Below are 215576 nucleotides of genomic sequence, written 5' to 3' on the forward strand. Positions count from 1 at the left end.
CAAAGTTTGTTTCTACGTGTCTGGCTGAGCGTCGACTGACGCCGTTATTAAGCAATGATCGCAGTGGTACCTATAAAAAGGGGGGGGGGAGTTCATTTATGAAAAATTGAAATCCTCTTCAGACATGTTAAGACAGAACGACGCGACTTCTGGGTGCAAGCGGTGGCCTGAAGTCGAGGCTGAGGCTGGGTTCAAATGGACTTGTAAATCGTCAGCTATTTACTTTTTTTTACATCTAATGTAATATTTTTTATGCATGCATCTGTGTACGATTGCTTATATTAAGTTGTTCAAACAAAAAGCAAAACGAAGATAAATAAAACGATCAAATCAACCCCTAGCAATGCACATTGCATTATTGCTTCACCGGCCACGACCGGAATGAAAACCATTAAGAAAGAAGTTTAAATGGAGCAGTCGACGGATTTGGAAATATACGAAGTTTACAGTATATATTATAATCTAGTGCAAGTGTGCAAAATATTGTTAATATAAGGTAAGTAGATTTACAGTCACTTACCTCACCTACCAGGTAATAGCATATAATATAGTATATAGTAATTTGATAATTCATTCTTTAAACGGCTTAGTACTGTTAGATATAACCATTTCCATGCTAAGGATATATCCCTCTGGATGTCAAAAAAAATTTATCAGAAAAGGAAAAATGAGAAAAGATAAACTTCAAGAAATCACAAGCAGATTTGTTTTCTTGGATACGAAGTCATTCTGGCAAAAAGAATTGCTTCGACTTCAGAAGTTACAATTCAAACATCAACTGGGGAAGAAAGTGCCGCGCAAAGTACACAGTCTTGCAATGAAAATGTTGAAACGGCGAAATTTTTTTCATCCGTGTGTTTACACAAATATGACCGAATCAGAAAATAATGACGAAAATGACAATAACAAATATGATCAAGAGAGTATAAATGATCCTGGTTTACCGTCGAGTATTATAACTGATAAGTTTAGAATGTTTTATGTTAAAATCGGACCTGTACAACACAAAGGAGTTTTAGCTAAAGATGCTTAGGTAGAACATTTTCCACTGCATATTACTTTTAAAAAATACCAAATGGTGAAACTCAACTTCGCAGCTGGTTAATTTATTCAAAAACGCAAGACTCCGTATTTTGGTTTTGCTGTATACTGTTTCCCAAAAGAGAGGAAATAACCAAACTATACGATTTGTGGGTGGCTATAATAACTGGAGAAAGCTTTCAATTGTCATCCAAGATCATGAGCGTTCTAGTTGCCATTTTAATCCGTTTATTGCTTGGAAAGAATTACTAAAAGGATTAAATTTATGTTCGATTATTGATAAAATAAATCAAGTTAATATAAGTAAGGAAACGGCACGACTCAAATCACTATTTCAAAGAATTGTAGATATGATTCTATTTTTAACGTCTAATAATCTTCCACTTCGAGGAACCCACGAAATAATAGGTATGCCTAATGATTGAAATTTTTTAAGTTTAATCGAAATTAAGTAAATACGACCCTGTGCTAAGGGACCATATAAACAAAATAATATATTCTAAAAATAAAATTGTGCATCATTTAGCAAATAGGTCACAAGAACAAATTATTCCTGCGTTAGAACGTGAAGTTCTTAATATGATTAAAAACTACATAAAAACGGCCACGTATTACAGTATCCAAAAAGATTCTACTCCTGATTTTTCCCATAAAAACACATTTCAGTCTTTATTAGTTACTAGCCGCCTTTGGCGACCAGCCGGTTCGCCAATCTTAATGTTCGTTAACATTTTAATAATTAAATATTTTATGCAATTCCTACTTTAATAGCTTCTTCATCAAAATATTTTAAACTTCACATTTTGATAGTCATATAATTCACTCATAATATTATAAACGCCTTCAGTCGTAACGTAATATGCATCTCTCTAATTTTCTGTTAGCTCCCGTAGAATTTATGCTTTAAATTAAAGTGGAAATGATTAATCTGCAATTAATATAATAATATTTTTTACTGAAACAAAGCATTTTTTTAATAATATGATTAATGAAAACAGAGTCACTGAGCATTTAAACCTTATGGGCACTAAAGAATATATTTCTTAATTTATATAATATCTCAAGAATTCGTCAACAAAATTTTCTCAGATTCATCATGAGCAGATCGATTAATTAACAATGTTTAATTTTAAATGCATCAAACACTAAGAAAACTTAAAACACTAAAACTGCTTAAAAAACGATGTACTTAAACCTGTAAGCATATACAAAAAATATATAACTAATATAAATACAATTTAATTACAAAAGCATAAAACTAAAATAAAAATAATTTAAATCAAGTCCGCACCCGTTGTCATTCAATAGTTGTCAACAATCAGAACACAATGCGCATGCGTGAATTTTCTACGCCAGTTGGGGTAACGCTACGGAGATTAGAAATTTTTAATTTCCTTTATTATGTTTTATTTTAATTCAATTTGAAAGATCGATTAATTAACAGTGTTTAGTTTTCAGTGCATCAAACACTAAGAAAATAAACAAAATCGTTTGAAATAATCGGGCGGAAATATGTTAAGCCTATCCTTGTTAGCCTGGGAAAAAAACTGAAGCCTTACTCATTTGGAGGCGGCGAAATGAAAAGATTTTTTTTTTGACGGGAAAGTTAGTTTTTAATTTATAATTAAAATTCTAATTAAAAATTCAAAAAAGGGACCCCAGGTGCACATTCCCGACCACCAAGGTATGCATTCGCCAAATTTGGTAGCTGTAGGTCGAGCAATCAGGCCTGTAGAGCGCCAACACACACATACGCACACACACACACATTGAGCTTTATATAAGTATAGATAGATGTAAATTTTGAAGAGAAAAGATTAAGTATAAATGTGTCATTTATAGAGTTTATTGAAGTAACTGATGGGACTGGAGAATAACTAGCAAAAGGTCTATTGGAAATATTAAGTGAGCTTGATTTAAATATTATGGAATGTAGTGGACAGGAATACGACAAAAGTAGCAACATGAAAGGGAAATATAAAGGTGTACACTCTAGAATAATTGCTCTAAACCCTCATGCAATTTATGTGCTTTGCTTATGACACTCTTTTAATTAATTAATTTGTGATGCCGCTTCCAGAAGTATATATTGTAGATTTTTTTTTGAATATTGCAACATTTATATTGCTTATTTTTTGTATACCAAAATATGGGAAATTCTACAAAAGCATTTAAACATTACTCTTAAACCATTATGCGGCACTCTTTGGGTAGCCAATATAGATACGGTTAAATCAGTGTATGCATAGTTTGAACAAACTTGTAGAGCCCTAAAAGAATTTATTGATGCAAATAACAATAATACAGCGGTATCCGAAGCTAAAAGTCTTTTGGATTCAATACAAGAAATGAGATTATTTTATGTTTAATAATATGGTTTATAATATTGTCCAAAATTAGTACTCTCAATAAACTATTTTAAGTAAAAACAATTTTTCTCGATTAGCTTTTAGTTTAGTCAATAATATTATTATTGAAATTCAAAATTTAAGAACAATATTTAACTCATTTTCGGACGAAGCAAAAGCAATTGCATGTAATTTGAATCTTTCAAACATTTTCCTGAAAAACGAATTTAAAAAAAGAAAAATACAATTCGAAACAGCAGGGGATGAAATTATAAAAATCACGATTGAGGAATTTAGATATTTTTTAACCCTGTAATTGATATTGTTATTGCACAGATAAAGATAGATTTGAAAGTATTTCATATTAATCACTGATATAAAAAAAAATGTTCCAAAAACTTTGTAACGTTTTATAATAACGATGTAAATGATCATCATCTAAATCATTGTTTTGCTACGGGATTTGATTTTGAATGAAAGGGATGTAAATAACGCTCAACACATATTGCCATATATACTAACTAATGATTATAATGATTTATTTCGAAATGTATTAACTGTGTTCAAATTTTTCTTTACATTGCCAGTTAATATAATAAATGCGCAGCGCTCTTTCAGCAAATTAAACTTAATAAAGAATTGTCTTTGGTCAAGCATGTTTGCATAATGCTTACATGCACTTCCTATACTAAGCGTCGAAAAAAATTGCAAAAAAGTTGTAATTTTCCTGAAGTAATTAATAGCAAAAACAGAATCACGCATTAAATAAACATGCAATAGTAATATATGTACATATTTGTATTTTTTTTTTTTTTTTTTTTTTTTTTACTTTGCAAAAAATTTAGGACTCCGAATAATTTTTTTTTTGTATCCGGGCCCCTTTATAGAGAAGGCTGGCTCTACAGGCCTAGATCATTTTCTAGAGCTGGGATCATATGCTGGCAAATGAAGTAACTCGGTACGAATCTGGGGTAATTTTTCGAAGAATTTAATTGATGTTCTTTTGATAAATTCCAAAACAGGTTCAATTTGGAAGTCATCATGAAGTAATTTCCTTCTGACGTACCAGGACGCATTAACAATCTTCATTAGATGTTTGTTTTGAAAAACTTGCAACTTCTTAATGTTTCCCGCAGAAGTTTCTCTCTCCCCCCTCCCCCAATTTGGGAGCAGTGCATTAGAGTTGGTATTAAAATAGCTTTGAGGAGCAGAGGCTTGAACCTAATCGAGAGCTTGCTTCGTGGAGAAATTAAGTTGTTGAGTTTAATATTCATACCTGTAGCTTTGGCGATGACTCCTTTAGTATGACTATTAAAGCTTAGTTTAGCGTCTAAAATTAACCCTAAGTATTTGTATTTTTTTACAAAGGGGACGGACCGATCGAAAATTTGTATAGGGGCTAGATCGAACATTACCAATTTTTTAGTAAATAGGAAGCACGCGCATTTATTGGGGTTGATTTTTATTTTCCAGCCGATGAGCCAGCACTGTAAAAAGGTCACTGTAAAGGGTTTCTCGAATTCTTGGAGGTCTAAAACGTGAGAGGTTCGTCAAAATCTCGAATTCGAATTTTTTTACGAATACTATGCTTTCTCTGTACTACATATACGAGAAGGTAATAAAAAAGTGGTTACCATATCCCGAAATTTAGAAGATACACATACAGTGTCTCACAAAAGTGATGCGACACTTGTGCTTTACAAAAGGAAACTGTAATAAAATAAATTAAAAAAACATGTACAAATATTTTGTGGGTGTGTTTCATACTTAAATTTAGTAACAATTTTTACATAACATACATTTTGTCAAAATGTTAATTTAATAAAAATACAATTGTTTAGAACGGAGCAAAAAATAGGTCACATAAGTGATGGGACACCATTAGATATGCAACAAAAATCGTCTAAAATAAGCAATAAAAATATTTTTGGTGGTTTTATTTTTACTCAAGAGCAATTGGCAATAATTTATAAAATCGTCTGCAGTATTTCTCTCCAGTTTGTTTTGGAATTTTTGTGTTTTTTAGCTCTGTGCAGCCATGAATGCTAAACGAAAAGAAACCGTCTGAAATTCGAAAATTAGTTATTGATTTGCATACTGAACGTGGAAAATCTATTAGAAAAATTGCTGAAACAGTTAACTTGAGTCATTCAACAGCTTTCAATATCATTAAACGATATAAAAAGAACCATATTATTCAGGATAAAAGAAGACCTGGCCGACCATCAAAGCTATCCAATGGAATAAAGCGAATTATCGTTCGAAATATTAAAAAAAAAATCAAAGAAAGAGTGCTCCTAAAGTTGCTGCTGATTTACAAGCATTATATGGAATAATTGTTAATCCTGAGACTATTAGAAGGGTAATTCGATCTGCTGGATATCACGGTAGAGTAGCCAGGAAAAAATTCTTCGTAAGTGAAAGAATAGAAAACTCAGAGTAGCTTTCGCAAAATCCAACATAAATAAGAATTCTGATTACTGGAATAAAGTTATATTTGCTGATGAGAATAAATTTAATATATTTGGTTCTGACGGTAGAATCTTGGTGTGGAGAAAACCCAGGGAAGAATTTCGCAAACTGAACTTGGTGCCAACAGTAAAACATGGTGGAGGTGGAGTTATGGTATGGGGGTGTATGTCGTCCGCTGGAGTTGGCAATCTTGTTTTTATTGACAGTATAATGGATCAGTACAAGTATATTGACATTTTAAAGCAAAATTTGAAATCTTCAGCACGAAAATTGAACCTTCATAACGATTTTAAATTCTACCAGGACAATGACCCCAAGCACACTGCTTTGATCGTTAGACTCTGGTTACTGTATAACTGTCATGAAATAATAAAAACACCACTACAATGTCCAGACTTAAATCCCATAGAGAATATTTGGCAAGTATTGGAATCAAGAATTCGCAAACACACCATTTCTTCAAAACAACAATTAAAATCGGTGCTTCAAGAAGAATGGGGTAAAACCACTCCAGAAATCACAAAAAAATGAGTCGAATCCATCCCAAGAAGATTAAATCATGTTTTAAAAGTAAAAGAAAATCCAACAAAATATTAAAACCTTTTAAAAAGTAAAATTTTTGGATAAATATTTGATGGAAAAGTAAGTGCCCCATCACTTATGTGAACCATTTTTTGCTCCGTTCTAAACAATTGTATTTTTATTGAATTAATATTTTAATATTTTGACAAAATGTATGTTATGTAATAATTGTTACTAACTTTAAATATGAAACACACCCAAAAAATTTTTGTACATGTTTTTTTATTTATTTTATTACAGTTTCCTTTTATAAAGCACAAGTGTCCCATCACTTTTGTGAGACACTGTATTTATGTTTTTAAAAGCCTTATGATGTCAAGGGATTGATCTTCATTAGAAAAGTTCATACACACAATAAACAAAATGTATGTAAGAGACAAAATAATTGCTTTAATGTTAGATAATTTCTCAGAAGCATCAGTATAAAGATATATCCATACAATTTAAATAAAATTAAATACAACCACTATTCTCTGCGAACTAGCTGAGCGTCAAGGGCGACTCATTATATAATAAAATTAACTTCGGAGATGCAGATGCGCAGTCATAAACTAATTCACCGACACCTACTGCGATTTCTTGAAAATTTGATTTAGGAAAACAACACGAATTACTTTTAATATGTTGCTCTGCCTCATTTACAGAATGCACCACTAAACGAACAGCTAGGTTTGTAGGAATGTGCTATTGGGTAATAACAACTTCCTTCGTTCCATACGCATCCTCATTAAGTGAAAGGGGAATTTTCGAACTTTTCCTGCCGATTTTTTTTCTCCAGACCATGATTGCCAGGGAGGTCTGCTAATGATCTCAAACTGCGCGGTGTCGCACCGGCATCATTATTAAACAGCGGGAATGCGAGGGAATCACAGATCAAAATTGCGTTTTTCAATGTTGAAACGTACTTGAGAAATCTACAAAAATGCGTGAATCTAAATTTCGGAATTCCTTATTGAGTTTCCAAGGCTGAGATGAATGTACTTCTACAAATTGCCATTTTTTTCGCTTCTTTTTACTTTCTTGTATAAGTAATATACGTCAAAAAATTTGAACTCGATTTTCTGACAAATCTTTAAGTTTCAGATCTACTTGAATCCGAAAAACACGTTTTTTGGTCTGAGAACACTATAGCTCGAAACCACTTTGAGTTAGAAAGATAAAATTTAGTATATGGTACTTTTATATCAATTTTTGAGTGAAATTCGTTTAGAGGAAGTCTGTCTCCCCGCCTGTCTGAAAAGTCGTGAACGCAATAACTACAAAGAATAATAAAAAAAAAAACTAGATAGATAAAATATAATACACAAGTATACTATGTATAATGCCGAATATAACAAATTTGGAACCAAATCCTGGAAGAGGTTGACCGTCTGTGGGTTAATACATTTGCAAGCATCGGAAATGTGATAATTCAAAAAGTATTACGTTAGGTAAATGAAATTTGGTGCACAGTTTTAACATCGAAACTGTATTTTATCAAATTTTAAACCATATTTTTCAAAGGGTAGCCGTCTATTGATATCTACCTTTTTTCATGCTTGTAAACGCAATAATTCAAAAATGTAATGACTTAAATATATCAAATTTGGTATGGGATTCTGTGATTATAAATGTAGTTCTATGTCAAATTTTGATTCTCAGTCGGTCGATAAAAAGGGCATCCAAAATATATGTTCGATTTTCTGATAATTTATTTACAAAAGGCGTGGACAAGCCACGTCCGCTCACAGCCACATATTAGTCAAGAAGTGGCGTAAAAAAAAAGGGTGAAACAAATTATCTCTGTTTTATATACTGTGATGTTTTAATAGGGATTTCCATGGCATCAAAAAGCAAGGGAAACATAAGGATCTCTTGGAAGAATTTGTAAAGTAGGCGGTATTTTGTCCCTTCACGCAGAGCGTGTGAAAGTTCGGCATTTAGCCGATTCAGCAATATTATAAAGCTTCTCTTGAATTAATTAAGTAAAGAAAGTGGAATTGGATCAGGAAATAAGAGAATGAAATTACAAAGGGCTAAATTAAGTTAAAGCTTAGGAAATTAATTTGGATTAAATTAAGTATTTAAAATATCATTTTATTTATATATATATATATATGTACACACACACACACACACACACACACACACACACACACACACACACACACACACACACACACACACACACACACACACACACACACACACACTTTACGGCCAAAGCCCGAAGTTCGGCCAATTCGCGATGTGGCTGGAAATCCTTGCCCAAAGCCCGAAGTGCTTATATATATTTATAAATAAAGCTCAATGTGTGTGTTGGCTCTCTGCAGTCCAAACTGTTTACATACAATTATCAAATTTAGCATATCTACCTTGCAAATATAGCAAATTTACCTTGGAGGTCGGAAATGTGCACCTTGGAGGGATTTTTTAAAATTGTTATATATAATTTTAATTAATTAAAAATTAAGCGTAATTTCGATTTTTTGCCGCAATAACTTCAGAAAATATTACAGCACAAAATCGATTTTTGCATCAAGTTAAAGCTCAAAAAATTATCTTTTTAATGATACCATTTAATTTATAAATTATGCTTAGAAATTTTAATTTATAAGTTATGCTTTTTAAAGAAATATTTTAAACATATTTTTCAATAATATATTTCGTTCAAAATAAAAATAAAATTTAATCTGCACGAGCACGTCAAATTAAAAAAAAATTAGCCATCACATTTATAGAAGTTTAAATTAAAAAATAAATCAACTATTATTGCAAATTTAATAAATAAAATTGTAATTTTCGGCTGGTGTCTGTATAAAATAAAAAAAAAATTAAATTAGATATTTCCTGAAAAGTAAAAGAAGAAAAAGTTTTCTATGAGCTTCAACAATACCTATATTATCAATTCAATAAAACAATTTAATTTAAGGCAAACATGGTTTAATACTTAGGATTGTCATTCTAATCAGCAACCATCAGCTAATTTGGGGCATACATTTGCTAACAAAATGGTCTTAAGGAACTGAATAATTATATTTAATGTAACTTTAGTCAATAAATGCTCCGATGAATTAGGAATTTTAAATTTTTACATAGGTCCTCTGCTCTTTGAATCATATTTAACAAAATATTCTTGAGACACCAATATTTTAAATAAAAATTATGAACTCTAATCAACTAAATCAATCACTAAAACTGACTGATTTATGAAATTTCAATATCACTCTTCTATAAAAACTGGAAATTTTAGACTGCTTCACCGACTTTCCCAATGAAGATACGCTAATCCTCTGCAGGGTTTCTCGACAGTGATTGGCCTGTGATTATAAAAATGTTGATTGTTCTAAAACTGATGCATAAAAACTTCATAAATCGGCCAGATTCATCGCAAAAGATAAGGACGTTTATTTATTTATTTAAAAGTTGGTATCAAGAGTATTTCGCAGAATATGATTGATTCCTTGGGATCAAAGGATTGTGTAAAATTTAAAATTCGTAATTTATTGACTGAAATAAAATAAAATATTTTTATTTGCATCGTCCTTTTGAAAGTAAAAAATTAATTTTACGATGAACCAGAGAAATTTTCGTTGAATAATTCTTTAAGATATTATATAAATTATTCTGCAGTGCACATATAATTTCACTGCCGAACGACTCTGATTTCAATTTTCATATTTAAAAAAAGACATGGTTAGCTCAAATATAAAAAGCTTTTATATTGATTGCAGTTTAACATTCCTACTTTAATTTAAAGTAGAAATTTTATGGATACTGACAGAACATTAGGTAAAGTAGTACAATGAAACAGAATTGTTTAAGGCCTACATAAAAGTACGACTGAATCATATAACTACCAAAATATGAAGCTCAAAAATATTTTGCTGAAAAAGCTACTAAGAGAACAAGTTACATTAATTGAAAATTTTAGCGATCATTAATACTGCGAATCGGCGGCGACTAGTGGTAAATAAATACAATGACATTTATGTATAAAATATAAATAAGGACATGTTATAATTGAAATTCGACAGATGGCGCCAACAAAGAAATTTCTTTAAATGATATTAACAACAAAACTATTTTTCCTTCATATTTGTTTTAATTAGCCCTTATATTTGCTATTTGCCTTTACAAAAAATTTCATATTTTTTGAAGCGATATTTCGGGAGACAATGGGATCTGGGACCCTTAACATTAGGTCCATGGAGCAGAAAAAGAGTAAGGATCACCCTTTAAGGTAGTTGAAAATTGAGTACTCAATTTGCCTTTGTATTCATACACGATACGCAACGTCTTTGTTGAAGTTATAATTCGTTCATTTTGAAGGGCGCAAATCTAATCTTCACGCTATCACGTTGTTACAGCATATACGTTCACTGAATAATTTCTATTATTGCTTTAATATGAGAACAGAATAACACGAGATCATATTTTTATATATTGCAAGCTTATTTTTAACTCAGAGGTGTCACTTATATTTGAACTCGTTTCTGAAACAATTGTACTTAAAAAAAAACAGTACACAGAAGTACTTATTTTTAAATTCTTTAGTTGATAGTGTGTAAAACAATGGGCTCTTGAATCCTTTCTTCCTACTTTGGCCGATCGTCCCAAGCCACTTCGCGAATTGGCCGGCCAAAAGCCCGAAATCAAGAAAAGATCGGACATTGGCCGGTAAGTTTACAGCAACGTTGGCCAATTCGCGAACTGACCGATTTCGGGCTTTGGCCGTAACTTATATATATATATATATATATATATATATATATATATATATATATATATATATATATATATATATATATATATATATATATATATATATATATATATATATATGGCCTTCGCAGCCTCAACAGTTTTATGCTAAGGTAGGGGGATATCGAAATTTTTATTAGGGAATAAGCGAGAAAGTTTCCAGGAAATTACTCCCACTAATATTTATTGTGCACAGAATTTAGTAGCTATGTTTAGTTCTAAATAATAATTCTCTTAAATGGTGTTCATTTTTATGTATAAGGGGTATTATTTGTATATAAAGATAACAAACACTTCAAATAAACCGGAACAATCCGGGATATCCATTTACTGTTCCGGCTTTTCAATGCAATATTTCAACTTAAAAGGAAATATTCAAAGGAATCGCAGCTCCACTTTGTCAATAAATTCTTCAAGGATTGTCGAAGTGGAATGAACCTCATACGAAGGCCGCCAGCGTTGCCAATTAGTTTCCCCACCAGCGCCAATTAGCGCCAAATGACGACAGCACATCACAATATTTCCTCTTTGGAGAAATCTCAAGTTCGCACATAGTTTGAAGCTGAAATGTTACGCGACTTTGATTTCATCACTCAAATTCTTCATGATCCTTTGCACTCAAATTAACCCTCTGAATGCAGAAGATTCATTAATTCCTTAGATTACGCATACATGTGTCATAAATTGTGTGCGACGTGGCAAATAAATTAAATAACTGAAAATCCTAATTAAAATAAAGGAGAAACTGGCAAATGAATTCTGAATTATCGTGCACCGACGAGATTTTTTATGTATACTTCTCTCTTTGCATTTCGGTGTCTTCCCTCAGGCACCATTCGAGATGACGCATCATTTTGAAGTTTTATTTATTTTTACTTTCTCGTTTACAAGATATAGAGAAAGTAGAATAATCGATGAAAACTGCGAACTCGAGATTTTGACGAATCTCCACATTTTAGACCTTTCTGAGTTCGAAAAACAGATTTTTGGAAAATGTCTGTCTATCTGTCTGTCCCAAAGGTGACTCAAAAATGCTTTGAGAAAGATGGTTGAAATTTGGTATGCAGTTTTTATCTATTTAATTTCTATTAAATGTGTGCAAAATCTGGCAGGAGGAAGTCTGTCTGTCCGGCTGTTTGAATATAAGTTAACATGATAACTATAAAGCGATGAGAACTAGATAGATAAGATTCGGTACAGATAATTAACATTTATAATCTAGACAACTAACAAATTTAGAGCCAAATCCAACGAAGGATTGATTATCTATTGGTCATTACTTTTATAAAAGTGTAAAAACGCAAAATCGCAATGACTTAAATATATCAAATTTAGTTCGGGAATTTATGACTACAAGTGCATGCAGTTCAGTTCTAAATTTTTACTTCAGTCAACTGGTAGAAACGCGTCTCAAACACAAATTCGATTCTCATTGGCTTTTAACTGCTTGTCAGGAATGAATCATGAAGAAAATGGCTGAGGACGGCACAATATATTCAGCAAAAATGCCTACATTCACGTCAAATGTTAATATTTCGTAATTTTTGTACACCAATACTATGCAGGGCGTTCTCTGGCATAACACCTTTATTAGAGTGTCGGCGAGAAAGTTTTAAGGAGACCACTCCCACTGATTTAAAATTTCTAATCTTAAAATTCCTACAGTGAGTGCTCTGAATTTGATGTGGCAGCCCGAAAATTTTGGATGGATGAATGATCGGGATTTTATAAACATTTATTTATTTTACATTACACACATTTATAATACTTTTAACAGATACTTATATATATACATTAGGCCTAGTTAAGAACTGTTACATCGCTATTGATCGTTTGATAAAAATTTTGAAATAATAAGGCTAATGTTGCCAATTCTGAACTGTTAAATAAAACAAAGATTGTAGATAGTCCAGATGTTCAATGCATTCTTTTAACCCTTTAAAGGGCCATTTTTTTCTAGTCATATTATGTTCAAATATTTTTAGGCTTGAAATTAGAATAAGAAAAGGAATTCATTTAGCTTATTAGATAAATTTAATTTGATTAATTAATTAATTTGGTTAATTAATAATTAAGTATCAAATCAAGACACATCATTTTGTGTAAAATAAAGAACTAAAGCATCTAAATTTCTGTCTTTCTAAAAAAATGTGTTAGAACTTATGCCAACCTACATAAATTCATACAAAGATTGATAAATTTGGTGGGATGGCCCTAGAAAGGGTTAAAAGAATACAATAGAGAGGTAAGAAGATGTAGATTAATTTTTCGGAGAAATTCAACTTAAACAATGATGTATTTTTATTTTCTGATTTTAATAAGTCTTTGTATTAGGTAAGTAATTATGCATTGGATACTTTTCGGAGTTCAAAGGGTTCATTTAAATTTTGTTCAGAAGTTGTGTACTTCATCTGATGATTTAAAAAAACTACCATAAAGTGAAATTCATGATAGAACGATTATCGTTTTCTCCCCAACTTGCGTTTTTACTTTCTCGAATATAATATACGAAGAAAAAGTATTAGTGTCTGTCAAAACATACTACGTCCGGATTTTGACGAATCAGACTCCCTGAGACCGAAAAGTACTTCTTCCTTTCTAATATACGAAATACAGAGAAGGTATTGTAATTGTCAAAAAATTAAAACTTGAGATTTTGACAATCTCCATATTTTAGAACTCCGCGAATAAGAAAAATACATTTTTAGCATTATGTCCATCCTTCCGTTTAGTAGCTGTAGGTCAAACGGGCTGGCATATAGAATGCTAACGTACACGTACACGTACACGTACACGCACACGCACTAACATACATTCATATGCACACAAATACATTTAACATTTCGCACTGAAGGAGTATCAACGCGCTAGTAAATAAATGCAAGAAACTAAAAAATGCTAAATTTATGTTACTTTTAGAAAATGATTGTAAAACGCCAAAAAAATTTGAAAAATCCTTGAAGAGTCACATTACAAGTGAATAATTTCTGAGCAGAAAAATACTAAATACTTAATTGCAGAATTTAAAATAAGATCAATGTAGATAATAGCCATTGTTGCTACACATCCCAGTATCCTACGTCTTTCAACTTCAAGACCAATGTAAAACCTTTAATAAAAATGTAATGTTGCTTTATCGCTTTATATAGAAAGAGTAAATTAGTTTTTTTTAAAAACTGTGTGTGAAATCTTGTCATCACTCAGATAATTGCTGATATGTTTGTTATCGCACGAGAAAAATTTATCCAGAAATGAAGATTTTTTTAAATGAAAGAAAATTGTAAGAGAAACCTGTTATTTCATACAAAATGTTAATAATTTTATTTAAAGACATTAAACATAGTGTTTTTTTGTTTGTTCCATATTTTTATCTGATGCGAGTTAATCATGCCATTGAAAAAGATGATTTGTTTATGTCACAACAGTTAATTACTTGAATGTAAAATTACAAATTTTTTTTATTTTTGTTTTGAGTTAATTATGTTATCGAAAACGATTAATTTATTTATTCTCTGTAATGTATCCTGTCACTGCAGACAATTTGTATACCCGAGGAAAAAAAAAAAAAAAGAGCGAATCAGTTTTATTCTGCCGTCGGTTATCGTATATGAAAACTAAAAATACTATTTTAAAGGTAGCAATGTTTATTAAAAGATTCTGTGCCTAAAAAATTTGTGGGGATTGTTTAAGTATTTAAAATTGTATGAGCTTTAAAATTTCCTATGATAACATTCTTGTTTTGATGTCATTATACTTATTCCCCCTGGAAAAATTACCCAGAATTCTTATTTTGTTTAATATTCCATTTTTATATCGTGATATGTTTGGCTATAGGTTAATAATATTGGTTTATTAATTCATATTAAATTGCTAAATATATATTCATGTCAATGATTTCTCCAAATTATCAGGCATTAAAGCCGTGTTAATTTTTTAAAATTTGCCTTACATATGTTCTGTTTAATGTGTACATGAACTTTTATCATGGAGAATCAGACCCGTGAGATCTCAATATAAATGTAAATATTAGGTTCATCTATGTTCTAAATTTCGGGTGCTGTAACTTCTGCCTTTTATTAGGTTTGTAAATCTAATAAATCCAGAATCCTTCTTCTTCGCTCCTAGGTGCACGTTCCCACCCACCCACCCACTAAGGTATATATTTACCAGGATTTGTAACCGATCAAAAAGTCTGATAAGTAGAACCCAACACATATTCACACACGCACACACACACACACACACACACACACACACACACACACACACACACACACACACACACACACACACACACACACACACAGAGAGAGAGAGAGAGAGAGAGAGAGAGAGAGAGAAATAAATTCCTCTTTATTATTTGTAGAGATTAAGTCAAGATCTCGGCGTCACTGAGATATTTAATTGTATCGCTATCTCTGCTAATAATAAAGATAAATGTACATTTGTTGACCTTTTGATTTGCAGCACCAAATAGTACACATATATGTAGAAGCGGTTGTGGCAGTGTGGTGAAAGCTTATAAGCCAGTTAATAACTATGCTACTCAAATGCGTATCGTTCGTCTCACCTCCGACTCACTGGAGGGAGAGTCTGTAGTGAACAGCTTATAAGCCAGTTAACAGCTACGTTGCACGAGCAATTGCTTTTGTATCATGGTCATGTTACCACAAGGTACCAGGTTCTATCCTCACTCATACCAATCCGCCACATTGGTGACCCGGACGTGATCTGAACACTCAATCCTCACTCATACCAATCCGCCACAGCAGTCTCCACGAGATGGCGTAGGCAACCCCAGGGAGAACGCTAACTCTATTGAATAGTGAATGAGACTAGAGAGCGGGAGACTAGAGACTGTTCGGGTTGAATGGCTGTGAACCATGGTAACACGATGAGATGCTGACATTGTAATATGTACCAAAACTGTAAATATGTGCAATAGAACCTATATTTAATTCTATACACCTTTGTAGTGAGTTCTTTCAGAGGCTGAATACATTTGCTCCCATATATATATATCTCGGAGCGATTTTTTTGTGAAAATTTTATCAGAATCTTAATTAATAAAAAAATTAGTTGAGTTTTTCGTGTTGTTTCTCTATAATTTACAAAAACACTATTGCTGAAAAAAAATTTTGCACGTTTTCAAAATTTTTTAAAATTGTTTTATTGTAATTAATACCTATTTAATAATGCTACAAATTTTTCCTAGATTCTTGAAAATTTTAAAAAAGTAATTTTTTGTTTAATTTTCAATAATAAATTACATTGCCGCTCTAAAATTCAAACAGTGTACATCGTTTCATCATATATTTGATCGCGTGGTTTTCATTTCATTGTTGAGAACTAACTAAGGAAGATTTTGTTTAATATCTGTGCATTTACAAGATAAATACAGAAAAGTGAAGTTGCAGTATCGTGAAATTTAGGAGACTGATGAATCGGATATTTACATTTTTAATAGCGCCATGGTATCATGGGATTAATCTTCACTAGAAAGATTCATGTATTCTACGAACAAAATTTAAGTCAATAAAATAGCCCGGCATGATATCATGCTGTTTGGTAGAATCATGGATATGAATGGAATGGTTTATTTGAAATCATATATAGCCAATATTCACGGTCAGCTGATTCCATAATCGTGAGATTTTTATTCTAAAGAAACACACTGTATTTTTTACATCGTATAAACGATAAAGATACAAAATTCAATGTTCACTTTTTAGTAACTATCATCTTTATTACATACATAACTTAACAGTCTGAGAATTTTTCTAATTAACAGAGTCTTTATCGTGGTAAAATATAATTCTCCTGGTGTTTTCCGACCGGAACGAACTTCGAAATTGCAAAATCAATTTTACATGATTGTTTGCACATTAGACGAATATATCGAAATTCGATTCTTCCTGCTGGAACTTCATAATACCAGGACTTCCGCGCTGGCTTTTAAATTTCGATTTAGAGGGAAAACAGTCGGACGAGATATAAGTGACTTGTGATTTACTATCTCGGAAATTTTTATCAGAAATATCGATGTTTCTAATATCATTTTACATTTTCTTTTCCTTTAAACGTGTGTTCCTCATATTTCTTGAACATCATATACAAAATTCATAAAGGAATATGATATTTTAAATAATAAGTTTCAAAATTATTGTTTTCTTAAAATTTGACTATTAAATATTAGTATTAATTTTATTTCATGCTTTCTTATAATAAGAATTATCAAGTCTTAAAAATATGTCCCATTATAAGAAAACAAATAACACTCATTCAAAATGGTTATTTTTTTTTAATTTGAAATTCCTCTTTTTTTGGCGTAATTTATGATTTTATAATTAATTGAATTTTAAAATGCCGTAAAAATTATTTTCAAATGATAATTTTAAATTAACACGGATAAAAAAATCTTTCAAAGTTTGTTTAAATAAAATTAAAAAATAATTAGAAATTCGAAGGAATCTCCATACTATGTATTTTATTACTATCAAAGTTTATCTGACCAGATTTGTCAGCTAGAAAAAGCACCAAAGCCGTGTCATCCGCAAATAAATGTACTTTTCCATTCATTGCATGCAAGTATATGCACAATTTTGTTCATTATGTAGAAATATTCTTTAAGGGGAAAAACAAACAAACAAACAGGGAATTTTAAATGTTAAATATCTACACAAAGTATTTTTATACTTTAAATAAAAGTTAAGGTAAACGACTTCAATTTTTATTATATTATTTTATACAATAAAGCAATAGACTATGTTTGGAACTAACGTTACAAAAAGTAAATTTTTTTTTTTGCACTCTTTTTAAATAGAAACATATTAAATTTTCAAACATATCCAAAAACTCTGTCCTAACATCTAAAAAAATTGAAAAAGGTGAAAAAACAAACAAAAAAAAACGCGAATTTCCTTCAAGGAAAAAAAAAATCACGAAATAATTGCTACAACAATTTTAATAAACAAGTAAGAAATGAATTTTAAAAAAAATCAGACACAGAAAATTATAAATCAAATGAAATATAAAAGAATTCTAAATTTTATTTAAACTGCCAGATGCCAAAAATAAACTTAACTGATAATTCCAAAAAATTTAAAAATTTTATTTAAAACAGAAATTGAAAACCAAATTATCGTTTGTCCTTTACCATCAGTTTAAAACTATTCCCAGAAAATTGATTCTATTTTCGATTTTAAAATATGTTTTCTTCGATGATAGAATTTTACATAAAATTTGATAATTGGCGACTAAAAAACTGTTATAAATATGGTAAGAAAAAAATTATCTGAATTCGAATGTATTGATAATATGTGGCCTTTTGCACTTGTACTTTTAAAGAGGCCTTGAACTTTGCAAGATCAATCAATAAAGCAATAGACTATGTTTGGAACTAATGTAAGGACTCTTAAGTAAGGCTTATGATTTCCATGTCTTGACATATCAATTGCTCAGTCTTAACAGTTTTGAGGGCTGTTAGGCATTTGTTTCATCAGCATTTATCTGTTATAAGAGGATGCGATATAAATATTTAACGTCTAGATTTTTCTTTCAGTCGAGCTACGTGATGAAGTTATCAGTGGATACTGAAAACGGACCACGATATGTGTTTCAAAGATCATAGATTATGTACGGAACGATTCATCGAAGATTTTCGAATTTTCTGTGGGAAAGTCATAAATAATTCATTTAAAAGAAGTTCAACGAGATGCAGTTATGTAACTGGGACCAAATATCGTTTGATGATTTTAAATCTTACTGTTGGAAACTTATTTAATGTATCTCAACTCCAATGGATTTCATAATTGAGTATTTATAATGAAATATTCAGGTTATCCAATGAGATTTCCTTTGTAATGTTTTGAGAAAAAAAAGCTAGAACTCAAAATTTGTATTTTAGAGATTATCTCCAATTGTATACATGGGGAGGAAATTAAAGAAATAAGTTAGTAACACTTAAGAAGTAAATAATCAATATAAAAATAGCACGAACGAATTAAAATATTTTGCCTTTACATCTATAATTTTTATTTTCTCTTATGCATAGTACAGAGAAAGTATAGTAATCGTCAAAAAATTCGAAAAATTCGTTTTAGACTTTCCCAAGTTCGAAAAATACATTTTTGAAAAAATGTCTATCTGTGACAAAGATAACTCAAAATCACTCTGAGCTAGACGCTTAAAATTTGGTATATGGTCTTTAAACCAAATTTGAATATTTCTATCAAATAGTGAGCAAACTCTATTCAAAGAGAGTCTGTCTGTCCGACTGTTGGAATATAATTTATGATAGTTATAAAACGAAGAGAGTTTAATGAATAAAATTCGGTGCACAGATGTAACATCTATAATGTAGATATTTATAAAATTTTGAGCCATAAGCAATGAGTTGACAGTCTGTCGGTCCGTGCTTTTAGAAATACGTAAACACGAAAATTCAAAAACGCAGTGATTTAAATATATCAAATTAGGTATGAAATTTTGTGGCAATAAGCGCAATTTTGTATTAAATCTTTGCTTCAATCGATTAAGAGAAACGTGTCTAAAGTACAAATTCGACTTTCGTATACTTTTATCAACATGTTAGGGATTAATCGTCAAAACAAAAAACTCGCCAAGGATGACACAACAGATTCTGCAAAAATTTTAAATTCACGCCAAAAGTAAATATTTCGCAACTGTTCTGCGCCAGTGCCTTTCCAATTTGTTATAAAGTATGCGAGAAAGTTTATGGGAGACCACTTCCGTCGGTTTCTTCAGGATGATTCTTCTGTATTATGTTATTAAAGAGACTTTTAATTTCTTTCTCGTATGCGAAGTATTGAGGAGGTATTATAATCAGATTTTCATGAGTTCGAAAAATTCATTTTTGCAATTATATCTGTCTGTGAACAAGCTAATTAAAAAAAAAAACACCTCGAGTTAGACAAATGAAATTTGATGTATGGACTATTGAAACAAAATTTAAATTTCTGTTCAATTTGGAACGAAATCCACCCACAGGAAGTCTGCTGCTTGGCTCTTCGATTATAAAAGAACTCGATAATTTGAAAATCCAACGAACTACATGGATGAAATTTAGTAGGCAGGTTCAGTGTCTAAAATATGGATTCTTATCAAATTTTGAATCAAATCCGTCAGGGGTTTGACCGTCTGTCAGTCTGTGCTTTCGCATGCATGTAAAAGCAAAGATTCATGAACTCATCCACTTAAATCAATGAAATTTGGTGTATTATCTTGTAAGTACAACTGTAACTCCGAATTAAATTTTGTTTCATTCGGCCAACAGAAAAACTTTCAAAATACATATTCACATGATAGATTCAGTAAAAATGCTAAATTCATGAGAAAGATAATATTTCGCAATTTTTGCTCGCTAGTATGCAAGACACCAGAAGTAATATACAAGATATCCATAATTTTATGCGGGAGATAAGACTTAATTGGAGGTATGGGGGAAAGTTTTGAGGCGACCACTGTAACTTTTTTTTTGTATTATAAGCATACTAAAGAGAATTTTTTAGAATCTGCCATTTTTAAAAATTGATTTTAGGCTTTTTTTATTTTTATTTTTTAGTGTATGAAATATGCACAGTATTATAATCGTCAAAGAATTTGAACTCGTCATTTTGACGAAAATGACTAAGGGCTGAATAAAATTTTAAAAAATCTGGATTATTTTTGAATTTTACAATTAATAAAAGAATATAAGTAATAACGCATAATTTTCAAATATTTGAACTCAAAATAGATGACTTTTTAACGTGAGATTGAATATTAAATTTAACACATAAAAATATAACGTGGTAAAATCGAAAAATTATTGATAGATTCTTCAAAATGTTCCAATGTATTCTTTGAAGTAAGATTAATATGATATCGAAATTTCTCTGCCAAAAGAATTCTTTTGAAATATTGGATATGCATTTTTTTTGAAAATTCGCTTGACCATTCTGTTCGTTTAAAAAAAAAACATTTGAAAGAAACTGGATGCAGATTTTTTAAAGAGAAATGAAAGGGACTGTGGAAATTTATCTTTTTAAAGTGAAAATACAGAATACGATATTTTGAGGAATGCGAAGTATTTTTGGAAAACTTTCACAATGCAGTTTGAAGAAGTTTATGATAGAAATGTTGCCAAGAATGGGAAAGAAATGCTTTGCGTATAGGTGCTTTATATCAGTTAATAATGTTTTGGCATCAACGAATTGTCATAAAAAAAGGCCAACAAGCATGCGAAACACAAAAGGATATCAGCCAAATGAAACGAAATATGAAACCTTTTCTAACTCCTAGCGTTTTTGCTATGCTAAGCCCTATTTACAACCTTATATATGAAATATACACTGAGGAAGTCTTTTATCCAAAAAAATTCAAAATTTTATCCAATATTTTGATTTAACATCACACTCTGAGTTAGGAAAAATATTTTCTGGTCTATTTAACTGTATAAATGTTGTCTGTCTGCCTGTAAACATGATATTTGAAAAATGTAACGAAATATTGAAAAAGAATGAAATGTGGTATATGATCTTTATACTAAATTATCGTTTCTATCAAATTTGGGACAAAAACTGTGACGAGAATCCCTGTCTGTCTCTTCTTGCACATGAGACAGAACTGAAAAAACACAACGAGCAAAATAGCTGAAATTTGGAGCATGGTTTTATCACTATAAATATAAATTTGTATTAAATTTTAGACAAAATTGTCAAAAGGTTGATTCCCCGTTGATATATTCCGCAGGATAAGAATTTAATAAGTCTGAAACCTATCAAGCTATATAAACAAGATATCTCAAATTTGGTTTGTTGTCTTGCCGCCAGAACTCTACATCAAAATTTTGACACATTTCCATCAACGCGAAGAAGTGTAAAACTTATACTCGATTCCTTTCATAAACGTTGAAATAAAAACCAAAACTTGCCGTATTGTATAGATATGCGAGGAAGTCAAGGGAAGAAATGTCCCGCAATCTTCTTTTAGATGGAAATTTTGTTTTCAGTTATTATTTCGAGCTGATAATTTAATTTAAAAAGTATGTGATACATTTTGATACAAAATTTCATCATATAATGAAGATCACTCTAAATATTTAATTTTAGTAATAAATCAATCAAAGGACGTTTGTCAAAAATAAACAATCGTTCTTGGGTTTAAATTAGGCATGCTGTTCGTTTCAGTATTCAAAGACGACCACTTTTCGACGATTCTATCTCAGTAAGTAGTGACGCACGGAAGGATGTGCGCCATTTCCAGAATTTACTTTATTGTTAAATGTAAACATCTCTTTTCCTCTTTCCTCTCACCCCTATTTTGCCGAATTGAATCCATCCTACCGCATGCGCAAAAGCGCGAAGGGGTTTAGAATCCGTTGACAAACAATACTTTCGTTTGTTGTGACATGACACAGCTGGTTTGGCAGAACTAAATTAATGTTGTTAATATAGTAAATGAATAGCTGATCTCTGAAGATAGTTGTACAAATAAAAAAGTAATAATAATAATAAAAAAAACGCATTTCGATTGTTTTTATCCCTATTCATCATTTTGGGACATTGATTGAAAGGAAATAGTTTAAATTAATTCTTTGACAATACTCCTCTCCTTTCTGATAGGTTACAGTTTTCAGCAGGGTAAAACGTCCTGAGAATTTATTTTTGTGTCGAAGGTTAATCTCATTTCAAAAATTATATTAAGGTATCCGACTACGTTGAAAATATCGATTTACGATTCCTTTGGTGAAAAAATATTTTTGAAACTTTTTAGTAGATCACACTTTTCTCTTTTCAAAATCGTTTACGATCCCCTCCCCTAAGTGTAATAAAAAAAAGTTATTGCGACTGTCATATATTTTGTCCGAAGCAAAAACAAACCGGAAATAGCATTTCGAAACAGAAATTTTCCTTAAAATTGTGACATTTTGCAATTTTTCTGCTTTTTTTTTAAATTCATAGCAACAAAGGCAGCTTACAAAACATGCAAAGTGCAAATATTGCAGTGTTCCTTTACAATTACATTGCGAATGTCTGAAAGGTATGATCATTGCAAGTATTAACAAGTAAAGGCTTTAAAGGCTAAGGTAGTCGGACACTCCAAAATATATAACAGACATAATAAGGGTTGTTTTTAAGAATTTCTCTGATCGACATTTACTTTGCAAGTGTAAAGTACAATGATATGTTATAGAATTCCGAAACAGTACTTTATAGATTTAAAATCCATGGAGCTAGGACCATTTAAACCTGTGCCTTAGTTTAATTAAGGTTATAGAGTTATTATACAGGGTGTTTATAAAGTCCCGGACCCATTTTGATGGTCAATAACTCATAAAATAATGAAAATATAAACAAACGTATGGCATTTATTGATGGAATAACTCATATATTTTCCTTTTCAGGTTTGAATATTTTTACTTTTGTAAGTATCGTCTGCGCGTGTGGTTAATTTCAGATAATTTCATTTTCCAGTCTAAATATCTGTACTTTTCTAAATATCGTCTGCTTATTAATTGCATTTTTCTCTCTTTTGTTTTTGGCAACTATTGCAATGTTATGTTTACTTTTGATGTGTTTGTTCTATGTAGTACTTTTGTATGTGATGTTTTATTCGAGCGGATATTAAGGAGAATGCATACACCACAAGAGAAAGCACAAATTTTATGGTGGTTCATAGAAACGAAATCGATAGTGCAAGCACAGAGAAATTTCAGAATTTACCAAAAAGATCCTCCAACGTTTTCAGGAAGAGAGTGTCGAACATTGATGACCTAAAAGCCAGAATTACAACCGCAATAGGCTCTGTGGATGCCGACATGCTTGCCGCTACCTGGCGTGAAATTGACAATCGACTTGATATTCTCCGTGCGACGAAGGGGGCACATGTGGAAGTTCATTGACAAGGGTCATGAAACTTTTTGAGTCTATTTAACCATTTATGTTATTAATTTTAATCTATCTTTATTATTTTATGAGTTATTAAACATCAAAATGGGTCCGGGACTAAATAAACACCCTGTGTATTAACGGTTTTAAACAGTCTAAAATTGAAAATTAGAAGTTACATTTTAAGAAAACTGGTACTAATTGAAAGTGGTCCAAAGATTCCAAAAAACATTCTCTATTAAGATCAAAAATTGAACGAAAAAAAAATGCCCTACAAAATAAGAAACATTTTCAAAATAAGGAATAAAAAAAAAAAAAAAAAAAAAAAAAAAGGTCAAATTTATTGCCGTGAAAACTTTTGAACTCCTGTGTCCATAGGAACCATGTTTTTCAATTAAAGGAAATCTTTAACAGTAATTTTCTGAAAACTTTTTTTTCATAAAAATCCATCACTGTTAACGCGATAGCTCAAAACTTAACGCAGATAATTGCCTGAAAGTTACAATATAGATTTTGAATAAGATGGGCAATGAAATGATGCAAAATTATTGCACTACTTGTCGTTTATAGGCGTTTATATGAAAATTCAGTTGTAAATTAATAGAAAGAATGCATATTTACATATATTTTCTCGATCAATTTAGTTGCGTTCGAAACTTTTCTTAAATTTTGGGTCATTATGTAGATCATTAGCCTATAACTTGCGCACACAGAAAGTTACGATTGCGACATTACAATTTGGCCTAGAATGTTAATAATTTTGGTTCAAATTTCATTAAAATTTATTACAAATTCCTATATTTCTCCAAAAAAATAACATTAATAAAAAACATTTTCAATACTTTGATGTTTATGACTGACTGATAATGCATCTAAAAATAATTTTAAAAAAAATCATTAAAAAACATTCAGTTTTTCAAAAATTTTGCGCCGAACCTAGTAGGATTACCTTAATTATTTACAGCTTTTGAAATTTTATTCTAAATAATGTTAGATATTCAGTTTACGCAATTTCATAATACATTGTAATTGGTTATTTTTATTACATTTTTTTAAAAATATTTTCTTTATTATAATGAGACGTAAAATCTATGAATTGGGATTTGCATGATGATAAAATAATTCAAAACATTCTAGAAAACAGATTGTTGAATCTAAAACTACCAAATTTGGCATGCAATACGTTTTGAGTATCAAATGCTTATTGGAAGGAAGTTTCGGAATTTGGTCTAGATTTTTAATTAAAAATCAATTAAAACTTCAAAATTTCATCCTTGATAAAATCGGTGCATTTCATTGCACTAACATAGTTTTTTCATCACTGTGGAATTTAAAATTGTAGCTATAAAGTGATACGAATTTTATTTATTTGCAATTCTTTTTCTAATTTTTAATAAAATTTTCAAAATATTTCTAAGTAAATTTTACAGCACAAAAGAATATTGTCAATTTCACAAAATTCTTTATTGTCTTGTTTACTGGGTTTGTTGTGACTTATGGCACTTCACATGCCAGCTGACAATTATCTTTTTCGTCAGCGATTTAAGCCGAGTGAGCGTCTCTTGTTTGCAGTAGCGTCAACTAGGGCCAAGAGTACGACTTAGCTACTCACGCGTCACAACCCTTTTCACAGAGAGGATTTCATTCAATCATCCATAGATCGTAATTTAGACCTGAATCAGGGAATGATCACCTCTGAACTAATACCCCCTGTGACATTACTTTCGAAATGGAGGACTTTCTGACCACGACAGATTTATACGTGCGCCAGCCACCATTCACACGGAGAGTCTTCGAACTCACAACCTAAGGGATGCGAATCCAACGCCCTACCTACCAACCAGGCCTACTGGGTTTGTACACGAACACATTAAAATATTACATATATTTTTTTATGTGTATGTTACTGATATTATATAATGAAGAATAAATTTGAAATTACGCATAAATAAAAAAAAGTACAAAGGAGGCAATAGTCAGCATAAGGGATTCATATATTTTATACTAGAAATATAAAATGCATTTTGTATTAACGCCACAAAATAGAGAATTTCAGCAGCAAATATCGTAAACAGATTAACGAAATTTTTAAACTCAAATAAATAGTATTTTTGCAGGTTCAGTCACTGCGCGTTCGATTCAGAAACTTGTTTTGTTTTAGTTGTGACAGTTTTCATCGACGGGTACGTTTTCTTCCCTGTTTCTTTTGAAAACAATGCTGTTTGCGTTTCCGTGGGTGAATTCTGAGGCGAAGCAATTATCTTTGTTGTTACATCTTATTCTTATCAATGGAAATGTGATATTGAATCCAGCCACATGAGCTATGAAATAGAGAAAAAAAAAATTTTTTTTTCAATATTATTTGATATTTACAGACCACAAGAATGAAATATTTTTCCAGAAACACATATAGTTAATACCTTATTTTAGAGTAAACATAATTTTTTATTTTTATTTTCTAAGGTTTTTGCACATTTTTTTTATATAAAAGATATATACAAAGTGTATTCTCTCCAAAATTCGAAATTATCTGTATGATAAATTTTCACATCTTAGATCCTGAATACTAAATAAGCTTTTTTGGTGTTTTATCTCTCTTTGAAGACGATGACAGAAAGACAGAACCTCCTAAATTAATGAAATTCATCAGCAATATTCATATTAAAACTATAATCTTGGATAAATGTATCAAAAAAACGTCCGTCTATCTGTCCTTCTGCATGCAAATAATTTAATTAAAAAAATGAAATGAACAGGAATGAATATGGCGATTGAAGATAAAGTTTTGTCTCTAAAATTTTAGATCTCTCTTAAAGTTTAGACAAAATCCGTCAATGAATTAATTGTTTATCGTTCTATCTATTCGGTTGGACCGCGGTTGCCTGGTGGTAAGATCTCGGCTCGTGAGCCGTAGGGTTTCAGGTTCGATACCCGATTCCACAGTAGAACCGTCGTGTAAGGAGGTCCGTTGTACGTTAAATCCGTCAGGCCCAAATGCCCTCCCGCTGGTTTGGTGTGGAGAGGTGGGTGCCAGCTCAGGTGTTGTCCTCGTCATCTGACCGTGGTTCAAAATGACGAGGTCCGTCCCCAAATAGCCCAAGTATTACTTTACAATGGAACGTTAATATAACTAAACTAAACTATCTGTTCGGATGCATGCAAGAACTTAAAATGGGACTAATTTGGATTTTTGTTTTTTACACAAAAATTGTAGATCTCTGTCTTATTTTTTACCAACTCTACCTTCAAGACGACTCTTTTTTATATATTTTTGTAAGTATAATAATTAAGAGTTAAGTAGATGAAATTAGATATATATTTTTGAATTTTGTATAAACTTTTTATTTTTTAAGGAAAAATATTTATCTAAAAAATATTGAAATACAAAGATATCTTCTGTTTTTTGTATTGAGTTTACACAAGAAAATGTTGTTCTCACCTAAGAGCAAGAATGTTTGTCAGTTATTTGAACGGCTATCTATAAATGTTCTATGAATGTTGACATTTTCAGAACAAATAAATACCTTTGACAATTAAGAAACATGAAATTTTTGGTTTGGCATATTTATCGATTCTAGAATATATCTATTTGTTCCAAGATTTTGCGAAATAAACATGCATGCTGTAATCTCTTGATAAGATTTGAATTCTCTGAAAGTACCTGGAATAATAATTTTCTATGGACAAACTGAATACATTGTGCAAAAGAAAGGCATCTCCGTCAATATTTTATATACAGTTTTTTTATGCAAGACATGCAACATTTTTTACTTTTCTGAATTATAATTATTTTGTATAAGGCATTGTAAAAAAATAATAATAAGATGTGGATTCTATCAAAATTTCTTATTACATTATAAGCACTTTTCTCGCTGCAGATTGGATATTTGTGCTCGAATTTGACAATAAATCTTATGAAAGAGAGTCTTAAATTTTTTTTTTATTCAAGTCTTAATTGCATCAAATCACACTCAAGTAATTTTCGCAAAATTCTCTATGAAATTTTGGAATGTATGCGTATTTTACAACAGAAAATAATGTATAACCTCTCAGCACAGCATAAGACTGCGTGCAGTTAGATTTTAGATGATTTGTACAGTTATGTCACGTGACTGTGACATCAGGTTAAACAATTTCACTCTTATATAAGTTGTGATGTAAATGATGAGTCTAGCAACATTTACACAAAGATTTTATTTTATTATAATGGTATTGAACCAAACGATATCTATATAAACATATTATTTTTCAGAAAAAAATTATATTTTTAGAAAGATAATTCTAATTTGGCTGAATATGGTGGCTCAAAGAAATAATTTTTAGAAACTTATTTCTTGAATAAATTTCTAAAATGAAATTTCTAGAGCGATGTAAATATTATGAAGTAAATATATAATCTTATTCTAATGATACGAGATAAAATATCTTTTTTTACCTTCCAAACAATATTTTTAATATGACAAATTCAGTTATTCAGTTTACAATATTACTGGGCAAGCAGAATTAGAAAAAAATAAAACAGAAATAAAATCCCTTTTAGTATTTTAATATTTAGAATGCCTTTGTTTTTATTTAAAAATAAAACGACTGAAGATATTGCAAATTCCTCTTCAGATTAAACGCAAATCAGCTTGTTCATCATAAATATTCGAAATTTTTCCTTTCTTTGCATCCAGAAAGCTATATCTTCCAATAAATGTTGTTTGTCCGATCGTTTCTTTTATAGTTTTCCATTTCTTGTATGGTACAGAGCCGAAGAACATTTCGCTTTCTATTTTATTAATGTAATAAAGTGAAGTGTTTTCACTTTTTACTTCAATTTTCGTCATGTTTATTTTTATATTTCACATTACGCAAGAAATGGATTTTTTTTTGTCTAGTTTATATTTTCTGTTAGTTATTTATAATCAAATAAAGTTTCACCAAAATAATAAAAATTTCATTAGGTTGCAGGCAGTTAAATAAGTTTATTTCACTAGCATATGCTCTGAGAAGTCAATTTCTTATTATATATTTGACTAATATTCATAAAAGTAAGCATAAAAATGAAAAAAGAGAAATTTATTCGTATAAAAGAATAAGCGAAGTATTTAGTGATGAAACCGCTTCATATTAATTGGATTTCATATATTCAGAAATACAGAAAAAAAAATCGTTTTTGAATTTCTATTAATAAATAAAAACCAATTCGTGTCTGAGTGTGTGTTGATGTTTTAGTACACAGACCGCTACACCCAGTGTTATGAAATTTGACATAATCATTTTTTAAATGGTGGTTATGTGTAATTAGGAACTATTATTGAAATTTAAATGATCGAAAATTAAACGAAATCTTCGCATTCTTCCTTGATAATTTCCGAAAATATTTCAGCACAAAAATGATTTTTTTCCACCATTTTTGAGTTAAAAGATTATTTTTTCGATACTTATTTAACTAAATTTAAAATCTTTTCTCTTATTTTAATAATTTTTTAAAAATACTTAAAATACTTTTCATCATAAAAATGTTTTTGCTATACTGAAATTTAAAGGATTTTCATTGTTAAACAAATATTTTATCCTGGGTTTCTCTTTCATTTTTGATTTCATAAAGTATGAAGATTTAGCTAATTTTTATACAGAGTCTTAAAGAAAAGAGAAAGTATTGCAACCGTCAAAAAAAAGGTAGTATACGAGGTTTTCAACGGATTTCCACATTTCAGACCTCACCACCCAAGCAAGAAAAATTTATTGGAATTATGTCTGTCTGTAAACATGATAACTCAAAAATGCTTTGAGCTAGTCGATTGAAATTTGGTATGGAGCGTTAGCTAAGTTCTAGATTTTTATCAAATATTGATCTGTCTCTCTGACTATTTTGACTATATAAGTGAATATGATAATTACAAAAAAAAAAAAAAAAAAAAAAAAAAAAAAGGTTAGATGGTAAAAATTTAGTTCACAGATTTTAATGTTTAAATTCATATAAAATTTTAAAATAAATTTGTTATAAGTCTGTGTGTTAATCTGTTATTTTACATATATGTAAATGAACATCAGACTTCAGTCCAGGACCAACGGCTATGTTAAACAAAATTTAGTACACAATTAAAGTACTTAAAGTGTATATTTGTATCAAATTTTAAATCAGATTTAATGGGTGACATTTATTGGTCGAATGCATCTAAATGCGATAGTTCAAAAAAGCAATGACGTAAAAAATGAAATGTGGTATGTGATCGTGCGACTAAAATTTTAATTCTGCGTCGGATTTTGATTTTGATCGGCTTATAAAAACACCTCCAAAATATATATTTAGTTTTCTTTATTGTATTCTGAAGCATAACAGTATCACTTGCGGGATTTTGAAAATAAAAATCTGAGTACTTGTGATGTTCATGGTCTTGCCCATGGTCTTTAGTTTATTCGAAAGGAGAGGTGATAACAAATATCCATTTATAATTGTGCCATCTTTACTAATGACTTTGCGAGATAGTTTCGGAGAGACTATTCTCATTATATCCATATTGAGTATGTCTCTCTGTAGAACATGTTTTAATAAATTTTTTTATTTATATTTTCAGTTTTGTGGTAATTACAAATAAAATAGAGCTTCAATAGAAAGCAATAGTTAAAAATGGTTTGCTTGAAGGAACAATTAAGACCCAGATGTATAAAATATTTCATACTTTATACCAAAAATATAAAATATGTATTTTATGTCAAAATATATAAAATATGTACTTTATATTTGAACTATTTTATTTATTTTATGAAAGATACATAAAATATTCAAAATTTATACTATTATTGAAATATCGGAGACAAGATTATATTGCCGTAATCTTTCACCTTCCATATTCCGAAACATCTTAATTTTTTTTGGTTTGAGACTCTTTTTCAAATGAAACCAGAGGGATTGGTCTCCCCCAAAGTTTCTCGCACGCACCCTAATGAAGATAACGCTTTGCATGGTAATGGCGTAGAATGATTAATAACTTTCAGATTTTGTAAAAATGACAATTTAGCATTTTTACAGAGTCTGGTGGGATCCTTGGTTAGTCTTTTAGGCGATTACTCCCTGGCATAAGGTCAATAGTGTACAAAAATCAAATTTGTGTTTCAGAGAAATTTTTTCTGAACGAATGAAACAAAAATTTTACACAGATTACAGTACACTACTAGTACTACTACTACTACTAGCACTAGTACTACTACACATAGTAGCTACAAAATTACATATCAAATTTCATATATTTAAGTCAATGAGATTTTGAGGTATCGCGTTTACCTGCTTCTGAAAGTATACACCGACCGACGTTCAACCTATTGTTGATTTTGCTCAAAATTTGACAGGTGTCTACGCTATAGATGTTAAGTCTATGTACTGAATCTTATCTATCTAGCTCTCTTTGTTTTGTAGTTTTCGTGTTAATTCATACTCGAACAGCTGGTATTTTATTCACAATTTGATAGAAATATGCAAATTTAATATAGGGATCATACTAAATTTCGTTCGTCTCGCTCAAATCGCTTTTGAGTTATCTTCGTCACAGACATACAGACGGACACTTTCCAAAAATGTGTTTTTCGAACTCAAGGAGGTCTAAAACGTGGAGATTCATTAAAATCTCGAGTTTAATTTTTTTTTACAATTACTGTACTTCCTTTATACTTCGTATAGGAGAAAGTAAAAATATTTTTTTTTTTTTACATCTACGGATGAAAAAGTTATTTCCGTTAAAAAAAGGATTTATTGATACGTAATGAAAATTAAAAAAGAAATTCTAGTTAGTATACTGATTTTGAAAATTTTATTCAAAGTAAAATTAAAAATTTTCTTTTTTTAAAAAAAAATTAAAATTTTTAAAGATTTTTTTAAAAAAAAATTTACATTTGAAATTTTCTTTTCTTTTTTGAAACGGCACTTGTTTCCAAGATTTTCTGCTGCATTTAAAGTGTTATAGCCGTTTCTCTCTATGATGATTTAATGCAAACCTTGTCTATCAGAGCGATCAAACCACGTTCTCACGAGGTCAATTGAATTAATTTTGTTTTAATGTCAAATTCTAAACCAGTATTCGAGGAATCTCTAGTTTAATGATACAACATGAGTGCTGACGAATCTTGCGATCCGAAGAATACACAATCTTTAACAGAGGATCACATCCAAGAAATTTTTTTTCTCTTCTTTGGCTGGCGGAAACAAGTTTGTCAATGTCCGCACGAACCCATCCAAGGTCGGAATTAATAGTTTCTATTTAATTAACCAGTATTTTAATTTAATGACCCTTTCATTCTTTCAAAAGTGCCCCGTGTCACGAAATTTGTATATTGAAAAATGACTTTATGCATTGATTTAAACCAGATGGCAACATCTGTAGAAAAGCGGTCACTGACATCTTTTAATATTTTATATTTTTTTCAACTTAATTTATATTGTACAAAGAATTAGCAAAATGGAATAACAACTAATTAAATAATTAACAAATAAATATCAAGTAATTTTAATAGATAAAATGATGATAATTATTAATAAATTCCTTAAATACTTTTTAAAATTTTAGTGCCGGCGTCCTGGCAGAGGGGTAGCGCTTCTTCGCCGTGGTCTGGACGTCCTGGGTTCGAGTTCCGGTTCGGGCATGGTTGTTCTTCATCTGCTCTATCTGTGAGATGTGTGAATATGCCCCCCCCCCTGTAAAAAGGAGCTGTGCAAGCGAATGTGATGCAAGAGTAGCAAAATCGTATTCTTGGCCCTAGTTGGCGCGACTATAAAAAAAGAGACGCACCCTTTCGGCTTAAAATCGCTGACTTCATTCAGCGGGCTTGTCCGTGGCAAGTGCCATTAGAAGCAACAATAATTCTTTTTTCGAACTTCACGTAAACGTGTGCGAAATTTTTGCGTATTCCTCACCCATTGATTTAGGATTAATTCAATGGAATTAAATACTCAGAAAAATGTGAGCACAAAATGGAAAATACCGTTTATTTGCTGCGAACTTTATTTGTAATTTACATCGATTGGCACATAATGTTGGATTAAGCATTCAGTTTCGTTTGTCATTTTTAGTAGTTGATAATCCCATGTATTTTAGATCTAATGATTTTCGAATAGGCTGTATAAATTACGTGATTTACATAAAGTTGCTTCTGTAAAATAGACCAAGAAAGGGTAAAAAGTATGACTTGAATTGGTAAATGATTTTATCTGTAGATGCCATATTGAATATTTGAAACAAAAGGATTAGATGGTAATAAATAGGATAGGTCATTTAATATATCTTACAGTGATATATATGAGAGAACTTTACATTTAAACGAATGCAGTTCGCAATTTGATGTTGTTTTAAAAATTTTCTTTGCTTTCAACGTCCCTAAAAATGTTGTTGTTGCGACTGATGGTACTTTACAAGCCCACTGGCAGCTATCTATCAGCGATTTAAGCCGAGTGACCGTCTCTTGTTTTTTCAGTAGCGCCAACTAAGGCCAAGAGTAAGACTTAGCTACTTCGTGCGTTACATTTGCTTGCACAACCCCTTTTCATACGGAGGCACACTCACACACCTCACAGATAGAACACAGAAGAACAACCATGCCCGAACCGGAATGCCCAGATCACGGGGAAGATGCGCTACCCCTAAGCCAGGGTGCCGGCCACTTAAAATGTATATACTATTAGTGACTGGAGATATTTAGCGGGAACTTGAGTACCTTTTTTATACTAAAATCGTTCATCTCTTTTTCGTTATAACAGTAAAAAAGTAAAATAAAAGTAACACAATTTCTTTTTTCAGAAAGTTTGTACAAAATGTAAAAAGAAAACTATGTTGACAAAGCATTTTAGAATATCATTAATAAAAATCCCAGTCACATATTCACTACTTTATGCAGCACTTATTCACATGTGTGGATGATATGTGCGGGTTGATATTTTTGTTATACGGCTGTGCCTTGCAGTTATAGAACTGTGCAATTGTATTAGAAAATCATCGGGAGTAGTTTTCCCAAAACTTTCTTGAACATTCTCTAGTAAAAGTGTTATCCCAGATATCATCGTGCATAACATTGGCGTCCAATAATTACGAAATATTAACTTTTGGAGTGAAGTTAGCATTTCTATTAAATCTATCGTCTCACTTTTGGCGATTAATCCCTGACGAGCTGTTGGTAGTATCCAAAAATAGAATATTACGCATGCCTTTTACATGCGTTTTTCTCCATCGATCGAAACCAAAATTTGACACAAAATGACACTTGTAATCACAAAATTCCTTACCAAATTTGACGTATGTAAGTTATTACGTTTTTGAGTCACCGTTTTTACATGTTTCTAAAAATTCAAACCGACAGATGGCGAATATCTAGTAAGATTTGGTTTAAAATTTGAAAGATATAAAGAACAAAATTCGGTATACAGATTTAGCATCCATAATACTATGGATGTTAAATCTGTATCTAAAAATGTTTATCTGGCTTTCTTTGTTTTGTCGTTATCGTGTTAACTTATATTCGAACAGCCGGACAGACGGACTTTCTCCGATCAGATTTTGCTCAACATTTGATATAACTCTGCAAATTTGTTGTTAGGACCGTTTACTAAATTTTATAAGCCTAGTTCAAAGCGTTTTTGAGTTATCTTTGTCACAGACAGACGAACATTTTTCAAAAATGCGTTTTTCGAACTGAGGCAGATCTAAAACTTGGAGATCTGTCAAAATCTTCAATTCTAATTTTTTGAAGATTATTATACTTTCTCTATATTGTAAATTCGAGAAAGTAAAAAAAACAAAACATACACCTTATTTTATATGCTAAAAATGATCTTAAATCCCTTTTTTATAATTAATAAAAGTCATCTTCGACAGACAATGGAACAATTAAAATTGTTTCATTGTCAATGTAAATCTTTTAAAAAAAAATCACGGAAAAAGAAACTATTCATGTTTAAAACCATTGCTTAAGATTATGAAACATGTTTCGATGCATCTTAAAAGCATCTTATCTAAATACATTGTTAAAAGAAAATAAATTTTTCCCGCTGCTATTAGGAACAAAAAAATTTCAGATTAAAAAAAATCGTTTGCTCTAATGAATCTCCGCCTTTAGATTAAATTAAGCATGTTTATTAACTTATTCAGCTTACCAATTAATCTCATAATTCTGTTGTTACCAAGTTATTTCGAATAGTGCCCCTTTTTTTGAGCGGAAATCTTTTTTCCCTTGATTTATTTGAATGACCCCATTTAGTTTTTTTTCGTTAGTCTTTTGTAACACTTCAATTATTCGAATATGCAGTTTAGATTTTCTATCTGTGGAATTTCAGCTTCAGAGACACAAATATTCTTGCGTGATTTCCTTGGAAAGGGATTTTTCTTTTTTAAATTTGACAAGAAAAGAAAAGTCAACCTTTTTCCTAACGGCTATCTCATAATTTAGTTACTTGACGTCATGTAGAGATTGGAAAATATTTTATAGTTTTGCTTTGGTTATAGACAGCTTTTGAATACAAAACATGGTATTTCATTTTATAAATGGCTTTTCCTTTTCAAACGATGGAAATACGGAAATCGCTTTGTGTAGAAATGACCTATTTCACGAAAATAGCTTTGATTGTCCAATAACATTCCAGCTATCAGTATTCTTTTTTTTATTGATTAAAGAAGGTGTGATCTGTTATATTTTTAACAGTTTTATCCTTCAATTTCTTATAAATGGCATACATCAAGATAAACAAGTATAGGATTCATAAAATTCTCAATAATCGCAAAAGTTGCAAGAAGAAAGAACTAGCCAATACAGTAATTCAAATATATGCTATATTGACATTTAAAATTAAGTTACAAATACACTACCCGACTTTTTAAATAACTACGATGACTGTTACCTTTCACCTACAAAGAAAATGTACACATAATATTTACAAGTCATTGTAAATATTTTAACGCGAATTCCTCTATGTTTCTTAACATTTCTCCCTATTTTCCACAGCATTTCTCCCTTTTTTCCTAAAATGTCCTCTATTTACGCTCAAAAAATTATTACAGACTTTATTTGAAGGTTTTGCATCGGTATAAGATTGTGGAATATTTGTTTGAAAAGTTCGAAGTATTATTGCGTGACATACAATTGTAAAAGTTTTTCTACTGTATTTGACATTTAGTCAACGGAAATAAACGCAAAAGAAAGTCCATTTTTCTTCTAACTCTTATCCTAAAATCTTGTTACTAGATTTCATTTGAAGATTGAAAAATATCTGGTAGTTCTTTTTTGGCTACGAAAGGTATCGTTCAAAAGAACACAATTTCATTTTATTAATGGCGTCACCGAAAAAGACGGCGGTTCTTCTTCTATTCAAATAACCGCCTTTAGAAAACTTCATCATTGTTCAAAGATAACCTGAACATATTATGTTTTTTAATTTATTGTGTTAATTTTTCAGCTAGTTTCTATTAATACATTATATTTTCAAATTCCACGTGCTTTTTTTTTTTTTTTTTTTTTTTTTTTTAAAGAATGTTATATATATAAAGATTTATTTTTCAAGGATTTGCAAAGCAGAAAACCATTGCAATTTTCGCTTGTTCTTGAGAGCTGTCTCACACACACAAAAAATATTAATTAACAGCAATTTAAAGCTTTTTATACCTTAAAAAAAAACTCATGAATTTATATGATGCTAATAAAAACATAAATCTTTTGCAATAAACTTAAATTATATCCAAAATTAAAAAGAGTTTCTTTTGAAAAGTTTAAATTTGATTTTATATATCTTAATAAAAATAAAAATTGTGGCTATGTATATGTATTTCACATCTCCTACTAAACAAATGGGATGAATTAAACCAAATTCTGCGCACTCAATATTTAAAACAGGAGTAAAGAATTCTGTGAGTTTTCCAAAATGCAAAGAATAACTGTTCAAGTAATGAGAACAAAATTTCACACTTTTTTCTGCTGTAACTTTGAACCACATAAACACATTTAAACCACCTTTAAACTCAAACTTTTATTTTTTTTAATAGTGCCAATTCCATGCAATTTTTCCTTCAAATTTTATTAACTTATAAGATTTAATATATAATTGAATAGGCACAGAAGGTTTTGAAATAAAAATATTTATAGGCCCTCTATTGCAAAGCAAGAATCAAACTGAATTTCTTTGTTTTTATTTCTTAATATTACTATTTTATGCTTGAAATCATTTTTGGCAACGTTTTTATATTGCTTTAAAAGAGCTGCAAATTGATTAAATTAAAACATAATCTTTGCTAACGAAGTAGTTTAAATATAAATTTAAAAAATATTTCTTATACAAATTTACAATTTTTAGTCCAGTTTCGAAAAAAAATTGCGCATATGGCTATGTAGCAAGAAAAAAATGTAAGTAAATTTTTCGAAGTCATAAAATTAATTAAACTTTCAGTTAATTAAAAATTAAGCAAGATTTTGGCATTTGACCTTGATAAATTTAGAAAATATTTTTTCACATAAACTTGTCTTGCTCTATATTATAGCTCAAAACATTAGATTTTCAATGACACCCATTTCGTTTACTTTTCTCTCATTCTAATGAATCATTCAACATTCATTTTGTACGCAATTTGTAATAATACTTTTTATTGTTGAGAAACGAAAATACATGCGATGAAATTTTGCTTGAATGCAGTTGCAGAATTCTGTAAGAACGCTTAAGGAAAAGTTAAAAAGCAGACGATTTACATTTTATATCAAAAACAAATGTTGATTTCGTTCATTTTTTTATTGATGAAAAATAAATTGCTAAATTAGGTGTATCAAAACTTTCATTGAAAAATTTATTATGCTTTATTGTTTATGAAGGACTTTTGAAGTACTTACATAACAAATATTAATAACTTAAGGAGAAAGTTCGCAGCTGTTTTTAAAAACGTCGGTCTCAGTTTATATTTTCCTTTTTATTAAAAGCTTTTCAGACGATAAAAAGATTTTGTACATTATAATATTTTACAGATATATTTATGTTACACTGAAAATATTATGGAAGAATTTTTATCACGAAAAATGTCACAAATCAGCTGTTGACAATGACAAATTAAGAAAATATTATCTTACAGAAACGATTAGCATCATATTAAAATTTAAAAAAGATCTTTTATGTGATTCTAATTAAATAATTGTTATGAAGTATTTTTCAAAGCCCAGCAATTTAAAAAAATATTTTAAATATTATTATTAGAAATAATATTCATTTTTGTAATGAAACAATTTTCGATGTCACAAATACCTTAATCGTTTTTATGTCTTCTAGTGTTAAAATGATACTTATTTTTTCACAGTGGACAAGCATCGCAAAAAATATAATTTTATTGAAAGTTTCTAAATATTTTATGATATTTTAAGTGTAATAATTTAAAATGTCACACACACTTTATTCCGTCAAATATACTAAAGTTTAACTTCAATAGTTGGCAATAATTAGTTTTTTTTGTGTATATAGTTTAGTATTATATATAGCGATAATGAATTACTTTTCTAACCATGTTTATTTTTAAGCATAATTGCTCGTATTCGTCATATTTTGTTTTATAAAAGTAGATTTTCATAGTATTTTATTGAATTTCTTTTTTTTTTAAATGAAGTGTATGTAGTTTCTTTTTACTGAACTTGTAAAGAACTCACAACAAAAACAAAATAATAATAAACTGCAAATCATAATAGGTATTTTACACCAATTTCCAGTATTAATCAATTCTGCACATTTATTTTATAATTTAAGAGCTTGTTTGAATCAAGTTAGCACCTAATTGGACTATTAATTTCTCACTATTTCCGTTTAAGCATTGCCCAAATTTTATTTTGCAAAAAGAGATAGACTGTCATGCATTACATTATTATAGAAATGTAGTTAAAACGAAGAGAGTAGATATATTATTATAGCGAACAAGTGTAAGGCTTCCAAAATAATTTCAATAGTTACATATTATAATTTGAAACTAAATGAAATTTTGTAAGTCGCGCATTAGAGATTAACTTAAATTTAAACAAACAATTTGTACTGGAGAATTGGTGGAAATATAAGTAATTAAATCCTTCTCCAAAAATAACATTGTATAAAAATTCACAGTTACTTACAAGGACTTTATATGAAGTAAAAAAGTAAATTGCCATTTATTTATCCTATGTTGTTTTTTGTTAAAATAAGTTTTCCCGAAGAAGCTAGTTTTTCTCTATCAAGTTTAAAAAGAAAAATATAAATGAATGCACGGCATTAAAGAATCTTTCAAAATATTTAGGAAGAAATTACACTACTTTCTCGCATAAGCAAGACAAAAATAAAAATCTGAATAACGTATTGAAATAACTGAGGCACCAAAAAAAAAACATAGTTAGCCAAAAAACAAACAAACAAATGCTTAAATAATTCACAAAAGGGAAAAACAATTCACAGCAGTGGAATTGTTTCGAAATATCTTGGCGATAACCGAATTACCAGAATAATTGGGAAGTTAAACAAGCTAATAACCATGCTTAATTTGATTTGAAGAAAGAGTTTTCTTTGCTGCAAACGACTTTTTTTATTCCTTTAATCTTTTTCGTAATGAAAAGAGAAAAATATTCCTTCTTTTGGAAAAAATATTTCGATAATTACAATTCGTGTGCCATCTTCGATAATTACGATAGACCGTGCTTTACATAAACCAAGATTATTCATTTTAACTTCAGAAAATTTACTTTTACTTTGTTATGTTTTTTTTAAATATCAGCTATGAATAATTAGATAGTTTTACTCATAAAAAAATTGTATACTAATACTTTTTTTTGATATTTTTCCGAAGGTATATCTATATATTTAAAATAATAACGAGAACCAATGAACCAGTCGCCCAACTCCAACCACTGGTCCGATTTTACAAGTTTTTATTTCATATGCAAGCATATGAAATAAAGCCTCATTATTTCATATAAACCTCATTATTTCATATTATAACCTCATTATTTCATATAAACCCCATTATTTCATATTATAACCTCATTATTTCATATAAAAATCCAACCAAAACCACCGATAATTCGATTTCGTTAATTTTGGTTTCATATGAAAGGTCATGATTTTTAGATATATCATTGGAATCGTCTTCCTTCCTACATTTTCGAGAAAAATCAAAAACACAAAATTTTCTAAACGTTTTTTATGGCAAAATTTTGCGAGAAAATAAGTCAACCAAAATCATCGAACTGATTTTGACAATTTGGATTTCATATGAAAGGTCATTATCCACGGTCCATAAAAGGATCATGTACCATCAATGATCGCTGTAAATTTTTTTAAAACCAACAGTTACTTTAAATTTCAGTTAATTAAAAATTAAGCAATATTTTGGCTTCTTTCGATGATATCTTTCGAAAACATCATCTTATGCAAACTATTTTTAAATCATATTAAAACTAAAAACTCGTCTTTCTGCGATTTAATTTCCGTATGATTTGGTTTGATCATTTTAATAAATTTTTCCAAATTAATTTTATATAAAATTTGTCACAATACCTTAATTGTAACAGAACAGGAATACACATGAAAAATTGTTGTAAGTGCACATTGGGAGAATTCTGGAAACTAAAACAGATATTTAAAAAGCAGAGAGTTAACAATTTATATCAGAAATGATTTGAAAATTCTTTACATAATTCAAAGGAAAATCATTTTATTTATTTTCATGTCTTTTATTAATAAAGAAAATCACATGAACAAATTTGAAGTACATGACAAATATTTATAACTTATAAAGAAAATTACCTATCAGCTATGTACTAAAAACATTTCATTCAATTGACATTTGCATTAAAAAGATTTCAAACGATAAAGTGATTTCATCTATTATATGTATATAAAGTAGTTTTTATGAAAAATAAGAGACATGAAAATAATTTATTATAGAGAAAAGAGGGTATTTCAGCTAATTAAAAAAAAATTTGCAGACGATATTGTGTTGGAATTCCGCCGAGAGGTACAAATAAAAATTATATTTTTATTTTCTCACTTTACACCAACAACGCACACAATGCTTTATTCGATATGTTATTGCCTTAATCTTTGGAGCAAATATTTTTTGTGTACTACAAGTACAAACATTTCAAATTTTGTTCAAAAATTTGCTTTTATGCTGAAGTAAAAAAAAAAATGCTTTAATGAAAATTTGTGATAATACTATAAGTATTTAATTTTCTATAAGTAAAAGGCAAAAAAATAATATTATTCCAAACAACGCCGATCTTACTAGCTAGTATATAATAAGATTATGAAAATAAGCTATTAAGTGCTAGAAGTTTGGTTTTATTTTAGTAATTAAGGAATTTAGCTTTTTATTTGCTTAATTTCAGGAAATATCGATAAAATATTAAAATTATTCATTATAGAAAATATTTTATAGTTTACATTGCATCTTTTATAGCTAAAAATGAAAAAAGGGTATTAAATAAAGTTAGTACACTGTCCTTAAATAATAATGCAAAAAACTTTATAATTTTGACTAAAATTGAATTTGCATAAAATAATATTCATTCTTTAAAAATTAAAACTGGGATTTTTTTTTAGTTCAGAATTAAAAAAAAATGTTTTAATGTGATATGATCTCACTAATTAAAAATTTTTTTAATTAAATTTCTTATGTATCTCTACTACTAATAATGAAGAATTTGTGTGTTAGAATTTTGTAGGCTAGGCCATTTGCCTTGGAGCATACAAATTTGGCATATATATATATATAAATTATAAAATACAAATGTATACCTCGCAGCCATTTTTAAAAAAATTTAATTAGAATTCTAATTAATAAAAAAAATTAAATAATATTTTAATATTTTTCCATAATAATTTCCGAAACCATTCTTACACGAAAATATTTTTTATATCTTTTTGAAGTTCTAAAGATTATTTTTTCAAAGATACTAATTAAACTGATGTGAAATTTCTTAGTCTAGCTTTAATCAATTTTCCAATTTATTTTTAAGTGTATTTTGAAATAATATATTCATTATTAAAAATGTAATCTGAACCTTTTGCATTGCTACTTCTAATATTTCATTCTGAATTTTTTCGCAAATTGTGAAATTTGGGTTTTATATTCCAAATTTGTAAAAAAATTTTTAAAGCATATTTTTTATAATATTTTTGAATATTATGCGAATTATATTTAACATTTAAATTAAAACTGAAGCAATACTAAATTTTTTTAAAAACTCGTGCATTTTTAAACTCTTATGTTATTGTTCTTTTAAAGACTTTTTTTTTTGTGGTACACTGAGTTACTTTTATTGAATCGTAGAAATTTTATTGAATAATTAAATAAAATATATCTTGTATATATCTTGAAGTATATCTGTAATACATCCAAAACTTCAATGTAGTATTATTCTTTTTTCCCGCTCTTATATTCCTCACGGGCATCTTCCAATTCTACATAAATGTAACTGAATTAGTTAAAATTTAATCACTTTATTTTCAAAACTAAACTCCAAATTTTAAGTGAAATGAGAAAAGAAATAGAAAGATGGAGATCACAATGGGTATAACTGTTGCAGGATTTCCAAATAGTAAGAGTTAAATTTGTTAATTAAATTTTTAAAAAATGCTTTGTGGTCAATATTAAGTTACCTATAAAAGAATGAATTGGAAATTTAATTAATATTTGTTACAAATCAGTGGGTCGCAAAAGATGGCATTCATTAATAATCCAGTCTGTTGATTATTTCCCTATTTCGGAATCACGACAATAACCAAAAGATCCGTCAGTACATTTATTAAAAAATATTTCTAATAAAGTTTGTTTTTTAATTATTTTTGCAAAAGAATATTACCAATCAATATATTACCGATATTTTTGCCACTTCAAAATAAAAGCAGACGATTTCTTTTAGAGATAGAACTCACAATTTAAGAAGTTTTGAAATGGTTCAATCGAATAAAACCATTCTACTAAAGATGATTTTTAAATACTTTCGCATTCAAGAGAACTTTTTTTTTATGTGTCAGATACTGCTTTAAATTTTGTTAGATTCAAATTTTCATAAATATTCAAATTCACATTCATAATTTTCCGAATATATTATCTAAAAAAAAAAAAAAAAAAAAAAAAAAAAAAAAAAAAAAAACGTGCTTTCAGCTGCTAAAAAGAAGAAAGAAACCATTACGATTCCTTTCATTTTTACAGAAACCTTCATGTCATTCGAATTATTTTTTTTCCAGTTCATCCTTTGGCAATTTTGCTGGAAGAAATAGAATCTTTAAAAACGTTATTTGAGGAAATGGGATTTAACTTATTTCTGGGAATGAATATTTAAATTTACAATAAAACTATCTTTAAAAAATTGTTCTCATTCCTGAAAAAAAAAAAAAAAAAAAGGATTTTTTTTTTCTTTTTTAAGGAAATATTTCTTTTTTTTATGAAAAAAATGTGATTGTTTAATAATACTTAATTTTTTAAAAGTAATTAATTTTTCTCAATTTTGTTTCACGTTTGTAAAGAAGGAATTCCGAAATTGATTTTTCACTCTCTTCTTTATGTACTGCTCTAAAAATTTATATAATTATGTTTTTCTAATGATATTAGGCTATTTTAATATTTTCATAAATTAATTATCAATTTATCGTTTAATTTAGTTTAAGATTAATTGATTCGAGTGGCGCCACTTGGAAGTGAATCTATGAAAGATTTTTTTTTTCAGAATTCAGTTTATATGAGTAAAACTGAAACATTACCGAACTATTAAAACTGAAATAGAAACTTCGGAATACAATCGCCAAAGAGATAAGCTTTATTAGACGGGTTTTTCATTTTGCGTTTATTTTCTGACATTGATATTCAGTTTCTTTTGGAATAGAAATATTTTCGTTTCATTCAAAACTTGCTTAATGTTCTAATATATCACTCAATGAAAAACAAACACCTTCTCCTCCATCTTACTCACTCCCTTTTAAATGAAATCAAAATCGACTTGTGCAGGCGCAAAAATGCAGAGGATTTCAGCACAGTACACTCCCGAGTATCCGGTTAGCGACTATCCGGCTTCCGTACTTTCCTGCCTAATTTTCTTTTGTCGTAATTAAATGAGGAAGGCAATGCGTTGCAGAAGCAGTCATCTATTAAGAACTTTTTAAAAAACTAAAAATTGTAAGTTTTGACTTTTATCTTAAGATTATTTTTTCACATCTATGTAAACATTTATCAATGAAAAATAAAATTAGTTTTAGAATCAGGCCTATGATTTACTTTAACGTTTTGTTTATGTTTCCTGCATTTACGTTAGGCATTACAGAATTTGTGTTAAAATGTGAACAGTTTATATCCTTTAACGTATAAATTCTTGAAACATAACCGTACATAAACCTATGTAAACTATCAGTACAGATTTTCTATTTTAACTCGACACGTTACCGGCAACGGCTTCTATGATTCACCGGGGCACGACTGCGTTTACATTGAGATAAATGGAGGGCTGAGTACTCAATAAGAAGTGAGAAAATACTTCAATAACAGTGAGTTTTGGTATAAAAACTTTGTCTTCTGGCATTGGTGGGTAAAGAAAATGAGTTCATAGAACGGCTTATCCGCCTTTTTCATTATCCGACTTGTCCTTCTGCCACATTAGACCGGATATTTGATTGCGTACTGTATCTTATAACAGATAATATTTTCTTTTAATGTCAAAAAAGATTTAAATTTATTATTAAAAATCTCTGTCTATTAATTCACTGTTCGAAATCACTACTCCTTGTTAAGTTAGAAAAACGTTTAATTAAATTTTCTATAATTCTTTAAAACTTAAGAGTTTTTAATTAAATTTTGTATAATTCTTTAAAGATTATGGGGGAAATTGGCGTTCTATTTTTTTAAAATCGTATAGGATAATCTGTATTTTTTTGAGAAATTGGATAACCTTTCCCACTTTAATAAAAAAAAAATTAAAGTTATACACATTAAAAATTTTTTGTGTTGGAATTGTATCCTAAGCTCGATTGAGCTAATAAAATTTCACTCACTTTTATGTCTTAGATAAAAATTAAAAAAAAATGTAGCTTTCAATATCTGATTTGCTATGTGATAACTTTAATTATTACTTTAACGATTTTTTATTTAAATTTTTGTTTTGTTATAAATAAATTCAAGTTCTGCTGAAGTATAAGAAATGATTAAATGAAGATTCTATGCAAATTATCGAAGAGTTAATATTTCATTAATGAAAAGACATACCAATAATTACATATAGTGTAACTTTAGGTATATCAGCTTTACTTTTAATAATAAATTACAAATTACAGACTAAAAAGCTATAAATAATTGATATAAAATATTCAATTATTTATTGCTTTACGAATTACGAAAAAAAATGAGATTTTTAGTTGAGTAAAAAAAAATGTGATTGAAAACTGATTTTTTTATGATAAAATCTATTATAGCACTTACTAGTAAAATTTATTATTGATTTTATCAAAGTTAGTTGAACTTGAAAATTTCATTTTTTTTCGTTTATTTACTTTTTAAAACATTTTTATTAAAAAAGAAATCACATTAAGGTTTTATTTTCATATTTTTAGAAAGATGATTACACAACAACAACAAAAAAAAAAATCGTAGATAAATTTTTATTTAAAAGCGTTTTTTGTGTTTCTAACGACTTAGACTTCTAAACTTTTCTTGCATTTCAATTTTTTTGAGGCATTCTAAAACGCTTTTACAATTTTCACGATGAATTCTTAGGGAATATTTTATTTTTGTTGTTGTTGTTCGTCAGTTTAAAAACACATCAATCTGGATTATGCTCTTGTCCCTGCCTTTGAAGTCTCAATTTTATACTTCTTTGGCTTCTTTTAATAAATCGTCTGAAAATGTCGCCTGTATTAATAAGAATGAAAAATGTCACTATAAAATAAACCACTTTTTTTTTCTTGTAAAGGAAATTTTGGTCGAAAGAAAAATTATTCTTCATGAAAAAGAATACTTTTTAGGATTTTTTTTTCCTCTTATAAGAAATTTATTCTATAAAAACAAATAATTTTCTCGCCAATTTTTCTGATTAATCAAAATTAGAACAATTTGCAAATCGTATTGTAACTCTATTTCCACTCAGTTATTGCTTCGGAACATTTTTTTTAAAATCCAGTGACAATATTTCATTTTCAAATTGTTAAGATTTTATTTTTTCCCCCCGAAGAAATAATATTTTTGCTCTAAGGACATAAATGGAAATTGAAATTTTATTCCATTTGGTGTTTTTTCTAAAGAATTTAAAAGCGTGACATTTCTTTTTCGATAGCTTATCATTACTTTGGTTCTTTTGGATTTGAAAATCGTTAAAGAAATTGAAAAGAGAATCGATAACTGATTTACAAAAGAGAGAATATTTCTCCGCCATGCTGTTATATCTGAAAAATATGTCAGTTTGGATTATTTGTTTTCATTTAAGAAAAGCCTACATTTTACCAAATATTTTTAAAATATTATTTATTTATAAAAAGTGTCTGTTTTTTAGAATTAATTTTGTTTTGAAAATATTTTTTAAAAATCTCGAATACAAAGTTTATAATTTGGAATTTATTGTAATCATCTTCGATCTTGAGATTTTGATAAAGATTTCTATCTTATAGATCTCCTTGAATCCAAAATTGTTTTTTGAATATCTATGTATACGAGGACACATTAACTCAAAACTAAATGAGATGAATAAAAGCTTTTATTCTATGTTTACAGCGTACTTGCAGATCTATATTAAAATTTGAAGCAAATTCTAAAATGAAGAAACCATATTTCTGTCGGTCGATCTTGTGAAACGAAGCACTAAAAATAAAACGAGCTAGATGAGTGAAAGTTTGCATATGGTCCTTTAAGAGAGATCTTAAGTAAATTTTGGGCCAAGTCTATCAATAGGAGGAGGTTCTTTTTCAAGCTGAACTTTTGTTCTTTTTTAGAATGAAACTTATTTCAAAATGAGCTTATTTTTTAAAAAATTTATTCTTTGATCTGATATTAAAAATATACTTCAAATATAAACATTTTTTTGCTAACAATATGTACAATATATTTGTAAAAATATCTTATTTACCTGGAAATATATTTTCTACAAATATTATATGTAAATCTTTTTATAAAAATATTGTTAGTTTTTGTTTCTTGCACCATTCTTTAATCCCTTTGAGTGACTGTTGTTATCGTTATTGTACCCTTACCACCCCCATTAAATCAAAATGAAAGGTGTATTCAAAATTTCAGATCAAATCAGTATTTTTTTTTAAAGTTTATGGACTGAAATTTCGCTATCAAATCTTCGTTATTCATTTCGTTTCAAGTTCTTATTAAAATGTGATTAATATCGAATATAATCACTCTTGAAATGTGTGATGACATGTATTATAATCACTCTTGAAATGTGTGATGACATGTATTATAATCACTCTTGAAATGTGTATCGAGCTCTTGAAATGTGGGATGAATGCATCTAGGTAATATACCCGTCTAATATAAAAGAGAAAACGTCAACATATTTTTATTTATACCACTCAGTGATTCTTTTACGTGATCTAAGATTATTTTAGAATTATTATATTACTTAGATTCAAACCATTGTCGTAAAACGATAAAAATTGCGTTTGAAACATCCAGTGAAATTTTAAACCAAATAAAACATATATTGGAAGTGTTGTTTTCACGTAACAGAACAGTTTTATAAAACGCATTGCTAAGCGGATATCAAGCTAATGTCAGCACTGTTGACAATCGGACAGAATTAAGAATAATGTCATGTCGCCAAAGTTGAATTTTTGGGTGATTTATCGCCAAATAGGTTGATAATTTAATGTTGTGTTTTTATTGCAAATTTAAAAGCTTTCCTTGCAATTTCTTGTGGCTATTCAAGATGGCACGCATCTGGCTTGGATTTGGATGTTTGGCACGATTTTGATGTACTTGGTGGGGAACCAGTACTGATCTTAAGTTTTATCGATATTCAAGCGTTCGAAAATGAGTGAATATAGATTAAACAGTGTCATCGAGAAGAGTCAAGCGTTGAGAAATGTTTAAAAAAATGTGATATAAATAAATATAGATTCATTAATATAATAAGTTTTACGTACTAAAAGTCCTTAACATATTGCGTGCTGTCTATATCGTGGAAATTCAAATCGGGGATGGAGAAAGGTTGATGTTGTGCTACGTAAAACCAATAATAATTGGTGAATGGGTATTTATAGTTGATCAATTTCATACCAAATTTTTAAATCTTGGATCAAACAATACTTTTAAGCTGATTGGAGGTATGTTGGAGCAGTTTGTGTTGTCATTGACATGAGTGATGTTGGAAATATTTCCAGTTTATCCACAATTTGAGAAGTTAGACAGCATCAAGTTCTTAATTCTGGAAACTGAACCATCAATCAAACAATAATATAGCATTTGTGGGTGAGTAGCACCATTTTTATGGAGGTCCGAAAATTTGTGACTGTCAGGCATAAATCTGCAATAATTTTGAATCGATTCCTTCAAATACTTGTGAAAAGTTCTGTTTTGCTGAAATCTGAGTTTAGTACTTTAAAGGTGCAACATGTCGACGAAAATCGATGCCACTAAATTGAAATTTCCCAAAAGAAGATTTATCTATACCTGTAATCCAACAATTTTTTTTGGAGCGCAACCTAAAGTTCATCGGATAAAATCTGCCGCCAATTTTTACCCAGAAGAAAGTGAGAAAAGAAAATAAGCCTTAGATTTATTGATTTTAATGATGATGGATCTGATTGTATCAAATTCTGAATAGCTGAACTTACATAAAATAGTCAATAATCCTGAAGATAAAACAGAACAGCTGACCAAATGACAACTATTTTTGCACCAGTTAATTATGAGTAGATTGCAGACTCAGATATTGTTATAAGCCCGGAAACAAGAGATTACTTTGTGATCTGTTGGTTATACCTCTTTCCTATTATTTTGAAATCCGTTGTTATACAGCTTTTTTTATTTACGTCATCCTTAGATGAGAGTTAATAAAGGTAGGTTTAACAGAAAAGAACAATAGATTGCTTTCATAAAGCCGAACAATGCCGTTTAAATTTTAAATATTTGGAACATTTTTTTTTTGAGCCTTCGTATTTGTTAGGGAAAGTAGGACCATACAAAAGTAGGTTTTATATATTTAGGTAGTTTTTTTATATTATTCAAACATCGACTAAATAATATAAAAATTTGGACATAAGGAAAATATTATAAACTTACCGCCAACCAGGGATTATTGATTACTGAACTTTCAATTAAATATGTTGTGTAGTTTGCGCTTGATGGCTTCCTTAATAAAAAATTTTTAGACTTTAAATTTTTATTGACATGCAACACTTATATTTTAGAAGCTTTAAATATATCTATTCATTTTGCAATGCATATTCCTAATCTTCTGTCATCTCATCTAAAATTTGAATTTAATTTAAAAAAAAACAGAAAGATTAAATTTTAGATAATACAAAACTTTCTTGCGGAAAACAGAAAATAGAATCGTTCAGCACTGAAGTTTTATGTGCGTTGCAGAATATCCTTCATAATTTATGCAATAACTCAAAGAATTATCCAATAAAAATTCAGTGATTAATAAAAAAATAAACAAATAAAATCGGTGCACTACAACAGAAAAGAAATTTTCAAGAGATACGAACAATAATATATTTTTTTACATATCATTTTATTATATTAAAACACACAAGTGGTCAAAATGAACGAACATTGAAAAAAAAATCATCGTTGCTTTCTTATGAAGTTCAATTTTAATTTTTAAGTACAGAAAAGTTCAAAAATTATATTAAAAGTATATTTTAAATATTTAACATATTATTATGGAAAAATAAGCTATAATTTTATGCCTTTATCATAACAATTAAAAAAATCTTAAATGATTTATTAATACCAACAATGAAAACGATTCGAATTTATTTATAGCTGTGAAGTATATTATTGCTTGATAAATTTAAAATATTTTTAAAAACTAATTTAAAATAAATAAAATAATTGTTCATTATTTAAATTAATATCATTGATAAGACAAACGTTGAAGTTTAAGAATGTACAAAACTCATTTTTATATTGAATTATACATTTGGTACCGCTGAAAAATGCTAAAATGTCGTTTAATTTTTTTATTAATTAAAATTTACAAAAAAAAATCATTCAGAGATGAATTAGTTCCAAATTATATCTATGCCAAATTTGGTTGTTACAGTTTAAAGATCTGTCCTGTAGAGTGCAAACACAACAGACGCAAATTCGATTCTACTATTATTAAAGATATTTTAAATAATTGTGCAGGTTGCCATTCAGTAGAAACAAAATGTTAAATACGTTTATTTAGATGTACTTCCTGGGGTTCTACATTTATTACAAACTTTTGAGAAAAAGAACACTATTATCAAACCATTATCATTGAAAAGGCGTGGGTTTTGGTGTGGAGCAAAAATCGTTTGCTGCATATAATAGATTCCGAATTCGCAGTCAGAAAATTTAGAAATGCATGAACAAATAAAGAAGCAACAAATCATCCATGAAAAAGTTTATTTAAAATACTTTTCCAGCACTTTTATTGATGCCATTCGAAAATGTTTTGTTTCTGCAATCATAGATTTAATCATTTCGGAACATATATTACAGATAATCTTTTATGTGATGGAATACAAGAATTTGTGATTTATGTCGTAATGATGTCTGAGAAATATGTTAGTTTTGCAAACCCTATTGTAGCTTTATTTGTATTTCTTAAAATTTGAATTTTTGCGAATCAGAAGCTGCATGGAATATTTTCGTTTACAAATTGTTAAAAACATATCTTATCCATTACAGAACAGCGAACATAATATGAATTCTTGATCTGTTCGTTATCTTGGTCATGATCTTTGGCAAACATAATACAATTTTGAGAATGAGATGGTCTAGGAAAAATTTTCAACGTTTCCCTTAACATACAATGAAATTTTTTTCTTTTTGAGCGTCTGCTTTCAACAATCTTGCTACAAATTGATTTAGTTTCTATTTCGATTTATATTATATGTCAAAAGTGTAAAAATTATTACTTTATAATTTTTTTCAAAAGTAAGTTGTTGAAATGCTTGCTTTCACAAATCATATTTTCATAGATTTAATCTTATGCTTAAAATATAATAGAAGAAAATACCAATTACTATAAAGATGGGTTTACACTCGGCCGGTTATAAGAAGGCCAGTAGGCAGCGCATGCATAGAAAGACTGAAATATGCTGTTCGGTCCATGGCAAGTTGTCTAACATTTGGGACAACAACATTCTGCTGTATTGTATTTTTTTCCTTCTTGCGCATGCGTTGGTAGAATTTAGCGCCTCCCCCCCTTTTTTGGCGTGAAAAAATTGTTCATTTATCATAGATTAATTCCGACATATTTTGCTCTTTGTTCTTTCTGATGTGGGATTGTATCTGTTTTTTTTTTCCATTTTATTGCCATTTTTTTTTCTATAGTTTTCCAACTTTAGGTATGTTAAATTTTTTCTTTTTATTTTACCATTGCAGCGGCCAAACAGGCGATAAATGGCTGTTTGTTTCGCCAGTTGGCGATAAGCATCAATCATACCTACGGAGATGAACTTTGCTCTCCAACGGATACGAGTGACTCATTTCCTGCCTTCGCCAGCTGGCTTAGAACTTCTGCCTCGTGCTGGTCGATGGAATTACGGCCAATGTATCATGATCTATATTTGTTAATTTAATTTGTAATTAAAATTTATTTTTGTTATCTACATGGCTGGCAGTTTTCATTAAGTAAAAATGTTTTAATACATTAATTTAAAGTAAATTTGGCAATGCGTGTTGAACCACGCACCAAACCATGTTTCTTTGTGTAAATATCCATCATTTTAAGAAACTAATATAGATCATTTCTGTAAAAAGAAGATTTCAGGGACACCAAAACGGCAATTTGTAGCCAAGCACGGAATGCCTGAATCTATCTTATGAAATTGTGGCAACATAAATCAATCCCATTCTGCTCATGCGTTGTTTTACTGGCCGTCTTATAACTGGCCCAGTGTAAACTCGGCATAATAATAAATTTGGGAAAAACAATTTTTAAAAATATTATTTTAGTAGCATAATTAAAATATGATTTTATACATTTTTCCTGTCTTTTATTTTATGTTATAATATTCCTTATAAATATTATTTGCAATAATTTAAAAATTTAAATTATTTTAGTATTACGGAAAACTATTTTTCGCAAATTCACCGTAGATAGTGCTATTTGTAAGAAATCGAAATTATTTCAAATTGATTTATTAATTAGTAATGAAATTCTGAAAATTTTAAAATTGCTTTATCATCCAGAATACACAGGTGAGTAAAATTTCAAATCTAGTGTTGGTTTTTCTCCGCGTTGAGTTCCTGCTACTATCATTGTAGCTTGCTACCGCCTTGTATTTTACTTTTATATCAGAAAATAAAGTTCGATAATATTAATCTACAAAATATACGACAATCTTAAGATGAAGTAATGTCTGCCATTTTATTTAAAATACTAGAATTCGAAACTGAAACTAATGCACAATGTTGCCATTCAAGAAAACTAAATGTTATATACACAAATTAAAAATGTTATACTAAAGAAAGAAAATATATCCCACAGAGAGTCAATAATGTAAAGTAACTAGTTTGTAGTATATAATGTAGAATAAATGTTGATAAAGTCATATCACAAAGGGAGAATCATTCTTAAAATGTATATAAAAATGAAACTCACGAATAGTTTTTACACTGCAGAAATCCCAATTATTGAAAATATTTTCCACAAATTTTACATGCGTCAAGGCTCATAAAATGTCTTAAAGAAAACATCGAGACAGTTAACTAAACAATTATTTTAATAGTTTAAAAATATTCTCCCATAACTAGAAAAACTGGTTTATGTTTTATTTTACCATCCGCAATGAAGGAAAACATTTAGGCCGTTTTATTCATTGCCTCCACATTACCTATTACAATGTTTAATCAAGTTTTCAACCATTTTTAAAAGCGTACTTTGTGAAAATTAGCTTTAAGTATTTTTTAGAAATCGTTTGGTTCAAATGATTTTCTTATTTTAATTTAAAAAAGTATCAGAAGATAAAAAGATTTTGTAAATTATTTAAAAAAATTTATATATAATTATTTTTTAAAAAATGGAATAATTTATAAAAAATCAATTAATTAAAATCGATCGAATATATTTTCATTTTAATCGTAATGACACGGCAGAAGATTAGATGATTTTATGAATTATAATATTTTAAAGAAGAACATGCTACTATTACTGTTAGGATGCTACATTTGGTAAAAGTTTACATTTGAGGGCCCTTTAATTTTTTGGCGATTTTTTTGACACCAAGATCGGTGTCAATGGGTTTTTTGATCGGTAATCCAACAGCAACATCAATGAAAATAAAACATTATTTAAACCAGAAGTAGTGCTTCATCGCTGAAATTTGTCGCCAATCGAAGGGGCACCCAATTCTACACTAGAACCGCTACATTTTTTTCATATTGCTCTTCATTAAAACATTTTTTTTCTAGTCATGAAGAAAAATTAATCAACAACTGTTCGTACTCAGAAAGAATTGTACAATTTCATGAAAAAACACATCGTTCAGAAACTTTAGACATTAAATTAAGTTATAGTGCTTGCATCATGAAATCTGATGACAATTATTTTGAAAACTGTATGTAAATCTCCAGGGATTATTAAAAGTAAGTAATCAAGTTTTTAATCAATTTTAAACAACAGAAAATTTTTAAAAATTTTAAATTAAAAATACATTATTAACAAAGTAAAAACAAGTTAAAAAATATCTCTCTTTCTCATGTTTGACTATTTTAAAATAGATTTTCTAAACAAATTTTAATTGCGTCTTTGTTTTTACAGCTTAAAGCAAAATGATGAAATACTAATAATAGATATTTCTACCTATGTCTGCAGCAGAACAGTTTGTACTGCGCATGAATTATGAAACATGTTTTTAAATAAAAAAAACCAGAGGAAGTGATCTACCCATAACTTTTTCGCATACTTTCTAATAAAGATGTTAACCCAAAGGCTTAGATAGTTACGAAATATTGACTTTTGGCATGAATTTAGCATTTTTATTAAATCTATAGTGTGATCGCTTGGCGAGGTGTTTGGCGATTAATTCCTGGCATATGGTTGATATGATTACTTTCTCTTACTACGTATAAGAGAAAATAAAAATCGATAAAATTTTTTGAAGATAAAGTCTTATTGATTTTACTGCTGTTGTAATATAATTGAAAATAATAACAATTGTTATTTCGTATAAAATAATGCACTTTTTTCCCCCTATTATGTAACACCAGCATAAAATAAAATGAATAAAAGATAAAAATTTTAAAAGAGATACACATGAATCTCTGAAATTTCACAAAGTTTTATTTTCTCCTCCACGACATTTTGGGGTGTTTCAACATTTTAAATCTCCATGAGTCCATATAAATGATTTTTTGTTGTTAAATTTTTTAGTCTGTTTTTTGTATATGAATATGATGCACAAAAACGTAAGGAATTAAATGGATAAAATTTGACCTTACATTCGAATTATACATCTAAAATTTTGGGACAAGTACATTTATAGGAAGAAAGATCTTTCTTAAATGCGGCTGTTGATTCAAAATATTACAGACATTTTCAGTTATTGCGTTTATTTTGTTTCTTTTCACATTGAACGAAATATAATATGCATTTTACACACTAGAAGATTTTTTAAAAGAAATTTTAGCTTTAAAAATCCAATTTTTTCACAGTATATCATTAATATATGTTTCAACTCCTTTCAGTGAGAAAAAATCCATATTACACTAATTATTAATTAATTAAATAATATTTAATAAGCTAAATAGCATATTTTTTTGAAACATGATATCTTAAATTCTAATTTGTACAGACACACAATATTAGTTGGAAATGATACCTAATATGAGTCTTCATGTTGTCTGCCTCAATCAAGTTATAAAAATATATAGTTTTTTTAAAAAAATGTTTTCATCAACGATGAATTGAAAAAGCGAGATTTTTTTCTGTCATTTTAGCATTTAATTAGCTATTAAAACTTTATTTCTATAAATATAACTTTGATTGAGGTACAAAACCTCCGCTATTTCATACAGATTATTTTGATATATAAATAATTGTATTTGGTTCATTTCTTGTTGAGTTATGATTGTTTGAATGAAGCAACATAGTGGGAAAATATCATTCTTCATAAAATGAGTTTTAAAAACACCGTAACTAGAGTTTTTAATGAAAGCACCTCAAGAAAAATAATTATAACTCGAGAAATATTTGGAATGTTGGCAACATCTTGGTATCGTTTGAAAGCTAAAGGATCAGAGAACATTATTGAGCAATAAAAAAATATTCGATATTTTGAACGATTTTCGAAGTTTCAAGTGTGTACGTACGCCGTTTAAACATAATAATTTTTATAGTTTGTATACTATATGAAAATTGAGTCATCATTATATTTGATGTTAAAATTGTTCAAAACGCGAACTTGGATCTAGAGCCACTAAATTTGGTATGCAAATTACTTCTTATTTCATTGGTGCTCAAAAGTGAAGAAGTTTTCAGAATTTGTATTAAATTTTAATTAAAAATTAATCGTCATAAGACGCTCTTCCATAATTTCATATCATATTATTGCATAAAAACGTTTTTTTTGTACTTCACTTTAAAATAAAAAAAAATTGCTTGTCTGTGACAGCAATTTTATTTCCGTGCAATTTTTAATGCTATTTTAACAATATTTAAAAATATTTTTAAGAATATGTTTTTTTTAACAAACTTTTAATTGTTTTAGTTACTATGTTTATAACGATGATTTTTGTGTGTACTATATTAATGTTATAGTGAAAGTCAAATTTTTAAAATTTATACGGGAATTTAGAATTATTATTCTGCTCTATGCTTTGGACAAGAAGTTCGAATCTCTTTTTAATTTCGTTTAAAGCATTATTTTTATTTATTATTTTATTTATATTGCATTTTTTTTACATGCACATTGTCAGACTTACAGTAGAAAATCCTAAATACATTTGTTATTAAACCACTGATATTACAATTAAAAATTTCCATTAAAATTATTGCTAAAAATAGAGGGAAGTAAAATATCACAACAATGGAACTAGTATGATGGGAAGATAAGTTTTAAAAGATTAAGGTGGTACAAAAATCTTCATATATTAATTCTCACAGTTATTACAGAAAAGTATCAAGTTTATGAAACATATATAATGGTAAAACCACATTGTCATTAATTATTTAATATTGTTTCAATGCTGTAATACTGTTTCCTAAAGCAATAATATTATAGTTAAGCTGTAATATTATTTCGTATTAAAGAGTTTCGCATATATTTTAATGGATTCTATGTCGATAATCCCAAGCATCGGGGATTTCCACTGCAAAAATAAAGGTTCTCGAAAATACAAGAAATATGGTGATATCTCTACTATCAGACAAAATTTGCAGATACTTCTACACCATTCATGGAGACAATAAAAACAGTGAGAGCTAAAGCGAGTCTGTCGATTGAATTCTTCGCTGTTTGATATGTTGATCGCAGACCGAGCTGTCTAACCGCAATCTGAGCTCTATCCAGTTGTACTTCTATTTAATTAGCGATTTACTGTTAGAATGTGTGTGTGACTCTGTAAGTTCTCTCTTTGTGTGCGCTTTGACATATTTGGCAACCTACGTTTTTTTATTTCTTGTGAAATACAGCTTGTCCGTTAGAGCTTGTTGGATTTCTCATCCTGCATCCACTTGACTGATTTTCTGCAACAGTATAATTTTTTCAAATAAAGAAATTAGAATAAGGCAACAAATTATAGAAAATATAAAGACTTTTATTAAAAAAAAGATATATAATTTTGGTCTCAATAAAGTATTTTTGCTTATGACACAGACACGCACGCACTCATTTTTATTCTAAATAAAGATTTCCCTATCAAAATGCGAGTACTTCTATGTCTTAAAATATTACATAACCTTTTGTGTTTCTTATTCTTACATCGATTTTCAAATAAACAGCTATTTTTATTTGATTATTGGCTTTCCTCAATTTTTTAGAAGCTTTTGAAACATTTAAAGATGAAAGATTCTGAGACCTTGACGTCATTCATTTGCACGTCTCTAAAAAAGTATTCAACCAATGAAAGCACAATCCTCTGAAGACTCACTCGCACTTTAGTTAAACACCGATGCCGAAACTCTCTATATTCGCGCATAATCAGTGTAAGTATTGAGCAATCCACTTAATACCTGCCGACAATCCCTTCAGACTGATTGCATGATTACGAAGACGTGTATTGACTCGAGAACAGATTATGGGGGATGTACAGCGGCTTCCATAATTCCAGGTCGATGAGTGTTATGCTGTTCCCGAGCAGAAACGTGCTCGAGATTATGTTCCGAGAGGGGTAGAGATGTGCACGCCTTCGTCTTATGAAGATACCGAATGTAGGAATTTCATCATTAATATAGTGTTGACTCGGCGGAAATTGCTGTTTGCAAAGTTAACTTCCTATTGAACCAGGGGGGGGTCTCCTCAAAACTTTCTCGCGTACTGTCTAATTATAACGGCGTTAAACCAGAGGATGTCTTGCGTGGCATTGGGCAATGATAGTGACGAAATATTAACTTTTGGCGCGATTTTAGAATTTTTACTGAATTTATCTTGTGATCCATACGGAGTTTTCTTTTAATTCAATCCCTTGCATGCGGTTAATAGAATAGGAAAATAGAGTTTGCGTTTTAGACGCCTTTTTCCCAACCGACTATAACAAAAATCTGGCCCAAACCTACACTTGTAGTCACAAAATCACATATTAAATTATAGATATTCAAGTTACTGCGTTTTTGACTTATCGCGTTTACAGATTTCTGAAAATAGACAGACAGACAATCCAAGCCCCATCGGGTTTAATTCAAAATATGACAGATGTCTACATTATAGGTGTTAAATATATGCACCGAATTTTAAGTACAGTAGACTCCCGATTATCCGCGGGCGGGTTATCCGCGCCTGCTGCACTAAGTTTCTTTCTTTCTTTCTTTCTTTTTTTTTTTTTTTTTGCTTCCAAGCAAAGAGAAAATGCTTCCAAAGCAAGAAGCAAACACAAATGACTGATTTCTTCAAAAAGGTGTAGTTTTACAGTTATGCTTTTGTAATTACATAATACATTACAGTATTAAAGCAGTACATATGTATTCATTTTTCTGTGTATCCTTGACGCCTCTCGTAGGTACAAAGCACTTTTCTGTTTTCATTAACAAAATGCATTTCAGGTTAGTTTTGAGTGATATACTAAAATAGTAAGCGTTAGTTAAACATTTCCTGTTGTTTATTTTACGTTTCATTGTACATAAAATGATTTTTCAAAGTTGGAATGACTGTTTTCTCTTTTGCTATACCCGTTTTTAGTTTTTTTCGGATTATCCGCGATTTTTGTTATCCGCGGAGGCCGCGCCACCCAATTCCGCGGATAATCGGGAGTGTACTGTATATAATTTTCTTCGTTTTCGTGTTAACATATATTGGAACAGATGGACAAACAGACTTTCTCTGAACATATTTCGTTCAAAATTTTGTAGAAATCTTAATATTTAGTGTCAATACTATATACCAAATTACAAGCATCTAGCTCAAAGCATTTTTAAATTATTTCTGTCACAGACTAACAGACGGACATTATCCAAAAACGTATTTTCCGAACTGAGTTCTAAAGTGTAGAAATTCGTCAAAATCCCGAGTTCGAATTTTTTGACCATTATAATGCTTTCTCTATGTTTCGTATAGGAGAATGTAAAAGCAGTAATATTCATTTTAAGGTAGCTTGTATAATTGAAACAAATCTAATATGTTTTGATTAAAAGGGGAAAACGAAACAAAGTGATCATTGGTAGGAGTTTTGCGACTTCTTAATTAGTAAGTACAAGATACAATCTTTTTTTAAAGACATGTCAAGACATGCTCATTTCAAAAAGAATAGCATTCTTCAATGCTTTTCTCATAAAATATCTTCTGTGTTTCTTTCGACATTTGGGACTATTTAGTTTCCATGCTCAGATAGTTCCGATGCCGTTTTTTAAATTAATTTCATGGAAATAAAAGGAGCTTTATTTTCTTTTTCGCTTTTTTTTTTGTTTCATGGCAGGAATGGTGTTACAATTTCAGCCTATTCTGCATCTGCCATTTTCTGATTTCATATTATTCCATACCTGAAAAGCCTTGATTGAAAATTGTCTGGGGATTTTGTGAGATTTCATTAGCTTCATTTTCAATATGACAACGCGACCAAAGGTTTATAGCATATCCCGTGTGCGAAACTTCAACGTTGGAGAAATTTAATAGGGAACGCTGCAGATAATGAAGTATACAAAATTATATTCGGAATATCTTTTCTCAGATTTGTTATATCTGGTTTAAAGCAAAGATTATGGTACGATTATAACTTGTATTTCGAAAAATATTCAATTATTTGCTAAGTGAAGCCAATGAAAAAACAATGTCTTATAATCGTAGACAGTTACTCCGAACTGCAAGACCGGCGAATAATATTAACTAAATATTTCAGTTTGGCGTGGATCTAGCGTTTTTTAATGATTCTGGCGAGCGATTTTTGGCGATTAATAGTTCTCCAGAGGTTAATACTCAAACACCAGAAAATCGAATATGTGTTAGATGTTTTAGTTAAGACGTTTCATTGCCCGATCGATTGAAACTCGATTGACACAAAATATAGTTGTAATTTCAAATTTACTTTCTAAATTTCGTTCTAATTTAAGTCGCTGCGTTTTTGAGTTATCGCGCTTCAATGCGTGCAAAAATACAGACAGACAATCAACTCCTTTATGGATTTTGTTTCATTTTTAATACAAATCTATACTTTAGATGCTATATATATACTTTAAAGCCTATGTTTTAAATTCAATCAATCTAGTTCTTTTCGTTTTGTTGTTATCATGTTAATTTGTATTTGGACAGTTCGGACAGACTTCCGATGAATGAATTTCATTCAAAACTTTAAAGAAATCTATGCATTTAATATTAAGACCATTTACCAAATTTCATCCGTCAAGCTCAATGTATTTTTAAATTATCTTGCTTATAAATAGAGACAGGTATAATTCCAAAGATGTATTCGAATGTCTTTAGAGTTTCCAATTTTTAGACTATTAAAATTCTTTCTTTTTTTAAAAAAAAATAAAAAGGCCCCTATAAAATTATAACAACATGGTTTTTTTTTCCCAAAATAGGGTTGTTTCATGACCGAAATATATTTTTTGAAATGTAATTTATATAACGAGATATGAAATTTGTACAACAAATTTTTCTTTAACAATAGATAGAGCATTTAGTCTTGCGGTGTTTGTGAGTGATCAGATTATACTCTGAAAGACAAGCAGTGGTTGGAAGTCACGCTTATTGGCACTTCCTTACAAGTTCTTTTAAGTTTTTACATTTATTCTTATTTAATAAATGTATATATTTTCAATTTGTAATTTTTCAAAAATTTACTACCAATTGTTTTGGGAGACTCCTTAAATAAAACATGAATACAATCTTTGCAATTAGGAAGGGATGCTTAGAAACAGCTTAGATCTGTATGTAAAGGAACAAAATTTCCTTTTACTTGAAAGTATGAATGGTGACAATGAATCATGCGATTGGAGAAAGCTGATCATCGCAACTATCAGACGACTGCAAGAACGAATATTTTCTTTTCTTTCTTAGATACAATCTTTCATCCACAAAATAATATTGGACACTCATAAATGTTGAAATAAATGAACGTCATGGAAAGTCATGTTCCTTATCTTAATTTGGTGCAATATGATATCAATATACACCATTCCCTTACTAAATTACTTATGTCATCAAAATTCCAATCGTTTGCAAAGAATACTTCTAAAAAGTAGTGGATTCTACAAAGTCAAAACGTCTTACACTCCATTTCGGGTGTTAAATATTCAGCATTTTAATGGCATTAGTGTTAAATGACCAGAAATGAATGTTTGTGTATTGTTTATTAATGTCGCAGTTGGAGATCTAGTTTGATTATATATTTTGAAATATGCTTATTAGTAACTTTTATTTAACTTTTCTCGCTTCATATTTGTAAAGAAGTAATAAACTTTTATCGCTCATGCTCTACAATTTCGGTAAGTAATTGTAAAGCAAAAAGCATTACCCATGGAAAAGTTGTTACGACAATTTAAATTTCAAAATAGTATTTAGAAAATAACAATAGAAAATTATACCAAAAAAAAGAGCATTAAAACATTTTCGTTCCCTTTATACTTAAAAACATTTTTATAAAAATATATATCCAATATCATTACAATCGACTGAATCGATTTATCGAAATCAAGGTGCAAGTTTTCCAACGTTTGCTCGACACATATTTCCTGTTTAAATAAAAGGGCGTAAACATGGGAGAGCGATAACGCGGAGAGTTTAAACTCGAATCCGCGTCGACCAATATTTATCTTAGAGACCGTCATTTCGTCGGTTCGAGATAGATCAAGTAGGCAGTCGAAAAGATCGTGTAATCCAAAAATGAAGCACTTAGCGAAAGCGCGATAAACACAGATTTTCAATGACATCTCAGCCCTTACTTCAAATCAGAAGCGAAAACAGATATTATTTAATCTGCTTCTTTCGGTTATGATTTTATTTATATTTTATCATGGGTGACTCAGATTCCATTTCAAAATTATAGAAACTATTCTGGAATAAAAATCAGATATAAAATAATTCCGAATTTTTGTTTTCTCATATACACAGTATGGCAATCGTCAAAAAATTCGAACTGGAGATTTTTAACAAATGTCCACGCTTTAGATCACCCTGGGTTCGAAAAACACATTTTGAGCATTATGTCTGTCTGGCGGTTACAAAGATAACTAAAAATACTTGGAGCTAAACAGATGAGATTTGGTATACGGTCTTTACACCAATTTGGTAGATTTCTGTCATATTTTGAGCTATATTTTTTCCGCGGAAGTCTATCTTAACATAAGTTACCTAAGTGTAGACATCAATCAAAGTTTGAACCAAATCCAATAAGAGTTTTACCATCTGTCGGTTTGTACTTTCAGAAACATGTAAACGCGATAACGCATAAACACAGTGACTTAAATATATCAAATAAATTGTGACTACGACTGTAATTCTGTGTCAAATTTCCAGAGGTAAGAAGTGTCTGCAACAATTCGATTTTCGGATTCAGTTAGCCGCATGTCAGGGATTAATCGCCAAAATTACTCTACAAGGATCATATGATAACTTCATTAAAATACTAAATTCACACAAAAAGTTAACATTTTTCAACTATTGTATGCCAGTGATATGTAAGGCGTTCTCTGGAATAACTCTTTAATTAGAGAGAACGCGAGCAAATTTTGGGGAGACCACTGATATCACAGTCACATGTACATCTGGGCTGGAATAGCCTAGTTGGTAGGGCGTTGGATTCGCTTCCCTTGAATTGCGAGTTCGAAGCCGGCCCGTCGAAGAGTCTCCGTGTGTGTGGTGGCTGGCGCACGTTTAAATCTGTCGTGGTCACAAAGTCCTCCATGTCGACAGTTCCCGCCAATTGCTGTTGCGGCGGTCCGGTCATTCAGTTCTATGGTTTAAATCCGTGTGCCTTAGGGCGGGTCGGAGAGTTAGAAGGTTGATGTCGAGAGTAATACCACTGGGGGGGGGGTACTGGATCAAGGGTGATCTTTCTCTGATTGAGGTCTAAATTACGATCTGTGGATGAATGAATGAAATGCATGAATGAAGTCCGCCCTGTAAAAAGGGTTGTGACGTGTGTGTAGCTAAATTGTACTCTTGGCTCTAGATGGCGCTATTGAAAAAAAAAAAAAAGACGCTCACATGGCTTAAAAACACTGACTTCTAAAATCAGTGAGCTTGTCTATGGCAAGTGCCATTAGAACAGCATGTACATCTTCATATATTTTCGCTGATGAAGGAAAAAAAAAAAGAATAGGTTTTAAAAATATATTAAAAATAAAGTGATTGTTTCACTTTCTCGTACTGCATCATTCTGGTGTACGAATATCTATAGAAATCGTTTGGTAATCGTTCAAATATTCGATCTCGAGGCTCGTAGTTGGAATTATTGCGTTTATATGCATGCGAAAGTACAGAGTGACAGAGCAACATTTGGATAGATTTGGTTCAAAATTGAATGCAAAGCTACACTTCAGATGCTAAAACTATGTATGACACTTTGTCCTTCTAGTTTTTCAATTTTCGTAGTTACCATGTTCCCTGTAACCGAATAGGCCACAGACAGATTTCTAGAAAATAGATTTGTTGAAAATTTGTCAAAATTCAATAAATTTAGTACAAGGATTCTATACCAAATTTCCATCCCCCGTCCTACGGGACACCTCAGACATGGGAAAGTGTTCACGGAATAGTGGTTAATCCTCATTGTCCTTATGTGTATAGAAATGTTGTGATGTTGCTACTCCCTATCGATGACGTACCTCCTGCTGGAGGAGTTGTTCCGTGGCCGGTGATGGCTCTAAGGGCCCAATTTTAGTTCCCACCAATATAATTCCGGTTGTGAGGTCATTCAGATTCTTTCGTATGTCTTTAGACGGATCGGAGTAGTCAGCTGTGATGTCAAATTCCATATATCTAGCTCAAACAACTTTAAATTATCATGTTTACTGACAGACAGACATAATTGGAAAATTGTCTTTTATGGAGGTTCATCAAAATCACGAATTCGAATTTTTTGACTAGTAAAATATTTTTTCTTTGTATATTTCGTATATGAAAAAGTGAAAACAACCGTAATCTATCATTTGTCATTTATCTCATTTCGAAATTTTTCTTTCTCTTTTTTTTATCGATTGATGAAATAGAATCTTAGCATGAATTTCTTGAGAAAGTGAAGTAACGCATAGCATAGTTCGCTTTCTTCTTTTATTTTCTTCCACTAAAGAAAAGCGAAAAAATCCCAGACATGCGAAGAAATGCTCAGATATCAGAAAAAAGAGGCTCCCATAATAAAATTTGTGTGTGTGTTTAGGAGTTTAAAGCACTAGGTTTGGATTTTGGAATTCGAAACTTTCGCTAAGGCACAAATAATGATAATTTATTGCTGAAGATTTAAATGACGAAACCATTTTAGATGAAGTGGATTACATGAATGAAATTCGGTGTGAATTTTATTAAAAAGATGTATCATCTTTCATTAAAAAGACTGTCAGAGAAATTAAGCCTTGTCATTAAGAAAGTAATATTAAAGTGTTATTTTTAAGCCACAGTTCAAATAATTTAATATATTTTAAAGAAAACTCTGTGGTTAATTATACAGTGCTTAATTCTTTTGTCAGATCTCATGAATATTAATTATATTTACCACAAGTAACGAATGGAATTTTGAATTAGATTTGTGTCTTAAAAATATTAAAATTTAAATTCGAATAGTTTTCAGGATAGAGCAGACTAGATTTTCTATCTGGAGAATAATTCCTTACAATAATTTTTCTAGATAAGTCATATTACAGTAATATGTCTTTTAAGAAGTTGACAGAAAAATTTCCCCTTTATAAGCGCAGGATTTCGCAAATCAATCGGTAATATTAAGGAAATGCAAATTTGCAGCTCGATTTACATATTGTGATTTATATTATAAGTAGAAATCTTTATTACAGCATATTTAAACTTTTTTTGAAGAGATAAAAATTATAGATAGATGGAATTTTGCCACAAAATAAAGTACGAAATGTCAAGTTCATGAGGTAGATAGCTTTGAAGGATTTTCATATCAAAAGAATATTTTCAATAAATGTATAGTTTCACTGTCAAAAATCTCTTAGCAATACCATATCTCAGATCTAAATATTTGAGCTGACGGAACTGTAGAAATATTTGTCTGAATATCTGAATGGATTACATAACGTCTGTTCAATTTTTTCAAGAGGTAAAAAGTTTAAAAATGGATAAAAATGAATAATGATGCAGCATCAGAAATGTTATTTGTACAAAGCAGATAGCAAAGATTGTAGATCATGAAGCAGCTGGGTAAGGACAAGAGATGGCGACCAAAATAAGGATTGACCAATTTTAATCAGGGCCTTTGTCAACATTAAAACGTACCATTCTGACAAAAGTGACAATAGGATTTATGGTAATATAAACTGTACACGATCGTCTGACCTGCCTGCACTGGTTACTTTTTCTGGAGTCATCTAAAAACTGTGGTTACTTCATGTACTTGGGATTGCTGAAAATATTGTGGAATGCATAGATCTCCGTAGTTGCCACACATGTTGAAGATATGGTGGTATATATTCCAGAATGCTTATTATTCTATGCATTAATGATAGCAGAGTTGTCATTAAATAGGTCCTTGGAGCAGCTCTCACTACCTCGATTCTGATGGCTTCTTTAAAATTACAAGCATAATTTCTGAAAACGATACATCAAGTAAGAGTTTTAGTTCGTTTCTACCGATATTTCTTCTTTTAACTTGTCGTCAGTTAGTTTTAGGAACTATGAACAGCAGATGTCCATCTTTGGCAAATCAATTTCGTCAGCTCTAATAGGATGCTTGATAGGGAAGTAAAATATCAGATGATTTAATGCATCATGAGCTTGATAATATGTTTTCTGCCAATGGCATTGTACCCGAAAGTCTTACAAGGAAAAAAGAAGAAGAAGATGTTGAAGCCTAGACATTTCATGAAAGTTGGTCAACAGCATGGATAAAATTTTGCCATAAACCATCCAATGGCTATTCATCATGCTTTAGGGTACGAACCCATATTTCTCTCAAGAGTTATTGAATGTTCAACACGAAGTAAGACGAAGTCATTACCATTGTGTGGTAAGAATGCCTGTAGGCTAGTTTTTAAATAATCCTTAAATAGGCATTATTTATTGAAATTGGGTACAGTTCTGAAATGAATCATTAGTCAAGGAATATCAGCGTGTGTGAAAAGCAAAGTCCCTCTTTTCAGTTAAATCTCTTCCGATGCTTAATTCCATGAAAATTATCTTCTAGATGATAATAAGTTCTTGCTTTTGATGCCATGAGAGCAAAAAATAAAACTTTAAACAAACCTCAGCGATAATAAATTTCAGTACAGATAAATCCCGGGACAAAAAGCAATCCTTTTGAGAAAAAGGATATAAAGGAATTTTTCAAAACTTTTTCTTGCTTTCAGTATGCTAAAATCTGAAGAGAGCGATCAAGAAATCTTCTGTAGTTTTTTTTTGTTACAGATCTGAATTACTAAAACACTTTGCTAAATTGCTCCATATTGATTATTGATCATTGCATCTAAAAACAGGTCATTTTGTTTCAAAAGTATTTATATTTATTCGTGATACTATCTTCCTAATTGTGTACTGTCTCACACTTCTTCCCTCTTTGGTGTTTTTTTTTTTTAATTGATAGAAACAAAACTCCTTTGCTAGGTGTCGCGTAAGCGATTTAATTTAAACAACTCAACTTAATGACATCTGGAAAAAAAGCAAACGACAATTTAAGGAAATTCTTCCAGAACTTTTTTTTTTTTGTAAATATTAGTTTCATTAAAATTTTTACTTTTTAAATCTTAAAATTCTTACCTATTACCATGTGAGAACAGGATGTTGTTTTTTTAGAAGGTTTTGTAGCTCGAAATCGCGTAGACAATGAATAAAGCATGAATGGCAATTTTTATCATCATCTTTTAATCGCATATATTCTTTTACCTGCTTTTACCAGTATTGCATTATTATTATGTATGCTTCTTTGAAAGCACATGCGTTTTTAAAAGCTTGACGTAGAACTATGATATCATAGTTGTTATTTTCATGGAATACAATTTTTTTCGGAGGAAATTAAATAAATTAATTTTTATAATACGTTAAAAAACACTCGCGTTTAATAACAGTTTTAATAAAAGTATTTTCTCTTTCATCTAATGGGGAAGTATCATGTCATTCATTCTTAAGTGGGAAACATTGAAAGATTTGACTCCTATTCTAAGATTAATCCATTATGAAACTGTTTTATGATCTCAGAAATTAGAAAATAGCAATTTGTGTTTGCAAAAATATTGTTTTCATAAAAATTCTATATAAATTACTATGTTTAAAAATTTATTGGTATATATTTAATCATTTGGAAATCGCATTGCGACGAAAACGCTCGTTATTCAGCTTCGAAACGTGGCATTCCTTTTTGTGAGAAAATGGTGTTATTTTGGTTAGGGAGTTTTGAAGCTCGAAATCCCGTAGACAATAAATAAAGCATAAATGGCAATTTCCATTTTAAATTTTTTCTTGGTTGGCAAAAAAGTTTTGTAGTTCACTTTGGAACTCTCTTAAACCGGTTTAAACTAGTTAATTGCTTAAATTAGATAAGACAAATAATGACTCAAAAATAATAATATTCTCACATGATAACTTGAAATTTACGATCGTTAATTTCATTCATTAAAAGGATTCATTTTTTATTATTAATTCAAAATTTTCTTACAAATGTGTGCGTTATTTTGTCACACGAGCAAATTTGCTTGGTTTCATATCAGTTTTACGGATTAAAAGAATATGATGTTCCAACATTTTGGTAATCTGAGAAGTTTTATTTATAGTATTTTTGCCGATACTAAATACCGATGCAATAGCTAGTAAAGCTATGACATTCTACGGCATTTGAATCCTTTTTGAAATTAGAAATGTAATCGGCTTGCCTTCATAACCAGTTTTTTTTTCGAATTGAAGCAATTCAACTTGCAAATGTTTACATATATAATAAACATATAATCAATATATCTCACAATTTCGTGTAGAAAAAGTACAAATTCCTTCGATGTTGTTGGATTGAAAATAATTAGTTTATCGAAAAGCTTCCGATTCTAACCTAATTATTTAAGGTTATATTTCCGATTCTAACCTAATTATTTAAGGTTATATTTCCGATTTAATCACATTCAGTAATTTATAATATTGATTAAAGTATTCATTTTGGAATATTTCAATAATTTATTTTCTCACGTTTATTTTTTGATTTCAAAATTCATCTGATCACTCACGCTTTTAAAATCATGACACTTATGGTAATTAACAACTTTTTCCTCGTTTCACTGTGTTTTGCAATTATATATACAACATTTTCATATTAAATATTTAAGAAACCAAAATTTGTTAGAAGGCGTATAAAAAAAAGAAAAAAAAACTCATTTGATGGGTGGATTAAAAATTTATAGAAAAAAATATTTCCAAATATAATTACTCTTAATATTTCCTAACGTACTTTTTAAGTGAAATAAATGACAAGAATAAGAAATTTTAATTGATAATTTACACCTCAGTTTAAAAACTTTTTTTTTGCTTATATTCTGTGTGAATAATCACGAAATTGCTTTTACCTTATTGATCAAAAAAAGAAAGTTTAAGGAATGACACAACAACACATAATTAATTAAAATTTTTAATTCTAGAAGTTCTTTAAAATCTGTGCTAATTAACATCCTTTCAATAAGTAAACATTTTTGTTTCGGAATTTACGTGTGAAAAATGATTTCATCAAAATTCTTATACATTAAACCTGTTTTATCTCGTCATAAATATAAGCCTTTTAGTTAAAATTTCATGAAAAGAATGCTTCCAAATTCTACACTTAAACGTGCATATGCGTAAAAAATAAAAGTATCAACTGTGGGGGAATCTTTTATTTTATTATTATATTTATTTATATTCATTATATTCACGAAAAAATATAAAGTTTCGTTGCTTATTTATCTGTCTGGCATATTATTTTAACTCATTTCAGTTACCTAATGCATAAGTTCAAACGATTTCTGTTTAAGAAAAATAAGAGAAAACTGCAATCATTTCGAAGCGTCGGAAAAAAGAAAATATTGTTTGTTTAAAATATCTTTTTCAAAAAATGTTGTTTCGTTTAGAATAGCAAAATAATTTTACATTTCCTATTCAGATAAGTAAGCTCGTCATTTTTAAGTCGATATGAAAATACATTCTTCAATATTGCATAAGTGCGAAATAAGTTGATTAGTTTGAAGATTTGAAGTGGATCTTGTTCACCGCATTTTAAATTAAATTCTCGAAATACCAGAGGAATACTTGCAAAGAAAATATTTTCTTAGATTCTAATAGCATCGCCAAATAATAGCGGCTTCTTTATTATCGGTATTGATTTTTGGCAGCACAGAGTTTTATTTTCCGGAATAACAATGAAACTAATCGGAGAGTTTGTGTTCAATTACCAAGGAAAATAATTAATTACATTGTAAAAATGATAAAAAAGTAAACTGTTTTAAATTTAATATTTTTTTTTATAAATATTGAGTTATTGTTTTTAAAGCAAAATTAAAATATTCATATTTTTTATACATGCATTGCGTTTTATTTAAATGTCTTATTTTTAATTCCATTTTCAACATAATGATTTATGAAATTCTCAACATTCGAAAGCGTATAGAATAAAAATATTAATCAGGATTCGATTTTCATACAAAATGCTTTTATAATTTATTTTATGTTGACTAACTTTACTTTTTATTCACTAACTTTAACTTTTATTCTAACTTTATTCACTAAATTTTTTTATTTATTTAAAGATGATAAATAAAACATGATAAAATTCCGATGATATCTAATAATACATGATAAAATTCCAAAGAATTTCTTGGGAACTTTATCATATATTATTTAAGTAATTTTGTGTTAAAAAAATTCATATTTCTCTTTTATTAATAATACCAATTGAAAACTAAATAATTTAATCCATAATGTACGATGATTAATATTGTATGCTACTGCAGATACTTCTTTTATCGTCTGTCAAGGTTTTTATATACTAAAGAAATGCTTACACACTTGTTTCCATATGTCAGTATGACGTTTTATGAATAAGTAGTAGTAGTATCTTCAAAATTAGCAACTAGTAAAGAATTGTAACATTTTATTCAAAAGACACATTGGAGCGCAAGCCAAATGAACACTAACCGGAATTCGAGAATCCTTTGTAGTTTCTTATTAATCAAATTAGAAAATTTAATGCAAAATTTATCAAAAAAGCAGCATAACACTAAAGATAATAATAACAGTAGAGATAGACGAAAATAATGCATACACCATCGTGTACATCATGAATGTATAACTTTTATATTGCTTTAAATCAAATATATTCTGTTATATTCAGATACACTTCTAAAAAAATACAGAAATTGAAAAAAAAATATTCTTTTCAGTTGTTGATAGATTGTAATTTAAAGAAATTTAGTTTATTTCACTAAAAACTAATTTTTAGCTCATGGCTTTAAGCATTCTTATCAGAAAGTGGATGGGTTTAAACACAGATTTTTTTAGAGTTATTCATGCTAAGTTTCGAGCAGTAAAAACTCTTTTGTGAGAATGCATTTCATTTCAGAGGTTTTCTGCTTTTAACAGTCTGGGTTCAGAAACTATTACATTGGTATGCCAAGCTTAAGCAACAATGTAATCTTTAATTAGGCAGCTATTTAATTGTAAAAAAACATTGCGATTAGTTTAATGAATTCTTGGTTCAGAAGAAAGGAGATTCGTATGTAAATATCAAACCAAAGTATAGATTCTGTCCTGTAACAAAGCATACTGAACCAATACCAACGTAAGATCAAGCGGCAACCAGCTCTGATCTACGAAATACGCTGGCAAAGTGAAGTCACATCCGAATAACCCAAGCCTTACCTCTGTCTTTATTTCCCAATGCTATGTAGTTTATCAGAAATATCAGATCATAGATAATGTTTAGGTACTTAGTGCAAGACTATCATTAAAAGAAAGTCATAAATATGCATTAAAAATACCTGTTGCAAGTTCAATTAAGTTTGATTTCAGTATGAATAAAATAAATCATCTAGTTGATTTCAAAATGTGGGAGAATAACCGGCAAACCTGACGAGAAATCTATACTTATATAAAGCTCAATATGTGTGTGTGTGTGTTGGAACTCTACAGGCCAGGCCATTTAACCTACAGCTACCAAATTTGGTACATGCATAACTTAGAGGTCGGGAATGTGCACATGGGGTCCCTTTTGTGAATTTTTAATTAGAATTTTAATTATTAATTAAAAACTAACTTTCCCGCCAAAAAAATTCTTCCATTTTCCCCACCGCCAAATGAGTAAGGCTTCAGTTTTTTTTCTTTCCCAACAGTAATGAGGCTAGGGTTAACATTTTTCAGCCGATTATTTCAAACGATTCTGTTTATTTTCTTAATGTTTGATGCATTTAAAATTAAACATTGCTAATTAATCGATCTTTCAGATTCATTCTGAAGTACTTTTGAATTAAAATAACACAGAATAAAGCAAATTAAAAATGTCTAATCTGCATAGCGTTACCCCAACTGGCGTAGAAAAATTCACGCATTTGCGTTACCGTAACTGGCGTTGAAAATTCACGCATGCGCATTGTGTTCTGATTGTTGACAATATTATTCACGGATGATTCTTGATTTAAATTATTTTTAGGTAAGTTGCATGCTTTTGTAATTAAATTGTATTTATGTTAGTTACATACTTTTTGTATATGCTTATAGTTGTAAGTACATCGTTTTGTAAGTAGTTTTTTAAACCTGTTTTCGACCAATTATTTTAAACGATTCATTTTATTTTCTTAGTGTTTGATGCATTTAAAATGAAACATTGTTAATGAATCAATCTGTTCTTGATGAATCTGAAAAAATTTGGTTGACACATTCTTGAGATATTACATAAATTAAGAAAGATATTCTTTAGTGCCCACAAAGTTTAAACGCTCAGTGACTCTATTATCATTAATCATATTATTAAAAAAATGCTTTGTTTCAGTAAAAAATATTATTATATTAATTGCAGATTAATTCTTTCCACTTTAATTTAAAGCATAAATTCTACGGGAGCTAACAGACAATTAGAGAGATACATATTACGTTATGACTGAAGGCCTTATAATATTTTGAGTGAATTATATGACTATCAAAATTTGAAGTTTTAAAATATTTTGATGAAGAATCTATTAAAGTAGGAATTGCGTAAAATATTTAATTATTAAAATTTAAACGAACATTAAGATTGGCGAACCGGCTGGTCGCCAAAGGCGGCTAGTATAATATAAAGTGCTTTCCTACAATTAATGAATTTGAAACCGATGAAAGTGTTGTTTCACGAGCTTGACAGACTTCTCAGATCATCAGTACTGAGGTAAGTATGGTTGTTGGTGTTCGACCACGAAACACAACGGCATCGGATGACAGATAACCGATATATTATCCTACAAACGAAAAGAAATCCGTACCAGACAGCGGAAAACACTGCTAAACGGCAACGCCTGGTTGACCCTATTGTTGATGAGATGCTTCCATAAAGCTGGCCTATTTACCTGAAATCCTGAACTCTGTAACTTATTGACAGCTGTCCATCATTCAGGAAATACAAAAACTGGACATCGCATCAATGGAATCGCGTCCTCTTTATAAATCTTTTCAGTGTCACAAATAATTCTTGGTGACCACTGATATGACGAAAGGTGGATAAATAGTTTTAATTAATTATCACCAGGGAAAGAAATAGCTACGATGGTCCTGGTAGGATTGTCTGAGGTGAAATTATAATAAAAGGCGGAATGAAGTCTTCAATTTTAAAATAAGTATTGTTACATGATATCGCTAACATCAGTAAGTGGTCTATCTCTGCGCATGAGTCTGTTTCGAGGTACCACTGGTACAGGTTTTATTTTTATGTCCGATAAAGTTAGACCATATTGTGTTCGTGGCTTAGAGGAGCCTCCAAAAATGAAAATATTACTAAAATAGATTAGATATATTTCTCTCTTCATTTATATTCCATTGAATATGTTTGGGCTGCTTTGGGGACACGTCTTTCGGAATTATTAGATCCGCTGAAGAACACTTAGTTACTGAAACAGATATTTGTTGAGGATTGGGAATTTTGACAAATATTAAATAATCTAGAGCTGATTATGAAGAGATGTGCCAAGCAACCATTGCAATTAAGGGGGACCATGTCACTTACTGAGATATATATGTTAACTGTTCTCTATCATGTGCAAGCAATCATTTGCATCAATGTAACATTTTAGATGAGGACTTTTCTTTTTTATTTCGTACTATATGCAGTCTGTATATTTTTGTGTTTTCGTCATCCTTAAAATATAAAATAGTAATAAATATATCCTTAAAATATTTCAGCTTTTCTATATGATTACTTGCAAAGTTAAAGCAAAAAAGTAGCCAATTGTAAATCAGTCTTGAAATCACAAATTGTTTGATAAAATGGAAATAAAAATGTATCTTTCGATGTTATCTTAGTGAATCAAAATGTTTTTTTTTATATCTATTATAAAGTTCCTATCTATTATATTTTCCAAACTACAATGTGTAATGGACAAAAATGTGTTTTTTAAATTAAAAAGTGAAGCAAAAGTGGGATTTCTTATTCTTATTTAAATCATATGCAAGTCTGGATTTAAAAAGGATCTGATTTTTTATTTTATAGCTGCTACCATTTTTTTAAAGGATTTTTTTTTCTTGATTAAAAAAATGACTAACATTTGAAATCCTAAGACTGAAATTATTTGAAGTGAAAATTTTAATAGAAACATTTGTTAAATAAATTTTTTTTACTTATAAAAGTATTTATTGAGACAGAAATTTTTTATAAATCTTTTTTGAAAAAGATTTTTAAAAGATTAGAAGTCAGAAATTATAAAAAATGTGTAGTTATTTAAGAAACATTTTTTTAAAAAAACAAATACACTTAGCATGAAGATTAGAACTTAAAAAAACAACAGCATTTATTCATCATTCATAACTAACTAGAATTTAATCGTATACCGTCAATTAATATAGGAAGTCATTAGATATCTCCCCACTGCCCAATGAACCAAAAATAAAATCATACGGCATAACCAACATCAACATTCGATAAACTTTCCCCAAAGTTAATAGGTTGGAGAACGCGATGTAGCTAAAATTAGAAATTCTTATTACTCCTCTTTTAAGTTTCGTATTTACTATATTGCATTTCAAATGAGAAAAGAAATCTCCCTTTTCCGAAACACAAGCCCTAAGAAAATACCGAAGTACATTACATTAAGACGAGCACATTCGTGCATCGATACCAAGAGAGATAGCGAGGTGAGTGTGTCAAATGGGTAATTCGTGTGATGGAAGCCTCGCGCGTAAATAATTTCTTCTCCCTTCTCTTCAGCTGATGCATGCGGTTGGGCGAATGGAGTGCCGCGAGATTACGAAATCGGAAGAGAGAAAGCGAGAGAGAAAATGAGAGATGAAAATCATTCAGTGTGAGCCGCGACCATGCTGCGGACGGTACTGCTGAGCTTTCTCCTCCTCTTGCCCCTCGGCACTCTCGGTGAGTCCACGGATTTATCATCTTTCTCTCTTTCACATCTCTGGAACATTTTTCAAATGAAAACAGAAAGGCGGACGATTTAATATTTTATAACTGCAACCGTTCTTGAAAAGGATTCTTTTTCTTATATCCCTCCAAAAAATTAATGTTGGGAATTATTGAAACTGAAATTAGTTGAAAGTTGTAGCGCAGACGATTTTGTATTTCAAAACTGTAATCATGCTCTGAATTAATTCTAATTTATAATAAAAAGTATAAAGGTGGAAATTTGCAGCTTTATATGAATTATTGAAACTGAAATTAGTTGAAAGTTCTAGCGCAGACGATTTTGTATTTCATAACTGTAACCAATCTCTGAAATGATTCTAATTCTTAATAAAAAGTTTAAATGTGGAAATTTACAGCTTTAAATGAGAAGTTATTATCAGACGATTTTAATACTATTCTGCAAACGATCTTTAAAATAGTTCGTATTTAATTATAAGCGACTTAAAGATTGCAATATATTAAATTTGAATAATTTAAAAAATAAAGTGGAGACAACTTTCTTTTTCTTTTTGCGATTGCTATTAAAAATTATTTGTTTTTTAATAAAGAATTGACAGTAGTAAATTTGCTTTATTTAAAATGCAAGTTTGCATTTAAATAATTATCAAAGTAATTTTAAAGAAAAAAATAATGAAGAAATAACGCCTATCAGTAAATTATAAGACACGACATTTTTTTTAAAAACAAAATGCGGAAAATAATGAACATTCCTCTTCTCGAAAAATTTCAGCGATTTTGCCAGTTTTACCATTTTTGCACCTCTAAAGAAAAAGAATTCAGGAAGTTCAGCTCCAGTAATTCGTTACCTGAAAGGGATCATTAAAATTCTTCCAGTCTTTAAAAAAATTTTAAGGCCGAAAATTTTTAACATTAATCAATCTAAAAAAAATATTTCAAAGTTTGGAAGCAGACGATTAGATATTTTATAACGGCATATGTTTTTTTAAATGATTCGTTCTTTTTTTAAATTCTTTTTATGAATAAAAAATCTAAATACTGGAATTTTTTTATATTTAAGGTTTTTAAAGTATCGAAAAGTAACATTAGAAAAATACAGCACCTATAAGATAACTATTTGGCTTTATCTTTTTATAAAATACCAAAGAGTAATCAACACGTCTTCCCCACTTTGATGACTCTGTAGATTTATCATTTTAGAAAAATTAGAATTATTTAAGAATTCGAGAAGATGCGATTTTGTATTTCATAGCCGCAACTTAAAAAATAATCGGAAATGTGCATTATTTAATGGTTGGACTATTTAAAAATTGAATATCGCAGATGATATGGTTACTTATTAGCGTATTCATTTTTGGAAACGATTGTATTTAATTATAGAGATTTTAATTATCATATTTAAAGTAATTGATTTCTAAATCCTTTTTAAGAAATTGTAAAGATTATTATATTATCATTATTATAAAAGATTATTTTTTCGAGATAGCTTTTTAAAGTTAAAAAAAAAATTCTCTCTCAGTAAATGAAGATTTATCATTTTCCACCACATTTTATTAAACATAGCGAAAGAAGGATACTTTGAAAATCGAAGTGCAGACGATTTTATAGTTGTAACTGCAACCGTTATTTCATGAATATAAAATTAAATTGGAAATAATAATTTGTAATACATAAAATTTGAATTTATTACGAAAATAGCAATGGCTAATTTAATAAGATGGCATTAAGAAATAAAAATATATTTAAAAGTAAGTTATATAAAATGCGCTTTGTGAAGTTAAAAAAAAACCCATGAAAAGTACCTTAGTAACTTGAGCATTAACTTTAATGAAAAGTAAGAAATGCTTCAGATGATGATATCAAAAGGAATTCAGCTGATCGTGCCAGATAAAGTGATTACAAATTACAAACTATTTTTAAAGAATGTTCCGATAAGAATTTTGAGATTTAACTAATTAATTACTGTAAAGTATTAAAGTAGTATGTAAACATGAATTTACACTTTTATCAATCGTTTGGAATTACCCTCCCCCAAAAACAAAAGTGTATAATTTAATTCTTAGTATTCAGAAAGATTCGAAAAGAAATATATTAATGACGACTGTATGTTCGATACTTTAAAACGGATAAATGAAAATTATGAAAGCAAAAAATCATAAATACATTAATGTATTCGGAATGTCTTGATCACAAGAAAAATTATTTATGTTTTGTTAAAATTCGACTGTTAGTTTAGTTTTAGAAAGTACCAAAAAGGGAATCTGCTTTTTCAATATTTGAATAAATTGTAAATGATAAATTTAACCGTTATAGTATGCAATCAATTTTTCTAATATTCCAGAAAGAAAAAAATTTATTGAAATAAAATTAATTACAATAATTTAAATCTTTCTATGCTTTTAATATGTTTTAGATGCACTCACTATATTTACAATTTTATGCAGTAATTAGATATTAGCAATTTTATATTCTGATTATATTTATAAGCTAATCAGAAAATGGAAAAATTTCTAAATTTACAAGAATCAAGCAAAGAATTTATATTTCTTATCTTCCCATTTCATTTTTTTCGTCTCATTTTTCGAATTCGCGCGAAAATGGTTTATGTGAGAAGAAAAATAGGCAATTATTAAGCATTTCAAAAATGCGATTGCCTAATGAAAAAGTGAAATATCAATGACTTCATTTTGAAACATAAAACTAAAAAACGGTTTTTTAAAACATTAATGTAAATGAGTTAGAAAAGTCACATTTCTTTTCATTTATTAACAACCAGAACATTTCAATTTTTTACAAGCATCGAATTTACTCTCAAATAAATATTTATTTGAGATTAAGGAGAAAGTTATGAAATAAATCAATTTGTTAATTAAGTAGTTCCAAATTTTATTTAAAAAGTAATTAATACATTTAAATATAATTTAATTTTAACATCTGTTATTAATATTTTAATCCAAAGCACTATACATTTATTACTGAAATGATTAAATTTCATCAGGTTTATTCTGTCAATTTCAGATGGGCTAATTCATATATCAAGCTACCAACCAATGATGCGTTTGCTCTTAGTATACTTTATATTTGAGACTTTACTGACTATACTTTAAAAATAAGTACTTAATATTTTATTATTGTATTTCCTCCGTATTATCACCCTACATTCTGGGAAATAAAATGCCAAATTATCGTTATAAAAAACTTGCATCTTTTTCATTTTTAATTAGATAATATCAACTTTATCTATTGTTATTTTTTTAAGTGTGAGTGTTTGTACCAAAGCATTTATGACTCTTCTGTCATTAATTGTGAAATTTGATGTACAAATAATCTATAATATTCCTCACCAGAACTTTAAACGGAAAAAAATTATATTTAAGATTTCTTCAGTGTAAAAATAAAAAAGTGTTTTATAAAATTTAAAATTATTTCTGATACAGAAATTCGAAATTATTTTTTTGGATGAATTGTTATAAAAATTGTTGAAACTCTGAATTTTGTTGAAATTTCATAGATTTTATTTCTGATATTTAAATAATGGTGATGCATATATGCATTAAAAATTACTTTTAAATTCTAAAGCAAATTTTTAATGCCAGTTAAAAAATAAGCAATTTTGTCAAATATAACTGATTCTAGAAGTGTTTGCAAAAAATATAATTTCATTGGGCTGGAGAAGAGAAAACAAAATGTTATTCTAAAATTTGAAAAGAATAAAAATTATCTTATTAAAAGTTATAGAAAGAATCATCTGAAAATAGAGAAATACATATTTTTTTAACATGCAAAAAAAGCGACATAAGGATATGACTGTGAAAGCCTTTACTTTAACTTCTGCAGTTTAATTATAAAAGCCGTTAAAATATCTTTATTAGAAGAAGTTAGAGGAAATAAAATGGAATGTTAGAATTTCTTATTTGCGTAACAATCAGTTTAATCTGAGCTAGTAATGAATTTTAACACAACTTTAAAACTTTTTAACAAACTCATCATCTTAATCTGATCCAATTGTTAAGACGCCTTTTTTAATGACGAATTCGACTAAGTTTGGAAAACTAGGTTAACCCAAGAGTATAAGATAAAAATGTTTGTTCTAGATAAAATTCCCGTTATTTAAACAAACATATATTTGAAATGACTACGACGGTTTTTTTATCTGTCGATAGCTCTTAAAATGAAAGTGTTATTAGAACTAATAGGTAAAGTTTTTGTATTATTATATTTCTCTAAAAATTATAAAAAAATTCTCTAGATTTTTTTTTTTGTGAAACGATTATAGTCATCGTCTATTTATTTATTTAATTATTTTCTTTTCATGTCAGTTAAAAACATATTTATGTTATGTAAGTTATTGGAAATAAATTTTAGTACAGTATTTTGATTAGTTAGTTTATTCCAAGCGAATTGCAATGAATTATTTTTATTTAGGAGAAAAATAGAAGCATTTTTATGCAATAATAGATGGCAACGATTAAGTAAAAAATGCAAACGATTTTCTGAAAAAATTTCTGAACTTTATATAACTCTCGAACGTTAGTTGAAACTTTTGAAAGAGTTTTGATTTTGTTCTGAAAAGAAAAGAAAGGGATAAAAAAAAAAGCCGAAATATTGCGTTCATTTCAGAATTCCTCATTTTTCAATCTAAATACGATCTTTCCAGTTGGATATATTCGGTCGATCAAATTGACTGCGACTTCAGAAATTGAAATATTGCTTTTGGGAGAAAAGTGTCTCATATTTCTTGAAGTGTCTTCAATCATAAATTTCAGATTCTTCAAAATGAATGGATTTGATTGTCATTCAAAATTTCAGATTTAATATTCGCGCTCCATTCTCTTTTAAAATTGACGCATCAAAACTGCCAAAGGTGCTATAAAAATAGATACGAAATTATTATGTTCTATAGTTCGATTGTTTAAACCTTATCGATATAAAATTTAATAATAAATTTCATTTAACTGGCTGGCAAGTATATAAAATAGAACCTCATAAATAAAATATGGTTAGATATTTTTTCAGTTGGAAACATCGAGACAGGAAATATAAAATATATTTGTTTTTGTTCTTTGAAAAATTCGTTTTTCTTCATTTTCCATTATTTGTTTAACTCTTGTTTTTTTAGCTCTTTCGTTATCTAATTTAATTTTAACTATTTTACCACATCCTGTAGGTTTATGTTATTTCCTTTTAAGAATATTACAGTTGAACAGTTGTAAATACAGTGGAATCTCTCATACACTGACTTATGTATCGTGAATTCGTATAATGCGTTGAAAACATTGCAATTAGCATTCATCTGAAGAGGTAAACCGTCAAGTATTATGCATAAAATAAATTATGGCAGCTTCATTTCTTTTAATTTGGACAAGCATATGTGTCGTAAATTATTTAACATTTTACCTGCAGCTGATATGCAAGGTATTCACAAAAGTTTTGCCCAAATTACAAAAAAAAAAAAAAAAAAAAAAAAAAATCTAAAATAGTTTAGTTTATAATTGTTTCGATATATTATGAAGATGTTAATAAAATTTTTAATAAAGCCTCTTATTTCGATAAATTTCAATATTAGAACCTTCGGTAACTTCAGGAATCTCAATTCTCGCCGAGAATTGCCCAAGTTTTAGACTCTGACACTAGACATAGAATCTCTGATCCTGAATTTGAGTTTGTCAGTGTCTTTAACTGGCGTTGCTAATTTTTTTCTCTTCATACAACTCCAAAACTGACATTGAACTGGCTGATTTGAATTTATGGAACCAAGGAATACATTGAAGTTTTTCCTTCACTGATGCCATTTTGAAAACAATCGAATGTAAAGTCAATATTTCTGCATTGGTTTTGCTTCTATTGGAATAAAACAAATTTAAGAACACGACTATTCCACTGTAAAAATTTTACAGCAATGTATTTAATGATCTTTCACAATAAATTTAAAATCAGGGAAAGATTTTATGACCACCTTGTAGAACGAGCGAATTTTTATTGAAACAAACGAAGCAAGCACAAATTTTGAGCGAAAAAGATTTTTTTTTTATAAAAGGATCATTTTCTTAGAAATATTTGTTTTTACAAATTATAATCAAATTTCAGTTTACATAAATTCGTTCGATAATTCCTGCCCAATAAAATGCAACTTCCCTATTACTCAGAATATATCCCTCGCATTGTTCAAAAATTAATTAGGGATGTTTTCTCCAATATGAAGGAAACAATACAGCTATCCTTCATATGCGTTTGATTATTTAAACAATTGGCAAATATGAAATTATATTTTAGATATTTTTATTGCAATGGGGCTTCTACATACATCGAACATAACTTATTCAGTTCGATTAATGTCACTGTGGGAAAGTGGACGAGGGCTACTTTGATGACTGAATATTTATTACCGTAGTCCACGAGGATGGTATTTAAGCCCTCACTTGCCATTCCTAACTTCCACATCACACCAACATGTAACCGACAACAAATTTAATGCGCACCAAACAAAAATCAATAATGGCAACTACATTAAAAAAAGGACAAACAAAATACAAATATCTACAAAATTTGGAAAATTAATATTGGCAACTATATAATTACAGTCGACAAAGCTTTGAAACTAATTCGAAATATTTATTATATTTTGATATAGAACCACTGTTAAGTACATGTAGCAAATTCTTCGAAATAATTAGTTCTTCTTTTGAATAAAAAAATACATGAGTCGTTGGTGAATTGTTTAAGAGATTCTTGAAACGACATCCGAATCATTAACAGAGTTGATATTGTCTCAAATTTACTATGACCACATTGATGCGAGCAAGTTATACAGCATGTTGATGGTTACAGTGAAGGGCTACAAACGTTCTTAGCTAGTGCCTTTATTTTAACAAGTCTTTGGACGACATTATTAAATTTCCAACCCTTACATATGGAAGGTATTCGGTAAAATCGGATTTCGTATTGACGGCCTTCTAATCCTGTGGCTCAATCCACCTGTATATGACTGTAACTGTTATATTCGCTATTATAAACTGAATGCATCAAAATTAATTCTGATGGTATTTAACAGGTGTTCCAGAAAAAATTGGTAAATTTTAAAAAGCAAAAAAAAAAAAAAAAAAAAAAAAAGACAAAATGCGATAGAAATGTACAGTTTGCGGCCCTATACTTGGAAAAGCAGGAAATTTTATCCCACGAAAGTGCAAACTTAGTTATCATTGCTACCAACAGGTGGCGCTGCAGGCGATCTGCAACAGATATAATTAAAACGAAATGGTTGAAATTTGAAAATTTTTGCCTCAGACGGCGCCATGTTTTTGCTACAAATAGGATTTACATTGCAAACATCTTTGTTTAGTTTTTTGCTACAGTCTTTGCAGTATTTTCATACCGGTTTTTATTTTCTTATTTTGCTCTGCCATCTGTCGAGGCAATGTTAGCTGAATTTGCAATTTGGTGGGATAAGATTTTCTGATTTCTCAAGCATAAGGCCGCAAACGATGCGTTTCTTTGGCATTCCGTCTTTTTTTAAAAATTGATTTTAAAAATCCATCAATCATTTTTAGAACATCTTGTATATACGATAACAATAACAACAAAAAAATTTAAGAGATAATTTATAAAAATACAAAATTGTAAAAACAACAACAACAACATATTTCTTACAGCAATAGAAAAAGTTCGGTTAGTTTTAGAACCGTTTAATATATGTTCAATTTAAAAACTGAAAAACGCTATATAATAGAGGTTAAAATAATATAAAAACACCAATAATTCACAGAAAATATTTAAGTTTCTACAGAATAATGCGGATTTAAATTTGCAATATGTTTTTTCCCCGTTTGATTGACTTTTGAAATCAAGATAGAATTTTAAAAGGGAGCAATGGAACTTCGAAAAATAATATATGTAGTGAATATATGTAGAATACTAAATTTAAAATATACTTTGCCATTATAATGCGATTCCATTTAAAAGTTTGTGCCATATGGAAAAAAACTTGCATGAATAATGGGTGATAATTCTATTCGAAGTAGACTTCTTCCGAATTTTATATTTTCCTTTTTCGATTCCTTAGCATACAGGAGAATAGTGGATTATTATTTTTTCTCTGAAGCAAGCTTCAGCATTTCCTTTTTGTAACATTGTGAATTGAATTTGTGAAAAGCTAAAGATTTTTTTTTATATATATTTGTATTCCCTTCTCAACCTCTTGAAAATAAATTATACATTCAAAATAATAAGTGAAATATTTTATTTGTTATGTTTCACACTCTCATAGAGTCGAGTTTATTTCGTAGATTTTGGGTGAAAAGGTTTGAAAAGAGAGCATCATGGGATACCAGTTGAGTCTATTTTGATAAGTCAGAAGATGCCAACAGAGTTGTATTTATTAGAACCTTATTATTTCCCAGTTTGATACTTAACTCCATTAATAAATGAATTCGCCTGTCTTAAATCGAAAACCAGACGATTTCTCTTGAGAATTGGGAAATACATCTTACATTTAGCGACGTTAGATTTTTTTTTTCAATCATAAATACTCAACATTTAAGAATAGTTTAAAGAAGTCAAGTATTCAAAAGAATTTTGCTAATGGAATGAAATCAAGATTTAAAAATTTTTTGTCATTCTTTTTGATTCTCGAGTTTTAAATCATGGTAGTAAATGAAAAGGAAGATTTCAAATAAATCGCAACTTATTTAATCTTGAATTTTTTTTAAACCTATAAGTGGATGTAGGACTATTAAGTAGATCTAATTAAATTTATATTTAAAAAAATCATTTTCCGGTAACATTCTGTATCGTTATACATTTTGTGACATTTAGATTTATCTAACTGAAATGAAATTAATCTTGTACTGTAAAATGTTTATTCTTTGCATACTTTTTATAGGATGATTAAAAATTCAATATACAAATTGCCAGGGATGTAGAAAAGACAAAATTAAGTCAAAATTGCACTGAATAATAAGATTGGAAATGCCAACGGGATGAGCTAGTGGGCGTGTTCGTGAATTTCGTTGTAATGACTTGCGATGCTTACGTAATTTATCAATTTAAGAATACTGCGAATGCACAGAAGTAGAAATCTTCTATGTGGCTGAGATTGGATAAACACGCATAACATTCAAAAAACATTTTAACAAAATCAAAAATAATTTCAAAGGAACAAAAGTCAAACTCTATCCAATAATCAGCAAAACTACTAATTTACAAAACTATGCCACGGCTTCTAATCTCTAATGAATCTCTTATATGGGCGACAACAGCTAAAACTCACATCACTGCTCCACGAAATGTTACTATTCGGTGAATCAGAAACATGCCCTGGTTTGTTCGGAGCAGTGATATATGTCTTCCGACAATCAATGAATTCCATAAAAATCTACCAATAAGATTTTTCGGCATATTAGACAAAAGTGATAATATTGCAATCAAGATATTGAATACTACGATTCCAAGCTCTTGATGAACTGCAACAAACGCTTTCCTTTCCTCAATGAACGCACCTACAGCTTTAAAACGACTCTGGACCGTTTTTGCCAAAATCTTATTATGTAAACTTCCCTTTCCTCATTTTTTAAAAGCTCCTTAGTAAATACTATTCAGGCCAATAATTAATCCTATTAATTCTCCTACACAGCCACTTACCGCGTAATTTTATTGCTACGTTAATAGCATAATCACCTGTTATGCTTGGATATTGAAAGCTTCGAATTCATGCACTCCGTAACTCATTCCTCAAAATCGGCAAAAATCTGTGACTGAGATGGCGAGCATGCAGCTTGTGCATGTAATAGTTTGTAGCAATAGAAGGTTCTGGCCGTGACCTAAAAAGGTATGCACTATATTATCAAATGTCGCAAAATCCGCGCTAGTAATTGTGTAAATACGAGACATTTACTTATATAATTTCAGTTATATCGCAGTTCCTCGTCAAATAAAGAGATCTCCCTTGTAATTCTTTCATTATTTTTTGTCTCGTCAAGTCCATTTTTGCTCACATGGATGATAATTTTTGTTCGTCGTTTTCCTGCTAACTCACTTAATAAAAGTGGATATCAATAAGTAACCCATAATTTTTAATGCAATAACAAATGATCCTACGAATGATAACATGAAAGGAAAATAAAAGCATTAACAATTTATTATTTTTCGACATAACTGCCATTCATATTGGGACATTTATCCGAGCCCTGGATCAGTTTGAAAATTCAGATCTCATAGAACGGTTCGTATGAGATCACCGCAAAATTTTTGATCGCCGAGGACCCTCTTTGTGAGTCCAAATAGATGAAATTTTGAAGGTGCCAAATCCGGACTGGATGGTGAGTGCTTCAAAACTTTCCAGTTGAATTCTTGCAATTTCTCATCCTCTTTTCGTGCAAAACAGCTAGAATTCAGTTAGCAATCAATTTCCATTATGCAGTATCAGGTCATTTCCTACACCAACAGAGGTAATCAGAAACAATGTGAAAAGAAATAGATTAATTCACTGCAACACATCCGATAGAGTCCTCGGAAAAATAACCCAAGCGCGATGGATAAACAAAGAGTCAGTCGTATAAACATTTTATGAGTATTTCGTTCGGATTTCCTCGATTAATATTGGCGTTACTTCTTTTTCTTTCTTTCTGTAACCCTGAACAATTGTTGAGTTTTGCTTTTACTATTGATTCTGATATATTTACCTGATCGTAATAAATGTTTGTGTTGATCAGTGACCTTGGATTTTCTTTTGTGCAAAAGAAATGATATATCACACAGTTTGCTTTAAATTTTTTATCCATCAAACCGTGAAAGTTAATTTGTTACTACTGTAAATATGATTAACTTTACCCGGTTTTTGATGCAACACATTAAGTTTCTTCTGTGAAGTCATTTTTAGTGCAGTCTTGGAAATTATGACGCATTCATGATTTTAGCTCTAAATCATTTATAACGAAAATACTTTGATAGCCTTTTCTAAGTCATTATATGAAACTCCATAATGATTTTTTTTCATTGGTGGATATCTTTTATAATGATTGCAATTTATGAAAATAATTAGAGTTACACTAACATTGGAAGTCTTTTTAAAGAATAATGAAAGATTTTGCATTTATTTCTTAATAGAAGAATTAAGAATTCTTTCTGAAATCTTAAAATCAATTTCATGGATGATGGCTCTCATTTTTTCCCTTCATACTTTAGATAAGATCAGTGTGGTCACAGCAATTCTTAAAACCAGTAATCTAAATTATAAATTTTAAACCAAGAAATAGAACAATTAATTTTTGTGAATTTCTAATCATTTTATTTGTAAATTTGTTTTAATTAATGGATCGGCATTTACTTGTTTATTAAACGACGACAAATACATGTTTCGAATTTCATGTTTGAGAATTTTTGTGAAAAAATACTAAATTTGGAAAATTATTTTCGTGAGAACACTCACGACCGTACTATTTAATGATGAAAATGAAGGGCTAAATGTTGGGGGAAAATCTAACTTTATGCCTTTTTATATTATTAAGAATAGTTTATACCATTATCTTATAACTTAAAGCGAGCAATTCTTGCACATATATCTCTCAGAAACGGCTCCAATGATTGGATCAAATTTTATATTAAAATAAGGGTTTGCTTTTTCAGTTTATCTATGTAAGTGTATTTCCTGAAAAAAAGCGATTTTACACGCACACACAAAAATATTTTCTTTATAACTAACTAGTAGAATAGGTATATTCAACTTCTGCTTTGCAGTGGGGATAGTTCATTATAATAGTAGGAAAACATGAATGATGCGTGCGTTGCGGCTTCTCGATTCGAGTCGATTTTTTTTTGCCTTATTTTTTTTACTTATCTATTTATATTTAATGTTTTTGCTTTTTAAGTTTATCTGTATAAGAATCTTTCCTAAAAAAACACGATTTTACACACACATATACCTACACAAAGAAAAAAAAAACTAACTATTAGAGACTTTTTCTATCTGCTCTCATGCTGACAATCTCATCTAGTGCCATCTCGTACCCGATTTCACTATGGTAAAACTGAGTGTAAGTTCAAAAATACGTATAAGTGATAATAGCTTAGCCCTAAAAATGAATACTGTAATATAGCAGATTGCTTCAAATAACATGTTAAACTAAGTACATTCACGATTTTTTTTTATTTAAATGACCAGTTCATATGTAAGTAAGATTCAAAATATTCATATGTAATCAGTATGTTTTTTGTATCTAAATATTTTCTCAGAAAAAACACGTGTTTACAATAAAAAGAAAACAACTGCCGAGCGAACCTTGGTTTTTCCGAATATTAATTATTTAATCTGTTAATTTTTGGCGAATTTTTGAATATTTATTTTAGCTAGTTTGTCAAAATCTGTGAGATTTTAAAATTGTATCAACATGTTTCTTTTGAAAAAACGAATTTCAGTGGTGTATTATTTGAAAAACCTCCATATCTGTAATCATTAATTGTTACTGGAATTAAAATTGAAACGTTGTTATTCTTATCATAAAAACATCTTGTGCAACAAAAAATATCACGCTGGCTTATATTATTGTTTCCATTAGAATATTCTTCAATAGAGCAAATAAACAGAATAAATAATAATGCAGCGAAAAACATAAAAATTAATCTCGTTAAATTAAAAACAATTTTTGTTTATTGTATATTTTACAATTCATTCTTAAAATATTAAAAAAAGATTAGATGGCCATTTTTTAATAACCTCTCCTCTTTATTTTTGCAAAGAAAAAAGAACATTAAAAGGCATATTTTTGTTCGAAAGCCAGTTCAGCTGTCCCGTCCAATTAGAATACTCCATTACCAAATGACATGTACCATTGTTGAAGAACGACTCAAGTACGGTAAATACAATACGAACCGAAATCGAATGCTCGAAGAGACAATTTCTCTCTTAAACGCTCCGAAGAGCCCTTCAGGTCGAAATACTAAGTCGATAGCTTCGTCTTTCATGCAAGGCAAGTAAAAAGAAACCCAACTGTGTGATGTCGAATGTCTTCACGGCAAATAGCTCTTCAGTTTCAAAGATTACGCTCTGTTTGAAAGAGATTGGTAAAGCCTCTTTAAGACACTCCAGCAAACCAGTTACAAGTTTGCGATCAATCAGCCTTTTGTAAGGATACAATGTAGTTGCATAGGAGTGCCGGCTACCGTTTGCGATCATATTAATAAGAAAACAAAGTGGCTTCAATGAGCTCTTTGTTTCATTTTAGCAGTTGTGCTGGAGTTATTTTTCTATCATTTTGAAAGGTTATAAATATAATTCGAAAAACAAAAAATAATTGAAAATCTGAAGTACTCTGTATAATAATTCAAATACTTCTTAAAATATTATTATGAATTTATTAATTTTTTTTATAAACAAAATCGTTTTTTAAAAATGATTCTATTCTTATAAAAATTTAGCTGTGGGAAAAGAGCAATATTTAAATCAGCTGTTAAATGAATTTACTCTAAATAAAACGTAATGACACTGTATTTGAAAATAAATTTGCCGTAAAAGGTTTGAAATGACATTTTTAGAAAGTGTAGAAAAATTGCCAATTTGTTTTCCAAGTCTCCAATGTTACCAATTAGATTATTAAGCATTATTTGTTATTTATTTTAAATTTTAGCTTCTTAGGAAAGGAATACGAAGAATTATTAAAAAATTGAAGTGCAGACGATTAATAGTTCATAACTGTAACTTTCATTCAAATTATACCATTTCTAACTGAGATACTAGCAACGTGTAATTAATAATTAAAAAAAATAGAATGCAAATGATCTGATCAATTGCAATCGAACTTTAAAGTGATTTTATTTCTTATTGAAAATTAGTCTCTTCAAGAAACTCAAGTTTTGAATATCACCAAGTTTTTGTTTTGTAAGCGGCTAAAAGAGAATGCAAAAAATATTAAAAATAATATTTTTAGTAAATAATGAATGACCGTTTTTTCTTCTGTTTCAGAGGACAGGTACTAACAGTTTTCATTTCGAAAATTTACTCCATTTTTCACAAAAGTTTGAATATATATTGACAATTCGTATATTCTATCTATAAGCATTAATAAATTTCTTTTTTCAGTATAAATAGCTAATATATGGTTAAATGAGTTATTTCATAAATTTTATTCCAAATTAAAAATTAATATTTTTTTATTTAATTACTTTAGCTAATCAGCAATGAGATTTCATAGAGATACTTTTCAATTGATTTAAAGCTACTCAAAAACTCAGTTTTTATGTATGGTAGAAAATAATTAGTCTCAGTAATCTTAATATAAAGTAATTCAATATCTTCAATATCTCAATAAATATTATTTGAGTATTTATGGTTATCAGAACATTTTTTTGAAGCAATGAAACTGAAATACTATTATGTTCTGAAACTCCAATAAGGAAACAAACTAATTCCAAACTTTCATGACGTCACATCCTAATTTCACATCGCCCTCGAAGTCGTTTCAATTAGTTGTTTAATTCCGCTCACTATATTTCGAGTGGATGATTTACAAATCTGCAGGTGTAGTGATTCAAATTGTTAAAGTGCAGCCTTTCAACTAGGTTATTTCAAGTACACATTAAAAATTTCTGTGTCTTAACCTTGAAATGGTCATGTATTTTTAAAGTTTCAATTTTGCTTAAATATTCTGTCGTACTTTAAGAATTATAATTTAAAAAAAAATTCTGAGCAAGTAATTATAATGAAAATGAATTTCTTCAATATCATTTTATGGATAATATCGTTAAAATGGACGTGTTTTATGCTATTTTATCTAAATAAGATATTTTTAGAATAATTTTTCAGAGGATTAAATTACTTTAAAATTCTAAAAATAGACGAAATTCATTTGTTAATGACCTGTATCGAATATTTTCATAATGTTCTTATTCTAAAGAATAAATTCCTGAGATACGAAATAAATAAATTTTAATTTTCGGGCTTTACTTCTACATTAAATAAACTACTTTTATTTAACTAAAATAGGAATAAACTAATTTTTTTGGAAGCAATTCATTTTGCTTACTATTCTGTATTTAAAAACGATTACTTGAATTTTAAACTATAGGATTTAAACCAGTAAGAGTAGTTTCCTCAAAACGTTCTCGCATATACTCTAATATAAAGTTGTTATTTCAGAGAACGCATTGGCGTACAATACTTACGAAATATTAACTTTTGGCATGAATATAGCATTTTTACTGAATCTGTAGCATCATCCTTGGCGTTTTTGGCATATTTGGCGTATTTGGCGTTTAATCCTCGAAATACGATTAATAGTATTCAAAATCGAATTTGTTTTTAGACGCATTTTTCCCAACTTGACAAACAACTACACTTGTAGTCACAAAATCAAGTACCAAATTTGTTATATTTAAATCGTTGCGAATTTGAGTTATCGTTCTTATATGTTTTAAAAATAGACCAACAGACGGTCAAATTTTTGTTGAATTTGGAATCAAAATTTCATGGGTGTCTTGACTATAGATGTTAATTCTGTTAATTGAATTTTATCTATTTACATTTTTTTGTTTTGTAGCTATCATGTTAAATTACATCGAACAGCCGGACAGACAAAATTCCTTAGAACAGATTTTGCTCAAAATTCGACAGAAATCTGCAAATTCATGTGAAGACCGTATTCTAAATTTCATCCGTTTAGATCAAGGTTTTCTTAGTTATCTTTATCATAGACAGACATATAATTTCTAAAAATGTGTTTTTCAAACTTAGGGAGGTCTAAAACGTACAAATTCGTCAGAATCTCGTGTTCGATTTTTTTAACGATTACTACACCGTTCTATATTACTTATACGAGAAAGTAAAAAAGAATAACAGTATAATAAATTGTTTTTATGATATATAACTGAAATAAATTTTTTTTAAAAATTCTGCTTCTTTATGCATTTTATTTCCATGTAATTATCTTTTGTTGAAAAATAATGCGATATCATTCATTTTTTTTCTTTTTTACTTCAATTATACTCTTATTAAAAAAACATACGCTAGCAAAATTTCATGAAATCCTGATAATCTCTTCTCATCTATTTTTGCTGATACAAGCAAAAATGTATACAAAGACATTTTCATGAAGTAGTTCCCCATCTCATAATAATCCTTGATAAAAAGATGAGTTTCAAATTTGAATGCTAGTTTGAAGAGATTATTTCCCCAAATGTTGCGAGCTAATAAGGGGGTAGCTGGAACAAGGCAAATTAATGCAGATTTTCGCTTCCAAACTAGATATTTAAACCCGTTTATTATTGTTTGGCCGGGTGCCTTGTGTTCCCAAATTAGCATGTGTAAGAGTACTTTTCTGAGAGTTAAACTTAATGTCAGCCAAGAGGTCTAGAACTGACTTTAGTATTTAAAAGAGGGTTGCTTTGGGGCAACATTTACCAAAATAAATTTGTTCGTTGCAGTTGAAAACGGTTCCCTTTAAGAATTTGCCAAAATCAGCACAGAAACTTTAAAGAGAACGGATAAATCTTCTTCTTTTCTTTCTTCGTAATCTTTTTCTTAAGTAGTGAGTTTATTATATTTGGCTACTTTAATCAGCTTGTTTATTATATGGCTTCGAGAAAGCCACCAAGAAATAAATTTATTTATTATAGCATATGAAACTAAATGAAAGTAAAATACTGTTTGCAATTTATGACGTCTTAACACCACACCTCCATTGCTAGAGCTCATGTGGCCCTTTTCTGGTTTGGTATAGATGTCGGTTGACTTTATTAAAAAAGCAAGAAAAAGAATACACTAAAATAAGTTATAAAGATATATACAAGCAATAAAATTAATATTATATATAAGATTGTTAATAATGATAAAAATTAAAATGAATAATGACTCGAATACTAGATTACTTAATGAATGAACACAGCAATTCACAATATGAGTGAGAAAGTGAAGCAACTGTATAAAAATGAGATTCCAGAGGAGGATTCAGGATGTGTTAATATATTGCCAAGACCAGTGGGCGTGGTCTCCCCAAAACTTTCTCTCACGCTATCTAATACTGGTGTTATCCCAGAGTATGTCTTGCATAGCACTGTCGTACAATAATTACGAAATATTAACCTTTGGCGTGAATTTAGCATCTTTATTGAATCTATCGTATCATCCTTGGCGAGTTATTTAGCGATTCATCTCTGGCAAGCAGTTGATAGTAGACGAAAATCGAATTTGTGTTTTAAACGCATTTTCTCAACTTATTAAAACAAAAATTTGATACACGATGTTATGAAACCACGTACTAAATTTGATACATTTAAGTCATTGCCACTTTGAGTTATCGCTTTTGCATGTTTCTGAAACATACTTGTACAGATACTTGTACAGGTCGACCTAGTGTTAACCCCCAGTTGGTTTTGGATCCCAGTTTGATAAATGCCTAAACTATAGATGATAAATCTATGTGGCAAATTTTATCTGCCAAGCTTTCTTCATTTTGTAGTTATCGTATTAAGTTATATTCGAACAGCTGGACAGGCAGACATCTATGAGCAAAGTTTGCTCAAAATTTGATAGAAATCTACACATTTGATATAAAGAACATACACCAAATTTTATCCTTACTGGCTGAAAATGTTTTTTAGATATATTCGCCATAGACAGACAGAGAGATGGACATTTTCGAAAAATTTGTTTTTCGGACTCTAAAAAAAGGTCTAAAGGTACATCTAAAATGCGGGGATTGGTCAAAACCTCGCGTTCTAATTTCTTGACGATTACTATATTTTTTCTATACTACGTATACGAGAAAGTAAAAAATTGACGGTGAATTGCTAAGGATGCTTTTACACGCAAGACTTTCTTAAGAAGATGGAAGTATTCTGAGACGCCACTAGAGAGTTAAAAGATAGGATGTCGCAAAGTGAATGAGATTGCCGATTTCTCGATAATAGCAAAAATTATCATTTAATAAATGGAAATGGTAAAGAAAAAAAAATTGTACCACGTCCTGTAAGAAACAAGATGTCTTCATTAGCCCAGGAGAGTATTTGCGATATTACTGTTTGGATGATTTTATAAAAAGAATGGCCTGTGTTTCTACTGTCCAGAAAGTTTTGCCATTTCCTTAAAAAATATTTCCTATAGAGTTTGTTTTTTAATATGCCCCCGGAGTTTTAAAGTTCCAATTTATGCATCTTCGATGATGGGTTTTTTTCTCGAGATTGTCAGTTTTTTCGTTTCCCCGATAACCAACATGTGTTTGGCCCACCTTAAGGGGATGTTTGGGTTTGGGGGGGGGTTGGATTGGATTGGATGTAACAGACGCTTAGAAGTAGGAAGCAACACATGTGAATAATTCAACTTCCTTTTCTCATTATGACCATTCAAGTCAATTGGTTTGAATAGTACTTTAATTCCTTAAAATATTAATTTTACTAACCATCGCATTTGCTTCCATAAAATGAAAGCATACATGTCAATTTTTTGAAAATTCTATGTAACTTCGGCTTTTTAAAAATCCTAAACCAAAGGGTTGAACTGATTCTCATAGATGCTGAATGAGTAATTTTGTATAATGTTAATATCACCATTTTCTATTCTATTTTTACTTTTGCCATTATTGTAATGCCATATTTCCCAGCTTTAACAATGACCATCTTGGAATTTAAATTTCATCATTTCTGGATTTTAAATATATATTTTTATGCTAATAGCATAAAAAACACTCTTTCATGAGAAATTAAATTCAAGACTAAAGGATGCCAAACTCCTCTTTTCTAGAAAAGGTTAAGGCGGAACTTAAGATGTGTAATTTATGAAAATCGGATTTCTGGGACTCACCTTTATATTATATTTTCTAATGTGTGCACTCCCTCCGCATACTCTTTCATTACTAGAACAGAAAAAAACTAGATTTTAATGTGCTATATCAAAATGCTCTCGAAAACCAAGAATTTATCTTTGCCTTTATGAAAAGTCTTTTACAGCAAATGAGACAGTCCAGGATTCCATCATTATTAATCTTGACAAATTATGACTAACAGAAATATGTTGTGTCTTCTTGGCAGAATCTTCCGCATTTACTTCTTTCTCATCTCTTTGGGTATTTTTAGAGTCGAAGAGAAAAGTGATTTTCTCACTGCCATACTTGCATAAATAGTAATCGCTTGCATAATGCTATCTTCTATGTAATGTGAATTCATGCAAGATGTCCCGAAAGAGTGATATAAAAATATATTTCCTTAAGTATTGTTCCTAGACGTATACTTCCAGCTACAGAACTTCAATAAAAAGTTGGTTGTGTAGATGCAATACATGGGCCTCCATAATATAAAACTGTTAGTAAGTAAAATATTTCTTTGACATTCATTTACGCACATAGAACGTTTCACGCTTCTAACTACAAAATTCTCAAAAATATTAAAAAGCAAATTTTTTGACTAAGACCACTTTTTTGTAGCTCTGATTAGTATCACTTAGTTTAGTGTTGTTTGGTTTGTGCATATTAGTGACTTGTTTGAAGTAACTATTTCAGATGCTATTCGTAGAGCCAGTCAAATGACGACACCTGAGCTGGCACTCCCTACTAAATTTCCACACTACTCGAACGGGAGGGCGTTTGGTTCATGATGTCAAATTTAACGTGCATAGGGCCCACATATACGATGAATCTTTTGAGGAACCGGGTTTCGAACCTAATGCTTTCCTGCACCGAGGCCGAAACCGTGTACTAGGCCATCGCGGCTTCCTGGTTTTGCTTGGTATGCGCTTAGAGGAATGTAAGGGAATCATTTTACTAATTGGCACTTTTAACAATATGAGGAAGACATGAAAAATTCTTTTTTTACTTTTTATAATCATCCACCACATAAGCAAAGCATTTCCACACTATTGAATAAAATTTTGTAATTGGAAGTATACGTCTAAGTGCAATATTTAGGAAATAAATGCTTGTTTCGCATTTTTAGGTCATACTCTACATCACGATGGAAAAAACTACGACAAGTTATTGTATAGCACATTTATGTATAAAGTAAATCATCTTTGTATAATTTTTTTTATTTCATTAGACAAGTGAACGCATGCACTTAGCAGTTGTTTCAACATGGACAGTGAATTGAGTCTTTAAAAACGTAGTATCGCATAATAAATGTAAGACATGTTAGAATTTGATATCTTCGTACATCTGTTGTATCACTCGATTTCCTAATACTCAGTATCATTATATTGGGAAAGGCTTTCTATTGAAAAAAACTAGCACATCCTTTGAAAATTTTCATTTTTAACTGAAAAGCAATCTCTGGCTCTTGCAAGTATTTAAAAATAAAAATAAAAATTATGAAAAGTTCTGTCAATTATGAAGAGGAAAAACCTGCTTCTTTTGGTTAAATCTTTACAAATTTGTCTACTTACATATTTTTTTAAAAAATATAATACAAATTATTTTATGTTTATGAAGGATAACGCAAAAAGATTAAATTTATAGTTGAAGAAAATAATTAGATTCATTTTTCTGTTATTATTTTTTTGCAAATGAAAACTTTTAGTAACTTTGTTACTCAACTGTTGATATCGTTTGAAGATACTATGGTGTACAAACTCATCACGAATTTTAGATGTCATCTTAATTCATAAAAGGAAATGTGTGATTGTTTGTTTGCGCATGCGCGTGCGCATTTGTGTGTACCGTGCCCTATCAGACAGACCATTAGACCTTACTTGATCAAATTCAGCACATATATATTTTATAAGATAGGAATGTGTATTTCGGAGCGATTTTTCTAGATTTTTAATTAATTAAAAATTAAGCGAAATTTTGGCGTTTCTACGTTATAACTTCCGAAAACATTATTGCTCAAAAATAATTTTTATACGATCATAAATTTGAAAATATTATCTTTTTAATAATATCAATTAAATTATCGTGCATTTTTTTTAAAAAAAATAGTTTTTGCATATCTTTTATTGCAATAAAATTTAAACCGTTTTTATTGTTTCGTCAACTATTTAATCGAGTGCTTTTCTTATTGTTGAAAGCTAAAGGCGAAACATTTTGATAGTTATATGAATAGTTTATATGACAAATCAGAAAGTGAAACTATATGACCTATAAAGATAACATATTAAATTGATTATCCAGACACTTAATTTTAATGACATTATGTGATGGGACTTGATTCTATTACGGAGGTTCTTATCACAATAAGCAGAACTGGTGCAAAGCTATTGAAATAATCTTGTTTTAACGTCTTTCACAATTTGATGCTTAAAAATATCTTGTTAAGTGAATTATGAATATCATGTTGTATAAGGGATTTAATTGAAATTCAACGCAACCAATATTTCCGACGAACCGACTGGTCAGTGAAGGTTGCTAAACTACATACGTTACAAATAGTTTCTCAAACGTAAACAATAAAGCCTCACACGTGAGCCTCAATTTTTATAAAATATGCGTTTAAGTTAAATACACGCAATAATTGCCTTAATTAATCTAATCATATATGATCTTTGACCTTTGATGATGATTTAATGATTTTGGGAATTCGAACATTTTCCGAATCATACTTGTTTATTTTGAGTTATAATACTCATATAATATTTCTTATGACTTTTCTTTCATTTTTAATTTAAGGGCCGCGGTGGCCTGGTGGTAAGGTCTCGGCTTCGGAACCGGAGGGTTTCAGGTTCGTGACCCGATTCCACCGAAGGACCGTCGTGTAAGGGGGTTTGTTGCACGTTAAATCCGTCTTGACCAAATGTCCTCCAGCTAGTGTGGTGTGGTATGGAGAGGGGGGTGCCAGCTCAGGTGTCGCCTTCGTTATCTGACTGCGATTCAAAATTAAGAGGCCCGTCCCAAAATAGCCCTAGTGTTGCTTCAAACGGGACATTAATATAACCAAACCAACATTCATTGTTAATTTTAAGTTACAAACTTCCTCCGATGGATTTCGTCCCAATTTTCATAAAAATCTGGAAATTTGGTATAACGATCAGACACCAAACTTCATCCGTCAAGGCCAACCCTTTTTTAAGTTATTCTTTTCACAGATATACGATTGGAATGACGGGCAAACTGGCAGAAATTTGGGTAACAAAAGTTTCATTACGTTTTTAAAATAGATAGGTAAAAATGTCATTGTAAAGCAAGAATAAAATCTGTTACTCGAAAATGATTACGCCTGTAGTTTTTGCAAAAGCAGGCGATCTTAATCATAGTAGCATTTAGAGCTCTGTTCTGAAATGTGAAGAATACGACCTATTTGTTTACAAATTTATGACAATAACTGGAGGAAACTGATCATCTTATGGAAGCCTGTTAAAATTTCAGAAAGCACTTACAAAAAAAAATATTCTATATTCGATTATTCCATACGATTTTTTAGTTTGCAAATGCTTGCAAAACTCTGGTTTGATGCATACGTCATTGGATTTCCAGAATTGCTGCATGCAAAGAGATGTTAAAAATAGCACGCGATTTTATTCAAAAAAAAAAATCAGAGATCATATGTGATTGGATTAAAGTTTTATGAGTGATAGGAAATAAAATTGCATATTTTTGTGTGTGTTTGCACTAGAGTGATGCATACGATGAATGAATTTTATTATTTTGTCAAGAACTGTTGAAGGTTAGGTGAAATATCATACCACACCATTATATTCAATATTCAATTGCAAAAATAAAAAAAGAAAGTTTCAACTTCTACCCCTGAGTATGGTAGCATGCTAATTTTTTTAAATGATTCGTCTGGGTTCACATTACTTTTAGAAATTCATTTTTAATTATATTACAACGATAATGTGAATACAAAATATATTACAGCTACTGAAACAATGAAAAATATTGTTGAAAAATATATTTAAAATATATAGAAAAAGTTATTAAAATAAGAGAAAAAATAAGGAAATAAAATTGATATTACTTTATAAATAGTTTTCGAAATTTAAAATTGGAGTGAAAAAGAATTTTTGCGCAATACCATGCTTTGAAGTTACTAAGAAAGAACGCTAGAATCTTCATTAATTTTTTAATAAAAATCTAATTAAAATATGGAAAGCCTCTTTCTTATAGAGCAGTTAATTGCCAAGAAATGATGTCTGCAATTTTGGTAGCTCTAGTTACAATGATATTCCCAGGGGAACGTTTAGCAGAATTTTATCATCATGCATACCGCATGATACCATTTATAGACAGAATGCGCGGCTATAAATCTTATCATGTTAAAAAGTCTGAATAATAAGATTTTCTCTAAAGTGGAAGCTACGTGTGAAATATATTTTTTAATCGAAAAAGATGTAAACCAAAGTGTGAAAATGAAAAAAATGGCGCAAGTTATGAAACGAATTGGAAACAAAATTATTTCACAAACAAAGAAACAAAAACATTGCTCATTTGCACAAAAAATAAGCAAGTAATTTTTATCCAAACCAAAACTAAAAACCCTCTCAACACTAGCTTTTTTAACAATTAATTCTTTGTATTCCCCCTTCTCATAAAAAAAATACATCTACTTATTTTCCTGGTTCAAACTCCTTAATTCCATTTGTAAGCAGTCAGAAAAAGAAGATTGAATAAATAAAAGATTTTCATTTTCCCCTTCAATTCATTTCAAACCTCAAATGGCATACTTAGCAGACGATATTTTAAAACAGAAGAAAAGATCACAAAACTGGTTTCGACGACGGTGTTCCGGTCCGAACGGACTGCCCGGAAGTAGAAAAGGTCGAAAGAAATCACCTACATTTTGTATTGCGAGACAGTTAATTAAATGCACAAAAATAACAAATGATGAGGAAATAGTTCTAATTTTTTCTTAACTCATCCAGAAGTTGGTTATTTATAAAACTGCTTCAAGTCCAACATCTTCTTTTATCATATAAAACAGAACAGTGAACTGTTATCTATTTTTAATCATCAGTTTATCTTTTTTTTTCAATTAAAAGTATAGCGAACACTTCTAAAATACATTTTTTTTTTAAATTCAGAACAACTTTGAAATTTAGATATTTTTTTTTGTAGCATGAGATTTTGCTTGTTTTAATTAAATTTGCTTTTTTTGCTTTGATCAAATTTCTTTAAGCATGATTTTGATGAAATGGGAAATGAATTAATCTTGTGATTAGAAAGTTGAAACTATTCTAAATAAAAGAAAATAATAAGAGAATTCGTCAAGAATTAATTAACAAAAATATATTAAAACAGACATTTGTTCGAATTATTTGAGGCTATATTTAGAATTTAATGTAGAATTATACAGTTTAGATACAATACATCTCTGTCCCTGGAACTCAAAGGTATACATCTTGATAGTATTTCTTATACATTGGAAAATAATTTCATTTCTTGCTCTGTTTATTAATTTATTTCATTTGATATCAGCAATTTTTGCTGTGCCAGCATTTTAAAATCATTCTTTAGTACTGGTATTAGTACAATTAGTACTGGTATTTAGTACAATTGGTATTTAGTACTGGTTGATAAGCCTGGCTTTTCTTGGTTCTGAAAATATTTCATCGACTAATCTTAATTAAAAATTAACTATCTAATTAATTATCATGAAATCTATATTAAGACCTTGCTTATGACTCAATGTTAATGTATAAAATTTGAAATACTAATAATGAAAAGCCCCTTGAGGATTAATTTGTTAATTATTTTTCATTAATTAAAAATTATATTTTTATTTATGGACAAGATTTATTTTAATTTTTATTATTTCTCTTCGATAAAAATATTATAATTTTTAAATCATTTTTATTTGTTTCGCTTCGATTTTACATTTCCAATATTTAATTAAATTTTAGTAAATTAGATTAACCCTGTCTTATATCAATCAGATAAGACTATTATTGAAAGACATAATAGTTGTCGTAAATCAGAACATTTGTTTGATGGGCACGTATTGTAAATGTCATACGCGAATATATATTCATATATATATATATATATATATATATATATATATATATATATATATATATAATTCAAAAGAAAGAATCAAGTGAACCAAACGATTTTGATGAGACACCGATGACTAATTTTTTCTTTAATTATATTTTTTAAAGAATGGTACAAAAGTTAATTATAGATTGCGAGTGCCAAATCGAAGGCAAACAAATAAAAAGTATTTAAAAATTCTAATATTCATTCAGTAGGAATAACAAAAGTAATAATAAAAAAACCTTATCAATAAGTAGAAATGTAATTTTTAATTAATGAAAAATAATGATCAAATTAATTCCCAAGGAACTTTTATTAAAATCTTAATGCGCCATAGTATTGATGTAAAAAACATGAAAAAATATTTATTCAAAGTTTGGATTTCTATATTTACAAACAGTTTATGAGTTTTTACATTTATTCATATGGACATATTACAGTACATTTATTTATATAGATGTATTAATTCTGTATTATTGTTTGCTGTTACATTTATGGATGTATAAATTGCATAATTAGAATATTAATGTTGAAAATTTCGTGGAAGCTTGTTCTCGAAAAAATGTGGGAGAAAATAATTGCTTAATACTGTATTATCAGTATATATAATTTTCCACTACAATATGTACTGCTGGGCGATGCTAAGAATATTTCCGTGCATTTGATTGTGCCATTATTGGATGTGAAATCACAACTTCTGGCAACTGAAAGCAACTGAGACAGGCTTTTTTTGTGTTTAAATTGACTCCCATAGCGGTGTGAGAATAAATTAAAACAAAAGTCAATTAGTTGAGGCCTGTATATTTCTTTGCTGATTCATTATATTCCCCATCACAGACCAAATTAAAGGTTATTTTTTATTTTTTTATTCGGTAATGCGTATTCTCTTCTGTTGGAAAAAATTTTTTTGCTTTGCTTTAATCATATTTCAGTGCTTATTTTTTGATTTGAGTACTTGTTAACGTTATGGGCAAAACAGACTTCATTACAATATATATATATATATATATATTTACATTTTTTTTCTTAAGCATATTGCCAATGTACATGATATTTTTTACTGCAACTATCTTTAGTTACACTGTGACAATCAGATTTGAAATAATCTTAACAGGATGTCAGTCCACCTAGTTGAACTCATCTTTTGGCGAAATAATATCTTTAATTTTGCAACAATATCAGTTATGATTACGTATGCTGCTAAAGTTTTTCTACATAATATATCAAATTTCATTAGGTGTATCAGACAGGTCAAATTTCGGGTCTGAACATTTATTATTTGTTATTTTACAGCTATGCATTGAATTCTAACCATATATTCATCTAAATAAAATCAATATGAATAAAATAATCTATACCAGTAAAAAAAAAAAAAAAAGGCATTTTTGCATATTTCATCCTTAGTATTGCTCTGAAATAAACCCCGGGATATTTATTCACTTTCGTGTTCAGTAACTACATTTGGAAAATGATTTCATAAAAAGAAAATTTTCGTAAGGCTTACTTCATATTTCTGTTTCTGTCTTAATACAAGTAGCAGGAGAATGAATTCGGAAACTTCAGCTTTTGCATTCAAAGCATCCAATTTTTTTTTTCAAAAAGGGGTAGAAATATTCACGAATTTATTTTTTAGAAGGAATAAAAAAAAAATTCTGATTTATTTTCGTCTTAGAACTAGACAATTTCCAATATATATGCATATAATTTTATCTTGTTAAAGATTATCAACTCGAAATAGGAACGTGCTGTTGCTGCTCTTGGTGAACGATGTGATAGAAATTGCTACTGATACTTGAATAATTTTTTGTACTTATTCATAAAATAAAAATAAAGATTTAAAAAAATGAAAATAACGACTACGAATAGAAAAATTCTTTTCCTAAAAGTGTCTTTTTTAAATTATTGATTTAATGTTTTTCATTCCTACGAAGGATATGCACAGCTTATCATTTCCTGTATATCAGCATTTATCGTCTTTCTTTTACTTGCGTATCTTTTGACCTATAACTCCCTTGCTCCACAGATCTCAACCCCTTCTCATTATGTGTAATTAATACCACTTATTGTAGGTGCAGTGATTACACTATGCCATAAAGATATAGTTATGGAAAATTATCCGCTAAAATCCGACGGGTTCGTTGTAGTTGGTGTTGTATGGTGACACAATCAGCAGGCTTCAATAACAAATAACGCCGTTTATCAACAAGAGGACAGACGACAAATACATAGCCGACAGCCGAGCCATACACAAGCAATAAATAGAAGCCCTTAGAACAAACAGAAGTCCACAAGAAGTAATCGATAGTGAACAACAAATATAGTACACATAGCGGCCAGACAGAGCTCAGCAGGAGGAAGGAATCTACATAGCTGTTCATTAAGGATTCTCCAAACGTCTGCTATTTTCAACTGTCTCCTCGCTTTGACTGTAATCAACTGTCGACTCACTACTATTTCGACTGGCTACAATATACACGACTCGATGTTGCTTATCTTTAAGACTCGGCTCATGGCTCAAATCTCAATCCACTAATCGCTTGAGTTCCACTCAACGCTTGTGCTTCATTGGACAGATCCAACTAATTCGTCGTTGATTCACGACTAACCAAACGATTCAGCACATATCGACTCTCACTACACGACTCCGATTGGTTTGTCGGCTTTTCATAGCTTCCAGAGCAGGGCACTGAAGATTCTAGAACAATCAAGCATAATTCACTTCGTAATAGTCCCAATGAAAACATTTCTGAAGATTCTAGTATTATCCACCTTGTCGCAGAAATCGCCAAATGGGTGCCAATCTTGTTGCCAACCTGGGGCTCATTGATCGGCATCTTGTCAGAATCCACTGGAAATTCAGTCAATAAAAAGCAAAATCTCTTTTGAAAGATAGAACCTTATAAAGATTTCGATGATAATTTAGTAAAAGTTGATGAAACATTTGTTTAAAATTTAAAAGAAGTTCGAATTTTGAAAAATCATAACATGATGATGTTTTAGACTTGATTCGTCTGTATTTATATATTTCAAAATCTTATGACTGACTATATAACATTGTTAACTTGGACACAATATGCATACTTAATATCATCGCTATACGCATATTTTATTCGCAGTAACAAAAACAATGATAAGTATTGTTGAAAGATATTTATAATATTAAATATTATATAATATTAAAATAAGAGAAAAAATGGTGTGGAAATAAAATTGGTATCACTGAAAAGCTTTCTTTTTAATTTAAAGTAATGCAGAAATGGTTTGTGTGCAGTAATATGATTTGAAGTTATTTAGGAAAAAAGTTAAACTTTTAGTTAAAAACTTATTTAAAAATGTGAAAAACAATAACTTATTAAGGATTTTCTACTCAAAAAGTAATTACGTGCCAAATTTGGTAACTTTAAGTTCAATAGTATGTTCAGCATATCGTTTAGAAAGACTTTTTAATATCCATATTTTAGGGTACAATTTACGAATAAATCCTTGCCTATAAATATTGTTATGTTAATAACTTATTTTAAACTTAAAGAAATTCTTTTTGTTTCAGTATTTACAACAACAGATTAATTTCATCTCCTTTCCTTGGATAATAAAGCACATTCAAAATATAAGCGTATAATAGTATTTGATGTTATGGATTTAACTTCTTTAAAAACTGTCACCGGCTTTGAAAGCGCCAAAATAAATCCCTCAATCCTCTTTCTTTGGATACATCCCCAGAACAAAACATCAACTCGTGCCAAATATTATTCACTGACTCTTTCGAATTTACTTTCTTCTTTGTCTCGCAACTTTACTATTCTCTGAGCACCTATTTTTTTTTAAACAACGGCTTGCAATTTAATAATATTTGGGATTTAATTTCAAAAACTTTAAAATTAGCTCCACATTTCCGTTAAATGTCAGGGCTTTTAAAATCAAGCAACTTTTTACTGTGCATTTGTTGTTCTAAAAATATCATATTGTGAGAACTATGCAATACCAAACCGAAAAGTAAGAAATATACATTTTTTCTCTCACGACAAAAGCTTTTCAATACTTGTTAGGACTAATTATTAAATAAAATTTGGAAATCGTCAGTCATCATTAATCATCAATAAATCGTTTGATAATTATAAGAAATATTTATATTTTAATAATTATAAATATGTTTATAATTATATAATAATATGAATATAATAATTATATATTTTTATTCTATTTACATTTATAAAAGAATATTTATATTTATTACCAATAATGCTATAATTCTGTAATTATTTGAAAATAATCATTATTTTTTTAAAATGTTTTTACTTTAGTGTTGCGTTATTTTTTTGTAGTCGTAAGAAACATCTTTATTAAAAGTAAATATGAATACCAAACGACATCGATCTAAATTTTTTTTCTTTTTTTAATAAGCTATCTTCATTATATAAAATTTTATCATTATCTTGTTTTCTGCTTTAAACTTTTAGTTAAAAATATCCTTTTTGATTATTTACTTTTAACTAAGAGACCACAATGGAGCTTTTTGTATGATACAAAACTGTGCGTGAAAAAACTGTGAGTGAGTCTAGATATTATTTTACAAAAAATACAAATACAAAATAGCGTTGCATAGCGATTACGAAGAACATGATGTGGGTGTCCGAAGACCCAGTTATAAGATGCATAGGAAGGAAGAACAGCAATGTGTTTATTTCGATTTTTATAGATAAATGCGACGAGACGATTAGAATACTGCACCCATTTTATAGAGGTTAATTTCTTTATTTTTGTCTGTTGTAGAATCATCGTTTTTATCTGAGGTTAAAGTGTAGATACTGACCGTAATTATCTTATAACAGCTTTTGTATCTCATGTTACTAAGTTATTTCCTTATTTTTGAATGAGATATTGCCTTCTACTGAAAAGTTATGACGTTTATTACATAATTATGACGTTTAATTATGTGACGTTTAATTTTCTATATTCGTATTTTAATCAAAAGTTGAATTCTCCGACTCATCTTGAGGAACACACATAAATCCGAATGACAGAATTGGTAGGAATTAAGGTTGAGTCCTATGGATCATCACCAGCCATAGTACAACTCTTCCGGTGGGAGACACGTCTCGTCATTGATAGGGAATATCCGACCCCACACCATTTCTGTACCCATCTGGTGGCGAGAACCAACTACCATATTAAACGGTTCTCATCCTCATATCTACGGTGACCCCCGATAGTACATATCAGTATTGTAAGAGGATTTTCCAAATTCTCGAAATATCTAAATTTGAATCATTTGAAGTGCCATATATATGTGATATGTACAATTTACATCAAACTATATTTAGTGATAATTATTGTATATAAAATGAAAAAAATGTAAAATAATCAGAGTTTTCGTCTTTTTTTTAAAAATCCATAAAAATATTGTAAGAACTTTACACCGAAAATGCAATTCTAAATAGAATTCTAATTGTTTAGTTTAGTTACAAAAAAGTTCCATTTTTTGTAGCAAAATAATATTTATATAAGTTAGAGTAATATTCGTAATATTCAGTCATAGCCATATGAAAAATAAAAGATGCCACCTAAAGTAGCATGCCTTCATAAAATTACCATACTACACCAGCAAATTGAAATAAAAAGAAATATATATATTCAAGTATGTAATCTCCATGAGAACTCAAAACAAAAAGAATAAACAACTGCTTATCATATTATACATATATGTAAAACGTGGAGGTCAAACGATTTTTAAGTTTCGAAATGAGAAGAGATAAAATTTGTGACAAATTAATTACATTTTGGAACATATATTAAAATCAAATTACAGAGGAAAATAATTAAAATATTGAATATGAATAGATTTGGAGCTGCAGAATAAGATAGATTTTAGCAATTTCATCTTTTCAAAAGTGGTATTTTATATTAATAAAATGAATAGTAATCATTTTCTTAATTTGGTTAGGATAATTAGTTTCCTTCCGAATATTCTGCATTAATATTTTCAAAAGTCGATCTTCTTTTTGTTCTCATAGATAATCTGAGTTAGAAAGATAAAATTTAAGTTTTCCTTGCATCAGGTTTTCTAGAGCAAAATGTTCATGGTTCTTCAATCTTTTTTTAAATTGAAAATATAGTTTTCGAAATTTTCATGCCTTTTTTGCATGCTTTTCGAGAGCTAATCTCTCAAGTTCGCTAATTAAAAACTAAAATCTTTCTTTATTCTAGTTTTTTGATAATTAGAAAATTTTGGGAAAAAGATCAGAATGTTTTAATATTTTTCACAATTTTTTTAATCTCAGAAATTATGAGAAAAATTTAATAATTTTTTCCTAATATATTTTGGAGGATAATTATTTAAATGGTGATTTTTTTCTTTTTTATATTGTTTTTGTTAGAAAGCATATTTTAAAAATATTTTTTAATTAATTCTTGGTGACATGAAATTGCCCGTTATTTGTTTTTAAATTAAAAAATATTTATTTTATCTAAATTTATTGCATCTCCAATGTCATTTATGTTAAAAATATTTCTGGGAGAAGAATTCAAACATTAATCGTTTGTTTTTGCTATGTTTAAATCGATCCTTTTTATTGAACTCGTTTATTATGATCATTCCTTGAAGAGAATAATAAAAGATTGCGTGTCAAAAACACAATTAAGACCAGTTTATTTTTAGAATAAAATAATTATAATTTAATTGTCATTCTATAAAATTGTCCCTTCATTTAAAAAAATTATTAAAGGACAGCTAAAAGTTGATGTTTACAAATCCTAAAAATATTCCAAGTAGGTATCTAATGATCAAAATCAACAACAACTATTGCATGCAGAATTTGATGTCAAAGTTTTAATTTTTTGCTTTTTTTAATTTCGAACTTTTGCTTATGGTCGTAAATAATTATTCAGTATAATTCTTTTGAAAATTATTCTTTATTTAAGAACTATAAATATCATACTCAACTTAGAAATAAATTAGCATTCTTTTAATGAATATTAATAATTTCCGAAATAAAATTATGTAATTAATTCGAAAATTATGTAATTAATATATTATTTTTATTGTTGTTTTTAATAAACTGCTTATAAGGAAATATATCAAACGACGTTTCAGTAAAAAAAAATGATGGTTTAAAGATACCTAATTACTTTGAAAAATATTTTATGTAATCATATGAACTTTAAGTTCTCTTTTGATGCAAATAATTTGCATATCTAAATTTGTATCTTATTTTATTATTTATCTAAATTTGTATTTGTAAATTCTAAAGTAGTTCTATATTATATTGCTTACATTTTGTTCAGGTGATGCATGTAAATATTGAAATATTTAAAATTATTACTTTAAGTATATTCTATTTAAACTACTTTTTCCAATTGCAAGTTGTGGAAAATGTTTTTAGTTTGTTTAAAAGATTTTCTTGTAATTTATAAATTTACTTAAAGAAAAATTTATTATTTTTATTTAAAAGTAAATAAGTTATGCGAAATAAGAATAAATTGTTTTTATAAGGAATCTTGTAACAGTGCTAGAAATATCAAAAATTCTAATAATAATTCAAGTTTATAACCATGGGACAAACATTTAATCAATAATCCATTACTTAATTATGTTAACATTCAATGAAATTTCTAATTAAAAAATATCTAGAAAAAATATTTCCCATTTTTAACCTTTCTTTTTTCCATCGGCTTTGAATGCGTTCTTAAAGTTATATCTTAATATACTGACTTAACAAAATTTCAAAGGATAAAAAAATAATAAAGGAATAATTTTATTTCTGTTCTGAATAATGATCTCCAGTCTTCTTTATTTCTTAACAAAAGAACTTAATATAATTAAAAATATATTATTTCAAATTTAAAAATTTATAGTTCTTTCTTTAAATTTTTATGCATTAAAATTTAATTAATGTATTCTTTTATTGCAGGTATGTATTGAAGAAAATGATTTTTCTTGGAATTCTTTATCCTCGATATCAAATGTCTACAAAAAAGTTCACAGGTTATGAAGTTCGTTTATTTCTCTTTTCCTTTTAATACATTTTTTAACCAAGAAAGAAGTTTCACAACTTTTAGGATCATTCAAGATGAAGCAATTTATAAGGAATTACAGAGTTGTTAAATTTTAGAATGCAGAAAATACTTTTGTAACTTTTTGTTTGTGTATATCATTTTATTTAATAATCTAATAATTCCTTTTTGAATATTTTATGAAAATCGTCTGAACTTATTGAGCAACAGACATTTTTTGTTTCGATTTTCATTTATCTTCTTCTTTTAAATCGTGTATAAAAATGAGTGCTTTCTCGTCTATTTTCTTAAAACATTTTCCTCATATGGATGTTGTTATAAAATGTATTCACCTGTATTTTCTATTGGCATAGATTAACAAATTCTAAAGGCTTCTATATTGACCATTTTTAATTACTGTTATTTTTTTATTTTGTGATTTTAAAATATTTTATATGGTAACTTATAAAAAAAATGAAATCGTTTTTATTATATTTATATTCTAAAAAAAATTCTAAATTTTTTTATTTTTAATGTTGCAATCTAATAATTTTAAAATGCGTTTATTTTCTGGTCACAGGTAGGTCTCAAACTAGTCAAAATGTTAAGATCGAATTCTTTAACATTTACAATACTTTCTTAGCAATCGTAAACGAAAGAATAAAAAGAGTTAAAAAGCGAGAAATCTCGCTGAAGAATTATTTTCATATTCACACTAGATTACATACATATAACAATATATTTTAAATCGCAAAAAAGTGATATTCCATTTTTAATCACATCCATACATTTTATTTATTTATTTTTTCTGGCAACTTTATGTTAAGAATCGGTCAGAAAAGAAGGAAAATTGCAGCTGTTTTATTTCATCGATGAGGCATTTCTTATGTATATTTAATTGCTTTCTGTGGTTTTTCAAAGTCTAATATTGTAAACTTAATGTTTTTCAAGATCTATCACTGGTTTAAGTACAAATAACTATTTTCATCTTACAATAAAATGCTGAATTTTTTTCTATAATATATATAATTGACGAATATAATTGAAATTTAAAAGCATAATGCCAGCTTAAATAGAATTTTTTAAAAAATACAATATTCTCTTAATTTAACGTAATTTGTTCTTTTATTATTTAGTAAATAAAAAGTTATCAGTTCCAAAATGTCCAATAAATGCTTATTATTTTCTTTCCGTGCTTATTATATTAGATAAAAATTGTTTTGCTATAAAGTATAAAGAAATAATCTCGAGACATTTTTATCTAATAATTGAAATAGTTATCTACAATTTCCTTACCATAAATCAGATATCAGGATTAATTAATTTTATTTTATTCGATATTACGAAATTATTTTTGTTTGTATTACATTATCTCAGTCTTCAGTTCATTTTCATGTTTTAATAATATAATTCTTAAAATAGTTCTTTGTTTGAAATATTTAAATTTTTTTTAAATAATTGATATTTCAATTTTGTTGTGTGTTTTCATGTTTTTAATGAGGTCTTTAATTTTTGGCTTGGAAGGCTATATCAATTCTTACTACAATTTCAATTAGTTTATTTTTATTAAAATTTTTTCCAGGTTTTCTTGTTTCAGTATCAGCATTGATAGGAAAATAGATGTACAATTATAGTTGCAAAATAGATAGAGATATAGATTAGATATAAAAATATAGAATTATCGAACATTCGAAATTTAAACAATTCAAACGATTTATTTGCAATATCATTGGAATATATGAATCTGTTTTTTTAATAGGTTATGATAATAACTCTTTTCATGTTAAAGAACATATTTTTTATCCTCTTTTGCCTCACATTAGGCTTGATTTTTTTTCTATCAGAGACAGAGATTATTCCAAATTACTGGAGTATTTTTTTCTAGCAATGTTGTTCACCTGGAAGCAGTTGAAAAGTAACATCCATTGTGTTTGGCTTGGAACCGATATCGCATTCCAGGTCTTCTATGGCGAAGGCATTCTCTTCTTTTGTTCTTGATGCGCTTTAAATTTAGATCCAACTCCTCGTCGGTCTCAAAATAAACTAGGATTCACACCAGGAGTTAACAAAATGACTCGGATAAATTTCTTATGGTTAACATCCTCAGTTTGGGTTAAGTTTTAAGAAAAAACACACAATTATTTTGGAATTATTCCTTCTAAAATTTGCATTAGCTCTTAAATCATACTGAACTGGAATGTTTATTTTCTCTATTTAAAATTTTATCGCATGAATTCTGATTTTAAATTATTTAAAAATTAATAAATAAATAATTTACTGAGATTTTGATCTAGGTTTCGTTTTCAACACCTGCCCTAGATTCGAGACCATATGAACAAACTCAAAACAGTTCTAGAGTATTTTCTCAATGAGATGTTTATCTAATAACATTGAGCAAAGATTTTTTTATATATATTAAAACATTTACAATGTAAGCCGGATAATTCAGTTTCATTGCGAATCATAATGACATGAATGCCACAGAATTCAATTTTTAAATGCATTTTAATATATATAGAAATAAATCTATTGATAATGTCTTGTTCCCTATAGAAATCAAAATAATAGAAAAGATTTCTTTAAATTTCCTTTCAAAGACTACGAATCATAAGGAATTCTTTAGGAAAAGTTTTTTGACAATCAATCAAACGATTAATATCATTTTAAATAAAAACTATATTTTCATTACCTATTTGCAACATTGCAGACGATTTGTTTAGGAAACTGAATTTAAAATAGAAGAGATATTGAAAAGAGATAAATTTAAATTAGATTTATTTTATCATATTAACGTTGAAAATTTTTTCTTTAAAGTGAAAAGAAGGATTTTCTTTTATATAAAAAGTAGTATAAGATTTTGGCTACCTGCTTTTAACGGCTGACAGAGTTTTAAATCCACTGTTGAAAGTGCATACCATCATATTTTTTATTGTTATTTATATTTGCTGCTGATAAATTTTATAAATTATTAAATTTTTATAGATTTATTAATTTGTGAGGTTTGTGCAGTTTAAATAATAAATTTATTAAGCTTACAAAATTTTTTTAGCAATTAATACACTAAAAGTTTATTAATTAATAAATTTTAAGAGAATTATTAATTTGAGATATTTGTACAATTTAATTAATAAATTTATCAAACTGTACAACGTTTAATAAATTTTGTAATGTTCTTTAAAATAATTCATAACTTATTAGAAACGAGCTTTCTGCCTTTTTAAAAATACTTTTGCAGAATTTGTAATTTGATGAGAAATTACTTAATATTAAAATTCTTAGGTACAACAGATTGTCTTATTTTAATTAAAAATAAAGTTGCAGACGATAGAAAGATTTTGCCGATAAACAGTTTTATGCAAAATAATCTTTTGCTCAGAAATAAAGTTGCAGGCGTTAAGAAGATATTGAGTATATTTTATTATTTAGTATTTTATATAAAAATCTTTTACATTAAAAATTAATATATTTAAAAACCATTTTTCTGCCAGTGCTTTGACTTCATTGAATGCTAATATCGAATATTCTTTTCACTTCTTCGCTTACGGCATTTATGCTTTGTAATTTTCAACAACTGATATGATTTCCAATAACTTTACTTTCATTATAAATATTTATTTTGCACATAAAAATTAAATATGTTTAAGGATTATTGAAAATTTTCGGACAATTAAGCAAACATTTAATATTTCATTAATAAAAACTATAAATACAATTTCATTTCAGACAGTAGTGAGTTAGATAGTTAATAATAAATCCTCTGCCTATCTTTGAATCTCATTAAAATGTTTGTTGTTCCCGAATTTGTTAATTATTTGAAATTCCAAAATTAATCAAAAGACGAGTAAAATTAAACAAAAACCATTCAAAAGAGGAACGTGAGATCAAAGCATCTATTAAAATGAGCTGCAATGCATTAAAGGGTTCTGGAAATCCTTTCATTAGTACATTAATAACCTTTACGTAATTGAGCTGTAACCCATTAAAGTGGTATGAATTGTAATGGACTCGGTTTCATACTTCTATTCATCCTTTAAAGCATATTGAACACTAATGACTAATTAAACTTACGCGAAATGCATCCCTTTTTTAAGAACAGTATTTTTAAAAACAGTGTTCTTCCATTCATGTGAAATGCAGAAAAAAAATGATAATGCTAAACAAATTATTCCTTGCATTATTATTTTGTCTGCAGAAGATTTCGTTTAGACTGAGAAAATTCGAAAAATACAAAAAGACGAAAGGAATAAAAACCAAGCAATTTATTTTTTTCTTAGCAAGATTTTTTTTTTTTGAAAATACTAAAGTTTCATCCATCTTTTGGGTCTTCGGATCCCAGTTGGGCGATTGACAACTTGCCTCCACTCGGTCCCAATGAAGGGGGAAAAAAAGCTAAAGAAAGAAAGTGAGATCTTCGCAAATCCACTTCGGATGTGAGGTCAGACGTGGAATGCATTATGATCCGGATGCGTGATTATAGAGATTTGTCGAGTAACTTCGAGGAAGCGCTCGCTGATCGATAGAAGTATCCAGCAGAGTTTCCTTTTACGGAAGGAAAACCGGAATGGTCCGGTGGGCTCAATGAATGATGCTACAAGCAGAAAAGTCAAACGATTCACGGCGAAATGCAAACGATTCCGAGAAAAAGAAATTGAATTTTAAAAATATCAAGAATATGTTATTGAGTAACAGTAATTTTGGATTTGAATCAGTTTTAATATTAGTCGCAATCTTTTTCTAAACTTTTTCGTTCTCTAAATATGATTATAAAATCTCTATTTACAAGGCTGAATACACAGCATTACTTTTTTAACCAATCTTAATAATTGTTTTATGCTAGAAAATTATTGAAAACTGTTTTTAAAAAAACCGATTTCTTCTTGATGAATCCTTGAAATTTATCCTTTGCATCTGGTAAAGCCCGCGTAATTGCAATTGTAAAATCAATGAAATATCGTCTTATTTTCTAAAAGCTAATAAAATTATTGAATTTTCATTTTCCCAAATTAAAAAAAAACATTTATTTAAATTTAGAATTAATTTAGAATTCAGTTAAATTTAAAATTTTAAAAATTCATTCATTAATTTTCATTCTCAACAATAATATAAATTATTTAAGACATTTTAAATTTAGTTTTCTGCTGTTGTAATAATATGATGGTGGCTCGATTTACTTTATAAAAATTTTGCATTAAATGACAGTTTATAAATGTATGTTAAAAATGAAAATTGTTTTCAGGTACTTTGTCTATATTATATTTTATTCCATGACAGTATCAAGTAAAACTTTTTAACATGTACATAAGTTGCCGTCAGGTTTTGTATGGTTTTCTCTTTAATACTTAACTTCGTTCTCATACAAAAACTATAAGGCAAAAAAGTCTCTTTTTTTATCAAATTCGTTTATTATTAATGATAGACATATGACCAAATACTTAAATTTATTTTTCACTAATCAACATCGAAGAAATTTTGTTATTCTAATGTAAAATATTCTAATTTTTAAGAGATATTTTCAAGCTTTAATTTCATAATATTTTGAAAGCTTGAAATAAAAATCGTGTGCTTAAATTCTATGACACATTTTATGTTTAAAATTCGCAGTTTCCATTTTTAATGGAATAATACTACTTCAAGAATTATTAATAGTTTTATTAATTAACAGCTTAGAAACAACAACCAATTATTAAAAGATGATTCGCTCGGAAATCGTTTGCAGTGAAAGCTTTAATTAATTTTTTTTTGCAATTAAAAATGTTCATAAAATTAAAAAATGTAAGTTTATATTTTGTATCTGGCAGCAATACTGGAAATTAGAATTGTTTTGGAATTCGTCTAGCTTTCCTGCATTTATGTTTAATGTTTGTGTTCTTCATTATTCGTTATACGTTATTTAATTTATTACGTTCCATTGGGGTATGAATTTTCATTGCATGCATTTTTTTAATTACAGCTATAAAATATGTATTTTATTGTAAAATTCCTTTTTTAAGTATGTAAAAGCACGATTTCATGTTCCAAGTAATAAATTTATTTGTTTAATATTTATATTTATTACTTTTTTGAATTTGCCAATATAAAACAGAGTATTCGAGGTTTTATTGAATCGTCTGATATTTTTTCTGTTTCACATTAAAATCTCGTATATTGAAAGCAGGTAATTTTATCTTTTTTTTTTCTTCCCATTTTTGATTTTCCACAGGAGAGAATTTCCAGATATGTCTTGATAGCTCATAAAAGAAAGGGATAATTTTTCTTAGGGGGGGGGAAGATGAAATTTATCATTTAAAATTTATTAGTTCTTTACTTATTCAAACAGTTTTTCGCCAAAGGAAGAAAATTTATTCGATGACTATGACATAAATTGTATAATTTTATTTCCAACATCAGACCTTTTAAATCAATTACATAGTCTTGTCAATAAAATTCTTTGAGAAAATTATTCCAGAAAATACAAAAATTATACCAGAAAAATAATTTTTTTTTCTGGTATATTCTTAAAAGCGGTTTCCGAATACTCATTTTCAAGATAAACTAATTTAAAATTTTACAACAGTTTCTGATCGCAATAATTTCCAATAAATTCAAATGTATTTTTTTATTTGATTAAGAAAGTCTCAGATTAATCAAATTATTTTCACTCTGAAACATATCTTGTTTTAATTCTGAAAATTTCTGTCTTTTTGATTGCTTAGACATGTAAATTTCCTTAGTTTCATATATCTATTAGTAAGAATGTCTATAATAGTTCTTTTGTTTTGATATCCGTTAAATTAATTTCGATTAATATTCAAAAAGATTTCATAATTAAAGTCTCGGAATTTTTGAATTATAAATCCTAACCTCAAAAATCTTTTTTCTTTTCAATTTCTCCACATTACTGAATACTTGTTATCTCAATTATTATTGACTATAGTGGCTTAATTAATTAAATTTCTGAAGTTTGCTGGTTCGAGATTAAATTCCCTAATAGATTTTTTAAAAATTAAGCCGCGGCATGACGTTGTTAAATCTGCTTATGGATGATGCATTTTCGCGCTACTGTGGTAGGAAAGCCTACAGAGTGATTGTCGTATCAGGTATTGTTAGTATCATGTGATCATGATTTAAAATTACAAGGACCATACCGAAATATCTTTTGTTAGCTTCATTTCGAAATGCTAATTCAACTAAACTAAGCACAAAAATTTGATGAAGAAAAAATCATCGACATTTCTACAAAACTTGTTTTTCCTTACTTCTCAAAAATTTCTTTAAAAAGTAGTTTTAAAGAAACCAATTTAGACATTTAATTATGCAAATATTTTTAACTATATTTTCTTAATTTTCATTCACTTTAACTTATGGTTATGGTATATTTTAAAACTAATTAAGAAACCAAAGAATCAGTCGCCCAGCCCCTGGTTCGATATTGTTTATTTTTATTTTTATGAAAACTCATGTCTCTAGATATGTCCTCAATAATCACTTTTTCTAGAAAAATTAAAAAAAAAACTTATTTTTTTGCACATTCTGCTACAGAATAATAATAATGTTAACACGGCAGAATTCTCACCCCATTTTCTGTAAAGATTCCATCAATTTTTTTAAAGCTCATATTTAGATATAACATCAATGTTCACCTGCCTCATGTCGTCCCTCATTTTCTGCAGATATCGCAAAATAAAAATTCGATGTAATCTTCAGTCTCATCAAATGGACCAATTTCGCCAATTAATTTCAACCTTTTTGCTAAAATATCTAATCGATCAAAATGCTCAATGTTTATCGAGTGAAAAAAATAGTTCTTTGATTTGATATGATTAGTTGTAGTTCATTACAGATAGTTGAAATGACATTGAATTAGCGTTACTAATATCGCGGGTGAATATTGGTCTAGGAAGGCGGCTGGATTTATTCCTTTATTTTTATTATTTTCAATTATTTGATTGCGATAAAGAGTCTTTCGTCGAAAAGGAAATTCTTGTAGAAAAGTCATGAGAAATTGTCCATTGTTACGATTTGTATGAATTATTTTGAATAACAAAGTGAGTCCAAACAATTACGCCTTTATTATAATTCAAGCGATGCGAGAACTCACAGAACATTAGAAGAACATCATTAATGCGGTCGCAATTATCCACTAACGCTGCCCCGTTCGGATATTGTTCCTTTCCCGTGCCGTCCCATGCCCCACTGTATTCATAATCACGGCAATTAAGGTAAAATCGGATTCCGGGTTCATCTTCTCAAGGATTCGGTGTCTCTGAGATGGCTCACTCTATCGATCCAGAAGAGAAGAAGGAAGGGGAGGGGGGCAGTGATTAGGAATTGTCATAAAAGCTGCTGCCGAAATCACCGCGGGGTCCACGAATGACGTTTCTCATCGAACCCACACGACGGGTGTTGCGAATGATGCAAGAAGGAGCTGACATCCGACAGGGACATGATGCAAGGTTACTGCCGGATTCCCCGTTCCCTTTTTTTCCTTTTCCTTTATTTTTGCCCCTTCTCCTTCCTTCAAGGGCGATGTATCGATGACGATTGCTTCCATCGCATCCGAATCGATTCTGGCACACAGCTGATAACTAGTAAGTTTAGATGGTAATCGTTTGGCAACGTGAAGAAATCGTTGGTGGTCACAAGATTTTCGTTATTTACAGTTTTTTGACGATATAGTTATAATTTATTGGAAAAAACTGAAGTGAAATAGAGGAAACCCTTGTGTAATATCGTCTGCGGTTTCAGTGGTAGGGCGAAGAAAAATGAAAGAAAACCACAATCCACGAGGGGCGTTAATAAATATTTTCTGAAGTAAAACATATGGAAATAAGTGGAATCACCGAAATAATAAAATTAAAAAAAATATTTCATTCGAGATTACTGAAATAGTATAAGATTTTAAGATAAAAAAATGCTGATATAATTCAGGAAATACGAGCACAGTCCAAAATTTAAAAAAATAATTAAATATTCTTTTTTTAATTCCTGAAACGAAAGGCAAAGGCATTAACACATATTTTTTTTAAATAAATGCCCTTAACCCTTTCGCCGTCTTCACCTGTCCGCAAAAATTTCTGTTTTTCCACTGCTTTTCACCGCATTAGAGCAAACAAAAGTAATTAATCAAACAAGTGAACATGTACAAAGCGTTTTAAACGCTTAAAAGTTTTAAAATATAGAACAACGCTTGAAGCGCGTTACTGCCGCCCTGCAGAAGTTTCCCTTTAACGCTCTAGGCGCGTTACGGACGACGAAGAGGTTATAGAGGTACAAAATATAAATGAAGTCTCCGTAAATATCTCAAACCATGTAAAGCAGTTGTAGATTTCTCATTTAAAAAGCAAAGGGGGGGGGACCCTTAATATAATAAAGTTTTTTATTTTTACTGAGCTTTAATGAATGTGTCCAGAAAGGGTAATAAAATTGCTGAAATCTCCATAGACAAAAGTATCTTATCAAACAGGAAACTCCTTGATTCCATAGTGCTTTGAAGTTAGTTTGGTTTTATGGCACAAGGACCATATTTGATCATTCTGAGCCAAACATTTGTAGTTGAAGTTATGTGCTGATAAGTTATTAACTTCTTGCTTTGAAGTTAATAACTTATCAGCACATTATACATATTTAAATAATTAATTAATATATTATTTGCATTTTGGGTCTGTACTTGAGAAATATCAGTTGATAAAAATTATCTCTTTTGATTGCAAATTCATTTTTTCCGTCAAATAATCCTTGTTTAATAGTTTTTTTTTGTTATTACGTCTCAGATTCATATAGAATGACATTTTTTTGAGAACCTAATAGTTGTATCGCTCAGAAATAGCTTTGTCTATGTATTTGTCAATTTATATAAGTGAAATTATGTATCTGTGTATTTGTTTCATTCTGAAACAAAGCTATTTTGTTTCAAAATGATACAAAAAAAGTTCTAAAAGAATTTTTTGGGAATGGTGTCAATAATTTTGAGCCGTATTTAAACACCATATTATATAACGTCAATCCTAAGGATTTGCGACAGCATTCATATTTCCCTTCTTAAAGTTTATACATACAAATATTAATAGGTGATTATTAATTTGTAGGTCTAAAGAAATCAAACAATGTGCATTAGTTTCGATATTTGAATAAAGAAAATATCATTTTTTAAAAATTACATTTGCACATTTACAGTTTGGTGTTAACATTTTAAAGACTGGACACTTTTTCCCCTACAACCAGCTTTTGTATTTCTTTTTTTGTAATCAACTGTTAATGAGTTTGCATCTCATCAATTTTTAATAATGCTTATTTTAGCCTCTCAGTTTTAAATATATCGACTCGAGACACATTAACAGCACAGTGAACTTGGAAGACAAAAACAAATTTTCCCTCGGAAACAAATTATCTGAGGATGATAGCATGCAGGGAACACGATCTTTCTGGTTGTTCGTTCACAATACTTTAAGAAAATGGCAAACAGATAGACAATTTATTTTTTCCAAAATTTCCCAATGTTATGAATTTCTCTACACTTTTTTTATTGCCTTGCTAAATGATTCATATTCTAGTGGCTATATTAGCAAGATTACCAGTTTCAAAGAAATGACCTATATCGTCTTCATTATTATTTTCCTCCCTTTTTTTCAGTGGCAACACATGTATCAATAAATAATTTTTCTTTTTGAATCGAAATCGATTTTGGTATATAGTTGATAACTACCGTTTAATAAGATGGTTACGTTATATAGATTTCAAAGATGAAATAGCGTATTTGCCTTTTTTATTCTTATCTAATATTCAATGAAACAATAGAATTAAAAGTATGTCTGCTCGTCAGAACATAACAAGAATACTATCAATAGATAGATGATAATCTTTTTGATACACTTTTATTCTTATCTAATATTTAATGAAATAATTGAATTAAATATCGTATCTGCTTTATAGAACATGCCAAGATTACCATCAATAGATGGATGATAATCTTCCTGATGCATTTTTTTTTCTTATCTAATATTTAATTAAATAATCCAATCAAATATTGCTCCAAAACATGCCAAAAATACCGTCAGTAGGTGAATGATAATCTTTCGTAATACAATTTTGTTCATATTTATGTAATATTGAATGAAACAATTGAATTAAACATCATATTTGTTCTTCAGAGCATGCCCATTGTGGATGATAATCTTGTATAATACATATTGGCAAAGAAAAAAAGAATCGCTTCCTGTTCGTTTTTGACATTTTGTCCTTCTACTGAATACATGCCTAATCAAATGTCTGCGCGTCAAAGTATTCATGTGAAGCAGCTGCTGTTAATTTTAACACAGCTGGTAATCTATCCATAAATCCATAAACTATCAACACAACATAACATCTGGCAATATATTTAGTTAAAACAAAAAGTTCCTTGTTTTTTTTTATCTATACATTAACTGACATTCAATATTAAATAAAAAAAATTAATTGAAAACTTTCCGGCTCATCAACATATCTGCCATATCCATATATTTATTATTCAATAATATTAAGCAAAAAAATCCAATTATACATTTCTCCATCAACCATATTTGTTTTCTGGTAGTTAATAAATAGAAATATGTTTCTGATGGGAAGCATGGTAAATGAAAGTTTTCATATGACTTTTATCCTTATTATTCGATACTTGATAGCCTTTGAAGACATGCAATTAAGTACTTGTCTCTTTATCATAACGTGCTGAAATAATAGCAGTGAATGTTTATACGAATGCGAGTGGCATGCATTAATGCTAACGTCAGTAGGTGGCATAATATTAACTCCTTCCTCATCCCTTTGCCTTCCAGAAAGACCCATGTGTCAATGAAAATGTCCTTCTTATCCTTGAAATTCATTCTAGGACTCGGTTGATAGCTTCTAGTTAATAGACAGCTGATGATTCAGTTTTTGGCAATGTGTATCGATGATGGAAAAGAAATGGTTTTATGTTATAGTTATTATTTAACATTCGATAATTCGTGAAGAAAAATAATTAAAATTGATTAGTCTGTCTATACAAGTTAATCGTTTAGATATTTTTATAATTAATAAGTGGGCAAGTGACTTTCTGGCAGTTGTTCGTATGGTTAGGAATAGTTTTTGACGAAATTTATTTACTAATAATAATATTTAATAAAGAAATTTAACTGACATTTTGTCTTAACTTCTCCAGTTTATCATTTCGTGTATTTCTCACATAGCATTCAATCTGCCCACACAAAAATTATAATTAAATATATATTTGTCCGCCATAATGCATTCTACTTGTATCCACTCATTATTAGTTAATATACTTATGATAATTAGTTTTCATTAGTATACATTGTCAGGAAAGAAAAAAATTACGGCTGTTTATATATGTTTATTAACATTATCCACACAATGTATCCGTGGCATTATTCTTGGAGCGTTAACTTTCATTTGGCTCCTTGTCAAGTCAAGATTGGAAAGGAATGTAACAGGCGAAAACAATAATAGGGCAACGAAAAAAAAATCCTTCTTTTCTAAAGTAGATTTTTGGAAATCTTTGAACTCATTAGGCAAACAATTAAATAGAAGGCAGTCGGCGAAAATTTCTCGTTTGCTCCCCAATAAAAATGCTACCCTACCCTCTTCCTCCTCCGCATACAAGTTGTGGACGTTGGAAAAGACCATGTAAGCCAAGGATGCTCGGTTTTTATTTTCACGGTCCTACACATCAGAGTTGTGAGCTTATAAGTATATCAAAGAAAACTAAAAATTGCGTATTAACTGCATGCCATTGGCGAGTAATAGTTGTGTAAAATCGATTTTTGGCGTGAATTTAGCGTTTTTGCTGTATGTAGGTTGTGATATATATTCGATTTTCAATAACGAGTAATAAAAGAATCGAATATGTATTTTGGATGATCTCTTACCAACCGATTGAAAAACAAAACTTGAAAGAGAACTGTAGTTGCAATCTCAAAATCACATATCGAATTTCATTTATTTAAATCATTGCGTTTTGAAGTATAAGCGTTTACATGTATGCGTATCTATAGACGGTGAACTCTGTGTGGATTTGGCTTAAACTTTGCCATTCTTTAGTTGCCAAAGTTGTGTGCTATATTTTATCGACCTGGTTACTGTTTTATTCTTATTAGAGTCACTTGTACACTCAGTTAGTTGGACAGAGAGACTTTTTTGTTCATTTTTCAATTATCATGTTCATAAACAGACAGACCAATATAGTTCCAAAACAGCGTTTTTCGGACTCAGATATGTATAAGGCATAGAGATTTAACAAAATCTTGAGGCTGTATTTTCGACAATTACAACACTTTCTTTTTGTATCTACCTATTTTGTAACTACCTATTGCAAAGGTTATATCTATATATATATACAATTTTTTTGCATTTAAAGCTTTGATAATTGCAATATCTTAGAAGTTAAGGGCTGAAAATTAATTTTCAAGCCCTAATTTTGACTATTTCTAACATCAACAATTTAAATTGCCAAATAATAACTTAGATGTAGAGGAATCTACTTTTGCCTTTCAGCTAGCCATGAGGAATTTTTTTATATAAATATGATATATGAGGATATATATATATATATATATATATATATATATATATATATATATATATATATATATATATATATATATATATATATATATATATATATTACGATCATCAGAAGCAAGATTAAGGGTAAACACTTAAGAAAAACCACTCAAACAATAGTAATGTTTATAATAGCAGTTACAATGCAATATAAGTAAAAAAAATCTGCTCAGAACTTTTAACTTAAAGAATTTATAGCAAAAAATTTCAGTAAATAATGCCCAGTATTAAATGCCTATTAAATGCCCAGTAAATTCTTCAAGCATTGGCAAGAAAAATACTGTTAAATGTAATTATTTTGTAATATGAAATGCAATTAGCCTTTTTAAAATCTAATCGTAACATCAAAAATTTGAATCATGATTCTTGTAATTAATAAATATTATTTTTAATTAAATTATTATTCTTAAATTGATAAACAAAACTCGTTGTTTTGACTGGGTAGAATCCAGGCGCAAGAAAGCTAAAATTATCATTAAAATATGTTGCATTTCATGAAACCCAATCCTGTCACTGTCTAGTTAAAATTTAGAATGTTTCATTCCGTTAAACAATGTTTTCAAATAATCTGTTTATCTTTCCAATAAATCGTTTGCATCTAAGTATTGTACTTGTTGTTGTTAAGCTATGTCAAATGATTTAACCTTGTTTTTCTAATATGAAACTGTAATAAATCACCATTTTATTTCGTTTTTATATGTATTCAGGAGATACTGATTTAAAGATCTGTTTCTTTTAATTAAATCTTGAAGCTGTATTTTAGATTGTGAATAATGTTTTGGATTCCAAAGTGAAATGTTTTGTGCGACTCTTTGCAATTCCTTAGAATAATTTGAACTTTTCTCTTGCAGTATTTTATTCAAGTAATAAATCACAATTCTCACTATAGTCTAAAAGGATAAGTTAATTTATTCTTTTGAAATTCAAGATGCAAATTTAAAATCATTCTCCACGATTTAAAAGCAATAAATTGAATTTTTTTTTTGCTCTCATATCCTTAAACATTTCAAATAATTTTTTTTTAATTGAAAAGACTTGGTAGGTTCTGATTTGTTTTTCAAACTTTTGATTCCCAAACACTTTTAGATTTTTGATTCGAAGATTATTTTCTGTGTATTCGAAAATAAAGCAAAATTCAAATAATAAGTCAACATAATAAGCTAACAAATAATAAGTCAACAAATATAAGAAAAATAAATGAATAAATAAGACCTAACGCTTTTTGACTGTTTTCATGAACGAATAGTTTTCAAGTTTATTTTAAATTTTCAAATCCTTTTTTTTAAGTAATCTGAAAAAGAATTTAGTTAATTGGATTAAAGAGTTGATCCAGTCTGAAGCAAAAGTAATTTAAAGGAGTTATTTTTTTAATATTTGTATTAGTCAAATACATTGAGAAATTGCTCTTTTTCTGTACATAGCATAAAGCTTATGAGCAACTAAATTCAAAACACAAAGGCTGTCAAAACTTCTCAGCTTTGTCTATTTGAAATTTTATTTTAATGATCTGAAAGTACATGAAAATCAATAAAGTTATAGCAAACAAAATGTCATATATGTTATAAAGTTCTTTTTCTAATAAGACAAAATATTTGTCAATAGCGTTTTATTTCGCATGCATTTTTAATCTTGCAATTAAACGCTCATAAATTATTATGTAATTCTATAGAATAAAAATAAATAAAATTTAACATAACATATCCTACATATTTTCGTTTCAGAAATAAAACCATTAAAAGAAAATTAAAATAATTCACATCTAAGATTGATTCTCAATGCTATTTTCTTCTAAAATATTTTCTTAAAATATATCATATATACAAATAATTCTATGGGAGATGAGCAGAAGTTATATATCCGAAACATTTTGGTATACTCTATAATAAAGGTGTACCATATTTTTAAACCAGAGGGAATAGTCACCCTAAAACTTTCTCTTCGGTAATGTCATGAGAAATATTATGATTAACACTGTATTAGCAAATAATAATTACGAAATATTTATTTTTGGCGCGAATTTAGCACTTTTATTGAATTTGTTGTTTGATCTATTTCTATTTTTTGATGAATAATCTATATACCCGACAGTTTTGGCAAATAACAGGCACCCGAAAATAGAATTTGTGTTTTAGACCTGTTGTTTCCAACTAATTGAAACCAAAATTCGATACAGAATTACAATGAAAGTCAAGTACTAAATTTCATTTATTCAAGTTTTTATATTTTTGAGTTATTGCAATTGCATTCTTGTGAAAGTACTGACCGACAGACAATCAATCCCTAGCCAGATTCATGCATCCAAATTTGATAGATATCTACTCATTGGATATTAAATCTGTGTAATCAAAAGGTCAAATTTTATCTGGACAGCCAAAGAGATTGACTTCCATGGAAGAGATTTTGCTCAAAATTTGCTGAAAATCTATAAATTTGGTATAAAGAGTATGTACCAAATTTCATCGATCTAGCTCACTGTGTTTTTGATTTATCTTTATCACAGACAGATATATCTCATTCTAAAAATGTTTTATATCGCACTCGAGAAAGTCTGAAACGTTGAGATTCGTTAAATTGTCGAGTTCGAATTTTTTGACGATTATATGACTTCGTATAGGAGAAAGTAGAAATATGTGTTTTCAGGATACATGGAAATTCGTTAAAATCTCGAGTTAGAATCCTTTGATGATAACAATGCACTCGTTTCGCATATGAGAAAATAAAAGGAATAAAAGTTCGTCGTGAATGTGAATATATATATTTTACAGTCTATTTCAATTTCAAAGCGGATGTTTACTAATTTATTTATTCAATTTTTAACTATCAAAACTTCACACACACAAAATTCGTCATTTCAATGTACGCGGTTAAGGAATGATTAAAAGAGCGCAAGAGAGCCTCACTATTTCCTTAAGATTGAGAAATGGTTTTTCCCCTTTAAAGTCCATAAATGGAACGAATTCATTCAAAACCTGAGTCTGCTACCCATTCAGTGTCTAGAAATTCAAAATACTCCACAGTCATGGCATATTATATTCACATTCAGATTTCTGATATCCTTTTTTTTATTGTCCGCACAGGAAGTGAAAATCGTGAAGTTCTCCTTTTTCAAAGTAGTTGATATATGCATCGTTGAAGTACGACACATCTAACGCTTACGCAGAAAAGTGAAAGGAATTGAAATAAAAGAATGGGACATTTTCCCATCCTAAATGATAAAAACGATGTTGAAAATGAATATAAAGAAATTTGAGATCTCTGACTTGTCTCACCTATTATTTAGATGGACTTTAAAAGAAATAAGACAGTAGCACGAAAGAAAAAAAAGATATGAATTATTTATTAGATTTTTTTTTTTATTATTTTCTAGGGTTTTTTTTGTATGAATTAGAATGTTTAGTTCCCAAAACTTGGGAATGAAACATTTTATTCTCCGGAAAAAGAAATCATATCCACCATATCTGATAAATGAATTTTATAATTCGATTAATTTATGAAACAAATAATAATATTTTTTTCTAGTTTTATATTTTTAATTGCAATTAATCATACTGAACGAAGTTTTGCGATAAAGAACCAATTGAAAAATACTTATTTTCATATATTCGCGCTTTCACAAAATATGATGAAGTACAAATTCTAATATTGTATCCTTCTAAAATGAATATTCTCTTTTAAGTAATTTATCGAGTAACGAATTTCAGCTAATATAATCCGACATATTCTTTGTACAATTTAGAAACAATTTTTGTGAATTAGAACTCTATAGAATAGCTGGTTCTCTATGACAGTATTGCATCTAACTCAACATTTTTACATTCAATATAAAATAATGATTCAATATTACGATGTGATATTTTATAGCTTTTATGTGATGACGTTTCATTTTTTTTCAATTAATTTCTCTAATATATATTTACATAACTTATTTACACCATTATTGCACTGTTAAGAATAATTTGAACTGACAGAGATTTATATTTCTTTTAATGTAAGCAATGATAGTAAAAGTTTAAAATTACAAACTTTATTGTTGCCAAATTCAGAATACTCATCCAAGTTAAATTGAATTCATTTGCAACTAAAATGAACATGCAGTTATTCAAATTAAAAATAATGTGTAATTACTCTTCTTTTTTATTTCTGTGCTATTTTTTAAACTCAAAAACAGTATAATTGTAACTAGAATGGATTTTAATTGATTCAATTCACATAAGAGTGAATAACAGACGATAAAAAAATCAATAGAAGAACGATTCTATAAGACATTACGAATTATTTTCACAAATTCGTAATGACTTAGATATTACCGGATTCAATGGATACTTCAAAAAATTATCGTTTGAAAAATGTTCTTTTTGCTTGATAGAATAACTTAATATTTAAATTTAAAAAGATCATTGTTATTAACAAATATCAGAATTAAATTTAAATAAATACAGCTTTTTTTATTATTCATTGGTATAAATATTTTGTCTTTGTAACATTAATTAAAGTAAGTATTTATAATATACAAACAGCTTCATTTTCGCAATTAAATATTAAATATTAAATATTGAAGGACTTCAAGACAGTTTAAAATGCAATTGAAGTCACAATCTTTCTTCTATAAATGTATTCGTAGCATTTGTGTAACTCAGAAAAATAATCAAAACATCGAAGCTTTATTATTTTTTCTATTAGTTAAGATTCCACAAGGCTACTATTCCAATCTTAATTAATAGGATTAAAATAGATATTATTGACCTAAATATTAAATACCAGACCATAACAGCATTGAAATGCAACCAGCGAATCCTTTTTTGCATTAAATTTCAAGTTTTATCGAGGCTTTTTCCATTACAAGCGGTAAATGAAATTCAGATATGCAAAAGTCGTTGCCACCCAAACTGCATTTGAGATAAACACGTGAGGGACTAACTTTACCAGCGAACTTGATTTCGAAAAGGGAAGTGAAAAAAGAAGTGGAGAGCATTGAATTTTATATGATATTTCTCTGTGCTATAAAATTCTTGGGATGAATATAAAGTAAGGAAATAAAAAAAAGGAGAAAGCGTTGAAGCGTTCGACGCAACGAATTAATTTTCAATACAGTTTCTTCGAGAAAAAAAAAATGACTTTGATAACGGAATCGTCTATTAAATTTCGTTTCCCTTTTATAGCGTTTCTTACTTTCTTCTTTTTATTCTTCACTTTTTTTTTATATTTTGGGAGGTTGTGTTTGGAAAAGTATTGGAAATATATCAAATTTTTCTTAGAAGTAAATTTTGAGTGGCCGAGTCCATTTATTCACTCGGAAATGGATCGAATTACGATAAGATAGCCATCTTCATAGCCGGAAAAAAAGATAAAATTAATGAAAAAATCTTTTAATTTTGGAAGAGATAATGAAGTTTCTCGATTATTTTTTTTTTTATTCGTTTTTTTTTTTTTTTTTTAAACTTTTTAAGGATGAAAATCGAGTGATTCTCCCGCTGAAGCATCTTTTCCATGTTTTATTTATATTTGTTTTATTTATATCGATCCCAGTGTTTTAGTTTTAGTTTCAACACTGTATATTGTTAAAAATAGTCTTCTGAAATCGGCATTAACCCGTCATATGGAATGGCAATGTCAGGCTTTATGATCATCAGGGTTGAAATCATTGCGTTTCATCTATATTTTCCCGTATTCTAGAAATGTCAATTCGGTGTCACGTTGCTTCTGGTCTTCGTGATTTTAATATATAACTGTTTTCGTCAGCATCAGATATATTGACTTTAAATTTCTTTTCGCGAATTTGAATAGACTTCTAGTAGATGATAAAAATGAAAGAATATCTTTAGTATAACTCATATTCTTTTAAGAGATTTTAGTAAAAAGATTAATGATAATCATTTTCTATCTTGCTGTTTGGGATGCATATTCATTTTTTATAACATTTTGGTTTTCAGTTTTTGTTCTTTGAATGAATGTGGTCTAATATATATTTATGAAAATTTTGTTTAGAGTATCAGCAATTAAAATGTTAATATCAATATTGAATGCAAAGGAAAATTCTTCCAATCCTTACAAAATTTATTTCAACTAATAGAAGAACTATATGAGTATAGAATCATGCTCAACAAAATGTATGCGTATGAACCAATTAACTGTTTTTGACGAGTATACTCGTCATGGGAAAAATGCATTTTGCGTTATGACGAGTTTATTCGTCAAGAGTAATAAGTAGCGACAATTTGAAGTTTGAATTACAATTTTAGTAAACATGCTAACATATTCGTAAATTTTAAGATGCTTAAACTATTTTGTAGTCAAGTCGAAATCAAAGGAACAAATAAAAGATTTTTAACAAAATTATTATAAAAAATCCCGCATATAATAAGAATTGTTTTTCTTAAATATATCGCTGTGTTGTATTAGTCATCCAAGTTTTTTATGTTACTTTTCGTTCATATGCAAAAAAAAAAAAAAAAAAAAAAAAAAAAAAAATGTATGTTTGTTTAAGTAAATAAATAAATGTGATTATAGAAATAAAAAAAAATAAAAGTCACTTCATTATAACATAATTTCATATTACACATATTTTGTGTGTGACGAGTATACTCGTCATTTCTAATTTTTGAGACAAAGTTTAGACAAGCATTTTTCGAAGATGTCGAAGCAGTTAACTGGTTAAAGCGAGGTATTCCAATCTGATTAAGAATGCAGATTTTACCGTTTTAAGATTTAACTATACAACTGAAAGATTGATATTATACAAACACTAGACATTAAATACTGGATCATGAAGATACTTTGAATGAAAATTAAGGAAACCAATGCTATCTTTTATAACAAACAAATTGCGATTTATCATACAGATCACATGGTTTCACAATGCAAAGGGTTGGAATCTCTCTCTTTTTTTATAAAAACAATTAAACAGTTTTTCAAAAGATTCGGCAATATTTATAAAGGAAACGGGTATTGTTATTGTACCATATAGTTTAAATCGGAAAAGAACTATAAAATGTATTATTTCTGTTGATTGTTTGTATTAAAATTCATTTATTTGTTTACTTAAAAAAATTGATATATGTCAGTTGATATTCATTTGTCCAGATATTAATTTGTCGCAAACCTTCTCAGAAAAGGTTTAAAATAATAAGAAACCCTAAAATAACTATAAAATAGATTGATTAATCGATAAAATAAGAAAAAAAAAGCATTACTTAATAATATATGACTTTTATTAGCTCAGATACGAAAAATCCTTTTTTTAAAAATCAAATTGATGAATATAACTCATGTGTAAAGTCAATGAACTTTTTAATTTTATTAAATATAGCATAACATTTAAATAATTTTAGGGCAAATTTTATAATTAGCAGAAAAATTTAAAAAAAAGGCATATTGTACTATACAAAATAGGAAGCAACTTTGTTGTAGTTATTTTTTGCATTCGATTTCAGAGACATATAGCTAATGAATCAAATATAAAAGAAGCTTATTGGATGCTTTTACCTTCAATATATCAAAGGTTATTGCTTCCATAAGCGATTTACCTTTCATTTCCGAATATCTTAGAAATGTTAGATAACTACTAGCGATATCCTTGCCTTATATATATTCTTCAGCTCAATAAAACCATAAATGTGCCGTATAATATATCCGCCCTCTTTAATAAAAAGCAGAATGTTCCCCTGAGTACTTTCATGCAATGACATGAAAAGGAATTCCAAACACTCAAATTCGTTCAGGGCTATGGTAACTTGAATATAAACACTAAGCAAAAATAAATCATTACAGGCTTGTCATTATTTGGATAATTTAATTTTCTAAGCTGTCATTTTTAAAAAGACACTGGAATTAACTAAAATGTAACCGAATATTTTTACATATTTATCAGTACTAAATAATAACATTAATAATATCGCCTCAGCGCGTATGTTGACCTACAATATGAAACATTAATCTTTGGCGTGAATTTAACGAATCTTTCGTGTCATTCTTAGTGAGGTTTTTTTTTTTTTTTTTTTTTTTTTTGGCGATTAAAAACTGACAGGCGATTAATAGTGTCAGGAAATCATATTTGCGTTTTAGATGCATTTTTACTAATCAATTGAAGCAAAAATTTGAAGTACAGCTACATTTTTACTCACAAAATCCCATACCAAATTTGATATATTTATATAACTGCGTTTTTGAATTATTGCTTTTACATGTTTCTGAAAGTACAGACCGACCAAAGCTTAACCGCTTGTTGGTTTTGGATCACAATTTGAAAGATGGCTACAATATAGATGATAAATTTGTATAGCAAATTTTATCTATCTAGCTCACTTGGCTTTGTAGTTTTTTTTACTTATATTCAAATAAGCGGACAGGCAGACTTCTTCGGAACGGAATTTTCTCAAAATTTGATAGAAATATTCAAATTTAGTATAAAGACCGTATACCTAATTTCAGCCATCTAAAAGCGCTTTTCAGTTATCTTTGTCACAGACAGATAGACAGATACGCATTTTCCAAAAATGTGTGTTTTTAAAACTAATTTTGAAAAATTTATTAAAATTAGAAAAAAATATAACTTGAAAAATTGCATTTCTGAAAAGTACATTTCTTGAACTTTATAATAGTATAAAAATTATTTTTGTGTCATGGTATTCTTCTAAAGTTATTGACAAGATAACTATTACTTCATTTAGTTCTAAATTAAAATTCTAATTGAATATTGAGAAAGCCTTTCTTAATGAAAAGCTACTGTCTAAGAATTATATACACGCCAAATTAAGCAGTTCTAAGTTCAGTGATCCAAACTATAAAGCATTTTGAACGATTTTGGCATCATACAATTTACAGTTACCGATCAATCTAGAAACATTACCATTCTATATATACCGTCACGCTCAAAAAACATAAATTTGAGAAATAGGCAATTACTGTATGAGACATGGAAGTTGATTTGGATTAATAATTTAAAATTCCAAAATTGAATGCAAATTTTAAGAGGGGACACGCTATTGAAAGTAAATATGAGCCTAAATCTGAAAACCGTTGACTAAGATATTAATCAGATAAGTACAATAATTCACAAAATTCACAGCAATTTGCATTTTGTTACTTCTAAATTTTTTTAAATCTTTCAATTTTGAGATATAATAAATTATTATTATCATTATTAAAAATTCCTGAATCTTTTCCCACTAAACCCATACAAACGCTTTTGCCTAAAACTCCTTCATACTTTCCATTCATTTTAATCTTTCCGGTTGTCACTGATTGTTTCAGATATGAAAGTTCAAACGCGACCGAATGCTCCCAGGGTTCTGACACGAGCACCTGTTACAATGGCAAAGGGCGGCGCACTGTCCCTGTTAGTGAAGTGAGTCGATTTGTTTTCTTAAAGCCACCGAAGCATGTAAGGACTTCTGGTGTCAGAGAATACAAATTTAGCGGAGCGTTTCGCTCAAGGGCGGGGGCATGTGTCGAACGGACTTCCGCGGAAGGTGATCGACTTGTTGAATGGCAACCCTCGCTCGGCTTTCGGAAACGAAAGAAGGCGATTGAATAACATTTTGTTTTGTTTTCATCTCTTTTTATGATTTATAAAAATTATATTTAAAAAATAATCCGCAATTGATCGGATTGAATTTATTTTATTTTCAGCTTAAGAAGTATTTTCATTTAACAAAATTAAGCATTTAAACTAATATGATCAGATGACCTGGAACAATTATTGTTTTGAACTCTGTGTCCCATCTTGAAAGAAATGCCCCATATTCTTTTCCATTTGGAAAAAAAAATGTTTCATATTTGCGCTAGTTTGAAATAAAAATTACCCATATTCTCACCGGTTTGATTGAAAATTTCCCATATTTGTCCCAGTTTTAAATAAAAATTTCCCATTTTGTCCTAGTTTTAATTAAAAATTTCTCATATTGTCCCATTAAAAAAGATTCCAGTATTACTCTAGTTTTGATTGAAAAATATCGATATCTGTCCCAGTTTCAAATAAAAGTTTCTGAAACTGTCCTAGTTTTGTTTAACAATTTCCCATATTTGTCCCAGTTTTAAATAGAAATTTCCCTATTGTTCCAGTTTTGATTGAAAAATTTCCATATCTGTCCCAGTTTCAAATAAAAGTTTCCCATATTGTTCTAGTTTTGCTTGAAAATTTCCCATATTTATCCCAGTTTGAAATAAAAATTTCCCATATTGTCCCAATTTTGATTAAAAAATTTCCATATTTGTACCAATTTTAAATAAAAATTTCGCATATTTTACCAGTTTTGATTAAAAATTTTCCATATTTATCTCAGTTTTGAATAAATGACCAATTTCTATTTATAAAACAGCTTGAATATTCTCTGTCGCCTTTCTCATATGATTATATAATACAAGGCATTTCAGGATTAGATTCGTGATATAATGAAGAAATCACATATTCTTTCATTTCAGCGATAGAAATCAGAATTCCTAAAATGTTTTTCTGTTTTCAGAGAGAATTAAACTGCGGAGATTCCTCAAAATATCTAGGATTATCTTAACGTTTTAAAAACGTTTAGTTTTATTTCTTCTTGAGCGAGAAAGTTAGCAAACAATTCATATTAAAAATTGGAGAAAAATTTATTAATTTTAAAGACAAAAAAAAAATTGCTCCTGAAGAATTTTTCTTTATTCCTATTGCATAAAGAATATGGCCACTGTACTTTTACTAATCAAAATGCAATGCAAGTTATATATTCTTAGATTTTAAAACAGCATCATAATGCATTTATTTGAAATTAGCTAATTATAATAATTTGTTTCTTAAAGATGTATACTCTGTATTTGAAATTTTAAACCTTTTTATAAAATTATTCAAATAAGTTATAATTAATCAATAATTTATATTTTACTATTTTTAAATCAGTCTTTGAAATTTCGAGTTTTTTTTTATAAAAAGAATTTTTTTATTTATTTAAAAAAGTTTTAGAGTTGATATTGTTTAAAAGTTGAGTCGATATCGTTTAGAGTTGATATTGCTCAAAAACGTTTCAAAAAAATTTCAGCGCTCTTAAATTTAGAGTTTCAATTTTTTCAGGTTTTATATAATTTCAGGAAATGCTAAAAGTAATATTTGTCGGAATTTTTGGAAAGGAGATTGAAATTTATCCGCAGTCTCTTGAAACATGATTAAAATAAAATAGAGATATTACGTGGGAAATTTTAATCAAAAAGAAAGAATGTAAATAGAATATTTAAAAAAATTCTCAAAAATAAAATCTTAAAAAAAAATCCCTTATTAATAAGCCAAAAACAATATTATTCCTAAAATAATTGCTAGGTGTTATCTATTATTTAATCTATCTTCATCTACAGGAAAATTATCTTTCTATAACTTTCATAAATTTCCTTTAATATGTGAACTTTCTTAAAAAAATTTCTGACAGATTCGAAAAAACTTTTAATACCTCACTACACGTGAAAAATAATTTTGCGTTTTGTAAAGAACTATTAAATAAATCTATATGAACAAAAGCAATGACAGTTGAAATAATTTTGAAAATAAAATTTTTTATTTGATAGTTTCAATTGCTTCAAATTTGTTATTAAAAGCTTTCTCATTTCATGTCGAAAATATACGAAAAAAATTTTTAATGAATAAAATCAAATAAAAACTAAACCTAAATCCAAAAAAATGAAAAAAAATGCATTTTTGTAGCTCTAGAAATAAGTTATGAAGTTATTGAAATGACATTTAATCAAAAGAAACTGCGTAGCTAAACATTAAAAAAAATCCTTATCAATTAATTCTAAAAATAGATCTAGTCACATTTCTTGTAATTACAGAGTAAACAAGCTATTCAATTTAATGAAAAAAAGATTTTGAATTCGTCGCAATTCTATTTGGAGCAAAATTATTTCTCAAGCTGCATTAAATGAGTTTCTTTTCAAAGAATATTTTTAAGATTATACATTTTCATTTTTTGAAAAATAAAAATCCAGCAGAATGCTTCAACAAATGCTTTCAGCTAGGTATTGAATGTCACTAAGATATTTTGAGGGGATTTTCTTTCAGCAGAACAAACAGATCTCTTATTTAACCTTTCACATCTGTTTAGTTTTTTCTTCTTCTTTTTTGAAATAACGTTCATTAAAGATGAAAGATGATTAAGTAAACAGAAAAGAGAGGAGAAATTCTTAGATTTTTAGAAAAATTGTCTGGTAAGCTTGTATTTGAGAAAGACTTGTCTTAAACATTCTTTTTTAAATTTTAATAATTTGCTTTTTCAGGAAAAATTATCCATTTTTATATAATTACAGAAGGATCTGATACAATATTTCGGGATATTTTGTTGACAATTTGGTCCTCTATAAAGATTTACTTTTTAAAATAGAGTATTTGAAAAACAAAAATCTAAATTTATAACTATTTAAACAGAATTAAAAGTATTGATTTCAAAAATCCAGGATGAAGTTTCACCATCTTTTTGTTGCTCAAACATAGCCTATTGTTGATGATAATAATAATGATATTTCTAAATTTTATATTTAAAAAGAGTAAAAACATATTCGACGATATTTAGAACACTAATTTGGTTGAATAAATCAGAAGTTATTAAGTTACAAACATTTCATATATAATTTCATTATATTTGGTTATTACTTCTTCAGTTGCAACGAATTTTTAACTTAAGTGTTTGTGGCTGTAATTTTTACACATAATCTCGATTTGTAATATTATTTTACATTTCTGGTGCAATAATTTAATGTTTTTAATACGCAGTATTAAAGTAGTTTCTGACATGGTCATCCAAAATAAATAGAAAATAAAATAAGATGAAGAGAATTTAAATGAAATACTGCTGAGTGCGTACATCGCAGTATGAACCGCTTGATTAGATTTATTATATACTAGCCGCCTTTGGTAACAATCTGGTCCACCAGGAATGATTTATGTATAATTTAGTTAAAATTCTGGTGTAATTTGATGTTCATGATTTCCTTTGCTACGTACTTTTAAATTGTTATAAACACTGAAACCATGCTATTTTAATAGCCTTTCACCTTTTCTATTTATTACGTACATGAACTTTTCTAGTGAAATCAAGTTTGATAAGATTGCAGTGCATTTATATACGTAACTGCCCATGTAATCTAACTTCAATTCACGTTGCCCTTGGTGGTATTGTAACTTTACTTTCTTATTACTTATGTAAATTGCGCAGATCATGAGCACAATCTTTCTTCTTGGCTTTCTATAATGAAAGAAATTCAAAAATGAAAGAAACTTGGCATTCAAGTGATAAAATATTTGATCAAGCAATGAAGACGATTGGAGTTTCGTTACATAAACGAAAAACATTGTTGAAAATGGAGTAAAAAATATTTTTTTTTTAAATTATTCAATTTCAAGACGAATTGTCTGGTTTCTTAATAGGTATATAAAAATAAAAATATTTTTATTTTAAAATGCTGTAAAAACTACTTTTGAGTAATTATATCTTCGAAGTTATCGCTGGAAAGTTGGCAAACTCTCCTTTGAACCTTAATGTTAAAATTTTGACCAATAATTTTTTTTAATGATTCCGTAGGGCTTATTCTTTCTTCCCAAAATTTGGTAATTCTAGACCCAACGGTCTCGTCTGCAAAGAGAGCGCAATTACACACATATTTTCGTTTCTTATTAGTGATGATATTTTTCCGCCATTCTTCTTTTTTTTGTCGCTATCCAACGGTTACAATTTCCTACAGATTCAATTTAATATAAACTTCCAATCGGTTAAAAGCGCTGCGAAATCTTAAAAGAAGAAGAAGAAAAAGCAGTATCTAATATTCTTTGTAACTTTAATTTTTTTAAATTTAAATTTAATTTGAATTTAACAAATACTGCCATATCAAAATCCTTTTTCCTCAACAAAAATTTTTTCATAACTTCTAGTTTTAGTGCTTCGTTAATTTATTTTCTTTATAATTTATTTTATTTATCTTAGCGAATTAGTAATTATTATTATAGCAAATTTATTAATTACAACAGTTTCATAATGCAAATAAATTATGTTTACAAATAATTAAAATTAAATAATAATACGTAAAAGAAAGAACTTTAAATACAAAGAAGAAGAAAAAGAACAATAAATGTATTGCACAGAACTATTTCCCATATTCATATCAAAAATCGTAAAATACTTCTAACGATGCAACGTAAGAATGATTTACGCTAATACAATACTTAAAAAAACATTTTTTTTAAGGAAAAACATAAAAAAAATACATTATTATTATTCGTAATGTTTTCTTCAGGTAGAATTAGGTATGGGAAATGTATATCGATCTCTATTATTTAGCTTTTTATCTGTATTCTGATATTATTTTTCTCGTAACCTAGTTTTTAATAAAAGATGGAACTTTTATCGTCGTCTTCTCTTTAGCAAACGGAAAACGATGGATAAAAGGCTCCTCTAGATAAGAAAACTTGGAGGTAAATGAAAAAAAGAGAAAAGTTTTTTCTTGTAGAAATGTGTAAAATTTTTTTCTAATACATAAATAAAACCGTAAAAATAATCTTAAACCTTAACAAAGTTCATAAATCATTTGCATTCAGCTTTTTTGGAATTTTCATTCATTACACGATGAATTAGAATAAAAAGAATAAAACAGGGGAATTTTAAAGCTTTTCGTTTATAAATAATAAAATGCAATAAATGGTATACGTCATAAATCTTTATTCAAAGAATACTGAGAGATTTTTGTTGTTATAGAATAAGAAAAATGCTCCGTTAATTTTTAAAATAAATAAACGGAAAACAGATTTAATTTTCATTTCTCCTACTCCTATTTCTTATTTTCTTAATCCACATGCATCTAATACGAAATTAATTGGATATTTTATTATTTAGAATTATAATTTGAAAGTCATCAAAACGAAAACGATTTCCATTTTTGGAATCTATTGTTCTTTTCACGCATCGTTTGCATTTCTGGCGAAATAATATACATGACTTATGCAAGATGTTTATGTCGTGAAAGTGTTCCATTTAAGAATATCTAGTACACGTTTTCATATTGATAAACCTCTATTTCCTTATTTTTGAAGTGACTGTCAAAATATCTAGTAGAATATTCGGCAGTCAAGATATTTGAAAGAAATATTCTAGAAGATTCTTTTTTTTTCCTTCTAATTTAATCAAGTATTCTTTCAGATCAAATATTTGTATTAAATATATTTCAGTAGAATGTTTATTCCCTTTGCTTTAGCGAATAAAAAATCTTGAAGAAATTATTATTTTTCTTTAAATTTTATTTAAAAAATACATTAATACAATAATTTCTATTTACATTTATAAGAAAGTTTTGAAAAGTTGCCTAGCATTTTCAAGGAGAAAATAAACATTAGTTAATAAAATGAAGAACAAACATGGATTAAACCGTGGAAATCTGTCAAAGGATTACGAATTCGAATTTTGCTTTTTTTAACCTCATTGTAACATTCATTCAAACTATAATGCTTAATTATTCTTAATTTTTGTTTTTTCAAGAGAAAGAGCAAATATAAATATTTAAATTGCATTATATATTGTTAAATTACATTTTTGTATGCATAGCAAATCTAAATTCAAGGGGGAATCTTTAAAAGAAGAACAAACACAAAGAAACTTGTTATTTTTACATGATCTAAGAGCTCCTTGTCATTAAATTAAATGAAAGAAAAGGTACACGGCAAAGCGAACAACGTAGGTTTATCAGAGCATAAATTTACAATAGTAATTTATTTTGTTTAGCAATAAAGATACAACTACGTGAAAAACAAATGCGGAACGTATATAATTTCGGACGGCAAGTTCTTTTAACAGTTATTTGAAGAACGTCAACATTTTATCGATATTACATCTTACTTGGCTTTGCATCCATTAGATTACATACAATGTGTGATGGTGCTATTTATGAAATTGTATTATTTTGATATTGTAAATATGTATTCCATTAATCCTATGTTATATATTTTATTCCAATATATCGCTTTGATTTACTTAATTCGATGGCAAAAAATCTGTAGGGATTATCCTCAGTGCCTGCGACTTAGGTACAAAAATATATGCAAAAAGATATTTATATACTACATATTATTAAATATTTTAAACGCATGGGTTCTCAAATTTGTTCTTAAATTTGTTGAGATAATAAGAGATATGCTTTCATGCTTGTGTTTCATATTTGTTTATCGTTGAACAAACTCCAACAAAAGATATATCCAGAATCAGTAATATCCATATTCATGAGATAATATTGCTAAATGTGACAATTTAAAATAATAAATGCAGTTTTTGTTTTATAAATCCTAAAATATTTTAATGATGTACATGAATATATATGCATAAAAGGAGAATTCAATTCAGAAACCAGATCATGAACTCAATTGGCAAAGAGTATGAAGAGTATACGCCCAACAATGAAGCTCACTACTACCCTATCTAAACGCCATCAAAAGCTTTTTGGAGAACTGAAGCTCTGATTTCCCAATATACGTCATTTCACATCGTTAGCGATCAATCTTAATAACTTCCTTTGGACAGAATTGAAGGCAATTTCCTCAGAATCATTTTAAGTTGTAATGGAAGTCATTTGTGGAAAAATGATGTATTTTTTTTTCATAAGTAAAATTGTAGGATGAATACTTTCAATTAAAGCGACTTTAAATGAGGACATGTATTATATATCTTATGAACTTATTATGCAATAAAAAATTCTTTTAGACAAAGATCTTCAAAAACTATAGCAGCATTATTTAAAAATCGTTCTGTGTTCTTCTCTCTTTACAGGTTTTACTTCCGTACAAAAACTTTTGAATTTTTAAATTATTTATTACTTCAACAATTTTCCAAACGATTTCATAATTTATTTATTCATTTATATTAAATATTCGATGAGCTGATATGTAATTTAAATTTGTCACTGCAAACGAATTATTTACTTCACTTTATGTCATTTGTTTTTTTAACTACGAATATCGTTTTCAATTGTTATGATCTAAAAAGTTTCACTATATCCCAAAACTTTTGAAACCTCTTGTGTTAGTTCTGTATTTTAAAAACCAAGAAATCTGAAATACCGCATTTTGATACCTAGTCTGGCACTTAGAGATCTTAGATATCGAAGAGGTAGGTATCTGACTCGTTTCAATATCCTCAAACCTGAGAAAATGGAACATTATTACCAAAAAATATCTGTCTCAATAGTGTGTGCCATAATTTTCAATATCTATGCAGTGAAAGATAATTTTCTAATCAAAATGCCTTTTATTTATTATATTAATCCTGTATATTTTATCTAGTTATCTCAAATAAGACTATGAAAGCTATAAAATTGCTCTCAAAAGAGCTTGCATATTGATAACGAATCTGATTGCATAAAGTATTCATCGATGCGTGAAACATTTATTATTTTTTGAATTGAATGTCAAATTCTTTAATCGTTGCCGTTTTAAAATAACAAAAAACCCTATACTTTTATTCAGAAGATTAAAACTCTTTTGAAAAAACATCGAAGGACGCTATGTTTTAACAAGGTTATGACCGAATATATTTCGTAACGGGGAAAATAAAAAGATTGTATTCCATTTCGTAATATCTAAACGTTTTTGTTAGATGATATTTGTAAGAACACACTTCAAGAACCGCTCCAATCATTTTCTTTCTTTCTTTTTTTTTAAATATAATTAGAATCTGTCGTTCAATAATATTTGGCAGACGATTTTTATTGCATTTAGAAAATTCTTTAGATAAAAGTACAGATTGTTTTAATTCAGTCTCTTTTATTGCTGCCATTATTTTATACAAGTTTTTTTTTCTTGAATACTTTGTTCAAAGGCCTGAAAAGAATTTGATGGTTGTATGGTGGGTACGTGTGTTCCCCATCATCCTATCGTCAATGGGTTTACGATGTAAATAAATGTCTGAAACGGTTCGGTGCATGACGTTGAATGAGATTTTATTGTTTTTGCCATTGTTTATTAATCAGATCTTTTGAATATCTACAAGGGTCGTGAAAAAGAACTGCATTTTTTTCTTGAAAACAGTGCACAGATTGTGATGTTTCTATTATATTAATGAAAATCGGTAAAATATAAAATTCTTATTACTTAACATAAGATATCTTTTGAAAAGCCTGAACTATCTTGCGAATCATTTGTATAAACTAAATATTAAATATGTTAAAAATAAAAAGCAGCAAATAAAGTAATAAAAAGGAAGAATGGCTTTACGAAATATAAAAATACAAAATGGCAAATAAAAATATTTAAAAAAAAATCAAAGTAATATTTAGAAATATTAAATAATAAAGAAAGTAAATTAAAATGGTAAAAGTTACATAATAACAATAACTTAAATGCCTATAATTATTTCCCAAAGTTCAACAGAATTGCATTTGTCCTTACAATAGCTCTGATAATAGTATCAAAAAATCTTTTAAAATAATAAATATTTGTAATAATTAAAATCGTCAAAATTCATGATCTAAGAAAATAAATGAAAAGCGTAAGCATGTGGGAAAAAAAATCAACGCGACTTATCTGTAACCGAATTAAATAACAACTATGCAAATATTTTTAAACGAACAAAATTAAACATACAGTTCTACTAGCTGTTGATTATAATATTTTCTGTTTGGAGTTTGATATCAATTGTATTTGAACAGCCACAAATAACATAATTTAATTTCTTGCATATATAATCAGAATATTTAAAATTTCATTGCAGTAAAAATTTTATATCTTGAATTAAAATATAATAAATTGAATAATAATATCTAAATGCAATTTTATTGCATCGATAAACGCTTTAGATCTTTACTTCTACATGATTTTATTCTTTTGCCAACATTTATACAGCTAAATACACTGATTTCACTCCGATAGAATAATGATCTCAATATTTCCGGCACGCCTTTCTCGTTAATCTTTTCACCTTCAAAAAGCAGATCATCTGTTTACACATAGATTGTCATTCGAATGAAGCTCAAATACTTATAATTGTGCAGAAATTCAATAATGTAAGCAATTTCATTAAAGTAATGTGCATAATGTAAATAACAAGACTATTTTTTTATTTTAGAAAACGATTCAGTAATACTTTCGTAGTAATGTAAATAACAAGATTTTTTTAAATTTTATAGAACGATTCGATTATAATACTTTCGAATCTATTGTCACGAATCTCAAACGCGATTGTATTTATTTTGATAAAAAGAAGGCAATTTCTAAAAAATAATGTATAAAAAGTTTTAAAGAAAAGGATCAACTATATGTATGTAATGATATTTTTAAGACTAATTTAAATCTTAATTATAATTTTCTAATATTTATCTTAAATTAGCCCGTGTTAACTTCATACTTAAATGTTTTCTTATTTCTTGATCCAATTCCCACATTTTTATTTAATTATTTTTAATATGCGATCTAGAAAATTGATGACATTTGCATTTTCTCACGCTCCGAGAGAAGGGATAAAACTCCTTACATATAGTTTCCAAAGATACTTAAGATTCCCCTACCTAAATAGATACGTGGTAAAGAAATTCCTATCAGAATGTCATAGTAAAATCACTGAAAGGACAAATTTCTTTCACTTTGCTCTTATATTGTGATGCAAACAGACGTCATTTTTATCATCGCTTCTTTTTTGCACAAATTATGTCTCCCGTGGTGAAATAAATTGATATTAATTTCAAAAGGTGTTTTTTTTTTTTTGGCTATGCATCTGTGGAATTATGCTTACAAATTTATATATCTATAGAGAGAGATATAAATATGACAGCCCAATTTATTTTTATATAGTTCCTTAGTGCTGTTAATCAAATTTAGTAAAATATTTTTGGCGCACTAACATTTTAAACGTTAAAATGCTATGTCCTTAATGTATTAAATGCTTATGTATTTAGCTGTAATGTAATGTATTTAGAGTGTGCTAAAAATATCAGAAATATGCTTTGAAAAATTAGTTTCGTAAATTTTACATTTGCTTTATGGCTTTAAAAATATTAACAAATATTTGCCTATAGATTTGTCCTATATATCTTTGTTATCTAAAGAAAGCTATTTGTTGCATAAACTAAATGCCATTCATATTTCTTCTATTTTCAATTCTTAAATGGATGCCCTAAAATACCAGAAATATACTTGGGAAAATTCGTTTTGTAAATTTTACGGCTGCTTTATAGATTTAAAGAATATTAACAGAATTTTTTTCTAAAAATTTGTTCTACATTTCTTTGTTATCTAAGTAAAGCTATTTGTTGTATAAACTACTCAGTGTTTCAAATAGCTATAGAAATATCTTTCAGTACTTTTTCTTACTATCTGTGAGCTCTTGAAAACACTTTAACGATGTGACTAATGGAGGTGACATGTCGATAATAGAAGAATTTTATACAAATCCTAAATGTTATGTCACAACAGCAAAAGAAATTAAGATATAATACAAAAATGTGACAAAAACGCGATCTAAAATATCGAATGGTAGATACAATAATGATTTTGCATGCAACATGTTATGTCACCAATGCTTCTCATTCTAAAGTGTCACGAATAGTCATTTCGCATTATTTTACTTACGTAATTTAAACATGACATAATAAATTTTTTTTTCGAAAAAAAATGGCATCGATAATGCATTGTTCGATTTATGTTTATAATACATTACTAAGAATATAAGTCAAGGTCAACAGATAGTATTTTCCGAGATCAATTTGTTTAGTCGAACATTTAACCGAAAATTTTGCATAAATGATCATTATACGTCACATTTTGTCCAAAAGATATAGTCTTATCATTTTGAAGGTTATTTTAGAAAGATTCTGTATGGAATTATTTTTACAGCTTAGTTATTATTTTTACAATTTAAATAAAATTTATTTTTAAATTAAGTTTCTGCATAATGTATACTTAGTTATATTGGTTTTGTTTTATTCCTTCTAATCCCTCAGTGAAATTAGTATATTAGTTCTGTAGATTCCATTCACATAAATGGAACATAGGAGAATTTGGACCAATCAATCTGCATAAGATTGAATATAAAAACAATTTTTTGTAAATTATTGAACAGTAATTTACATTATCATAAAATAGCCTCTTACCCACTGAATACATATCTTTTTCGAATTTAACTTCCTTTCCATTATGTTACCTTTGGGATGTTTTAGTTTGTCCTTTCTCTAATGGCTATTCCTTGAAATGCTTTCCTTGCTGTAAGAGATGCTCCACAGTCATTTTTGGTGAGCAGTTATTTTAATAACAATACTGTGTGTATTGAATTGTCTGGCTATTAATTTTACATAGCAAAATTTTCTTTGAAAAGTAAAATCCTTTCTTCACATGAACTATAAATCCGTAGGTAAGCAAGCTTATTTATATACTATGCATATGAAGCTGTGTTTTTGCAAATAATAGAATATATTTATTCTTATTTTTCTCATGGGAAACAAAAAAAAAAAAATACTGATTAGCAAAATCCAACGAAGATCTGAACATACAAGAAACATAACCTCTATCCAATTAGCTGCATCCATTAAAAGTGGCTTCAGAATCACACAGATATTATTTTTATTCCTCTGTAATTATATATTAATGAAAAAGATTTTATTTTGATAGACCGCAGCAATTATAGATTAATTACTGAGCCAATTAAGCGTTTAAAAATACAATAATTTATTAGTCTAGATTCCTTTTTATGACATTTAGCCAAAAGAAACGACTGTTCCAATAAAACGATTACCTAAATGAATGAAATCGACTCTATCATTGTTTTTTGCACATATTCTAGCAGCTATAAAGACTGCTAATGAAAAAGAAATTAATTTAATAAAGAAGAGCATACTGATTAAGTAAAAGAAAAAAGGCATTACTGAAATTGCTTGTTTTCGATAATATATGCTTTCAAGATTATCAAAAACACGTTGAACTTTTTTGTCTTTTCTTTATAATTGGCTAGGAGCTAAATGTTCCTATTTTGATTTGTGTTTTTGTTCTATAGATTCGTGAATAAATTTTACTAGTTTTAACTGTCTCAGTGAGAATAGATTCACAATCTGATAATAGGATTTTAGTTTAGTTATATTAACGTCCCATTTGGAAGTAATACTGGGGCTATTCAAAGACAATTCTTATAATTTTGAACTCCATTTAGATAACAAGGATGGTATCTGGACTAACACCTCATTTCCAAGCTTCTACACCTCACCTGCAAGAGATCATTTGGCCACTATGTTGAATTTAGTTTGCGCCATTTCCGTAAACACGGCGGATCTTTTGTGAAATCATGTATATGGGCCTGGAACAGAACTCGAATGAATTTGGAGCCCTTCAGCTCTTTCCTCCTTAAAAGACGATAAGCAAGAAAAACGCATTTCTTTCATTTTATTGTCATCTTAATATTGACGTGAAGATCACTGAAACTGGCAACACTTTAGTCAATAAATAGCAGTATTTAAAACAATTCTTCAATATTTAAAAAATAAAATTTAAAATCAAGTTGCCTTTGTTTGTAAATAATGGACAACTATTAGAATCAGAACTCGTGGAAAATTAAACAAATATATTTCTTTGGATGCTTTTAATTCAGGAAGAAAAATTGCAAAGATTTTTTTTAATGCAAGACTAGTTCTATAGAAAGAATAAATAGTTTTCTTATTTTTATTTTACCAAATAATATATATATATATATATATATATATATATATATATATATATATATATATATATATATATATATATATATATATATATATATATGTATAATAAATTTTAAATATGTCGTAATAATTTTCATTGATATTGAACGGATTAAAAAAGAAACAATAAAAAAAGGTTAGATTTCATATATTGCAAATAAATTCTAGTTTTATTGATGTTGCCGGTAAGTACTTTAAAGTTATATATAATTATTATTATATATGTTTGAAGGGGAAAAAATAATTGATATAAATTTAGTCATTAGCAATAATTTGTTTGTGGATAAATAAGAAATTTTTAAGAAATCAATAATAAATTTTAAATCATTGATAAAATTTGGAATTTTATTGATTTCATCGATTCAACAATAGCAAAAAAATAATAATGCGAGCAATCTTTTATTTAAATTCTCCAGCAGTGCTCAAAGAGATCTAACTTATAAGTTCAATTCATTATTTTCATAAATCTATATAGACAGATGACATTCCAGTTAACGTGCAAAATGGCACCTAATTTGAGAAAAAGAAATGAAAGAAATTCGCACGTCATATTTTTTAGAAGCTTACAAAACATAATTTCCTTGCTTGAAAAAAATCAATCGAAATATCAGAAAAGCTTAAGACATATTCATTGTTGAGATGGTAACTCGACTTATGACCCTACCCTGCATTTTTCAAAGCTTTTCAACTCAATCTTAGCGAAGAGAGTGTATCTTTTGTCAGCAGGCACTCCTTCCCTAGTTGTTTGTTTTTAAATGAACTAAAAAAAGAAAGGATCTTCGAGTGAGTTCTGCAACTATTTAAGCGCCTGCATGACATAAAGTCGGGTGACCTTGATGGGACAAATCATTGATGGAGATACACATTTTTGTTTTTCCTTTCTATTTATTTTTCTTATTTCGCTATGAGTTTTGGCATCGTTCGCCGAGCTCTGGAGTTACTTCTTTCCATATGTTAGTATTTATATGTACTCGAAAGAAGGTAGCTGTAACGGCTTTAGGAGGAAGGTAAATACAGTAACAGTTCGTCTGAGCTTTAGTTTTTGTGGGATTAGAAAGACTCCTTCACTTAAACGCTATGCTTTTAACTAGAACATGAAATAGATTTATTTTAAACAAACAAAAAAAAAAAAAAAAAAAAAAAGAAGAAGAACAAAACTAGAAAAAAATAACAGAAGAATAAGTAGCAGTAGTTCTCTCCAGCTGGGGGAAAAAAATATATATAATCAAGTTCTGGCCGGCCGAAATACATAGCGGGTAGTGATAGTTGCTGCAATTTAGTTTGCATTGTAGGCAGTGACAAGTAGGTTTAACAGATAGAAAAGAACAAGATGGTGACTTCATCGCTATAGATAAGATGCAGGTGGATAAAAATCAAATTATGGAAAAATTCCGAACTACACAGTTTCTAAAATATCAGTTGAAGTCGGTTTTCGTTCGCAGGAAATAGGTTTATATAAAAAATAAATGGGATATAATTCGCGGAGCTGTTTAATCTTTTTAAAACATCATTTTATTTAGCCGCGGTGACAGCAAATAGAACTAAGTGAAAAGATTCATTGTGGCTAGCTTTCATTTAGTTTCAACCGCAGTGTTTATAGAGAGAGAATTGATTGGAGCATGTTTTAACTTCAACCATCTGCGTTAAAAGAAATAGTATTTTAATACACATGTTGAACAAACGTGCTAAAAGTATGACTCATAATCAGTAATTCATACAGCGACACTTAGTTATGAAAAAACTTTAAACTAAAGGCTGAGTTTTTCAAAAATTTATATCTGTGCCCAGTTATTAGTAAATTTAGACTGCAAAAATAACGCGAAAGACTTTTTTAGTAGCTTAAATAGAATTTGAAAGAAAAAAAAAAGTTTGCAATTTTAAATTGACTAAGGCAAAGTTATTTATTTATTCTTTCTTTCTTTCTTTTTCTTTCGATTTTTTTTGATAAACTTGAAATCAGTGCCTAATCGTCATCTTTTTTTCTATGGTAAAGTTCACTCAAAGTAGTTTTGGAACCGTTCATATTAATATATGATATTATTTTTATACTTGACAAATATCCCGATTCAACAACTTCCTAAAGGAATTAATTCTCTTGTTACATATAGAATCATTGATTTTTATTTTGCTTTAGGTTTGAAATGTAAACCACCATATTTGGTATTCTTCAGAAATAAGATAATCTTAACAATAAACAGATATCATCAGTCAAAAAAAAAAAAAAAAAAAAAAAAGGCATTATTAATTTTATTTTGCTTTTTGAAAAAATCCTACTTAGACTATAACAATTAAAATACTTTATTGTAAACATAATTGCAGCTGAGAATGTTGTTTAAGCACTCTAGCTAATTTTTAAATTAAATTTATTTGATATATAACAGTAGACGGTTTATTTAATTTGAAGTATGAAATCAGGTAAACTCCCCCAGGCCGTTTTATTGTTTCCTTGTATAAGTAGACATGCTATTTTCTAGATAAGTATATTTATCAAGCCGTTTATTTTTTATGAAAGAAAATTGGTCAATTAAACAGATAAAAAGTTACAAAAATATCTAATTCTTTCATTGGGTTTCCCAAGTTATTTTATTGATTCATTTTACATTACTAATAATTGGACCAAGCTTCATTTCGTTTTTCTGTGTAATAGTTTAAGACTATTTGCGTTAAACCTTGGAATAAACATCTTGATAAGTTTGAGGCACCTTATCATCCACTTTTTAAAAATCGTTACCTTTTGGTATGCTTATCGGATACTTAACTACGAATTCGATGATTAATTAAGTCCTTGAAATTGACAGCAAAAGGAATCATAATATCTGAAGTGTTTAAGTATTAAGTATTTAAGAGATACATTTTTCTTTAATTTGAGAAGTGAAAAAATTTATGGTCGCTGCCAATATTATTTAGACAAAGGACGAACTTTACTAGAGCATATGCAAACGATAAGATACAAAATTTTTTTAACATTCAAATCGTTTTACTCTATCCAACCTTATTCATGTGTAATTTAACTAGTTAATTAACAAGGTTGTAAATCTAAGAAGAAATTAAATTTGTTCACTATATAATAAAGTAATTTTTAATGACAAAAGATATTACTTTTAATTTTCCAAAATGTGAATTTGATCGTAAAAGCTCTTCATTGATTAAATTTTGCAAAACTTTTTTATGGAACCTTTAAGTAGCAAAATGATTTACAAATATTACCAAAACGAGAAAGAGTAGTATTTTGAAAATCGTTTGGTCACAATTCTAAAATATGTCTCGATGCCCAGGTGGATTTGCCATTTTGTGCCATACTATTTTAAACTATTTCTTTCATCAGCCATGCTGTTGAGATGTAAGAACATATCGAATGTTTCGCAATTTTATTTTTTATTATTTTTATCTTTATAATTACTTTTGTCCTTTTTTGATATTTAATTAGCCTTTAAAATAAAGTTTTAGTTTCTAAAATATTTCTATGTACTCGAAGAGATGAATCATTTTCGCCAATAGAGGATAAAGAAAAAGGATCAAGGCGGTGCCTGGGAACCTTTTAGAATTTAGAAACCAATCCAGTAAACACTTTTTAAGTACAGTTTAATCATATTCCCTTTGCTGATATTTATTAAACTGCAAACCTTTGCAGTGAATTGTAATTTTAAAAAAAGATAAAATCATAGCACCCTTTTTTTGCCAATGAACTTCAGTAACTAAATTAACAACACGGAACTTTATTTTTGGGTTAAATGAATTACTGTTTATTTTTCGATTTCAATAATTAAAATTTTGTCTTATTTTTTATCCTTTTCTTTGCACTTATCTTGCCACTGAAGTAACTAAATTTTATACGATGATAGTATTTAGATCATGATATGATTTATGAGATATGACTTTATTATACAGATAATATTAGATTTTATATAAAAATAGTATAAAAAGATCTTATCATGTCACTATACGTCCGGAATAGAATAATTGTAATTAGAAGTATAGATTTATTACAGAGAGCATCACCTTCTATCACAATATTCTTTTCTACTGATATTTATCAGTTCCTTTTATATGTATTAAAATTATATTAGAATCTGTTTATTGAAGTGCATTTACATCGACAAAATTTCCTGGTACTGATCCCTGATGCCGAAAGGTAGATTTCTGCAAGTCAAAAATTAATTCTTTAAGGTATCATATGAATAACTATTTTTAAAAAACAATTAATATCCTAAAAGCAATTTATCAAATGCTTTTATTCATAGAAATATTTCCTATTGTTAAATGGTGTTGATTTGACAGTCTTGAAACATATGCCTTAACATTTATTATTATTATTATTTTAGAATAAGAATTAAATTAACAATGCTGTGATTGTCTGACGTATGGTTAAGACGGAAATAAACTACTTCCGTCTATTCACTAAGAAGACAGTGGTGCCAACCAAGAAAAACTTTAAGACATAGAAGTAATTCAATCGCTCAGTTTATTTAAAACAGCATTTTAAAATCGTCTGCAGCAGCTGAAATTTATTTTTGCATATACATTTTGAAATAATGCCTGTGTCTCCCACTTGTTGCCTAAAAAATTAGTTAAATTATGCTAGTACTTTCGAATAATAGATTTTTCGGTGTTTAAATTTCAATAGTTAGAGTTTTATTGCATATTTTTTGAAAGCATTCAAAAGATTCCCTTTTTTTTACAAAATGACGAGAAATGCAATTAATGACACATCAATAAAGTCAATAATAAAATATTTCAAATTTTATAGTATAAAATCATATTTGAAAATCAAAGGGAAAATTTTTACTTCAGTATAAATCTATTTAATTTAATTTAATAAATGAATGAGTTAACATAATTAAAATTAAAATTCTGACTTTGTTTATTCCAAAGTATTAACGAAATCGCATTCAATTACCAAAACGGAATTTTTAAAAATTGAAACAAACATTTATTTGTATTTAAAATAACTTTTTGTACTTAAACTTAACTAAAGCTTTCTTATTTAAACATAAAGTGTTTTAAAAACTAATCCAATTAAAGTTTAATTAATGTTTTAATACAATACTAATTTTGAAAGCCTAACAAACAAATGTTTAGATATTTTGCTATTCTTTTTTTGTATAGTGCTATACTTTTTAAGGATACCTTTATCCCTCAAATATATTATTAACAAATTTTATACAAAGTTAGTCTTTTAATGTTTTTAAAATTACAAAGAATGTTAAATAAGAACATTTTAGCAGATTCAATTTTAAATAAAAACTGCCAAGAAATTTAATTATATATCAGAACAGCTTTATTTACTTTAAAAAGAGTGGAAAAAATTACTTTAAATAAACAAGATTTTAAACAATTTTTGTTAATGTCCAAATACTTTTTTAAAAATATTGTTTACTTAACATGTTAATATTCATTGAAAATCATATTCACAAAATTTAATGCTGATTTAAAGAGACAGCTTTTTTTATTCTGCCTAAACCTCTTATTGAAATATTTGTTACCACTCAAATAATGGAAATATTTGAAAAAATATAAATAATAATACCTTTGATTTGAAGATAATTTAATTTGGTTTGATTTATTTATGATTCAAAGATGGCCAAATAGAAATGTTTTTTTTTATATATATTTTGTAAATATTTGAAAACTTTTTTGTGACAAATATTTTGTAAATATTTGAAATCTTCCTAAGCTTTTTCTTAAATTTTCTTTCTTGTCACCTATCAACATTTTCAATGGCGATATATTCAATTCTTAATACACATCAATAACATGCCACAAATATGAATGTAACTTCAACTGAATTGACTCTATTATGGTTCTAACACTAATAATGTCTAAAATACATTATATAAAGTTTCTTTTAAAGGAATATGAGCTCCCCTTTCATAACGTAACTATCACCGAAAACCGTTTCCGAAGTTGTTTAAAACAGTATTTGATTTTGACACAACCAAGGCAAAAAGAATCAAGTGCTTTGTCCTGAATTCGTTTATATCAATTCTTATTCAATATTTGTTTCTAAACGCGATATTATGCAGCAGTTTCATGTTTATTTCATGACACACATTTTTGGTAAGTCAGAAAACACTGAGCAGCTGGAATAACTTAGCTTGGATTCTTTCATCGAAATTGTGTATCTGAATCATAAATATGTACAGCAGAGTAGCTTTTCATACGAAAAGAATGTTTGGTACAGATTTTCTATTTTGGAAAATCAAAACGATTTATTTTCATTGATAATATTCCTATAGCTTATATTAAGTTTCAGCTGTGGTTACAAAAAAACAAAAACAAAATGTAAACAAGCAGCCAGTTGTTTCGTAGTGTTTGAAAGAGTTGAAGGGCAACTGAAAAGTTGAAAACCATTAGTTCAATCAATGAATAAAAAAATAATTTTTAACCTAGTAGTTAGCATTGAATTCTATTTTATAGCTATAATCGCTTCTATCTTCATTGCCAATATATATATATTTTTCTTGAGATTTACGAAATTTCAAACTTCTATTTTAAAATTTTAAGTCCAAAATCTTATTTTCCGCTTCAAAAATTTCAGTTCGATTAATTTATGCTTCAGTTACTTGATGATCCTAAATTAAAATTTAAAAAATTGAAATGTGCCATCGCAAGTTTCAATTTATTATACAAGAACATTAATTTTTGAAGTCACGTGGTATCAATCCGAAAGAAAACATCATGTTCTCACATGAGTCATATTTCGCAATTACCAACATTTAGAAAAGTGATGGTTTTGGACCATCTCAAATTCAATCGAGTTTTAAGATTCTTTTCTCGCGGCCAGAAGTTTTTAATTTCCCATTTTCTTCTTTTCCCATTCCCATTTTCTTCTCTGTGCTTCTTCGGGCGATAACTTCTTACGACCCTGCTCTTTATTAGTCAGACAGGAGAATCGGGTACATGGCGGATATTCGCGTCAAGTTGTTACTTTTTGTTGGTGATAGGTCGCGAAAAGTGACAACCTTCTTTATCATTTTCTAATAACCCTAAAAGCCAATAAATCGCCACTTTTCTGCCTGTGCATTTTGAGGTTTCTAAAACCCCGAACCATCACAATATCATGTTCCCACATGATAATAAATGGAAAAATTTCCTGGCCACCGCTAGTTAGCGCAGCCCGTTGATTAGCCCATTGTCATAGCTCATGATTCAGGTCAATTTCTGACACGAACGAATGAAATTTTTTTCTGTTTAAATGTAAAAGTGTCAAATGATACTTTATGATAAAATATTTTACTATGGAGACCTAATAGTCCCGAGTGATTCATTAATATCTTCATTTAAAGATAATCATTCATAGGTTCATCATTTAAAATATCTTTCCATTCAACAGTATATATGTCTTTCGAAATTAGATATTAGTCCATAAAGATAATTAAAATAAACACCATTTGTATTTGAAAAAATTCGAAAAACAAAACCAAGAATATGTTTAAGGTTTCACTATCCCAAAATCTATCAATGAATATTATAATTTTAGCAAAAATCATTTAATGTAATATTTATTGAAATTTATAAGAGTCAGCAAAAAATAAAATAACAAATAATATATAAAAAAAATTAAGTCAATTCCTACTTAGGTCAACAAAAAAAATATTTTAATTACTTTTTATTAAATAATTACAATTAATATAAATATGTATATACATATGACAGAATTACAAAATTAAGTGGGAAAATTAAGCTTGGCGACAAACTTGGCTACCATTTGGCGACATCACGATGGATGTGGCGAGTTTGGTGATCAAATAGAAATTACTGGTCAAATTTAATTAATTAATTAATATTTGAAAAAAACTGCATTAACATCAAGTGCCATCCACTACAAGTTTAAAAAGATGTATTTGAACTTGATTGGATGAATAAAAAGTATTTTATTAACGATTGAAAATTTGAACAAGATATATATATATAGAGAAAATGTGAGCTAATAGTAAGAATTGAAAAATATAAATATAGAAAATGAACTATAATGTATAAAATGCCTAAAAAAAGCGCATTACAATTTAGATGGAGAACAAAATTCTTATTAATCAAGCCTCCATTACATAAGCAATTAAAAAAAAAGGATTAATTTCCGTAAAATATTTCATTTCTTGTATTATGATGGATTTTTCATTAAAACAGTTGTGGCCTTGATCTAACTACAAGGTTAATCAGAATTTAATAATAATACAACATTATTGAATAATAAATTTAAAAAATAATAAAATAATTAAAATAAAAACGTACTTGATTTCTTGCTTTATTAGATTAGCAGATATTCGTTTCAATCATCCGTTAGCGTTGCCCTTAACTTAATCTTAACTTATCATATCTTTCTATTAGGAAACAGACTGATTATAAGAATTTTAAGATGACATCTTCTTTGCATTTCAGTTTGAATATTTTTAAATTTGAATAGATAATTTATCGCTGATGAATGAGGTATGTTCTCTGAAATCAGATTGTTTGATTGATTAAATATTCACTCTCACGAAAATTGTTGATAAATCAATTGATTCTATCACCGATGAAAGTAAGTATATTTTTAGCTGAATTGCTTTAAAATGGATGTAAACATTCTAGATTATCTTCAAGATAAGTTCTCTGTTTACAATCTGCACATCTGAGGACATTTCTTTTAAAATAGCTTCAGAACTAAGAATACAAAATAATTCGATAGGAATTTTTTTTAAATTATTTAATTATAATTATTCAAAATAAACATTTAAAAATTTAAATAACATTAATATATATCAATATGTAACGTAAATTAATATTTAGTTAGTAATTAAAAACTTAATTTGCTAAAAGATTATTATATTTGAATTTTTATGAATATTCGAAGATTATTACAAATAAGTTTATTTTTATGAAAGTAGATAATATTCAATAAACATGTGATATTTTCCATAGAAGCCAATTTTTAATAAAAAACTCTCTTCTAAACTTCTTAAAATTAATAATAACTAGTTTTCAGATAGTGTTCCAAAAACAAAGAATTCGATTTTATGCATCGTCTTAGAATACTGAAAATCTGAACGAAAAAAAAATCATATTAGAGTGACGTGAAGATTATGTAAAAGAATTCTAGAAACTTCCACTCCAGATGGCACCCCGTCAAAGCCATACAATTCTGTTGCTCTAATACATTCGATAAATCTAGAATAATAGAATCTGCAAGTCAGGGAAAAAAAAAAGTGTTTTAAGAAGGGTAAACAAATATCCTGCAACGCGGAAGTGAAACTCCCCGGCCAGTAGAAAAGACACATTCATATATTTTTCCGCAGCTGCACCACTTTGTTTCTCTTATCGGAAATCAAAACTTATTACAGAATGACTGTTGGTGAGCTATGGCTGGCTATAAGGACCGCCTTCAGTGAAAAAAAAGAGCTCTTTGTGAACCAGATCTCAGCTGTTTTCATAAACACGGCCGTAATTTGAATTCCAATGCAGGATTTGAAGAAAGTCTTCTAAAAGAATGAAATAAGTTATAAGAATTTGTCCTTCAAACTGAATTTACAGGTTTTTAAGTATTCTGCTCTTTCTTGATATTTTTGAGGTGTTTATTTTAAAATACTGCAAAATCACTTTCAACTGTTTCTCTATTTCATATACCAGTGAAGTTGAAGTGGTTTTTTTTTAAATCTAAAACCGACATAGTCAATTACAAATGATTAATTCGGAAAAAATCTGTAAAAGAAGCAAGAATCGTTTGCTTTTTTTAAAAGTCGTTTTCTAAATGGTCTATTGCAATTCTAACATTTGGAAACAATTCCTAAGAAGACAATTCTTTTTATATTGGATAAATAAATAGGAAAAATAAAATGCACCGAAACAAATACTGTTAATACGAATAAAATAACTGTATTCCTTGCAATAAATTTGTAGATTCTAACTAAAAATATTTAAAATTCTCTTGTACAATCGAATTCCGATATATCTTTGCTTTTATTTTAAATGCAAATATTTTAAATGAAAAATTACTCTTTAAAACGTTATAAACCGTCCTAAATTGCTGTCATGTCACGTGAAAAGTTAATAATTGCCAATTTAATTATACTTATAGTAGAGCTATACAATAATTATAGTATTTATTCGGGATTTTTTTGAAGCCATTTTTTTACATTAATAAACAAGTATTTTCAATTCTTTACCTATTGTCTGGTTTTCAATTAAACAGTAAACTGCTGCAAAATACTTATTTTTTTTTGTAAAATGAATCATTTCAGTATTTTAAGCTGGAAAATTACGTGAAATGTAGGTAAAATTCAAAAATTGAGATGATAATATATATTAATTTTTGTTTATTTTTGTTATTGTTTTAACAGTCTTATTTTAATTAAAATGTGTTTATCAGAAATATTAAATTCTGACATTAAGTTTACGATTTTCTGTTGCCATAGGATTAATTTCATGTAATACATAGTAAATAATAATTTCCATCTTATTTTTACTACCAGAAACAGCGAAAAATTCATTTCAATAACAATCACAGTTCCACTATCGAAGGCATAAATGTGATATTTCTTTCAAAAATTAAATAGGTTAGAATTTGATAGACTAAAACATTATTTCATAAAATAAAGTTTTCTGAATTCATTTAAGTTACTATTATTATAATTTCTCAATTCTGCGAAGTAATTTTCCCTCAAATCCTTTCTTGTAATAAGAAATGCCAGCATACTTAGGACACTTTCATTAAGCTGGAACCACTCTGGATGTCAGAGATCTCTTGATTGAAATGAGATTTCAGTTAGATGAGGACACCTAATCCTTCTTAGTCCTGTGGGCCTTAATTGAAATGAAAGCATTGCGAAGAATCTTGGTAATTGGATTTTCATTTCGCTTAGAAGGATTAATATCACCTTCGACGCAATAGTTTATTATTTTTGTTCAAAAATAATAGACGATGGAGAAGTATAATCACACACTAGAACTACACAAGTTTTAGCATCACAAATAATTTCATAATAATGAAAAAACGCAAATAAAAGCAAATTTGATAATAATTCTAAATCGTTTTGTTATTGCCAGATGCGAAAGGTAGTTTAATAATTTTGATTCCGGCAGAAGTTATAAGGTACATGAAAGACGATGATTCACCTATTATAATAGAAATGAGTCACATTTTTGACAATGACATGTTTGTGTAAAAATGATGATTAAGCAGAATGAAAAATAATAATTTCTATGTATTTCGTGCTAGCTGAAGTGTGTTAACCTTATTTTCAGAGGCAAATCCATTCTCCTTATTATGTCGCTTTTATACACTAATAGCATTGATTCTTGTCAATAAAAATATGAATTAACAGAATTAAGGTAAGAAACTGGAAAAGAAAAATCATTAAGTTAAAAGAGAGCGAGAGAAAAGGAAACTGGTAGATTCAGTAATACAATAGTGATAAAACAAAGAAAAAAATCATTGTTTCATTATAAAACTGATTGTTAATAAATTATGTAAAAGAATATCTTAAATACGGTTGTTCTGAATGGTTGTCTGAAGAATATTTCACGTTCTGGTGATTCTGATTCGCAATCTGGTGTTCTGATTCATTCATTTTTTGATAAAGATAGTTCTCGTACAAGAAACATAACGTTCAATTGACTTTCATATTTTTTGAAAGATAAAACTTTCTGCTTTTTACAATGTTAAAATTCATTTTATTGTTTTTCAAATCTTTCCTATTTTTTAATTCAAATTTTTATTGTAAATTATCTTTGGCTTCGTAAAAAGATAAGGGAATAAAAATCTAGAAATGTTTTATTTTCTTATAAATTATTGAACACACTGAATTTTCTCATAAAATTTTGATAAATTCAAACAAAAGATTCATATAAGATTCTATTTTTCAAAACCACTGAAACTATCGGAAAGAATTGAGCAGTCATCGTACTGAGATCCGCTTCATCACGATTAAAATAATGTTAGTAATAGTTAGTTATAAATTATCTTGAATTTATACTTTATTCAAACGACGGTCGTGTCTTTTAAATCTGAAGTTTTCCATGCGTTTAGCAAAGCACAATAAGAATTCAGCTTACAATGGAAACAATTGAATTTCGAAATGTAATGGCTATGAATTTAAACACAACGCGATGCTGACATTAAGTGTTAGCAAAAGAATTATATTTTTGAACATGTTCTACTTGAATTGTATTTTGACTTTGCCACTGCTTACCATCTAGCTTTTAGAAAAAAAAAAGAAAAAGAATTCCATCCTTTTCTGGTTTATAGTGTTCCAAAGAAAGGGTAATATTTGTAACACCTATGACTTCATGCATTGTTCGAATACAAGCATGAGCGTTTACTGCGTTAATAAATAAAAAAAATAAAACTGTTAAAGAAAAAATAGTTTTCCTGCTTCAGAAGAATATATTCTTTTAAGCTTTCTATAAATAAACTGGAACAGTTTTGAAAATTTTCAACCATGTCAAAGTTACATAAAATTGAAATGGAAAAGTATAAAAGAAATTTATATGTTTTTTCTTTGTGTGTAGTTTGATTTACTTTAAATCCTTACTTTTGCTGAAGTTTGTTTCAGTAACAATTGCTATTTTTTATATTTATGTTGACATTTTTATTTTTTGACTCAGATTGTTAACTCGAATAATTTTATTGCGTAATATTTTTAATTCATTCACTACCTCAATTTAATTAATTATTATTACATTCATTCAATATAACAAGTAAAATAATTAACATACATTATTGTTTATTAACGCTTGATTGTATTTCACTGTTTTTAAAATTTTCCATTTTTTATTAATAATATTACATTAATTAAATATAAATTTAGAAAGTTTTTCATTTCCTAAATTTTAATTATAAAATATTTTTTAAAAATAATTCATCTTTATGTTAAACATATTTAGAAAACTAGGTATACAGAAGTATTTCTCAATTTAAAAAAAATGTTACAAATAATCTATTAAAAATAATCTATTCTGTCAGAGTTTCAGATCTATTTAAAAACAACATCACGAACAACCAAAAAAAAAAAATCTAATAATCACAAAAATCATATGATTTTACTTTCATATTTATTCATCTCGATATACCGAATATTTTATTTATATTAAATATTCATTCCGAATAATTGTACAGCTGGTTTGAGATATTGATTGAAAAAAATGACAGTGTTTTTACACCCTAAATTTTATTTCAGCATTATTCTTGTAAACAATTTAAAAATAATAAATTAATGCGGTAATGTAAAATTTTCAAGAAATTGTTCACATTATTCGAATGAAAAAAATTGGGAATTTGCACCTTATTTAAAAACATATATCAGGTTTTTTTTTTTTTTTTTTTTTTTTTTCGATAATCATTTTGCAAACGATTTTGTTCTTGATTTTATAATTGTTGACAACATTAAAACACAAATTGTGAAATTTTAATTTAACTTCAATGTATTTTTTAAAACTTTTATACAGTTATTCCCTAAATTATTTAAATATATTAGAATTATTTTGATTTTTGTAGCATTTCGCTGAAAATGAGTACTAAAAAAAATAGAGTTTTAATGTAGTTTCCTTCTTTTTAAATCTATGAAATATTTGTTTATGCCGTTGAATGGTCTAAAAAGTAGTATTCAAATTTTCATAACTCGGTCAATTTTGACAATAGTATAAGAAACTTTCTTTTTTTAAAACCTTAATATACCTAGAATAATTTATTAAATATGACTAATACGATCGGGGGATTATATAAAAGTTTTGATTATATGATTTTTTGAACTAGGTAGATTGGCATTTCATTTATTGATCCAAGCGACATAAAATATAATTCTTTACGCCATTTAAAATATTTTTCCATTGGAAGTATATATTTATTTTTAAAAGTTTAGAAATTTCCAATTGGGCATCGATGATTATTTTGGACATCCTGCCGAATATAATATAATATAAACTCACCCTTCTTATATATCATTATCATATCATTGGTAGATTTATATATATCTTCTATCATGGATATTTAACTGCTTCTGAATACACATTGCAGTTCGTTTACATAGATCAAATTTTTCTGTTAAAAAAAAGACATATTCTTAATCTTCTGAAAGAGATAAATAAGGACATGTTGAATCAATCTTGTTTGTTCAGTATTCGAAGACATCGGAGATAAGTCCAGACATGCAATCCATTCACGCTTTTGCAGCAAGTAGAGATCGAACTGGATGAATGCTCTATCCCTTATCTCTTGGATTATTTATGGTTTTTCCAAGGAATACTTACAGATCTCTAGATCATTCTTGACATGCTTGTGATGAATTATCTAGACAGTTCACGAATTTTTTTTAAAATAAATAATTTTAACTGAGCGTTTGCTAGTCTTTTTTCTCTCTTCAGAATACTGTATTGCCTTGCGTTGCATTGTATTTTGGACTATTAATACTTATGTTTGGTTATCGACATTAAAATTTTGTTATTTTAATTTGCTTGCTCAAGTTCTGTTTCTTGTGTGCATGGACCTTTCTAATGGAGCTGGTTCCATAACACCATACAGCTATCATTCGGTTCAAGTATCATCTGAATTTCGCAATAATATAAATTCATTTTTTACTTTCTCGTATTACATACACTCTGTACGAAGTATAGAGAAAATTTTGTAATCGTCAAAAAAAAAAAAAAAAAAAAGACCCTCGAGATTTCGACGGATTTCTATGGTTTAGAGACCACCCTAGTTAAAAAAACACTTTAAAAATATTGTCTGTATGTGGCAAATTTAACTCAAAAACGTTTTGAGCTAGACGTTGAAATTTGGTATACGAATTTATAGATTTCTATCAAAATTTGAGCAAAATCCATCCAAAGGAAGACTGTCTGTATCACTGTTTAAATATATGTTATAACAATAACTACAAAACAGCGATGATAGATAAAACTCGATGCACAGATTTAATATTGATTTTATAGTGTTGACATCTATCAAATTTTGAGCCAAATTCAACACCTAGGGGGTTGACCATTTGTCGGTTTGTACTTTCAGAAACATGTAAACGTGATAAGTTTTTTTTCGCCAAATCTTTGTTTCAATATGTTTGGGAACAATTGTCAATTTGTTTGGGATAAATGTTGTTAAAACACAAATTCGATTTCCGTATATTGTTAAAATCATGACAGGGATTAATCGCCAGAAGACTCGCCAAGGATAACGCGATAGATTCAGTAAAAATGTTAAATTCCACGTGAAAGGCTCCTATTTCATAATTGATGAACGCCAGTGCCATGCAATTCGTTCTCTGGAATTACAACTTTATTAGAGAGTATGCGAGAAAGTTTTGTAGAGACCTGGCTGTTTCAACGCAGGATGTATTGAAACGCAGTTAAGGAATAAAATTCCCCATTTTGTAATATTTTTCTCTAGAATTATTATTTCACAATATTGTTATTGCAATTATATTACTACAATTTCTTTTGTAACAACCTACTTGCTGTAAGAATTGAGAAGCAAGGTTACTATCTTTCTCATTTTTTATTACATAACATCTTGTACGATGAAGTAATCATCAAAATAGCAAGCCCACGTCCCCTTTATAATATTAATAAAAAATAGTCAGCTCTACTATTATGACGCGCCACTAAATGTGATTTCAAAGCGATTGCACTTAAAATTACTATTAACCAAAGGCGAGTTTTACTATTACGCAATTAAAGTCTGGACACAAGGAAAATCATGATATTTTTTTCCTGGTTAAACACTGGTTGACATTGAAACACCTGATATAATTTCGAGAAAATTAAATCAAAAATAAGTAAACGATGGATTTGGCTTCTTGCCAACGTTGAGGTTGTTCTTATGTCATTACTATTACAACCTGTTTCCAAAGTGTCATTATGTCTCAAGATGCTTATCACGGTTTATTTGAGAATATTCTCGCACGATGTTCAAAAAATTATATATATTTTTTTAGTTATAGCAATTTCGAAATCTGGAATAAGTAATTTTACACCAAAAAAACTAAAATTATTTGAGAATATCATTCTTTCAATTTTCCCATGCACTTTCCCCTAAAGATGTCTCTTATAGCGTGCGGTTAAAGATGTTAATGCTTAGTTATGCAATGACAGGTTTTTGATTAGTGTTTACAAAAACTTAAAAAATATTTAAACCAATGGTTCTCAAACTTTATTTCTTCTATTTTCTCATTATTTGTCTTTTTATTTTTGAATACTAACCAACTCCCATATCCCCATTTCTAACATTTATCATTTTTAATAAAAATATTAAGGTTTAGACTACATTTAGAGTGAAGAGATTCTAATTAATTTAATAACGTTTATAAGGGACATCGCTAACTTCTTATTATATTTAATATTTGCACTTACTTTGCCCTGAATTCAATAAATTATATTTTCCATGATACCACTTTAATTGTCACGATTTTCGCTGAAGCCTGGACATAAATTCGTGGCATCAAGAATAGAGAATTTTATGTTTGAAATCCAATTTTAAATGTTATATTGCCCCAAATTAATTGTTATATTGCCCTGGAGCTCGTTAAATTTGAGTCGGGAATCAAGTATTCAACCGTTGGTGTGGCATGAAAATTTAAAGACTAGGATATCATCTTAAGACTTTTTTTCTTCTTCTTCTATAGTCAATCTAAAGTCACGAGGTCAGTTCCAAACTAGCGTTCGTATTATTTCTAAAAACTGGACTCAGCTATAAATAAGATATACTAGTTTGTCTGACTGGCTAGTCGTTGCTTTTTTCTGTTATTCACAATTTTTGAAAAAATTATTTTTAATCTTAGAAATGACAATTTATACACAAATAAATATATTTAATATTTTTTCTGGGTAAAAAGTAAGTAAACATTTAAATAAATCAATTATATGTTTGTATTTTTGTTCAAAATTAATGATAACCTGCGTGCTAAAATGAATACTCTTATTTTTGTAGTTTTTTTTTTTTAATTTAGCAAAAAAAAAAAAAAAAAAAAATGAATACATATAAAGTGAAGTATTTCTTCAATAAGAATATAACACATATTATATACATACAAACAAGTAATGTATTTTCCGTGCCATTTTTTCAAAATTTCTAATCCGAAAATTCGTAAAAAAACTCCAAAAAGAAAGGAAAATTTTTCATTTAAATTTCCTACATCTTATTTTCGTGATGCACGGTCATTCAAGTTCTAAAAATAAAACAGCAAAAAATTGTTCAAATCACGAAAATAGCAAACGAGAAATAAAATCCCCAAAACGTGTACATTTTTTTCCCGTAAATTTATCGAATTCAATGTCGCGCGTCGTGTTTCTTTAACTAATTTACGCAGAGAGACGTTCCAAATGACTGAATTTGAATTTTCTTCTATTTGAAAAGCAAGTGATCTTGGGTAAAATCTTTGTCCGCGGCTCACAGATCAATCGTTTTCGTGCTTCGTTGATTCTTCTGTCGAAATATAAGAAGTGAAATAACAATAACACGTGCATGCTCATTTCACATTTTTATAATTTCCATGAAGAGTTATTTGTTCGTTTGTTACTTGCCATTCGAAAGTGAAATTAGTTATTTTTTTACTGTTTGAAGAAGCAATGATTAGATTCTTTTATTACTATTATTATTATCATTATCAACCACAAATGCCACGCTCGTGTCTGAATGCCATTTGTTAATAATTTCTCTATTCGATTTCTTTTTATTGTTCCATGAACACGAAACAGCATTATTAAAAGATTTAGTAACAAAAGATTTTATTTTTTCCATTATTTTTTATCAATATTAAATCATTCCATAAACATAAAATGCCTGTAATACAAATATAACTACAATATTATTTTAAATATTTGAAAAAGATAACAAAACGAAAAATTAATTGAATAATATTGAATGCTTTACTAAATATTAATTTTATTAGATATCAAAAAGTATATTCTATAAATGAACATTATATATTATAGAAATATTTCTGCTCAAACGTTTTGAACCTCAACGAGCATAAAATGTATGCATTCCAAGCATTTACTCACTTAAAGTATTTGAGAATAATATTCTAAAATTTTAATAACGTCATTTATAAATTTAAAAAAAAACCCATATACAGATAAATTTGGAAATTGTCCCCGAAAATTGATTGATGCAGACGATAAACCAGAATAATAAATCGCTTGCAACAACTTGCACAATATAAAAATTCATTAAATTTTTTTTTCTCAGAACTTATACCAATTCTTGAGTTTGAGTTGCATTTAATTCATTTGAAATAAAAATTTAACTATAAATTTGATGATTTATTTAATTTTATGTAATACTGCTTCAGTCTTTGGTTATTCTCAAAATTTTAGAAATTTCAATGCCAATGAAGCTTTCTATCAAAACTAAAACACAGAAGGCTGATTTTTCAATTCTCTTAAAATAAAAATAACCAATAATTTAGTTTCTAGCAACTGCAAGATGAGATATTGATTTTAAATTTAAACTAGCAAAGTATACTTGACACGTGTTTTATAAATATAAATTAATCCCATTTATAAAAGTAAATTAGAAAAATCTTGAAATTAGAAAAAGAGGAGGAAATGCAATATTTTGAAATGAATTTTTAGATCAATAAAGGAATTTATTAAACATTTTGCTTTTTCTGAAGAATTTTGAAAATAGATAAAATTATTTAGATTACACGAAAGAAGGAAAATAATGTCGGATCTTTTGAAATCGGAAAAATTTTCTTCTGAGATAAAATTATTTAAATTATGTATAAAAATAAAATTATTTAAATTATGTATAAAAAGTTATAATTTTTTTTAAAAAAAATTGAGTATGCAGTTTAAAAAGACGTATCCTATGCGCTTCTGCTTAGAATGCGCAAATTTTTCATTTATTATTTTATATTTTAAATTTGTTTTTTTTAAAGTTTAAAATTATTTTATAATCTTATTCTATAAAATTTTAAAATAAACTTATCCTTCTAATAAAATTCTCTAAATATCTAGAATTATTCTATTTTTAGAGTAAAAATGCTCTATAAAATTTTATTTTACTAATTTATAAAAAGATTTTAGAAACTATTATACCAAGAAAGCGATTCATTTAAAAATTACCTTCAAATATTTATTTTTTTAACTAATAGAACTAGTTTTATGAGAAATTAGTAAAACGCAGGACGAACGCTGTGAGCGATGATCTCATCAATGCATTAGACTATTTATACAAATCTCATCGTTATAGAAAAATCTCCAAAATATTTAAACAATTTTCGCAATAAATATAGACTTTTATTTCGTAATATGAATAAGAAGGTAATGAATAAGAAGTAACTCCTTTTTTTCCCTCTAAATTTTAATCTTGAGTTGCCATTGATTATAATCAAGATACGACATCTTTATGAATACAGTCTTCATCATACATTTATTATCTAACGTTTCGTTATCAGACAGAATATTTTTTTTTTTATGGAACAGATCTGAAATACAAATAGAACGTTTTATTAAGAAAACATTCGTGTGCATTCCTCTCAAAGTATTTTTAGCGTGGTTTATTTGTCTTTAAACAGAAGACAGCTTTATGTCTTTTCGACTGCTTGCATGGGTATCTGCTGAAGGATCTTACCTTTTATGTGTATGTTTATTGATATGGTTGCTACTTCATACGAAATGTGCACAATTTTTTGCTGTCATTGTAAAATAATTGAAAAAGTTGATTAACTGTATTTCATGTTCTTTCCTAAAATGTCCGAAAAGATCTCGGAGTCTATAAATAATTTTCTAATCCGTGTTTTTGATTGTACAAAAAAAAAAAAAAAAAAAAAAAAAAAAAAAACTTTTGAATAAATTGAAAACGATAACTGACAAGTATTACAAAAAGCTTTCTTTTTGTATTATCTTCATATAGGATTACAAAATACATATAAATTTCTTTTATCCAGATTTCGCTAAATATTTCCGTAAATCGTCTATTATAAAACTCTCTTTTGCTTTTTAAAATTTATATGGTAGAGTCATAGACTGGCTACCCAGCCCCGCCCGAAGGTACACTGAAAGACCTGAATGACCGGACTTCTTCAAAAGCAACACTGGTGAACTGTGGTTGAGTCCTTAGGGCCGTCACCGGTTACGGTACAATCCTTCTCTAAGGGTTCATCGATTGGAGGTATCCAACTCCCACCTTTTCATGTACCCACAAGGGTGATGAGAATCCACCACCATGCCAGAAGCTTCTCACCCTCAATTACGAGATGCCCCCCATGGGTATTTATATGGTAAAAGAAGCAGTGGCCTTGCGATACGCGGGACAATGACCATAAATTCTGGGGTAGGGGTCGTGCAGGTAAAACCCTCAGGTATTTATACAACTTTATAAACCAAATAGGATGAAAAGGAGGGAAAAAGGTCGTTACTTGGCCAATTTTATAGTTGTTAAAATTTTTTATTTATGTTTATGTTTATAAAAATAAATGCTACTTGATATGAAAAATGTTCGCATTTTAATTAAAAATTATCAAACAAATACGCAGTTATGTGATAATTAAATAATTTAATACTGTAGTTTATAATTGAGGGGGGCGAAAAAATCATATTACTCCCAAACGCCACTTACATTCGTTACGCCACTGGAAAAAAGAATTTAGTTTGTTTGTTCATTTTTAAATTAAATTCATTTTTAAATTTGGAAATGATTCGTTAAATCTGGGATATTATTAAAAATCAAAAGTTTTTAAGATTAACTGAATATTTGTCACTACAAATTCAAATTTTGAATCAAAGATCTTTCACTGCTTCCTTAAAAATTAAATATTCTAGGAGTCAAGCAAAGAATTTAAGTATCTAACATAAGTTTGCTTTATAGTTAACTGAAATAACTATTAGTTAAGGAAGAGAATAAGAAAGCTCACAAAAATAGCAACAAGAAACCATTGGGCCATGTCTTTGAAAAGAATGTTCGTTTGATTAGAAACATTTGGACATGTCTCATCATTATCGGAGACAGAGATAAGATGAATGAGGCAGCAACATTCCTGATCGGGAAAGAAATAAAAAAAAAGAAAAGGAAGCTCCAGCTCTGATCCACGAAGTAAGGCTGTTAGAAACAAATCATCATCCTAAGAGGTATGTGAATAAGATTGTTTCCTGCTCCGGCGATGTCAATCTTTCATTTCATTTGCTCCAGCAGGAAAGCTACAAAAGAGTTCCAAGAACGATTTTTTTTTTTCTTGGCGTCGTTTGGTGGTAAAGCAAGTGGAGAATCTAAACGCGCTATGCTCAGAGGAGGCATTTGACGTTCGTCAAAAAATAGCGCACTCCGCTGTGGTTATTTTATTTATTGGGCGGAAGTAGTATTTTCTACTCCCAAGTTGCCATTTTGAGAAGTAGAAAAATTTCGTAGTCTTCTTATCCATGGATTGTGTTGAGACAATTATGAAATTATTTGTTGGCAATAATCGCTGTTCAATAAAAAATAAAATAAAACTATAAATACAATAATCTGTGAAAATATAAAAATAGAAATTCTTTTATAATATTTATTTTATTGAATATATATATATATATATAAAAGGAAAGAGATTCGGACTTCGAAGTATCGTACCATGGTAATATTTCATGATTCGTCTGTCTTGTTTTAGTTTATCTTGGTTGCATTGGTGACGATTTTTACATCAATAAATTTGCAGGAAGTATGACATTTCTAAAAACATGATAAGATTTTTAAAAATGTCCAGTATCTCGAAATATGTTAAAATATTAGTAATAAAATGAAAAAAATATACAATATTTCTTCTAAGAGACACACGAAAAGTATACTGAAATATTCATATTAATTTTTCACAACCATATTTACTAGAAGTATATAATAAAAATCTGATTGCAAAATAATATTAACTAACTTCGAAAATGTTATTAAAATTGAAGAAAAAAAAATGTTAAATAAAATTTGTATCAATGGAAAGCTTTAATTATCTTGTGTGTTAATATCTTCCGAAGTTAGTGAGATGTTAGTTAGCATTAAAACTTCGATAATTTTAGATTAATTGGAAATCTATTGAAAATTTTCGAAAATTCTTTCATAATTAAAAATGTACCTAGCCAAGAACTAACTAAATGCTAAATTTGGTAGTTTTTGGTTTAGCAGTTTATCTTGTAGAGCATTTTGAATGATTTTTGCATCGTACAATCTGTCAATTTATGAGCATAATCATTATCTTTTTAAAAGCAATTTTATTCTTTTATTATTAAATGTTAAATTTTTTAATATACAGTTTTTTCTCTTAAATGCATTTGAATTCTATAGTTTATGATAAGAGTAATTTTGAAGATGGAAAGGTTTGGTGCTTATAATAATAATAAAAAATAAATTTAAAAAATTAAAATTTATGTTCTTATATTCATTTTTTTATCTATATCATTGCAAATATATAATTTATTAAACTGTAGAGTGAAAGAAATCACTCGATGAACGACGAAACAATATTAAAACTGATAAATGAAATTAATTTCGTGTAAAATCTTTTTTTCTGCTATTGTTGCTGGAATTTCTTTATGAACGAAGATAAAAACTTCTAGAATAGTTTGTCATAACAAAAATAAAATGAATCATTATTTTATTTTTTCTTGGGTCTTTTTAAAGGAAAATATATAATTAATTGAAATAAATGATATATAAAAAGAAAGAACAGAAAATGAATAATAAAAAAATTAAAAAGAATTAAAATTTGTGAAAGAATTCTGATTATTATAGTAATGTTTTTGATTTTCTTTTAGAATTAAATTGCTTCTTATAAACCGTGGTTTGGATTAACAAGAATCAGTTTGCTTATCATTAAACTTTTATTATTTTATTATTTAGTATAATTTTACACTTTTTAAGGTGCGATTAAATGATTTTACATGAGCCTTTTTAAAGGAGAAAAAAATATATAATTGAAATAAATTATAAAATGAGAAACATTTCAAGATCATTAAGAAAGATTTATTAAAACCATAGCTAAACAATCATAAATAACCTACAATATTACTATTATAATTATAGAAAGGTTTTTCCATCGTAATTTGAATTGGCACAATTTAAGAATAATAATGGTTGTTTGAGTTATAAAGATGCTTATTTTTCTAATTTTGTTGAAGAAAATTGCAGTTACTTTGAAATAATGTCTTTAAAATAACAAAAAAAGTATATATATATATATATATATATGTATATATATATATATTAAAAAAACATTTCAGATTCATCTGTATGGGAACAAAATATAGCTAATTACAGTATTTTTAAATTACAAATATTGTCTTTAAATTGAAATTTAGATTAATCCGATGTGTGAATATATAGTTAACAAAACTGATGCAATTAAATTAAATATAATATTTGATTACATCTTAGAATTAGCAACTGCTTTATGTAAAACTTAAAAGAAAAAAAAAAACCTTTAAAAAAAACCTTAAAAAAAAAGACCGCGCTGCATAAAAAAATAGAAAAAGTTAACAGAAATAAAAACAAATTATTCGAAAATCAGCAAGAAAGGAGTCTTTGTTTGGTGCGACACAAATAGAATGTGCTACTAAACAGGATCCTATAAAATGCTGCTTTGTGTAAATACAGCATAATCGTGTAACTTCTATGCAATTAGGATGAACGTGACAAAAGGCGGAAGCGAAAAAGAGCAATAGACCTTACAAGAAGCGCAGCGTCATCAAATGTCTATTTGCAGAATCTTTTCTACTCTTTCAAGCAAACCTTAGTCTTTGGAACATTTGAAAAAAAAAGCAAACGATTCTTTTGTCTTTGTTTTTCCTCTAAAAGTTAATTTTTTTTATATGTTTAGTATACATATTCTTTAATTAAATAAGCGAATCTTTTAGCTTATTTCTTTCTGGAATCTTCAAAACTATTGTTTGTTTTAAAACGGTTCAGCTGGTAGAAAGGATCATTTCTTCACCATCGAAACACCAGCTGTAAGAATTTTGTTTTATTTACTTTTTCGGAAAGTAATGTAGTTCTGTTTAGCAGATTAGCGTCAATGTAATTTAAATTGTCAGAAATATCCCTTTCTAAATTTGAGCCCTTTTTATTTTGAATGCGAGAGAAAACAAACAAAAAGAAAGTTTAATGAGCTTTTGTTCTAAAGCTCCTAGCTGTAGTATATACTAAATTTAGAATAAATTAAAGAAAGCGAAGGAAGTTTTCGCATTCATTTAGAGAAAAGGCAGGAGCTTCTAATAACATTAACATAAAATGAATTATCATAAAAGCGTTCGTTCGAATGCATTTTAAAAAACAAAGCAAAAAGAAACTGATTAAATTCCGCTAATTTCACACGTCATTTACAATGGTACCACGCTATACATATCGATTTTCACAGCTGTAATTTATTTTCAAGAAAGGGTTAGTATTGTTTCTTGAAAATACTAATTCAAACTTCGACACTAAGGAGAAGTATGTGGTTTTAAAGCATTACTATTTCTTTCTTTTTATAACTATTCTTATTTCGCACTAATATTTAGAAGATAGCAATATATTTTGTATAATATTGTTAAAGAAATCGATTATGAAATACAATTAAACTATTTTTTGTCGCACTGTACTACTCAATATACTACAGAAAATAACATTTTGAAATCGAAGCATAAAATATATTTAATAAAAGAAATGATCCGAATGTATTCTTATTATTTCATGGCATTCTTTTACTTGAAGTTTATTCAACATAATTTTTTTAAAAATTGTTTATATTTTATAAAAAATAATTAAAATTATATATAAAACTTTTATGAATAGATTCTTTTTATAATTCGGCTTATTATATTTGCATATCATTCTATTAATTTCTATATCGGTGAAAATATCTTGTTGTATAATAATCAATCAGCTTATTGCTGGGGCAAATCCATTAAATAAAATTTTTTGTTGTTAACAATTTACTTTAAAAACAAGAATGAAAAATTTTAAATATACATATCAGTTCGTTGCCATCATTGTCTTTGAATGATATAATTTTTAAAAAACTGTATAAAAGTCAACGCGATTTTTCGTAATGTTTATATAATTTAGAAAATTAAGTTTCTTTATGTTAAAGTATATTTATTTTCATTTTATTTGATATTTTGAAACCAGTGCATTACAAATTTCATCTTCTGATAATTAATTAAGCAATCATAATCCCATATTCAGTTTAATTATGGATGATTAATTATCCAAACAATTACCCATAATCACTTTAATTATGTTTAAAGCTACGTGTAAATGATTATTTCAGTAACAAAGAATTGATATAAAATGCATCGTATTTTCAAAAATAAAAAAATAAAAAATAAAAAAATAAATAAAAACCCTAATTATTCATTAACATTATTTGTTCTCTATTATTACTTTTTTTATTATTAATATTATGCATATACTTATACATATACCTTGGCAAGTTTGCTCCATGAAAAAGCGAAAAATTAATCCCAAATATACAACACTAAGATTTTTCACAGCTTGAAATCTTAATATGATAAATCTTAAATTTAAAACCGAATCACCAATGAAGCTATTTTTTTCCCGAGTAACGGAAAAAATCGTTTTATGCTTCGTTAAATAAAAAAAATATTAATAATTAAAAGCATAAATCTTTTTTTTTTTTTGAAATTCCCATTCTTAATCAATGCATAATTTTTTTTTACAAAAAAAAAAGCCTTTTTTTTTCGCATTTTTTTTAAAAAAAAGTTTGATTAAAAGCTATACAACATTAACATAGTAAAAAGCAAAACGAAAATGAATGCCATAATTGAATTTCCGCTGAAATTTCATATTTGAAATTCTTATTCTCATTAAATAAATTTGCAATTTGTTCTGACAGTGTTCTTGTAATTTATGATTATGTCTCTGCAACTCCTCTCATTTGATTATGGCATCAACACTCAATATAATTAGATTCGGAGAACTTCGCGCCTAAAATCCAATTACAAAAGCTTACTAAAATTAATTTATTAAATTACGGAATTATCGTAAATGGAAAACACTTTGAGTTGCACATGTAAGAATAAAATTAAATTCCATACAAAATTTAATAAGCTGTTATATTTATTTTTACAGAATCGTATAAAAGTGTATAATACAGCCACAAGGTTTACAAGAGGAATATGCCCCCCCCCCGTTTCGCCTTACAAAAAATATTAAGTACTGAAAAAGAAAAGGCCCCAAATTTTGTTTATCTTTTCTTTAGAATGAATTTTTATTCTTTTACTTTTTAAGAAGATTTTAAAACTATGTATCGTTGCATATTTTATATAAAATTAACTTTATATAAAATTATATAAGCTATATTTTCAACTTCCGTTTTATTCTTCGGTTTCATAGTCACACAAATATTTTGAATCAGAGATGGAAGTAAATAACCAATATTGTACACAATACTTTATTTTGAAGAAAATAATAATAATATTTCATAATAGAATTAAATACAGTACACTCCCGTGTGCCCGGTTTGCGACTATCCGACCTGGTTTTCTTTTACCGAAATTAACTGAGGAATGTTAGGCATTGGCAACATTGCCAAGGCATTGGTAGCTAGCATCCTACGACCTTCCTACATGTCGTTGTGCAAAATACAAGTTGTGAAAGGAAAAGAGCAGCGTTCTGCTCGTTGTTCATTGTTTCATCAGTGTGTAACGGACATTGTTGCCACTGTTCCCGATTAAAACTGCGCAGTATGTAGAATATTCGTAAATTCTTCTTTGGGTATGCTTAATGTTTTTTTTTAAGTATACCACATGAAGATTACAGAATTTATACAATTCATGTTTTAACTTACTTTTGCTTTTATAAATTCTCGAAACTGTACTTGTTGTCACAAAATTCCACACCAAATTTGATATATTTAAGTCATCGCGTTTATGTGTTTCTGAAAGTATAGACTGACAGACGATTGGATTTGTCTCGAAATTCGACAGGTGTCTACGCTATAGATATTAAATCCATGTACCGAATTTAATCTATCTAGCTTTCTTCGTTTTGTAATTATCGTGTTAACTTATATTCGAAAAACCACACAGAGGAAATTCCTCTGAACATATTTTACTCAAAATTTGATAGAAATTTGCAAAGTTGATGTAAAGACCGTATACCACATTTCAACCGTCTAGCTTAAAGCGTTTGTGAGTTCTCTTTTTCACAGACAGACAGATGAACTTTTTTACAAAAATGTGATTTTCGATCTGTGGTAGGTCTAAAATGTGGAGATTAGTCAAAATCTCGAATTCAAATTTTTTGAGATTACTATGCTTTCTCTATACTACGTATATGAAAAGTACAGATGCGTCTAAAACACAAATTCACCTTCAATAGATAGTATTCAAGAAAGAGTTAGAGAGACAATTTCCGCTGGCTTTTTTGTAATATTTAAACTCTTCATGCTACTAGTCTTTTACTTGGGAACAACATCTTATCAATTTTCGTTTCCTACATGTGCACTGAATGGGTATACATCGTAGTAACAGGAAGTTAAAAAAAAATGAAAAAAGCAGGAAGTTTTAAGAGTCTGGTCAATTGACTTCATCAACATATCAAGTGTGCGTTGAGTTTTCTATTCCGGAAAACGCTTTTCGCCCATTTCTTTCTTTCTTTCTTTCTATTCTGGTTAATAAACAGAAAATTAAACCTATAGCTTATAATCTCAAATAACAACAATATTACCTATCAAGTGTTGCTTGTTCAAATTATAAGTTAAATAGTTCGTTTTGTAAATTTGCTGATAATGTCAGATTTATCAGATTAAATATATTGCAATGTTCACCATTTTGGAAACATTCAACAAATGTTTAATTTTACTTAATATTGCAAGTTGAATGATCAACTTATTAATACACTGAAAAGACTGAATGAACCTTCTTTTTTCCAGGAAAAAATCAGATTAAACAATTATAATGTTTATAATAATAATAATAAGAAGAAGAATGTTTTACAAAGAATGTTTGTTTATTTTTAACATAATATAATTGAGATTATTTAATTTGCTATCAATATTACGAACTAATCTTTGCGAGTTTTGCTTTATAATGTGAGATTGCCCCACTGGAGGGGGGGGGCACCTCGTATTTGAGGTTGAGAAGCTTCCGGTATGGTGGTTGGTTCTCACCACCCTTGTGGGTACATGAAAAAGTGGGGGGTTTGGCTCCTCCCATCGATGACGTACTTCTTTAGGGAAGGGTTGTACCGAGGCCGGTGATGGCCTTGAGGACTCAATCATAGTTGCCGCTAGTATTGCTGTTGCGGAGTTCTAGTCATTCAGATTTTTCTATGTGCCTTCCGGTAGGTAGGAGTAATCTGTTTGTGATTTATAATGTGAGATTTAAAAAAAAAATGGATTTAAAAAGTCTAAATGCAAGATAAGATAATTTTTTAAAATTTTTATTTTATGAAATGGAGGGGATGCATTAAGTTTTTGCAAGCAATTATTTTTTATCAGTCTAAGCGAAATAGAAAAAGTCATTTATAAACAGACTAATGAAATGTATGCTCGTAAAAAGGAACGAATTACTGATTATTATTTTTTAAATGACTCAGGGGAAGGGGGCAAAATAAAAAGTGCGTGACTATTCGGGTATTATTCATTATTAACGGTCATTATTAATGATTTTTGAATTTTTAATGATTTTTAAGAAATATTTAGTTTCTGGTTTTCAAAAGCATTAGAAATGTTCAGCGATACACTGAATATTTTATGATTTAAAATCTTAACCATAAAAAGAAAAACACAAAGCTATTTTTTTAAATGTAATTTAGAAGAATTTCAGCTTTTCTGTGGTTTAAATTTCTAGTTGTGGAATCTAAAAATGAAACAGATAAACTCAAAGATAAGATTTTCAATTTTCATTCATCAAATTGTCCACAACCGCACTTTATTGTTGATAACATAAATAAAAATTATAATCCGAAGTAAGACGGTGATAATACTTATACTAGAGTAATGATTAAATTTTTACATTAAAACGTGCCAGAACTAAATATAACAAAATATAAAAATCCTTTTTTTTTCTTTTGCTTTCCTGTGAATCTAAAATGAAAGAAAGAAACCCATCATTTCACTTTAATAGCCTTTTTAATGGATAACTCTTGATATTGATATTAAGCGACTTTTTGGGATACATTAAAAATTATTATATCAATTTGTCATAGCACATTAAATTTGACTCAGTGACCTTTTCTGAGATTTTTTATGTGTGATCTACTAATTAATTTCATCTATAAAAACAAAACTACTAAAGAGTATGCATAATATATACATCAATTTATTCTTCTTCTTTTAATTAGAATAATTCGATTCTTTTTCTTACATAAGATCATTTGCATTTCTGAAGTTATAAGACTCTTTCAAAGACTGAAAAACAGACCTCGACTCTTTTTTTATTATTATAATTATTATTATCAAAAAAATCTTCTAATTTTAAGAAGCCAATGATTACTTTTGTGTACATTTCATCCACTAATAAAAAGAAACATGTTAAATATGCTAATTACTTCACTTGATACAGTATAATGTAAAGTGATACATTATTCATGAGATAAATTTGAAACATCCATATATTAACCTATTTTGTTTCTTTTTTTCAGGGGTTTCGCTACACGATATCGTAAAGCGAGACGCGAAAGACCACCACGCTTGGAACTATGAAGACAAAACAGGTTATCAGCAATTTTTCTTTTCCTTTTGGTTAATCTAAGTTTTTTAAAACTCATCTAACCGTTGGAAACTTGTATTAATAGTATATTTCTTTTAAGCTCCGTAATATTCAATATATAAGGAAATTATCTCAGCTTTCTGTAATATAATTTTGCTTACTCGACAGAAAACTCTACAGCACTATTTTAAAGTCTCTAAGAACATGTTTCATAACTAAATAAATTTATGTTAAGTAAATAAAAGTATTAATTACTTAAACAAAACTGATTAATTTAAATTATATACACTAAGAAATAATATTTTGTAATAATTTAATATACTTACAATTGTATATATATATATATATATATATATATATATATATATATATATATATATATATATATATATATATATATATATATATATATATATATATATATATATATATATATATATATATATATATATATATATATATATATATATATATATATATATATATATATATGTAACATTATTTTATATGAAGCATAATTATTTACAAGCACAGATGCGGACATTTCGCGTCCGCCACAACGCAGAGCAAAAGCGGAAGTGGGGAAAAAGGGCGAAATAAATTATCCCTCACCTTATATAACCTATGATTTTGATAGGGAAAACATTTCTTCATTGTGCTAATATATTAATAAGATTCAGATAGGGATTTCTGACGCATGTCAATCACATGTAAGGGAAACACAGGGATCTTTTAAGAAAGAATGTGCTTACTGGACATTTTTACCCCTTCACACCGAGCGTGTGAAAATATCGGCGTTTAGCTGACTAAGCAATTTTATAAAGCTTCTCTTGAATTAATTAAGTAGAGAAAATGGAATTGGATCACGAAATAAGGGAATATTTTTAGAATGAAGTTACTATGGGCTAAATTAAGATAAAATCTTGGAAATTAATTAAATTAAAATTAAAAGTTTAAAATATCATTACACACACACACACACACACACACACACACACACACACACACACACACACACACACATATATATATTACTAATTAATGTATTATATTTTATCATAGACAAATATATAAATCTTTTATTCTTTCAAATCAAATAGATTGACAAATAAATCGTTTGTACTTTCAAATCTTAATAAATTTTTGTTTTCTATTAACATTTCAATGCTGCTATTTTACTACTAAAAAACTATTTTAAACTTTTGTTGAGCTTATTTTTCTCAAACTTTTTTGAAATTATTAATACTAATACGTTAAAATTTCGATTCATTTTTAATAAATTAAAAATATAATTAAAATTTTTAGAAACTCTTTTTAGTAAGAGTTTATAATTCAATAAATAACTACAAACCATATTTGCTTGCCCTAAATCCGTTGCATTCTGTGAATAAGTGAACAGTTTTTTAAAGAACATGCCAGCCTGAAAATGATGTCATCTCAAAAACGTATGAATAACGTTAAGTTAGATGTTAAATGTTAAACATTTGTTAAAGAACAGGTGCAATTATGCTTGCCACGCGATTATGACATCACGCTTTTATTGACTTCATTCCAGCTAGACCACATTTTCAGATTCGGTATGGTTGTTGTTAAAATATTTTGACCGTGCCATTTCAATAAAAACAAAAGCGAAGTATATGCTGTTTTAAGAAGTAAAAAGATAGATTTAAAGCACACTTCTAATCCGTACACTTTTAAAGCTCAGTTTATCTGAATCAATTTTAAAACTTCTTGAAAACATGGATTCCTCATTTCGAGCAAGCTTTCACTTTCACAGAAAGGATTAAAATTACAATTAAAGTCGGGAAAATACTTCTTTTACCAGCCAGTAGTTATTTAACTTGAAATAGTTTCGCAATGTTTGTTAAAGACTTTGTTGTAACTAAATCCATCGAATATTTACCCTCACGTTAACAATGGCAGGAGATTAATTCTTTGGTAATCTTTCAGAAACAGAGTGCTTCCGTGCTGACACACTAGGATTCACTTGTCTTTTAATTCTTTCTGATGAAGAATCCTTAAGCTGATGGGTGATATTTGATGAATCGTATTACGATTAAAGTTCACCGGGTATTGTTTCTTAATATTGAAATATCGAAACAAAGACAGTTCTTGTCGTGTTACTGTAGTTAAAGAATGTAAAATGATTTTTAATCTATATTTATGAAAAAGAAGACACCCTCTGAATCATTTTCATAAGCCGGAAAACCAGTAGAGGAGATACGTTTGATAGGAGGTCAGTAGTTCAATGCCTGGACACTCAATCGTTTGGCGGTTAAAGAGAGTAGCAGACTTGTAACAGATCCATGATTGACCGGTTTGAGCTGCGTTATTACTTGCTTGAGATGGTGTCCATTAAAAAAAAAGCCTATAATAAATACTATTTAAAGACATTTTCCAGATAGACTAATCTTAAATTTCAGTGAGGTGTGGTGTGAAATGTCCTGAAATCGGGTTTTCCTGACAATTTAATATGTCAAGCCAATAGTGAAGTGATTCCAATTTTTATATGTGCACAGTAATATAGAGTGTTTTAGTAACACAAGATATTTTTCAAAAATGCTTTTATTAGAAAACAAAGCTAAAATAATTTGTGTGTTTTATTTGTGTATATGCAAATATCTTACTTCCTCAAAGATTAGTTTAGTTTAGTTTAGTTATATTAAAGTTTCGTTTTAATTACCAAGAAGGAATTCGAAGAAAAAAAAAAGCCCTTACATTGATGACATCATTATTTTTATCGGTAGCAAGCCGAAGCGTCAAGTTATAAATATTTTAATTCAAGCTAAGCCAAAAATTCGCTCAGTTGAGAATATAAATGCTGCGTTGATTGCTAAAATGCCAAGTTAAAAAAATTCCGCTTCACACTAGGCCAAAAACGGTTGAGGACATAATCCTTATCATATTTGAATAGTTTTTATACTATCGTCGATCATTCAGTAGTAATCGAAAGTTACAATTCTTTACATTGAATATATCTCAAAAATATTAATTTTGTGTAAATCCAAAATATGCGTTTTGTAGACCAAAAATACATTTCCAAAATACAAATCTTCAGAATATAACTGTTTTAGAAAATATTACAAAGATAATTTTAATGCAGCATTTTTCAAAACCGAATGATAATATTTTAATGAATTTTAAGTGACGCTTAATTTCTACAAGATAATGTTGATTAAAAGCTAATGGATTTTTTTTTCAGAAAGGATAAGGAAATGGGATTCTAATGGATAAGGAAAGATATGTATTAAGAACTCAAACAATCAAATATATTAATATGTATTAAGAACTCAAACAATCAAATGTATTAATATGTATTAAGAACTCAAACAATCAAATGTATTAATATGTATTAAGAACTCAAACAATCAAATGTATTAATATGTATTAAGAACTCAAACAATCAAACTCAATCTTTTTGCTATATAAACGTATATATATATGTGTGTGTGTAATGATATATTTAATCTAATTTAAATCCTGATTAATTTCTTTTTTTTTTAATTTTAAATTAGCCCATACTAACTAATTATAAAACTTTCTCATATTTCCTCACCCAAATTTTTCTTTTTTTTTCTTTTTTCTTTATTATTTCTAACATGCGCTTTAAAAAAATCGATGACTATACAATTCTCACGCTGCGCGCGCTGAGGGAAATATTTCTCACACTTGTCCTCTTCATCCTCTTGTACAAACCCTGTCCTTCCATGAGAAAATAAATTAAAACCAAAATTGTCTTTTTATTGGTCTGACATCTGGAAAAATATGTTACGTCTGCATCATACTAAATAAATAATTTGTTGACCAAGGGATTGGAGTTGATTTGATTCAGTTTTGCTCAGAAAATTATAGACTTTTATAGACAAATTATAGACTTTAATGGCTTTAATTCGTGAAATAGTGACATAACCGACAATTACAATACAGTACAATAGACTCTCTTTTATCCGGAACATGTGGGATCAGACATTTGCCGGATTTTAAAAAAGTGTTCGAACTATATAGAATCATACATATATAACTAAATTATACAATGAAGCATTTTTCTATGAGTAGGAAAAGAACCAACAACACGTTAGGGGGAAAAAATATTATATTGCGATATTAAGTTGAAGCATTGTTAAACCGATAAATCTTGTACAGGAAGGACGAAGATTTTAAATTTTAATGAGAAACAGCGGCTCATCAGCAAATAACATGTTCTAACAGTTGTTTACGTCTGATTAGGAGAAATGTGGAAGTAACGAGTATCGGATTAGACAAAGTATAATGCCCGTACTTCTAATTACGCAACTGAGTGTAATAAGCCATATTAATGCAGAAAATTCCAACACATTTTTGCTCCAGCCATACTCAAGAAATATATCAATGAGTAAGAAATTTTTTCTTTTCATAGGTCCAAAGCATTGGCCGGAGATGTACAAAAAATGCGGCGGCTCCAGGCAGTCCCCGATCGACATCGTGAACAGTGAAGTGGATCACAATGATGAACTGGACGCTTTCGTGTTCGACAACTACGACGACCCTCTGGAAGACGCCGTTATTGAGAATAATGGGCACACGAGTAAGAATCATTCCTCTTTTTATTCGTTGCTTGTACCTTATTTCCTTTTTTCCCATATTCTGTAATAAAGGTCTTATCCCCATTCTCATCCCCGAATAAAATTTTTGACCTTGCTCAAGGTCATGAAGCGCTCAGATTTTTATTTTTAGCATTCTGCACATACTTTTGTATTTTTAACTGATCGCCACTGTCCAAGAATAACTGCGAAAGAACCGAATAGGGTACGATCTTCTGATATTCAACTGTATTCGTATAGCCACAGACCAAATTTCATTTATTTAAATCATTGCGTCAATATCCAGTCATACTCAGTATTATTTGGAATGAAATTTTCGTGCTTTTAATTAATAAATGCCTTAATTAAAATCTTACCTTTGCCTATATATTTGTGAACAAAATTTTAATAGCGCATCGTATGATAAGGAGCAAGAAAGTTGGTATTAGTACTCGGCGCAATTCCATTGCGCATTTAAACAAATGCTTTTTTAAAACCTTTTTTTTTTTTTTTTTTTTGGAAAAGCAAAAGCTTATACATGTAAGATATTATAGTACATAAGATCTTTCTATCGTCTGTAGTTCTTTTTTTTTAAGAAATAAATTTCAAAATTCTTTTTTAACTAATAAAAGGCATAACCAAAAAATGTTTAAAAAATTGAACAGAAATATCAAAAAATAAAATTAAAGTAATTCAAATTTTTACCGTTTCTTAGCAACCGAGTTTATATAAACTTTCTTGTTTCAAAATTGTCCACATCTGTAAAATTATTTATTAAACTTTGAAAAATTAATACGAATTCAAAAAAAAAAATTGTACTAAAAGGAAATTGATATCATAAGAAAATAATATTTTTGATTCAATAATTTAAGATAGCATAGAAATATTGATTATTGATTATCATTCACCAAATTTAATGGGGAAAAAATGTCAAAAATTTTAGTTAATATCTAATGAATTCAATTTCGAATTAGTTTTTGCATCTTGAAATTTTAACAATATTCTTTTTCTTGTTTTACAAAAAAAAAAAAAAAAAAGTATACATTTTTATTGAATTGGTTAAATTATTTAGAGGGGGATCTGGTATATAATTCACAATGCATAGCTACAATAATTTTTATTTAAATTATGTGTTATAGCAGCTCACGTATAATTAATTATAAACGATATATTTATTCTTATATAAGATGTATATAACATATTAAATACCATATATTATATACGATATATTTAATACCAGATATATACCATACTAGCAGTACCCGCACAGCGTTGCCCGTGGCATAACATTTCAAGAGGAAAAATTAGCTTTAAATTTAAGTTTAAGTTTAAAGCTAGCTTAATAATGTCCACCCGATATGACATGGGCATGCCACGCAACATCAAACAAACATAAAATTACTTTTAGAAATCATCAAAAATAACTACAAAACAATTTTTATAGCACACATTCAGAAATATTTAGACTGTAAAAAAGATAAAAATATGATATGTTCATAGACAAAACAATTCACTAAAAATATACAATAGAAAAGCTGTTTTAAAATTTAAAAATATACAAATAAGTCATGTGGACATTATTTCTCTGATATTCGCTAACCGAATGGTTCTTTCCTTCATTTTTTCATACAACGCAACAAACAAAGCATTTTGGCATTTAATGTGCTCCGGAAAATGTTGGATTTCCTTTATATGGGCATAATGAGTTTTGAATCGCTGCTTAAAATCAGACGTAAACAAAGAAATGTATCACATATCCATACCGCTGCTCTTGCTTTTTGCTGCGCAGTTTGAGGTTTTTCGCACATGCGCAGATAAGTGCAAAGCACAGATACTGCTGTTTTACGCATGCGCGAATGGTAGTAGGAAAATAATTAAAATCGCAATTATGAGATTTGATAATGATAATGATTTTATTTTGATATGACTCCAATATACCAAAACTTTTCCCAATAAATGTCTCATAAAATGGTACAAATATCCTTAATATCAGTTCTCGAGTTTTCTCTTTCAAACAGACGCTTTCAGGAGATTTCATTTTATACTATGTATAGATATATACATTTTTATTATATACTATATATCAATATGTTAATGAATCGACAATTAATCATACAATTGTATCTGTAATTTTTATGAAATGTGTATGATTAATTTCAACGAATAAAATACTAAATCATTAGGATTTGTCATGAATTTTCTAAATAGGGCTTATCCACCCTCGCCCACAACTCCATGAATGATTGTGTCTCCCTTACTGAGAAAAATTTCGGAGGTTAACTGCCATCACAATCTTTATAAAAATAGATTTTACTCTCTCTCTTTTTTTTTTAAAAAAAAAAGCAATTTAATGATCGAAATATTTTATTTAAAATTATAAACGAAATGTAATAAAATATGGTAAGGCGAAAAGTCTTTTCTGTAAAAGCCAATTTCAGCCTGATTTTGTAGCTAGTTTCTTTTTGGCTTAACGATCTATTTATAAATAGCGGAACACAGACTCAAGGCATTTCGAGAAAACGATACAACTAGTGTAGTTTTTCTCACTTCGTGTCTCGTCAGGGTCGCCAGAACTATCCAAAATATGTGGCACTTAACCAAAAAATGCGTGTTTCCTTTATGCACTGAAGAAAGGAAGTGTAGGTATCAGATAGATTTGCAAGAATCAGGGATCTAAAATACACAAAAAAACTATTTTATTGAGGGATTTGATGTAAAAACATTACACAATCAGCAGGAGTGGTTTTCACCAAACTTTCTCGCATATTCACTAAGAATTCTCATAATTAGCCTCATGCCATCGACGAACAACAGTTATGAAAGAGTATATTGGCGTGTGATCTTCGGCGATGAATCGCCTAAAATGCAATTAATACATAATCACCAGAACTACAAATGCGTATTTCGGACGCTTTTTATCCAGCCACTTAAAATTAAAATTCGGCACAGATCTTAAATTGTAAACACAAGATCTTATAAAAGTTTCTTTTATTTAAGTCACTGCATTTTTGAGTTATCGCTTTCACGTATTTGTGAAAGTAAAGAAAGTCGGTCAAATTTTAGACGATTTGATTCCAAATTTGATGCATTTCTACAGCTTAAATCTTAAATATGTGCACAAAATCTTATCCATCAAGCTCTCTTCGTTTTTCAAATCCTACTATTAGTTCACACTCTCCCTATATAGTATATTTATATATCTTGAACAAATTTTCAATCGTTAATAAAATACTTTTAATTTATCCACTCAAGTTCAAATACATTTTTTTAAACTTGTAGTGGATGACTCTTGATGTTAATTAATACAGTTTTTTTCAAATATTAATTAATTAATTTGTCCAATAATTTCTATTTGGTCGACAAAGTCACCAAATCCGTCACCATGTCGCCAAATGGTCACCAAGTTGTCGCCAAGCTCTATTTTGCCACTTAATATTGTAATTCTGTCATATGTATATACATATTTATATTAATTGCAATTATTTAATAAAAAGTAACTAAAATAATTTTTTTTGTTGACCTAAGTAGGAATTGACTTCAAAAAAAAATTTTTTTTATATATATTACCTGTTTAGTTATAATGTTAACTCATATTTGGGCAGCCAGCAAAGAGACTTCCTCTGAAGGGATTTCGTTAAAAATTTGACAAAAAACTACAAATTTGATCTAAAGCCCATATACCAAATTTCACCCATCCAGGTCAAATCGGTCTTGTTTATTTTAGTCACAAGCAGTTATAAAACCTCTTTTTTTTCTTTTAATTCGGTGAGATCTAAAATGTGGAAATTCGTCAAAAGTCTTGAGATCCAATTTTTTGACGATTACAATATTTTCGCATTGTATACTTCATATAAGTGAAAATAAAAGGGAGACTTAACAATCAATAATCTATATACATTACTTTTTTAAATATTTCTAGAACATTTCTCAATTCTAGGACAATGTATTTCAACAAGCATATTTAACCCTTTTTCACTCGAATGTCTCCTATCATACACTATTCAAGACAGTGCATCATTTTGACGTTTCACTTTTTTTTTTTTTTTTTTTTTGAAATTCTAATTTTTGAAAATAGTTACAGAATGGTAAAAAGATTTAGATAAATTTGTTTGCGGAAATTTAACTTAAACCGATTTTATATACATTTATTTTTCGGAGCAATAAATAAATCTTTGTATTAGGCGAATAATTATGTATCGAATTACTTTTCCGTGTGCAAAGGCTTAAAATAAATTTAGTAATTTTTGAATTAAAAATTGCAGACGATCCTGATAAAAAAAAGGTACAGTTTAATCCATCCTGGCGCCCCCGCTGCTAACATTCATTAAATGGAAGGCTTCGGAAAACATCTGATAGTGACATTGTGATTAATTATTGCAAAAGTTTTTAAAAACTATAACTAATAACTAATTAAGTGCATTTAGTACACAAAGTAAAATCTTTTTTTTCAGTTTCTCTTAAATTCCGGGATTCCTCGTAGCGTGGAATCCCTGCCGAGAGCTTAGTGAACCAAATCTTTCATTTGCCCCATATTATTGTTTTTCATCGTTTCTTTGAGGCAACAAAGCTGAGTTGTGCTTTTTAGTCATTAAATTTCTTCAAGTAATCAACCTCGGTATATAATTTATTTATAATTATGTCCATGTTTTTAAGAAGTCCAAAGTATGCTTCAAATTTGATCCAGCTATTTGTATGGAATAAAACTTTGTTTAAAATTTTAACACACTTCCGAGTATCCGGCCTAATGTGGCGGAAGGACAAGCCGGATAATAAAAAAGCCGAATAAGCCGTTCTATGAACTCATTTTTTTACCCACCAATACCAGAAGACAAAGTTTTTTTATACCAAAACTCACTGTTATAGAAGTATTTTCTCACTTCTTATTGAATACTAAGCCCTCCATTCATCTCAAGCTAAGTAGAATGTGAACGCGGCCAGGCTCAGTAAATCGTAGAAGCAGTTGTCGGTAACGTATCGAGTTAAATTAGAAGGCTCGATACTGGTAGTTTATATATGATTATATTCTGCACTGCAAAAATTTATTTTAAATAAAAAGTAGGTTAAAGGCTATAAACTGTTCACATTTTAACATAAATTGTGTATTCTTCATTGTAACATGCTTAAAAAAAACATTAAGCATACTCCAAGAACAATTTACGAATCCTGTACGTACTGTGCAGTTAGGAATAGTGGCAACAATGGCGGTCCGTTACGCACTGGCGAAACAAAGAACAGCAAGCAGAACGCTGCTCTTTTCCTTTCATAACTTGTATTTTGCACAACAACATGTAGGAGACGCCCGCTTCCAATGCCTTGCCTTCTTCCATTGATTACGATAAAGGCGAGATAGTACGGAAGCTGGATAGTCGAGAACAAGATACTCGGGAGTGTACTGTATATAATTAATTGGAACGATGGATATTATTAATTTTTTTTTGTTGATAATTTGCATTTCACTAGAATTTTCGAAATTAATTCGCCTATGACACAAGTAAATTAAATGACAATCATATTCACTTTTTTCGGAGAAATTTATAAGCGTCATTAGATTTCATTGCAAAATTCGAACCATTCGTTGGAATATAATGCGTTTTTTTTTCAGTTTAGAATAATTTCAGAAATTGCTTATTGTTAACTGTTTTACAACTTACAAAAACCGTTATGAAAATAATCTACACAATAATTTAAGAATAAAGAAAGAAAGGATGTTTTATTTCACTACATATTCAACAAAATCAAAAGATTTTTTTTTTAATTTGAAAGATTTATCTAGTAACTACTAACCTAGTCTTGTACAGAAAACAGATTTCACCTCCAGAATTATTTTTTGTATGATTATATTTCATAATAATGCCTAACTAGTTTTGCTTTTGATTGACCTCGCCTGTCATCGCAGAAAATGCACAATCCTATGGAAGATTTCATGCGTGTAATTGGAACACACTTTACACGTTTTATTTAAAAACCTACTCATTTTGTTTTCTGCCATCGATAATCGTCTGTTTACACAATAAAAAGTGAAAGCTACCAGGCGTTGAGGAAACGCCCGAGAAGTAAGGCCGAAAATAGTTTTATTGATAATGGTTCAGTATTCCAATATGAAACAAAAATATCTTCTAGATAAACATTATAAAAAATATTATTCTTAAAAAAAACCTTAAAAGGCATTAGTTTGTCGCATTTATTGAACATAAATTCATGCAAAATTTCAAGCAATAATTATTCAAAACTTCTAATAATATCATTCTTTATGAAATAAATTTACAAGATACAACTAAGCATTTATCGTATAGTGATTAATTACTAATCTGTTGTACATAGGAAAATATAATCCAATCCTAAGATGTTGTAAACTTAAACTAATGGTGCTTTTAAAAAATTTTCTCATAATTAGCCTATTTTGATGTTTCGTATTTATATCATTTACTGAACAATATATTTTTTTCGAAAACGAATTTATTTAGACAATATACAAGAATAAAAAAATCGTTTGGCATAATACACACAATATAAACCATTGGAAGTGATTTTTCCAAAGCTTCAGATTTCTTCTGAATTGATTTTGTTCAAAATTCGATAGAAAACTACAAATTTGGTGTAAAGCCTGTATAACAAATTTCATCCGTTTAGCTTGAAACATTTTGCAGTTATCTTGGATATAAGTTAAAACGATTATTATAAAATGAAGAAAGCTGTATTGATAAAATTCGGTACACAAAATTAACTATAGTGTAGACATCTTTCAAATGTTGAGTCCAATCCAATGACGGGTTGACTGTTGTTGGTCCGTTCTTTCAGAAACATCTAAACTCAATAATTCAAAAACTTAGTGAATTAAATACTATATCAAATTTGATATGGGATTTTATGACTAAAACTATAATTCTTTATCAAATTTTTTGTTTCCATCGGTTGAGAAAAACGTGTTCTGAAACACAAAGTCGATTTTCGGATACTATTAACCGTATGCAAGGGATTAATTGCCAAATAACTCGCCAAGATGATACGATAGATTCAGCAAAAATGCTAAATTCACGCCAAAGTTTTATATTTCGTTACTATTGTACGCGAATGCCATATAAGGCGTTCTCTAGCATGACGAATTTATTAGAAAGTATGCGAGAAAGTTTTGGGAAGACCATTCCAGCTAATATGACGATTAAAATAAGTTCTCATTGCATACTTCTTATACGAGAAAGCAGAAAAGATCCAATAAACCATATTTACATATTACATTATAAGTTGCATTGCATTATAAGTTATTTATTTATAAGTTATTAAGTTATTACATCGTATTATAAGTTATTTATTTTATGACCCTAAAATTTACGGTTCTTTCTAAGCGATAGCCCACTTTCGTCGACTCTGCCCTAGGGAGATATTTCAAGAACGTTCTGAAGACGAGTCATCGACAGGCTTATGTTATGAATGGTTTCTGCCTGTTTCTGAAACAATAACAAACATTACACTTGAACTTCCCCTCTCAAAATATCTAGAAAAATTAAAACCATTCGTGAATACCACTTGCGGTCGGAAACAGTTCCCAGGCTAATTATTCCAAACTCAAAAGTATACAATTGAAATCATTTCTAAAATGTACGGAACTAAAATGTAAGGAACGGAATGTGTAATGACGTGCTGTGATGAGAGTTCTTGTCAAAATGTTGATTTCAAGTTCTTGCCTCAGGCGAACCACACTAATTAATTATCGAGATCACGATATTTATATCTCGCTCTCATTCATTTTGATTGAATACTGCTCCTTTGATGCTCTAGATGAACAACACGTATTTCCGTTTCAATCGATATTAGATTTTCTACAAAGAGTAAGCGTACTTCAGGTAGATTTTAATCAGTAGATTCATTCGTTGTATTATTCAAAAACATGTTGATCGTATATTAACCTAAACTAATTAATGATATCCATGTACTACAAACAAAAATTTATTTAGTAATATTATTTTAATGCACCAAACTGCACTTTGATTATAAAGGATCGAATATCAAGTGTGGTATTAAATTTTGTTTCAGATATGTGACTACGTTTGAGGTGAATTTTTTGAAACATGCTCTAAAATAGATACATTTTTGAATTTTTGGACAAAGAAAGATAAAAAAAACATTTATGAAACCAAGATATACCAGTTAAGTGATAAAAGGATTTTATGAATTTTTAAAAAGTTTATCAAATGATTTTGCTTAAATATTTGTATATAAATTACTTGAAGAGCTCTTGAACTAAAAAATAAGTTGTGTTTCTATCCATTCTTTAAGTACTGGTGTTCGACTAATAAGTAACATGAAATTTTCTGTATTTTTTTCATTGTGAAGGATTAAGACAGCTATAAAATATTTCTAAATGAATAGATTACTTATCCTCTAGTTAGAGAACTGAAGAACATATTGAGAAATCATTATAACAAATTTAAATAAAAAAAATATGCATTAAATTTTAATTCATGAGGTTTTTCGAATGAAAATTTAATCAAACATTAGAATGTGAGAAAATAGAATTTAAAGATATAAAATAGCATTAAAATGTATATAAATGTAAATATAAAATTCAACATAATACCCCTTCCCCAAAAAAATGATTTTAAAAACGAAATGCACTCGGTTTTTTAAGGAAAATTGTTCAAACATTGAAAATATTAAATTTTCAAAAAATCACATTTTTACAAAAAAAAAAAAAAAAAAAAAAAAAAAAAAATTTTTTTTTTTTTTTAAACGTAGACAAATGATCTCTTGAATTATATTATTTCATTAGGAGGTTCAATTTAGCAAATGATTCTATTCTCATTCAAGATTTAACTCATGAAAACATTTACCACCTATAATTCTTAGAGCAATAAGATTATTCAATCGCTTAATTGATAATAACATTTATTATTTAGGGAAATTTTACTTTCTCTACTATTTAATTATCTTTATTAGAGATCTTTATTTAGAGAATATTCTGCCATTTTAATTCAAAGATAATCCATATAATGATATATATTTGTCTATTTCAGGTAATTTTTGCATTGAATTATAATATTTCTGAATGTTAATAATAATTACTGTTTAAAAAAGTACAAAAATACGATAAATCAAAGTACGCACAGGATATGGATAAACCGACTAAGGGGTTAAAATAGCATTTATTAACTTCTGATTCTCGTCTTTTTAAGATTATCCATAAGAGTAAAGGAGAGTTATCGATTAAAATATCCAAATATCTATTTATTAAAACTGAAACATAAAAGTATGTAATGTAATTTTTTAATTATGTTTGATACGATTTCTCTTTTTTTCACTGCTATCAGTCACTAGTCAAAATAAATATTCTTGAATCTTGTTCTACCCTTCCCATCCTCATACGATGGCATCCAATTATTACAAGACGAATTCTTTGTGCAACTTCTTAGGGGGAGCTTTTACTAGTTCTTTTTTTTTTATCGCTATTTTGTTATGGATTTGGCTTGCAGTATAATAATATTTGTTTTCTGGAATTTTACTGCTCGTTTATTTGTGACAAATGGAAATCAAACATTTTGGAAACTACAAACCTCACGTCAATCAAGCTATGTATAATAATATTATTCGTATATATGTATAAAGACCGTAAACTATATTTTATTATTAATTATTGGAAATCGTTGATGCTGCAGAAAAAGAAAAAAAAGATTAGAATCAAAAGTATTTGAAACAAAAAGCCACATATCTGGGAAATGATATCCGGTTCTTTTATGCTTGTTTTTCAAATTTTCTTCACATTTAGAATTCTACTCTCGTTTAGTTCCCAATGATTATTTTGGGACCATCCCTCTAATTTCGAACAATGGTTAAATGGAAAGAACAATACATGAGGAGTCAAACTTTTCTCCAGTCGTGCATTACCAATGAGACGATACGACTTTTCACACTCTGCCCCTCCTCTCTGTCAAATTTGGCGTTAATTATAGAAAATTTTCAATAGAGTGAGGCCTGAAACACTCGGCCATACCATCCTAAATTCGAAAATCTACCATAAAGCATCCATAGCATCCCTACTCCTTTATTAATTCTGAGATCGAACTGAATCATCTATTTGAGATGTTTGTCACATGAATGAAGAAATAATCGATATAATTGATGCTGTACTTAAGGCCGCGGTGGCCTAATGATTAGAATCTTGGTCTCGGGGCTCGAGGGTTTGAGGTTCGAGTCCTGATACTACTGAAGACCTGCCTTGCAGGATTGGTACTTATTAAATCTGATGCCGTATTCCAAACGTCCTTTCCCTGGTATGATACATAAGCTTGGAGGGAAAGGTGTCAGCTCAAGTATCGTCCTCGTCATCTAACCGGGTTTCAAAGTTACAAGGTCTATCTCAAAATAGTCTCAATGTTGCTTTGAAACAGAAAATTAATATAACTAAACAAAATTAGATAACTGAACATAGCTGTTATGTAATAATAGAATTAAAGCTAACTAATTTGTCACTAATCTGCAACCTACGAAACTGTAGTTCAACTCATCTTATTAACAACTATTAGCAGTTGTGATTTATGAAACTATGAATAGTTATAGGCAATTTTTAAACCACATTTTCTTAACAATCCTGCTCAAAAATATGCTTTAGTTTTGAATGGCACATAGAAATTCTGCATTTTTTTTAACATTTTTGTTTTTATGCTATTCATATGAATTGTTGCCTCACAATCGAAAAAGTTTAAAACAATTCAAGCTGCGACAGTCGCCGGGGACAACATAATTCGATTTAAGCATTTGGAAACCTTACAAAATAAGAATGGTGGGGGCAGAAAGAAAGAGCAAGAAAAGTGTTTCACGTTCTGTTTTTATTGTTCTTTTTCATTTACGGAAAACATCTACAGAGTTTCCATAGAAAAATATTTATTAGAGTCCCATTCTTTTAAAGCTAAAAATAGAATTCCTGGCGTATTTTTGAAAAAATAATATTTTCTCTCCTTCCTTTCTCCCCCCCAAAAAAATATCTAAAATTCACTGTAAGATTTCAATAGGTCTCTTTTGCTATGTAAATATAAGTGTTGACTGGAATAGCAATTGAATGATGTCAATTCGTAAATTATGAGTGTGTATAATTGAAAAAAAAATGAAGCTTTTATACAGAAGAAAGTGTTCTTATTGTTAAAAAGTTGACTGGATTAGCATTTGAATGACGTCAGTTCGTAAATTATAAGAGTACAACTCAAAGAAATGGGGCTTTTCTGCATAAAATGCTGCCCCTATTTTAAAAAGTTGACTGGATTAGCATCTGAATGACGACAATTCGTAAATTATAAGAGTGCAACTCAAAAAAATTGGACTTTTCTACATAAAACGCTGCCCCTATTTTAAAAAGTTGACTGGATTAGCATTTGAATGATGTCAATTCGTAAATTGGGAGAGTACAACTTAAAGAAATGGGACTTTTTTACATAAAAAGCTGCCCTTATTCTAAAAAATTAACTGGAATCCCATTGTGAATGAAGTCAATTCGTACTGATGTTATACATATAAATTGTCTTGCGAAAATTTAACTTTAAAGTCTTCTATATATCTTGTAAATGAAAAAAAAAGACATATCACTTGGATATTAGATGATAGGTGGCAATTATGTTCATCATGTGATTTTGATGTCATTTGATTTCATTCCACTTGGTTTTATCTTATTCTCATACTCTTGATCTTGAAAGAGCATCTGACATTATCCAGGAAACATTTTTGAGTATTAAAAGGAAGCAGATAATTTAAATTCTGCTTTCATATGTTGCAGAAAATCCGAATTTCATTTAGCATTAATAATATATATATTATAGAATTTTTTTAAAAAATAAACTGAAGAGAACTTCGGAAATAGAAAGATTAGGTATTGAATCTGATAAAATTGTTTCTTTTTTCAGTTCAAATCAGTCCAGGACCCAAAGACGCCCCCAGGATTATTGACGAGGGTGGCATGGACGACAAATATCAGTTCTTACAACTGCACTTCCACTGGGGCGCTGACAGCAAGAGGGGTTCCGAGCATCTGATCGACGGACAGAGGTTCCCAATGGAAGTGAGTGCATCAATTGCATTTCGATATACTCGATCTAATGTAACAATTACTTAAATGCTAACAATAACAGATTGATTCGAACATTTGAGGTTATTTTTATATTTGATCATAATGAATTTATGCTCATTTACTCTCAAATACGCCTCTCCAGTTTCATTTCGGAATCCATCGGACATCTCGTAGATATAAAAGCTCCAAAACCATATATTTAGATGGCAGCTAACATGTTTGTCTTGTGAAAATGATATATGAATCGATCATATTGACGATACTTTTTGGTAAAAGTGAATTATAGTGTGCCCCCTACCGCGCCAACAATGCCAAGTCGCCAATAAAGATGGCGGATAAAATAAGCAAATACTTCCGCAGAACAGTTACGGTTACCATTTCCCGTCATATAATTAGGACTTTTTACTGATAAGTATTTTTTTTTCCATACTGCCCGGTGCTTCGGCATCTGTAGAAGGCACCGGGTAGAATTTTTTAACTTAAAAAAAACATCCTACGACTTCGCTAGCAGCGGGAGAGAGAACCTAATAGCTTCGCTAGCACATTGAACATAAGGACTGTGTGGATAACAGAAACAGTACATAACCAAAAGAAAAGAAAGAACGGAGAAAGAAGCATTCGGAACATTCTCAATACAACATTTCAAACAAGCATCCATTCCTAACTTCATAAACTCGTAAAAAATAGATATATACATGTTTAACTCACCCTTCATCCATTCTACAGGTTCGAAATACTCCCGACATAACAAATTACGAAAGGAACCAACCGTTAGAACACCAAAACGAATTACGAGAACTGCGAAGAATTCCATTACAGCTGTCTTTTAAAGTGAGAATGCAGACGATTTTTTAAAGCGCATACTGACAATTAAAAATTGCAAAAGAATAAATATTTTCTGTTCGTATTCACATTAAAAAAAGAAAGAAGAAAATAACTTTTAATTATAAGCTTAACTTTTTTATTTAATAAACTTTTAATTATAATAAAGAACAAAATTAAAATCTTTAATCGATATTTTTTTAATATTTTAATTTAACATTTTTCATAATATAGTTGTAGTTTATGTACAACACAACCATTGCAAAAAGTAGTAAACAAAACCGCATTAGGATTGCTAGAAGAGTGTTCCGATGGGTTGCAATATTGGCGACAAATTCGGGGGCACACTATTCTTCACTTTATCTTACTTTACTTTCTCGTATACGCAGTATAGAGAAAGTATAGTAATCATCAAATAATTTGAAGTCAAGATTTTGATGAATTTCCTCGTTTTAGATTTTCCTGAGTACGAAAGTCACATTTTTCGAAAATGTCCGTCTGTTTGTGAGAAAGATAACTCAAAAACACTTTGAGCTGGAGATTGGAATTTGGTATGCGGTCTAATTTGCAGGTCTAATTTAAACCTAATTGGTAGATTTCTATCAAGTTTTGAATAAAATCTGTTCTGAGGAAATCCGTCTGTTTGCATATAAGTTAACACGATAATTACAAAACGCTTACAGCTATATAGATGAAATTCGGTATATAGATTTAATATCTATAGTTTAGACATCTGTCAAATGTTGAGCCAAATCCAATCGGGGGTTGACTGTGTATATTGGTCTGTACTCTCAGAAATATGTAAACGCAATGACTGAGAAAAACGCGTCGAGAGCGCAAATTCGATTTTCGGGTACTATTAACCCCAACCTGGGGATAAATCGCCAAATAACTCGCCTAGGATGACACTATAGATTCAGTAAAAATGCTAAATTCACTCCAAAAGTTAATTTCAGTTCAGTTCAGTTATATTAACGTCCCGTTGTAAAGCAACACTAAGGCTATTTTGGGACGGACCTCGTCATTTTGAACCGCGATCAGATGACGAGGACGACACCTGAGCTGCCCCCTCTCCACACCACACCAGCGGGAGGACGTTTGGTAAAACAGATTTGACGTGCAACAGACCCTCTTACACGATGGTTCTTCGGTGGAATCGGGTCTCGAACCTGAAATCCTACGGCTCACAAGCCGAGATCTTACCACCAGGCCACCACGGCCCTCCAAAAGTTAATATTTCGTTACTTTGCATGCCAGTGTTATATAAGGGTTTAGGGATGTTTAGTTAGAAGAAAAAGTTTTGCAGTGACCACTCCCGCTGGTTTAAGGATTGTAGGGTTTTCTTTTTGTACATTCCGCATAAGAGGAAGTAAAAAAAAAAATGATTGGACAAACCATATTTATGTTTTTGTACTATAAGTTACTTATTTAAAATTTACGATAAGGGTTCATTCTAAGCGATTCATCCGTCTGTCTGTCTGTGAGAAAGATAACTCAAAAACGTTTTGAGCTAGACAGATGAAATGTGGCATATGGTCTTTGCAACAAATTTGTAGATTTCTTTCAAATGTTGAACAAATTCCATTCAGAAAAAGTCGGTCTATACGGCTTTATCAATATAAATTAATACAATAATTACAAAGTGAAGAGAACTAGATGGATAAACTTCGGTATACAGATTTAACATCTGTACTGTATGCACCTATCAAATTTTGAGTCATATCCAACAAGGCGTTGACCGTCTCTCAGTCTACATTCTCTGGAGCACGTAAACGCGATAACTAAATAACACAATGACTTAAATAAATCAAATCTAATATGAGATTTCGTGACCACAATTGTAATTTTATGTCAAATTTTGGTTTCAATGGGTTGGGAAAAAGAGCATCCAGAGCAGAAATTCACTTTTATCAGATAGTATGCAAGAAAGTTTTTGGAGACCATTCCAGCGGTTTTGTTAAAGGGAGAATGATTATTGTTAGTACTAAATGTTAGTCAAGTTTGGGTTTGGTTTAGGTATATTAACGTTCCGTTTGAAGCAACACTTGGGCTATTTTGGGACGGACATCGTAATTTTGAATCGCGGTCAGATGACCAGGACTACACCTGAGCAGGCACCCCCCCCCCGCTCTCCACACCACACCAGCGGGAGGACGTTTGGTCAGGACGGATTTAACGTGCAACAGACGGTTCTTCGGTGGAATCGGGTATCGAACCTGAACCCCCTGGTTCCGAAGCCGAGACCTTACCACCAGGCCACCGCGGCCTAAATGTTAGTCAAAATGTAACCTGAATATAAATTGGGAACAATGCACACACTGATAGGAACCAGTTCTTGTACGACCTGAATGACAACTCACTACTGAGTTTCTTATCGGGAAAAAAAAAAGGATGTAGCGTTGCAGTATAGAGTATATGGATTTTCAATTAGATGGCATGTATAGTGACGGTAAATGATCATAAAAGGACTGTAATGTCCTGTTATTCCTTCTCCTCTAACGACTCTACTTAGAATTACTTATTTTAATTTTCAGAGTTCGTGTTAAACAGAGTATTCCCCTACTTTATTGACGGAGAAAATAGATAAAATTCTTCTCTCAGACATACAGACAAAATAAACTGGCAGAAAAGAATGACCATTCAAAACATTAGTTTGAAAGAAAGAGAAAATGTTTTAATATTTATAGTTGTTTAAATACTTATACTGTGCGCTGTACTTTTAAAATCCCTTTGCCAAATAAAAACATAGATTTCTTGGAATAAAATATGGACTAAGTTTTAGTCATAAATGAGCATGAATGAAATTCAAAATATTTTGAATCCTGAAATAGGCGACTGAAAAAGTTATACTTATCCATAGCTATATGCGCATACTTATAGCTTCTACTATGTGAAATCGAAATTCTAATTCGCTCGAAGCTTCATAAAAGCATAACGCTCCACTAAGCCGAAGCGACTGGATTGAAATGAGCGCCGGAAGTGACCGGAATTATTCATTAATGATTGGTTACAAAAGCTCATCTTGTATATTCGCCCGAATGCCATCGAATTCAGTGCAAATATATTTAGTTTCTTTACATGATATAATGATACAATATAGCAAGTGAAAGTGGTCTCCCAAATACTTTCTCGCATACTCTCTAATAAAGGTATTATTCCAGAGAATGCCTTTCATTACATTGAAGTAGAATAGCTATGAAATATTAATCTTTGGCGAGAATTTAGCATTTTTACTGAATATATCACGCAATTCTTGGCGACATTTTTTGGCGAATAATTTCTTGTATGCGATTAAAAGTATCCGAAAATCAAATATGTATTTTAGACGCGTTTTTCTCAATCGACTGAAATAAATATTTGACTCAAAGCTATAATTGTAGTCACAAAATCGCATTCCATATTTGATAAATTTAAGTCATTGCTTTTCTGAGTTCACACGTTTATGTGCTTCTGAAAAATAGACGGTAAATGCACACTGGATTTGTCTCAAAACTTTAAAACTTCAAAACTTTTTTATAGATGTTAAATCTGTGCACCAAATTTTATCTATCTAGGTCGCTTCATTTTATAGTCATCGTGTTAATTATATTCGAATTATACATAACTAATGTTCTTATTTCTGAACAGGCAGACTTTCTCTAAGCGAATTTTGCTCAAATGTTGATAGAAATATACAGATTTAATGTAAAGACTTATACCAAATTTCATACGTCTTGCCCAAAGCGTTTTTTAATTATCTTTATAGCAGACAGACAGATATTATGCAAAAAATATGTTTCCTTAAGTCAGGAAGGTCTAAAACGTGGAGATTTGTCGAAATCTAGAGTTGGTACAGCTATTTCATAATTGGCACCGCTTTTTGTTGACTCACCTGATTTGGCGAGAAAATGAGTCGCCAAACAGGAAAAAGGAGGCGAGAAGGAAAAAAACAAGGGGGCGAGAGTGACAGAGAGACGCGAGGTGTGGAAGAGGATGATCGTGATCGTTTGCGTATATTGTGTTGTGTCTTTTATTTAAAATATGTAAAATAGAAAAAAAATCTTGAAATTACAACTGTCATTCCTTGTCACCGATCACAATTCTCACATTTATAAAAATATGCTAAGTAAAAGAACCTCTTTACAGTAACTATTCGAGTTACTTATTTTGGTTTCTATGTTTATAAACAATAAATGGATAGATGAATTAATAAAATATAATAATAACTTCTATGCAAAAAAATTTTATTTAAAAATATCAAAAAAAAAACAAAAAACATTTGCCCTTTTCCGGAAGGAAACTACTCTTCCCTTCCCTAATTGGAGTTCAGGGAAACAAGTCATCCTTGTTTAACCTAGAAATGCTCCAGCACTAACGAAAAAAGACATTTTGAAATGAATTTTTTCATCATTAAATGATCAAATCAATTAAAAAATACATTATTAAAAATTGCATTGCTGATTTCATAAATGAAAAATATAACTGATCATTATTTTCATTTTAAATTCTTGTTTTGTATCGCATAGACTAATTATTCAATTACTAATCCTGGTTTTATTCTTAGCAGAAAACTCGATTTTTCACAATATATTAATAGCATAATCCTAAGAACGTATGATAAAAACTAAATTGTGAGGTTCATCAAGGTTGTGAAGAGACTGTGTTTCAGTGATGTCCTTTCTAATCCTAAATATAGCAATCTTTTTTGGGATCCTTACAACAAAAATAAAATCAAAGTTCTTGAATCAAGCTAATTTATCGAATTAAATCCAATTTGTACTTTTATAATACAGTCATTTTTATTGATTGCTTAACTGTTTTGCCCGAGTGCCATACGTGCATCGATTTATCGAATTTTGATAGTTCTAAGCAAAAAATAAATCATTCATAACGATTATAATTCAATATTAAAATTACTTCGAATACATAGATAAGTCAAGTATTCAATGGATTTCATTTCCATTTGAATCAAAATAAGAAAATACTCCCAAAATAGAAAGTGTCATCTTATTAGATAGTAAAGAAAATAAAACAGTTAAAGGGTTAATAGGATATATATTCATCCTATGTACCAAATATTTATGACATGATTAGTTTGAAATCCCGACAATGTTTTTTTTCTTATGTTCTGTTTTTTTTCCCCCGCAAATCATTAATAATGATTGATTGCGGTGCCACTCATTTTGCTGTAACAGGCAGAATTTTTGAAAACTGTCCAATACAGCAAAATAAATTATGACGACAAAAAGATTTATTTGAGATTGTCTATGTCAGATTATACAACGAAGTTCTAGTTGCATAAATTTTTATCAACTTTTAAACAAGCTTTCAAAAAACTTCAGACATTTCATTTTTAATATGCCCTTTCATGCTTTTGAGAGTAAATGTTACAACTTTTAAATTGTTAACGTGTCTGTGATTGACTATGTCCAACTTTTAAATTACTTATACTTTTTAAAATATTTTTAATGTCAAGAGTTTACAAATTTTAAATTCTTAATACGGTTTTTAATCCTTTTAAAATTCACTCTTTATCTATTTATGTATTTATAATTTTATTATTTTTATTCATTCATTTATTTATTTTTATTTGTTTATTTCCTTGGCCTTCATTTTATATCATGCATTGTGAAACCAAAATTTTCCATTGAATGTGCATTTTCGTTAAAAAAAATAATAATTTATTCGGGTTTCCTTTTGCAGATGCATCTGGTACACATGAACACAAATTACAAAACAAAAGAAAAGGCAGTCCATAAAGAAGACGGGCTCGCTGTACTAGCAGTTCTTTTCAAGGTCAGTCTTTAAATTTAATCTTTGCACAAGTTTTCAAAATTTTAAGAAGGTTGTACGCAACATTTTGAATGTTTTGCCAAGGCACTGCTTTTGGTCAATACAACATTTCAACTTTTATATAATTCACAAAAATTATTTCAGAATTTGGACTTCATAGATTTATCATTAGCATTTTAAACAAATTTAGACAACCAGGCAATGTGTTTCTTTGAAAATAAGACCCAATTCTCAACAAAAAGAACCTAGGATATATTTTCAGGCGATGCCTTATTCTTTCCTGTACGATTTACATTAGTTCATATAAAAGAATTGCACTTCATATAACTAAAGTTGACAATTTTTCCAAAGGAATTCTTTTGGCAGTGTCATGATAATGGAAAAACAAATTTTTGAATGCCTGTTTTAAAAACAGAATCGGTCTGAGAGGGATTGTACAAGACCTCTCAAGGACCCTGTACCGCTACTCATTCTATAAATAGGGGGAAAATGCCTCGTTTCTTTTTTAACTTGAATATACATGTGTTCGGGTAATATTACAAAATACATTTTCATGTCTATCAGTCCAAGTCAAGTTTAGCACGTTCACTGTCCATGGATCGTACTATTTTCTAACTGTACGGACTGTACAGTTAGAAAATACTAACTGTACATAATTGTACAGTTACGGATAATAACTGTATTTTATTAGATGACCTTTTCCCTGCTAAAACTGAGAGAAAGCAAAGAAGGAAGAATCTAGTTAAATAGGTGGTCCAGATATCAGGATTGAGCCGTGGCAACAAATGTGTTAAGAGCTTTGAATCTCACTACGCCTGCAGTTTACTACTTAAAGCTGGCCACGTAGTTTATAGCATTGTTTATTATTGACTACTTTATATCATTACTTCTAAAAAAATGATTCGAAATTTGTCACAAACTTGAGACATCATATGTTTTTCTTTAATATGAAGCAACGTTCACACGAGGTCAACTATTGCGCGCAAAGAAAGGCCACGCCTACCTGAGGAACATCACGTGACCCATAACGGGGCAATGGCAAATGGTTGTCTCATCGGGACAACTATTTGCCATTGTCCCATTTCAGTCTATTACAAAACCTTTATCATAACTGAAAATGATTAAAGATTACTTGAGATCTATTATATTATTCAAGAAGGATTAGACATTTCATTAATAAGATTCGAATTTAAAAGCAAAAAGAAAAGAAAAAAAAGAAAGAAAAAACATTACGATGATATAAAAGAATTTGAGAATACTTATAAAACATATATTGAAAAATCACATATTATAACTTTATTTATGATGCAACTATTTATGTTATTTGATTTCATTAAACTCTAATTTTTTGCGACCGAAATATTAACTTTATAAAAATTATTAAATTATTTATCATTTTTAAATCCTTATTGCACTGATTCATTCAATGTAAAAAAAGATAGGAAAATGCAATGCATTTTTATTTCATTGCATTTCAAATTTATTTATAGACCCCATATTTAAACTTTGCATTAGGCCGTACTTCTGTTCGGGTCGACCCTGTCAGTAAATAGCCAAACATTTTGTTCTTCTGGCAATAATCCATTCAATGAACGATGTCTTCTAACTCGGAAAATAATGTTTTCCCACCTGATCCGCACTTATCAAAGTGTTTCCTTCCTCTTATGTTGATGGGGGTTATCACCATTTGCGAAACATTCGAAGATCCATTTTCTTCTCTTTGCAGTATGCTCAAAACCTCACATCTCGAAAGTCGTTCACAATTCTTCTTTTGCACTCGACGAAATGGATTCTTCCTTTATCTTATCTCAGAAACAAAATATCTTTTCCTTTATATCCATTGAATAACGAAGATTCTAACCAGCCGCAATCAATCTCTGCCGTTATTTGTTATATGAACTCGTGTGTAGGGCTTTGCCGATTTTTGATTTATCGAAAAAGGAAAGGGGGAAAAAAAAAGTATTTCTGCGAAAAAGTATCGATATATCAAAATCATGAAGAATAATTCACGATAAATAGCGATACAATTAATCGATATTCACAATTAATTTACTTTTTCGATTTCGTTTTTGTTACCGGTTAGTGCTTATTTTTGTTACTCTTCATTCTTTTTCACCTTCATACAGAATTTTTGTTAATGTTTCTACAAATACTGTCATGTTCTAATACATAAAAATGCTTGTTTTAAATATGTTACTTTGGAATAAACTGCTTTCTGTTCCCTAACTGAATGATACCATTATGGAAAAATAATTACAATTATCAGAAGATTGTAGGCTGTCTTTTGTTTAATAGCTAAATATTCCTCTTCAGAAACAAAAGCAAAAAGGATTCATTCAGATTAAATTCACATTTTTATTCGCTGCTCGCATTTTCACACTTAAGCGTACTCGCATAAAAAAAAAAATCCGTTATACTTCCGCTTTAGCCTAGCTGCTCTAGAGATGCATAATCCACGATTTTTTGAATAACAAATAATATTGCTATTGTTATTTTTAAATATGCGTTCCAAATATCTGTTATTTCAATCATATTATTAATTAAAAATTATTACTTAATATTAAATATAAAATTTATTAATTGTAATTAATACTTAATTTACTAATTTAATTAACGTGTGAACGAATTAATTTATCTGTTTCAGCTTACTTCTTAAATTTTATTATTTTCTCAAAACTATTTATTTAATTTATTTATTAGAGTGAACCATTTTCTGGAAAAGATGAGTTAAAAATATATGTCATTTCTTTAAAATGTTTACTTTAGTCCTATATTCTACCAATAGATGACGCCAGCAGTAAACAGAGTACATGTAATCAAAGTCAATCATGTCACGAGTAATAAAAAATGATCTGTATGGAATAGTGCATCATCAAATACGAATATCGGTGACCTCGCACTTTCCGGTGAAATCACCACTGCGATAAATTTCAGTGATATGCAATTCAATGATACGATACGATAATTCCAATAACCGGTCCGTTCACTTTTCAATCCAATCACAGATTTCTTTCGAGAGCTTCCATTGGACAGATCGTATCGTCACCGCTCCGGCAAATTTCAGTGATATCGTATCGATTGTTAGTTTCTATCGTGATCCAAAACTTGTAATCGAAATATCATCAGTAAGATCGTATGAAGGATTTGAATCACACCCCTCTTTGAAAAGTATTGATCACTTGTATTTGTGACTTTTTGATATTGGTTACGTAATAACCGCTCTGAAAATATTCGTCATCCCTAAGCTGCTCACGATAAATCATGATGCAATAAATCGATATTCACAATTAATTTACGTTTTCGATTTCGTTTTGGTTACCGGTTAGTGTTTATTTTGTTGCTCTTCATTATTCTTGACCCCCATTGTACAAAAGTTTTGTTAATATTTCTACAAATACTGTCATATTCTAATATATGAAAATACTTGCTTTAAACGCAATGTTATAAATTGTAACATGGAGACATTGCTTTGGCATTGAGATACTTTATTAAAAGGGTTTTAACAAAATTCTTTTCTTTTTTTTTTCTTCTAGAGAAAATAAATATTTTTATTACATAAATTAACTTTCTTTTATTTGGAGTCGTTCTGATCAGTTAATTTGTTAAAAGATGCTATTTATAACTTATAATAACTATAAATAAATAATGATATCACGATATATCTAAAAATATCGATATGTGTTGGGCGATATATCGCAATGAGAAAGTTCCGTCATCGCCTTTTCGGGTACACTCCAGGATGGCGAGATCCAACCGCCATGCCGGAAGCATCTCATCCTCATTTCGAGGTGCCCCCGGGGGGAAGTAAATATAGTAGAATCTCGCTCGTTCCAAAAATAATACTCAAGATAATATATAATAATGTAATTTATTATTTTAAAATTTGGCAAAAATAAGGCATAGCAGTATTGTTAAATAAATTATTAGCGCGCATATAAGGATGATTTTCATAGTATAAGGTTCACAGTTTCCCATCTTCCCCATTTCATTGGAAAGTTGTTCTGCCGAAATCTCCTCCACAACTTCTTGCTACGACATAAAATACAGTTCTTAACTGTGCTTGTATTTGTGCTCTCATATTATTGAAATACTTCTCTCTTCTACTACTTTGAAACCATAACGTTTATTAAAGTGTTTCCTTTATTCACCTTCCGTTAACTATTTCGTTTATAATTTGGCAAAAAAAGGTCAACAAACAAGTGTAAACCAGACTAATAACTAAGGTAGTATCCTGCACGTGAAGTCACGATGTCTAATCGTCATTCGTTTTGAAAAACATCACTCGTTAAACAAGTAAATATATATATATATATATATATATATATATATATATATATATATATATATATATATATATATATATATATATATATATATATATATATATAAATATATATATATATATATATATATATATATATAAATATATATATATATATAAATATATATATATATATATATATATAAATATATATATATATATATATATATATATATATATATATATATATATATATATATATATATATATATATATATATATATATATATATATATATATATATATAAATATATATATATATATATATTTATATATATATATATATATATATATACGAATTAAACGAATCACTCATTATGAGTAGTGTCTGTTAAATGAGGTTTCATTGTATTAAAGTGTCCTAAAAGATTTTTTCTCATCGCGCTATTGAATGGCCTTATCTGGCTCTGCTTTTGCAGCCTTATCTATTACCTTTCTACGTCATCGGCTTCAGTCATCCCACAGATCTAAATTGTCGCAAAGCCGGGGCTAGACCTCAAAAAAGTTCTTTTGTCCATTTGGTGGGATTGGAAAGGTGTCATTTTCTACGAGTTCCTTCTTTAAGGTGAAACAATAAATTCTACGAAATACTGTCATCAACTGGATCAATTGAAAGCTGCCATAGCAAAAAAAAAAAAAAAAAAAAAAAAAGCCAGAATTAAAGAACCAACGAGGCATTGTTTTTCATCGTGGAAGAGATGAAAAACAACGAGAGACCACATTTTACAACTTGATTGGGATGTTCTACCGCCTCCTGCATACTCTCCAGATCTCGCTCCATATGATTATTACTTCTTTCTGTCTTTAAAAAATTCTCTTCGCAATAAGCGCTTTAAATCCATTCGTGAAATAAAAGCGCAAGTGGAGGGTTATTTTTTGTCCAAAATATAACAATTTTGGAAAGAAGGCATAATGAGGCTTCCTGAGAGATGGAAGAAGGTAATAAAGCAAAAGGGTTCTTATATAACAAAATAAATAATAGCTTGAACAGTAAATATTGTGTATTCATTTCATATTAGAAACGGGAAAGAAACTTATGGGACACCTTAATATATACATTTTATTTATTTATTTACAAAAATTCATGACTGCTGGCATTCACGCTTGTAGAGAATGATATTTAACGAGACACTCTGTGTTTAGAAATACTTTAATATATAAATGAGCGTAATAAATGAATATGAATCAGACAAATTTCACGAAATATTAACATGACTCCAATATTTTATATTTTATGGAAAGTTCAATTTGTGCAAGTTTTATTTATTTGGCAAATTTCTAAAAACCTTTTTTATTTGACTGAAATACAGCTGCTCTCTGCCGATTGATCCTAGGCAACTGCCTAATCTGCTTTGTTGGAAATTCGTCATGGCTGTCCTCATTTTGAGTAACGAAGAGTAAAACAAAAATTTATAATATTAGGAGAAAATGTGATAATGTTGAAATTCAACACTTTTTATCTTCACATATTCGCATTTTTATTCATACATATGAATGATGTATTTGATTCAATCTAGATGAACAAGTTTTCGACGTTTGGTATTTGCATAAGCAAACAAACAACGTCCTAAGCCTCTTCAAGTATCGCGTCAAAAAAAGAGCTCATAAAAACCTTTGATGAGTTGCGGAAAAAGATAAATAGCCCTATTGAATCCAGATCAATGCAGTAAAAGTTGGTGGCTGCTGCTTCTTTTCTTTGTAATTTTTCGTTCAATTGAGCCACTTTGAAATGACCGCTTGCATTCGTAACCGTGAAAACAACGCACACAATCTTAAAAACATGCATCACTAAACGAACTGGAATGATTTTCGAAATATGAATACATTTTTTAAAATATGAATGCACTTCATTAATGATTATTAGTAAATACGTGCAATGAGGTAGGTGTTATATAATAGTATATAGATAATTATATTTGTCGTTATTGGTTAAGGCATATGTTGTAAGATTTCAGCAAAAAGATAGAAACTTATGGGCTCGAAACCGTTTCTATTCTCCTGGGTATTTAGGCTTGCTCTTCGTCAAGGTATGGGACCACATTCAGGATAATGCTTTAAAAAACGTACAAAAATATAGAATTTTGCATAAAAAAAAATATTGGAAGAAAAAACATCTATGAAGCCAAAACATCTAGTTAAATGACAATTTTTTTAAAAAAAAGGGAAAAGGGACTTTTTTTTTTGCTAAAAAGGGGTATAAAGCAAAACTCTTTCACATAATCTGCTTAAAATGTTGCAAATAGCTTAAAATATATATTAGCGAATTTCTGAACTAAAAAATAAGCCGTATCTCTATCCATTCTTTAAATATTAGACCAAATGTTTAAAAGACATGAAATTTTCTTTTTTTCACAATGTGAAGCATTAAAACAGGTATAAAATATTTCTAAATGAATAGTTTAATGAATGTTTAATTCAGGAACTACAAAACATATTGAGAAATTATTATACCAAATTTAAACCAAAAATATTCATTAGATTTTAGTTTATGAAGTTTTCGTAACAAAATGTTACCAAAGGTTAGGATTTGACAAGCAGCATTCACAGATATAAAATAGCATTAAAACGTACGTAATTCTAAGTATAACAATCAACGTAACTTCCCCAAACATAAAATTAGAAACAAAATTCAAACGGTTTTATAAAGCAAAATGTTCAAGCATTAAAATTTTTTAATAAAGCACGGCTCATAATTTCACAGAAAATCGAGTTTTTAACATAGTTCCCTACCTTAAAGTTACAGAGCGAATGCTGGTCAGTAAAGGTATTTGAAACTTGATATAGAAGTTTAGAACATAAAGTGCGAATTAAATATCTAGTTCATTATAAGGCCAAAGCTTAAAAGTCTGAAATACAACACGAAAGATCTTTGGGGCTTGGTGGTAGGATTTAAGTTTCAGTTTTGGACTTCTAGATTTGAAACTCGACTCCACTGAAGAATATCAGCTCCAGTGTATGTTAAATCCATTGAGGCCAAATGTTTTCTAGATGGTATGATGCAGAAGTTTAGAGATGTACCTTCTCAGGTATCATCCTCGTCATGTAAACGGATTGCATAATTACGAAATATTTCTTAAAAGTACCCTAATATTGCAACGAAGCAGAATGCAAATATAATTCAAATAAGTTGAACCCCAAAATCTTCGGGTAACTTCAAAATGGATTATTAACAAAACTAGCCGCCTTTGGCGACCAGCCAAATGTTCGTTTAAATTTTAATAATCAAATAGGTTGAACCGGAATACTCCAGTCGTACCATTAAATATTTTACGCAATTCCAACTTTAATAGATTCTTCAGCAAAATATTTTAAAACTTCAAATTTTGATAGTCATATAATTCACTCATAATATTATAAAGGCCTTCAGTCATAGCGTGGTATGTATCTCTCTCATTTTCTGTTACCCCTCGTAGAATTTATGCTTTAAATTAAAGTGTACATGATTAAATTGCAATTAATATAATAATATTTTTTACTGAAACAAATCATTTTTTTAATAATATGATTACTGATAATAGAGTCACTGAGCGTTTAAACTTTATGGTCACTAAAGAATATCTTTCTTAATTTATGTAATATCTCAAGAATTTGTCAACAAAAATTTCTCAGATTCATAATGAACAGATCGATTCATTAACAATGTTTCATTTTAAATGCATCAAACAATAAGAAAATAAAATGAATCGTTTAAAATAATCGGTCGAAAACAGGTTTAAAAAAACTACTTAAAAAACGATGTACTTAAAACTATAAGCATATACAAAAGATATATAATTAACATAAATACATTTTACTTACAAAAGCATGCAACTAACCTAAAAATAATTTAAATCATTCGTTGGTTGTCATGGCAACAATCAGAAAACAATGCGCATGCGTGAATTTTCTTCGCCAGTTACGTTAACGCAAATGCGTGAATTTTTCTACGCCAGTTGGGATAACGTTATGCAGATTAGACATTTTTAATTTTCTTTATTCTGTGTTATTTTAATTCAAAAGTACTTCAGAATGAATCTGAAACATGGATTAATTAACAATGTTTAATTTTAAATGCATAAAACATTAGGAAAATAAACAGAATCGTTTAAAATAATCCGCCGAAAAATGTTAACCCTAGCCTCATTACAGTTGGGAGAAAAAGAAAACTGAAGCCTTACTCATTTGGCGGTGGGGAAAATGGAAGATTGTTTTGGCGGAAAAGTTGGCGGTGGGAAAAATGAAAAAATTTTTTGGCGGGAAAGTTAGTTTTTAATTAATAATTAAAATTCTAATTAAAATTTCAAAAAAAAGTACCCCAGGTGCACATTCCCGACCTCTAAGGTATACATGTACCAAATTTGATAGCTGTATGTCAAATGACCTGGCCTGTAGAGCGCCAACACACACACACACACATTGAGCTTTATTATAAGTATAGATTAATAATCCACTTAAGAACATATGGTATTGGTAATCAATGAAATCTGACTATATCCTACAGGATGATTCGAAAGTCTAATGCCAAACTTAATAAGTGGTCTTATATACCAAGATAAATTTTGCTTAGAACGAAAGGTGAGAAACGCTAAGATTAACAGTGACGGAGGACTCATCGCCAGAATATATATATATATATATATTTCAATTTCCATTCGGCATAGTTTACTCAAAGGGTGTAAAGTTTAAATGAGTCTTCGGATGGAACATTTCAGTAGTGAACTAAATTACTGAATTAATTATTGAAATTTATTGAAGTTACTGAAGTTTTCTGAATTGCACCCATTCAGGAGGAAAGGAGGTAATATAATAAAAAATATACACAACAAAAAAGGAATAATGAAAATATAAAAAGAACATGAATACTTCATGTAATAAAGAAATAGGAAATCAATTAACCTGCATGAAAGTAAACGAAATAATAAACAGAATTCTTGGAGTCTGTGAACACATACACGAAAAAATTTATGCGTGAGTGCGAAAATCTATAAACCTCACCCAATAAAAGTAAAGAATAAAAAATATCCAGTATCTACAAAAAAAATATTTTTGACTGCTTTTACCATACGACTTTTAATAATGTTATGCGTACAGTTGTTATATTGTGCCAGAATGAATTTTTATTGCATTAGAACTGAATTGTACAGTCTATCATTTTCTTTTATTTTAGTACATTTCTATACCCGCATTTACTGGCAAACAAACCCTTATATTGGCCACCCTCTGACCGCCAATTTCCAGTACTGATCACTATGAAAGCAATAAAACGCAATTACACTGTGTTTTTATTATAAAAAGTACGAATTATGAAAAACAGCGTCACGTATGCTTCATTTGCCCTTACTGCATCACTGAAATTTGCAAAGCAATTGAAGAAATTATTTGATATATAGTTTTCATTACAATTTTCTTTATTGAAATCTCATTATTTTGGTTTAAACTCATTATTATCTAATAATGAATACAGTATAAGAATTCTAATATTTTTGATAGATTAAAAAATTTTTTATGAATCTTTTTCAGCTGTCCGACGAAGACAATCCTGCTCTGGAGCCCATCATCGACAAACTGGACGACATCCGACAGGAGGGCAGCAAGGTCGAAATGGACGACTTCACTCTGGAATCCCTCATTCCCGACGACCTGATGCCTTATTATCGTTACAAGGGATCCCTGACCACACCCCCATGCTACGAAATCGTAACTTGGACCATTTTCAAAGACTTCGTTCCAATCAGTGAGAAACAGGTGAGCCTCCCCTCCCCCTTGATTCTATTTGTACTCTCCTCTTAAATCCATATCTTTGTGAATAGCAAATAAGTAGTTAGTTAATTAATAGCCAATTAACAACTACGTTGCACGGATAATTGCTTTTGCATAATGGTCATGTTACTGGACTGCGAGCCACAAGGTCCCAGGTTCTATCCTTCGTGCATTTCAATTCGCTAAATCTTCTACAAATTGCTTTTTTTTTAATGCCAATCTGTCGCTCATCAATGGTGCATAAATTTCCAATTTGGAATCTCCAAACTATATATCACTGCAGAAAATGACAGAGATTCATAAAATAAAATTTGGGAATGATTCCTTATGTATTGTGCTTTATGGATCACAGTTGGAGATTACATACTGACCAGTGACCAGCTGGATAATATGATTGGACAAGTACTTGATTTGAGTCGTCCATTGCACCGCACCCATAAATTCTCAATTCATTTCTATCATTTTAGTATAATAATATTTATAGGCCTGCTTAATATTCCTGAATTGCAGCATGCGAACGAAAAACCGCTCAAATTGCAGCATTTAGCAGTATCAGACGCGTGAGGATAGAACCTGGGACCTTTAGGTTAGCAGTCCAGTAACAAACCGATTTTGCTAAAACAGCTGTTCGGGCAGAATCGCTGTTACTGGCTTATATGCGATTCACCCCAGTACTCTCCCTCCAGTGAGGCGAAGGGGAGACGAACGATATTGCGTTGAGTGGTGATGTATTGAGTAGTAGCTGTTGTCTTAATGGGCCGTACCCTTATTTGAGTAACGCCAAGCGTTATGGCGTTTGTGGGTGCCGATGCGCCAAGTGTGTCTGGCGACTTAGGGTTGCTGCGTCACGTGAATCTGACGACTTTGCTGCGCCAAGTGAGTATGGCGACTTTGGTTGCGGGTAGTTGGCGCACAACAGCTGATCAGAAGGTTGAAGGTTCAGCGTCCGAGGTCACCAATTTAGCAGGTTTGAGACGCGTGAGGATAGAACCTGGGACCTTTAGGTTAGCAGTCCAGTAACAAACCGATTTTGCTAAAACAGCTGTTCGGGCAGAAGCGCTGTTACTGGCTTATATGCGATTCACCACAAGCATGCGAACGAAAAACCTCTCAAAATACTGAATACAACCGATCGGTGGACCAGCTACAAACTTCTTGTATTGTAAGAGCGCAATATGAAAAAGATTTCCAAATATGTCATTAGATTTTTAATAAGCTTTAATCAATATTTTAGCAGTTTACTTCAATAACTCCAGAGAATATCACTGCGCATTCACAATCCATTCTTAATGACTTTAAAATTTAAACCAGAAAAAGTGGTCACCCCAAAATTTTCCCTCATAGTCTCTAATAGATATAATTTGTTTTAAATCAGTTTCTTTTAACCGAGTGAAACCAAAATTTGGTACTGAATCACAATTGTAGTCACAAAATCAAATATAAAATTTGATAGATTTAACCTTTTGTGCTCAGAAAAGTTATCCAATGTGCAATTATTCACCTAATACAAGGGCTTGTTTATTGTTCTGAAATATATATATATATATATACAGCTGTTTTAAGTTGAATTTTCCCGAAAAATGAATCTGCATCTTTTGACCATTCTATGGGCATTTTTGACAATCAAAATTGAAAAATAAATAAATAAAATGTCCAAATGATGCGCCGTCTTGAATGGTGAGTCATTGCTTTTTTTAATTATTATATGCTTCCGAAAGTACGGACCTACAGACGTTTAATCCCTATTTGGATTTTCCTGGAAATTTGCATTATCTATGTTAAATCTGTGTACCGAATTTTATCCATTTAGCCTTCTTCGTTTCATAGTTATTGTGTTAAGTTACATTCTAAGAACCGAACAGATAGACTTTCTCTGATTAGATTTTGCTCAAAATTTTATAGAAATCTGGGAAATGTCTTGTATGCCATTGGCGAACATATTAATTATGAAATATAGATCTGTCTAACATTTTTGATAAACCTAGCGTGCGACCTCTAGCCGTTATTTTTTTTTTTTTTTGGAAGGGCGATTAATTCATAATACTGTTACAAAATATTTCTTCTACAACAAATACCGCTAATCAATTGTAATAGTTCAGAAAGCTGCTGAACTGTAGCAATTAAATATTTTTAATCAAAATAATACATTCTTTACCAAAATAATATTTGCGATCGTTTTAACGATTAGATTTATACTCACGGGTATAGTGGGACTGCGGTGGCTTAATGGTAAAGTCCGGGCCTCGGAACTGGAAGTTTCCAAATTCGATCCCCGATTTCATTAAATATACGTTGTATATGGAGGCACATCAAATTTGACCTCATGAGCCAAATGTCTTCCCGTTGGTGTGGCACAGAAATATGGAAAGGGTGTACCAGCTTAGGTGTTGCCTTCATCGACCGTGGTTAAAATATGTGCAGTTCGTTTTTTTTTTGTTTGTTTTTTTAAACCGCCCTCGTTTTGTCTCCTTCTCCTTTGATTAAAAATATTTCATTTTTTTTTCATAGAACGCATCCCAAATTTGATCTTATTTGCGTTTTATGATTTATTGTTTACAAAAAAAAAACAAGCACACTTTCTAAAATGTTTTTTATTTATTCTATTTCAAAAAGAGTCTAAGCTGTAGTGGATAATTTGATAAAAATATCCAAATCCCGAAAAATTCAATGGAAATCTCGAAATGAAATGAGAGATCTCATTTTTTAATGATCATCAATTTTTTAATAATGACTTTTCTCGCTTTATTATGTATGCGTGAGATTAAGAAAATAATAATAATACCAATAAGATTTAAATTCTAATCTTACAAAAATACAATATCACTCTCAAATCTCGGAACATAGTCTATATGCATAAATAAAGTTAAAAAATTATTTTTATAATATTAACTAAGATTCCGAAATTAATTAAAAGGCAGGCATAACAAAATTCTGCAAAACCTATCTGCGAAAGAGGCGACTCAAACTAATATCAAAAGTTGGGTCAACAACACCAAAACTCCGAGCGTTGCTGTTCTTGAAAATATACAGTTGTAACGACAGCTGGCAATGACAAGAGAGAAATTAGTATAAATTATGGGGCGCATTAATGCCTGTTTTCTGCACCTCTTCGACCGGCTCTAAAACAACGTTTAATAGAAACAGGCGGCGATTATTTATCGTCTCTTACTTTTTGTTTCATTGTAAAAATGCTGACATAAAAGATATTTAATATTCAAGGATTGCTGGAGGACAAGATGTCGTCCAGTAATCTTTCATGAAACTCGCTTAAATTGAATAAAGTATAGAAACAGTTTGGTCCATATATTTATAAAAGTAAACAAAATATGCAAATATAATCATAACAATGTAAAAATAAACATGAAATAAAAATATTTTTTGTCGTATGTTAGAACAGAACAGTTATATCTGATTCTTGCACCATTTAACTATTAAAAAGTAAGCGAAACAAAATATAAATGAAAGCTTTGAAATAGCTTGTGCATATCTGATGCTATTTGTAATCTTCTTTGATATGTATACTATTTTCCGCCTTACTCTCTTCATCGATGTATTATTCGCTTTTCATTTTCTTCTATGCGAAATATAGAGGAAGTATGGTAATAACCAAAGAATTCGAACTCGAAATGACGAATCTCCACGTTTCAGATCATCCTGAGTCCGGAAAACATATTTTGGGAATTATATTTCTTTCTCTGCACTACAGTTCAAAAACGCTTTGAGTTAGAATTTAGATGGTTGAAATGTGATGTTACACACTGCCGCGACAGCATTGGCGGGATTGAGGTTGAATCCCTAGTGTCATCACTGGTTACTGTTAACACCTAGTGTCATCACTGGTTACTGTTAACACCTAGTGTCATCACTGGTTACTGTTAACACCTAGTGTCATCACTGGTTACTTACCTTCCTCCGTAGCAGGTATGTCCCGTCATCGGTAGAGGATAAATGACCTCACATCCTTTTTGTACCGACCCGAATGGCGAGAACCAACCGCTAACTTTTTGAGTCACGATGAGAATCCTGTATAAAACTATAATATACATCCGCTCAAGGCAAGGGATATATTAGTATGAATCATGAGTAGTATCAATACCCCTTTTCTGGTACCTTTCAAGCGACACTGAAACAATATTTGATTGAAGCAAATAATAGTAATCTATCTGTAGAGAATATTTTACACACACACATACACACACACACAAAAAAAATGTTGGACCAAACTTTCACAAAAATTTGAGAACACCATTTTTTATAAAAATGCTTATTCATATTTTGTAAATAAGTAACTTTATTTACAGTAATTAAAAATAAATTTATTATAATGTTTAACTAATTGTAATGTTTAAAATCTTATGTAGGGAGACGCTTATATTTGTTACAGATGAAACTGATTTCGCTTCTTTGGTAAAACAGAAATAAACTGTTCTAATTTTTAAAAAAATGCTTTTTGAATTTATTCTTCCCTACCCCATCTTCAGAGTTTAAATTGTCATGTTAAAATTATGAAAATATCGTCACTCTTACTTTATGTTGCATACATTATATACATGAATAAAAGTGAGAAATTATTTAAACTGAAAATAGATTCTCTTTATGTGACCCTGACTTCTTTTTCTCCCATCCCACGTAAACTGAAACTTTATTTATTTAGACCTCGTTAGCCTTTAGAGTTTGACTTGCTTGGTATGCGCTGGTTTAATCTGTCTTCATTTTCTTCGATGAAATAGTGGATTGAGCAAACGATTTTAAAATCGAACATTCAAAGAACACGTGGTCTGCATCGACGAGCGATTTCTGTTATTTTCTTCAGGGTTAATTAAAGGGCGTGACTTGAATTTCAGACTTTACGTTTAAACTTCCTGGAAGTATCTACATCAGTATTCTTTCGAAATCCTTTTTTATTATGTATCCCCTGGCGGCAATCTTCCTTTTAGAGGTCCACAATTAAATCTTAAATTTATGTATTAATTGTTTTTAATCCCTTTCAACTGCATAAACTGCGGCAATTATTAAGAAAATATAATTTATTTAAAATGGAATAAACGGTCATAATTGAGAATTTAATTCCAAAAGTAGTTTTTTTAGGACTTTCATTAACAAGATGATACACAAGAATTAAAAATCCTTCGATTCTCTAGTTCAAAACACCGAAACATCATAATAACTTACATATGATTCGTCTATCTTTGTATCATTTTTTTACATCTACAACAACTTTGAAAAAATATATATCTAATATCTCTGCAACATTCTTGTATGCAATTGCGTCAATTAAAACAATGAAATGTAATTTTGTAAAATATATTTAAACGTTTTTGAACTTTTTTATAATTTAGAAAGAAAAGTACAAAAATAACAATAATATGACTAAACATTTTTTTTTATTATTATCATTTTTAAGTGATTTAAACGTAGGTTTTTTTTCTTTTTTGCAACAATATGGTCTAAAACTGAAGAAAAACTTTCATTTAAGATTTAACCAAAAATCTAATTTTGAAAACACTTTATCTATTACTCAATGCGACCTACTATCCATAGAATAACAACCTACTTACTTAGCTATCCATTATTACCCTTAATATTATCCATTTTGTGACTATATACCAACTTTGGTAATATGAGATTTAACAATCTACTCTGTAAAGCTTTTTGAATAATTTTCGTTCCATATAAATCGCATGTCACATGTCACATCGGACAGTCTACGGATAATATTCAGCTTACAAACATTATCCTATTGAAACGAAACGAAATAGAAATTTAAATTGGAAACTCGAAATGGGTGAATAATTTGAATTGATTCCTAAGATTAGATGCTGTTAGAATTATTGTTTTTTCTTCTGTGAGTATTATAAAGTAAATGAACAATCGTGTCTTATTTGTATTTTTCAACATTCACTATATAAGTTCTGTCATGTCAGCATTCATAACCAAAACTAAAAAGAAATCAACAAATATCAATAAAATAAGGGAACAAAGACCAAAAATAAATTGTAGATTCAAACGGAGGAGTGATTTTAATTGATGACTGAGACTATGATATTTTCCGGTTTGTACTTGGAATCACACGAAACTTTTTCTTCTTGATCGATGGAGTCCTAACATTTTATCCTCCAAATTTAAAAGATACTGACAGTGAAAAGGATTTCAATAATCAAAATTAAGTCTAATTTTTTGAAACAAAAATCTTAATAATTTAAAATCTTCACAAAAATGCAGTAATAAAAAAGGTAAGTAACATAAAAGCAATTTTAATATAATATTGTTTAAAATTTTAAATTCATTGGAAGAAGGTGAAAAAGTAATTGGGAAAGTACCACAATGAAATTCATGTGGAAAGTTCAAACCCAACTATATGAAAACACTGTATTATTGATATAAGTTTGCATACTAAATGGTTGTTTATATTCTTTCAGCTGCAACAATTCCGAAATGTCAAAGAAGAAGACGAGGGCGAACCAGAAGAATCTCTGGTGGACAATTTCCGCCCACCCCAGCCTCTGCACGACAGGGTCATCGAAGTGTCCGGCGAGGGTAACGCGGCAGGAATCCTCGGACCTTCAGTCTTCGTGGTCCTGACTGCTCTCTCGTTCCTGCTTTGAGGAACCAACCACCGACTAGATGTACCATTATAATATAGAGGGCAGCACAACTCGAACAAGGACGATTCATTTTTAAATATGGACACTGGCGGGAAATTTAAGCCCTTTTTCTTTGGGCAAAGTTCTAATGGATGAGTTTTCAATCCATGATTTTTGGCCATCGACTCCGGCATGATAATCTTCTGGTTAAAGCAATCGCGAAATCCCCTTGACTGCTATTTCGAACTCTAAGTTCAAATCGGTTCTTTATATCATGAATTACTTTCGTCTGGTCGTTTCTTTAAATAGTAATTAAGTTTGTTCATTATCAAAATGTGCGCTGTCAAAAGCAGTAATAGTAATCTTTCCATCAAAGCAAGACGAAAGTGAGAAAACGTTTTGGATAAAAACCCATAGTTAAAGAAATAAATATCAAAAATTTAAGTTTAAATAAGTTTAGTTTTTTAATATTCTTTAATATGTCTAAGCAGAGGGATAAAAATTAGAAGTTTTCTTCGAACTAAACATTAAACCGGAAGTTTGCCTGGGAAACCGGAAGTTTGATGGGTCGCTTTTAAACAGAACGGAAATAACTTGTCTATTTCATTCAATTAATTCTTTATCGTCTTAAAGTATCTGGATGTGGCCTCTCTCACACACTCTTATTCTTTACTTTCTCTTATTATCTTTTTCGTTTTATTTAATTGGAACATTATGGGAATAGGTCCATTGTGTTAAGTACAATTAAGAATGAACGTCCGAAGTTTGAGTTTTGCTGTCGGTTTATTTCAGAGGCCAACTTTTTTGAACAGTTACAGAATCGCGGTTTGAAGGGCAAAAGACTCTGAATAATAGACTGTGCAATAATGTTTTGAATCATTTTTCTTTTTTCTTCTTTATTTTTTTTTTGTTATATAAAAGGTTACCTTTAGATCTTTTTTTGGTTTTGAAATGGTTATGCTGGATTCCTGCAAGTGTTCTTATTTAAAAATTTCAGGTATTTTTCAAGGGCATATCATATAAAATGGCATTTAAAGAAGAACATTCAATAGAAAAATGTATCAATGGTAAGCAACTAATTAGTACTTATCAGGGCTTCTTAAATTGTGGGTTGTGACGCCAAAATATACCACATATTAGAATATTAGTTACAAATATTTTCACGGCACTTTTTCTTTCTCTTTTTCAAAATTCATAGCATTTGAAAGCAAAAAATCATTTCAAAAATCATTTCGGCACAAAACAGTGAATAAAAAAAATTGAACGCTGAATAATTATTTTTATATATTACTAATTATTTCTTCTTCTTTCTTATTACGACAAAAAATTTTATCGTTCCAAAAAATTATAGCTGAAATTTTTCCCCTCCAATAGGGGGAATTTTTGATTCCGTGGTATACAAAAATATAATATAAAGATGTCAAATTTTAAGATGTGAATTAACTAGTCAATATTAAGGGATATTTTTAAAAATTTTGTAATGATTTGCCAACCAATCAGGGTAAGCAGATAGCTATTCTACTTAAGACTGCCAACGAATGCAATACTGCATCCTCTATAACGAAAGGTGCTTTCAAATCTGTGTGGTGATCTGCTAAAAACATGTTACTGTTATATTATTTTTGTAATATATGTATAGTACTACGTATGTACAGCAAATATTAAATGCCTCAAATACGTATATTTAATTGTTCGTATCTCTGCATACTCCAATGTATTGTTATCAATTTTCATTTAAGAGGCTTACATCTATGTAACAAGTTCCGTTTGTGAATGCTATAGGATTCTGGTTTTTATTAATAAAATAACATCCTGTATAAAAAAAAGAGTGTTTTGCTCTTATTTCAATGCTCGAAACATTCACACACACTTTCCAGTCAACATGTTGTCCTCCCTTCCACACATAAGAATTGTGGATCAGAACAAGATCGTGAACGCTACGAGTGTTCTACGAGTGTTCCGAAGTCTTGCTCATAAGCGTCTTGTACTTCGTTGTATAGTGATGAAAGACAAGTATGGATTTTGGACATATTTTTCTTATCAATGGAATCCAAATTTGGCATAAAAACACACTATCAATCATAAAATCACACACCAAATTTCATTTATTTAAGAAGTTCCGTTTTTGAGTTATAGCGTTTTCTTTGCTTGAGAAAGTATAGAACGACAGGGAATCAATCTGTTGGTGGTTTCGTTTTGAAATCTGATTCGGATCTGCACTTTAAATGCTAAACTCGCATACAATTTTTTTTCCTGTATAACTATTGAAGTTTTGTAGTTATCGAATTCGCTTGTATTCGGGCAGATAGAATCTAGGAATATGAAGAATTTTTTTTATTAGATTTTATAGATAATATACGTGTGAATTTGTAGATATAGATAGGATTAGTTTATAAGATAGAATTTCTAAATTTCTATTGAATTTAAAATTTGATAGAAATCTGCCCATCTTAGAACTTTTTTTGAGATGGGCTACATTCTGTGTTTACAAAAAGACTG

General features: G+C 28.9%; 1 protein-coding gene across 1 annotated transcript; it reads left to right on the forward strand.

Annotated features, from left to right (window-relative positions):
* The first annotated feature begins 74372 nt into the window (after window positions 1–74372).
* LOC129962970 (carbonic anhydrase 2-like) lies at window positions 74373–214896 on the forward strand. Its single transcript, XM_056076976.1, has 7 exons — window positions 74373–74532; window positions 173164–173235; window positions 177628–177795; window positions 189676–189830; window positions 196344–196436; window positions 206254–206478; window positions 212913–214896. The coding sequence occupies exons 1-7, from the start codon at window positions 74478–74480 to the stop codon at window positions 213096–213098; spliced, it is 954 nt and encodes a 317-aa protein (XP_055932951.1). The 5' UTR covers window positions 74373–74477; the 3' UTR covers window positions 213099–214896.
* Window positions 214897–215576: the final 680 nt, after the last annotated feature.

Source organism: Argiope bruennichi, chromosome 1 (genome assembly GCF_947563725.1).
Source record: "Argiope bruennichi chromosome 1, qqArgBrue1.1, whole genome shotgun sequence".
In the NCBI taxonomy this organism is placed as follows: Eukaryota; Metazoa; Arthropoda; class Arachnida; order Araneae; family Araneidae; genus Argiope; species Argiope bruennichi.

Excerpts from the sequence above, each read along its gene's own strand:
- LOC129962970 (XM_056076976.1), top strand. The coding sequence starts at position 74,478 with ATGCTGCGGACGGTACTGCTGAGCTTTCTCCTCCTCTTGCCCCTCGGC. Across the intron at positions 74,533-173,163 it reads CTTGCCCCTCGGCACTCTCG|GGGTTTCGCTACACGATATC; the intron begins GTGAGTCCACGG and ends TCTTTTTTTCAG. Across the intron at positions 177,796-189,675 it reads TGAGAATAATGGGCACACGA|TTCAAATCAGTCCAGGACCC; the intron begins GTAAGAATCATT and ends TTCTTTTTTCAG.